Source organism: Gracilinanus agilis, chromosome 1 (genome assembly GCF_016433145.1).
Source record: "Gracilinanus agilis isolate LMUSP501 chromosome 1, AgileGrace, whole genome shotgun sequence".
NCBI lineage: Eukaryota > Metazoa > Chordata > Mammalia > Didelphimorphia > Didelphidae > Gracilinanus > Gracilinanus agilis.
The window spans coordinates 182845215-183052816 of NC_058130.1; the positions used below are offsets into that span (position 1 = coordinate 182845215).

Here is a 207602-nt window from a genome sequence, read left to right on the forward strand (position 1 = left end):
CTTTGCTTATCATATCAAATAATTTGTATAGTATTGGGATTATTTGCTATTTGAATGTCTGATAGAATTCACTTGTGAATCCTTCAGGCCCTGGCGATTTTTTCTTAGGGAGTTCTTTGATGGCTTATTCAATTTCTTCTTCTGATATGGGATTATTTAGGTATTCTATTTCTTCTGCTGTTAATCTAGGCAGTTTATATTTTTGTAAATATTCATCCATATCTCCTAAATTATTATATTTACTGCCATATAATTGGGCAAAATAGTTTTTAATGATTGCCTTAATTTCCCCTTCATTAGAGGTGAGGTCTCCCTTTTCATCTTTGATACTATCAATTTGGTTTTCTTCTTTACTTTTTTTTATTAGATTGACCAGTACTTTGTCTATTTTATCTGTTTTTTCAAAGTACCAGCTTCTAGTCTTATTTATTAATTCAATAGTTCTTTTACTTTCGATTTTATTAATTTCTCCCTTGATTTTTAGTATTTCTAATTTAGTTTTCATCTGGGGATTTTTAATTTGCTCGCTTTCTAATTTTTTGAGTTGCATGCCCAATTCATTGATCTCTGCCCTCCTTAATTTGTTAATATATGCACTCAAGGATATAAATTTTCCCCTGAGTACTGCCTTGGCCGCATCCCACAGAGTTTGGTAGGATGTCTCATCATTGTCATTTTCTTCAATGAAATTGTTGATTGTTTCTATGATTCCTTCTTTGATAAATTCGTTTTGGAGAATCATATTATTTAATTTCCAATTAGTTTTTGATTTTCCTGTCCAGGTGCCCTTACTAATTATTATTTTTATTGCATTATGATCTGAGAAGGTTACATTTATTATTTCTGCTCTTTTGCATTTGTTTGCAATGATTCTATGCCCTATAACATGGTCAATCTTTGTGAATGTGCCATGTGCAGCTGAGAAGAAGGTGTATTCCTTTTTGTCCCTATTTATTTTTCTCCACATATCAATTAGATCTAATTTTTCTAGGACTTCATTCACCTCTCTTACCTCTTTCTTATTTATTTTTCGGTTTGATTTATCTAGATCTGAAAGACGAATATTTAGATCTCCCACTAGTATGGTTTTACTATCTATTTCCTTCTTGAGCTCTGCCAGTTTCTCCTTTATGAATTTGGGTGCTATGCCACTTGGTGCATACATATTGAGCAGTGTTATTTCCTCATTGTTTATACTGCCTTTAATCAGGATGTAATGACCTTCCCTGTCTTTTTTAATCATATCTATTTTTACTTTGGCTTTGTCAGAAATCATAATAGCCACTCCTGCCTTCTTTTTCTCATTTGATGCCCAAAAGATTTTGCTCAAGCCCTGAACCTTAAACTTGTGTATGTCCACCCGTCTCATATGTGTTTCTTGTAGACAACATATGGTAGGATTTTGGTTTCTAATCCACTCTGCTATTTGCTTCCATTTTATGAGCGAGTTCATCCCATTCACATTCAGAGTTATAATCATCAGTTGTGCATTTGCTGACATTTTCGTATCCTCCCCTATTCCTACCCCCTTTTTCTTATACTATTTCCTTTTAAACCAGTGGTTTGCTATTAAGCCGCTATCCCTTATCCCCTCCCTTGATTAACTTCCCTTTCTACCCCCTCCCTTATTTTTCCCCCTCTTTTTGTTTTTAAAGGCCTTATGAATTCCCTCCCCCTTCTTCTTCCCTCCCTTTTTTGACCTCCCCTCTCCACTGCTCCCCTTGGCTTATCCCTTCTGACTTTCTCAGAAGGGTTAGATAAGAGTTTTATGTCCCAATGGATAGTATAGCTACTCTTCCCTCTCCGGGTTGATTACACTGAGAGTAAGGTTTGATTATTACCTCTTAATGCTCTCTTCCTCTCCTACTTATAATAGTATTTGTCCCCTCTCCTTCCCATGCCCTCTTTGTGTGTAATAGAATATCCTATTTTTCTTATTCACTCAAGTTTCTCTTGGTGTCCCCTGCTATTCACCCCCTCTTTCCCATCCCCCATGACATCTTAGATTATTTAGTGTTCCACCCTGTAGTATACAGAATTGGGGTCATATAGTTTTTTCTAGCTTTGGCTGAGTTCCAAAAGCTGTTAGAGGTTTGGAATCTTGAGGAAAAGACAGTTGGCTGGATCTTCCATGGAGGGAGGTTGTGAATGAGCCGAGCTGCTTTGATTATCTAGCTTTAATATTGAAATTTAGCCTAGCTTTGATATATTTACTTAAGAAATTATTATTTAGATAAACCCTTTATATCTTCCTTTCCTAATACCATCCCTGTCTTCCCTCCCTTATCTTATATGTCTGTGGAATTAATAAGGAGAGTAATTATAGAGGAGTTAAATCTGTGAAGAGTTACCTAATTGACAGCATTAGTTATAGTTAGTCAGTCATCATTTATTCCCTTTAGATAGCAATAGCATTTTGTAAAGCTGAGTTTAAAGGCAGGTCCTTACTCAGACTCCATCTTTACTTCCCTTCCCCCACCTGAGGTTCCTGAGACAACTGATAGGGCTTTCCTTTGATCCACCTTCCTAACAAACATCCTTTCAAAGAAAATAAACCCTTTTGTTTCAACAGCCCTATTAGTATAATTTGTCTGTTAGTTATCAAGAGGGAAGAAGAGAGAAAGAGACAACATACTCTGGGCTTAGAGGGAAGCTGGGCATTCATCTTGAAAGAAGGTGTTACTTGAAAACAGGTTCCTTCCTGTGAAAATAACTAAAGCCTGTTTGATAATTTCAGTCTAGTCTATTTCCCTCAGCTTGTGTTTGAGTCTAAGTCCCAGTCTGTAAGCCTGCTGTGTTTGTCTGTTTAGTTTAATTTCTTCTCCCAAAAGATCTCTGTTTCCCTTCTGTGTTATACTCCTGACTTCAGTCCTATTATACCCTGAATCTCCTTTAATCCCAGCCTACCTTTAACAGAGATTACCCACTTAGCAAGTCTCCAACATCCTCCTTTCAATTTCCCTTATACCACACCTTTCATCAAATTACCCACATTACAACCCTCACCCTGTGAATTATTCTTCTGATTACTATAATAGTGAATACTATAATAGTGAATAGAGTTCACTACAGAGAATTATACATAACATTTCCATACATAGGAATACAGATAATTAGTTCTCACTAAGGCCCTTAAAAAGGCAAATTTAAAAATTATAAGTTTTCTTTCTTTCCCCTCTGTATCTTATTTACCTTTTCATGTTTCTCTTGATTTCTGTGGTTGGATATCAAACTTTCCATTTAGCCCTGGTCTTTTCTGTGCAAATACCTGGAATTCTTCAATTTTGTTGAATGCCCATACTTTCCCCTGGAAATATATAGTCAATTTTGATGGGTAGTTGATCCATGGTTTCAGGCCCAGCTCTCTTGCCTTTCTGAATATCATATTCCAAGCCTTGTGATCTTTTAGCGTGGAGGCTGCCAGATCCTGTGTGATCCTGATTGGTGCTCCTTGATATTTGAATTGTCTCTTTCTGGCTTCTTGTAAGATTTTTTCTTTTGCTTGGAAACTCTCGAATTTGGCAATTATATTCCTGGGTGTTTTCTTATCTGGATCGAATGTCGCAGGTGTTCTATGGATCCTTTCAATGTCTATATTGCCCTCTTGTTGTAGGACTTAAGGGCAATTTTGCTGAATAATTTCTTTTAGTATGGAGTCCAGGTTTCTATTAATTTCTGGTTGTTCTGGAAGACCAATGATTCTCAAGTTGTCTCTTCTAGACCGGTTTTCTTGGTCTGTTACTTTCTCATTGAGATATTTCATGTTTCCTTCTATTTTTTCAGTCTTTTGACTTTGTTTTATTTGTTCTTTTTGTCTTGAGAGATCATTAGCTTCTAATTGCTCAATTCTAACCTTTAGGGATTGGTTTTCGGCTATAATCTTCTGGTTTTCGGCTATAATCTTCTGGTTTTCGGCTATAATCTTCTGGTATTCCTTTTCAATCTGGTCATTTCTGGTGTTCAATTTGCTCATCAGTTCATTTGATTTCTGAGCCTCACTTTCCAATTGCAGGATTCTACCTTTAAAACTGTTATTTTCTTGCCAGATCTCTTCCATTTTCCTCAAAATCTCAGTTTTGAACTCTTCCATAGCTTGTGAGGAGTTTTCCTTATTTGAGGAGGGTCCGGATGCTTGTTTGTTCTCCTCCTCTGTTTGCTCGGTTGTCTGGATTTTCTCTGTGTAAAAGTTGTCGAGTGTTAAAGACTTCTTTTTCTTGTTGTTAATCTTTCTCTTCTGAACTTTCTGAGACTGGGTAGCCATCATTAGCCTAGCAGCTTCTCAGGTTTATCCTCGCGCTCAGGGTCTGTCCGCGGTCTTTTGGCTCCTGAGGTCTAAGTTCTGGTTTTTTCCAAGGTCAAGCCCCCTGGCGGACCCCCTTGCTTGATCCTCTGCTGGAGGTTTCTTTACAAGTCTCAGGGTGCTGCTTCCACAGTTGTATACCCGTCTGCACTGGTTCCCCACTCAGGGTTTCAGAGCCTTAGCTCGCACGGCTGTGTCTGCCTCCACCCACGCCTCCAACCTCGTCTGCGTTCTGCTCCCATGCTCTGCGCCCTGCGCCCATGCTCTGTGTCCTGCTCCTGCGCTCAGAGTTCATGTACGTTCTTTAGTTTTTTGGGGTCCTAAATCTTGCTGCTCTCAGGAACAGGCCCCGGAGCTGCCAATGACTCGATGGGTTCCCCAAACTTGCTCTATTTCTTTTTAGCTGGCTTAGGCGCTATAAGTGGTGGGGTGGTTGCTCAGCCCGCAATTTAGTGAGAGCTGTTTCACCCCTTTATAGCATGGAAATGCCCCTATTCCACGTACCTTCCACGCTGTGCCCTGTTGTGGGGTTCCTCCATTCGTCTGGACTTGTTTTTATGTCCCCTTGAGGAGTTTTGTGTGTTTTGGTCAGGAGAGGTTAAGAGCTGCTTCTTACTCTGCCGCCATCTTAACCCAGAACCTCCCGATGATAATAACAGTTTTTAAGAGTTACCAATATCATTTTTTCTTATAGGAATATGAATCATTTTAACTTATTGGGTCCCTTAAATATTTGGGCCACCTTTCTTAATTACCTTTTGGTGATTCTTTTAAATTCTGTTTTGGGGCATCAGATTTTCTGTTTAAATCAGGTCTTTTCTTTAGGAATGTATAGGGGGCCAGCCTCTATATGGTTTTGGGGATCTGAGTGGCGTTGGTGGCATAGGATGGTTAAGGCAGGAGAAAGAAAATGAGAACAACTAGACTAGTGGTTAGCCTATGCTGTTCTGAATTCTGTGGGCTTGGGAGTTTATTATATACTGATTTCAAACAAAGAACACAAAAAAGAGTCACAGCTGTGAATGGGGTAACAAATCACACATAACCCATTGAAGTTTAAAGAGTAAAGGTGCAAATACAAATGGTCAAATTCCAACCACCAATTTAGTAGGGGATAACTCTGGGAGCGGAAATACCCCATGGAGATGCTCACCAATTGAGTCCTGCTAAAGGTGCCAGTTCTAATCTAAGTATGCAATCTTATCTAAGTAACGTTTATTAGGATTCAGGCTTCTCAATTATCAAAGAGAGGAATCATCAACTCAGTAGATGCTGGGTCTGTCACTTCAAAGCTCTCCAATAAGAATTCTAAGAAAGGTGGGGATCTAAAACTGAGTCAAAAAGAGGAGTCTCAGATTTTTATCTTAGATGGCCCATTCTGTCTGTGTCCTGACATGCAGTGCAGAAAAATCATACACACAGTTTTACTTGCTGATGATTTTGTAACAGGATCCAGATAAAATATCTATTACAGACTCTGTTTCTCTAAATGACTCCTAATAGCCTCTTGGAGGGATCAAGTTGTTTTTGGATTAAAGCTACCTGCTGGTACCAGAGCTTTTCGGAGCTCAGGTGACCAGAACCAAACACAAAGACTGCCTCAGCCTGGATTGGTCACGTAGGGAATCCAGATAACAGGCCCTAAATTTGATCCTATTTCTCCAATGGCTTTCTACATCCAACAGCTCTCAACAGGAATGCTTGGAAGTCTTCTATTTTATTAAATGACCATCTTTTCCCCTGCAAGAATATGTTCAATTTTGCTGGGTAGTTGATTCTTGGTTGTAGACCCAGTTCCCTTGCTTTCCAGAATATCATATTCCATTCCTTCTGGTCCTTCAGTGTGGATGGATTTCTGTGTTATTCTAACTGTGGTTCCATGATATCTGAATGGTTTCTTCTTAGCAGCTTGTAGTATTTTTTCCTTGGTCTGGTAGTTCTTGAATTTGGCTATAACATTCCTAGGCACTATAAAAATAATACGTCAATGAATTAATTATTGAAATTAGATTCTCAGCTTTTGTGCTTGCAAAGTATCTTCAGTTTATATCAGTGAAGTGAAGCTCATAAGTGAATTTCCCTTCAGGGCCAGGTGCAAGGACACTAAAGAGACTCTTGTTATGAAAAATAAAATATCTATTGAAATATATAAGAATAAGGATTTCTAACTCTACAGGATTCTAACTCCACCTAAATAAAACTCCCTGGTTCTGCAAGGAACCACTTCTCCTGTGTCCACAGGCTACACTAATCTTTCCTGATCTGACTAACCCAAATTTTTGCTATTCTAAATAAACTAACATTATTATCCTTATAATTCCTAACTTTGCCTCCAAGTTATAACAATAACAAAGGCTAGCTGGCTGAATCTCAGCAAGAACCAAGTTGGGACTCTGATCCTTAACCTATTCAGAGTCCAAACCAAAGACAGCTTTTTCTTTGGTGTTCTCAGAGTTAAAACAATCTATAAAACAGTAATAGATAGTTAATAGTGTTCCCAAGTTGGAAAAAGAAAACACTAAGCTCCCTCAGGTCTTTCTCTTCTTTTCTTCTCAGACAGTGAGAGAGCAAGAAGCAAAGATGCTACCTCCTCTAAGCCCTCAGAGAGAATCTCTGTAATTTACTCTGCCAACTGCCAGAGAGCAACTGCCCAAGAAAAACCATTACAACTATCAACATTTGAAATTGACGCTCTGTCTCAGCTCTGCTTCAAACTCCAATTCTTTCTCAAGCCAGCTTCTCCACTTTTATCTCTAAACTAATATAACAAGACTTATTTTCTAATATCATCCTTATAGCGTTGTCCATTAGGGATTAAATGCAGGAGGTGATCTGTGGATTCTTTCAATCTCCACTTTTCCCTCTTATTCAAGAATGTTGGGGCAGTTTTCTTAGCTAATTTCCTGTAGAATGATGTCCAAACTTTTTCTTTTGTCATGATTTTCCAGTGGTCCAATAATTTTTAAATTGTCTCTTCTGGGCCTATTTTCCATGTCTATAGTTTTATCAATGAGGTGTTTCATATTTTCCTCAATTTTTTCATTCTATTGATTTTGTTTTATAGACTCTTGCCGTCTTGTGAAGTCATTTGCTTCTAGTTGTTGGATTCTAATTTTTAAAGACTGAATTTCATCCCTGATTTTTTGGTCATCCTTCTCCTTCTGGTCTGTTTTTCTTTTTAGGTCATCTTTTACTTTATTTGCCTTATTTTCAAGCAGATCAATTCTGGCTTTCAAGACACTATTTTCTTGTTTCATTTCATGTGCCTCTATTTCCAGATGACTTATGTTGCTTTTTAGTTCTTTTCCCAATTGTCTTCAGCCTCTCTTAATTGTTTTTTTAATTATGTTTTGAGTTCTTCAAAAGCCTGAGTCCAATTCACTGGAATTTCTGCATTTTTTCTTGGTGTACTTTGGTCCTCCTCTTTTCCATTTACTCCTTGTTCATTACCTGGATAGAAGCTATCAATTACAATTTCTTTTTACTTTTTCTGTTGATTACTCATATTTTTTCCTTCTTTGCCCCATCATTGGCTGTGATCTTGCTCCTCTGATTATTTGCTGGATCTGTGGGTTTAGGCTATTCTATCCTGAAGAGGCTTCTCTGCTCTGTCAATTGACTAGATTAGGCTGATGGAGTATTAATGAGTCCTGAGGTCAGATCTTCCCCAGATGGCAGATGAAGATGTGGAGACTCTACAAAACCCTTTCAATTTAATATAATCAAAATTATTCATTTTACATTTTGGGGATCCATACTATATTTGTATCATAAAAAGAATTTGGTAAGAGTCGTTCTTTGTTTATTTTGTCAAATAGTTTTTATAGTATTGGGATTAGTTGTTCTTTAAATTTTTTATAGAATTCACTTGTGAATTCATCTAGCCCTGGGGATTTTTTTCTTAGGAAGTTTCTTGATAGCTTGTTCAATTTCTTTTTTCTGAGATGAGATTAAGTATTCTATTTCCTCTTTTATTAATCTAAGCAATTTATATTTCTGTAGATATTCATCAAATTTCACCTAGATTGTCATATTTATTGCCATATAGTTGAGCAAAATAATTCTTAATAATTACCTTAATTTCCTCTTCACTAAAGGTGAGATTACCCTTTTCATTTTTGATACTGTTAATTTGATTCTCTTCTTTCTTTTTTTGAATAGATTAACTAGGGTTATTTGACTTGCCCAAAGTTGCACAGCTAATAAGTGTCTGAGGCTAGATTTGAACTCAGGAAAATGAGACTTTTTGACTCCAGGCTCAGCACTCTATGTACTTACTGCTCTACCCCGTTGCCAATTTGGGTAATATAACTACCCTAATTAGTTCTTATAAGGGGTTAACCTATAACCTAGGCCTTCCAAGTGCCATGTGCTTGCCAGCTGAACAATTTGGGTAAATTACTGACTCTAAAAGACTGAAACTATTCTTCAAGCCATCAATAATTTCCTACTAAACATAATAGTGTTATTGAGTCTTCATTTCTTGACTTTTCTGCAACATTTGACCCTGCTTACCACCCCCCTCCCTTTGAATCCTGTCTCCTCCCTGAATTTTCATGGCAATTGCTCTCCTACTTCTTCTACCTGTCTGATTAAATTTCTTAGTCCTTACCTACAATGTTAGGGGTACTTGAGGACTACATCCTGGGTGAAGAACTCCTTTTTATATTCTTTATCTTGAGGATCTCAATGGCTCCCATGGACTCATCCATACCTCTAAGCAGATGATTTACAAACCTACATATTTAGATCTCATCTCTCTCCTGGGCTTCAACCCCACATCACCAACTTTCTGTTGGTCATCTCCAACCAGAAGTCCCACAAGTATCTCAAACTCAATGTACAAAACTGAAATTTTCATCTTTCCTCTTACACCTACCCCTAGTCCTTACTCCTTAATTTCTGTCAAGGGAAAATACCATCTCTACAATCACCTGGGTTCACAATCTTGGAGCCACTGTCCATTCTTTTCTCTCCCTCACTCCACATATCTAATCAATTGACAAATCCTGTTCATTGTATATAAACATCTCTTATATCATGTAGTTCATCTGCTTTACACTCATGATTCAGTCCCTCATCACATCTTACCTAAAAAATTATAATAACTCCCTCATTGGTCTCCCTGTTTCCAATCTCTGCCCTCATCAATCCATTGTCCATGCAATTGTCAAATTGGTATTTCAAAAACATAGATCTGACCACCTCACTCCTCTGCATAAGAAGTTTTACTTACTTCCTACATACTCCTCTGTTAAGCATTTAAGCTCTTTACAATCTTGTTCCAACCTGTCTTTCTAGACAATTTTTACTTTGCTCCCTTTCACAAACTCTATCCTTTAGACAAAATGGCCTTCTTGATGGCCTCCATGAATAATTTTCTATCTTCTTTTGCACAGGCTTTACCCCATTCCTGAAATATTCTCCCTCTTCACCTTGGAATCCATTCAAGGCTCAGCAGAATTGCCATCTCCTACAAGATTTTTCTCCTTACAAAATTACTGACTCCCTCAGTTGTTAGTGTTGCCCCTTCACAAATAATCCCATATTTATTTTAATATAATTTATAATTATTTAGCTATGTTCCTCCCAGTGGAACATAAAGTTCTTGGGAGGTAAGGACATTTTTGTCTTTGTATCTCCAAAATTTAGCACAATATCTAACACATAAAATTAATTAAATGGAATGTTGTTGAAGCATAAAAATCAACAACTATGAAGAGTTCAGAGAAAAATAGAAAGATTTATATGAACTGATGCAGAGTAAAGCAATCAGAATCAGGAGAAAATGCAAAAAAAAATGTAACTACAATGTAGAGGAAAATGAAGCAGAATGGTGCAGAAATATAATGATCAAACCTAGACCAGAGAAGAGTTGATGAAATGTATTCCTTTCTTCATGGAGAAGGAATATTGTAAGACTTAGTTGAGATATTACTTACCTTTGCTAAATGCTCCCCGCCACTCTTTTTTAATCTTACCAGGGATGTATGTGGAAATGAAGGTGGCATGTAAACAAAAATATCAGTAAAATGAAATTTTTAAAGAATTGGGAAAGACAGTTTAAAGGGGGAAATAAAGAAATCTTTATTTATGCCTTCCACCAAAAAAGAGTTTAAAGTACCCCTTAGGCTCTAAGGTGTTTATGGCACCTTAAAGAACTTGGACAAAGTCCTTGTCCCAGAAATGTATGCTATACTTCTGAGACAAGAAATAAGAGAATAAGAAAAGTGTTTATGCTCCTTAGTTTAAGGCTATTTATAAAAAGGAATCTCAAACTGTTTTGCCACTTATAACTGTGTCTCATCATGTGCTAATTCTTATTTCACTAAATATTTCTACACAATAGAGGGTTAGGAACACAGCCATAATTAAGGGATATGAGCAACAATATTTGGACCAAAAGGTACAAATCTTCCTAAATCTACTGAACTTAAAAGAGATTAGGAGACAGAAAGGCAGGTTGCTAGCCTTATATAAAGAGCCAGGAGTCAAATAACATCATATCATTACAAAGAACAAAATGTAAATCATAACTTATATTGTGTATAAGTGATATTGCTAGACATTAAAAGCACAAGACTAATAGTTCAACTAAGTATTTAACTCATACCTCCCTTTGTACCTATTATTAAAATAATTTAAAGAATATAACCACTTTAAAAAAAGTCAGATAAAAATCAATTAATTTGTGAAACCTTACTTCTGGAAACAATGTTATTTATGTCCTTTTCCAGGCAAATAATATTTGAAGTTAATTTTCATACTTTCTTAAAGCTCAAGATATGAATGAATTCACTTTTTAAATACAATAAACTCTTTGACTTACTTAAACTTTATCCTTGGGGAATAGGGTATTGTGATTAAGAAATCAGTCAATAACCAGACAACTAATGAACCTAGTACTATGCTTTTATAGATTATAAAAGAATTATAAGATATAGTCCCTACTCATACAGAACTTACAATCTAGTTAGGAAGATGAGGCCTATGCTCAAGTCAACTGGAGAAAAGGACAAGATGTAGTTAACTGCCAATTATACTATTCAGCCAATGAGTATAATAGTACTTAAAGAAAGAAATTATCAATTAAATACTGTAGTCAGGGGAGTGATAAATTGTATATAGATACTTAATTTTTAAAAATATATATATAATTAACATCAAAGTAACTGTGAGTATATTTTAATTTTCATTTGATGATTTAAGAAGGAACTTCAAGCTATCACAGAGCCTCAGGATCATCATTGTAAATAGAGCCATAATTGCTATATTCTAGCACTTGGAGCAAATTTGCTAGTGAATATCTCAAAATAGGTTGTTCAGTCATTTTGGTCTTGTCTGACTCGTTATGACACCAATTGAGGCTTTCTTAGCAAAGATACTAGAGTGGTGTGCCATCTCCTTCTCTAGTTCATTTGATAAATGATGAAAGTTAGGCAAACAGTGGTAAGTGACTTAGCCAAGGTAGCACATCTAATAAGTATCTGGGGCCAGTTTAAACTCAGGAAGATGAGTCTTCCTGTCTTCAAGCCCAGGACTCTATCTACTGTGCCACTGATCTGCTCTTAAGTTCATATTATTTTTGCCATTTATTTTAAATGTTCCATATGGTATGTGTGACCAGGATAGGCAGCACAAGGGCAATCTGCTCTATCTGAGTAAAGTTAGCTAGGAGGGAGGAAGCCAGCCCAAGAAGGGGGCATAAAAGGGATAAAACTTTTGGAGACCTGGTCTTGTGAGAAGGTGTGTATATATGGGGATACTTCCTCCTCACAGAGTACTAACATGGAGATTAAGAGTTGGAAGTTCTTCTTCCTTCTTGTGGTCTTGTGCTGCCCCTAAATCATATTGCATAACTGCCAAGGGGAAGAAGGTCATATATATTCCCTACTCACTCACAACCCCAGGATGTCAGCACTTTGGGACAAGGCCCTAATACATAATGGTAATAATTCTGATTGTGAGCATCAATTATCTCTTCAGTATAAGTAGGGCTAATACAGTCTTTTTGTTAGTGGAATGCTATATAATAAAGACTATTGTGCACAAAAATTAAAAAGAAACCAGTATGCTTTGGGATTTCTCAAGGGAAAGCTAAATATTTCTTCTGTTATTAAATAAAAGTTAATGTTATTTTTAAATATACATATAGGTATATACATATATATTATAATTAATGTCATTATGCTTAATGTATGGCAATGTATGTAAAGCAATCTATATCAATAAATGTGCTAGATAAGAAATAGCTCCAGTACTGTTGATGGTTATATTTTTTAGAATGGTCAGACCAAACAATTAAATTCTCACAAGCAACAAAAATATTCCAGATGTTTTAAAAGCCATAGTTGGGTCCAAGGCAAATTCTGTCTTTGGACAGGCCAGTTGCAGTGTATAATCTTCCAACAAGATTTAAGGTTGGTCAGGACACCTTATAAAATGGGGCCTCCATACATGTTCTCCCAAAGAAAACTACAGCGGCCCAATGAAGAGAGACACCACAGAAGAAAATGTTTGCTGCCTGCAAAACAATCAATCAACAACTATTTATTGAACACTTACTATGAGTGCAGTATGGTGCTTTTGGCTACACAGATGGTTATGTGGAGGAGGATTTAATGTTGGGTATTCAGCTGTCCTCACTCTTCTAGTGTAATGCAGCCATAGGTCTTCTGATAAAGCCTAGTAAAGTTAAAAAACAAATATGTAATATTTCTCCTTCTAAGACACAAATAGAGAGGTCTACTGATAGCCACATAGACTATTTTCAGAAAAACTCAGTGATAGGTAAAGGGTTGAGTTTTTTTTTCTGTTCTAGAATTCTCTAGTTTCTTATAGCCCCCAAGAAAAGGAGACTGTAGCAAAAACATTTACTCTAGATTTTTTTAAATTAAAACTCTGTTGTTGTTAGGAAACCAGATTTCTACAAACCATCCAGTGCTAGAGGAATGAGTTTCCCAATTCCTAACAACACATCATTATTTCTGACTACTTGGTATGGAAACACTGAACAAGGATTTATATTTTTCTTAGTTTATATGTGTGGTTTGGTATAATGTGAAGCTCTTATCTGATTATAAAATCATAGAATTTTAGATTAACTTTTTAAAAATTCTCATTTTAGTTTATGTAATGGATATGCTCATAAAGCTCCAAAAGACTTCTCATTTCTCTACATGCTGCACTCTAGACTTCTTCAACCATGCCCCAGCAGCCTTACTTCAGTGCTGGAATTTACTGGTTGGAAGAACCAATTGTCCCTGAGGCCTCTCACTGAGATTGGATGACTTCTCCCATTTAAGGAAGGTTCTAAAGCTAGCCATGTCTTATTCTTCTAAGTTCTACCATTTCCTACCCTCGCCCCCCCCCCACTCACACACTTTATCTTTTACAGTTAGAACAAAATTCCTTGAGAGCAGAGAAATTTCTTTCTACTTGTATTAGAATTCACTTAGAACAGTGACTGGCATGGAGTAAATGCTTAATAAATGCTTGTTCACTGATTTTATTCAGGCAATCCTTTCATTTCCCACTGCCCTGGCCATAAAAGCCAAATACACTACCTGGACTTAGATTTCCTACAAGCCATGGACTTAGGTACATATACAAATGAAAGGAATGAAAATATCTGGAGGATAGGAGGGAATTCTGGTAAGTAGATAAAAGTCATTAAGATTTGATTAAATGCTTACTATGTATCCCTACACTGTACAAATAAAAGGAGAGAGATAGAGACAGAGAGAGACAGAGACAGAGATAGACAGAGAGATAGACAGAGATAGACAGAGAGACAGAGAGAGAGACAGAGAGACAGAGAGACAGAGAGAGAGAATTTACATTCAGGAAATGGGGCTGGAAAGAAATGAAGATATGGCTACCCTCAGTTCTCTCCTTAAAATAAAGGTTCTAGAAGGAACCAAAATAATCAGAAGTAGGGGATACAGGGACAAAGCATACTCTCAGTGTAAGGACTGAGGCAGTATGAACTTTTAGGGTAAAAAGGCAGCTATGTCATGTAGGCATTGAAAAGGCAGGGAGAACAAGAAGGACTATACTTCTGAGAAAGCAGCAGGGAGCTGTAGGCAGCCTGTGGCTTCTTCAGGTAGTGGTGTTGGTTGAAAGGCAACTTGATAGAAGTACCTGAGGCAAGTTAAGAATAGCTATAGAACTGACCAAGCTAGAGATAAGGCTAAGTGAGGGTTCCATTTTTATAGTATGAGTACAACTGTAAGAACTGGGGAACACAACAAACATAGAAAGAATTCCTCTCCCAAGAGGAAAAGAAAGTGATAAATGGGGATATAGAACTTGTATTTGCCAAAGGATCCTCCCAGCAGTGCACTGAGGATCTTGGGACTTTATTAATGTTATGAGTCTTTTGAGGTACTAAGATGCAACCATTACTGGAAATTGGTGGAGATGAGGGAGGAGAAAAAAATAATACCTGGGGTGGGCTATATAGCTCTTCCCTTACAAAATGTGATACTAATCCTTCCTCTGTTCATTACTATTCTAAAAATCTTTTAATACTCTTTGATAGCCTGTAGTTTGTAGGAAGGGCACTGAATAATAGAGTACTCCCAGAAGAGTACTAAAAATGAGTTAAATTCAGATGTTCCTAAGGGAAACACTAGTAGTTGGGTGGAGACAATGGTCATCTGTATAACATGCCTTAAAATTCAGAAACTATCTCAGGAAAATTTAGATGTAATGTTCTTGGGCAAGGACAGATATTGGCACTGGTGATAATTAAGAAGTGATTAGTAGGTCTTTGTCTAGATTGATGGATGACAAAGATTTTTTTCTCTGACTTAGGTTATAACAGCAACTAATTTCTTTAATTTTTTGCATATGTGCATAGCCTGTTTTACAATTAAAATGTTATATTATTTGTAAATATTGTCTACATAGTTAATTAGATACCCTATGTCATTAACTTGAACTATATACTATATCATGCCAAAACCAAATAGTGCTATTTTGTTCAGTACATTTGATTAATTTACATATATTCTCACATAGCTGTCTAGTGCAAAAAAAGGGAATAAAATCATTCCTCCCACCAACCTATGGATCACTGTGGGCCAAATTGGGGATTAGCAGATTAGGATTAAAGGTTCAATTTAAGTTTGGAGATCCCTTTGGAGACTGATCAGTAACCATTATATCAAGTGAACTGGACCAGATGATATACTTTGTGGATAATGCAGCCTTTAAACCAGGAGTCGGCAACATATGGCTCTTTCTGCAGGAGCCATAAAGTCAATTTTTTTTTTTTAGGCACTGTTACAGAAGCGCGCACTGTGAGCACTGTACAGCTCTCACGAAATTACATTTTTAAAAATGTGGTGTTTATGGCTCTCACGGCCAAAAAGGTTGCCGACCCCTGCTTTAGACTATAAAAGAGGTAGTCAAGAAAAAAAAAAAAACAGTAGACAAGTTACCTCAATCTTGTCCTTTCTTTTGATACATATAGGGAATTTTCTGGCTAGACAAGCTTGCTTCATAGTCCAGAATCAAGAATCTTTGGATCCAGGATCATTGGGTAGCTATGTGGCTGATAGACCTTAAATACTTGGGTATCCTTTCTTTACTATTTCCATTAAATGATTCAATGTTGTCTTTTCACCAAGTCCCAAGACAACTTGATCCCATGGACTAATAAAGGGGCACACATTCAGGAGTATGATCTTTTATGAAGTTTTATAGATGCCTCTTATTTATATACCACAGCCATTTCCCAATACCTCCTTCCTCTACTGAACTTTCTAAAGAAAAAAACAGTTACTAAAGTCAACTAAGAAAAATTTTATGACCAGTTGCATATGCAACATTCTAAATGAGTAATCCCCTCACCTCTTTATTAAGAGGGAAGAGTTGTGTTTTTACATCTCTTCTTTGACTGATCATTAAAATTAATCAGAGTTCAGATGTTTCTTAGTGATGTTTCCATTTATACTATTTTAATCACTACATATTATTTTACTGGTTATGCTCCTGATTATCCTTCATCGATTCATACAAGTCTCTCCATAATTCTCCAAAGTACTCACATTCATCATTTCTTATGGCACAACGGCATTCTATTTTATACTAGCCTTATATCATATTTATTGTTATTCCCCAACTGATGAACATCTACCTTCTTCCCAATTTGCTGCTTCCACAAAAGAGCTGCTATGATCATTTTGTTTTACATGTGATTATTTAGATCTCAGAGTACTTTCAGAGTATGAATTTTGCTGCATTTTAGCCCAAAGCTGGTTCAGACCATGAGTTATATTTATATAATCATATATGATACAAAAAGATAGTTATGAAGGAAGTAGACTAGACCTTGGATTTCTTGTCATCATTTTGCTCACTTATACTTTGAGACTCAGAGAGAAAATATATAACTTCTGTTGCTAGGAAGACTCAGTAAATGAAGATAATTTTTCTGCCCACAGAGGTGCTCCCATAAACCAAATTCTACAGTTCTCCCCAAAGCCATATCAGGCACAGACGTGTGTCTGAGAGACATTTGTTATAACTAATCATTCTGGTTCTGAATTTAGTTGCAGATTCAACACGTAGAAAGCAAAAAGGAATCTGAGTGAACAGTATAGCTTCTCTTTCCAAGGCAGGATTTTTTTTTGTTCTCTATGCCTTGTTTTATTTATTTATTTGTTTGTTTTAATTTTAAACCCTTAACTTCTGAGTATTGACTTATAGGTGGAAGATTGGTAAGGGTAGGCAATGGGGGTCAAGTGACTTGCCCAGGGTCACACAGCTGGGAATCCAAGGCAGGTTTTAATTAACTGTTTCACATCTAATCACGGAGGGGAACATATATCAAGTTCCCTTGAATAAGAATAATGAAGTCTGGGATCAGGTTCTAGCTTTGCCAATAACTGGATTACCTTGTACAAGTCAACCTCCCTAGGCTTCAGTTTCTTCACCTGTAAAATGAGAAGGTTGGAATGTCTTTTAATATCCCTTTTAGTTAAGGGAGGTAGCCTAGCAGTACCAGATTTCAAACTACATTACAAAACAGTAATCACAAAATCATCTCATACCAGCTAAGAAATAAAGAAGTAGATCAGTGGAACAATTTAGGTATATAATACACAGTAGTAAATGTTTATAGTAATCTAATGTTAATAAACCCAAAGATCCAAGCCTTTGGGGCAAAATCTCACTATCTGACAAAAATTGCTAGGAAACTGGAAAGCAATTTGGCGAGAAACTCAGACCAACATCTTATATTTTATTTTAAGATAAAGTCAAAATGGGTACATGATTTAGACACACAGGGTGATGCCGTAAGCAATTTCAGAAAGCATGGAAAATTCTACCTGTCAGATCTATGGTTAAGAGAAGAATGTGTATCCAAACAAGATATTATTAATAATTATAATAAGAGAGGATTATGGGAAGCAAAATGGATAATTCTGATTACATTAAATTTCAAAGGGTTCGCACAACCAAAACCGATGCAGCCAATATTAGAAGGAAAGCAGGAAAAGGTAAACTTTTATAACAAGTATCAATGACAAAGGCCTCATTTCTCAAATAAATAGAGAGCTGAGTCAAAATTATAAGAATATAAATCATTCTCCAATTGATAAAGTCCAAGAATATAAATAGGCAGTTTTCAGAAGAAAGCTATTAATAATCATGAAAAAGTGTTCTAAATCACTACTGATTAGAGAAATTCAAATTAAAATAACTTTATTGTCTTATCAGATTGACTAACATGATAGAAAAAAGAAAATGTCAAATGCTGGAGGAGATATGGAAAAACTGGGATACTAATATCTATTATTAGAGATGCTAACTGGTTTAAACATTCTGGAAAATAATTTGGAACTATGCCCAGAGGTCTACAAAACTATGCATACACTTTGACCCTACAATACTACTACTAGGTCTATGTCCCAAAGAAAAAGGAAAAGAATCTATTTGTACAAAAATATTTCTAGAAGCTCTTTTCTCTGGGGATAAAAAATTGGAAATTGAGAGGATGCCTCATCAGTTGAGGAAGGGTTAAACAAAGTTGTGGTATGTTATTTTGATGGAATACTACTGTGTTATAAGAAATGACAAGAAGTTTGGTTTCAGAAAAATCTTAGAAAACATATGAACTGATGCAAAATAAAGTGAACAGAATCAGGAAAACATCATACACGTGATAAATAAATAGAGTAATAACCATTAACTGTGAAAGACTTAGCTACTCTGATGAGTTCAGTGATCCAAGACAGTTCCAAAAGACTCATGATAAAAATGCTTTCCTTCTACAGAGAGAGAACTGATGAAGTTTGAGTGCAATTTGAAATAAAATTTCTTCACTTTATTTCTCTTAGTTTTGTTTTGTTTTTTGGCAACATGGATAATTTGAAGTATGTTTTACATTATTTCACACGTATAATTAATATCATGGTGCCTGCCTTCTCAATGAGTGGAGGAGTGACAAGAGGGAGGGAGAGAATTTGGAACTCGAAATTTTTTTAAAAGTTAAAAAAAATAATACATTTAGTTCTTAAACTCCTTTTAACACTACCTATCTATGAACCTAAGGTTTTCTGTAAGAATAATCATAGTTCACATTTTGTACAGCATCTTACAGTTCATAAAGCACTTATTTCATATCAATTGTATTAGGAAGGTAGGTTGTTGTTATCCCTGTTTAATAAAGAAATCCTGAGGTTCTGAGAGGATGTCATTTTTTCAAAGTCCTTCAAGCTGGTAACTGGTAAAATTAACATTGTCACAATTGCCTTGATTCCAGAGCCTGTGTCCTTTCTACTAGACAATAGAAGTGGAAAGTTGATATTAATTAGTTTCCCTTTGGCTCCACCAAAAAGTGTTGGGATTTTAAAATTCAAACAGTTTGATTTTAGGGCTGAAGCTCAAGCTATTTCTTTCAGAGGTTATGTTGGGTCCTCCCTTCTTTTGTCTAGATGTAAGGTAATGTGCGGAATGGAATGTTGGGGGTCTGTACCCCAAAGTCACACTAATGATCATGACAGGAGACTTGACAAGATTCTGGCAGAAAAATGTGACCCTTATTATTAGAGAAAGGGGAGGATTGGAGCACTGCTCTGAGTAGTCGACTCAAAAACAAAGTCCAGGGCTATACAAGTGAACTCAGAATTTATAGGAAATTAATACAATGTTTCTCTTTAGTCTCCCCACTCACGAATGATATAATGTCTATGTATGTTATATTTTTCTTTATCTTGTCCTACCCTCCTTAAGTTTCCCAGTATTCGTGAACTCATGGGAACATTCTTCAAGTTTGTAATTTCTAAGTTGGGTCAGAGTTTTGACGTGGCCAAGGTCTTTCAGACTGAAATATCTGAGACAGGGAATTGAGATTATAACTTTAGGTTCAGGACTTTTCCATGGGAACCTTTGAAGCTATAATTTTCCATCACCACCTAGCTTCTAACCTCTTTAACCTTCTGAATGCTTTCAGAGCTATTAGGAAACCATAATAAGAAAAAGGGAAAAGTCCGGTGGTGGGGTTGGGGATGTGGGGGTTGGGGGCGGGTTGGGAATGGGGGATGGAGGGTGGTATATATATAAAAGCTACTTAGGGCTCCTAACTTTCACTAATTTTGTATGGGAAGTTGCCAATCTAAGATTACTAATACTAGCTAATATGTCCAGGAGAATAATACATGATTTCAACCTAAACAGTCTGGTGAAGACCTGCTCCTTATTTATCTATAAACAAGGGCTTCATTAAGTAACAACTTCACCTGGGCAGCCGCCATATTGGATAGAAGTGTGCTGTCGTGCTGGCAAAGCATGATTAGAGTGATTTGGCATCCAGAAAACCTACCACTTCCTTGGAGGAAGTCTTGTAAATACCTTTCCTGTGTGGCTGCTGTCCAATAAGAAACCTCTTGGGATGGTCTGGGGTGGGACTAGGTGATGACATCAGAAGGGATTGCTGGTACTAAAGGAAGTTTGGGGGTTGGGGGATTGTGGGTTTGGGGGTTTGTGGGGTTTTAAGGGGCAATGGCAAGGTGGGGAGGTGGGGTTGACCCAGCTCTGCTACCTACCTTCTGCCCCTGCTTGGGCCTCTGTTCTGGCTCTTTCCCTCCTGGAAGCAGGGATCCAACTCCTTGAGTTTGGTCTTGCTCTCTGCTGGCTGCATGGACTGTGAGTTTTATGTTCAGACTGGAGGGAACCCAGAGCTAGTTAGATTGTAATGGAGAGGTCTATTTTAATAAATTTATATTTTTAAACTAAAAATACAGCCTCCAGATAATTACAATCGTCACAATTTGAAATTACCAGGTCAAGATCCTTGACTTTCCTTTTTGTAGTAATCTAGCACCCACAATGATAGAACTAGATATTGCCATTAACCATGAAAATCCATTTAAACTTTTAGTCTAGGAACTATCTTCAGAAAATATAATTCATTAGAGATTTAAAGCAGGAAAAGACCTTAGAAATAATCTAGTTCAATCTTTTTCATATTATAGATAAGGAAACTGAGAACCAGATTGGTAAAAAGGTTTGCCTAAGATTATTTATCTAGAGCCAGAAACAAAGTCCTTTGACTCCAAATCAAACTATCTTTCCTCTTTACTAAATAGCTTTTTCAGGGTACTGCAAATTGGTTAGAGTAGGTACTTTCACCCAAAGAGAGAAGAGGGGACATATTATCAGAAACAACTAGAAATATCTACTGTACCTACCTACAGGTACAGGTCCTGATATTAAAGGCATTTGCCAAGCTCTTTAATTATCTTTATCAAGCCTATTAATGATTTAGGCAAATTCAAAGATGGCTGATATCTGCTCGCCCTAGAATAGTGCTTTCATCAAAAGCTCCCTCTTCCTTTGTACAAAGTCACCTATATTCACACCTATATTATATCTCCAGGACATTCAGAATCAGTTTGGAGTTCTGAACAGGGCTAGTCTCCTGGGATCATCATAAGTGCTGCTTTATTTCTTAGACCCAGTCCAAAATAGAGACACTGTTGTTAGGCAAAATGACCATGCATCACACAACATCATAGGCTTATTTTGTTGTTGCTTTTTAATCACAGGCTAGTATATATACTACTAGTAAATCCCCTAAATGGATCAGCTGAGTGGAGGTTCCTGTCTTTCTTCATTGAGATCCAAGACGGGACTAGCAGAGTAAGATATTTGGGAAACAGAGCAGAATTCATTCCAGAGAAAACAAATTAATTTTTCTGTAGTGACTCAGAACATTATAAATGCAAGTCCAAATCAATCTCACATCAATAAAATACAACTCTTAGTTATATCAGAAGCAAAATGATAGGAAATTTAAAATAAATTTTTGATACCTTTTGTTTTAATATCATCTTCCTTTCCCAGGGTAGCCTTCCTTTCTCCCCTCCTAGAGGGCCATTCCTAAAAACAAAGGAGTTTAAAAACAAGAGGAAAATTTTACACAAATATTAACTAACATATTGAAAAATTCCAACATTATATGCAGTATTCCACATCCATAGTTTTCACCTTAGCAAAGAAACATAGGAAAATGCCTTTTTATATCACTTCTTTGAGACCCAGTTTGGTCATCATACTTTTGTAGTATTCAGTTTTAACTATTTTGTACCATTGTTTTAATTTACTCTGTCATAATAATTGTGCAACATATTTTTCTTCCTGGTTCTTCTTCCTTCATTTTGTGCCAGTTCATATAAATCTTCCTCTCCTTTTCTGTGTTCATAATATTCATAATTTAGGACATTTTGTTTTAATAGGGAGACTCAAAGAAAAATACAAGTTTAGTCCTGGCTCACACTGAAGGGAGAAGTGAACTACATATCTCTATGCCAGAAAGTAACCTAAGAAGAGATCTAGATAAATCTGGAGTGAACCCTTAACCATACTCAGTTAGCTGTGGCTCTGGAGAAACAATTTATCTTAGGTGGAGTAAAGTTCTTGAAGGTTAAGAACTATTTCATTTTTGTCTTTGTATTCCTAATACCTAGCACAAAAGGACCTACTGATTGGTACATTATAGGTACTTAGGTAATAATTTCTTATTTAATAGATGAGTGAAAGATCAAGATTCAAGGCCAGTTTACTGTTTACCTATAACTTCCTTAAGTAGTTTGTTCTAGGTAACTGGGTTTTTCTCAAATGATGAAAATTAAAACTTAAATTCAAGTATCTGACTCAAAAGTTTCTGTAATTTCTCAGAATTTTGTGATTTTATATTTTTATATACTTAGATTTGATAATAGTAGAATTAATTTTCAAGAACTAACTTTTGCTAACAAAACACAAACTAGTAACAAGAAACAAATGTATTTTACTACCCTCTCCTCTAAATTCCTATTGCAGTTTTGATCTGCAGTTAATTGATCTGTTATGTCTGTTATGATCTGTGGTCAATTTAGCACTTAATTATACATAATTCTGTTGTTGTTACTTGCTGGTTCTTTCATATGTCAGACTTTTCTTTCCAACTAGATGTTTCTTGAGCATAGGGGCCATAATATTCTTCTATTTCCTCCACAGGTCCCAGTCTAATATTATACAAAAAGTAGGCACTAAATAAATACATGATGATTGACTGATATGTAGTTAGCCTTATTCCACAACAGTTTTGAACCCTTTTGAGTTTTTGCCACCAAAAGCTTTTAAAAGAACAACCATCTGTCATGGTTGATTTAGTCATCTTCCTTGGAGGGTGAGCAGAAGGGAGTGGGACTGGATCATATGATCTCCTGAGGGCTTCCCCAGGTCTTTTCACATACTTCAGCAGGTATGTTTCCCTCAGATTCACTGTGGTCATCATCCTTCATCACTTAAAAAAATTAATGAAGTCATGTCCTAGAGCCAAGGTTCATATCACATACACTTTTCAGATATAGTTCTACTTTCAAGTCAATGAAAATGTAACAGTACATAGACCTAGCATATAGTAGGAGCTTAATAAAGTCTTATTGGTAGATCCATTAAATTAAACTTGCCTACACTATTCAATATCTCTGTTAATGAATGTCATAACATGTTACCTAATTTGAGATACTAATAATACTTTAGTTCCTAAGTGAGTAGTGTGTAGTCTCTAAAGGTCAATTTAAACCACCATTAAAATAGATTTTTAAATTAATCCTGTATCTTAAACATTATGACTAATCCCAGGCATTTTAACCTTAGTTACTGCCTCTATTAGTATAATATTGTACTTTGGATTGAATTTCCTATAAAGTAGAACACATCCAAAACAAAGGTTACAAATCCCATGAGCTATATTTCTAACATTTAACAGTCTCTTAAATCCAGATGGCATAGATTCCCTGAGATTTTTTAGTCTATCCACAAAAGTGGGTTAATTTTATGTGTTTCTCTCAACATTTCTTTAGTTCCAAAGTCTAGACTGATCTCAAAAAGGGCAGGACAAGACTGAGAGTTTTCTTACCCATTTCAGCTTCAGCAATTTTTCATATTTGCAAAATGACATCATACTTCTTCTTTAGAGGACCTTCAAGTGTCTCCTTCATGAAACAGGTGCTCCATCTGCATTATTACAAAAGTTCTGTAAGAGATTTCTTCCAGTTGGCCACTTTTCTGCTATAGACCATCCCTCAGTAGTGCAGATGCTATCAGTCCAATAACCACTTTCTCTAGAGTGAGACATATAAATCCTGCCCTATGCTGCAAGATGTTGCATTGCTCAGATTATTACATATTTATTTCTATACACTGCTGATATCTTATGATTTTGTAGCTATGAAACATTTCCTATACAACTTTAATTTAAAAGTAGATGGAAGTATCTAAGCATCTTTACTCATGAGACTTTCTTTTAAACTTGTGATAAAACATTAATGATCAGCATATTGGAGAGAACAGATATTGAGTCCACACTCACAGCAAGTAAGAAGAATTGGTGATATAATGAAAAAAGCTAAATAAATGATAGACTGCACAATGTTTCTACTAAGACAGAGTAATATTTGTAATCACAAGGGTTTTTTTAAAGATATGGTTTTCTGCAATTTACAAAAGTTTCATCAAAAAATAAAGTTTATATTTAATATTCACTTTAAAAGCTTTTTATAGTCCAGGTTCTATATGTACCTTTCATACACCTATTTTAATGCTATCTTTCTTTTCCATAACTTCTTTCCTCTTTGAGGACAACTTAACTGAAATGAATGCTGTCTTAATGCTACCAGAAATCCATAATTTTCAAATGGACTAAGCTTCAAATTTGACACCAAATCCTATCATAATTTTCTTCAACATATCTGCTTCCTTTTCCTTTCCATTTTTTACCATAAATACCCTAATTTGAGCCCTCAGCACCTCATAACTAGAATACTATAGCTTCCTCAGGTGATCTCCATGCCTCAAGCACCCTATTATCACAATATATTCTGCTGAGAAGGATCTTCCTAAAACATGGTTTTCATTATGCCATTCCCTCCTCAAGAATCTAAAATGGCTCACAGTTGTCTTTAACAAGTCAAAGCTTTTCTGGAAAAAATAAATGCTTTTCATAATCTAGTTTCATTCTAACAATCCAAAGGAATTTCCCACCACTCCTTAACATATGTAGATATCGTCTATGTTTAAATTAGGCTGATGCCTCCCACCAGATTCCATGCTTATTCCTGCTTTTGTGTCTTGTATTCCATGCCTCCTACAATTCCCTTCTTGACTTCTGTTTATTAATAGCCTATATATCTTTTGATTTCTGTCCCCTTCTTTATAAATTTTTTGATGACTATTGCCCATGATACATGAGGCTTTCTCTGACTATTCTCCTGAATTCTCATTGTATTTATAAGCAGCCATTTGTCCTGTATTTCCCAATTTCATGTCTCAGCTTTCTCTACCAAACTAGATTGCAGGTTCCTTGAAGTAAAAAGTAGTTTTTGTATCCTAAACTTTGTCAAATACAGTGTTAAGCATTTGGTAGGTGCTGAATACTTCACTGTATGATTTCACTCCTCCTCTTCTCCCTACTCAGTACTTTCAAGTGACAAGCAAAATTTCCTAAACGTGTAGGATAGTAATTCCTCTTGTTGGAAATGTAGTTTGAATGTTTATGACCTTGACAAGAAAAGAATTCAACCTTTTCTTATCCTTCCACCATGTAATTTGTAGTTATAAAGGACATAGAGTCAAATTCTCCTCATTTTACATAAGAAGAAACTGAGGACCAAAGAGGTTAAGTGGTTACCCTAAGATTATTCAGATGGAAATTAGCAAGGCTGGGTGGTGATTCAAACTCAAAACTTCCAACTCTAAATCCAAGACTTGTTCTGCTAAACTACTGATGGCTTCAGATAATAGATAAAACTTAGAAGCACTAAATAAGAAAAAAAAAAAAGAGTTGGTGAATGGGAGAATTGTCAGAGAGTTAGAAAGAATAGAAGCAAAATCAAACTATTCAATTCAATGAACATCTTTTAAGCACCCATCATGTGCAAATCAAAGTGTCATGTACTAGGGATACAATGGCAAAAACAAAAAAGGCCTGCCATGAAATAGCTTATATTTTACAAGGAAGACACAAGTGCATGGGTAAGACATGCACAAGGTCATTTCTGGAAGGAAAGAACATTAACAACTAGTGCTACAGCCTGCATAGCATGAAGCACAGAGTAGGGTGGGCTGAAGGAGACAGCTCAGTATGAGGCACCGGTAGGAGGGAAGAAATAAGTTTGGAACAGTGCTGGTGTTCAGAACAATCTGCTATCCAATGATGGAAGCAGAGCTTTTTTTATTAGAAAGTCAGAAGACAGGGTCATGTGACAAATATGAAGTAATATTTGGATACAGAATTAGAAAGGCAGGTGGGCAAGGGGCTACTTCAAAAGCATTCCAAAGTTAATTAAAGATCCTTAATAGCAGAAATAGTAACAAAGATTTTAGGATGACTGCTTCAGATATATTTTCTCATTATTCATAAGTATGTTCCCTTAAGGTACAGCCTGGTTCGATGCTTCTTTGCTTTGATTCCAGGTAGACTGACCACGGTGAAATAATATTAACTTATCTAAGATAAACCCATAGATAGATCTTTTTAACTCATTCCTGAAGTTGCTATGCCTAGATCAATACCTTTGCATTGATCTTAGAGTGACAGCTTTAGGTCCTTCATGCATACATTATCCATTATGGTATCCACAACCAAGACCATAGATAACTCTGTGGAATTGATGACACTTGATCTAAACTCTGAAGGTAAATATTGAGATGAAGGAATAAATAAGGTGCACTTTCCAGGGATAGATGATAACTTATGGAAATGCACAGACAGCTATGTATTGAGCTCAGGAAAGATCCCTGTACTTCAGTTTGACTGGAATATAGAATATGAAAGGGACTAGTGAGAGATAATAAAGACTGGAAAGATAGGTGGAAGCCAGTTTGTGGAGGGCTTTAAATGCAAGTATTTTAACCTAGCAATAGGGGAGAACCACTAAAGGCTTTTGAACAAGGGAGTGACATAATCATATTTATGCCCTAGGAAGATTATTTTGATAGCTATGGGTAAGAGGTATAGGACAAAGGAGAGACTGGAAGATCAATTAAGAAGCTATTATAGGGGGCAGCTGGGTAGCTCAGTGGAGTAGAGACAGAAGGTCCTAGGTTCAAACCCAGCCTCAGCCACTTCCCAGCTGTGTGACCCTGGGCAAGTCACTTGACCCCCATTGCCCACCCTTACCACTCTTCCACCTATGAGACAATACACTGAAGTTAAGGGTCTAAAAAAAAAAAAAAAGCTATTATAGTTGTCATAGGCAGGTAACAAGAGTCTAAATAGAGTAAGTATGGAGAAATATAACTGTAAGTAGTGGGTGGACATAAGAAGTAGAAATCATTAAGACTTGGCAATGTATTAAAAGATGGGTTTGTAAGGAAGAGAGTTAAGAATGATTCCTAATACATGAATCAAGAGACATTAGGAAGATAGAAGTATTTACTCATGATAGAAAAAAGGAAGCTTGGAGGAGGGGTGAGGGTGGGGAGGAGGAATGGAGAGAAATAGTTTGGTTTTGAATATGTAGAAACCAGGGACTTAAATATGAGAAAACCATATCAAGAAATTGATCAATCATAATCTTAGCATTTTTATCCTATCATATGAAAAAAAAATCTATGGCTTATTTAAATAAATAATTTCAAAACTAAGTAAATGAGGGATAAATATTGATTTGTCATCGACTAGAGACTGAAGACCAAATCTGTGAATCTTTATAGAATTCTGATGTTCAAAGAATGATGTTCCATAAAAAGTATTAAATTTAAAAGATAACAAGATCTTTCAGAAACCAAAGTGAAAAATTTAAGCCATTTAAATTATTCATGAAACTACTCTCTCACTGTTCAGACTTGGAAAATGAGAATCAGAAAATGAGAAAATTGGAGCACCTATAACTAATCCAAAAGGATTTTTTCAGGAAACATGAAAATGTTGAAGAGAGACAGAAGGGACAGAGAAATGGATATTTTAAAAAGTTACTGAAGAAATGAAATTCAAATTTGTGAATTTTAAATGAAAAAAATGAGTATTAAAATTTTTTTAACTTAAAAGTCAAGTTTATAAGGCAAAAAACCTGGACATAGTAACTCAGCATATATCTCTTTCCATGAACTGAATATTATAATAAATCTTGGAAGTAAACATAGTTCTTTGTAAATATTGACATTCTGAAGGAAGATGTTATACTAGTAAGTATCTATTAGGCTAACAAGTGAATTTTAATAAATCATTGTTCTTTTCTTTTCAGGCATTCAGAATGTTTTATTTTAGATACTGTATTCAAATACCTAGCTGAATAGGAAGTAAAAGCAGCATCCTTTGTACTTTTTTTACCATGGCTTATGTGGTCTTCCTCTAGTTGTATTTCCAAATGGTTGTCTAAATGGCTTTTTAGTTTTAGGATAAAAACTGAAGAATAAATTAAAAGTCAACAGATTGCAACAATTTCTGTTTTTGTATAGGCCACAGACAATTATTAAAAAATGGCATTAACCTTAAATGACATTAGAGCACCCAAAGAGTTGCAGTGACCCCTAAAGGACTTCAAGAAAATAAATTGATTACTGTATGAAAGAACAGAACCAGACACATTGAAAATTTTAGAAACTATTAGATTTTCCCTGTAAATAGGAAAACATTTGGTGATGGGGTTTTTTTTGTGTGTGTTTTTTTAATCATTCAGGTGATATTAATTAGTAACTAGGTAGAATTGAACTAATATCCCTACTTATTCTTTGGCTCCAATTGTTTGTAATCTCAGCCTTCTGGAACCTAGCTGTAAAATCAGGAATAAACAGGAAAAATCTGATGAGTGGTTAAAGATATATGATTAAAACATTACTTTGTAGATAGAGCCTGAAGGCTTTCATTTTAGTATTTATTACTGACAAATCAGTAAGTCCATTTCATACACATTTTACTAAGCTTAGTTATAGTGTTCCAAGTCCATAGCAAATATGAAGGAACAGATTAGTAGGGCACCTTATAGAGGTAGGAACATTAACAGTAGTAAGAAATGACAGCTGACAGTTCAATGGTAGACAGAAACCATTAAAAATTAACAAAAAGGCTATAAAGGCACAGCAGTTTGTGGTTATTGAATACATGGGCAAATAATCTCCTATACTTATAAACTTCATTAGATTCTAGGAGCATCACTCCATTATAGCATAGTACTCAAATGATAATCATAAAGATGATTCAGAATTATAATGAAAAAAAAAGGTTAAACTATATCCATATTCCTAATGTGATGAGCTTAATTCTCACACCAACTGCTGCAATGGATAAAAGATACTTTTACATTTTCCCCCCACTTTTATAAGAAGCAACCAACCTTTATGCCAACTGCTATAGGTTGTCAATCTCCCATTTAGGCTTCACTGTTTTAGTGTTATTTATTTTACCTAAAAATTACTTCCATATTACCTTTGCTCAGTTCCCTATGATAGGCATAGTGGTCAATAAAAATATTAATTCAACAAAGTTTTGAGGCCCTTTCATGCTTCCTAGATACTGAGGAAAATAGAGATGAATTAGAACATGATGCTTGCCTTCAGGAAGCTTGCTACCTGGTAGGGAAGTAAACTGAATATATTTGTCCACTAAAATCCTACTGGAATATCTCATAATAGAAAAGTGGTGATGGGTTTTCAAAGGCTATTGTTGTTCAGTAGAGGCTACTTTTCATGACTCCATTTAGTTTTCTTAGCAAAGAGAACTGGAATGGTTTGGCATTTATTTCTTCAACTCATTTTATAAATCAGGAAACAGACAAACAAAAGTGACTTGCCCAAGGTTACGACTAGTAGGTATATGAGGCTGGATTTGAACTCAGGTCTTCCTGATTCCAAGCCCAGTGTTTTATAGATGTGCCACCTAGGTGCTTATTTTCAAAGGTTAACCCAGTGGAATGCAAGCTCTGGAATTCAAGAAACACATCTCAACAAGCTAGAAAGTCTATGAGAATAAGGCCAGTTGCATGTTTTTTACATAAGGACCAGCCTATGTAATTTCAGAGAGGGTTATTACCAGAGTTACACATCAGGTAGTTTTGGCCCTATTCATTCATTAAATTACCTACAGCATGGAGGAATTTTAGTATTCATCACACATAAGCAACTTGCCACAGGACTGGTCAGGAGATGAGAGTTCGAATTATAACTGTCTCTTTCTGTGAGAATTCAGGCAAGTATAGCCTCACTTTGTCTCAAGTTCTCCTAATGTGTAAAATGAATGTATTGGACTACAAAGCCTCTAAAACTCCTTTCTAAATCTATGATCTCAAGTAATTGTTATGAGACTTTAGAAATAAAGATCATCTTCATACAAGGGCTGTGATCAGGGAAAAAGATTCTGGAAGATAAAGCATTTAAGGTGAGTTGCACCAGATGGTGAAGTCAACCCTCTTTAGCATTAGCAGGTATGGTCTTAGTTTGTGCAAGGAAAAGGGTAATTCCAGGAACAACTGCTCTTCTGTCCCAGGCAGCTAGAAAGTCTCAGAAATAACTGTTCCATTTTACAAATAGGAAATATGAGGCCTTCAATTCCAGGTCTCCTTTCCACTGTACACACCGGTATCATAATGCTTTCCAACCAAACAGGGTGAGTCTGATTTTATTGGCATGGCAATAACAGGCTCCTCCAGAGGCATCAACTGCTAGAATCTGGTTGAATTGTCTGATTGAGACCCCTTCCAGTCAGGAAAGGCCATGCAGCTTGCAGAAATGAGGTTTCTGACTACTCAGGGCCTGGGTTTGAATCTCAAACTCTTATTTTTTTGTTGTTGTTGTTGAGAATTGGAGGCCTGTAGGTTTTAAGGGTCCTTCTCAATGTCACACTGTGAGAGGATGTTAGAGCTAGATGGCACACTCAGTTCTTGGCCTTCAAGGCCCCAGGTATGACATTCTCCCACAAAGGCCTTTTTCATTGCTGGTCTCCCAGTATTGCAGCTTCCTACGCAGCTCCCCAGTTTCTTCCTCTTCTCGCTTCTAAGTTGGCCGAAATGAGCAGTTGACGAAGGGGAGCCAAGGTGGTGACAGAGACGTCGACTACAAGAGCAGCGAGACTATTCCGGAGGATCAAACCCGCCAGCTGACTTCTCTGGCCCAGGCGCCACGATCGAGCCTGGTGAGATCGATACGCGGCAACCTCGACCCCAGCAGACTAGACTAGAGGCACGAGGAACTGAGGACTCCTCCACCCTGCCCCGCCCATCCTATCCCGTTCCGTCCCGTCCCGCCCAGAGCGAAGGGCGCTGAGTGACTACTGTTTAGCTGAGTGTTCCGTGTCTTTACCCTGGCATCCAAACTCCTTTCTGGTGTAAGCGACATGGCCGGGGAGGATAAGGACGTTTTCTTCAGAGCTCGAAACCGGACCCTGGACGCTTTCCTTGAAGGTACGCCCACCCCGGCCCCTCTCTCTCGGCCCAGGATGGTGGTGGGGTGGCGGGGGGGGAGGAGCCGAGGTTGTAATCGGAACGGAACTTTCGGAGCGCAGAAGCTGGGGCCGGGGAGGCGCTCCTTTCTCACCGGCCCTTTTTGTCTGATGCACTCAATTGGCAGCTTGTGGGGAGGAGGGGGACGGCGCGGGAATAGGCATCGCACTGTGTCTTTTTTGTTCGGCGTTGCCCGAGGTCCCTTAGCAATGGAGCTCTAGTCTCCGTAAGCGCCGGACTGCTTGTGCTTTAGGACTGGAGAGGGACCCTGCATTTCTCTCTCATCCACTAGAGGCCCGCTCTGGCCTTACGCCAAGCATTCTACCCAGAAAACCAACGCTGTGGTGGGGGGTTTGGGGGAAGGAGGAGGCTTCTGAGCGAGAGGGTCTTGGGGATCAGACGGGATGTATCCACGAAGGTTCTCTACCTCCCCCAGTTTTAGGGCCGTTCCTTCTGGGGTCTGGGGAATTCCTACGCCAAATTCGGCATAAACAAATTCCATAAAGGAACTGCGGACAATCACCACGGGGGAGAGAACTTAGACTGCCCATTTTCTAGTGAATTATACCTGCTGAGAGTAAGAAAGGATAATGAGGAAGATCTAAAATCCAAGTATCCAAACACCCTTTTAATAATGGCTCGCTTCCTGGGTAAAATTCACGTTTATTATTTTTTTTTCTCCAATGACAGTGCCTTCAATGTGTAGCATCCTCTTAAACTCTAAAAGCTGAAATTATTTAATTATAACGATGGATTGAGGGAGAGAATAGAGAATTGTGTTCTATGTAGTAAAAACTGAAATAAAGCCTTTTTGGGAGCAGAATTAAACCCTTTGAGAGAGCTGGCTTCATTTCTAAGGATTTGATAAGTTTTTTACTTTTAAGCAAAGCAAAACTTAGTTCAGCAGTGTCATTTATTAAGTACCTGCTATGTGTGCATGTCATTGGAGCTATTTGCTAAAAACCAAATAGTTCTTGCCTTCCAATCCTTAGGGTTTTTTGGAGGAAAGGATAGGACTCATTCGAAGGTAACTAAATACAAGGTAATTTGAAGAAGGAAAAAACACTAATGAGGAGGATAAGCCCAGCTTTATATAGCTAGTGGCACATAAGCTGAACATTGAATAAAAATTCTGAGATGTGAACTAAGGCACATTGGCCATGGAGACAGCTTGTGTGAAAGTCCTAAGATGGGAAATAGAAATATTATTGGCAACTAATTAAATATGGAAGGGGAAAAAGAGGAAAAATGATTACAAAATTGTAAGCCTGGGTAATTGTCAGAATGGTGGCAACAAAATAAAAATGGGTAGTTTAGGTTCAGCAATAAGAATGAGTTTCATTTTGGAAATGATGGAGTTTGAGATGGTGACCATACATCCAAAGGCAGATTCCAGAACCAAGTTGTTGAGATGAGAAAGAAAAGATGTCAAAGGATTTTAGAACTGGAGTGAACTTTAGAGAGACCCGTTCATTTTTTAGATGAAACAGGCCCAAATAAATTAAGTTTACCATCCCTTCTGAATTCCAAGCTATCCTCACAAATTGGGGTCCTTTAGAGGTCCCCTACTACCCCAGGTTCAGATACTCTGTAGATCTTCATTCCTAAAACTATAGCTCATGAGTCCCCCTAGTGTCTACCTTTAATAGTCAATTAAATCAAAGGCATTTGCTAAGAAGGCATAATAAAAATAATAACAGAATATTCATCCCATGACACTGGGGTTCACTCTCCCATAAGTAAAGTGTTAAAAGAGTGAGAACACATTTAGAATAGGGAAGGAAGGGGGGCGAGAATAACCATTATTCAACAGCTACATATATATATATATGTATATATATATATATCTTAATACTTTAAAAAATATAAATACTAGAACAGTAGTAGAAATGCACTCACCTAAGCAACAATGGCCACATCATCTCATATGGCACTTTGGGAATGTTTTTCTCTTATTGAGGTGTTCTTATGCACCTTCATGAATATCTCTACTGGGTTGATGAGGGCCTTCCCTTTTCTGTGAAGATCAACTTCTACCTGCCAAGACTAATTCTCTCTGGAATCCATAATTGATTCTCTTCTCTGCTGCTAGAATTTACTCTTTTAGCACTGACCATTGGTGGGAAAGTGGGGGGGAAGGATCACACTCCTCAAAACTGCTTCCTACTTGACTTATGCTGAGGTCTGGCACACTTGCTTTTTAAGGTGCACAGGGATGTAGCCATTCTTTAGTTTGGATGGTAGGAAGCCATCCCTATCCATCAGGGAGAATTCCTTCAAATTTTATAAGGAGTAACAGAGAAACATCTATGTACTTCAATTTATACAATAAACTCTTCAGCTTTCTGCTATCTGCTTCCTTCTGTCTATTTGAGGTAAAACTGATCAATTTCCCCTCCCAAAAGTAAATTGCCACAGCCATATAGGTAGCAAATAGCAGAATGAGAGCTTGAATTGAGTTTATCAATTTGAGAGTTAAATTCTAGGGATGATAATTGGGAATTGATGAGTTCACCATGGGAATATCTATAGAGAAAAAAAAAAGGCCAAGAACAGAGGTTTGGGAGACATGTATATTTGAAGATGAGAAATAGATGATGATTCATTAAGGGAGACTGAGAAGGAAAAGTCAGAGAGGCAGGAGGAAATCAAGGAAAAAGCACGATTCATAGAAGCCATGGAAGGAGAGTAAGGTCTTCATGAACTATGTAGTTCTAAAGATCTATATAGATTTGTAGAAAAGATGGAGCTTACAATAATGACTGATTTTCTCATTAAAGTAAGGAATAAGGAATACATAAGAATGGTGTATATAGATAGTTTAGGAAGTTTAAGGAGAAAGTAAAAGGTTTGAAATAGCTTCTTCTAAGTGTATGAGTCAGGGAAAAACAAAAGGATTGTTGTGTAGCAATGAGTGCCCATTGAAATTACTTGTTGTATAAACATTTATTCTCTCCCCCCCTTTACTATTCTAAATGTGTTCTCTCTTCTTACAAACACTATTTATTTATGGGAAGTATTGAAGTTCTTAAGTTTGAAAGATGTCTTTTGGCATAGAGGGAAAAGACTATCAGACTGTTACTGAACTCTTTAAGAAAGGAAGGAGAGTGATTTGAAAGTCTCTGGAAACTGGCTCTTGTGTACCATTCAGAAAGGTAAATATTGGCACATAATCAATTTCATAGGATCTCATGCCAAATTTTGATAACTGTTAATGCAAAAATGTAAATATAAAGAATTTAATGGAATAGCTGATACTTTGAATAGTTTAAAAGTATCATCACTAGGAAAATAGGTTTATGCTTTCTTTTTCCCAGATCTGTCCTATTCAAAACTTCATAGATTTATACAGATCATCTAAAGCATCCCTCTCATTCTATGGATGAAGAAAATGAGACAAAGAGGGAAAGTAAATTGTCCAGGGTCCCTTAGGTTGTAAGAAGCAGATTTTTAGGGCTCAAACCCAGGGCCTTTGGTTCCAAACCTTATTATCTTTCTACTATATAAAATTTTTTAGACTAAATCATAGTTATTGTTTTTGGTGGTGTGGTGTTGGGATGTGTGAGTGTGTATTTTAGGAGTATCATCTATATACAGATCATTACCATTACTGATGACTTCTCAAGTGTTATAGAGTACCACTAGGATCATACAGTCTATACTTTGGAAAAATAGGACTTACTCATGTAAAATACTTACTGAATAAGATTATAATATGCAATTTTTTTCTCTTGTTTGGGGAAGAAACTCCCAAAGAAGAAAGCATATACAGTCTATATGCTCTTCAAATTATAGTTTTAGAGAATTGCCTGAGTCTCAGAGAGGTTAAGTGACTTCTCCAAGGCCACTCAACCAATATTTAAGAGGTAGGACTTGAACCCAGATCTTCTTGACTAAGGCAGATCCTCTCTTTCTGCTAAGCTCTTCCTGCCTTATTTATGCACCTATATAATAACAATACTGATAGATTGTATGCTATAGAAAATTAAAGAGAAAATTTATATTAACTTATATTGTACAGTGCCAGGCAGTAAGAATTTGAGTATGAGGAAGAGTAGTAATAAAGATAAGTCAAATATAGCCCCTGCCTTTTTTATTTTATTTTTTATAGGCAATGGGGGTTAAGTGACTTGCCCAGGGTCACACAGCTGGGATGTGTCTGAGGCCAGATTTGAACCCAGGACCTCCCATCTCTAGGCCTGGCTCTCAATCCACTGAGCTACCCAGCTGCCCCCTAGCCCCTGCCTTTTTAAAGAAGCTTTTAAGCTAATACAGGATAGATAAAATATACATAATTAGGTATAATACAAACGAAAGAATGAAAAAGTATTTATTAATTTCATATTGCAAATCTTCTCTAAGGTTCTGCCTTAGACCTTCAGGTCTTCTATAATTTCAGTAACCTCACTCTGTGGAATGGAATTTTGGGGGTGGGGGCTTGTGAAGTAATCTAAATAATGGAGTAGATTAGAGAATAAAATAGATTTGAAGTTGATTAATCCATTCCTGCATTTTTCTAGGAAAGTTACCCAGTCCCACTAGGCGGTCAGGCAAGGTATGGATACAATTAAGTGCTGGTAGCAGAAGTAAAAAGGTAGAGGGTTTGGGGAATAGATTAAACTAGGCCAATGTGATTAGGTTAACTGTGGGATAACAGTCCAGATAAAACCTGTCCTGAGTTAACAAATACAGACCAGTATATATCAGGGATGGATGCTGGATTTATTAATAAGGAAAGGTAAAAAGGGAAGTTTGGATAATCCTAATCTAATGCCAATTACCTAAAAACCTCAGACCTAAATATCTCATCACAGAGATTTCTTCAGAGTGATTTTCCTACTCTACTCCTCTCCTTACTATCTAAAATCCCAATTCCTGTTCTTGGCTAAGCTAACACTAAACCCCCACTTTGCTGATTTTAAGGAAAGGGTCTGTGTCAGCCAAATGAGGTCCAAGATCCAAAAGGATCTAGGCCTGGTCTCACAATCAGATGCCAGATGGTTCAGGATCACCATGAACTCAGCAGATATCAACCAGCCAGCAGGGAAGCAGAATAACATAGCAGCAGGTAGGATGAGAAGATAAGGTAAAAAACAACCAAGGGAAAATAGCCAGTCCCTCCAGGTCAAAACCAGAGAAAAGACGCAGCTCAAGCCCCAACTGTCTCTTAGTACCAGCTTAGCTTTCTCCTGCAGAATTCCAGAATCTTTTACTCTGCTGCCCCATGCCTCTTCCCTCTGCAAACTTACACACTTTCCTCCTTAACTTAACTTTTCATTATAACACAGGCTAGAATCCAATTAACCTGTGGCTAAGGAATGTTTCAGGAAAGAGAGTAACATCTGGATAAACATACATGTCAGGTTGGAATGCAAAGTAACATATAGCTAAACAATGGATAAGTGATTAAGTGTATAACCCCTGAGTAAACTGGGTATTCTGCACATACCACTTATCGCACATCTGCTTTTGTGAGATAATGTTTGCTTCGCTAAGAAAAACCATATGTGGAAAGGAATGTATAACCTTATGTTACCCTTGTATCCTGCATGTTTGCAAGCCTATATAAACTGTCTTGTAACTTCAGTCCGGGACAGCTTCCACTAGAGAAGTCTGTCACGGCTGTTAGACTCTTTAATAATCAATAGATTAATAAATAATGGTTCTAATAATTGAGCTTCTGGATGTCTGGACTTGTTTCATGAAGTGCCCTACTTCACTCGTACCCCCAAAAATCACTGTAATGAGCAGACAGGAGACTTGATAACATGAAAAACGGCTTTATTTGGAGAGAACATCAGACAGCTTGGGAAGGGGGCAAGGAGAGAGGAAGGGGAGGAAAAGGGATTCTGCCTACATATGCAACTTGGTCGGGGCAAAAATGTCCTCTCTTCTTCTAGGTACAACCACAGACTTTTATAATAATCCTGATGCAAGATTCTCCTCCTCCCCTCTGTCCAGTCTCACAGAAGCAGGGTTGTGACATTCACATTCTTGAGCATGTGATTTTTAATATTATGTACCCCTAAACACCCCCATGATAAAAAAAAAAACCCATGACTCTCATGAGATTTTCAGCCTAGGGACAATTATGATACTTTTGAAACTCCCTGTTCTCTCCTCCTTCAGCTTATCTTATAATTGTCTTTCATCCCAGGATACAAAACCCTTCTCAAGGTTTTTAAAAATAGGTCAGGAAAACTAAAAATTTTATGGGGTAGTGAGGCAGTTTTAGTCTAAGGAATAGTAATACTAAGGGCTCTTAAAAATTGGGATTATAACAAGCCTAATACTACTCTGAGAGTTACACATTGAATCTCATCTCACACAGTCCTCCCTTTTTTTAATTTCAGGGTTGTGTAATTCTCACCTGCCTAAGTTTCCCCTATATGCAACAATAACAACTAATAACATTGATTAAGCATAATTGGACAGTCTTCATATTCATCTGGACTCTGCTCCTTCTGTTCCAGGTTGCTTGCAGAATCTTGGGAGCAGGGTCCTCTTACTAACAAAAATTCTTTTGTAAAAGAAAACATTTTATCAAATAAATCCTTTTACCTTAGGTTCTGTAGGAGATCCAGAAATTCCTGGGTCCTAATCTTTAATCTAAAGGTTAGACTCTCATAACTATTTCTACCTATTTCTATGGAATATCAATTATAAATCATAAAAAAATATCACTTGTCTAAAACTATCACTTAATCAAGTCTAACTTTTTACTTCTAGTCAACTTGCTTGTTTGGAAAATGGAAACTTTCATCTTACAGTTTGCATCCTGTGCTGATTATAGGAATTTGTCACAAAAGAAAGGCAGGGAAAAAAATCTTTAACTGTCCTTAAAATTCTTTCAAGAGCACAAAATGAATAGGTCATACAGGTCAGAGCTATCACTGGCTTTTGCTAATTTTTGCAATATCTTGGATGTAAAATGAGTCTCATTCTTGGAATCAGTATTCTTAATTCTGGTCACTGTCTGAGTAGTAGATTGGCTGACTCCTGATAGCTGTTCTGGCCTTAGCAAGGGAGTTCTTTAGCACTTGAGTTGGTAACTCCACTTAAACTAATCCTTTTCCTTTGCTAAAAATCAAATCTCTTTCCCCTAGCATCTTCAAAGCCTGGTTGAATGCATATAATTTATAGGTTTGAGCTTACTAGGCTTCTAGAGAGTGGCTTCTATCCATTAGAGACTCTTTGTTTTCCTCAATTACAACATATTCATTTCTTTCTTTTCCATCTAAGAATCTTGAGGACTTATTTATAAATAGGTTCACTTCTCCAGGTAGGGGAAACTCTTGCAAATTCTTCCTCACTTTAGTCTGGTAATCTGTCACTTTCTTCTCTATTTCCTTTTGTTCTTTATTTTTTTCTCTAGTTCCCCACATAAACTTTGCAGGGTTCAAATTGTAATTTGATATCAGAACTAAGTCATCTTTCTCTAACAAGATGGCCTCATACTTCAACATCCTTGAGTCTTCAGAGAGAGAGAGAGGTAGAGAGAGAGAGAGAGAGAGAGAGAGAGAATGAATTGCCTGCTCTCTCAGTTTTTTGGAACAGTTAGTTCTCTTTCAAGTGGTCTGTTTTTCCATAGCTATGATTATATATCATATATATCAGAGGCTATATGCCTCTGGAGGCCTTCCAAATTGATTGTGCCATCCTTCCTTCCTAGGAATCTGTCTATTCTTAATCTGTACTTCCTGGAAGAGCTCTTTTAATGGATTACCGATTCTTCCATTTTTCTGGAGCTTTCTACTACTATCTGGCCAGGGATTAGCAATTACATTCAAGCCAGAATTCAAAGGATCAGTGGAGGTTTCATCTTTCTCCTGTTTGAAAACCTCATTCATGTTCTGGTTCTGGAGCACATCTGTTCTTATGCCCTGAATAAGTCCTCTTGAGGGACTGGAGTGTCCTGTTCTTGAGTGGAACATTCCTGCTCATCCTCTCTCTCTGCTTCTAAGAAAGAGTAGGTCTTTTGCTCTCTCTCTAATTTAGGGCACTTTTAATATATTCCTCCTCACCACCATTGTAGCATATTAAGGGAGCTCTTGCTTTCTCTGGGGACTTTCCTGTCCCTTTATCTCTCTTTTCCAGAAGAACATACCCCTTCTGACTTCCTCTTCTATCTTATTAAGGTTTATATACATATATATATCTAGCCATGAATTGTTGACAGAATAGCTCCTTACAAGATTTTTGCTGAGTCAGGTCCCTTCCAGAATACTTGTTAAATGCCTTTCTTAATCTGTGTATAAACTCAGTTGGAATCTCATCCTTTCTCTGCTTGATCTCATAAGTTTTATCCATATTCTCACTTCAAGACACTGCTGTCCTTATCCCTTGAATAATCATCTTTCTAAGATCTCTCATATTCATTTGATGGGTAGGTTCATTGTTATTCCAGTGGGGATCTCTTATTGGGTATTTGGCCTTGCCATTAGGACTTCCTTCCTCCTCTGGGTGTTCATGGTCCCATGCTCTCATAGCTGTCCTTCTAATCTGACCTCTTTCTTCCTTAGTGAATAATTGTTTCAAAATTGCCATCATCTCTGGCCATGAATATAAATTTTACCCTAAAAATTGATCAACTTGATCAGCAACACCCACAGGATCTTCTAACAGGATTTTCATGTATTTTTTAAAATTCTGAACCTCAGAGAGACTGAGAGGGGAGTTAACATATCCTAACCCTGTCCTATTGGTACTTCTCTGAGTGGATACTGCTTAACATATCTCCCCAAAGGGAAATTCATCTGGTCCTCTAATAACCTCTTAAATTCTCTGTTAACATGTTCATAGAGGTCTTGCAGAGGAATCCTTGCTGCCTCTGCTTCTGCTTTGGGTTTTGGCAGTGGGGGAGCCAAAGGAATTATAGGTGCCGTAGGAGGCACTAATACTGGCTCTGGCTCTATTTTGGGTGCCGGTCCTGGCACAAGAGGAACAGGAGGAGCAGGTGGTGAAACTACAGATTCCACTGCTCTGTTTTCCTCCTTTCTTTCTCTCAACACCAAAGTTTCTACATCTGGCCACAATAATGCAGCATAGGCTATCTCCTTGTCACTTTAAAATTTTCTTTTGTTAAAAGCTGAATTTAGGCTCTCACAAAGTATATTATTACTGGATCCAAATTTTGGCCATAGGGTATAGGTCTGTGTGTCAATCTCTAGACCTGCCCACTGAAGACAACAAAATTCTATGAGCATTCTTGGATCAAAGCTCTAATATCAAGAGGAATTGTTCCATTCCAAGCTTTCAATTTCATCTCTTAAAGAACTGTCCCTAGGAATTCTGTTTTATTTCCCCCATATGGGGATCAATCTCCTCTAGTGTGGATTTCTTCTTCCTCTGGGCTCATGTTTTCTGCCCCATCTCTCTGTATTGGAATTTCTAATCTTGCTTCCTTTCAGGCACAACTTAACTTTGGCCTACTGCTCAGAACTGCCCTAACTCTTTTCTGTTTTTCTCGCTGCTTGTCTTAAAAAATAAAAATGCTTTTTATTTTTCTCTCTGTCTCAGTTCTCTGGCTTCTGTAACCTACCTCAACTAGCCCAGGACTTTCTCCTATCCTGCTAATCTTCCCAAGCACCTCAGAATGAAGAGGCCCTATGTTTATACAAAGCTTTACCTCTGCTTCACCTTTACCTTGCTGATTAATTCAGATCTAGCAATTATTGATCTCCACCTGCTGATATCTCAGCTCAGTTCAATACTCCTTTCTGGATCACCATCTCACTAACCAGTTCAGGTGCGGCTTTAAAGTGTCTTGTATCTTTACAGGAAACTGGGGACTATTTCTGTTTTCCACCCTGAAAACTATCCTTTAGCATGACCATACACAGGCCACTAACAAGATCTCTATCTCAGATTACCTACTCATACTTGCCAAATCTTTCTACCTGGTTTTCGAAGATAAAGGATTTCCCCTTTTATTAGTCTGGAAGTACAACTTTTATACCCTTATCCCACCTAGGCTTATCATTCCATTTTCATCTCAAACTTCCTAATTAAAAATCCCCTTTCTCCTGACTTATCTCTTTCTCTGAAGCTACACGCCACATAAACGCACACACGCACACATGCACACACACATCCCGTTTGTTCCCCTTGCAGAGATGATTCACTTTGCTGGGTCTTAAAAAACCTCCTGGACTCTGTCAGTCAGCTATTCAAAAGAGTCCATTCACACACAAACTTAGAGAGAGAAGACACCTCCCCCCAAGGTTTGCTGTTCATACTCACACAAAATGAATGGTCTCCATGTTAGAAGTGTTGGCCTAGATCTCTTCTTGTCTCTTCTCTTGCATCTATCAGTCCTTATCTGCTCTGTTGCTCGCAGGGTTTTTTAGAAACATATAGGACTCAGATTTTCCCAGAGGGGTAAACTGAGGCACTTCTATTAATCTAGAATCCCAGGTGGGCCCCATCTGTGAGAGTGGAATGGGGGGCTTATACCCCCTGAAATCACTCTGCAGACAGGAATCTTAATAAGATGCTGGTAGAGAAAAGCTGCTTTATTTGGAGAAAACAGCAGATAGCATCTTGCTCAGAGCAAAAATGTCCTCTCTTCTTCTAGGTATAGTCACAGACTTTTATAATAATCTTATGAAAGATTCTCCTCCTCCTCTCTGTCCAGTCTCACAGAAGGCAGGGTTGTGATGTTCACAGTCTTGAGCATGTGATTTTCAACATTATATACCCCCATGATCAAAAACCCATGACTAGCATAGGATTTTCAGCCTAGGGACAATAATGATACTTTTGAAACTTCCTGTTCTTTCCTTTTTGAAAATAGGTCAGGAAAACTAAAAGTTTTATGGGGGGCAGTTTTAGTCTAAGGAATAGTAATACAAAGGATTCTTGAAAGTTGGGGTTACAAGCAGCCAAATACTACTCTGAAAATTATATACTGAATCTTATCCCACACACTCACCACCATTGGTTAAACTGTTATTCCTAGATGATTCCTATGTCTGTATCTCTCCTGAGCTTCACTTGTAGGTTACCAGTTGTCTTTTGAACATTTAAACCCTGGTCACATCTTGAATATGGTCAAAAACAGAATTCATTATCTTTCCCCAAAATCCATCTTTTTTTTCTGAACTTCCCTATTTCTATCAAAGACACCACCATACTTTTCTATATGATCTCCCATTTATATTCTCAGCATTATCCTAACCTCACTCTGCTTCAGACTACATCAGACACTTTTCAAATCTTGTCTTTTCTACTGACACTCTAAAAAAACCCATAACTACCAAAGTAGAAATAATAAAGATCTTTAATTGAAGCAAGATTAAAATCTGAGGTACCATGTTATAGAAAGCCCTGGGATATCCTTGAGGCTTAGGGTTTAATTCTTTTGGGAGGAACAGCCTTTAGAAAGGGTTATACAAATTTGTTTTACTTAACAACCAAATGGCCTTAGATGGGGAAGGGTGGCCATAGTCAGAGGCTTGGAAAGTAGGGAAGAAATATGATCTATCCTTAGGCAATTTGTGTCTCTGAAACCAAGCAAGATCAGCTGACAGTCTGCTTCAGCAAGATCAGTTGATAGTCTACAGCAGCATGATCAGCATCTCGTATCTGACCCTTTTTTCTACTCATACGACAACCAGTTTAGTTCAGGTTTTCATTCCCTCTCACCCAAATTATTGCAAGTCTTCTAATTGGTCTCCCTCTTCCTTAAATTTCTCAGTAATCCACATCCTATATACTGCTGCCAAAGCAATTTTCCTTCTACACAAATCTGATTATGCAATTCCACTAGTTCCTCAACTTCTGTAGCTTCCTGTTATTTCTAGGATAAAATGTAAACCCTCTGATGAACATTTAAAACGCTAGGCCCTAGGTATATTTCTAACTTCATTGGATGCTATTCCCCTTCTTATATTCGGTGCTCCAACCAAACTGTCCTTTTCTCTGTTCTCACATTATTCCATCTCCTGTCTCCATGCCTTTATAATGGCATTGCTCCAAACTGGGATGTGTTTCTTCCTTATCTCCACCTCTTAGACTCCCCCTCTTCCTATAAGTTGCTGTTTGGTCACCATCTTCTTAATGAAGACTTTTCTGATCTTCCCAGCTACTAGTCCTTCCTCCCATTCTACCTTGTATTTAACTATACAGTATTTATATATTTGTTTGAATTAACTTTATATGTATGTTGTATGTATATGTATATATGTGTATATGTCTGTATATATGTGTAATAAACGAAGAGTGAAATTATTAAATGTAATATTAATAAAATATTGTGGCCACCATTATAAAATTTACTCTCAAATCAAGAGTCTGTTAGTAGCTTTTAACAATGTAATTTTAATAAAAATTGAGATATACAAAAAAAGGAAATGAAGGAAAGGGACAGAAAATCTCACCTTTCTAGAAAAATACCTAAACCAAAATCTCAAACCTGCTAAGCTGCTTAGCCTGCAAAAGCCCTCCAGCACCAACAGAGAGTGAGAGAGCACAGGAAGGTGAAGGTCAGAGCTCAGCCCCACACCTTTTATCCTCCTTGCCCATAGTCCTGCAAGGTATGCATGCAAAAAATGGAGTGAGGGTAGGACAAACATAAAGAGTGGTTTCTATCATCACACACACACACACACACACACACACACACACATACATAACTTGTTGCCTTTCCCATTAGACTGTACTTATAATCCCAGGGCCAAGCACATGTACCTAGCACACAACAGTCATTTAATAAATATTTTTTTAATTGTTGTTAATCAAACCCATCCTATTTAGCACATCAAGCAATGTACTAAATACTTAAGATGAAAATACAAAATTAAAACAGCTTTTGCCCTCAAGTTATTTACATTTTAATACATGGAGACCATACCTGTTAGGGAGTGGTGGCAGGAAGTTACCTGACTGGTGAGTGGAACTATATGACCATCCTTCTGACTTGGCCTTTCCTGAAGCAATAGTTCTGTTGTTTTGATTAGAGTTCTGAAAACTAGAGGTGGATCAGGGGTGTGGGAAGGGTGGAATACCTGCATAAGAGACCAGATTGAAAATGGCCAGGGCAACTAAGTGGCTCAGTGGCTTGAGAGCCAGGCCTAGAAATCGGAGGTCCTAGCTTCAAATCTGGCCTCAGACACTTCCTAGCTGTGTAACCCTGGGCAAGTCACATAACCCCCATTGCCTAGCCCTTACTCCTCTTTTGCTTTAGGACCAATATACAGTATTGATTCTGAGACAGAAGGTAAGGATTTCATGAAAGAGAGAGAGAGAGGGAGAGCAAGGAAGGAAGAAAACGGTCCAAGTTACGATGAGAACACTTGGTCCTTGAGAATTCAGAGCCCAACTCAGCTCAAATAAAATGTGGAAATAAGTTCTTAAGAAAAGATAATAAATGCATAGGAAAGGAATTGCTAAAAAATATTTTTAAGAATTCTAAGATATCTTATTAGGCAGGATCCAGAATCAAAGAAGGTGGCCTTCAGGAAATGGGGTTTGAGATGAATCATAAAGAATTGTCAGTATCTTTTCAGGTGGTGATGACAGGTGGGTATTTTCAACATAGGGAACCATGTAGGTAGGCAAAAGTACTGAGATGTGTGAGAGAAAAAGGCCCCTTACTCTCTTAGATGAAGATTAGATTTTAGTGTTATCAGTAGTCTTGAGATAATCATAATTGTAATTCTAAAATAGTTTGTATATGTCATGAATTTAGCAGGCTTTTGTGAATATTCTGGCATAAGTATTAAGGTTTTGGATTAAGGAAATAACTACCTTTTGTAATGCTTAAAAATTAAGGGTTGGACTAAACTTATGAGAAATGTGGTCACCAAAATTAATTACTCAAGTCAGAATGATTTTTTATGGTAGTTTATTTACAAAAGGAGAGAGAGTGAAAGTAAAGGAACTATGAAAGAGTATAGAGTAAGATAACTAACCTAACACACTAAGTATTTTGATCTGGCCCCTGGCTCAACCCAGGCAGGGATAATTAGTCCTCAGTCAAAGGGCCCTCAGCCTTCAGGCCAGGGCCTGGTGGTGAATAAAGCAAGGGCTCCAGCCAGAAAGGCTCTTCCAAGACAGGGCCTCCACTGGCTAGTCCCTCCAGAAAGCCAGGAAAAAGAGTCAACCTTTTCATTCGTTCACGTGGTAGCTTGCCTCACCAATGTCAGAGTCCATGAAGCAAATCCTTCACCAGCCTCCAACTTGAACTCCAACTCGAACTCAAAATCTGAACTCAGAAGAACTCCCTTTCATAGGAAGTTACAACTGCTTTTAAAGATGCTTCTTTGCGTCAATTCCTGTACCTTCCTCCACTTTACATGAACCAATTGCAGTCTTAGAATTTTCTTAGGACTGCCCAGGGGGCAGTCAGTCATTTCTGATTTGTCACCTACTTTTAGCATGCGCACCCTAACTTGTGATCCATTATACGTCAGGATGCCTGACCTTTAGTTCAGAACCTGGTACCCACTCATCACCACCCACTCTTAGCCAAGGCATCACTGCTTACCCCTTTCCATCAAGTCATTCTTAAGTAATGGTCAAAAGATGATCAGAAGATCTATCTTACCTAATAAGAGGTATTTCCTACATGCCTCACCTATGGACAAATAAGGAATGCTTCCTAGCTGATCTAACCAATGAATATTGCTTCTGGGTGTTCTTTGAGGGGTATGACTATTTTGTACTATTTTTGTACTGGAATAAAAGTTGTCTAATTCTTTGGGACATAAAGGAAAGTCTTTCACAATGCTCTGGGTCATCTGGTCATGATCAGGGATCCAGCTTTGTTGTGGAATCAGCCCTCCTATAATAAATCTCTTTCTTTATGGCTTGGATATTTTTCTTATCATTTGCATACCTGTATTTAGAAAAAAATATGCAACAGATGGAAAAGCATAGATTTTGGATGATTTTTTTTCAAATTCAAAAAATCAATTTGATTTTGTTTTGGTGTTTGTGAAAGGATGTAAAGACACCTCAGAAGGTAAGTTGGAGCCAAATTTTGGAGGGCCCTGAATACCAGACTAAAGTTTTCTGTATTTGGTAGTCAGTAAGCTGAAAATTTTTGAGAAGGAGGTTGGTGTATGGTACAAGCCATGCACAAAGAATTAAGAAAATAGAGAAGTAATTGTGGGATAAAATTGTCATGGAATTATTTATATATATATATACACATATACACACATAAATGTTGAGAATCAAGGAGAGCAATTTCAGTTATATTCAGTGTGTGGAATGAGAAATTAGTGTGTTATTCTCAAGTTATTAATAGTTATATTAGTTAATATCTCTAAAAAGTTAGTAAAAAATGGTCTCTCACCCCCATCCTTACCAAGGCTTTAAAGCCTTGAGTAAGTTTGTCTGAGAATTGACCTTACACATTACTTATGATATGTAACTTTATTGTTAAACTTAATTGCTATTTTTTTACTTTACTTAATGATCATCATTTTCTTCATTGAATTTTGGCTGTTTTGTCACACTTTCCTCGATTTCACTTAGAGGCCCATTCAGCAAAGACCTTTCCATATAAATTTGTTTCTTCTCTTTCAGAACTTTTCAATAATGTGTGAAACAAATGTCAAAAAACGTCTCCAACACGTGATGTGTTGCAGTTTTTTCTGGGTGTGTCTTTTCAATAAACTGTTTAATTTTTCCCAAATTGTCAACATTTCCTTAATCTCATTTGTACTGATTATTTCATCCACCTCTGCCCCCACTTATTTCCTGCAAAACCTCTATTTGCTGTGGCTGCTGTAACTCCTTCAATTCCTCTATCGTCAGGACCCATGGTTAAAAGTTTAAAAATTGCCCAAAAAACTAATAATAAAGACAAAAATAAAGAAGAAAGCAAAAGTAATTCAATACAGATGCTCACAAGGCCATATAAACACTGAACTAAATGAAACAACCTCATGTAACTTGTGAAACTGAATGTTCAGCAGGCTATCTAGTGGAGGGTGGTGGAAGCTTGTGATTCAAATATCCGTTCATGGCTTAAAGCAAAAAATCCTGATCGTGACTGCTCATATCTCAAATTGCTCATGTGTTTGTGTATCAAGGTGCCACTGTATAGTGTTCAAAGTAAGGGGGTTGATAGTCCTATTGTTGTGGGGGACTTGAGGTGAACCCCTGGGGTTTGGGATGGGTACCCTTTGCAAGAATAGAAGACTCCATAACTTAGCTTAGAAATAAAAAGAGAAATTTATTAATTTGGAATTCATGTTGAAGTGGCTGGGAGGACAGCATAGTTGGGATACTGCCCCTTCCTCCCCCTCCACTCCCCCAACCCCCCTCCCAGAGGAGATGTGTTCTGGGCTTTTTTTTTTTTTTAAACCCCTACCTTTTGTCTAGGAATTAATGATATGTATTGGTTCCAAGGCAGAAGAGTGGTAAGGGCTAGGCAGTGGGGTTAAATGACTTGCCCAGGGTCACACAGCTGGGAAGTGTCTGAGGTCAGATTTGAACCCAGGACCTCCCAACTCTAGGCCTGACTCTAATACACTGAGCCACTTCTAACTGCCTCCTCTGGGTTTTTTTTTTTTTTATATATAGTCTTACAATACCAGGGTTTATATGACAAAAAATGAAGTAGTGGAATGAGGTTGGGCAGGGGTAGGGAATGTCCTAGATACAACCTGATGGTATCAGTGTCCACCTTGGAATCTAGGGGAGAATCCAAGGAGAATCTTTCTCTCAAGGGACTTTCCTTATCATGAATCTTTGATGCCCACCTTTTCCTCAGCATTAACAAGAATGCAAGGAAGGAAAGGAATTGCTTGTTTTCTGTTTAACTTGAAAAACTTATAGGGTTTGGGGTGTCCAGGGTCCCATGCCATTATGTATTTTTCCATGGTCAAGCCACGTCTGGAATTTTACATCCATTTCTGAGTGCCACATTTTTAAAAGGATATTGATAAAGTTGGACCAGAAGAAAATGACCATGTTTGTAAAACTTTGGAAATCATGAAATATAAGGATTATTTGAAGGAACTAGAGATGTTTAGACTAGAGAAAATTTAGGTAGGGCATGATAGCCTTCAGGAAGGGATTACCCGGTGGAAAAAGGATTAGATTTGTTTTGCTCTTGGCCCTAGAGGACAGGAATAGTAACAAAAGGCAGAGGCTATAGGGAAATATATTTTGACTCAATAGGAAGAAAAACATTTCTACAATTAGAGCTATCCAAAAAATGGAATTGGCCACTTCAAGGGGGAAAATAAATTCCCTATCCCAGGAGGCCTTCAGGCAGAGTCTGGATGGACCACTTGTTTGAAATACTTTGCTTTGGATCATAACTTGAGTAGGATTAGACTAGCAGGCTCAATTGATGAGGATGAGCAGTGATTGAGATGAGACAGTGCTTTGAGATCCTGTGCTTTTACCAGTTAGCTAATATTGCAGATTAGAATATAGAAAAGCATATACTCTGTGCTTTCTACCCATTATATATATATATATATATATATATATATATATATATATATATAATCACCTTGTGCTTTCCCTATGCCTTTTTCCCAACTGATAATAGCTTACCCAACAGAAGCCTATAGAGGAAGGTACCCAAGATATCTCAAAGATTGACAGGTGATGTTAAGGTGATAACATGGGAGGGAACATAATAATGCTCACTGGGGATTTTTGCAATTAAGGGAAATTCTCCAAACCCTGCACATGCCCCCTTTCTGTTTTTGTACCCTATAGTTCACCTTATGACGTATAGACCCTTAAAACATACCTCCACCTGAAGGAGTACCAGCCTCCTCAATGCCCCTTTTCTGGGTTTTTAGCCTGGAATGCCTCCCCTCCCCCCTACAAAATACCAAGGGAGGAACATTCTAAGGAAAGAGTAGAGTTTCTGAGAATTGGAGGAGGCAATCCCCTAAATCTTCAATAAATCCAGCAACCTGAATCCCTGCTGCTGGTGGTTATTCCTAGCACCCTGACAACACTATCTGTATCATCCTTGAATAAACACGTTCATGACTTCAGATGAACTGAGTCTGAGCTGCCAGTTCTTTTGGGGAGAATCTGTATTTGCTTTCCTACCACAAACTCTATCTCCTAGAACACAACTCCTAAGATTCCTTTCTTTAATTTGATGAAAAATTATTTATCGAATATTTGTTACATAGAAGGTTTAATGTCAGGTATTTATTATATGAGATACAAAGAATAGAAATTAAGTTCTTTCTCATAAGAAGCTTGTCACATATTTTTAAAATTACTAACTGTTCCTACCTATGTTAAAATTAATGGTTCGGCTACATATGTGAAAATTTAAATCTTTTATTTATAAAAGAGGTGAAAATAGAGAAATACAAAAGCATAGAAAAAGACATTAACCTATCTAACTAAATATTGTTCCAGTGCTTGCCTCAGCCAGAACTTGTTAACCTTCAATCAGAATTAAACTATCTCTAGAAGACAGGAAGGGAAAACCAGCACCCAAGACAATGACTGGAGCTGAAGGCCTACTCCTGAGGCCTACTTTCTTCTTTGAGCTGACCTTCTTGAAGCTGACTTCCTTCTTGGAGTGACTCTCTTCTTGGAGTTCACTCTCTACTAGCCTCCTTCATCAGATTCCTTCACCAGCATGCCTTCATGGCTTTTATGGTGGTTTCCTGTCCCTGTCCCTTTTCATGGGGGCCAGTCACAGCTTCCAAATTGTCTGAGTTCTCATCTTTGGAATCACACCTTTCTGAGTGTGTAAACTCTTAAATTTCTGGCTTGTTCTTACCTAGCATCAAGTAAGGTGTGAACTCACAGAGAAGCAAGAATTCCCTTTCACATACCAACCAAGCCACCCAGCTTCCATTTATTTCTTTCATGCTAAAATTCCTTAAGTTGCTCCTGTCAGAGTCACTGCCATCAAAGCCACTCTAGTTTATAGTGTTTTTCAGGGGAAAGAACTGGAGGACTGTGCACAACCAGGAAGATGTTGATAAAACTGGGAAAGACACCTGGAAATAAATGGTTTTATATAGTATCATTATTTCATAGAGTAAAAACCAGGACTAAGAACCCATAGTTCTTGTTTCCAAATCTGGTGCTAATATTGTTCAGGTATGGAAGGATCCCCAAGAACAAAGCCAGAATCCCTTTCTCTCTCCTAAAATACTACAAATCATTTCTCCCAGTTTTCTTCTATTTGCAGGTCTTAAAAGTAGGAATGTTCCATGGCTTAGAATGCTCTGAAATACAGCAGTCCCACTCTGCAAACAGTAGTATGCTTTGGTGGCAAAGGGAAAATTTGTATTCTGTACTAATATCCATACTAGTCAAACATTTAGATCAGTGATTCCCAAAGTGAGTGCTACCACCCCCTAGTGGGTGCTGCAGCGATCCAGGGGAGCAGTGATGGCCCCAGGTGCATTTATCTTTCCTATTAATTGCTATTAATATTTTTAAAAAATTAATTTCCAGGGGGCTAAGTAATATTTTTTCTGGAAAGGGGGTGGTAGGCCAAAAAAGTTTGGGAACCACTGATTCAGAGGGAATAATTTTCAAACTCAAAGCAGCTGTATGCTGCAGTGGATAGGCTGTCAGACCAGAAATCAGGAAGACTAATCTTCCTGAGTTCAAATCTGGCCTCAGACATTAATTTCCTGTGTGATGCTGGGCAAACTCCATAACCCTATTTGCCTCAATTGCCTCATCTGTAATGAGATGGAGAAGGAAATGAGAAACCATTCCAGTATCTTTGTCAAAAACATCAAATAGGGGCAGCTGGGTAGCTCAGTGGAGTGAGAGTCAGGCCTAGAGACAGGAGGTCCTAGGTTCAAACCCAGCCTCAGCCACTTCCCAGCTGTGTGACCCTGGGCAAGTCACTTGATCCCCATTGCCCACCCTTACCAATCTTCCACCTATGAGACAATACACCGAAGTACAAGGGTTTAAAAAAAAAAACACCAAATGGAGTTATGAAGAGTCAGACATGGCTGAAAAAGTGACTAAATAACAATTTTCAGATTCAAAAATCTGCTTCAGGTTTTTTTTTTTTTTAATTTTCTCCCTCCAAGATTCCCTTACATCCAGCTTTCTTCTTTCAGTTAGCTTTTTTTGCTGTTCTTGGGGATATTACACTACCATTGGGTTTAGGATTAGTTTTGTAGGAAAATAGAACAATTTAGGGGCATTTTAGATTTAGGGACAAGCCAAGGAGATAGCAATAAAAGCATCTATTAAGCTCCTGCTATATATTGTGCCAGACTCTGGGAGTCTGCCCCAAAACCTACCAGTCCCTGCCCTCAAAGAGCTTATGTTCTAAAGGGTGAGACAATGTAAATATATAATTGGATAAAGTAAGTTCAAAGTATTATAAAAATAATATCACATGGCAATGATGAAGCATCAGCAACTGGTAGTTCTGAAAGGCCTACAAGAAGTGGTATTTGAGCTGAATCTTGAACTGTATTCCAGGAGGTAGAAATTGCTTGTGCAAAGAGAGAGGCAGGAGATGGCATGTTGTGTAAGAGGGACAGCAAATAAGCCATTTTGCCTTCTAATAAGTTTAGAAGGTAATTAGATTGTAAAATACTTTAAATGCCAAGCACATGAGTTTGTATTTTATCCTAAAAACAATAAATGAGCTTTTAAAGCAAGAGAGTAATATAATCAGACCTGTGTTTCAGAAGTATCACCTTGGTTGCTGTGTGGACAGTGGAGTCAGGAAGGAAGAAACTAGAGGTAGGAGATTGATTAGGAGGCTAATGCAGTAGTCCAGGCAGGAATTAATAATTACCTGAACTAGAGAGGTGGCCTTTTGAGTAGAGTATGTATGTGAGAAATGTACAATTAATAATTCTTGGCAACAGAGTGAATATATGATATGAAGTAAAATAAGGAATTGAGACTAACTCCAAGGTTGCAAACTTAGGTGAGCAGATGTTTCCTTCTCTTAGAACAAAGAAAAAATGTTTGTTGGTCAAGTAAATTGTATTTCCCTTATGTGTGGTATAAAATAGAACCCACCCAAATTATAATTATAAACCTGGGGTCAGAGAGTAGATAGTAGAAAATGCAGCCTTTATTCTTACTCATGAGTAAGGGGACACACCCTAATGGCAATGTCCCACACAGATTTCTGACAGGCCTCCTTCCCCCTCTGTTACCCCATAATCTGGGGACCTGATTTACAATCTAGGCATGAAAGTCTAGCCAATTAGAAAACAAGTTACCCAGCATGAGCCTTATTACAAGTTCTACTCGCACTGCTTGGGGAGTTATAGAGAGGTAGCTATGTCCTCAGGAGTGGCTCCTTCTGGCTCAGAAAGATCAGGGGAGATAAAGAGGTAAGATGGATAGAATAATGGTTTGCCTTCTTTGAGATAAGAGATCTCTCAACTCACTGGGCCTATGGCAGTAACAGAATGCCTTTGAGAAGTTGTTTTTCAACCCTAAGCAGATTTTGCTTCTCTAATGGCGTCTATAATGGAACCCACCCTGAGAAGAACAAATTAATTCTTTCACTCTCCACACACCTTAATTCAAGCAATAAAGTGGAATGGGAATGGTATCTAAATTTATATACTAGGTGAGCCTATTTGAATGGTTAAGAAATATATCTGTGGTTTGGCCAATGCAGGTATATGTCACATCTGTGTAGAATTTGATCCTCAAGTGAAGATATAAACAGATTCTTTATCTTAATATTATTTCCTTTTCTCTTTTGATTTATATGAGCAATTTTAACAATTTCCCCAATCATTTCTCCTAACACTGTTAAATGCAAAACCTGGATATAATCATGCCCTCTTCCTATTAACATATTCTGTTAATCTTAGTTTGAAGGATGTTAAATAAAAATAAATTGTATGAATCTCACCTGGGAGATGTATACTTCTAATCTCTGTTCAAATATTCACCTTAATTAGGGAAATTGATAATTAGCCTTCCTTAACACATTTCCCAATTAAGACTACTCTTTCATAACAAATAATTTCCTTTTAGACAGGCTTTTAATAAATCATGTGTGAAGAAAAGAAATGTTCTTCAAAGATAAAAATATTAAAGAAAGGTAGGAACATTTCTGAGCGTTAAAGAAATATTTTATATATATATATTCTATTGCCTTCTTGTCCTAAGCTATCAGCTTTCTTTTTCCCAGCATACTTTGTCATTCTTATTGCCATCAGGGTAATTTGTGTATATGTGTGAAGAAAAAAAACTCTCTAGCACTTTTAAAAAAAGGTTCTTCTTAAGACATCTTTAAACCTTTCCAGCTGCTTCAGGTGCACAGAGCATCTTTAGTGTCCCTGAAGTTCCTTTGATTCTCTCCAGGGAAATCCTCCCATGCAATACTGAGTAAATACAGGTTCCATTAAAATGACTTACTTCATCTTTTCAAGGGTTTGCCTTCATATCTGTTTCTGTTTCCTCATCTACAAAATTGAATTAAATGAACTCTGAAGTCCTTTCCAGACTGGCATATTTTATGATCATTTCAAAATTTTGTAGCCATGAAAATAATAAACTAGGTTTTAAAATGCTTCTTAAAAATATAAATGAAGCTATGAACAGTATTTAAAATATAATATCATGATTTTTAATAATCTTTGCAGGCAATGAATACATGATTTAATAATATTAAGAACATTTGCTGAACCATTACTAAATAAAGTATGAGGGAACTATTCATGTTTTAAGAATATAAGTTTTGTTTTCTCTTATGACTATCTGAAATCTATCAAAATGTAAGAAAACTTTTCACTTTTATAAAGACTTAAAGGTTTACAAAGAACTTTCATCAATATGGCCCTACGAATTAGCTAGAACAGGTATAGGAAATGTGACCAGGAATCTGCCTGAACAACACAACAAAGTTAATCGGTGAAATTTTTTGTGTGTATCTCTTTCTAAGACACTCTTTTTTCAAGTAAAATGTCCTCAATCACATTCTTGTTAGAATATCTGTGACCTTTCTAATCTCTAACTTGGTGACTCTCATACCTTCTGTTATCATCTCTAAGAGCAGATGATTTCTAGAAATCTATTCAGTCCTAGCCACTGGAGCTCTAATACATCACGAACATACCTATTTCATATTTCAAAGTGAATTTCCCTTTAGTATCTCTGAAACATATAATTTGAGATTTGGAAGGGATCTTAGTGGCCATCTAATTCTACCTATCCCAGAAAGAAATCCCTACCATAATACACCAGACAATTCATCGTTCATACTGTTTGAAGGTCTCCAAAGTAGAAGAGAGGAGGATTGCAAGTTTTTCCCTTCTTCAGGCAGCCTATTCCATCCATTCCTTTGGACAACTATAATTATTAGGAAGCTTTTCCTAATATCAAATCTAAATTTGCCTCTTTGCAGCTTCTTCCCATTGCTCCTGGTTCTGCCTTCTGGGAGCAAACAGAACAAGAATTTCTTTTTCAAGCCACAGCCCTTCAGATACTTGAAGATAGCTATCAATATTCTCATAGTTCCACCCCCCCCCCCATCTTATCTTCTTGAGTTTAAATATGCCCATTTCTTTCAGCAAGTTCTCACATATCATCTACTCGGGACTCTTCACTATTCTGGTTGCCTTGGACACACTTAAGCTTAACAATGCCCTCTTAAAACTGTGGTGCTCAGAACTGAACATACTAAACCCTTGTCTATGCCTCCCCCTATCTTATACTAAAGTATAAAGTTGGTTTTATACCCAAGTGCAAGGCTTTACTTTTATCCCAATTGAATTTTATCTTATTAGAGTCTATCAAGATTCTTTTAGATCCTAACTTTGCCAGGCACTGTGTTGGCCATCTCTGCCCATTTCGTGCCATCTACAAACTGATGAACATACCATCTATACCTTTACCCAAGTCATTAATAAAAATGTAAATCATTTAAGGGACAAGTCCAGATCCCTTGGCACTTGACTGGTGACTTCTTTCCACATTGACAGTGAACAAATTGTGACTTTTCTTTGTGTGCAGCAATCCAGCCACTTATTAATCCTTCTGATTGTACTATCATCTATGAAAGCAAATTATTTGAGTCAATGACAATTTTTCATGCTCCTTTCAATTAATATCTTCTTGCCCTCTGTCATTCTTGTTTTGTAAATAAGAAAATTGAGACCCAGAGAAGTTTAGTGATTTGTTTAAAGTCATTTAGCTACTTAATGGCAGAGCCAGTAAGATTTCATATTCCATTTTTACTCTCTGGTGTATTCCCTGCCTTCCTTTAAATCCCAATTAAAATCCTACCTTCTACAAGATACCTTCCCCTACCTCTCTTTTTTTTCCATTTCAAAATGATGAGAAAAGTAGATTAGTTTTATTTGAATGAGTACATGCAATAGTTAGTACATTGCCTTTTATTATCATTTCTTTCCTTTTATTTTTAACATTTAATAATATTTATTTTTTAGAAAAGTTAACATGGTTAACTTACTCCCTTCACCCCCCTACTCTCCCCCCCCCATAGCAGGTGTGCATTTCCACTGGTTTTAACATGTGTCATTGATCAAGACCTATTTCCAAATTGTTGATAGTTGCATTGGTGTGGTAGTTTCAAGTCTACATCCCCAATCATGTCCGCCTCAACCCATGTTTTCAAGCAGTTATTTTTCTTTTGTGTTTCCACTCCTGCAGTTCTTCCTCTGAATGTGGGTAGCGTTCTTTTCCATAAGTCCCTCAGAATTGTCCTGGGTCATTGCATTGCTGCCAGTACAGAAGTCCATTACATTCTGTTTTACCACAATGTATTGGTCACTGTGTACAATGTTCTTCTGGCTCTTCTCCTTTCGCTCTGCATCAATTCCTGGAGGTCTTTCCAGTTCACATGGAATTCCTCCAGTTTATTATTCCTTTGAGCACAATAGTATTCCACCACCAACATATACCACAATTTATTTAGCCATTCCCCAATTGAAGGGCATCCCTTCGTTTTCCAGTTTTTTGCCATCACAAAAAGCGCAGCTATAAATATTTTTGTACAAGTCTGTTTATCTATGATCTCTTTGGGGTACAAACCCAGCAATGCTATGACTGGATCAAAGGGCAGGCAGTCTTTTATCACTCTTTGGTCATAGTTCCAAATTGCCATCCAGAATGGTTGGATCAGTTCACAACTCCACCAGCAACGCATTAATGTCTCAATTTTGCCACATCCCCTCCAGCATTCATTACTCTCCCCTGCTATCATTTTAGTCAATCTACTAGGTGTGACGTGATACCTCAGAGTTTTTGATTTGCATTTCTCTAATTATTAGAGATTTAGAACACTTTCTCATGTGCTTATTGATACTTTTGATTTCTTTACCTGAAAATTGCCTATTCATGTCTCTTGCCCATTTATCAATTGGGGAATGGCTTGATTTTTTTATACAATTGATTTAACTCCTTGTATATTTGAGTAATTAGACCTCTGTCAGAGTTTTTTATTATAAAGATTTTTTCCCAATTTGTTGTTTCCCTTCTGATTTTGGCTGCATTGTTTTTGTGTGTACAAAAGCTTTTTAATTTGATATAATCAAAATCATTTATTTTACATTTTGTAATTTTCTCTAACTCTTGCTTGGTTTTAAAATCTTTCCTTTCCCAGAGATCTGACAAGTATACTATTCTATGTTCCCTTAACTTATTTATAGTTTCCCTCTTCATATTCAAGTCATTCACCCATTCTGAATTTATCTTGGTGTAGGGTATGAGATGTTGATCTAAACCTAATCTCTCTCATATTGTTTTCCAAATTTCCCAGCAGTTTTTGTCAAATAGTGGATTCATGTCCCAAAAGTTGGGCTCTTTGGGTTTACCATACATTGTCTTGCTGATGTCACTTACCCCAAGTCTATTCCACTGATCCTCCCTTCTGTCTCTTACCCAGCACCATACCGTTTTGATGGCCGCTGCTTTATAGTATAGTTTAATATCAGGTACTGCTAGGCCACCTTCCTTCACATTTTTTTTTCATTATTTCTCTCAATATTCTTGATCTTCTATTATTCCAAATGAACTTTGTTATAGTTTTTACTAATTCAGTAAAAAAGTTTTTTGGTAGTTTGATAGGTATGGAGCTAAATAGGTAAATTAATTTGGGTAGAATGGTCATTTTTATTATGTTAGCTCATCCTACCCATGAGCAATTAATGTTTTTCCAATTGTTTAGATCTAGTTTTAATTGTTTGGAAAGTGTTTTATAGTTGTTTTTGTATAATTCCTGTGTTTGTTTTGGTAGATAGCTTCCCAAGTATTTTATATTGTGTAGGATGATTTTAAATGGTGTTTCTCTTTCTACCTCTTGCTGCTGTGATGTGTTGGAAATATATAGAAATGCTGATGATTTATGTGCATTTATTTTGTATCCTGCAACTTTGCTAAAGTTGTTGATTATTTCTACAAGCTTCTTAGTTGATTCTCTAGGATTTTTTAAGTAGACCATCATATCAACTGCATAGAGTGATAGCTTAGTCTCCTCCTTGCCTATTTTGATACCTTCAATTTCTTTTTCTTCTCTAATTGCAACTGCTAGTGTTTCTAGTATAATGTTGAATAATAGAGGTGATAATGGGCATCCTTGTTTCACACTTGATCTTATTGAGAAGGCTTCTAATTTATCCCCATTGCATATGATGCTTGTTGATGGTTTTAGGTATATACTGTTTATTATTTTTAGGAAGGGTCCTTCTATTCCTATACTTTCCAGGGTTTTCAATAGGAATGGGTGCTCTATTTTGTCAAAAGCTTTTTCAGCATCTATTGAGATAATCATGTGGTTTTTGTTTGTTAAATTGTTGATATGGTCAATTATGTGGATGGTTTTCCTAATGTTGAACTATCCTTGCTTTCCTGGTATAAATCCCACCTGATCATGGTGGATAATTTTCTTGATCACTTGCTGGAGTCTCTTTGCTAGTATTCTGTTTAAGATTTTTGCATCTATGTCCATTAGGGAGATTGGTCTGTAGTTTTCTTTCTCTGTTTTTGATCTACCTGGCTTTGGAATTAGTACCATATTTGTGTCATAAAAGGAATTTGGTAGGACTCCTTCTTTGCTTATTATATCAAATAATTTGTATAGTATTGAGATTAGTTGCTCTTTGAATGTTTGATAGAATTCACTTGTGAATCTATCAAGCCCTGGTGATTTTTTCTTAGAGAGTTCTTTGATGGCTTGTTCAATTTCTTTTTCTGACATGGGATTATTTGGGTATTCTATTTCTTCTGCTGTTAATCTAGGCAGTTTATATTTTTGTAAATATTCATCCATATCTCCTAAATTGTTATATTTATTGCCATATAGTTGGGCGAAATAGTTTTTAATGATTGCCTTAATTTCCCCTTCTTTAGAGGTGAGGTCTCCCTTTTCATCTTTGATACTATCAATTTGGTTTTCTTCTTTACTTTTTTTATTAGATTGACCAGTACTTTGTCTATTTTATCTGTTTTTTCAAAATACCAGCTTCTAGTTGTATTTATTAATTCAATAGTTCTTTTACTTTCGATTTTATTAATTTCTCCCTTAATTTTTAGTATTTCTAATTAAGTTTTCATCTGGGGATTTTTAATTTGCTCGCTTTCTAGTTTTTTAAGTTGCATGCCAAATTCATTAATCTCTGCCCTCCCTAATTTGTCAATATATGCACTCAAGGATATAAATTTCCCTCTGAGTACTGCCTTGGCTGCATCCCACAGAATTTGGTAGGGTATCTCATCATTGTCATTCTCTTCAATGAAATTGTTCATTGTTTCTATGATTTCTTCTTTGACTAACTGGTTTTAGAGAATCATATTATTTAATTTCCAATTAGTTTTTGATTTGCCTGTCCAGGTGCCCTTACTAATTATTATTTTTATTGCATTATGACCTGAGAAGGTTACATTTATTATTTCTGCTCTTTTGCATTTGTTTGTAATGTTTCTATGCCCTATTACATGGTCAGTCTTTGAGAATGTACCATGTGCAGCTGAAAAGAAGGTGTATTCCTTTTTGTCCCTATTCATTTTTCTCCACATATCTATTAAATCTAATTTTTCTAGGACTTCACCTCTCTTATCTTTTTCTTATTTATTTTTTGGTTTGATTTATCTAGATCTGAAAGAGGAATATTTAGATCTCCCACTAGTATGGTTTTACTATTGTTATATTTAAAGGAGGTCACTTGTATCTATTTGAGGTAGTAGAAATGATTTACAGAGAGGATAAGATGGCACTTCTCCTTTATAACAGTTGCCCAGGCAGGATCCTTCAGGTCAAAGTGGTTTATCCCTTCAGGACCCACCTGAGGTTAATTGATATTATTAAATTGGGCTCTTCAGCTGGGATAACATTGATATTCTGACTGCCTTGGCTCCCTTCCCAAAACAAGCTTTGAAACTGATTTAGGAAGTTACTTTAAACTTTATTTTTATATATATATATATATATTTTTAATTTTTTTTTAATACGAAGGATAAGAGTAAAGGACTGAGGTAGTAGGAGACCCTATTTTAATTGTTACTAATGAAACTCACTGTTGGCAAATGAAGAATCAATGTTATCTTCCCTCTGGTTCAGCCTGGCCAGGGCTAAACCAGAGTAGGTAAACTGCTGGAAAATCTTCAGCTTCTTCTTCTGTAGATCTTAAGCCTTAACAGTTGAGATATATCCACCCTTCCACCCTCTTCTTCGTCTCCTGCCCACTTCCCTGATCCCTCCCAGTCCCTCGGAAGCCTAGATAGCTAGATGATGAAACTCCTAATATCTAGGGGCAGTAGACACCGAGGTGGTGGTCAAGTACAGGTTGATAACGGTATATGAAGGACAGGAAGAGCTTGTAGAGTGATGTTTGTACTCTCTCACTCCAAGACCAGGATCCACACCGATCTCTAGCCTCAGGACAGGTAAAAGACCCAGAACTTCTCCCATAGTTCTCAACTGCCCTCTCTCCTGCCTCTCGCATGCCTCTCTGGGAACATTCTATCCAACTGACTTATCTGTCAATCAAAGGTGAACTTAAAGCTCCCAGAGATTCAATATAACATGAATGCCGTTTTGTTTTTGGAAATGTCAACCTGTAAATTTCCAGCTGTTCTTGTTCATGGATGATGTCTACACTATTCTAATCTTAACTATGTGTTCCCATCCCATTAACTATCCCTTCCCAAAATAATAAATCCTACCTTATCTAATGCCTTAACTAACTAACTAGCCTAAAAGCTAATGACAAGGGTTTAGGATAGGTTTCTCTGTGGGAAAGTGTGGGATTTGAATACAATAGTTTCATGAACACATCATTTGAACATCAACATAACATATGAACATTATCATAACAATTTAAACAATCATCTACGTTGTTTCCTAACCTTAGACAAAAAATTTTGCAATAACTCTGTCTATATTACTAATACTAACTTCAAGCAACATTCCTAACTCATATTAAACTCTAACATTTCTGTTCCCTAATCTATAGTTAGAAAGATTAGTCTGTTAGTAAATCTTATACTATAGTTAATGTGTTAGTCAATTAGTTTTCATTTCTAACTAACTAACCTACTCTACACAATATCTACCTAACATTCTTTCAAATAATTCTATTTGAACATTCATAACTATTTTACACTGACCCTATACTAACTAAAATTTGAACATCCCTACTCTACCCTTTCCCTACGGGTTAGTAGACTTATGCAATATATGTTAGTAACAATATTACATATGTACAAGGTTTTCATGTGATGTTCTCATGAAATGACTACTTTAGACCTTGCAAGGAAACTTAACTCTCTTGCTCATTTGGGTCATTGTAGTTTCTTCAACTATATACGTCATGTACATGTGAAGTGACTTTATCATGACTATGTATTGGACTCATGACCTAACATATCCTGTTTGGATTTATACTCGCCTTCTTCTTCAGAATTCTTCTGTCAATCATCTTATGTTCTGTAGCATGCATTCTATATGTGCATTTCCCTTGTTATTAGTGTCTGAATGTGAAAACCTTGCCCTTATTCAAACCTAATCTTCATCCGCTGATCTTCTCTTGTTGTGAGTCTCCCGGTGATGATGTCCAAGTCACAGTTCTGTCACAGTTCAGGTCCTTGTATAGTCTATCAGTACAATGTCTCCTCTTGTCCTTGCACTGGTCCTGATGTCCTGATGTCTCTGGAACTCTGGAACTCTTCGGGATTTCATCACTCTTCTCCTTTGCTGGAAACTCATCTTGTCTGTCATCTACTTGATTGAAGAATCTCTGGATCAGGAACCAATGCATGACTGTATGATGTTATGTCAGAATTTTTTGTTGCCACAAAATTTCTTCATGAGACTTTATGTTTCCACTTTTCTTAGATGTAAATATATAATGTTTAGACTAATATTCTGTTTCTTCTTCACTACTACTTTCTGATAGACTTAACTGTTGATCTTCGTACATGAATGAGGACTTTGATCTAAATCAGTGATTTGAGTATCAAGTTCTTGATATTTATGTGTTTCTTGATGTTTTCTTGTTTAAGGCTTTTTCAAATATGATTTCTTACTTTGAGGTTCTTTTTCTATATCAGATTCTGTGTCTTGTGAGTGAGACTGACTGTTTAGCTGAGATTCTGTTTCTTGCATTTCAGATTGATTTCTTGATGAGGACTTTGCTTCCTTGAGGTCTTTCTTTAGGTGTGTGTAGTGATACCACAAATTCTTGTTCTTAATCTTTACTGAAGATGGTGTTACCAAGATTATCTCATGTGGACCTAACCATTTTGGTTGTAATACTGATTTTCTTGTGAAGTTTCTAATATATACTTTATCTCCAAGTTGATAATCATGAAGACTAAAGTCAAGAGAAACTCTGTTGTATCAGAGATGATTTTTGTAATTCATCCAATCTCTCTTTTAACAATGTGACATTCTCATAGATTTTGCACTCAATCCCTAAATGTGATAGGTAATTAGTGTCTCGTGAAGCTTTTCCCATCCACGGCTGTTGACCATATAATAGTTCAAACAGTGACAAATGAGTCTGACTATTTGGTTAATTTCTCAAATAGAAAAGTGCCATAGGTAAAACATCTGGCCATTTAAAATGACTCTCTGTACATAGCTTTCCAATCATAGATTTCAGAGATTGGTTAGTCCATTCCACGGCTCCTGACGACTGTGGTCAATAGATAGAACACAAATGTCTCTTGATCCCTAACACCTGGTAGATTTGCCATAAAATAGAATTTGCAAAGTGACTACCAGAGTCAGACGAAATTACTGATGGTATAGAGAACCTTGGAACTATCTCCCTCAATAACATCTTTGCTACAAAAGCTGCATCGTTTCTCTTAGCTGGGAACGCTTCTGGCCATTTGGTCAGCTTGTCCACTATCACGAGTATGTACCTACACTGTTGACATTTAGGCATTGTGACATAGTCTATCTGTAGACACTCAAATGGTGTGAATGCTAAAGGTTTTCCTCCAAAGGCTCTTGTCTTAATTACAGCCTTGTTGTATTGTTGACATATGAAACAACCATCACACACTCTTTTTGCTTCTGTAGTCACGCCTACTGCTATCCAGCTTTTGTGAATTGTATCTACCACTGATGTATTCTCCATTAATCTGGATGGTGCTTAAAGGATCGTTCTGGTCATTCTTATTATGCAAAGGTAATAGCTGTGTCTGTTTCTCAAATGGCTGGATGGTGCTGGCTTTAGAATTTACTTCCTCTCTATTAAAAGGTCCATGGTAATCACAAGAATTCACTTCCTGGAAAAAGTCTTCTCCCCTTAGCACATCCTCTGTATGGTAAGAGTCTTAAGTCTGCCCCTCCCCCTTGCTGCCTCTCTGCAGAGTACTGAGAACAAGATGGCTTCTCTTGAACTGGATTCTGAAATATGACAGTTTCTTCCACCATTCCAGGGCTTTGTAAGTCTCTAATCATGGCTTCAGGGACAAGATTAAGTGTAATACCCTCCCCCCTCACCAAGACTTGAGGTTTTAACCCTGTTTGAGTGTTAAAATCTAAGTTGTTAACAGTCTCGGGTGGCCCTATCTGTCCAAGCCTCTTTTTAAACCCGTCAAAGAATTTTCCTCTGCAGGTTGCTGGATGGGCTGGCAAGTCACTGGCTACATTGTATTTAGGCTCAAAACTCTCAGCCTTGGGGTTTAGACAGAAAAGAATCTCTTTCACAGGTGTTAAAGTGCTTCCTGGATTTGAGAACTGAATCTGTAACTTTGTTACTCTCTTGTCCTCCATCTTGGTTTTAGGAGTTACATTCATATAATTGTTCTCTCTGACAAAACACAAGTTGATGGGCTTGGAAACTTTTTCCAAATAATTCCCATGGCTACTTTCATTATTCGACATGACTTCTGATCTGTTACTCGCAATAATGTATTCTTGACCTCCTAGCTCAAATCTTAATCCATTTGACACTAGATTCCTGTCAAAATTTTCCCCCAAAATCTGTGGATTCGTGTTTTCCACAAGAGAATGTTCCTTGCCATAAATGTCTTTATGCATCTCCTGTACATCATTTTGCATTTCCAAATCAATTATTGATTTCTTCCTTTTTTTCAAATACAGTATATTGATTACCCTCAGTATTTTCCATCACTAACACATTAGCCTCATTCATGCCTCTGAACTTTTTTCTCTCTAAATCTTCCTTTCCTCTTTGATGTGTCATATCAATTAACCTTCATAATGATGTATTTCTCAGCCTGGTCCCCATTTTAAAAAATTTTTCCATTTCCTCTAATGATGGTTTGTCTGCTTTTTTACAATCATGCTGGCAACAAGGCTGAGATTTTTGTACTTTGCTTGCCCAACTATTGCTAGCATATGATTTCTTGTATGAATCTGATTTATCCTTAGAGAAGTCAATCTGTTTCCTGAATTTGCATTCCCTCAAAAAATGACCTGGTTTATTGCAAAGGTAGCATTTGGGAATTTGTTTATTTGATTTCTTTTGCTTATAATAGGTGGATCTAGGCTTAGAGTCTCTATCCCTAGCAATTTGTAAAGCAAAATTGCGGAATTCATATCTCTCTCTCTCTCTCTCTCTCTCTCTCTCTCTCTCTCTCTCTCTCTCTCTCTCTATCTCTCTCTCTCTCTCTCTCCGAGATTCCCAGAGTTCACGCTTCAGATCTTGGATGGTCCTATCTTTTTCAGAATCTAATTCATGCTTTATTTGATTTTCCTTTTGTCTGGACTCATGGATGTAAGTTGCATGTTTTCTAATTTCTTCCAAGGACAACTCTTCCCACTGAGGACAGCTCTGCCTGAAATATACCTGTAATGGGATTCTTGCTCCTTTTATAAATTGTCTCTTAATGTGTGGTACAGGCTCATCTGCCTGATCTCTATTAAAGCCCAATAAGTTTTCTGAATTCTCCATCAGTCTGTCTAAAAGCAAGCTAGGATGTTCCTCCTCAGACTGCCTCATCTTCTCAAATTTACACTAGCCTGTTTGGGCGTTTGGCGTGTAATTTTACCACTTCCAAAAGATCTGATCTACATTTTAAAAGTGTCCTCATGTTCTCAACTGCCCTCTCTCCTGCCTCTCGCATGCCTCTCTGGGAACATTTTATCCAACTGACTTACCTGTCAATCAAAGGTGAACTTCAAGCTCCCAGAGATTCAATATAACACTATCTATTTCCTTCTTGAGCTCTGCCAGTTTCTCCTTTAGGAATTTGGATGCTATGCCACTTGGTGCATACATATTGAGCACTGTTATTTCCTCATTGTCTATACTGCCTTTTATCAGGATGTAATTACCTTCCCTGTCTTTTTTAATCATCTCTATTTTTATTTTGGCTTTGTCAGAAATCATGATCGCCACTTCTGCCTTCTTTTTCTCATTTGAAGCCCAAAAGATTTTGCTCAAGCCCTTTACCTTAAACCTGTGTATGTCCACCTGCCTCATATGTGTTTCTTGCAGGCAACGTATAGTAGGATTTTGGTTTCTCATCCACTCTGCTCTTTGCTTCAGTTTTATGGGTGAGTTCATCCCATTCACATTCAGAGTTATAATTATCAGTTGTGTATTTGCCACCATTTTGGTATCCTCTCCTAGTTCTTCCCCTTCTTCTTACACTATTTCCTTTTAAACCAGTGGTTTGCTTTAAGCTAGTAACCCTTGTCCCCTCTCTTGATTTACTTCACTTTCTACCCCTTCCCTTATTATTCCCCTCTTTTTGTTTTTAAGGCCTAATGAATTCCCTCCCCCTTCTTCTCCCCTCCCTTTTTTGACCTCCTCACTCCCCTGCTCCCCTTGGTTTATCCCTTCTGACTTTCTCAGTAGAGTTAGATAGAGTTTTATATCCCAATGGATATAGCTACTCTTCCCTCTCCGGGTTAATTACACTGAGAATAAGCTTTAAATATTACCTCTTAATGCTCTCTTTCTCTCCTTCTTATAATAGTATTCATCCCCTCCCCTTTCCATGCCCTCTTTGTGTGTAATAGAATATCCTATTTTTCTTGTTCCTTCAAGTTTCTCTTGGTGTCCTCTACTATTCAGCCCCCTCTTTTCCACCCCCAATATCATCTTAGACCATTTAGTATTCCAACCTCTCCCTATGAATAATTCTTCTAATTGCTATAATAGTGAATACTATAATAGTGAATAGAGTTCACTACAGAGAATTATACGTAACATTTCTCCACATAGGAATACAAATAATTAGATCTTATTGAAGTCCTTAAAGAGGCAAATTTAAAAAATGAGAGTTTTCTTTCTTTCCCTTCTGTTTCTTATTTACCTTTTCATGTTTCTCTTGATTTTTATGGTTGGATATCAAACTTTACATTTAGTCCTGGTCTTTTCCATGCAAATCCTTGGAAATCTTCTATCTTGTTGAATACCCAAACTTTCCCTTGGAAGTATATAGTCAGTTTTGATGGGTAGGTGATCCTTGGTTGTAGATCCAGTTCTCTTGCCTTTCTGAATATCATATTCCAAGCCTTGAGGTCTTTTGTTTGATTGTTTGTTTGATTGGTGCTCCTTGATATCTGAATTGTCTCTTTCTGGCTTCTTATAAATTTTTTTCTTTTACTTGGAAGCTCTTGAATTTGGCTATTATATTCCTGGGGGTTGTCTTTTCAGGGTCTAGTGTAGAGGGTGATCTATGGATCTTTTCAGTGTCTATATTACCCTTTTGTTATAGAACTTCAGGGCAGTTTTGCTGAATAATTTCTTTTAGTATGGAGTCCAAATTTCTATTAATTTCTGCTTTTTCAGGAAGACCAATGATTCTCAAATTATCTCTTCTAGACCTGTTTTCTTGATCTGTCAATTTCTCATTGAGATATTTCATGTTTCCTTATATTTTATCAGTCTTTTGGCTTTGTTTTATTTGTTCTTGCTGTCTTGAGAGATCATTGGCTTCTACTTGCCCAATTCTTGTCTTTAGAGACTGATTTTCTGCTATAATCTTTTGATTTTCCTTTTCAATTTGGTCTATCCTGTTTTCCAACAGTTTGATTTTTGTCTCCAATTTACTCATCAATTCTTTTGATTTGGGGGCATCTTTTTCGAATTGCCCAGTTCTAGCCTTTAGAGACTGGTTTTCCTTTTCAATCTGATCATTTCTGGTCTTCAGTTTACTTGCCTCACTTTCTAATTGCGAAATTCTGCCTTTTAAACTGTTATTTTCTTGCCAGATCTCTTCCATTTTCTCATCATCTCAGATTTGAACTCTTCAATAGCTTGTGACCAGTTTTCATTGTTTTTGGAAGGTTTGGATATGATTATTTGTTTGTTCTCCTCTGCTGTTTGCTCTGTTGTCTGGATTTTCTCTGTGTAAAAGTTGTCAAGTGTTAAAGATTTCTTCTTATTGATCTTTCTCTTTGGGGGTTTTTGTAGATGGTTTGCTATTGTGAGCCGCTTGCCCTCACTGCTTTATCCTCACGCCCAGGGTCTGTCTGCACTCTTTAGGCTCCTGAGGTCTCAGGTCTAGTTGTTCTCAGGGTCAAGCCTCCTGATGGTCCCCTTACTTTTTCCTCTGCCCGAAGCTCCTTTAACAGTCTCAGGGAGCTGCTTCCACAGTCGTGCACCCCTCTGCACTGGGTCCCCACCCAAGTTCCGCACCTGCTCTCAGGATCCACATCCACACCTGAGCTCAGATTCCGTGTTCGCACCTTTGCTCAGGATCTGTGTTCAAAGTCCGCACATTCTTTAGCTTCTTGGGGTCTTAAGTCTTGCTGCTCTCAGGAGCAGGCCCTGGTGATGCCAGGTAGCTGCCAGTGATTTAATGGGTGCCTGAAACTTGCTCTAACTCTTTTGCGCTGACTTTGGCATTGTAGGTGGTGTGTGTGTGGGGAAGGGGTTTCTTAGAGAGAGCTGCTTCATCCCCTTATAGCATGGAAATGCCCGGATTCCACGTCCCTTAAATGCTACGCCCTGTTGTGGGGTCCATTCGTTCGTCTGGATTTGTTTTTATGTATTCTTGTGGAGTCCTATATGTATGGGTTATGAGAGGTCAAGCAGCTGCTTTTTACTCTGCCACCATCTTAACCTGGAAGCCCCTACCTCTCTTAATTCTTGTGCCTACCCCCTTTTAATTATTTCTTTCTTATCCTTTATATAGCTTGCTTTGTAAATGTTTGTTTACATGTTGCTCTCCTTTACCCCCTCCCCCATTGGATTATAAACTCTTTTAGAGCTGGGATTGTCTTTTTGCTTCTTTTTTTGTACCCCAAGGGCTTAGCATTGTGCCTGGTATGTATTTTTAGGAAATTTTGACTGATTGATTGGAGGGGTAAAGCAGATATTTATATAAATCATAAAATCTCTCAGCAAATAGAAAAGTAAAAAGAAGACATAGTTGACACATCTTAGAAAATGCCTTTAGAGACTTCGAGAGCTACTAGAAATGGCTGACCAGCTTTTTGTTTCTAACCTTAGCTAGAAATATTAAAAACTGCTCAGTGGGTAGGAGTATGATTTGCTCATTTGCTTTTACTGCTTCCTTGATGAATTTGTACTTCTGGATTTTTGAATGGCCACAACATTAGAATTTCATGACCCACAAAAAATGTATGGTTACATTTGTATGAAAAAGTGAAAATATTCTTACTGGTCCTTGGAGCATATAATTTAGAGAATATTCCTCTTGGCTTAGGAGTCACAAAATAAATTATTACGGTGCCCATACATAACTATTTTATTTAATTTAATGTCATTTTGTAGAAATTGGACTTGGGTTGTTATGCCTGAAAGAACTCAGTAGTGAATATTGTTATGACACCATTTCTATCACTAAAACATGATTAATCCCAAAATAAGATTGGGAGTTTTGCTTGAATACATTTTCGTTGTGATTTACTATAGAGTACAACTATGACAAATTGCAGAAATTTCATTTTATTAGCATTTGTTCTCAAGTTAAAAACTTTTCCCATACTCTATAAGGTACTCGTCATTCCCAATTCTAAGCAACTAAAGCAACAATGTATGGTAAAAATGTTGGTGTTTAGCCCACAGCATTTTTTAAAAAAGAAAAACAAATATAAAATTACTTCACCATCTTCAGTAGTCAGTTCTTAGTTAACTATGTAGTAACATTTGATTTCTTTTGGAGGTATGTAACTTCTCTAGGACAATCATCAGTGTCACCTTGAGACTGAAGAACTAACAATAGCCAGTAAATTAGCCTTTTATCAATCCCTGGGGTGTAAGGACATCTGAGGGTTTTATGGATTTAGGACTAGGTCCCTAAATTAGTAAAGTCATCATTTTGACTTTAATTCCAAGTTATAGGATTAAATAAATTAATTAAAAGAAATAGGATAGGATTTCCATTTTTTAAAACGAGTTTTAGCCTTGTTTAACACATGATCACACAAATTTAGGTAGCGTTTAGTCATGTAAGTCCAGATGCGTGGTTAAAAACTTGATTCATTTGGTTTTAGTGGCACATTTATTATAGTGTGATATTGATTAGGTGATAATAGTCAAAATTGCCAAAGTACTTCAATAACAGATGGTGTAACCATCTAAAAGGTGTAACCAAAATGATGGGGGCGGGGCAGGGGGAGGACATGTATAGAAAAATCCAGGGAAATATATTAGATATTAAAAGCCAAAATGACTGATTTGGTTGTATGTCTTTTTAAATAAGAAATTGTAATATAAACTGAATCATTTGTAGATGTGAAAGAATTCTGTATAAGGCAGTTTAGAAATTAGTATTACAGTAAACTTACCATAGAAAAAAGTTATTGAAGCCTCATTTTTAGCATAATCCTATTTCATAAATTATATATAGTCCATTTATATCAGAGAAAGAATTTTTGTCCAGCTTCTCCTAGGTCAGGTCTAAAATGAACCAGTTAATAGGGAAATGGCATGGATTGGAAGATGTGAAAAAGATATAATTATCAGAAGTATGGAGGGAGAGGTTAAAGATGAGAGGACAGCAAATATGCTATACCAGTCTGCCGAGGGCCACAGAGGGGACAAGAGCCCATTGAATCCATGCAGAATGACAGAGTCATGCATGGATCCTGTGACCTGAAAAACAGGCCATAGGAAGGATGGAAACCCCAATCAGACCCCCCGTGTGACTCCCTTCTGACCAACACTTTTTATTACTGGAATTATTATAATCAATACAAGTCTTGTAGTCTAGATACTGAAATCCCCTTAAAGAAATTCCCTAATCACCTTATAATAAACCAGGAATTTATGAGTTAATATTTCATACCCTCAGCAAAAGCAGCATTCAGAATGATAGAAGCTGCTTCTAATCTCTCCTGATTTTTGAGAAATCTGGAGGACAGAGGATGGCAATTTAAAATACTTTATTACTTCATTGCTTTGCCACATTGAACTTAACCCCATAGTTTTAGAAGTTCACATTTTACCCTACCTTTTGAAATATGTTGAATAATAAAAGACTGTTATTGAAATAATATTTGGGTAAAATTAGGTCTTGGTAACCTTTGAATGCTGTTTAGGCTAAAAAGTAATCTACTTGAAAAAAATGTGTTATTCATGCCAAACTCCTATGTAACCTTGGAATCTATGCTGTTTAGACTTAAAATGTAATGTGTATTATTCATGCCAACCTTGTAGAAAAAACTGGTTTTGAAGAGAAAAATATCAAAATAAACACAGCTCAAAGGTTGGTAGAACAGCTCTGGGGTGACTTGTTGGTACAGGACTATTCTCAGTTTCCTTTCTTATTCACTGACACTGTCAAGCTGTCTAAACCCCCTGTTGATGTATAGGCTGGTCCTACACACCAGTCCAAGACCAGTTAGCAGATTCATTTCTGGGACATATAATATACAAAGGGATAAAACAAGTACCAATTAGAGAATCCAAGGCAAAGGAAGAATTAAGAAGCCATAGCATAAGCACAAGGCATATTAAGAAACTGATACTTTTTTGAAATATAAACTGCTTCTTGGAAGCTTAAGTGTACTTATTTTGGAGGCTTGCTTTCTCTGCCCCTTCCTCTTTTAGTCCCAACACAAGATCCCATCACCTCTTGCTGGTCCAATCCAATTACCTCTTTTTAGTTGGCATATCATGCTTTCCCCTACCAATACCTCTTCACACCTGCAGAGATCTCTTTGTGAATGCAGTTCAATTCACTTCTACAAGCATTTGTTAAATACTTGCAATATACAAATTCCTATGCAAGGCACTGGTAGTACAAGAAGAAAATTATAAAAAGGCTTCTGGGTAAAAACAGTTATATTCTTTTGGACAATAATGCCAAGATAAGTAAATACAAAGTAGTTTAGTTGTCAGGAGCACTCAGAGAAATAGGATCATTTAATAGAATATTTTTATCTGGATCCCATCAAGATCAATGAAGTCAGGTAGAGCCCTGCTTTGATTCTTCTGCCCTGCAAGTCAGGACATAGACAGGATGGCTTATCTGAGCCCTCCCATTGGCTCCTTTTATTATTGAAAACATATCAATTTAATCTTCTAGGATAGCCTTAAGTTTTATAGAAAGCCTCTAAGTACTGTATAGTAAACCAGCAGTTAAGGAGTTAACAATTTTTCCCCAAGCCAAAAATAAGCAGAAATTAGCAGAAGCTGCTCTGTATCTTTTTTCCCTGCTTTAAGACATTCCAAGGACACTGTAGGCAAACCCAGACAAATTCCATTCCTTCTTAGGTACTTTCCAAGGACTAAATACATCCCACAATCTTAAAGGCTTATTCTTCAACATATCTTTCGAAATATGGAAACTTTTTTCAACCTTGGATGTTGTCCCATCCAGGCATAATCTTCATGAAAGAAATTTTTTGTAAGTCATATGTCAATCATGATGTAACTCTGTAACCTTGGATGTCTGTATATCTGCAAACTCAATTGTGCTTTGTATGAAATTGCTCTTGAAAGGTGTATATAATAAATCCCAAGCTCAATGCCTGTTGAAACAATCATGAGCTAACCTATTAACGTGGCAGTTCTCATTTTCTATTCCAACACCATCCAAGCGCCATGCAAATTCCTGTTAATATAGAGCTGGACCTCTATATTTAGTGAAGCAAGAAAGCATTAACCACTGATAGGGATCCTAAAGGGGGAGAGGAAGTGGGATAGGGGAATAGAGTAGGTATCAAGCAAAGCCTTTTAGAGATGGTACCTGAGCTTAGCCTTGAAAATGTGAAAGGGAATTTTGGAAAGGAGAAACAGGTTTGCAGCAAAGGGAAATAGAACTTGATGAAACTGCGGACACTGGGACAAACCTGGTTGGAATGTAGCAGGAGAGGATCTGGAATGTAGCAGGAGAGGATTCTAACTGCCAGCCTGAGGGGAGTTGGTTTGGAGGCTGTGAAGCGGAAGCCAGCTCTGAGATTCATCTCTGACCTCCTGTGGATATCTAACCTTTCCCAAACCATTTCTGTGACCTGTTATCATCATCATCTGGAAGTTGCTGTATGATTTATCTCTGTCAACTTTGAAAGAAAGATCTAACTGAAAAGAGAAGCTGATTAAACTGTCAAAGTTTTCCTCAGGGGGGATTTCCTCTGAAGTGAACCAAATCGCTTTAGACTCCAGTTACCTGAGCTACTTCACCTATATTTCTAAAAGACTCAAAACTCTGTGTGGGTTTAATTTAGGAATTGAGAGATAGTCAAGGGACCTACAGACAGAGTCGGTTTGGGGGATCTCAAGGTAGACATTTGTAGAGATAGGGACTCTCCTACAACCCACCTTCCTAATATTTTGTTAAATAAACCCTTTTCTTTAATATGTAGTCAGATACAATCTATACTGGACTGAGAGTGACACCATCTTTGCTCTTTGTCCTTGAAGGGACGGCCCTGTCAGGTGTCAAATCCTAGTCACTAGTTACAACTATAGTTACAGGGTCTCTCTTCATAATAACAAAAGGAACTAGGGATTCTAAGAAATACAAGTGAAGAGAAAGAGAATTACACTCCTGGGTACAGTATATTTGAAAGCATAGAGGTAGGAGATGGAATGAACACCTAGATGAAAATGGTATGTAGGTGAGTTTGTTTGGAATGTAAAATGCTAGGGGAGAAGGGATAATTTGAACTAGTCTGGAAAGATATTTGTTGCCATGTTGTGAAGGGTATTTATTAACTGCCAAACAAAGGAGTTTGCATTTTATCCTAGCTATAGGGTGCCACTGAATTTTCTTGAGAAGGGGAATGACAGCCTGGTGTTTCAGGAATAAGAATGTGCAGCTGCGTGTGGAGGATGGATTGGAGAGGAGACTAGAAGTAGGGCGATCACTTTGGAAATTATTACAATAGCCTAAGTAAGAAGTGATCCAGACCTGAACTGTAATGATGATGGTGGCCATGTGAATGAAGTCAAGACAATGGATTTGAGACATCACATGTAAAATTAACAATACATTGCAATTGATTGATTGGCTATGGAAAGTGAGAGAGAAAGAATGGTCTAGGATGTCTCTAAGACTGAAAATCTGAGAATAATGATGTACCCTTTAAAGAATTAGAGATAGAATAGAGTGGGGAGAGGGTTTATTTTATCTTTATTTTTATTTTTTAAATTTAAAACCCTTACCTTCTATAGTAAATATTGGTTCCAAGGCAGAAGAGCAGTAAGGACTAAGCAGTAGGAGTTAAGTGACTTGCTTAGGATCACACAGCCAGGAGGTATCTGAGGCCAGTTTTGAACCCTGGGCCTCTTGTCTCAAGACCTGGCTCTCAATCCACGGAGCTACCCAGCTGCCTCCTGGAGAGAGTTTTAGAAGGGAAAATGATATTTTAGGCTTGTAGAGTTAGACTAGCCTATAAGTATCTAGGTCAGTGTGGAGAACCTTTTTAAGTTCAAGTTCCCAGAGGGCAAATTCAAGCTGTCTGAGTCCCCTACATTACCAAGGTGAATAGAGCAAGGAAGTGCTTGCTTTGGGCATCTGGACAGAGGGGCAGGGCATACAAAAAATGTCCTTGGGCCCTGAGAAGAGGGAGAACCCCTACCTCCCAAGTGCAGGTCATATATGTATGCCAATACTCCGCCAACACTGATCTAGGTGTAGGTGTCAGGGAGGCAGAATGAAGTAGTGCTCAACAATCCATATTCTACTTCAAATACTCATGTGGTATGCCAAAGATCTGCCTAGATAGCCTCCAACTTCCCCTTGTAGGCCATCACTTCAAGGACTGTGGTACACAGACCAAGTGCAGGGGAGGGGGTGAAACTACTTCATCTAGAAGGCCATGTTTGGGGTGGATGAGTGGGCTGTTTTTATAGCAATTCTAAAGTGTGCAGTGAAGTGTATCTTTATGGAAGAAGTTATGACCGCAGAGATTTTCAAGGACTCTGTCTTTGCTTCAGATATTCAGAAGTTATTTACTATATAAAAAAGACAGTCTTCGTTTGAAAGGTTGTAAATTGTTCAGGTTAGAAATGTTTGATGGGTCAGGGTTTCTGGTTGAAGGTAATAATCAAATCATATAGAACATTGACCTAGAAAGGAATTCAGCATTTCATCTTGCCCGTTTTATACATGAAAAAAACTGAGACCTAATGTAGTTATTTGAGTTGTCTAAGGTTACACAGGAAACAAAACTAGGATTTGAATGTGTGTCCTCTGATTTTATACCTAATACTCCTTTTTAAAGTGAAGGCTGTGGAAACTTAAGATTTTTTTCAGGAATGGACAGCCAGGAATTCTGGCTTACTGACACCTCTAGCTAGGAGGTCTGTGATGTGAGATAAAGTGAGTGGTCTTAAGGCAGCTAGATGACTCGGTGGATAGAGAGACAGACAGGGAGAGAGGAGGTCATGGGTTCAAATTTAGCTTATACACACTTCCTAGCTGTGTGACCCGGGGTAAGTCACTTAACCCCAGTTGCCTGGCCCTTTCTAATCTTCTGCCTTCCAACCAATACTTTATCAATTCTAAGATAGAAGTTAAAGATTTTTTAAAAATACAGTGAGTCATCTTAAACTTAGTGTAGAATCACCAATATGACAAGGTACCCCTTGAATCAGGTAAAGCCAGTAAGAAAATATAACATCACCGCCTCCACAGTAACTAAGAGGAGGGTGTATTTGTGTGTGTGTGTGTGTGTGTGTGTGTGTGTGCGTGCGCGCGCGTGCACACGTCCCTGAATTTACCATACACAATATCAGTGAACATCTTTGATGAACATACATTTCCCCATTTCATGCTTTAGACTTGGTGTTCATAATCAAAGGCTTTTTAAATAGATATTTTAACTTAAAAAATCAGAACCTACTATAGGTAAATAATAGCAACACTGAGAATTCAAGGGAAATTGATGATTATCTATTCTAGACAATATAAAATCCCAAACTAACAAAATAAGAAGTAGAAACATTACTTTGTCACAGAAAAAGAAATTGAACAAGCCATAAACTGCTAAAGGATATTGGGATATTGGCCAGATCAATTTACAAAAAACAATTTTTGTCAAACATTTAAGGAATAATTAATGCCGTACTACAAAAAATATTCTCCAATAGAAACAGAGACATTACTATACTTTTATTGGACAATTTTGCCTTTTTTTAACCTATGTATATTTTATAATGTTCCACACCATAGATCTAGATATTCTGACATCTCCTAATTTAGGCTTATTTTAAAATAACTACATTTGTGCTGTTCTATTACATCAAATTTCTGTTTTAATGTAATTATAAGCCTTTTCTTTTTTTCACTGGCAGTGTTTCTACCTGAAGTAATCTTCCTTTTGTCTATTTTGTTAAGTGCTTGTTTGAAAAAACATTAACATAGCTATTGGTAATATGATATGCAACAGCATATCACATCCACATGCAACCATTGGCAAGTGTAGACTGAAGTTTTTGTGATATGTTAAAGCCTCCAACCATCTTATATCCATTGAACTATTTTGTAATTTACTCAAATAAAATTTCACATTATTTGAATTAAGTTTTTGTTAATATAGTGTATTGTTGACTCATTAAATTTTCAGTCCACTAAAACCCATAGGTACTTTTATGTGAACTGTTGTCTTCCCATGTCTCTTCCATTTTGTAGTTGAAAAGCTCATTTTTTTTAAATTTGAGAATAAGACTTTACATTTATGCCTATTAAAGTTCATCTTTTTGGATTCATCCGCAGTGTTCTAAATTGTCAAGATTTTTTTTAGATCTAACATTGTCATCCATTGTGTTAGGTGGAAGTAGCTATTGCTACTAGGTTTTTGTCATCTACTAATTTGACAAGTGTACCATCTATATCCTTATCTTAGTCATTATTAAAAATGTTGAATGGGACAGAGCCAAGCATAGATCCCCAAGATAGATACTTCATTGAAAATCTTCTTCCAAGTTAACATTAAATCATTATTGACTACTCTTTGGATTCAGTCATTCAACCTGTTCTGTATTTGCTTAACTATGAAATTGGCTACCCCACATCTTTATATCAAGTCGATAAGTATACATTAATAGCTTGTATAGCTAAAATATATATATATATATATTTGTATATATATATATATATATAACTATAGCATTCAACTTATTTATTAATTTGTTAGTCCCTACTGAAAAAGTAAATTGATGTTGAATGTTAGTGCATGGCCTGAGCTTTTCTTTTTTTTAATTAAGCCTTACTAGCTTTTCATGATCACTGCTTCCCTTCTCTATATATTCACTGACTGTGCCTTTAATAATGTGTTCAAGAATTTTTCCAGGAGACAAAGACTGCCTCTCTTATCCATAATTTAAATGGTTATATTAGACTTTTTCCAGTCCTGAATTAACTCTTATTTCCCATCATCTTTCAAAAAACAAATGACTAGTTCAACAGTAACATCTGTACTCTTAAGATGTATGATAGTTCAACTGGTCCTAGCAACTTGAAATGAAAAGATCTGGAAGATAGTCTCTTACTTTTCTGCCTTTTTATATTGGGTTTCAACTTGTTTTTAACCAATTTGTTCTGTCATTTGCTGACCAAAGATTATTCTTGGCAGGGAGAACAGAAGCAAAATAAGATGATTATTGCTACCTTTTATCTATCATCTGTTATCTCTATTTCATCCCTAGAAGTAATGGTCATTAGGATCAGACTATCAAAGATCCAGAACTTGAAGGAGTCTTAGAAACTATGAGTATCTTTCTCCTTTGTTACAGATTCTAAAATGGAATTACCACTTTCTTCTTCATTCCCCTCAGTTCTGTTCGAGCAGCCAGTTCCTTCTTGTTGGTGAAAACCAGATCCAGTGTGGAAGTTCCCCTTCTTGGTTCTTACATTTAAAGGATTAAATTATCACTAAGGCAAAGAATCTTAATGACTCTTTGGGGCAAATAAAAACGTTTAACATATGTTTAGTCAATGGAAACTTACCATCACATTTATACGTAGCTCTGTGCCAGTCTTGTGATCTATTTCCCAGACTCATAATTTATTTCCTTCTTTGTATTCCAAAATATGCTTTAATAACAATTTCATCTCTGTTGATCTTCACCCAAACATTTTCCACCATGATTCTCCACTCTAACTATTGGATTTCCTCACATTAAAATACTACATGCACCTGAATACTAAAAAGTATTCAGGTGCATGTAAAAAAATAAGTACAGAAAAAAAATAAGTACAGAAAATAAGATAGCTAATACTTGATACCAATCTTACTGTGTTCAGCTGCTCAGGAGTTTTAATGTTGTATTTTACTTCTTATTTCATTCTTATTTCATTCCATAAATGTACCTATATATAGTGAGAAATCCTCTCAAGTTTTGCAAATCTGAAACAAGATTAGAATCTCAAAGGCATTCAGGGTTCCAAATAAACTATGAATTATTATTGGGAATGTATCCATATCCCTAGACTTGGCTTAGACACTGACAGGATTTGGGTGTCCTCAGACTTAAGCAGGTCCTTTTTTGTCCATATGCAAAAGAAGTCAGAACTTGAAGTGACTAGACCTGCTCACTCCTGCTTATGCTCACAACCCTGCAGAAGAAGGGCACTGATGATATAGCTTGAGAGCAGAACACCTACTGGTAGGCCTCCTGAGTTATTTATTCTAGTCCTGCTTCTATCTTTTAGTGTTAGTATAATGCAAGTAATCCTATGTTCATGAGGACACTCCTCTCCTCTTCCTTTCAGAGGTTTTTTTCTTGACATTTAGATGGCAAAGGGAAAAAAAGGAAGTTAAGTTAACCCAAACCATTTAATTTTAGAGAAGTCACTTAAAGCCATTCTAATGTTACACCATGCAGGAAACATTTTCTAAAAAAAAAGAAAAAGAGACCAGAAGGTGATCCAGAGGAGGATGCATGAGACACATGAAGACCTGTGCCTGACCATGTGTCCTCTGGTGGCTAGCTGGGAATGATGCATCAGATCTTTGTTTAACTGCTGTTTCTGAAAGCCCCTGAAAAGTCTGTGAAGGAATTAAATTAGCAGTTGGAACGGGCCCACCAGTCAATAAAAAATAAAAAGAGATAGGGGGCAGCTGGGTAGCTCAGTGGATTGAGAGCCAGGCCTAGAGATGGGAGGTCCTAGGTTCAAATCTGGCCTCAGACACTTCCCAGTTGTGTGACCCTGGGCAAGTCACTTGACCCCCATTGCCTACCCTTACCACTCTTCTGCCTTGGAGCCAATACACAGTATTGACTCCAAGACAGAAGGTAAGGGTTAAAAAAAATAAAATAAAATAAAATAAAAAGAGATAATCAGAAACTAAAGATTATTCTGTAACTTTCATTTCTGAGACCAAAATGTTCATGGGGAAATCTCCTACCAATGTTTTCTGTGGGTACACCTGGAAAACACTAGGTATAAAGAAAACTGGCTGGGTCAAGCTATGACTTTGGACTATATGAGGTAGTTTTAAAGCTGATATTTCATTTTCAGTGTAGTAATGACTTCAGAATAGTTGAGAATTCAAATTCTACCTAGACAAAGCCCTGCTTCTTTGTATTTCTAATCTGATACTTCATTCCTTTCAATTCTGCTTTAGTAAAATGAATTTTAATCACTCAATGGATTAGTAATCCTTTGGGGTCAGAGTTGAGAAAGAGCTTAGAATCTCCATGGGATAAGGGCTGAGTCATTTGATAAATGATACATTATTGAAAGGAATCTTCCTAACCTTTAACTAAACTGAACTCTGGCCAAGGTGCTAAAGGGAAGGACTGTTACTGGACCTATCCAAATCCCATATGTATATTCACAAAGAGACTTCCAGCTAGGGATATACTAAGGCTCAAGTGAGATAATGAAAGTAAAGCACTTTGCAAACCTCAATGCAATATGTAAATGCCAGTTGTTGTGGTTAGCCTACTGTCACCAGGTCTCCTCCAATCTGGTGAATGCTTCCTTCTCTGAGCCTTAGAGCCTATGTAGCTAGTGCTAATAAATGTTTAACAATTGGAATGGCTGGAGGTAGGGGAGTACACAATTTCTTAAATTCAGTATGCAATACTAATGCTTTTTTCAAATCTAGAGAATTAAGACAAATCAAACCCTTATTTTTAGTCATTATTTTGAGGTGTGAATAATTGTACTTCCAAACAGGTGAGAAATGTGTACATCATACCCCTGCTTAGATCTTGGGGTGCTTTGGTCAAGCTTCTGCTAGAAGTTAACTTGATTTGGTTCAGGGCTTGGAGTTTATGTATGTATATTGTTTGTTTTAAATTCAGGGAAGTGTCTAGCAGACTCCCTGTGGACATGTGGGAGACTTTGAAACTACATTACCCATGATTCCAGTGGGTCTTAGGGCGTGGGGACTTCAAAGGTCCCCACGCAGGGGGCAGTTTAAATTCAGAGGAGGGCCAAAAGAATGCCTTTTGATCTTCCTGAGGAGCTGGCGTACCAGAGGGACAGGATGGGCTCCAGCGGTAAATATAAAAGATAGGCGAGGTCTTATATATATTTTACCAACATGGCCGTCGCTTTAATTAAACTACTAATTTCTCTTATTATATCAGTCTTTATCATTTTTAATCATAACAATATGTTTATACATATACATATATTTTTATATATGTTACCTTATATAGAGAGAGTTATATTTAGTTTATCAAATTTCTCAGATAGCCCTTAGTGATTAGTCCAGAAAACTTCTTAATGCCAATATTAAGGACATGTTCTTATAATAATGGCTCCACATTTTACATATTTCTCTCCAAGAAGAGCCTGTAAGTCATTGAAGCCGTCCAGCAGCTCCACAAAGATTCCTAGTGGGTTGGACACTCAGAAAGGGGAACCAAGGACTGAGTAAAAATGGGTAGTGGGTTAAAAACTAATGGAAAGAGAACATAAGGCAAGAATAAAGACAACCAGACATAGAAAGTTTGGGGATAAGGTAGACAGACAGCGAGTAAGCTCTGGTGGTCAAGAGCTTAGATGGTTCAGAGCTCTGATGGTCAAGAACTTCTTTCTCAATTGTCATATAGCTACTTTTATTGGGGTTACAACCATAAATGGGGAAGGGGAGAGCCAAGTGGTCTGATACATACATAATCATCAGGAGATACAAACTGTTGGAACCTGAAATAACAGGTAGAACAAATATCTAGATCAGGAATCCATGAGGCCTAAGGTCTTGATACAAATGCTGATTGATTGTTGAAGGTAAGGCAAGGAGACTGAGATAACTGACCAGTCTTCCAGAGTGTAGCCTTAGGGAAGGGCTAGGAATTTGGCAAGGTTGAGGTTCAGTTTAACTCAAAGTTACAGAAATCAATCATAAGCAATACAAGAGTCAGTTTTTTGAGCACTCTTAAAATAATATCAAGATTAATGTATACCTGGATTGCTACAGTCATACTTCCATTTAGTTGCAATTTCTTTATTATTTATGGTTTTATTTATAGTGCCAATGCCAATATTGCTACAGTTCAGTTCTTCCATTATTATTTTGACTCATTGGTCAAGGATCTCACATTTTGAGTATCAACAGTTATTGTTTATAGACTGAATGATGGATATTGCCACCTGGATGTCACCCAGGTTAGTAATTTTGAAGTAAACCTTGACTTTCCCTTCTGCCTTATTCTTCATATTCAGTCAGTTACCGTGTCTTATAACTGTGTTGGTGAACCTATGGAACATGTGCCAGCGGGGACTATTCTCCTCTCCACTGTACCTGAGGACATTTCTCCCATCACCTACTCTCTGCCCAGCAGCCCAGTGGGAGCACTTCCTCCCTCCCCTGTTTGGGATAAGGCACTGAGGCAGGGGGAAGAGGAGGTCTTGCATGTGACTTAAGGGTGCAGTTTGGGCACTTATTCTCCAAAAGGTTTGCCATCACTGTCTTATAACTACCTGATTTTCCACTTATATAGCCAACAGACTCTCCACATAGTTACCAAATAGTCTCTGGAAGGTATTTTGACCAAATTATTCCTTGTTGCCTCTGGAAAGGGGGTTCTGTAGCATTTTACACTGTTGTCCATCTCATTGATATTTTCTCCCTTTTTGATTCCCATGATTCTGTTGATTTGCCTCTCAATGGAACAGGGGCTAAGTCATTTGATACTTATAAGTTTCCGAAGAAAATCTTTTTTAACCTTGAACTCAGACTGAGAAATGAAAAGCAAGTTTTCTAATATGGAGTCCCCTTGAAGACAGGAATTGTTTCTTTTTTAAATTTTATCCATTGTGTTTAAACAAGGCCCCTTAGGTACAGAAGGTGTTTTTAAAAAGATTGCTGAATTGAACTGAAAAGGTAGCTAACATAACAGCTAAAATACTGTTTTGAACTGCAGCAAAAGATCAAAACCCTAAAGAATGTGAATTAAAAAAATTTTTTTGGATAACTATACTTCATTATGTTAAAGACACTCTGTGGGGCTTCAAGCTCTATAAGCTGGGCCTGACAAGCCGACCTTAGATCCTCAGGTGGTAAATGGATCTAAGGCTGGGTGATGGATAAGGCTGCCTGTGTGATCACCAAGATGTTCTGGCAACCACCAGGGCTTATGGATATTTAGTCTAGCCAAGCCCTTGCCTCTTTAACAGTGCCCAAGCCAAGTATCTGGTGAGGGGCTGTATGTATGTTCATACATATACCTTGGCTGGGTGTTGGGTTTGATGAGAAAGGTTGGTTATAGGCTGGTTGTTGATATGATTGAATGGATAATGCTATTTCTGACTGGGATTTGATAAATTCCTTCCCTATGGCTGTAGATATTCACTAGCCTGGGTAAGAATACCAATCTTCACTTGAATTAAGTTGTAACAGGGTTTATTGCTTTAACTCAAAAGGGTAAGAACAGGATAAGGAAAGAGGTGTTGGGAAATGCTATGCTATGTCTATGGAACTAAAATAATCTATATCTAAGAGCAGTAGGTTGATATTGGTTGGAGACTCTTCCCCTCTCACAGTCCCTGGTCCGGCCCAGCCATTGCCTGATCCAAAGAAAGGGAGGGATGGTGATGTTCTTCTTAGCAGCTGTGCTGCTGTTGTCTCTCAGCTCAATTTAGCAACAAGATGAATGAAACTTCTTGTGATAATGAGATATGGATGCTGGATTAGCAGGTCTATGGCCTACCCACCCTTCACCACCCACTCCCAAGGTTCCCTCCTCAAAACTGAGGCCCTGGGTGGCTCAGCCCATGGGCTTTTATAGAGGTAGTCCCAACTGTCTTTTGCCCTTGGCTCATGCCACCTGGGTAAATTCCAAGTTCTTGTAACAGACAATCCTGTCACTCAAGCTGTTCTCCATCTTTTCCAGAAGTTCCTTGTTACAATTATAATTAATTCCATCAGTAATCTTATGTATTTTGTTTTATGCATATGAAAACATTCTGAGAAAAAATCCATAGGTTTCATCAGACTATTAAAAGAGTTGAAGACACACAAAAAAATCCAAAACCCCTTTTCTAGAGGTAGTAAAGAACCATCAAAATTTTTAAGCACTACTCTTTTCTGGTTCTCCTGCTACCTATCTGACTATTCCTTCCCAGATTCCTTTGCTGGATCTTCATCCAGGTCATACCTGCTAACCATAGGCTCTGCCTTGGGCCCTTTTGTCTTTTCCCTCTTCCCTCTGTACTACATTTGGTGTTCACATTGAATCTCATGGATTCAATTATATCTATAAAGATGATTTTCAGATCTACTTATTGAGCCATAACCTCTCTGCTGACTTCCATTTTCACATCTCCAATTACATCTTAAATTGGATGTTTGGTAGATATCTTAAAACTCAGCATGTCAGGCATTGAACATCATCTTTTTCCTCCAAACCTTATCCCTTTCCAAACTTCTCTATTACTGACAAGGGCACTACCATCCTCCCAGTCCCCTGGGTTTGCAAGCTAGATTTATCCTTAATTCTCTCTTACCTCCCATATCCAATCTGTTGCCAAGCTTGTCAATTTTGCCTTTATAACATCTTTTCAAAGATAACTTCTTTCCTCTGATACTACTTCCACCATGGAGTCCTCAAACTCAGCCAAAAGTCTTTCTCCACTTCAGGCCATTCTCCTCTCTGCTGTTAGAGTGATTTTTCTTAAGTGCAAGTCCTTCCATATCACTTTCTACCCAGTAAACATCAGTGACTTACTATTGTCTCCAAAATCTAATATAAAATGTTTGGCATTCAAAACTTTTCATAGCCTCTCTTCCCACCGATCCAATCTTCTTACACTTTTCACTCCTCCACATATTCTTTGATCCAGTGACATTGCTCCTCCTAGATGTCCTTCACACAAGAACCTCTATCTCCAGGCATTTTTGTAAGCTGTTCTTTGTGCTTGAAATGCTTCCCCTTCTTACCTTTTCCTCCTGACTTTCTTGGCTTCCTTCACGTCCTAGCTAAAATCCCACCTTCTCCAGGTTGTCTTTTTCAATCCCTCATAATTCTAGTGCCTTCTTTCTATTGATTAGTTCTTATTTATTTTGCATGTAGCTTGTGTGTTTGCTTATTACCTTTGTGGTTAGACTGGGACCCAGCCCTTTGAGGGCCGAGAATCTTTTGCCTTTCTTTGTGTTAGCACAGAGCCAGGCAAATAGTAAGTACTTGAGAAATGTTTATGGACTGAATGACAAACACTGGAAAGATGTCAGCATGAGAGTAGTCATTCATGACTTCTCAGCCAGATCAGGTTAATTGTAAAGAAAGCCAAGCTTTTCAGTTAGCTGTGAACAGTTGTGTTTTGGTTATATCACTGTGGAAACTCTAGAGGTTATAGAATTAGAATCCTCTTTTCATCTTGACTATTGATTGCATGCATCATAGTTTTATAGTTATTTTTCATATTCACTTCAGATTTGATTGAGGAAATGACAGATAATAAATAAAATTTTATGTTAGTAATATATGTGTACTTTATGAAAAAGTCATAAAATATATAGAGAACTTTATGGATTATAAATTTAATTGGAAGAGGAGAAAAAGAGAAATTTAACACTAAAAGGCCAAGTGGAACTGTTAGCTAATGTTGTTTACCTAATTTACTTTATTGTAATACTTCAGTGTATCACCATTGCTATTCCTGCCACTGGTATAAATTGCATCCCGCCATTGCATTCTTACCTTTCAAAATTTTTGTTCATGTCCTTCCCTGAATCTTCTATAGAGGATCAACTCAATCCACTGGAGGACTATCTCTGATTCTCATTATTATTTTATGAATACTGGAGCAGATTCTCCTGGAAGTCTGTAATCACTCAAAGGAATTTGGCCAGTCCAGTCACAGAGGAAAAATTAAATGGATGAAAAATATCTGCTGTTCAGATTTCAACATGCATTTGGATAGTCACGTTGTCAAGTTTGCTCAATAGTATATGTGAACATATGTGTGTATGTGTGTATGTATGTGGAGAAGTGATACAGATAGACAGTGACCTTAGCCCTGCAACAAGAAGTATGAAGAGAGTGGACTAGGTAGCTTTTGGTAGACTGAAAGACTTCTTTACTGACCTCAAGTTTCCTAACTAGATCTTTTAAATATTCCCATTTTATTGGTGTTACTAAATGGCAGCAAGATATAGAACACCACTGCTCCCAAAGTATTAAAGATGAGTATCACATAAAGGACGATGGAGAGATTCATAATAAGTGTGAGCTGGCCGTAGCAAATAACCAATAAGGAATTCTGAAGAACAGGAGTAAAGGAATAATCAAGGAATTTTGTAACAAAAAGAGAAAATGGACTAGTCACATAGCCAGAATGAGAGATAACAATCCACTGGTACCTCATGATGATAGGAGAAAGCAAGGCCTCCAGTGCTTCAGTTAGACTCCTATGGTAATCTTTTGGGAGAATATGGCTTCAGCTTGCCCAAAATGGGCAGTCCTGGAGAGGCTGTGATCTACATCATTGGCATGAACTACTGAATCAATGAAACCACAATTTAAGCAAATATTAGTGTGACACTCGGGCCATCAATCTGTTTTCCATTATTCTTACTAAATGACTGGGCCACATCTTTTTCGAGTCATACATGTCCTTGACTGTGCCTTTTATGCTATTTCTAACACAATCCATTCCTGGTAATATGCAGTAGTCTATTGTTAAATTATTACATTGCCCATTGCTGCACTATTATTACTTTGCCCTTTGGGTGACTGAAATTGTTTCTCCTGAGATTTTGGTGTTAAATTATCTGTAGTTATATGTCAGCACTGGGAAAATATTGATATTAAGATTAACTTTGTTGGCAAGGAGCAGCTTAAGACTTTTTTTTTTTAAACCCTCGTACTTCGGTGTATTGTCTCATAGGTGGAAGATTGGTAAGGGTGGGCAATGGGGGTCAAGTGACTTGCCCAGGGTCACACAGCTGGGAAGTGGCTGAGGCCGGGTTTGAACCTAGGACCTCCTGTCTCTAGGCCTGACTCTCACTCCACTGAGCTACCCAGCTGCCCCAGCTTAAGACTTTTGAAAGCAGTATACTATTTCCCAAATATTATACATTATATATTCTTTTTCCTATTTAGTTATGAACCTAGTTTACTGTACTGTAGGCTGTTCAAGATGTTTTCATTGCTGTACTAATTCAACGAGTTTCCTATCCAACTATCTCATAATTTAGTTATTGTGCATTTTTCATCCACAGTTTTTTTTTTCTGATGTGGATTGCTAACCTGATCTCTTTTAAGTTATAGCAACACAACAACAGCAGTAAAAATGCCCCTTTTTTTTGCTCTAAGTTCACAAAGTGTTTTAAACTTCATGACCCTGAGGTAAATCATAAAAGCAGTATCTTTTCTTTTGAAGGTGAGATGAGAAGTGATTTGACCATAGTCAACTAGTTAGGGCCTGGGGCAGAATTAGAAATCAGGTCCCTTGACCCCAAATCCAGCATTCTATATATTATGTCTACTAACCAGATTTGCTTCTCATTGAGGAAACTTTAATATAGGCTATAAATTTAGAGCTGGAAGAGACCTTAGCCATTATTTTCTATCTTTAGGAACTCAAATAAAAAAAATACAAATGGAAATTTTTTTTTTGCTATTTAGCTAATTGAACCTTAAGTAAATAGTAATTAGGTAGAACTAGTTTAGATTATCTTTCCTAAATATGAATAAATGGAAAAGCTCCACAATCTGTCAACTTTCAGAAACTAAAACTAAAAAAGAAATAGACATAGCAGGGTTAATTTTTTTTACATTTTACTATTTAGCCAGGATTTAATAGGTTATATAGAAAAAAATTAAAAATAACTCATATATATATACACATATATATGTAATTTCCTTTTAAGGCTTTAGTTTCTAAAGGTACACATTAATGACTTGCAAAATTCAGTTCAACAAAATAGGGATGTAGTATTGAAACCCTCCCACAGAAGTACCATTATCTCCATACATATTCACATTAAACTTACAGTTTTTAAAATGTTATCATTTTCCATGTTGACTAATTTCAGAATTTTATTATGGCTCCATATATTCAATCAGCTAATCAAATTTCCCAGTTCCAAGTTTTATAATTAAAATGCTGGCTCATTGCTAAAAAATGCAAACAGTGACATTATAGCAAGAATAAAAATTTTAAAGTATTTAATCTGTTTTAGAGAGTATCACATTCATGGTTTTAAAATCTAGCTTTAAAATTTGCTATTGAAAACTAATATCCTATATACAGTGTTATGTTAATGCTTTGTACTTCACTTTGATTCTACCATTCTTTTTTTTTTTTTTAAACCCTTGTACTTTTTGGTGTATTGTCTCATAGGTGGAAGATTGGTAAGGGTGGGCAATGGGGGTCAAGTGACTTGCCCAGGGTCACACAGCTGGGAAGTGGCTGAGGCCGGGTTTGAACCTAGGACCTCCTGTCTCTAGGCCTAACTCTCGCTCCACTGAGCTACCCAGCTGCCCCTCTACCATTCTTAAACAAACAAGTTGATTTCATTTCTTATACATTCTTAAGTGTGAATAATGAATTCTTTGAAGTGGTCACATATATTAGAGTTTGTACCGTTCAAAGTCAAAATTATGCAAAATATGGTCACTGGTCCTAGCCACTTCACAAAATTTATTCTTTGCACTAATCCAGGTCTGGCTATGCCCTTCCATATGTTTCTCTTTAGTCTTTGGGTGTCACCAAGACTATGTTTTTCTTAGTCAGAGCTGCCATTTCACTGGCCATGGGGCTTTGAGGAAGAACTTCCTCTACCAACATAGTACCGTACCTTCTCTGCAACTTAAAGTTGCCTGGAGCATTGAGAGGTTAAGTGAGTTAGCTGCCCAAAGTAACCCTTCCTGTATGTCAGAGGCAAGACTTGAACCTAAGCCCTTCTGAACCTGAAGTTAGCTCTTTAAACAACTAGTCAAATGGCCTCTCATAATGTTATATTCATAATCTGGGAAGTGATGGATGCCACCTTGAATGACAAGGAAGGCAGTTGGCAGATGAAATGTTCCCAGGTGCTGTGATCCAGGGGCAAACATTGGTTGGCCTCATGGTATAAATACCCCTGACAGTCACTTTGAAGGGGTCTCTCTAGTCTCTGGAGGTCTCTGGACAGGAGTCTCTGGACTGGGAAATCTCTGAATGAGTGGTGAAAGGAGGCAGGGAGGTCTATGAAGAAGAGGTAGGAAGAATCTGAAGGTATTTCCTGATAGATTGTAAGAGCTGGTGCATCGCCAAACACTGGTAGTGAGAAAGCTGAGAGAATAAGATCACCAACACAGCTGCATCAATAGCATTCCCTATTCTCTGGCTTGGCTGTGGCCAGGCTGGGCCAGAGGTAGTAGAGAGAGTAATTCTCCAGCTTCCACCTGACTAATAGTCTCCAGTCCTGATTGTCAACTAGTTTATAGATAATAGATTGATAGGATCTCCAATCCCCAATCCTTGTCCTGTTTATCCTTTTCCTGATTACAGATAAAGTTTAACAAGTACCTTCTAAGTGGTCCTTATATCATGACCCTTGGGGAGGGAGTCAAATGCAGTCAGATACCAAATGTCATCCAAGGCAAATCAACAGCCCAATAATAACCTATCCAACCCCAGGTTGGACCTGGAAAGGTTACCCATCTATCTAATCTCTTGAGAGTCCTCCCTGGGCAACTATTAGAGAGAAAAGGGGAAATTATAACAACTGTCAAGGGTGATTGGAGTTGGTGTTCCTCCATCATCTGCAGCTGAGGAGAATACAGATAGATATATCAATATCTACTTAATTTAAGAAAATGCTTTGTTTTAACTTTGCTGCTTTCCTTGAAAATTTTTATATTTCTTCCATTTTCCTTTTAAGAAAAAGAGCTTCAGTGGAAATCCCCCTTCTACTTCGTTCAGGGAGCAGATCCACAATTTGGACTGATGAAAGCCTGGTCAGTTGGTGACTGTGAGAACGGTGGTGATGAATGGGAAGAGGAGATGAAATTAACCCAGCAAGCTGTAGAAGCTATTAACAAGCTCAACCCCAAGCCTAAATTCTTTGTTCTGTGTGGTGACCTCATACATGCTATGCCTGGTAAGACTTAAGAAATTAATGATGATTTTTCTTTTTTAACTAGTAAATCTATTTATTTATTATGTTGAATATGCAAAAGAGATGGTTGATTAGAAAAGAAATATTTTATTCTGCATTGCTCTTTGCTTCTCTTTTGGCCATTTCAGTATTATGGAATATATGAATATTTGTATTGCATTTATATTTACATTTGGGGGAATTTAATCAAAGTAATTAGACAAAGCAACAATTTTATGATAATTATTGAATATTAATAATTGAATGCATCATAATCTACCCCTTTTCTTTCATTTTTCTAAGGAAAAACTCATTGCTCTTAGGTGTCCATGTCTTTAAATAAGATATTTTTTTATTAATTTCCTCCCTCCTCTCATTTCCCACAAGCTTCTTTTATGTCTCAATTTCTTTGTATATTTTTCTCAGTCCTTATCCTTTTTCAATCTTCTCTTTCCTTTTTTTCCAATTTGTTCTGTTCTCTTTCCACTATCCTATTATAATATTGTGTAGGATCAAGCCCCAGTAGAAAGATGGCAGCAAAAGGAAATAGCTGTTACTTTGTGAAGGGGTGAAGGATGAACCATAGCTGGTGTTAGGCCCACAGAACTTTATCCCAGAGCACAAACTTTCAGGAGGATCATTTCTGCTCTTCACAGTGTAAGATTTAAATTAATATCAATAACTCCAAATATTATATTTTATAAAGTTTATTAATAATCACTTGAAGTAGAAAGAAAATAAACTAAAAGAGATAGAGGTTGAAACCTAATTATCTAACAAAAAGTAAACCCATGTGAGTAAGTTCTCCTGCCTCTCCAAAAAGCCCACTTCAGCAGCCATGATAAGAGGGAGAAAAAGAGGGGAGAGGGACTACATAAAACTTATATCCTCCTTATGTTAGCACATTAAATGAGAAGGAAAGTGGGATGCTGGGAATTGGAGTCCTGGGGAGCAGATTCTAATTACACAATCCCCCCCTGTGATTCCATTGGAAAACAAGCATGTAAAAATCTCCCAGATTTACATGCCTAGCTTCCCCATGGAATCAGTACACGTAACCAGCTTATACCTCTAAAGATTTTCAACAAGAGGCACATACAATATTGCACTTTCTAAGGGGAAATAATTTGGGATAAAGGAAATACAAGAGAAAGAGAACAAAACTAATGATTGCTAGGTGCGTTGACAGAAAGCCAGTTGGGGGCAGTCCCCTTTGGCATGAGTTTACATTCAAAATAAATGCCTTCAACCCCCCACAGTTCAATTTCACTACATCCCAAAATTCATATTTGTACCACTTATATCACAATCATTTTAAGGAACAAATGAGATATTTTCATTTTTATACTTTATATACTTCACTTCTAATACTTCAAGGATCTTTAATTTCATTAATGTGGCTAATCTCTTCCACAAGACAGATTAAAATCCCTTCATATCTTACTCTTTCTTTGTATAGTCTTCATGAGTTGCTAGAGCTGAATACTCATCAAATATCTAGTTTTACGGTGATGAGCTTTTTTATTTTTATTTTTCAAACTCATATTTTTTTATGAATCTAGGATTTTATGACAATTATACAGTCCCCTCTGAGGAAGGTGTTGACCAACACACAGATCACCCAGGGATACATGGATGAGTTATGAGGTATATGAATCAATTGTTAAAAGGAAGTCAAAAACATTTTTAAAAAATAGAAGAAAAATAATCAAAATTAAATAGTACATAAAAGTTCTGAGTAAGGAAGAATAAGCCGATAACAGGTTCTAGAATCAGGGCCCAATAAAGTGATTTATATCCCACAAGCCTGTAGGACCATTGCAACAATATGCACTTACCCAGTCAGCAGTCAGGACTACAGAAAATTGCCCCACTATGAGAGACAGAAAAGGGTCTAGATTTTTGCAGCAAATGGGGAAATATCATTCCCTGGTCTGATTTTACCTTTGCTCTCATGGATAGGGTAACCAAAATGGCAGCAAAACTGAGGTACTTTGTCTGAATCTGGCATGGGGAAATCCTCCATCTGCCACCAAACAGCCACTTCCTCAGACTCCAAAACAAGGCCTCTATCTTGGTGCAAATTTTTATCAGTCCCATTGGGATTGGTTGGTCTCCTTGACCTTGTGTTTCTAGGCACTGTTTAATGGCTCTTTTGTGATCCCTTCTCCTGGAATCAGATACACTCATGAAGCAAAGTCCCATAATATTTAAACAACCAGTGGCAGGTTTCCATAGTCTAAAGCAGTGGTTCCCAAACTTTTTTGGCCTACCGTCCCCTTTCTAGAAAAAATATTACTTAGCGCCCCCTGTCACATACTATCACCGCTCCCTTACAGTTATTCACTGCCCCCAAATGCACCTGTGTCCATCACCGCTCCCCTGGATCACTGCAGCACCCACCGGGGGTGGTGGTGCCCACTTTGGGAATCACTGGTCTAAAGCTTTTGGGTATGCATTAATATAAGGGCTAATGGATATTGTAACTTATATTAGTGCAAAATAAAAAAAAACAATACTGGTAGCATGTGCTTCAAGTACAAAAAAATGAGAAAGAAAAGAAAACTCCAATACTCTATTGAACATATAAGGAAAAACAATAATAAATTTTTTAATCAAAAATATATAGTTCATAATCAGTGACACACTGTTTGCCAAGGAGAGGTGAAATACAAAGGTTTCTCATTCAAAAATGATATCCATTTCCTTTTTAACTTAGCCATGATCCACAGTGTGAGTGCAAATGATTTTTACAAAGTAACAGCTTTTTAAAACAGTAGTATAACAGGTAATGCACATTCTATGAAGTACTAAAATTCCTAAAATCACAAGAGCTCATTTAATGACAATAGCAAACAAATCCACTATCATAAGGCTTCACCTGAGTCTCTATTAGCCACTTGCTGTGTGACACTTAAAAAAAAAAAAAAAAAACCTTTGAAACTCATGGATACTTGTCACAAGTTCTCCAGATCTAGCTAATCTTTCAACCTGGGTGGAGATATTTTTAACAAAGTCTATTATTGCCATTATTCCAAAATTTGGCAGGAGAGCCCAGAAAAACCTCTGTGCCGCTAATGAAAACCTTTTGGATCTAAAATGCCACCAAGAATCTAGATCATTCTGGTGGCAGGGTAGAGTAAGCTGAAGAGTTACAAATATAAAAACCATCCAGAAGCCACCAGGCTCCATTGGAAATGCTCCCTCTCAGGAGCCATCCAGAGGTACCACTCCCCCTAGGAAAACCACACCTCCCATATGAGACTGTAACAGCCATAAAAGGCATGTCTTTATATGTCTCATCCTTTACATTTTTATTACTGTGGAGGTGGGGAATACAATAATGCTATAAGACTTCACTTCAGCTACTAAATAGATCCTTACCTCCTGTTACAAACAACTCAGAGGTAGGCAAATGATCAGTCAGATGTAGTGGTGCTCCTAGATATCTAAAAATATTACTTATGAAGACCCCTTAAAATCAGTTTGAAATTTTTAGGTCATTAAATTCTCCAAAGGTTGTATACAAATTGTAGCCAGTTTGATGGAGTTCATCTATCATCATCTGTGAGGAACAAAAGACTGTATAGGCAATATATGACCTTGATGGATATGGTGACAAACCCAGCATCCATAAGGACCTATGGTTTTGCCACAGAAAAGTGTTTGTCTAAGTTGGCTATGGGCTTTTACAATGGTATTTTCTCCAGTCCAGTCATAGGGGGAGGTACAAATAAAGACAATGTAACAGAACATATAGCTAATGGCCAAAGCAGAGTAGCTGAAAATGACATAGTGTAACAGAATAGTATAGATTAGATTAATATGTGAACTTAAAAACAAAATTAAATCTTAAAATAATCAGCAGATACAGTATATGTGACAGGATGTGAGCAATCAATTCAAGAGTCCTTTTCTTCAATTCCGATAGCTGTGTAGCAGAGACTTCTTCACTATTTGCAGGGGAACAAACTGAAACAGTTAATATCAATAAAACGGTGAAGTCTGAAAAGGCTTAAAAATTCATCTCCAGACTGTTTAAGGATCCTTCCTCTCCCCAGTATCATCATACATCTAGATTCCTTTGATCACAACTCCGGGGTTCCCCATATCCACACTGGGCATAGTGTGGATGAACCTCATATTGGATGTGTTGCAGAGACTGGACAGGTCAAAATAGCAAGGGGGTGTAGGGAGATGAATATTCCCCCCTGAATCTCAGGATTACTTAAGCTAATTGCAAGGACAAGTGCACCTAGAAATGGTAGGAAGAAAAGACATCCTAAAACTTTGTTAATGCACTGCTCTTTTCATAGAGTGTGCCATGCTTGCAATTCTACTTAATAAAGTGGTTGCAAATCTACTTCCTATATACAGGTGGCACTAGCCTAGTATGTACTGGCTAGGAGTGAAATTAAGAGGTTTGGAAGAATAACCTTCCTTCCCCTACCCTTAGTGGTAAAAACGCCAGGGAGCCACTTGCTTCCACTGCCATGTGGGCAGGGAGTTAAGAGGGTGGAAGTGTCTTCTTGAGTAAAAGCCTTTAGGAGGCTAATTGTTGCCTAAAAGAAACACCTGGGCTTCCAAGGCAGCAGCAAGCACTCAGCTGTTAGCAATGTTAGGGAAGGGGGGGGGAGTTATACTTTACCAGCCCTGCAGAAAGTTGCTTGGAAGGACCCCCTGCCAATGTCTGGTCAAATGTGGGACGTAGCTGCAGCGGCAGCAGCAGGAGCAGGAGCAGGAGCAGGGAGGCACAGGCTTTTAAAAGGAACCTGTCTTTAAAAACTGCTCTATAGCTTAGAGTGGAGCTAGGATTCTAAACTCCAGACTTCTGGTCGCCATAATGTAAGATTGAAATTAATATCAATGACTCCAAGTATTATATTTTATAAAGTTTAATAATAATTACTTGAAGTAGAAAAAATAAACTAAAAGAGATAGAGGTTCAAACCTAATCATCTAACAAAAAGTAAATCCATGTGAATAAGTTCTCCTGCCTCTCTAAAAAGCCCACTTCAGCAGCCTCAATTGGGGGAAGAGAGAGAAGGGCAGAGCTACGTAAAACATATATCCTCTCTATATTAGCACATAACATGAGAAGGAAAGTGGGATCCTGGGAATTGGAGTCCTTGGTAGCAGATTCTAATTACACAATAGCAAACATTGTTCCCATGTCTCATCTCATTGTAGTATGCTGCAATCTCCAAGGTGGTACTCCAAGCCCAGGCCTCTCCAGAAGCTTCTCTTTCTTTCCCCACCATTTCCCCCCTCTTTAGCATGTGCTAGACTGTAGAAGAGGAGGTGGGCCATTCTCTATCTACTGGGGCCCACCTATCCTTAACATTTCTTTCCTCCTCAGCCTCCAATTATTTTTGACCTGGCTCAAAAAATTACTAGTTATAGCTTTGGCTACAGATAATACCTGCTATCACTGGTACTTAAGCAACTGCCTTTTGGTGCCTTTCCACTTAAAAGGAAGGAGAGGGAAGGGTAGAGAAAGAAGGAAAAGAAAATAAGAAAGGAGAGAAGGGAACATTCATTCATTTATTTTAAAACCTTTACATTCCACTTTAGAATCAATACTTTTTATTCATTCCAAGACAGAAGAGTGGTAAGGAACTAGGCAACGGGAGTTAAATGACTTGCCTAGGGTCACATAGCTAAGAAATGTCTGCGCCCAGATTTGAATGTAGACCCTCCTGTCTCTAAACCTGACTCTCAATCCACTGAGCTACCCAGATGCCCATCAGGTACACACATTTATTAAGCATCTCCCATGTTCTAGGCACTATGCTAAGCATTTTTACAAATATCCTCTCATTTGACCCCTATAGCAACCCCATTATCATCATTTTATAGTTGAGGCAACTCAGGAAATGAAAGTTAAGTGATTTATCCAGGGTCACATTGCCAGTAAATATCTAAGGCTGGATTTGAAACCAGAACTTCTTAATCCTAGGCCTAGCACTCTATCTACTGTGAAATGATTTAAAGATTACAATTTTTAAAATCAAAGCTAAATTAACAAAGGTTATGAATCATCTTCTGACTTTAGCTTCTAGGATAAGACCTTACACTCATTAATATATGCTAAAAATTCTTACTACTTTGAAAACTCCAATAAAACTTCATAATTTTGAAGGTAGAGCCAAAGGCAGGAATTTCCCCTTCCAACAACTTTAAAGTACTGTCTCAAAAAAAAAAAAACAGTTCTAGAGCAGCAAAACCAACAAAAGGCATAATGAAACAATTTTCCTATCCAAGACAACTTTAGAAGGTGGACAGGAAAAGTCTGTTTCACTGGAGATGGATGGAGTATAGTCTAGCACAATTGACCTGTAGGCAAGCTATTAGGGAAGCTTCTCGCTAGTAGCAGACCCTGCACCAGCAAGCCAGCTTGGGTCTTGGGGTAACCAAATGAGCAGCAGTGACTTTCAGAGATTCCAGCCCAAAGATAATAGGGGAACTGATCAACTGATCAAAAGGAGATTATAAAGGACACTTTGCTGATAACTGGATGCAGGGCTCAATTGCATTCTCCAAATCTGGATCCAGGTCATAAGCCCAGGTCACAGTACTCTAGATTATGTACCCACGGTGGGAGCAGGAAAAAAGGGGAATAAAAGGGTAAGGCAAGAGAAAAGGGATGCGAGGAAGACAAGAGCCAGAGCAGCCTGCCTCCTTGAGCACCAGCCAAAAACAAACAAATAAAAACACCTGACTGAAAGCCCCACCCCCAAGAGGCAGAGCTACCCATAAATCCACATCCTGCCTTCTTCAGCAGGAGAGTGGGGTGCTGGAAAATTTAGTTCTGGGGCACAAAATTCCACTTACACAGAGCAGGATCCTTGTCTTAGTTATATGGTGGAAAAGAGTGCTTTTGCTTGTTCATTGACCAGGGCATAAGCCAGAAGGGCAGTGACCATGCCACATTGGAAGAACTGAAAACTACAGGTCCCCAGATTAGCTCTGTAAACAATAGCATAGAAAAACCTAAGTTTGAGACATTGCCCTCTCCACCTCAGGTGCAGAGCCCAACTCTTAACAAAAAATTTAAAGTAATGAAATGGGCTGGGAAAAGGAGAAAAATACAAAAAAAGAACCTGACACTATAAAGTGACTACAATCACAAGGAAAATCAAAACACAAACAGAATAGTATAATAGTGTCAAAATGACTACAGGAAAGTGTCAAAGAAAAATGAATTGGTCTCAGGTCCAAAAGGGATTCCTAGAAGAGCATCAAAAAGATTTTAAAAATCAAATAAGAGAGATAAAGGGAAAATTGGAAAAAGAAAAGAGAGTTAGTCAAGAGAATCATGAAAAGAGTTAATAGCTTACTAAAGGAAACCAAAAAAATGGGAAAAAATGTACAAAATTCACTGAAGAAACAATGCCTTAAAATATAGAATTGGGAGGAGGCAGAGCCAAGATGGCAGAGAATATGCATAGACCCATCTGATCTCACCAAATTACCCTCCAAAAAACTATAATTCCTCAACAAATTCCGGACAACCCACTGCACAACCCACAAAAAGATTGAACAATGATATATGTATAACCCAATGGAAACACTTTTTAGCTTATAAGGGTCAAGTCACCTAACCTTCTTTGACCTCAGTTTTCTAATATGTGCAAAAGATTCTCGGCCCTCAAAGGGCTCCCAGTCTAACCACAAAGTTTCTGTGTTTTTTTCTTGGTGTTCCCTGGTCCTCCTTTAATCCATTTGCTCTTTGTTCATTTCCTGGATAGAAGCTGTGGATTGTAATTTCTTTTTTCTTTTTCCTTTGTTTATTCAAGTTTTATCTTTCTTTCCCCCCTGTAATTGGCTGTAATCTTGGTCCTCTGATTATTTGCTGTCCTGGAAGGGTTTCACTGCTTGCAATATTTTCTCTTTGACTTGGGAGTTCTGGAATTTGGCTATAACATTCCTAGGAGTTATCCTTTTGGAGTCTCTTTTAGGAGGTGATGAGTAAATTCTTTCCATTTCTATTTTGTCCTCTGGTTCTAGAATATCAGGGCAGTTTTCCTTGATGATTTCTTGGAAGATGATGTTTAAGCTCCTTTTTTGAACCTGGCTTTCAGATAGTTCAATAATTCTTAAATTATCTCTTCTGGATTTATATTCCAGGGCAGTTGTTTTTCCCATGAGATATTTCACTTTTTTTCTATTTTTTTCTTTTGGTTTTGATTATTTCTTAATGTCTCATGGAGTCATTAGTTTCCATTTGCTCAATTCTAATTTTTAATACATAATTTTCTTGAGTGAGCTTTTGTACCTCCTTTTCCATTTAGCCAATTCTACTTTGTAAAGAGTTTTTTTTTTCCTCTGTGAATTTGTATCCCTCTTTCTCCAAAGGGCCTCTCTGAACTAGATAAATCTAACAAGAAAGAAGTTAAGAAGGTGAAGAGAATTTTAGAAAAGTTAGATGTGATAGACATCTGAAGAAAACTGAGTGAGGTACATAAAACCTACAGAAATTCATCCTTTTCAGATTATAATTCAATAAAATTTATATTCACTATAGGTTTATGGAAAGACTAAAAATTAAAAACTAAATAATCTAGTCCTAAAGAATGAGTGAATTAAAGAATCAAAGAATAAATGATAGAATCAATAATTTCATTAAAGAGTTTGAACATGAGATAACTTACCAACATTTATAGGATGTTGCCAAAGTAGTACTCAGAGGAGAATGAATACCTCCAAACATTTAATTCCGTAAAATACAGACAAAGCAGATCAATATATAATATATACACATTATATATGCATACACACACACACACACACACACACACACAGACACAAGGGCATACAACTAAAAAAGTTAGAATCTCCACTTAAACACCAAATTGGAAATCTTGATATAAAATCAAAAGAGATAATAAAATGAAAGTAGGAAAGCCATAGAACAAATAAATAAAATTCAGAACTAATATTATGGGGGAAAACAATAAAATATATAAACCATTAGGTAATGATTTTTTTAAAAGAAAGAAGAAAACCTAATTGCCAGTATCAAAAATGAAATGGCTGAATTCACCACCAATGAAGAAGAAATTAAGGCAATTATGTTTTGCCCAATTATATGCCAGTAAATCTGATAATCTAAGTGAAAGAGATGAATATTTACAAAAATATAAGTTATTCAAACTAAAAGAAGAAATAGCATACTATAATAATCTAGTCTTAGAAAAGAAAATTTAATAAGTCATCAACAAGCTCCCTAAAAAAAATCCCCAGGATCAGATAGATTTACAAGTAAATTCTACTAAATATTTAAAGAAAAAATAATTTTTAATACTATATAAACTTTTTCAAAAATAGGCAAAGGAGTCCTTCCAAATTAAGTTTCATGTTGCAAGTATGATACTGATATCTAAACTAGGAAGAGCAAAAACAAAGAAAACCATAGACTACTTTCCCTAATGAAATTGACCAAAAATTTAAAATACTAGCAAGGAGATTACAGCAATATGTCACAAAGATTACATACTTTGACCAGGTGAGATTTATATCAGGAATGGAGATCTATTCAGTATTTGGAAAACTATCAGCATAATTGACCATATCAATAACAAAACCAACAGAAATTGTATGACAATCTCAGTAGATGCAGAAAAAAGCTTTTGACTAAAATATAATGTCAATTCCTACAAAAAACACTATGAAGCATATAAATAAATGAAATATTCCTTTAAATCAGTGATTCCCAAAGTGGAAGCTACCGCCCTCTACTGGGTGCTGCAGCGATCCAGGGGGGCAGTGATGGCCATAGGTGCATTTGTCTTTCCTATTAATTGCTATTAAAATTAAAAAAATAATAATTTCTAGGGGGCTAAGTAATATTTTTTCTGGAAAGGGGGCAGTAGGCCAAAAAAGTTTGGGAACCACTGCTTTAAATGATAAATAGCATCTTTATAAAACTATTAAGAAGCATTATCTGTAATGAGGATAAGTAGAAACCTTCCCATTAAGATCAGGGATGAACAGGGATATTCATTATCACCGTTATTATTCAGTATTTTACTGGAAATGCTACCTATAACAATAAGAAAAGGAAATTGAAGGAATTCGAATAGGCAATGGAAACAAAACTATCACTCTTTACATAATGATGTGATGATTTTATAGTATAACCCTTGGAGAATCCTAGAGAATAAACTAAAAAAACTAGTTGAAACAATTAACAACTTGAGCAACATTACAAGATTTAAAATAAAACCACAAAAATTATCTGCATGTCTACAGAACACCAACAAAGTGTAACAGAAAGAGAAAGAGAAATTCTATTTAAAATAACTCTAGACAATGTAAAATACCAGGGAATCTTCCTATCAAGGTAAACACAGGAACTACATAAACACAATTACAAAACACTTTTCACATAGTCAGATCTAAACAACTGAAAAAATATTAATTCCTCATGGACAGGCTAAGCCAATGTAATAAAAATGACAAGTCTACCTAAATTATTTTATTTATTCAGTGCCATGCCAACCAAACATTAAAAAATTATTTTATAGAGCTAGAAAAAATTATAACAAAATATCAAAGGAGTTAATGAAAAAAAAAATGTGAAGGAATCTGATTTAGCCATACCAGATCTCAAAAGCAATAATCATCAAAACAGTGTTACTACATAAGAAATATAGTGGAATAGATGAGATACAGAATACATAGTAGTCGGTGACCATTATAATCTAGTTTTTTTTTTTAATAAACCCAAAGTTTCAAGCTTTGAGATAAGAACTTAATATTTGGCAAAAACTGCTGGAAAAACTGAGAAATAGTTTGGGAGAAACTAGATATAGACCAACAACTGACACCATATGCCAAGATAAGGTCAAAATGGATCCATTATTTAGATATAAAGGGTGATACAATAAACAAATTAGAGGAGTGTGGAATATTTTACTCGTCAAATTTATGGACAAGGGAAAAATTTATGACCAAACAAAAGAAAGCATTACAAGATGTAAAATGTATACTTTTGATTATATTACATTAAAAAGGGTTTGCACAAACAAAACCAATTCATTCAAGATTAGAAAGAAAGCAGAAAACTGGGGAATTTTTTTTACAGCAAGTGTTTCTGAAAAAGGCTTCATTATTTTAAAAATATTTATAACTTAAAGTGTACTATTTAGAAATATCATAGTTATTGAGAATGAAATTAAAATACATTTAAACATTATAGCTACCTACAGGTATTATAGGGATTAGTATCATCTCATTTTATAAATAAGAAACCCAGAGAGGTTTAATAACTTGCCCATGGTTCTGCAAATAGTGCTTTTCCTACTTTAATATGCTAAGTAAAAGTTTTATATGCATGCATCCAGAATTGATATACAGAGTTCACTAAAACTTATATAGTTATTCCTCAGAACCTATTTCCTCATACTACACAGAATTCTAACAATACTACTATATTACCATCTTAATTAAACATTTTGCCATGTTTGACTTCCATTCAGTTCACTTCAGTTCATTTTAATTCAGTGTGCATTTGTTATATGCCAACTGTATGCCAGATATTTTAGGAGTTGGCAATAAAAAGACAAAAATCAAATATTCCCTACCCTCAAAGAGTTAGCATTCTAAAATGACTTTTCATGTAAGCTGGTCTATAAAAATAAAACTATCATCATTTGATATGGATTTTTAGAAAAAAGAATACTGTGCCTTTCCAGCACTCCAGATTAGAAGCCTTAAATTATACAAATGTAAAGAGACAGCAGTATCCAGCACACTGATAGTAACTACAGATAGGAAAGAGAGAAAAAAGTATAAAAAGCACAGAAACATGGAGCTATTGTTACTTAACTGCACCAGGTCCTAAGGATGATACCTGGCAGTATATTCAATTTATTTTCTAAATGATGACCCTCAATCATCAAAAAAGTTTTATTTCTTACAGAGGCAAATCTTTATTTTTTTATTTTGTTTTTTTTATTTTTTTAATATTTTCACATGGTTACATGATTCATATTCTCTTCTCTCTACCCTCTCCTCTCCCCCTCCGGGAGCTAACAAGCAATTCCACTGGGCTTTACATATATGTTATCACTACAGAGGTAAATTTTAAGTAGTTCCAAAAGACTCTTACTAAATTGCTTAATCGTTGAGAATTCCAGAAAATTGGAGTTTGATAGCACTTTAGTGACAGATTGAGCAGGACTGAAATATCTGGAAGTCTCAATGCAGGTTCCAAGGAATCTCTTTGAGTTAGGTACTTTCTTTAAATCTTGGTAGAATCTAGCTCATTATATGATTCAGCACCGGGCAGAATGGTTCACTCAAAAACACATTATGAGAGCAGAGAGGTGGCTCAGTAGATTGAGAGCCAGGCCCAGAAATAAGAGTGCTTGGGTTTAATCTGGCCTCAGACACTTAGCTATGAAACCCTGGGCAAGTTACTTTACCCCGTTTGCTTAGCCCTTACTTCCTTCTGCCTGGAACTAATATTTAGTATTGATTTCAAGATGGAAGGTGAGAATTTAAATATATATATTTATATATGTATGTGTATATATATATACATATATATATATATTACAAGCAAACTTTGTTTTTGGCTTGGTTGGTTTAAGGAACATATAGTATTTAACATTTTTTTGGTCTACTGGTTTACTTTTTTTTTTTTTATATCAAGTGTAATGCATCCCAGGAGGACTATATAAAATGTTCTTTTAGTTGTTTACTAGCTTGTTCTAGATTATGTTAATGTATTCTGATTTGTCATTTCCAAATGGGAATTTTTTTAAAGCTTTTCATGAAAGGACATTGCTCCTTTAATACAATATACTGAACAAGTAAATTGCAAAATGTATTTGTAATGGTCACCGTGGACCACTTTTGTCAAACTTCCAATTTGCATCTAGAAATTTTTGAATATCTGTCTTATATGCAAGTACACAGTATTATGGGTAGAATCAATGTGAATATGCAATTTTCTGTTTTGAAAGTTTATACTTATTGCATTTTATAAGAACCAGTGAAAGGCAACTTTTAGTTTGAATACTTTAGTCCGAGATTAAATATAAAGTTTTAAAAATAGAGAAATCATCCTTTAATATCCAGCAAGAGAAAATGAGGGTACAGGGCAGGGCCTGTAAAATTGTTTCCTTTATGTATTGATTTACATATATCAGTAATTGAATACTAATTGCTCATCATTTTAATAGTAAACATAATGCAGGTTTTAATACCCTGTAAATGATATTCTCAATGTAAGAAATTTAAAGTTCCAAATGAATAAAAATTACTTTAATCATAATGCTTATTATTTAAAGTTAATATTCTTTCCATTATAAACATTGACAATAAATTTCCTTTAATAAAAATGAGTGGATTGGACTAGGTAATTCCTAATGTCCTTCTAGTTCTAACTGTAAATGAGTCTATTAAGTAACAAGCATAATGAAATTCTTCTCCTATATTTTCCTTCTTTGGAACACTTAATTCATTATGAAGCCGACATGCTAATTCACACAGTTTGTGGGGTATGCCAATATTTTCAAAAACATGCATAGCATAAAACTGATAAAAAAAATAAGTGAAAATTCCCAAAATATTGAAGCAATGGGTTTTAACAAACTCTATCTCTTGAGCCTAGTGTTACTTTTCAAACCACACTTGAAGTTGAAGCATTGACCTACTTATTGTACTTAAGAGCCTTATTAATTTTAAACAAAGACAGATATATGGGACCTGCTGATAAAATTTGAACATAAGCTTTTTCATTGAGCCCTAATAACGTTCTTGGATAATATTACAGATATGGTCTTTAATAAAACTTTATATTTGAAATCTAAGTTTACAGAAAAATCAGGGGAAATTCATATGATTTTTAGAAAATTCTTTGGAAAATTATTTAATTAGTGAATCTCTCTTGTGTAAGTGAAACATGATTTGATCTTCAGAGTTACAGTTTAACATACAACTTTCATAAAGATATCAATTCTACATTTCAAATAGAGCACAATGTTTTTAGTTTATGGTACCTTAGACTTGTTTGGATTGAATTTAGTGGTTTTTACAAAAGTTTTTTTAGTAAGTTCAGTGTTAAAGTTGTTTTCATCTGTTAAAAAGCATGGTGTTAAGCAAAAGGGTTTACATCGGTTGTTATTATTAAAGATTAAAATATTTTAAATATTCAAAGGAAAATGATTTTTATTTTTTATCCAACCCAATATAGAAATAAGTGAAAATAGCAAGGGAAGAATGATGAATTCCCTTATATAGTACTTCTAAAGGAGAATTTAAATAAAATTTAATGTTCAATAAATTGACCAGTGTTTATACTTTAAAATAGTCAATTGGGGGCTGGGGCAGCTAGGTGGCTTAGTGGATTGAGAGCCAGGCCTAGAGATGGAAGGTCACAAGTTCAAATCTGGCCTCAAGACACTTCCTAGCTGTGTGACCCTGGGCAAGTCATTTAACCCCCATTGCCTAGCTCTTACCACTCTTCTGCCTTAGAACCAATACACAGTATTGATTCTAAGATGGAAGGTAAGGGTTTAAAAAAAAAAGTCAAGTAGGTAGCACAGTGGATAGAACACGGGACTTGGAAATAGGAATCAGTTATGTCCAACTCTTTACAAACCCATTTGGGGTTTTCTTGGCAAAGAGGCTAAAGTGGTTTGTCATTTTTTTCCAGCTCATTTTACAGATGAAGAAACTGAGGCATATAGGGTTAAGTGACTCCCCAAGGTCTCACAGCAAGTAAGTGTCTGAGACCAGATATGAACTCAGGATGATGAATTTTTCTGATTCCAAGCCCAATGTGCTATCTATGGTACCACCTAGCTGCCCCTTCTTTCCAATCTAGGGGCATACTTCTCACATTTATACACAAAGCTACTGAGGAGAGTGAACCCAAACTTGAAGCACAAAAATAGTGAAGCACACATATAGGGCCAAGGGATATTTTAGGACCCCAGCTCCACCCCCACCCCCTGCTATGGAGTCACCACTAAGCTCATTTCTGGCAAATAGCATCAAGAATGCACAAATGGTTTCTTCATTCCATTGGGCTGCCTCCTTGCAGAATGCAGTGTCTTGATTAATGGTTATTAAGCTCATTTAAGCAGCTTGCTCCACTTCTAATCTGGTTCCTCATCAGATGTGGCTGCTGGTGTTACCTCTTAGATGCCCCCCACCCCCCCCCCACCTCAATAGATCACTTTAGCTCAGCAGCAGCTAGAGCATTCACTCCCCTCTAGGAATACTTATTTACTTTAGATAAGGAAAACATAAACACAAAAGGAAAAAAAGGCAGTAGCATGTGCTTATGGACACCTGGTGACTAGACTGCAGATAGGGCAGCTGCCTACTCTGAAGGATCAAGGGAAAAGGGCTTCTCCATCACACATATCTGAAAGCATCTCTGTGCCCCCTGCTGCCCCGCCCCCCGTACTTCCCAGGACTTACCTGGAATGCTGGCTAAGCATGCCCAAAGGAAAGGTGTAAAGAGAGTGCTTTACTTCTTTCCAATTTTTTACGTTAATACAATTTTGAATTATGATTTTTTTGCCATTTTGTCATCCATGTTTTTTCCCTTCCTCCCAAGTCTCCCCCTCCCCAAGATAGCAGGTAATATGACATAGGATAGGTTATACATGTGTTATCATACAATATATATTTCTAAGTTCATCATATTATAAAAGAAAACACATATCACTTACACTAGAAAAAATTCATGAAAGAAACAAAATGAAGAATAGTGTGCTTCAATCCTCATTCAGACTCCACCAGTTCCTTCTATGGCAGTAGATAGCCTTTTTGTCATGGGTTCCTTGGAGTTGTCCTCGATCCTTGCGCTGCTGATAATAGTTAATTTATTCCCAGATGGTCACCATGTCTTTTTTTTAAAGTTTATCTATTTAATTAATTCACTTAGAATATTTTTCCATGGTTACATGATTCATGTTCTTTCCTTCCCCTTCTCCTACCCCCCTCCCATAGCCAACAAGCAATTCCGCTGGGTTTTACATGTATCATTGATGTAAGGAATTAAATTTATGGTTGAACTAAATATAAGAGAATGTGGTCACCAATTTTAAAACTAATACTGCTCAAGCCAAAATGACTTTTTAGCAGCTTTATTTACAAAAAGAGGGAAAGAGTGAAAGTAGAGAAATGTGAAAGAGGGTAGAGTAAGAAGTCTAGCTTATCACCCTAAATGTTGTTCCATTCTCCAGCTCAACCCATGCAGGGGTTAACCCCTCAGCTGGAGGGCTTTGTGTTGAATTAAGCAAGGGTTCAACCCATGCAGCCTCCTCCAAGAAGGGGAGGCCTCTCAAGAACTAAATTCTCCAGAAGCCAGAAAAGGAGGGTCAGCTTTTTTTCACTCACCCAATCCAAAGTTCAAAGGGAGAAGATCCAAGAGCAGTCTTACCAGAAGCAGTTCAAGTGCCAGAGTCCCAGGCCCAACTAAACCTGAAGACTGAAGTCCTAAGCTGAAGTCCTGAAAGAGAAGATCCTCCAACCCAAAAATTCAGGACGAAGACCCAAGTCGTATCTCCGAGCCATAGCCCCAGTCCAAGATCCTCTAAACCCAAGATTCAGGCCAAACACACTCTTGGACAGGAAGTTCATCATCTTTTATAGTCCCTTTTTTACGTCACTTCCTGTCCCTTCCTCCACTTTACGGGGACCAATTGTAGTCTTTAAATTGCCCCAGGGGCAGTCAGTTGCTTCTGGAGGTGTTTGCTCTCTTTAGTAAGTGGTTTTTGAACCTCCCCTACTTAATGTTAGGTAGGGGTGTCTTTGCTTTTGGTTGATTAAATTTAAAAGTAGGCAAGGGGAGAGTCAGTCCCATCTTCACATTGATCAAGACCATTTCCATATTTCCATATCATTAATATTTGCAATAGAGTGATTGTTTAGAGCAGTGATTCCCAAAGTGGGTGCTACCACCCCCTGGTGGGTGCTGCAGCAATCTAGGGGATGGTGATGGCCACAGGTGTATTTATCTTTCCTATTAATTGCTATTAAAATTTTTAAAAAATTAATTTCCAGGGGGCTAAGTAATATTTTTTTTCTATAAAGGGTGCGGTAGGCCAAAAAAGTTTGGGAACCACTGGTTTAGAGTCTACATCCCCGATCATATCCACTGCATTAGCTCCTAAAAACCCAGACAAGGTCCTTGATATCTAGTTCAGTTTAGAGTGATGATGGCAAACCTATGACACATGTGTCAGCACCGACACGCATAGCCATTTTCAATGACACGCAGCTGCATACAGAGAAGTATGGGGCCACATGCCAAGGATGAAATATTTGCTGTAGTGTAGTGTAGACACTATGCACTATAGATGACAATTCTACCTATATTAATTTACCTATTTGGGTTTATTAAATACAGTTATATATTAAAATTATACATTTTTGTTATTTAAACTATAAATATCGTTAAATTATGTTTTTTTTTCCTTAAAGTGACACACCACCCGAGTATACTTAGTTTTTTGGCAAATTTTGACACACCAAGCTCAAAAGATTGCCCATCACTGGTTTAGAGCATATCTTGATGGGCTACATCAGTAACAACAGGTCTCAATTACATGCAGAAAAAAAAAATGCACACATGCAGGCAAACAGTAACTGTGAAAAATGAAGTGAAAAGTGATTGAGAAAATTCATTTGAATGTGGGAAGAAATGGAAGTCTGACAGGAGAAACTATTGGCAAGTTCCACATGGTAAACCTTATCATTGTGGTGGGAAAAGCCACCACCTTTGCCCTTACTGAATTTTCTTCCTCTCCACCCCCTCTATTTCTACTTTCCACAGCCGTTCTTAGGCAATCCTGGACACCTATCTCTTCTTGCTCTTGGTTTCCAGGGAAAACAATGGTAACAAAACATCTCAATGTCCCACTGTGCCTGCTCTGTCCTCTGGTTAGTTGATGGGTGTTGCTGCTTTATAGGGCTCCTTTAGGTACAACCAGCGATGTCTTTTCCTACATCTCCCTTTCTTTAGCCTTTCATGGAAGTTCCCAGACAGGGCCAAGGTTCTGCTGAAATCTATTTCTAAACAGAGATTTAGAAAGTCAGGAGGACACTCACTGTCCTTTTGTTTCCCTTTCCTGCTTTGGAAAGCAATAAGATGAAACAGTGGAATTAGATTTGGATTCAAATCCTGGTCCTGTCAGTTACTACCTATATGACTAGAGGAAAATAATTTAACTTCTCTGGACCCTCCATTTCTTCATCTGTAAAATGAAGGATATGGATTAGATAACCCTGAAAAGATCCTTCTATCTTTGAATATATGTTTCTATGAAAATGAATGCAGTACATTGATTATACACATTATTTCATATTGTCATTGTATGTTTAAGGTTTATGTTGTAAAATTATAATAAGTTCTTAATATTATTTGAATAAAGTACTAAGAAAATTTTGCATATATTGTTTTATGAAATGTATGGAGGGTATGAACATTTTTTGTTTAAAAAAAAGATGGTGTCATTAATGAAGTTGGAAAACAGTTTTCTAGTAAGAATTTCTGCTTCTACCCTCTTCTCTTCCCTGCTTAAATGTTCCCTTTATAGTGTTATTGGAGTAACCTTTCTTCTGCCTAGATCTATTTATGTTATTTCTGAGCTAAAATCTTCAGTTGCTTCATATTGCCTACCAAATAAAATTCAGACTTCTTAGCCTGGTATTACTAGCACCATATGGAGCTACTTTCACTTAATAACCTCTCATATTACTCCCCTCCATAAATACTGGGCATTCCCTAACCAAACTGTACTCTTACCAATTTGTTCCCAAAACATGGATGTATTCTCTAGTCACCTCTTCTTGATCCATTTTCTTTCTTCCCCAGTAAGCTCAGTGGCTGGCTTACAATCAGGACTGGAATTCAGGAGAAAGATTAGGACTAGACAAATATATTTGGAGCATATCTCTGCATAAAACTAATAATTAAGCCCAGGAGAACTGATTGAACCAAGGGAGAAAGTATAGTAAGAAATGTCAGCCTTGGTGCAGACCAAGACTTTATAGATGAGAATGTTAATCCAGCAAAGGAAACTGAAAAGGAACAGTAAACAAGTAGGTGGAAAACCAAGGATTAACAGTATCACTGAAGTTAAGGTAGAAGAGTGTCTCCAATAGTGTCAAAAATTCCAGAAAGTTCAATAATAATAGTTAACATTTATATAGCATCTACTATGGGCTTGGACAGCTAGATGATACAATGGATAGAGTGCCAGACCTAGAGACAGGAAGACTCATATTTGTGTGTTCAAATCTGGCTTCAAATACTTCCTAGCTATGTGATCCTGGACAAATCATTAAACCCTGTTCTTCGTTTCTTCATTTGTAAATGATCTAGAAAAGGAAATGGCAAATGACTCTAGTATAATCTCAGATAGAGTCACAAAGAGTTGGACCCAAATGAATAACAACAAAAACAATACAATATGCCAGGCACTGCACTATTTTACAAATATCATTTCATTTGATCCTCATGACAACCTATGACATTATTATTTGTGACATTATCTAGTGATATTATTACATGTATTTTACAGATAAGAAAACTTAGAAAGTCAGAATGACTTGTCCAGGTTCTCACTAATACTCAATGTCTGAAATCAAATTTGAACACAGGTCTTCCTGATGCCAGACGTGGTGCTCTCTCTACTGAACTATATTGATAATTGCATAGAGATCATTGGATTTTAGAGTTGAAGGAAATTATATGTAGTATATTATTTCTTTAAAAATCCCTCCTACCATTAAGACTCTAATCCTTTACTTTTCTTTATATTTAGGACATGTAGATGAATGAATAGAAAAACATTTACTAAGTGCTCATCATCTTCTAGGCACTCTGCTACTAAACTAAGCACTGGAAATACAAATACAAAAGTAAGACATTCCCTGCCCTCAAAAAGCTTATATTCTAACAGGAATACACAACACATATAACAGAATGGTGGCCAGGGAAAGGAATGTCTGGAGTCACAGGGATGGTGAATTGTACTGCAATCATTATAAGGCATACCCTTTCTAAGGGGCACAGTAGGATAAAGCACCAAGCCAGGAGTCAGGAAGATATGAGTTCAAATGTGGCCTCAGACACTAGAATCCAAGTCACTTAATCCTGTTTGCCTCAGCTTTCTCATCTGTAAAATGAGCAGGAGAAGAAAAGAGCAAATCAAGTCATTATCTTGGCCAAGAAAATCTCAAATGGGGTCATGAATTGTCAGATGTGACTAAAACAATTAACATTCCAGGAGTATAGCTGGTAAGGTTGGGGTCAATGGAAGACAAAACAGTGAGGTAAATAAGCAGATAAGATATGAAGCATAGCCTAGTCTACTGTTCTGGATGTTTTGAAACATGCAGTTTGAAGAGCACAAACCACTACTTCATTTTGTGGTTTCCTGTAGAGCAGACCCTCTGGTAGGGTGAAGCACAATTTATAGATTTTCATTGTCTTGATTGCCGTTTCCATTTTATATGCTGCCATCATTCAAATGACAATAGCATAGAAATGCTTTTGTAAATATTACAGTCTGAACTTTGCTTTAATTATGATCCTTGTTAGTCTAGATTTATCTCAACAATATATTAAACCATAGCTTCTTAATTCTTTTTTGGTGGTAAGGGTACTTAAATCGTGACCTATAAATGAGAAGTTCTAAGATTTAAATCTAATCCACTCCCTTTTTGATATATAAAACAAGGTTTTGTAAATGCAGTATGATATTTGAACTAATATTAGTTCCTTCGAATGGGGACTGTCAGAAGAGACAGGTGATGTGCAGAATAACGAGCAGATAACCTAGGAAGCAATCAGATGAAATTCTGGGTTTGTTACCTCTTCATATCCATTACAAATGCTGTTAAAGTAGCTAAGTAATCAGTGACAATGCCTCCATAGGCAGATGCTGATTAAAAGTGGTTTGAACTAATTTACCTAATACTACTAATTAGGAAACTCAGAATGTTACTTGAAAAGTTGTTTTGATTAAGTATGTGATCAGAAATAGTATTTTTGTGAATGGTTATTGTTTATAGAAATTTTTCCTTTTCCTTTTTCTGAATCCTGGCTGTTGCTTTCCGTTTGTGTCATAAACTAAAACACTGAAAATTGATCATTTAGAGTTGAGGAGAGAAAAAGTATTTGCCTTGTAGTGATGATTCCTGTATAGATTTCTTTATTTTCTATTCTCATCCATGGCCATTTTCATTCTTTGTATCATAATCTAAGTCCTCTATCTACTTTATATTGGCAGGTGAAATAGAACCCAGGAAATCTATTGTCCATCTTTACTTGAAGATTCTCTAGAAGAAATTGTAGAGAAATAGCCAAATGTTATCAGAGGTTTGCAAAATCCTATGTAGCACAGACAAGGCCAGACTTAAATTTTATCTTTTACCTGAGTAAAATAACCAGACTTTAGGGAATGGCTGAATAAGTTGTGGTATATGATTGTAATGGAACACTTTATGCCATAAGAAATGACAAACAAGATGATAAAAGAAAAAACCTGGAAAGACTTACATGAATTGATACAAAGTGAAGTGCTCAGAAGCAGGAGAACATTGTACACAGTAACAGTACTCTAATGTAGGATGTTCAATTGTGAATGACTCAAGTTTTATCAGCAATGCAAGGATCCAAGACAATTCCAAAGGACTTATGAGAAAAAAGACTATCTATTTCCATAGAAAGAACTGATGGAATCTAAATGCAGATTGAAGCATACTATTTTTCACTTTGTTTTCTTTCATGAATTTTTCTCTAGTATAAGCAATATGTGTCTTTTCACATGATAGACAGGAAAATACATATTGTTTGGTTGCACATGTATAATCTCTATCATATTACCTCCCAACTGAAGGAGGGGAAAGGACAAGAGAGAAGAAGAGATGGAATTGGATGGAGAGAGAGAACATAGATCATAGAATTCAGAAAATGATTATTAAAATTTTATCTGCATGTAATCTGGAAAAGAATAAAATATGCAGATTTTCTTCCTACTGTATTAGTTTTTACTCTAAATAATTATTTTCTGGGAATATTACTCTTTACCTGCTTGATGAGCTACTTTTCTGCCATTAAGTAGAAAAACTAAAAAGTATCATGATCCCAAAGGAGTTGAATTACCAAATAATTGGTCAAGTGATCAGAATATGTAATTTAAAAAATAATAAGAGGTTGGAAAATGGAGCTTATTGAAATGCTAAAACTCCTGAGAACACACATTTCTATAGAGAACTAGAATTTAGAAAACCATTTAATGAGGTTGTTAATTCTCTTTTTTTCTGCTTCCTAAGAAGATATCAATAAATATGGTGGGCCCTATTCATTACATTTTATTTGGGTTGCATAATAAATAATTTCTCTCCTAGCTTTTTTTCCCCTAAGCCATTCGTTGTGTTCGTAATATATACATAGAATTTACTATGGCAGCTGATGGCACCATAGTGCATTTACCAGTGGGCCTGGAATCATGAAAACTTAAGCTCAAATCCAGCTTCAGAGGCTTTCCAGCTGTGAGACCCTGAGCAATTCATTTGACTCTGTGTGCCTCAGTTCCTTCAACTGTAAAATTGACATGACAGTAGAGCCTACCTCCCAGGGTTTTTGTGAGGAGCAAATGAGATAATGTTTATAAAAAAATCACAGCACAGTGCCTGGCACATAGGAGGTATTATATAAATGCCTATTCTCTTTCCTTCCTTAATGCTGTGGTTATAATCTATAATTTTAGTTTACACATAATGTATTTGAAGAAACTGTACATTAATTGCCACTTCATAATTTTTTTACATTGTCATATTTATGTTTTGTAGTATACACTCTAAAATCTTTCTTTAAAATGCATCATTCACTACTCTGCAGGTATTTAAATCTAGCAAATTATAGCTTGAAGTAGTTGGGTAATAACACAACTATGACAGCAAATTAATTGCAAAAAAAACTTGTAGTAACTCCTGCTCTAATAAACTATAGCTGTTAGAGGCTAAATGAAATGAATCTTGTCTAATAATGTACATAATTGAAAAACTGCAGAACCTGATTAAGCTCTATCTGTTAGTAATGTGATAACGGATCAGCAAGTGAATAATATTTATGCTTGCAGAGTTTCAGATCAATGAATTTATATACATATGCTAATTAGGAAAGATAATAAAAAATCAAAAGTAAGAGTGTTATAGGACTGAAAATTCATTATGACTACATAGGCTAATCTGTTTAAATGAAGTAATAAATCATTATACCAGTCAGTTCGGTTTCAAGAGCTATTTATTAAAATGTTGCTAAGTTCGAGGCACTCAGGTTATAAAGATAAACTTTAAAGAGTGTCTGCTTCCTGTTATTTTAGTCATAATATTTTGTAACTTACTCCTGATTTCTTTTAGCCATTTGTTCCACCTTTCAGGTTTTGTGGTATTTTTTAAAATTTCTTGATCCCTCCTGGATTCAAATGATCTTGAAATTGTGGTTATTTGCAAGGATGGGGAGCAAGTCAGGGCACTAGAAAAATTTTAATCTCTTCTGGGACAATAGATAATAGCCCTAATAGAATAAAAGGTCAATTATATTATTATTTTCTTTAAAAATAATGTTTTAAGTTACATATAGATTAAAGTTATGTTGAGATCCAGAGAGTTAATTTAGTCTGTCTCCTTTTCTTAAATAGTGCATTCAACCACAACTCAAATAATCTGTATTTTTAGACCTCCAGAAAGAAAGAGCTTGCATCAGGTTATTAGTTTGTTGTTACTTCTCTTCTTATATTGAGTCTTATTCCTATGTCTCTTCAAAGCATGGGCATGGCCATCATTCTAGGTCCTTGAAGCCTCCGCCAGCTAGAGCACAACTTTTGTCAGGTCCCATCAAGTTGCAAAGGCTTTGAATGCATAACAGCCTATGTACCGTTTGGCCATACACCATACTCCCATGGTTTGGCCACCAAGTATTTTTTTTTTTTGGTTCCAGAACATTAAAAAGCCTGTGTTTCAAGGGATAAAAGAAAAGCTGCATCAATGGAAGAAGTGTTCACATTGAGGAAATCTTAGGTCATTTGAAGGCAAGAAGTTGAATGCTACTACTTTTGTCACTTAATATTCTAAATTTAGTATCTTTTATCCAAAAATTAGGATTAGAACAAGTTTACTAAGGAATTATCAAGTTATTTCTCAAATTCAATTAAAAAATAGATTATGCCCTTTGTTATCATTTATTTCACAAAAAAAAGATCAAGTTATCTTATTGAGATACTGATTTCATCAAGTCCACTGTATGAACTAAATATAAAGGGTACCCCCTATTCCAGCCAACTCACCTCATTATGCAGGACACCGTTGAGACGTGACTGAATGCTGCATGACAATTCAGGTCCTCACCAACAGAAATCCCTATGGCTTATGTGCCCATAATTGAGGCCTTAGGACCCAGATTGCCCAGTCAGAGAGTCTGAGTAGGAGTGCCATCATTGGCCTCATAAGATAGGGGCCGAGCAATAGCTCGCTCTCTTTTGTTCAGGACTCTCTCACTGGACATGCAACTTGTTCCTTTCTCTGGAGCATAATGCTCCACTTGAGCCTCAGCAGGAAGCTGATTTCTTTAATTAAGGAAGCCTGGTGATCTTTTTCTTTCTCTCTAGCTTTTACTAATAAATAAATTATAAGTTAATATACAGTCTTCAAGGAATTTTGATCATTACACTACCTTTACTGGTAAGAGGAATGAATAGGCATCCAGACATTTGAATTTAACCTGCATTAAATTTGCCTTAAGAAGATTCCTTTCCAAGAATATTTCTTCTGTTTTTGTCATCAGTGTTTGCAATTGTATTATCAGTAATTTATTCCTTCGTTATTATCACAATGAAAACTGAGGCACAAATCTACTAACAACTCTCCTGGATCATACATTGGATCTCTGCATTAAAAATACATTTTTTAAACCCTTACCTTCCATCTTAGAATCAGTATTGTGTATTGGTTCCAAGGGAGAAGAGGTAAGGGATGGGCATGGGGGGTTAAGTGACTTACACAAGGTCACACAGCTAGAAAGTGTTTGAAACCAGATTCGAGCTCAAGATTTCCTGTCCCTAGGCCTGGCTCTCAATCCACTGATCTATCTAGCTGCCCCCTACCCTTAATATACTTCTGACAAATGTATAGACCATGTTTGTAGATATGGTATGAGGTAGAAAACAGGAAAGTTGTGAATATGTTGTCCAAAATCTTTTTTTCCCTGACAACCAATTTTAGCTACTTATATCCATTCTGAGGTAGTATGTAGAACAGTTTTAGGAATCTTATGTTGAAGCCTTGAGCACAGGTATGTATTTAGAGATTGGGGAGTTCAGGGAGAACTGGTACTTCTGGCATGAGGGCTGGCTGAGCCCTTTTCAGGGCTTCTTAGCCTCCTTTGGTATCCACCTCTCACCCAACTCTCATTTGTGGCTCCAAGAAGATATAGCACGCCCAGTGGCCATACCCTAGGAAAATTAGGCTACCAGGTTAATGGTAATTGACAGCCCTCAAACCTGTTGTTAAGGTTAAGAGGATGCCCACCCCAATCATGTAAAGATTTCTCTGGTGGAATGGGCAGGTGAGAACAGTTTGTTCCAATGGCTATAAAATGCCTAGCATATAGTAAGTGTTCTATCCACTGTGCCATCTAAGAACCTAGAAAAGGGGGAAAAAAACAACCCAGTCCCTCCCCTAAAGATAGATTAAACATGCAAAATATGTATAAATATAATATGTTGTTATTATTCTTTGGATCACTTAAGTTCAATAGCATGAAGTTATATTTCCTCAAAGTCACCAAAGACTATTGATTCTTCCTTTAAAATATCTCTTGTATCTGTCCTTTTCTTTCCATACCCACTGCCTCTATCCTAATCTGGATCTGAATGATTGGCAAAAGGCCCCTAATTTCTCCCTCCCCACATTGTCTTTCAAACAATCCCTGATTAGTCTCCTTGGTAGAGTCACCAGTTTGCATATTTCACTTTGCATCATTTTGAAAGTAATTCTTTGTATTTCCCTCTAAGAAAAGAGAGAGAGAGAGGGAGGGAGGGAAGGAAAAACACTCAGATTCTTTAACTTGGTATTAAAGACCCTCTACAGACTGGTACTCAAGAGCTTTATATATCCAAAACAAACTTTCTACTCCAGTAAAATGACTGCATTCAGTATTCCTAAAAATATACCACCCACTTTCACTGTTCCTGTCTTCTCTCTCATTTCCCCTTGTCAAAATCCTACCCTCTCTTCAAGAACCACCTACTTGGTTCCATCTCCTCCATAAAGTCTTCCTTGACCACTCCATTCCTTGCTGATCAGGTTTTCATGGTAGTGGTTTAACATTTATTATTAACTATTCTAGTTGTTTAGCACTTAGAATATGCTACTTTATATTATTACTTAACTTTTCATGTACAGATACTGTATCCCTAATGAACCTGAAAGCCTCTTAAGGACATGGCCTGCATCTTAGTCTTCTTGCACAGTTTCCTATATGTGATAAGAGATGCTCAATAAATGTTTGTTGGTGGTGGTAATCCACTCTCCCCAGTGTTTTATTTCACCATATATTTTGCTTTGGAAATAGCTGTAGGAGCCTGAGATAGAAAGTGAAAAAGGATTTTTTTTTCTTTCTTTAGAGCTAAAGAAAGGAGTATTAATATTTAGAGCAATCTGAATACGCACTGCATGGAATAATAGTTCACAGGAGTCCACCAGACTATCATGTATTTATAAAGGGAAAAAAGCCCTTAGCTTCACTGACTTTTCTAAATAAAAAACTAATTTCTTTTTCACTTCTCTTTTATTCTCAAATTTTGCTTTGTCCTGAGCCAGCCCTAGATATCTAATAAACTACTGAAAATGAACATTATAAAAGTTTTAAAATGGAAACTTAATTATCAGCAAAAATAAGCACTCAGATAATTAAAACAAAGTAGTAAAGATCTTAATCTTTAACAGACAAATTAAGGAACAAGAAACAAAAAAAATTCTATTTGGTTTTTTTTTTTTTATTTTTTTTAAACCCTTAACTTCTGTGTATTGGCTCCTAGGTGGAAGAATGGTAAGGGTGGGCAATGGAGGTCAAGTGACTTGCTTAGGGTCACACAGCTGGGAAGTGTCTGAGGCCAGATTTGAACCTAGGACCTCCCATCTCTAGGCCTGGCTCACAATCCACTGAGCTACCCAGCTGACCCCAATCCTATATTTGTTTTATTCTCTTACAAGCCTGCCACAAATTTTTCTACCTTTGGTCACTTTTATTTCTCTTTTTTCTTGCTTAAAAAGTAATATATGTTTGTATATTTACAATTATGCTGATATACAAATACAGATACAATTCATATATGTGTTTATAGATGTGTGTATATACAGAGTATGTGGGTGAGAGTGCATGCATGTATATATATGTACATACATACATATTCATATGCATATGTAGAGTTGTACCAGTGTGTATACAGTTCTGATTTTGTTTGTTTGTACCCTTTGCCAGAAAGGCTACAGGTTACAATGGAAAAGGGGCTAGATTTGGAATCAGAGCACTTGGGTTCAGCATCTTTGGTGCACCAGAGAGGTTAAGTGAGGGTTCTGAAATAGACTGATCCCTAGAAGCTTTTCCAGCTCTAAATTTGTGATCTTTATATATTTCCCTGTATTGCTTCATATGTGTCATTTTTATATCATAATAATCCCATTATGCCACAACTTAGCCATTCTCCAAGTTTTTGGACATACAGAGTATTTCTAGGTTTGGACTTAGTTTTGCTTTTGCAAATATACAAATATTTTTATATAGACAAGCACATTTTTCTTCTTCATGATGTTTGGGGAGAAGTCCTAGCATCGGAATAATTTTGTTGAAAGGTATTATTGCCATTGGACTCTTCAGAATATCAGCAACTCTATGCACTCCCACCAGTTGGTGTCTATTTCCTCACAGTTACCAACACTGGACTTTACAGTTTTGTTATTTCTTCTATCCTAATAATTAAAGTAATATATTAAAATCATTTTGATTTTCATTTCTCTGATTATTAGGAAATTTAGCCAACTTTTTATACAGCTATTAAGTGTGTTTTCTTGGCAAAGCTACTGGAACGGTTTGCCATCTCCTTCTCCATCCAGCTCATTTTACAGATGAGGAAATAGAGACAATCAGGATTAAGTGATTTGCCCAGGATCACATAGCTAGTAAGTGTCTAAACCCAGATTTGAACTCATAAAGATGAGTCTTTCTGACTCCAGGCCGGTACTCTACCCACTCATCCACCTAGATGCCTCCTTTTTAGGAATATTAGTGAAATAATAAATATTGATTCTAAGATTTTCTCTCTAGATTAATTCGGCAAGCTGGTTGAAAACAAACATAGATGAAGCCCTCTTTTCTGATGACAACTATCATAGCTGTTATTTTTTGGTTTGGAGTTTTGTTTTAGTTAAACAACTGTAAGGAGAATATCTTTCTCCTTAGAGGATTGGTATATCATATTCAGGGCGTATGGATATTTAAAGATGACTACACCTCTGGTATGAGGGCTTGTTTTCTCTTGCCTGCATTGAGTATATGTGACCTTTCATCATTGTTCCTTTGAGGATTATGGAAAACTTGTTTTATAGTTATGCATCAGTTCCTTATATAGTGTTAGAGTCAGACCTTTATCTGATATACTTACCAAATATTTTCCTATTTGGTTTCTTTTCATTTAAAATATATTGCTTTTTGATATGGAAAATCTTTTTATATTCATATAATCAAAGCCATTGATTTTTATCTCCAGCAATTTCTTCTGTTTGATAAAAAGAGTATATTATTACTTCTCTTTCTAGTTTTAAAAATTATTGTTAAAGATATTCAGGTCAGTGATCTAGGTAGCCTATTGTGGTGCATGATGTATGGTCTGGATCCAAACCTTTTTTTTCATGTTTTTCATGCTGTTTTTATTGAAGTGGTTCCTTTCCTATTTTTGTTAAAGAGCAGGTAGAAAGCAGCCCTGAAAAGGACTCAGGAGGACCTCACACCAGTGGTACTAGTATTCCCTAACCCCATTAACCCTTTTCAGGGCTGCTTTTCTCCTTTGGTGTCTACCTGCCACCAAGCTCTCGTCTGTAGCTCCAAGTAGTTGTGGCATGTGCAGCAGGTACACCCTGGTAAACCTTCTTGGCAGGTTGATGAGATTGAGGGCAAGTGACAGGCCTCAAACCCATCAGTGAGTTGGGAGTATCTACTCCAGGCATGTGAAGTCTTCCCCCAGTGGAAGGGTCAGATGAGAACAGTTTGCTCCAATGTCCAGTAATACAGCAGAAGTAGGTACTTGAAGCTCTTAGAGCTTGATTAGATATGAAGACACTAAGATCATCTACTGAATCCTAAAATGCCAGTCATTTTGACTTTTGTCTTGCCACTGGACACTGATGAGTAGAAGAGAGCGTGAGTTTGAAGACTTTGTACACTCTGCCTCACTTAAATCCAATTTATGCTTGAGTCTAACAGCATCACCAGTGATGTCAATTTGGTCCTCTTCAAGTATAAAGGACAATAAACAACCAACTTACAGTGCAGGTATGTCAAACATCAATTTTTATATTCATTTGGTTCTAGTTCTAGAATTTCTATTCTATTCCTTTGGTCTATTTTTCCACTTCTTTTCTAGTATCAGTTAGCTTTTTTTTATAAGTATTTATTTACAGTACATTTTGATATTTGATAATACTTATCATCTTTTACTTATTTTTCATTGTTCTTAATTAATAGTCTTGTCCAATTTTTTGATCCATAAATTGTTATGATTATTACTCTAATCTATTACTCTGGTTTTTTGTTTGTCATTTTATGATATCTCTGTTTAGGAAGTTTTGACATTTTTACCATATTTTCTTGACCTAACACATTAACATTTTCTTTCTTTCTTTCTTTCTTTCTTTCTTTCTTTCTTTCTTTCTTTCTTTCTTTCTTTCCTTCCTTCCTTCCTTCCTTCCTTCCTTTCTTTCTTCTTTCTTTCTTTCTTCCTTTCTTCTTTTCTTTCTTTCTTCCTTTCTTTCCTTAAACCTTACCTTCTGTCTTAGAATCAATACTGCATATTGGTTCTAAGGCAGAAGAGCGGTAAGGGCTAGACAATGAGGGTTAAATGACTTGCCCAGGGTCACACAGCTAGGAAGTATCTGAGGCCAGATTTGAACCCTGGGCCTCTTGTCCCTAGGCCTGGCTCTCAATCCACTGAGCCACCCAACTGCCTCCCATATCAACATTTTCTATGAACAATTTAGCTAATGTTTAATTTTGGCAAGAACTGTCATCACATGTATCAACCTAATATCTCTTTTTTTAAAAGTTACCAGCAGAAAAAGTTTGTCCTCGACTAGAAAGAATTTAGTTTGCTATGGGTTTAAATTATTATTAAATCATGTATGACACTATTACTGTTACGGTCAGAGGAGAAAGCATTAGGAACTTTCCTATAGTTAAACAATCCTTGTTGTCATTAATCTAATAACTAATTAGTAATCTCTTAGCCTTTCTTAGCAAATATGTATACAAGGTGCATAGGAAAATATCAATGCTAAAGGCCTATGCCAATTCCAAACAGAGAAACTGATTAAAGTTTTCACCCATATGTGTATTTTCAGATACCTTGAAATCCTTTTATAGCTCTATTGGGAGATCCCACTCTTACTATTTACATGTTTTATAAATTTCCATCTCCATCTTTCTTTTTAAACTTTTTTTTTATCTTCATCTGTTTTAAGTGGGCTCACCTGCCCAAAAGAAGAAAGTCAATATGAGCATAATATTGCTTGTCTTTCATTTTTGAAGAGCAACAAAGTCTTCCTATGCCTAGGGTAGAAATCCCCCAAACACACCAGCAGGTTTGAGGCCTTTTGTTTTTCCTTAGTCTGGTTTAGCCCATATGCCATAATGGTTTGTTGGAGCATGGCTACTGAACATGCTATAGCTTCTTGGGACCACACGTGACAGTTGAGTACCAGGTGGATACCAAAGGTAGATGAGCAGACCTGAAAAGGATGTGGCAAGTCCTCACACCAGAGGTGTAGTCCTCCTAAAACATCCATACACTCCAAATATGATGTGCCAGTCCTCTAAGGAGAAATATATTCTCCTTATGATTGTTTAAAACAAAACTCCAAATCAATAAATAACAGCTGTGATAGTTGTCATCAGAAAAGAGGGCTTCCGCACTCTTTGTAGTGGCAAAAAATTGGAAAATGGGGGGGGGCCCTCATGGCTGAACAAATTGTGGTATCTGATGGTAATGGAATACTATGTGCTGTAAGGACTGATGGACTGGAGGAATTCTATATGAACAGGGATATGCAGAGTGAAATGAGCAGAACCAGAAGAACATTGTATACAGTAACTGAAACATTGTGGAACAATCCAATGTAATAAAGAACTATGGGAGTAGAAATGCAAAAGAAAAACATATGACATCACTTATTACATCTATACATGGGCATGCAATTTGGGGTTTAGGCTTTAAAAAACCACTCTATAGCAAAAATGAATAATATGGAAATAAAAACAAATGATAACATTTGTACAACACAGTGGAATTACTTGTCAGCTCTGGGAGGTGGGAGAGAAGATGGGAGAGAAAGAAAATGAATCATGTAAACAGAAAAATATTTAAAAATTAAAATTAAAAAAGAGGGCTTCCTCTATGTTCAGTTTTGTATTCAACCATTTTGCCAAATTAATCTAGATAGAAATTTTTAGAATTATTATTTCATTAATATTCCTACAAAGGAGGCATCTAGGTAGATGAGTGCCAGGCAGGGGGTCAGGAAGACTCATCTTTATGAGTTCAAATCTGAGTTCAGACTCTTATTAGCTATGTGACCCTAAGTGATGGACAAGTCATTTAATCCTGATTGTCTCTCTTTCCTAATCTGTAAAATGAGCTAGTTGGAGAAGGATATGGCAAACCACTCCAGTATCTTTGCCAAGAAAACCCCTGCAAATCCACTTAACAACAACTACAAAATTCCTACAAAAAAAAATTCTCAAATGATCAAATTCAGATGGTTTTTTGTTTGTTTGTCTTTCAGGGGGGAGGGAAAAGGAGACCTGAATTTGTGATTTAACTTGGCATGAGCCCACTTAAACTTTACTGAAATACAATTTTGCAATATTTTTCTCATTTCCTTACACTTGAAAAGGGAAATATTTGTCTACTCTTTTGCTACAGAGCAGAATAGACAAATAAAGAAGGTACAATTCTATAGAAAGCCAGAAGAAACAAGAGTAAAGTTTCAAAACAAAACAAAAAAACCTTTTCAGGAAAGGGGGACAAGTGGCAATGAAGCAAATTAAATTAAACTTTCCATTAACTGAAACCCAATATTAACTAGTTATTAAATATCACTCCCTGTCCCCCATATAAAAGCTATCTGGACACCATCATGCCAGCCTTCATTCCCTAGGGGCAAGACTATTAAAACAGAGATTACATAGGGACAGGCTCTGAAGATTCATCCCTCTTGAGTTCCTAGAATTCCCACAAGCTGGAAGAGCATGTTTCAGATTTGTGATGCTTTTCCATCTAGATTTCTCAAATTCAAATAAAGCAAGTAAGCCCATCTTGCTATTGTCACAAATACATACTCGTTTAATAAATACACTAATAGAGCACTAATGAAATTGAACAAAATTTCCCTACTAGACAACTTAATAATGGGCATTATCATTTTTTCTTTTGTGAATACATCATTTTATAGGAGTTCTTCCATAGAATAGTAAACAAGTCAGTAGCTTTTCAAAGATATTTTTATCAATATGTTAACAGAGAAATGATGAAAGACAGTTGTTCTGTGACAAAGAAGTAGTAGTGCATTAGAACCTAAAACATTTTAGATAAAATTTACTTAACCACACTTTACTTTTCTGAGGCTGAAGTATTACTATACATTCCTTTATCCACATCTAAAAGTTAAGAGCACACCTATTCCTACAGCAACTTCCAAACACAAAAAAGTAATCGTGACTTCTCCTGCATTCACTCTTTATTCATTTGTTTACTTGCCAACCGCTGCCACACCACTTAATAATTTTCGTAGCTTAATAATTCGTGCATCCTGCCAAAGATAGCACCTATTGATTTCATTTCCCTGATTTCAGAGTTACTGTAGTTTAAAGAACAGAAGGCAGCCAGGGAAAATTAAGGGAGAACCATCAAGTTTAAATAGCCACCCATTCTGGACAGCAGAGTCATAGAAAACAAGAAGGTTAGTCATCAAGCATGGCAACTTATTAAGAAAAGAGCTTCTTTACATGTAGAGATAGTATGCACACTTTACAAAGTAGTTTTGTAGTTCTAAAAGATACTTCTCACCAAAGCAGTAGCATTCAATAGTTTTCATTCACAAGATTTTTCCATTGAAACCATCAGCAAGGTCATTTAGAAATAGTCTTTTACCTCTGCCTTATCAGCTCCTAATTAAATATTATTTTAAATACTAGACTGTTATAAAGAAACCTTGATTGCTTCAACACAAACACTTATGTGTTTGAACTGACCGTAGTATTTTAGAGGATTTTTAAATTTTATTTTTGTTTTTGTCTCATATTCATTTTAGGTTTTTAATAGTTTTAAATGTTCTTTTAAAAAGTATGAAACTGCATTAAAATTTCCCTTTTAAAGTTATCAATTCCTTTTCATTTCTTCAGCTGGTAAAATTGTTACAACCTTTTTAATCCTTCTTAAGAATTATGAATCCCAAGGTTATTTAACATATTTTACTGTCTTTTCTATAAATCATTGTATAATAATTTGCTAAACCATCAGGCTAGTTAATCAGGCAGTTGGCATTATTCTCATAATGCTTCTTCAAGTATTAACTAATTCACTGATCAAATTATAAAATGAAAACAATTTGGAAAAAATGTTTGTAGTTACCTTTGGATTTTTTTCTGTGATCATTATAGCTACTTCTGTACATAATTTCTGTGTTGTTATAGGAATCAGTCTGTTTCATGATGTGTTAAACATTTTAGTTTTAAAATGAAATGCTATTTTCTTTGTACATTAGTATTTATTACATAAACAAGTATACAAATAGTTATGATAGAAATTATAATAGTTTCAATATAGTCATCTGTATAATCCCTTTCAAGTATTTCTCAAATGTCTTGCTTATCTAAAGAGAGGTACCAAACACATAGCAATCATTGCTATTGGGATTTTCTAAGTCAGTATGAGATTCCAGGGGTCCTTTGTATTGTTTGTTAAAATTGTTTTTCCATCATGTCTGACTCTTGGTGACTCCATATGGTATTTTCTTGGCAAAGATACTAGAGTGGTTTGCCATTTCCTGTTCCAGCTCATTTTACCGATGAGTAAATCAAGGCAAACAGGGTTAAATCAATTCCCCAGAATCACACGGATAAGTTTCTGAGGCCAGATTTGAACCAGGAAGATGAGTCTTTTTGAGTCCAGACTGGACGCCTATCTACTGCACCACCTAGCTGCCCATTTGTGGTTTAATGGCCCTGATTTCTATTTGAATTTCACAGTTAGTCTGAGGCAAATCACTTAATCTGTTTGCCTCAGTTTCCTCAACTGTAAAATGAAGTTAACAAATAATAGCACTTACTTCACAGAGTTGTTATGAAGATCAAATAAGGTATTGGTAAAAGCATTTAATGCAGTGCCTAGCATTTAGTAGGCACTATATAAATGTTTATTCCCTTTCCTTTCCCTTCCCTTTTGTATTTTAGAAGTGTACCTTTATCAATTTATCTTTTGGTTTTCTATAATAACAATAATTATAGCACTGTGATTAGTTCACTTTAATTTTCTGTTTGTAAACAAATTAAGAGTAGACCAACTAATTACTCAGTCATGAAGAAATTTAAAAATTTCTCTTTCCTAAACTGAATTTAATGCTTTAAATCACAGACATAATGCAAAGCTTTTCTTTAGTCTTGCTAATGCTTATGTCACTAGTATCTATTTGTAGTCACATCTGTATATTCTTAGTGATTTGTAAACATGCATATATAAATTCATTTGAATAGTGATATATTTTTATTTTTGTTTGTTCGTTAAGACATGACATGAAATCATTGTCTCAGAAACCATTCATGAAGTAGAACTGCCCTTTCTATTGATTGACTAACTTATGTCCTGCCTAGAATATTAAATTCTAAGTACTTGTTGACTAGTTGGCTAAGAGTTACTGTCATATTTTCTCATAATTGCTCCCTATTATTTTGATGCAATAGGCAATTTGCCCAGTTCAGAAATGGGAATATTATGTGGGACAATGCTAGCTCCTCAAAACTATTAACTCAATTACTTGCCAGGCATGACAAATGCATATGGACTCCTGGCTCTTTCTTTTGTGATTAGGCCCAGGAAAACTATCAAAAAATAGACATACATACACAGAAATAAACAACTTTCATAGTCATACTATAATCAGATGAACAAATGCTTTACCATTTAATAGGAGAAATGGAAAATTTTTTCACCCACTTTACACACATCATTGATTTGTGTTTGTAATAGATATTGTAGGATCAGATTTTCAGAATTTTTATTGTTGACAGTTTACCGAAAGGTCAGCATAATTAGGCTTGACAAGACTGGCTTCTAAAGGGAAAATGTTTTTATGGAACAAGTTTGCTGATGGATTCCACTTATAACTTTGGGTCATTTTACATTTGGGGATTGGCTAGTTTATTCTCATTTTGTGAACACAGTTAGAATGTAATTGCTGTCTAGCATTTAGCATGGTGCTATGCATATAAAGTTGCTTAACAAGCATTATTCTAATAGGTACATTAAACTAAATCTATAAATACTTGACTAATCTTTTTGTATGTTAGTAGATAAGACATTTCCCCCAAGTATTCCTATCTTAGTATAAACTAAGCACTATATTCATGGCCAGAGCCTGCCATTCATGCTTTTGTGAATTGAACTAGTCAGAGAAATTTAATCATTGTTATAGTTTTAATACTTTGTACTCTGAATTATCAGCAATCTAATACTTCATGTAAGGATTAGGAAATACTCTATCAACATTAAATACTATATTGTTAGACATTTATCCTTGACAAGGATATTAACTTTCATTAGTCTAATGAATAAGACAAAGTCTTTAACACACCCTCCCCCACAAAAAAAAAACCACCAGACAATTCAGCCTTATGGATATACATCAATCTATGTGAAGTAATTGAGTACGTATTTCAAATAGGACTTTGCTTTGGGATATATCAAGTTGTAAGGGAAGGCTCAGAAGCTTTTAGTGAACATGCAGGGTGCCATTTTCAAACATGGCCTGAGGCCCCAAAGTTCTTATGTTGGTCTTGTCCTCAATTCATATCTCAACCTATTTTTGAACCCTACTTCTTGACATACTTAATGATATTTTTTGATAGGGGTGAGGCAGCTCTCTGAGAGTTTTATGACGTTTTTGTTTTCCTAAAATGTTGAAGTGAAGAGAAACACTAAATTGATGGAATGGATAGAAATCAGCTCTAACATTCCATTTCTTCAGAAGAAGCACAAAACTATTCCATGTGTATAATTCTTCTTCCTTGGACCCTCGTAAAGTTTTTTACCAAATTCATTTCTTCCAGTTCTGCTTCTACTTTTGGATCTGCCTGGCCAAAGGACCAGATTTATCTTCTCACTCTTTTTGCCTTAATCTCACTTCAGTAATCTGAAATGAAGATTAGCCATCCCAGCTCAGGCTTGGTCAGAGAGGTCTGCAGTGCCAAAATCTTTGGTTTTGCCTCGTGTCCAGGTTCTGGCTCATATTTTCCTGAGTTCTTCATTTATAAATATTAATTCTACAAAGTATCAGATCTGTATAGGATATCTAAAGGTCAAATTTTTAGCAGAGAAAAAGTGCTTATTCTTCTAGAATTCTCTTCTGTGGCTGGCAATAAAGAGTTCAGAAATGATTATTACCACTTTCTACCATCCTAGAAAGAACATATATTGATTTCAAATCTTCAGAACTAGTCACCCCTAACCCACTGTTTTCCTCCAGTTTACTCAATCTTGAATTGCAAAAAATATATATTTATGTACCTATAACTTTGCTCACCCAGAGAATTTACATATGACTATGCCTTAATGTTTTCACATGACAGTAGAAAACTAAAACTTGTACTCATCCTAACACACAACTGTGTAATGAAAAATGAAATTACAAGTAAGCTGGAAGGAAAAAAACTTTCTAGTAATTTTGCCTTTCTCATATACTTCATGGAAATTCTATAGAGTACAAGAGCAATTTGATTACAAACATGTTCTCTCCCCTGACATATCTCATAATTTATTAATACAACTATTATACTAAATGATGTTATGATCAGAAATAATCATTTTAAGATGTCTTTCTCTCAAAACATAACTACTCCATGGTTTTTCTTCAGGCTATATTATGTACTGGCAGAGATGGGGAAATGACCTTTGGATGTGAATGGATGCTGTACTGAATGGGGATGGAGAAAGAGCAAAGGGAAGCAGTGCTTAAAAGAGATGTAAATGTGGATATTTATTCAAATTTAGATAAGGACTACTTAAAGATCCCCAGAAACAATCATAAGCCTTGCAGGTTTTACTAGAAAGTCGTACCCTTTTTTTTTTTTCTTTACCCTGCTTTGGTGGCTCAGTGCATAGAGTACTGGATCTGGAGTCAGGAAGACCTTAGATCAATTCTGGTCTGAGATACTTACTAGCTATGTGACCTTGGGTAAGTCACTTAGCCCTGTTTGTCTTAATACATTGGAGAAGGAAATGGCAAACCACTTAAGTATTTTTCCCAAGAAAATCCCATGGACAGTAATGACATGATAAGGTCCCTGGGTTCACAGAGAGTCAGGCACACCTAAATAATTAAACAATAACATTGATCCATTGGTTTTATATATAAATCTTGTGTATACAAGATTAACTATGGAATTGTTTTTATAAGTCTCGAACAAGACTGCCATAGTATCTAACCATAAATTTAAAAGATCCATAGCAAATTCAATAATTTTAAAAAATTGGAGTATATGTAGAGAAAAATGCACAACTAGCAACCTATCTTTTGAGGGAGGATTTTTTATGTTTAGAAATAAATTATTTTATATCATTGTTAACATAGCCAATATACATGCTATATATTAAAATAAAAATCTTATTATAACCAGAAAAATATTTGAATGTTTCTTTTGCACAGAACATGACTACCCTCTATGTTTTCTCTGAGTCATTTACTTAACAATCTGACAAAAATGTGTTTTTATTACACTTGGCATTTTGGAGCTACTTAAGAACTGGATGCATTGTTTTCTGTACCCTGCATTACCAACAAAATTACCAGATACATTATAATCCTATGATTTTATTGGTCTTGATGGTTAATGATAAAGTACAAACATAGCATAATGTGTGCTTTTTGCAAATGTCACTCTGAGTTTTCAACACTCTACAGTAGTCTAGATCCTTAAATTGACCATATTATACCAAAGTACAGACAGTCCCTGAAAATATGAGTGCTTGACTTATGATTATGCCATGCACAAGAATGGCCTTCTTTGCCACTGCAGCCTGTATTGCCAAAGAGTAGTCATTGTCTATCATGTCAGGGCAGTATGTTGAGATATGAATCCATTGCACTCCAAGGTCCCAAGTTCCCCCAAAGAAAACTGGGATCACTTGAACCCATTTTCAAAACTGGCAGCCTGACCTCCAAAAGGGTTAGGTTCTCCCTCTACCTTGTTAATGCTGCCAAGATTCCTTCAGGAAATGGAATGCTGTGCCTGAGGAATAACTAGACCAATCAATCAATCAACAAGCATTTATTAGGCTCTTACTATGTTCTAGGCACTGGAACTTTGCACTGTGCTGAGTGCTCAGGAGACAAGGAGAAACAGCTTGTCCTTGTTCTGAAGAAGTTCACAGTCTAATGGGAGAGACAACATACAAACAACTATGTACACAATAGAAATATGGGATAAATAGCAGATAATCTCAGAGGATAGTCACTAAGGATAAGGAGGATTAAGAAAGGCTTTTTGTAGGAGATAGTATTTTACCTGGGAAATGATAGAAGCCAGGAAGCAGAGATTAAGAGGGAGAGAGTCCTAGGCATTGAGGACAGCCAGTAAAAATGCTGTCAGACTTGAGAGTTTTTTTGATTAAGGAATAGCAAGGCACTTCAGTATCACTGGATCACAGAGTATACAAAAAGGAATAAGATGTAAGAAGACTGAAAAGGTAAAGTGGGGACCACTTTGTGAAGGATTATGAATCCCAAACACAGAATTTTATATTTTATTTTAGAGATGATAGGAAGCCATTGGAGTTTATTAAAATGGGAATTGGGGGTGAATTGACATGCTCAGGCCTGTGCTTTAGGAAAATCAATTTGACAGCCAAGGAGAGGACGGACTGTAGTGGGAAGAATCTCAAGGCTAGAAGACTAATTGTCAGGTTATTGCAGTCATCCAGATATGAGGTGATGAGGAACTATGCCAACAGGATGGCAGTGTGAGTAAGTAGAAGAGAATGTGAGATATATTGTGGAGATTAAAATGACAGTACTTGTGAATTGACTGGATATGTGGGGTAAGTGAAAGTGAGGAATAGAGTTTGACACTCAGGTCCTTCGAGATTCATTAGCTTAGAAATCCAAGATATTACTTAGTCTATAGTACCTGGTACAAAGAAAGTGCTTAATAAATGTTTGTTGATTGATTTACACTGTAGGCATGAAAGACTAAATAGGGAAAGACTTTGAACAGGAAAATTTATGTTGACTAGCAAGACAATCTTTAAACTATGTACAGTAAGCAATATAACAAGCTGCTAATGAAGCATTTCACTTACTGAAATCTAGATTCTTTCACAATTCAATACAAGTTATAGTTGGAAAGCAACAAACTTAATATTATGGGTAACTGGAATGATGGTGGTACCCTAAGTAGAAAGAAGGAAATACAGAAGAGAACTGGGTTCATTTTGAACATCTTGTGTTTCAGATATCTGTGGAAAATCTGGTTTGAAATATCCAATAGTCAATTGGTGATTCAGGACTGGAGCTCAGGAGAAAGACCAGAACAAGATGTATAGATATGAGTCATCTACATAGAGATGACAATTGAATCCATAAAGCTGATATAGTCATCAAGTGAGAGTGGAGATAGAAGAGAAGAGAACTCAAGACAGATCCTTAGAATACACTAACAGTTAATGGGGGTGACATTGATCGTCCAGCAAAGGAAACTAAAATGGAGCAGACAGACAAAGGAATTCAGTCAAGAAAAAACAGTATCATAAACACCCAGAGAAAAGATCCAAGAGTTTCTAGAACAGTTCTTTTCATTTTCTTTTTTTTTTTTTAAATTTAAATCTCCCTCCCTCTACACTTCTCCCACCCATTGAGAATGAAAGAAATAATAATACCTGTCATACAAATGAAGTCATGCAAAGTATATTTCCACATTAGTCATATTTACCAGGTTGGGGAGGAGCGAGAAAAGTAAAAAAAAAGAAAAAGAAAAAAATATGCTTCAGTCTGCACTTAGAAACTATCAATTCTCTCTCTGGAGGAGGATAGCATGTTTCATCATGAATCCTTTGGAATTATTATGGATCATTGTATTTATACAGATGGATCTTTTTCCTTTTTCTTTTATCTCTGGGTTATAGACTTAGTTAGCAGTATTGCTGCCTGAAAAGCTTAACCTGCTTTGGGCATAGTTCCAAATTGTTCTCAAACTGTCTGAACTAGTTTACCAGCAATGTATTGGTATCTTTTTTCCCCCCACATGCCCTTTAACATTTTCCTGTAATGCTATCTTGGCTAAGCTGACAGGTATGAGAATTATTTTAATTTGTATTTCTCTAATTATTGGTGATTGAGAGCATGTTTTCATATGACTAGTGATGGCGTTGATTTCTTCTAAAAATAGCCTGTAGAACAGGAGTTCTTAAACTTTTTGGTGTCATGGATCCTTTTCGCAATCTGATGAAGCCTCTGGATCTCTTCTCAGAATAATCCTTATGGATTGATAAAATAAAATACATGACTACAAAGAAACCAATGTCATTGAAATAAAGGTGTAATTGTTTTCCATCTAATTTCATAGACCACCTGAAATCTAACACCAGACCACTTGGGGATCTGTGGACCCCAGATTAAGAACTCCTTTTCTAGAGGGAAGTCAACAGGGTGTTGCAGAGGGATAGAAAAGGATAAGAAATAAGGTTTGTCTATGAAAAGATAATTAATAGTCTTGTAGAGAACAATTTCATTTGAGTGATAACACTGGAGCCCAAATTTCAGAGGGCATAGGAGAGAGTGGGAGTAAAAAAAGTAGAAACTACCAATGAAGCAGCGTTTTCAAGAAACAGGTAGCAGATTTAATAAACAAATACTATGAAAAATTGGAGGAAAGAGGGGAGACTCCATGAAGAATACAGATAAATAATGGAGTCCTAACAGTTAGGAATTCCTTTCAAACCATAAACTATAATTTCATCTTTCTTTTCCTTAGCTTGTCTCATCTGGAAATGTCATTTGGCTTTCATGTAACTGCTCTCAGTCTACTTACTCAAGCACCATATTGATTTTGTTGTTCCCTAACTATTACTTGTATTGAATTGTGAAGTGCAGGCCAGATTTCAGAGAATAAATAAAAAGGCTCCATTAACAGCTTGTTACTACTGCATTTACAATCTTTCGGGTAGTCATGCTATTCAATATAAATTTTCCTATTCAAAGTTAATTCCTGTTTGATCTTTCATACCAACAGTGTAAATCAATCAGCAAACATTTATTAAGTACTTACTTTGTGCCAGGCACTGTGGACTAAGTAATATCTTGAAATTCTAAGATTTTGGAGCTGAAAAGATATTAGAGAGTGTTATAGTTTAAAAAACCCAAAATATCCTTTGTGATGTTCATGGAAACATCCTCTCCTGTGGTAGTCTCTCACCTTTGCAAAAATATCTTCTCTCCTTGCTCCTTTCTAGAAATTATCAGAAGCCTCAATATCTCTTCTTGTAAGCAGCAGCTTTCCCCCAGCTAGTCCCTTCCACTGAGCATCATAATGTGCCTGAGCAAGATCTCATCTCTCCTCTGACTCACTCAGCCTCTCTAGGTGTGGAAGTGATGAAGCACGTAGGTGTGCCATTCATCATCTAGGAAGTTACCAGAACCTAGTATACCCCCGTGTGCCAAGTCTGGGTGGCTTCTTGCCAGTTATCCTTTGTGGTTTTAGGCATATCTCTCAAAATCTACCACCAAAGACAGTGAGCTTGAGGACAGTTCAAGGCCTTTTAAGGAAAAGAACAAGGCTTAGGCTGTTGGTATAGCTTCCCTTTCTCCTGAGTACGGAGACTATGAGGAGCTCTAGTTGAAATCTAAGGATTGACCAATAGACCATTATTTTTGCTCAGGGAAAGTTATGTTCAGCCAATGCTTGCTATATCCTTGGCTAAACGAATAATCCATTTCCTTCTCAGAATGTCCTTCCCCTGCTCTGGTTCAACAAATATTCTTTTGTGAACTATTAGATGTACTAAGAGTGTATTGTTTTTGTTTTTTTAAATATCAAACCTTATGTACCAGCCCATCTTGGTGATCTCTGGCCTTCTACAATTGGCATAGCTGGTGCATTATGGGTTTGGACTGACCTCACCGAAGTAGAAGGTGCAGAGGGATCTCCTAGTGGTCTCTTTGCTTTTGGGGGTGATTGCCAATTACTGTGAGGCATCCCCTGTTGTACCTGGGAGATTAACCAGTAAATTGTCACTGTTCTGCAACAAGAGACAGATAGAAATATGTGCTTCTGTGCCTCCAAGAACTGTCACAAGAACATAAATTACTGTTTTTTCAAATTTGCATAATTTTTTGAAATTAAGGATAGTAACAATCTCTCAGACCAATCTGCACTACCCTCTTCCCCCAGGCTGTAATTTTCAGCTTGCCTGAAAACTGTGTTAAAGGAACTGCTTGAGTCTTTGTATATGGTGTTAAGGAGTCCATTGGCTTTGCAGAGGCTCTTGAGAGGATAGTGTTTGGTCCTCCCCAAGAGGCTAGAGGGCCACATAAGTTTAAAAAGTGAAAGAGCTTCCATTCTCACTTCAAAATAGTGTGTGTCTCTGTCTACCCATCTTCTTGTGTGTGTCTCTGTCTCTTTCTCGTCTCCCTCCCCGTTCTCCCCCCCATCTCCATCCATCTTTCTGTTTGTCTCTATCTGTGTTCCTGTCTGCCTGTCTCTGATTTCCAGTGCGGGGAGAGTGAGGGGTTCTGAGGAACTAAGAATCCAGATACTTTCTCCAACCTTGCATAAATGGCAGATAGATTGCATAAACAGAAAGCTCTAAGCTGGAAATTCCTAACCATGACAGCAGCCATGTGAGTTAGGGCAGTCAGGAAGGATGGCCTGAGTCCTTTAGTCAAGGCTGACTGCCAACCTTTTTTGGAAAGATGACTTCTAAGAGAAAGAATAACCCAAGCCCTGGCCTAGCTGGCCAAAGCCCATTGGTCTTACCTCTCCATCCTGCATGACTATCCCTGACTTCAAAACAATGAAACAGCCAAGGGCAATGAAGCCATGGCCTGTGGCACCTGTTGCATATAGTAAAATCTGATAGGAGGGCTACAGCTCCTAGCCTGACTCCAGCATAAAGGGAAAATACTTTTGCCCTGGAATAGAGAGACAGTGTTTAGGCCCCAGGATAGAGGGAAAAGCCAGATTACAGAAGTGGCAGGACCTGTAGCGGGGCTCAGGCCCTGGCATGTGAAGGAGGAGGAATGCTCATATCCCACAAAGGATGAACATTGCTGAGACTTTTCTTAGAAAGAAACACCAGAGCTGGATGGGCCCTATCAGCACAGGAACCAGCCCCAGATCAGGCAGCAGCCTATTACATCAGTAAATCTCCTACCTTCTCTAACCATCATCCAGAGACCGTGCAGCATCTCTCTTCCATTGCCCCACATTCCCCCACATCCATTTCTCTGGATGACATGCCATGCCTTTAAGCCTTACCTTCTTTGAGATAAAACATGCTTAAGATATAGATAGATAAAATGGACTGGGATAGTTAATCTGATCTAACCCCACTCCCCTATACATTTAGAGCTATTAGATGACTTGCCTAAAGATTGATAGTCAATGTAATCACAAAGATAACACCAAGACTTTTGGACTCCTATTCCAGTACTTTCTTCCACTCTGTCTCTTTGCCTCTCTATCATTTTTATGCTATCAAGACCATTGCCATTCTTCATAAAAAGAGACATCCTACTTAAGCTTAAAGTAGATTCCTAGTTGTTGTTTTTTTAATCTATTTGTAATATCTATTATTTAGCCAACCTGGTAGTTCCTCAGTGAGAAAGGGAAAATATTTTGAAGGCCTCAAAGGTAGAAACTGGAATATGGTTTTGAACAGTTGTTTATATATATATAAATGTTTCCATGTCTACATATTGCAAGGAGGAGGGAGAGAGGAGAAGCCCTTAAACAGAAAAATTAGACACATGTAGCTAGAGCCTTCACTGTTCCTTTATTGTTCAAACTTTTCTATAATTAGCATAGACTCATCTACTTCTCAAAGTAACAAAGAAAAAAATTTTTTAAAGCTGTGACAGTTTGTAGTTGACAGGGAAGGACTAAATCACTGAGGTATATATTTGGAGTCCTGGGTAAGTTGTGCTTAAATGAAGCATAGTGATTATTTTCACAGCAGAAAGTAGAACCATAATCTGAAGAAATGGGTAGTTAAGTGGACACCCATGTAGTTGAAAAAAAGAAAAGCAGCCTGGGTTCACAATAACCAATGTAATGTAATGCATTAAAGCTCCAGGAATAACTATATTCCTGAAAGGTCACCTCATCCATTTGAGGTTTGACTAAGGCTTCTAAAATATTAGAGCAATCTTTCATTAACCATCATTATATTTACTTTTTTTGTGTTGTTTAATCTACCATGCCAGAAAATGTTTAATTATGGGATGAAATAGTTGTATAAAGTACTTGCATTGTAATGCGATATATCATTTGGTTTAATTGGATTTTGGGGCACTTAATCTAAATCAAGCCTACAGTAGCCTGTGTGTAGAGAATTGTCCAATTTAATTTTTTAATGAAGAAAACAAGATATATTTTGACTGAGTCAGGTCATTGCACAAATAGTTTGCCATAAACAACTCTTCAAACAAAATCGTTCATCAGTAATATAAGAGGAATCGTAAATTTTCGTGCTTATTTTGAGCATGACCCTAGGGCAAATAAATAAGCTGATACTTTAGTGCCTCATACATAGTAGGCTATGTTTGCTAAATGAATTCAATTTACATTTTTATTCAAGAACTATATTCCATCTACTCATTGGTCAGTTGCAAAATGGATAGAAATATTGGACTTGGAGACAAGAAGACTTGGGTTCAAGACCTATTACTAGATCTAGTAGCCTTTTGACCAAATATAAGTGTAACTTATCTTAACCTCAGTTTCCTCATCTTTAAAGTAATAATGTTGCATTTCCTCCTTCACAGGCTTGTTCTGAGGTTTAAATGAGGTAATATCTGGAGAGAACTTTGCAAAATTTAAAATCCTGTAAATGTCAGTTATTCTTTTTATTTTCTTGTGGAGCCATCCAATCTCTGTTGTCCAGAGAGTGGCTGACATTTGCAAGATAGCTAGCCAAAAAAAGGTCACATCATTAAAAAATTAGAGGAAATCGAAGAATATATGTAGGACTAAATCAAGATTTCTCAACCTGGGTTCCATGAACTTACATTGACAAGTGTATTGTGTATTTCTATATAATTAGTCCCCTTTGCAATCCTTTGTATCTCATTTTATAAATTCTGAGCTTCACAAGACTGCTAAAGCAATCCACAATAACAACAACAAAAAATGCTAAAAACCACAGGTCCAGGGGGAGAATTCTTAACAAAACAGGGGATAGAGGTGACCATAAAATTTAAAAGACAATTTCAGTTATGTAAAATGAAAAAAGTTTTGCACAAAGTCAAATTAGCAAGAATAAGAAGAGATGCCTTTGGGGGTAAACCTTTGCCTCATTTATCTCCAATATTTAAGATATATGGTAGTGTGATAATAACCAACATTTATGCTATCACTTTAAGTTTTAGAAAGCACTTTTCAGATAATAATCACATTTTATCTTTACAATAATCCTAATGTTATACCCATTTTACAGATAAAGAAACTGAGGCACACAGTGGTTAAATGACTTAACCAGGATTACATAGCTAGTGTCCGAGACTGAATTTGAACTTGGATTCTGCCAGTCTATCCATTGTACCACTTAGCTGCCTCTATCTGTGTATATGGTGTTGATACAAATACTTAAGCATTAGAGCTTTTCCCCAGTAGATAAATGGTTCGAGAGATGTGAATAGGCAGTTCTCAAAAGAGCTGGAAACTTTTAGTTACCTTATGAAAAAACACTAGAATCAAGAATAATAAGAGAAATACAAATAAACTGCCCTCTCATTTTACCTCTTAGCTTTCAAGTTGAGAAAAATATCTTATGAAAAGACAAGTACACTAATGAATTGTTGGTGAAGCTTTGATTATTGTCTAATTGATTCAGCTGATCTAATAATTCTAAAAACATAGCCCTACTGGTCATATAGTCCAAAAGGTCAAAGACAGAAAGAAAGATCTTCTATAAACCAAAATATTTATAGCAGATAACCAAGAACTGGAGAAGTGTCTCAGCTCAGTGGCTTAAGAGCAGCTTCAGAATTAGGACAGCCAGGATTGAAGTCCCACCTTTGGCCCATACTGCCAGAGCCCTAAACAGAACTGAACTAGATACTATAGACTACATGCCATTCTATAATTTCCTTAGCTTAATTGTCCCAGGCAGTCCTCTTAACTGTGTATCCTCTATTAACACTAATAAAATGACAGTTATGGAATTTCTGATAGATAGATAGATGAAGAAGAGAAATTTGAAACATTTGCATTTTGACTCTGACTTTGTAATTTTAGGATCTATGTTTGGAGGGTCTTTAATTATGGAACTTCTGTTGACTTTCACCAGATCATGAATAAAGCTCCAAATGTCATTGAAAACTATAGTGGCATAACTGATTTAAAAGTAGATGTTGCCTAAATAGAGTCTTAAAAATAAAGGCAGTCATTTGGAAAATGATTTTCCCAAATACCTGGCATCCCAGAAAACTGAATAAATGAATTTGCACTGATTCCTTAAGCATAAATATCTATGGGTTCTAGAGGTGAATGTACACAATTTCATTGCTGGAAATTCTTAATAATTTTTTCTATCACATTGAACAATAGCCTATCATTGTATATGGTTAAATGTTGTACTAACAAGGTTAGCTATAAATATGTATTAATACAAAATGTTTGCTACTCTGTAGAGTAGAAATCAGTTTGTGAAAGTCCTTAGCTGACTGCAGCCAAGTTGAGGCAATAGCAATTAGGCAGTATGGATATTTGGATTCTATCTTTCCTCCAGTATAGATAAAATTATTTAATAAAAATGATGAAAAAAATTTTAGTGATCTATTATACTACTTCTGAAGTCAAATTTTAAGCTCTTATTCCCTTTTTAAAATTGATATCTTATTGTTTAATATATTTTTCATTTCCAATATATCATTTCCTTTCTCCCTTCACAAAAGTCACTCCCTGGTAGGTAGATAGGAACGTAGGTAGTTAGGAATGAAAAAAGATGGAATAACCCAAAAGTACCAGTTTTCCAACTTTTCTGTTTCTGACCATTATCAATTCATTAGCCAGTTCATTACTTCTCTGTCTCTGAATGGATTTCTGGAACCCCTTTATTTATGTCCCTTTAAAACAAAAAAATAGACAGTTTCAAAATACATTACAAAGTAGATTTCCTTTTTTGATCATCCTAAGAAAGATTATGTATTGAGTCAAATCAAATAAGAGGAAATTTAATAGAGATAAAGGCAAAGTTCCTACACGGGTTCCAAAAAATCACCAATAGAAATATAGGATGGGAAGGGCTAACATTACCAGATAAAAAGAGATCTGGCACATGCAAAACCCAGTGGAATTGCTTGTTGGCTACAGGATGGGGGAGGGAGAAAGGGAGGGAAAGAACATGAATCATATAACCATGGAAAAATATTCTAAATTAATTAAATAAATGATTTTTTTAATTAAAAAAGGAGATCTGGGCTTTTTTTCATTACCACTAATTCAATTTGAGTCAATAATGACATCACAGTGTTTTTAAAAAGCTATCAAGGAATCTGGTAAAGGGGGCTACGAGTAAACTCCAAGAAAAGAGTCACTCCAAGAAGGAAGTCAGCTTTGAGAAGAAGGTCAGCTCAAAGAAGAAAGTAGGCCTTGGGAGACACCTTCAGCTCCAGTCATTGTCTTAGTGGGAACTTAGGAATTCTAGGAAGATTGGGGCTTAGATGGAGCAAATCTTAAGACCTCCTCACCCTTTCCACACTGCGAAAAAAGACAAAGCACTTTGAGAATAAAGAGGACCAAATCTAACAACAGGACAGAGCAGGGGGATCCTACTTCTCGACAGCTCAAAAGGTACACCAAGAAAAATGCTTGAATTCTTGAACTGTTGGGCCTGAGGGTATAGAAGTGGAATCCCACAGGCTGTGTGGAGTCTCCAGTGGCCCCTGAAATCTCCAGGCGGGTGGGTGCACCAGCCAGGAGAGAGGGCCTTGCTGGCACCAGATTCAGGGAGTTGAACACAGGCACCGGGGAGGTGGCTAGAGGAGAAAGCCAGAGAAACATAGCAAAAACACTCTGAAGATGGCAGCTTAGACAGAGCAAAACTTCAGCTCTTCGAGAGGAAAGAAAACCAGGTCTAACAGCAAGACAGAGCAGGGGGACCCTACTGCTGGACAGCTCAGCAAAAAAACTCCATCTTATTCCCCCATATCTCTCTCTCTCTCTCTCTCTCTCTCTCTCTCTCTCTCTCTCTCTCTCTCTCTCTCTCTCTCTCTCTCTATCTCTCTCTCTCTCTTTCTCNTTCTTGAACTGTTGGGTCTGAGGGTATAGAAGCAGAATCCTAGGATCCCTCCCCCATGGGCTGAGCAAAATCTCCAGTGACTCCTGAAATCTCCAGGTGGGCAGATGCACCAGTATAGAGAGAGAGGGCCATGCTGTCTCCAGACTTGGAGCGTTGAACACAGGCACCAGGGAGGTGGCTAGAGGAGAAAGTCAGAGAAATACAGCAAAAACACTCAAAGATGGCGACTTAGATGGAGCAAAACTTCAGACCTACTTGCATTACCACACCAAGAAAGAGAACAGAGATCTTCAAGAGGAAAGAAAACCAGGTCTAAGAGCAGGACAGAGAAGGGGGACCATACTGCTTGACAGATCAATGAAAACACTCCATCTTGTCCCTTCCCCGTTTTTTTCCTCTCTCTGGAGGTTTTAGCCTCAGGGCACATTAAGGAATATAAACTAATCCAGTCCAGGCTTAATACCATCAGTTGGACAGACAAGAAGTCTTTAGAGGGCAGGGAAACTCCAACACCCCTCCCCCATAGACTGCAGAGAACTTAACTACAAACCTCCATTGCCATCTGGGGGAAGATCTTTCATTAAAGCTCATTAAATCCATCTGCTTAAATTAGCAGAAGATCAGGAAGCCAGCGAATTGCATACAGGCTTTGAAAGGTCTCAAAATTCAATTAACTCAAGAACTTCAGGAACTCAAAAAGCAATCAAGAGAGGCTGAAGACAGTTTGGAAAAGGAAATACATGAACTAAAATAAGAAAATAAAGTCTTCAAAGCCAAAATTGACCAGCTCAAAAATGAAGCAAAAAAAAAAAAAAGGCAAAAGATGATCTACAAAAAAATCAGACCAGAAGAAGAAGGATGACCAAAAAGCCAGGTATGAAATTCAGTCTTTAAAAAATAGAACTCAACAACTAGAAGCAAATGACTTCACAAGGGAGCAAGAATATATAAAACTAAATTTAAAAAATGAAAAATTTGAGGAGAATATGAAACACCTCATTGATACAACCAAAGATCTTGACAACAGATCTCGAAGAGACAATTTAAGAATTATTGGTTCACCAGAACATCATGACAAAAGAAAATGTCTGGACATCATTCTACAGGAAATTATCCAAGAAAACTGCCCTGTGTAATGGGGAATTAAGTTGTAATAAGGGGATTAAGGCAGGTAGGGTGATAAGGTAGTTGTAATAGGAATTAAGTCAGGTAAGGTTGTAATAGGGGATAAGGCACAATGGATGAGGGTTGTAGATCTTTAAGTCAGAAAAGTGTGAAAGGAAGATATAATGATGGAAGTATTAAATTGAGGTGGTAGGAGATATAAGGAATGACTGAGATTAGGGAATACAAACACTGAGGTATAAAGAGTTGCAAGGGAGAAGATGAGGTATTGGGCAGGCAGCTGCAACAGGGAGACACAGACTGGGTACACAGGTTAGAGACAGAGACACTGAAGGGAAACAGACTGAGCCCTCCAGGTAGGAAGGGCACTTCTATAGACAAAGGTTAGGGCCAGCCAGAAGTGGCTTGAAACTGACTAGAGGGTTTTCTAGTCAGTTTCTCAGGTTCACAAAGGAAGAGTCCAGAGCAAGTAAAGGGATTACTACTTCCTCCAAAATGGACGCCTCCAACTCCCCTCAGGACCCAGAGACAATATTATTCCTTTCTCCCCTTCTCCCTCTCTTATCAATCAACTACTAAATTAGCCAAAGGTTTGATTAAGTGACGAACAGGGTTTATTGAGTTTCAGGGTTGATTGTAAAGGACAGAGGGATACAAGGTATCTCTAACAGCCACCTAGGGAAAGCTTCAGGTTGGGGAGGGAGACAGGAATGTAAGACTGAGAAGGACCTGCCTGACTCAGTCCCTGGAGGTTTTGTTGCCTAAAGGGGTTAGGAAAGTTGCATACAATGATTCAGAGATAATTTGTATCAAGGGTAACCCCTACTTGACTATGGGGAAACTAAATCTACGAAGTTTGAAAGCTACCACCCAGATCCACCCTCCTTCCAAAAACTTGCAGAAATTCAGGAAGGGAAATGATGGTTGGGATATGGAAGGTCAGGGAGATCCAAAAGAAATAGCTAAGCTACAGATGTTAAGAGAAAGCTGCAGAATCAAGGCCAGGTTTCAGTCCAAAGATAGAGCTCAGTTGACCCTCCTACTCTCATCGAGTCTCCAGGATCAATTGCCTCTCCTCAGGGTTCTAAACCCTTTTCAACTGTCAGAAATTCTGCAGTAAGTCTTTGCAGTAAGGCTTCTGCACCACACCTGACATTCTTGAACAAGAGGGAAAACTGGAAATTGAAAGAATCCACAGATTACCTCCGACATTTAATCTAAAACTGACAACTTCCAAGAATATTGTAGCCAAATTCAAAAACTGTCAGACCATGGAAAAAATATTACAAGCTGCTAAGAAGAAGTCATTCAGATACCAGGGAATCACAGTTAGGATAACACAGGATCTGGCTGCATCTACATTGAAGGACTGGAAAGCATGGAATATAATATTCCAAAAAGCAAGAGAACTGGATCTACACCCAAGAATCAACTATCCAGCAAAACTGACTATATTTTTGCAGGGGAAAGTATGGTCATTCAATAAATTAGAAGACTTCCAAGCATTCATAAAAAACAAAACAAAACAAAACAAAACAAAACAAAACAAAACAAATGGACTTAAACAGAGAGTTTGTTGCCCAAATACAGAACTCAAGAGAATCATCATGAGGTAATTAAGTGGGGATGGGAGGGAGAATATTTTCTTTAAGGGACCCAAAAGTTTAATCAGTTTGTATCCCTAGAAGAAAATAAGATATTGGTAAATATTAAAAATTGTTATTATCAACAGGGTAACTAGAAGAACTTTACTTAGAGGAACAGTGACAAACTGTATAGGATGAAATGTCAAGATATAAATATATACATATATATATTTAGGAGACTTAACAGGAAGGGCTGGTTTTTCCCATAAGAGTAGGACAAGCTAACATAATAAAAATGACCATTCTACCCAAATTAATTTGCTTATTTAGTGCCATACCTATCAAACTACCAAGAAACATTTTTACAGAATTAGAAAAAAAACTATAACAAAGTTCATTTGGAAGAACAAAAGATCAAGAATATCAAGGGAAATAATGAAAAAAAAAACATGAAGGAAGGCGGCCTAGCATTACCAGATATTAAACTATACTATAAAGCAGTGGTCATCAAAACGGTATGGTACTGGCTAAGAGACAGAAGAGAGGATCAGTGGAAAAACTTGGGGTAAGTGACGTCAGCAAGACAGTATATGATAAACCCAAAGAGCCCAACTTTTGGGACAAAAATCCACTATTTGACAAAAACTGCTGAGAAAATTATAAAACAATATGGGAGAGGGCAGCTGGGTAGCTCAGTGGATTGAGAGTCAGGCCTAGAGACGGGGAGGTCCTAGTTTCAAATCCGGCCTCAGCCACTTCCCAGCTGTGTGACCCTGGGCAAGTCACTTGACCCCCATTGCCCACCCTTACCACTCTTCCACCTAAAAGCCAATACACAGAAGTTAAGGGTTTAGAAAAAAAACCACAATATGGGAGAGATCTGGTTTAGATCAACATCTCACACCCTACAACAAGATAAATTCAGAATAGGTGAATGACTTGAGTATAAAGAAGGAAACTATAAGTAAATTAGGCAAACACAGAATAGTATACTTGTCAGATCTTTGGGAAAGGAAAGATTTTAAAACCAAGCAAGAGTGTGAAAAAATTATAAAATGTAAAATAAATAATTTTGATTACATTAAATTAAAAAACTGTTGTACAAACAAAACCAATACAACCAAAATCAGAAGGGAAACAACAAACTGAGAAAATACTTATAAAAAAACTCTGACAAAGGTCTAATTACTCAAATATACAAGGAGCTAAATTTAATTGTACAAAAAGTCAAATCATCCACCAGTCGATAAATGGGCAAGGGACATGAATAAACAATTTTCAGATAAAGAAATCAAAACTGTCAATAAATCTTTAATAATTAGAGAAATGCAAATCAAAACAACTCTGAGGTATCACCTCACACCTAGCAGATGGCTAACATGACAGCAGGGGAGAGTAATGAATAATGGAGTGGATGTGGCAAAATTGGGACATTAATGCATTGCTCGTGGAGTTGTGAACTGATTCAACCATTCTGGATGGCAATTTGGAACTATGCCCAAAGAGAGCTAAAAGATTGCCTGCCCTTTGATCTAGCCATAGCATTGCTGGATTTGTACCCCAAAGAGATAAAAAGGGGAAAGACTTGTACAAAAATATTTATAGCCTCACTCTTTGTGGTGGCAAAAAAACTGGAAAACAAAGGGATGCCCTTCAATTGGGGAATGGCTGAGCGGATTGTGGTATCTGCTGGTGATGGAATACTACTGTGCTAAAAGGAATAATAAACTGGAGGAATTCCATGTGAACTGGAATGACCTACAGGAATTGATGCAGAGTGAAAGGAGCAGAACCAGGAGAACATTATACACAGAGACTGATACACTGTGGTACAATCGAATGTAATGGACTTCTGTACTAGCAGCAATGTGGAAAAGTGTGCTACCCACATTTAGAGGAAGAACTACAGGTGTGGAAACAGAAGGAAAACAACTGCTTGAACACATGGATTGATGCAGTCATGATTTGGAATGTAGACTCTAAACGACTACCCTAGTATCAATAATATGGAAATAGGTCTTGATGAAGAAACCAGTGGAAATGCACATTGGCTACGGGGCCTTTGGGGAGAGGGACCTGGGGAGAGTAAGAACATGAATCATGGAACCATGGAAAATTTTTTCTTAAAAAATAATAATAAAAAATAAATGTCACAGTGGACCATTTTCCCTCAAAAAAAAAAAAAAAAAAGAAAAGAAAAAGCTATCGAAATCTTGTACCATGTAAGTCTAGAACACACAATATTCCTCTTGCACTCTGTAATATGGTGATCAGTACTGAAATTCACATTTTAGGGAAAGGATACTGACAAAGTAAAGCTCTTCAACAAGGATGACCAGTAGAGTGAAAGAAATTCAGACTGATATGTAAAGAGCAGTTGTTAAGAAATGAAAAGTTTAATTTAGAGTAGCAGTTCTGAAAGTATAATCCCCGGGGTCCATGAGATCAAACCTATGTTCCTTATAATCCAAATTGTTATTTGCCTACTAAAATACTTCTTCCTTTTTCCAACTTTATAACCAAGTAAGGCAAGATTTTCTTCATATGTCAGTCAAAAAACATTAAATGCAGAAGCAGATATAAGAAACTAGCTCATCTTCTATTCAACCAGATATTAAAAAGATTTTCAAAATTATGTAAAAGAATGCTACTCTTCTCACTGATTTTTTTATTCAGAAAACAGTTGTTTTTCATAAATGAGGTTATATATGAATGTTATTGATTTGTTATTGTTTTTAGTGGTTTAATATTTTTAAAAAAAATTTTCAGTTAACAACTCAGGCAGTAAATATAAATAGATAAACCAAAGTTTTTGTTTAAGAGTTTAAAGGGGTCCTGAGACCAAAAAAATTGTAAACTGCTAATCTAGAGACTTTGGCGGGGGGGAAGAGGCTTAATAGCTGTCTTCATGTATTTGAAGGACTGTCTCAAAGATAAGGATTGCATTTGTTCTATTTGGTATTAGAAGACAGACCTAGGAGCAAAGAATGGAAGTTATAAAGAGGTAGAATTCAGGTTGGTGGGAAATAAACTCACCAACAATCAGAACTGTCTAATAGTGAAATGAGCTGCCCAAGGACCCAGTGGTTTTGTTGTTGTTGTTTTTTTCATAGGTCTTTAAATAGGAGCTGGGTGATCACTTGTCAGAGGTGTAGAGGCTATTCCCATTAAGATAAGGGTTGGACTGGAGACCTCTTCTAGCTCTAAGTTTTCTGTAATTCTCTGAAGTGGTGATATATTTATGATTTATTACAGCTAAGACTAAGCTATTGACAGATCTGTAGGTCAATATAAAAGGCAAGCCTAGAAATGAAAAAAATGTTACATATCTAATGAAATGAAGAAAATTTTCATCCTTAATGCTTCCTTTATTGAGAGAGTTTCTTCTGATACCTAAACTATACCTAAGAAAATGCACTTCTGGAAACCACATGAAAACATGTGGAAAACTTCAAGGAAGCCATGAGTTACTGTACTGAAGCTTCCATAAGGACTTAATTTACTTATTGGAAAAAGTTTATAACAGGATAATCAGCCGCATAATATTATGTCCCATAATTGTGCCAATTACACAGTTTCTATTCATTTAGAATTTATCTCTTAAGAAAATTTCAGATAAGTATAGGCTTTTGATCTTTTACAAACTCAGATAAGAAACAAACTAGCTATAATGAATAGAAAATCCAAATTGACTTTAGAACAAGGGAGACCCAAGTCACTAGAGATTTCTATCATTTCTATGGAAATAAAAGAAGAAAGGGGTTTTAGTTTAAGCGAATGGATCATCTCCATATCCACAAACATTTCACTGAGGAAAAAAAACAATAGCAGAGTGAATTACATAATAAAAATACTTGTTGTTATGAGGGGTAAAGGATCACTAGGGGCCTTGATCCGGTAACAAGTGTCCAGCAGGAGGTTCGAGTTGGTTGTTGTGAAAGAATGAGCAAACTCAGCTGGGAATGAACTTGCTTTAAGTTCAAATCCATACCCTAAGGCTGAGTGCCCAGGGAACCTCACGGATGGCTGCTAGACTCCTTTAAGATGTCAGGCAGCCGGCCCGTCCCTGCTGAGGAAACTGTCTCCAATTAGATAATGGCAGACCAGCAGAAAGTAGATGTTAGAGCTTCCTGCCCACAGTAATGGTGTTTAGTTCAACCTTAAAAGTTCAGAATTCTCTCCTTGTTGCTTGTCCTCCTAAACCTTTGGTGGAAAGAAATAACCACAGGATTCTCTGGTTGAAGGCTATGGGATTTATTGGTAACTGGGGAAGGAACAAGACAAGGTAAGAAGGTTTGGTTTTGACTAAACTGGTAATATGGTTTGGCTGGCTGAAGCTGGCAAAGGTCCTAAGAAGGTCTTGGCTGCCTGAGGGCTGACAACCCTCAGTCAGAGCTAAGAGGTCTCTAGTCAAGAAATTGATCAGATCTACTGGCTAATTTAGTTGATGTTGATAATACATATTGCTAAGTTGGTGTGAAGATTGGTCCTAAAATCTAAGCTATCCTAATTTCCTACCCACATTCTCCTCCCTTAACCCGGGGTCCCAGGGAAAGGGAGGGGGTAGTTGAGTGATCAGGATGAAGTCAGGGGAAAACAGAACCCAGGCTTGGGTTTCCAGGGACTTTTATACTCTCAGTTCAACTGCCAGTTGGCACCTGGCACATGGCGCATGCCACCGTCAACATTCCATCCAGGGCAACGGACAGGATTGCCTAAGTCAAACATGGCAATGCTAAAACCTGCATTACATTGTAAAGCTAACATAAAACCCCTAACTAAATAAGCAAATTTATATAAGGTGACCCTGAAACTTGAAAACCAAGACTTAGCCAAGAATAAATTGGCATGAGATAAATACCATTTCAGCAAAGAGAAAGAGTAATGTTAGAAAATTACTGGAAGGAAATGACCAAAAAAAATTACTGACCTCAAAAGATAGAAACTAACACTACTTTTTCACTGCCAAGATAAACAGAAGGGTGTCCTTAGAAAACTGAAAGGGAGAGTATAAGGTTCAGAATCACTTCCTGAACCACATTCTCTTCTTCCTACCAATGTCTAAATTGTTTTAGAATTAAATGAATCCTTGAGAATGTTAGTAATCAATTCCTGTGGATATTAAAGAAAGGAAAATCAACCAGGTCACCAAGTTTCTAGCCCCTCTAGATATAGTATTATTAATTCCTTAATAATTAGACTGATATAACCTTTAGCATTTATTAAGCACCTACTATTTGCCAGCCACCGTGCAATGTGCTGATAATCTCACATTATTAACAGTCTAATAATTTCCTATTTTAAATACATATAGTATGCTTTAGAATAAATGGTTCCCCACCCCCTGCATATATGGGCTTTTTCTAATACCTTAAAGTTAATAAAATTAAAAACTTTTCAAGCTTTTAATGACTGTTAACTATTATTCTTCTAGGAACTCAATGGCGGTCAAATCAAATAAAAGATTTAAAGGAAATTCTTAAAGACATCGACAAAGAAATCCCATTGGTATTTGTCAGTGGAAACCATGATCTTGGTAATGTTCCTACATCAGAAACTATAGCTGAATATTGCCAGACTTGGGGAGATGATTATTTCAGCTTTTGGGTTGGAGGAGTATTATTTCTTGTCCTGAATTCACAGTTATTTGCCGATTCCTCTAAATGCTCCAACTTGAAACAAGCCCAAGACCAATGGCTTGACATTCAGCTAGCTATAGCAAAACAAAAGATGTGCAAGCATGCCATTGTATTTCAGCACATCCCTCTTTTCCTCAAAAATGTCAGTGAAGAAGATGATTACTTCAACCTAAGTAAACCAGTACGTCAGGAATTAGTGGACAAGTTCACCAAGGCAGGTATGTTATTTTTTGTATTTATCTTTTTCTTTATTTTCTTCATTTTATCTTATGAAAGTTATCGCTACCTTTTGAAGAAATTAAGTGGCCTAGAGTTTTGAGGTAGTGAAGTATACATCATAGATATCCATTTTCAAAAAATAATGTAAGGAGAGGAAGTATGATATCTAGAGGGATAGAAACGGGTTGTTTCAAAGGAAAAATGCTGTCATATAAAGAACACTGGGCTTGGAGTCCAAATATCCAGCTTTCAGTTATGATTGCCACTTACAAACTTTGTGACTTTGGGCAATCCCTTTCCCTTTCTAGACCTCAGTTTCCTTTTACTAAAAATAAAGGGAGTATGCTAGAAGATCTCTAAGAGCTTTCTGGTTCTTCATAGGTCTTCCAGTTCTCTTATATGCTAGTGGTAAGGCAAAGCCTGAAGGGGAGGAATACAAAGACTCATAGGACAGTCACTAACTTGGTTTCATGCTCTGACAAAGTAGCTGTGATGGCTTTTGACATCTGAACAAAGAATAAGTATGATGGAAGAATATATTTTCCCATGTGCATAGGTTGCATACATTTATATAAGTAGATTACCTGAATAGATGAAAGTTAAAAATAAAACTTCTTTTTATTATCTAAAAAACATTGAGTATGATATTAATGGTAAAGTTTAAAGAAGGTATTTAATACTTTTGCTTTAGTGAGGTGGACAAAATTTTCCCCAGAATTTTATAATTAATAATTCACTTGACCTGAATTCTAACCTTGTGAAAATGTGTTTAGACATGTTGCGCTATATTTTTGTCCCAGTTACAACTGAGTCTTTATTTGGTAGGAAATAGTGGGTTATACTTAATGGGCTAGCATTTCAAAGGAATTAAGTATAATAAAGCAAACAGATTTCAGTTTCAGAACATTGTTCTAAATATTGAGTCAGTAATTATTACTTTAAAAGCCCTGAATAACCTTGACAGACCTCTTCTAATCTTTGTTTATTAAGTAGGGTGGCATTTACTCATAAAGAGCAAACTGTACTTCTCTATTTAGGGAGATGTTCACATAAAGCAAGCATCATAGGAGACATTTTTCAGCTGTAGCATGGTGATGTAGTTGGGCAACTTCCATTAAGGTCTTTGAATTTTGCTCCATGCTTGAGGTAGTGCAGAACACCATTTCAGTGACAAGTAAATTAAGTGTCAAGGTGACATCAAAGCCTCTTTGTTTCGTTTTCATAGAGACCGTTTTGCAGTAGGGAATAATGTCAGGGAGAACATTTAATTCCTCTGAAATTATTTCTTTCATATCAAATGTTAAACCATGTAAATGCCATCAGTGTGACTGGTATTTGTTAATGCAGTATTTACTTCTGTTCCTTATTCTTTGTTGTTGTGAAGCTGCCTTCTGATCAGAATACACAACCAAACTCCACTGTATATCTAAATACTCTTTGTAAGAATAAGCCTAATACTTCATGTCCACTTTTGTGTGCATGATGAATTTTTAGTTACCCCGAGATTTCACTTTGAAGAAATTAGAACCAGAGGACATCTTTCTAATAGGTTCCACATTAATCTATGATTCTGACTTCGTTAGTTCAAATGACTCCCTTTTTAATGATTTTCTAATAAAAAAATGCAGTCATGGAAAAAGAGTCTTAGGGGATTTGACTTTGACACAATGATGTCAATAAGTGAATTGTTTTGGTTTAGAAGTATAATTAAGTAGTTATGATGGTACATGTAAGCATCTATGAGTAAATAGTTCAAAAATGTCTTAGTTAATAACAGATTAATTTGAACCCATTTAGGAATGTCAGAGGTTCAAGTGATATTTTCTGAAAATTCATTCACTTAAAGACCATGATAAAAATTGTAGGTGATGATGGCAAATTGTATTTAATATTGCCTTGGGCCTTTTCTTTTTCTTTTTTTTTCCCCTAATACTAATTCAGTCTCATTTTTCTAGTTGTGCTGAAATGCTAGTACTCAAAAATATGTCAAAAGCTCATCAGGATATTAGGATAGCTTTTAATTATGATAATTGTGTTGTGATAAAACATCCTTTTAAAGAACAAATCCCTCCCCAAACGACCATGGAGGCCAAGCCCAGATCCTTTATAGCTGTCTTAATGAATAATTCTGAATCATTGTGTGGGATGAATAAATGATTTAATAAGGAATACCAATAATCTTCTCACATTGTTGTATTAATTTTTTTAATGAGTGGAGGCCTATGAAGAGAAGGAGGAAAAAGCATACAATAGGGCGCCTGAAGAATGTGGAGATGAGTTCTCTTAATCAAAAGTATGAGTTCTTCCTGTCTACAGGTTTCCTTAGTAACAGATGCATTTGGTTCCTACATTTTAGTCTCATGAAAAACCTCCTTTGTATGTGTACAAGATGTTGTCAGTAGATAGTATAAATAAACAGTCATCATGGCAGGACACATATACTGATAGGAAATTGCACCAGTTACATTGTAGCCTTTTTGCTTTGCTCAGGAACAATCAATTTCACCAAATCCACAGTTATGAAAATTAATTTCCCTATCGTTCTCTTGATACCTGTTTTATGTTCTGAAAAACAGACTGTAGTTACTGAAGGCCCACTTTATACCTCTTATATTTGCTTCAGCCATTGTCTTTTTTCAGCATGAAGTTAATGTCCTGAGCAATTAATATGTATGCCAATTTTTAAGAAACTTAATCTGAATCACTTCTGGGTTAAGATGGTAGCAGAGTAGACGCAGGGCTACTTTCTCTCCTTATCAATGAATATAGAATACATCCAGAGGACAAGAAATCAAAATCCAGATGAAAGAAGGGACCCCACAATAGGGCGCAGTATTGAAGGTACGTGGGATTTGGGCACTTCCACACTATAAGGGGGGAGGGGACAGTACCAGAGTCAGAGGCTGCTCTCCAGAGTTAGAGCGAGCGGAGGCACAAAATCTAGCCCCTAGGCAGCTAGCTGGCAGTACCAGGAGTTTGTCTCTGAGAGCAGCAAGACCCGAGATCCCAGGTGGCTGGAAAACTCAGACCTTGGACACGGGAGTGGGGCTGAGAAAGGCAGCAGCAGCGCCCAACACACTCAGATTCAGGGTAAAATCTCAGGTGGAGGAGCAAGCATGGGCCAAGTTCCAGGCTCTGGGCAGCCGGCTAGGACCACGGGGGCTTGACCCTGAAAACAGCTAGACCAGAGACCTCAGGAGGGTCCCCAGAGAAGCCAAGAGACTCACAAAATAGCCTCAGGCAAAAAACTGCTCCCTAACTCCATACAAAGAGAATCAAATTGCCTTACTCAGCCTTCTGGCAGATAAAACATAATGATGCCAATTGAGGCCAATCAAGAAATAAACAAGAAGACCAAAAAAAAAGCTCAAACACTTGATAACTTCTGCACAGAAAAAACCCAGAAAACAGAGGAGGACAAACAATTAAAGACACCCAAACCTTCCCCAAAAAATGAAACTGGGTCACAAGATTTTAAAGAGTTCAAATCTGAGACTATGAGAAATATGGAAGAGATCTGGCAAGAAAATAACAGTTTAAAAGGCAGAATTTCATAATTGGAAAGTGAGGTTCAGAAATCAAATGAATTAATGAGCAAACTAAAGACCAGAAATGACCAGCTGGAAGCCTTGAAGAACCAGATAGACCAGATCGAAAAGGAAAACCAGTCCTAAAGGCTCTAAAGGCTAGAATTGGGCAATTAGAAGCCAATTATCTCTCAAGACAGCAAGATTAAATAAAGCAAAGTCAAAAGACTAATATAATCAAGGGAAAAATGAAATACCTCACTCAGAAGTTGACAGATCCAGAAAACAGATCTAGAAGAGACAATTCGAGAATCAGTGGTCTTCCTGAAAAACCAGAAATGAATAGAAATTTGGACTCAATACTAAAAGAAATTATTTACCAAAACTGCCCTGAAGTTCTACAAGAGGGCAATATAGACACTGAAAGGATCCATAGATCACCCTCTACACTAGACCCTGAAAAGACAACCCCCAGAAATGTAATAGCCAAATTTAAGAGCTTCCAAGTAAAAGAAAAAAATATTACAAGAAGCCAGAAAGAGACAATTCAGATATCAAGGGGCACCAATCAGGATCACACAGGATCTGTCAGCCTCCACACTAAAAGACCTCAAGGCTTGGAATATGATATTCAGAAAGGCAAGAGAACTGGGTCTACAACCAAGGATCACCTATCCATCAAAACTGACTATATACTTCTAAGGGAAAGTATGGGCATTCAACAAGATAGAAGATTTCCAAGTATTTGCACAGAAAAGACCAGGTCTAAATGGAAAGTTCGATATCCAACCACAAGAACCAAAAGAAACATGAAAAGGTAAATAAGAAACAGAGGGGAAAGAAAGAAAATTCTTATTATTAAATTTACCCCTTTAAGGGCCTTAAAAAGATCAAATTATTTGTATTCCTATATGGAGAAATATTATATGTAATTTTCAAAATCTGTATTCACTATTATAGTAATTAGAAGAGTTATTCATAGGAAGAGGTTGGAGCACTAAATGCTTTAAGATGAGATGGGGTGGGGGAAAAGGGGAGGGCGAATAGTAGATGGCATCAAGAGAAACTTGAATGAATAAGAAAAATAGGATATTCTACACCATACAAAGAGAGCATGGGAAGGGGAGGGATGAATACTATTATAAAAAGGAGAGGAAGAGAGCATTAAGAGGTAATATTTAAACCTTACTCTCAGCAGAATTAACCCTGAGAGGGAAGAGTAGCTATATCCATTGGGATATAGAATTCTATCTCACCTACTGTGAAAGTCTGAAGGGATCAACCAATGGTAGCAGGGGAATGGGGAGGTCAAAAAAGGGAGGGGAGGAGAGGATGGAGGGAATTAGGCTTTAAAAAATAAAAAGAGGGGAATAATAAGGGAGGGGGTGGAAAGGGAAGTAAATCAAGGGAGGGGACAAGGGTTACTGGCTTAAAGCAAACCACTGGTTTAAAAGGAAATAGCGTAAGAAGGAGCGGTAGAACTAGGAGAGGATACCAAAATGTTGGGGAATACACAACTGATAATTATAACTCTGAATGTAAATGGGATGAACTCGCCCATAAAATGGAAGCAAATAGCAGAGTGGATTAGAAACCAAAAGCCTATCATATGTTGTCTACAGGAAACACATATGAGGCAGGTGGACATACACAGGTTTAAGGTAAAGGGCTAGAGCAAAATCTTTTGGGCTTCAAATGAGAAAAAGAAGGCAGGAGTGGTGATCATGATTTCTGACAAAGCCAAAGTAAAAATAAATATGATTTAAAAAGACAGGGAAGGTTATTACGTCCTGATAAAAGGCAGTATAGACAATGAGGAAATAACAGTGCTCAATATGTATGCACCAAATGGCTTTGCATCCAAATTCGTAAGGGAGAAACTGGCAGAGCTCAAGAAGGAAATATATAATAAAACCATATTAGTGTGAGATCAAACCAAAAAATAAATTAGAAAGAGATAAGAGAGATGAATGAAGTCCTAGAAAAATTGGATTTAATAGATATGTGGAGAAAAATAAATAGGGACAAAAAGGAATACACCTTCTTTTCAGCTGCACATGGTACATTCACAAAGATTGACCATGTAAAGGGCATAGAAATATTGCAAACAAATGCAAAAGAGCAGAAATAATAACAGAAATAATAACCTTCTCAGATCATGATGCAATAAAAATAATAATTAGTAAGGGCACCTGGACAGGCAAATCAAAAACTAATTGGAAATTGAATAATATGATTCTCTAAAACCATTTAGTCAAAGAAGAAATCATAGAAACAATGAACAATTTCATTGAAGAGAATGACAATGATGAGACACCCTACCAAATTCTGTGGGATGCAGCCAAGGCAGTACTCAGAGAGAAATTTATATCCTTAAGTGCATATATTGACAAATTAGGGAGGGCAGAGATTAATGAATTTGGCATGCAACTTAAAAAACTAGAAAGCGAGCAATTTAAAAATCCCCAGATGAAAACTAAATTAGAAATACTAAAAATCAAGGGAGAAATTAATAAAATCAAAAGTAAAAGAACTATTGAATTAATAAATAAGATTAGAAGCTGGTATTTTGAAAAAAACAGATAAAATAGACAAAGTACTGGTCAATCTAATAAAAACAAGGAAAGAAGAAAACCAAATTGACAGTATCAAAGATGAGAAGGGAGACCTCACCTCTAATGAAGGGGAAATTAAGGCAATCATTAAAAATTATTTGGCCCAATTATATGGCAATAAATTTAGCAATCTAGGTGAGATGGATGAATATTGACTAAAACGGTAAATTGCTTAGATTAACAGTAGAAGAAATAGAATACTAAAATAATCCCATATCAGAAAGAGAAATTGAACAAGCCATCAAAGAACTCCCTAAGAAAGAATCCCCAGGACCAGATGGATTCACAAGTGAATTCTATCAAACCTTTAAAGAACAACTAATTCCAATATTATACAAACTATTTGACATAACAAGTAAAGAAGGAGTTCTTCCAAACTCATTTTATGACACAAATATGGTACTGATCCCAAAGCCAGTTAGATCAAAAAGAGAAAGAAAACTACAGACCAATTTCCTTAGTGAACATAGATGCAAAAATCTTAAACAGAATACTAGCAAAGAGACTCCAGTAAGTGATCACGAGGATTATTCATTATGATCAGGTGGGATTTATACCCAGAATGCAAGGCTGGTTCAACATCAGGAAAACCATCCACATAATTGACCATATCAACAAGCAAACCAACAAAAACTACATGATTATCTCAATAGATGCTGAAAAAGCCTTTGACAAAATACAATATCCATTCCTATTGAAAACACTAGAAAGTATAGGAATAGAAGGACCTTTCCTAAAAATAATGAACAGTATATATCTAAAACCATCAACAAGCATCATATGCAATGGGGATAAATTAGAAGCCTTCCCAATAAGATCAGGAGTGAAACAAGGATGCCCACTATCACCTCTTATTATTTAACATTTTACTAGAAACACTAGCAGTAGCAATTAGAGAAGACAAAGAAATTGAAGGTATTAAAATAGGCAATGAGGTTTGCAGATGATATGATAGTCTACTTAAAAATCCTAGAAAATCAGTAAAAAAGCTAATAGAAGGGCAGCTGGGTAGCTCAGTTGATTTAGAGTCAGGCCTAGAGACGGGAGGTCCTAGGTTCAAATCGGGCCTCAGACACTTCCCAGCTGTGTGACCCTGGGCAAGTCACTTGATCCCCATTGCCCATCCTTACCACTTTTCCACCTAAGAGCCAATACACAGAAGTTAAGGATTAAAAAAAATAAAATAAAAATAAAAAGCTAATAGAAATAATCAACTTTAACAAAGTTGCAGGATACAAAATAAATGCACATAAATCATCAGCATTTCTATGTATCTCCAACACATCACAGCAGCAAGAGGTAGAAAGAGAAACACCATTTAAAATCACCCTAGACAATATAAAATAATTAGGAATCTATCTACCAAAACAAACACAGGAATTATACAAACAGAACTACAAAACACTTTCCAAACAATTAAAACTAGATCTAAACAATTGGAAAATCATTGATTGCTCATGGGTAGGATGAGCTAACATAATAAAATGACCATTCTACCCAAATCATTTTACTTATTTAGTGCCATAGCTATCAAACTACCAAAAAACTTCTTTACTGACTTAGAAAAAACTATAACAAACTTCATTTGGAAGAACAAAAGATCAAGAATATCAAGGGAAATAATGGAAAAAAATGTAAAGGAAGGTGGCCTAGCAGTACCAGATATTAAACTATACTATAAAGCCACAGTCATCAAAACGATATGGTACTGGCTAAGAGACAGAAGGGAGGATCAGTGGAATAGACTTGGGGTAAGTGACATCAGCAAGACAGTGTATGATAAACCCAAAGAGCCCAACTTTGGGGACAAAAATCCACTATTTGACAAAAACTGTTGGGAAAATTGGAAAACAATATGGGAGAGATTATGTTTAGATCAACATCTCACACCCAACACCAAGATAAATTCAGAATGGATGAATGACTTGAATATAAAGAAGGAAACTATAAGAAAATTAGCTGAACATAGAATAGTATACCTCTCAGATTTATGGGAAAGGGAAGATTTTAAAACCAAGCAAGAGTTAGAAAAAATTACAAAATGTAAAATAATTTTGATTACAAAACAATGCAACTAAAATCAGAAGGGAAACAACAAACTGGGAAAAAAAATCTGTATAACAAGAAACTCTAACAAAGGTCTAATTACTCAAATAAACAAGGAGCTAAATCAATTGTATAAAAAAATCAAGCCATTCCCCAATTGATAAATGGGCAAGGGACATGAATAGGCAATTTTCCGATAAAGAAATCAAAACTATCAATAAGCACATGAAAAGTGTTCTAAATCTCTAATAATTAGAGAAATGCAAATCAAAACAACTCTGAGGTATCACCTCACACCTAGCAGGTTGACTAACATGATAGAAAGGGGGAGTAATGTATGTTGGAGGGGATGTGGCAAAATTGGGACATTAATGCATTGCTGGTGGAGTTGTGAACTGATCCAACCATTCTGGATGCAATTTGGAACTATGACCAAAGAGTACTGCCTGCCCTTTGATCCAGCCATAGCATTGCTGGGTTTGTACCCCAAAGAGATCATAGATAAACAGACTTGTACAAAAATATTTATAGCCACGCTTTTTGTGGTGGCAAAAAACTGGAAAATGAGGATATACCCTTCAATTGGGGAATGGCTGAACAAATTGTGGTATATGCTGGTGATGGAATACTATTGTTCTTAAAGGAATAAATAAACTGGAGGAATTCCATGTAAACTGGAAAGACCTCTAGGAATTGATGCAGAGTGAAAGGGGCAGAACCAGAAGAACATTGTATACCAGAGACTGATACACTGTGGTAAAATCGAATGTAATGGAGTTCTGTACTAGCAGCAATGCAATGACCCAGGACAATTCTGAGGGATTTATGGAAAAGAACTCTACCCACATTCAGAGGAAGAACTTCAGGAGTGGAAACACAGAAGAAAAACAACCGCTTGAACACATGGGTTGATGTGGGTATGGTTGGGGTTGTAGACAGACACTAAACGACTACACCAATGCAACTATCAATAATATGTAAATAAGTCTTGATTGATCACACATGTTAAAACCAGTGGAAATGCGAGTTGGATATGTGGGGGGGGGAGTTAAAGGGTGGGGGTGAAGGGGAAAGTAAAAACAAGAATCATGTAACCATGGAAAATGTTTCTAAAGAAATAAAATGTTAAAGAAAATTTTTTAAAAAGATACTTAATCTGAAAAAAAATTTTATTTTAACTTTTCAGTGAACATGTTTCCCCTGTTGTCCTTTGTATCTTTTTCTGTTCTTGGCATAAATAATTAGAACCATGTTTTAAAATGCCCAAGACAAATTTAGTAATTATTTAAACCCCCGATAAGTTGATCTTTCCTGCTAAAAGTTAATAATGCATTTTGTAGAATTCATAATTTTTTTTCTCCCAGCACGTTTGCTTTCTTTTCTAAAACAGAAGTGGAAGGTGATACAAGGGATAATGTTATGGCTTTACAGTAATGGCTTTAGAATCATCAAAATTTAGAAAACACAATGTGTAGTTTTTAGAGTCCCAAAAGTTAATGTCTTCATAGTCATCCTAAGTCATAAAAGATTGACCCAGATCTGGTCACTAGCATAGACTGGGGAAATAAAGATCCTTTGCTGACCTTCAAATGGAAAACTCTCATTACTGACAAATGTATCCCATGTCAAGTCCCCCAAATCTTATAAAATCATGCATAGTTCTGTACCAATTAATAAGGATGTTCTGGTGCTACCATTATCACAGTTAACTGAGTATTTCAGAGGAAAATCCCCCCCACTTCAAAACATTCTTTGTAGCTTGTGAAAACACCAGTATCCAGTAGCATTGTCATATCCTACATGAGTTGTATAGAAAGCCTTTTTTAGCTAGATCTACTTATTATTCATATTCTATCTCTGAAAGAAGAATTCCTCTGGGATTCATTCATATATACGACTCTATACTTATTTTTTTAACCTATACAACTTTGATCAATTTATTTGCAAAGCAGTTTATATTCAAACTTTTTATACTATATTCCCCTACATGATGTTCACTTTTAAGTTTCTCACCTCAAAGCCATGAAGCAGAGTTAGTGACTATATGTTATTGCCCTTAATTTCAAATGCATTCCTCAAGAAAATATTTCAATGGTTTTATCAGTCTTAAAATTAAAAATCAGGAAAAGAATAACAAAGTCATTTTATTAACATTTTCACAACACCAAGGTTCTAGGAGTAAATCCACTTCGGTAATTTTAGCCTCTTGATTTTGTTTTCCAAGTTTAGATCTCATTTTGATGTGGTTAGCTACATTTTTATGTTTCAATCAATTCTGTGTAAACATCATGTTTTAGTCATTTGATGTCTGTATTTCATTCACTATAAACCTAGATAAAAGACCAACTGCAGAAGCTACATCTGGTGTGAAGTGATGAATTGCATTTCTCACATTGGAGGTATCCTTAACAGTTGGGCTAATTAAAGTTAAAATCATGTCCTTATGATAAATATTTATAAATTGAGAATCTGGTGCTTGTAAATGTGTACTGTTATGTTTTTAAGTTAAACAGATAACTCTTTCATGGAAAATAAATCATTTTCTTTATTATTTTGGTGTTTCCTTCCCACCTGCCCCTTTCCAGTGTTTTTTCGAAGTGACATTTTTGTTTCAATTGTTGCAAATAGCAAAGGACATGAAAGCACTGGCCACCCCTACCAAGTGCAAGACTTAGGGAAATTAGAATACAGGAGTTACTGCTTTTAGTTCATGTTAATAAGAATCAGTATAATTTTACAATTAGTAGTTGTGTTCAGTGCTAAGAACTCTAGTTTCTATAATTTGATTAAACATTTTCATATGCTAGATAGAACTTTTTTTCACTTATTAGAAATTAGATGTAGCTATAAGGGGTAGTTTTTTCTTTGCTATGAAAATAAAATTGATATCCTAATTTATGAGGCAGCTCAGGGCCCTGGAGAGAGCAAGTTTCTGTGTCAAATTGACCTGGGTTCAATTCCTGCCCCTCACACATGTTGGCTCTGTAACTCAGAACAAATCATTTAACCTCTATGTTTCCTAGGAAACTGGCTTTTAAATTGCATCTTTTTATCCTCATTGCCTAACAGAGTGCTTCATACATTCTCTTGAGTACAATGCAAAAAGGGGAAATAAATTGTTTCACAAATGAGCGTGTGTATTGTTTGCACATATTATTCAATACGTATAAAATTATATATACAGAATTACATTCTAGCCCTTTGAATTGACTGAAAATTACCCCAAAAGATTCATTTTTTGGTGAATAGTTTACACTATTGTGTTCACTTTTAATTTCACAGATTAATCATGTATTTATGGTCAAATATCTTATGGCTCTCCAGGTTTAGTAATTCCTCTAGTGTCATGGGAAACACAGTTTTGGGCCACAGTAGTGTAGCCAAAAATGAGTTTTCTCAGAACTATCGTCATAGTTATCAAACAATAAGCTAGCATTTTAGTAAGCACCTACCAGTATTAGTTTGTGCCCCTACTATACAAAACTCTGAGGATACAAAGTTGGTTTAGAAAAGTCCAGTCCTTCAGGAGCTCACAGAATTCTTCTTAGATATTGTCAGGGTCTCATATTATAAATATATGTATTACATTAGAATTCCATTAATAGAATTTTAGAGCTGGAAAGAATGTTACCTCTGAGAGAAGTGACAAGTGAATTATTAGATCAATGAATTTGATTGATATTCAGTCATTCAAGTGTAGGATTCTTTTTTAGTTTGGACAGTTGTTTCAACCTTCCATTTGAGATTGCATATATAAAGTGTACTTTCCCATACATAAATAGTGCTACTGATCTGTCCAGTAGAATGTGTACTTGGAGTGTTTTTCCTGTAGAAATAATAGTGGATTTGTTGTGGTCTACCCCTACTCTGTGACTCTGTTTTCTTTGTAACCAGTTGCATTCATATTAAAGAAAGCTGGCTAGATTTAAGATACCATCTGTGACTGTGGATCAGAATAAAAATTAGCTGGTGCCATCAGTAATTGAATCCATGACCATGTGTTCATTGGCATGACACTGCAATCAACTGGACTCCAAAGTGTGAGTCACAATTTTGGTAGAACAGGATTCCTAGGTAGGTACTCTGGTAAACACTTATTACCTAATCTTAAAACATGTCATGCCTATCATTTTTCAGTAACTGCAAGATTAAACATTCCTACTCTTAAATAATATTAGAGCAAAGTTCTTAGAACAAATTTTTTGTATTATAAGGAATAAGTTCACAACTGGATTTGATGCTAGGCAATTTGACCATGTTTCATATTGTGCTATATCCATGGTACATTGAATTTAGAAAATGGAGTTTATAATATAGCTAGGGTATATTTTGCTTATATCATTACTACATCTCTCCACTAAAGCCTTTCTTAAGTGACTCATCATGGTGGGGAGGCAACCTTGGGTTCCTAAAGGCTGTGCCAGAAAAGCAGAAACTCTGGCTTTCTCCATCAAGTTGGAAGGGCTGCAGGTATGGGCCCAGCCATAAACTGCATCTGTCATAAAAGGACTAACCTAACTGTGTACAGACAAGCATGACTGCAGAAAACTAGCCACTATCATAGCTGGCATTCATATGCATCTCTCATGTAACAGGAACTGTGTTAAATGCAGGACAAATATGAACTCATCTAATCCTCTCAACAACCCCCAAGAGATAGATGTTGTCATCATTTCCATTTCATAATTGAGGAAACTGAGGCAAATAGAGGTTTTTAGTGACTTGCCTAAGGTCACAGAATTAAAAAGTATCTGAGATCATTCCAGGCCCAGGGCTCCCTCTCCAGTGCCTAAGAAATGAATATGAGGCTATGGCAAATCTTGAAAATAATTATTAAGTTAGAGAAAGATTAGAATCCCCATTAATATGGAAAGTAGAAACACTCCCAAAACCATGAATCTTTTGAAGTTTCAAAGTATTGTGTAACATCCTAGATTTTTCTTTACATATAATTTTCTCTCGTTAAACCATATTTGTATATATGTGAATACTTCACTTACTGCATATAGAATTCTTCTGCCCATCTGATAAGATTCTTATTTTCATAGATATGCATAACCATCTGTCATCAATGAATACTCATATAAATTAAATTTCAAAATGAGATAATACATTTACTACTTTTAACTTTTAACTCAGTTCTTATTTTTAAAAGCTCTAACAGCCCATTTTTCTTTATGGCTTTATCTGCAAAGAGCCAACAGCACAAATGTTTTGGTCAGAAACCTTCCTTTGGCACCCATGTACACAATAGCAGCAATGGCATTTCCAGAGTCATTAAAACACTTTTATGAGTGGGCCCACCTGCCTCCTATAAACATCACAATTCAGTGGTTCCATTCCTCTGGACTTCTGAGTAAGTTGGGGAAGCCTCTGCTTGCTTAAGAATAATTATGGAGTGCTCAAAAATATTCATATTTAAACACTATAGTTACATAACTATCATTTCTTTTCACAAAGAACAACTCAGGAACTAAGCATCTTTCTTTGAGATGTACATTACTGGTCAGGAGGGAGACCAAGAAAGAGTATGGATGGGTCGGATGGGTGCAAAGAAAAGCTTTTAATAAATGGAATTGATAGCTATATAATGAAAGTATATCACAGATATATGCCAATTGGATTGCATGTATGGAAGTGTACACCAGAGGAAATGAAAATTGCAATCAAAATTTTTGTTTTTGTTTTTTCTTGTTAACATGATTTTTAGCCATGGGCCTGCATTCCCAGTGACAGCATTGGGTGCCCTCATAACCAGCACCTTTCTGGGGAAGCAGCACACACCCCATGCCTGTGCCATTCACCTCATTTCCAAAATGTTGCATGATTGTTCATCTGTGGTTATAATGATTTCTTTCACTATCTAAGTAGTCCCTATTTATTGGCAAAGATCATATTGTTAGAAAGCAGAAAATATAAACTGATTGCATTTTGTCCACTTTGAGAAAGCTTGTCAATTTGTGCTACGGTCACAGTGGGTCCATAGGTTAGTCTTATTGCATTCTCACCATCTATAACAAGAAGAAAATCAATTTCATGAAAGATGGAAATGATATCAAAGAGACTACTAAATACTGTGATTTGCCAAATACTACAACTGGGAAGGTTGCTACTGAATTGTGGCTTAAAGAGAAGAGAATTGTGTCGAACTTTCCAAGTGGCATGTGAATGCCATCACCCAGTTGGAGCTTCATGAATTAAGATTTAACATGGTTCAGAAGCTGTTGATTACTTGTCATTGGTTACCCCTATGCCATTGTGATATGCCATACCTAGTTGTCCAGGCATGAATTTAGTAAGAAGGAAAGCATCACATTAGTGCCTGATTTCCAAAGAAATTGCTCAAAAACATTTTATCCCTAGCTTGTAAGTCATTTTATGACTACTTTTATAACAAACAATTGTAATTATTTTCTTTACTAGAACTGCATTAATGCTGTTCTTAGAGAACATGCCAAGCTAGGGGGTAAGAAATACAAAATATAGAACGATAGCCACAGATTTTATATTTCTTCTTGAAGCAATTTGAACCAACCTTAATTAATATGCTTTATTTTGTTTCTCATACAGTGCTAAGGTCTGTGTCAGGGATCATGCCTCACAAACTTTTTGCCTTTCATTTTGGGAGAGAAATATGCATATCTCTGAAATAGTATTTCTGTTCCTAAGTTTATTATATATACTGATTGAACCTTTATGGATTTCCCTTCTGGGACAAGAAACTCATTTATACTAAAATATACCTTAATAGTTGCCTTCAGTTTGATAGTTCCAAGAGACTAAGAAAAAGACCTTAAAGGGATATCTGTCACTTTGGGATTTCTTTTCTTCATTATTAAGGAAGACAGTAACTTTTTTTAAAAAAAGAAATCACATCTTGGTAGAGTCAAAGCTCCTCAGTTTAAAAACATTTAGCTCTTCAGAGATAACACCCTCTCCCATCCCCCAAAAAACAAACTCCATCTTTTAACATTTCTAAAAAACATTTCCTTTCTGTGGCCATATAGGCCGCACCTTTCCAAACCTCACTCTAGTATTTTTGGCCCTTAATTCAAATTTCCAGTTTGATACATGAACATTCCATCAGTCAAAACAATTTTTTTAATGAGCCTCTTGTCTTGACAGCTGTGTTTAGTGTAGGATTTGGAATCTGTGTATACCCAGCAATGGAAATCTAGAAGATTGTAGATTTTTTACTATAACTGTAATAGGCTTCAAGCTACACTTATATACAAGCCAGCTATCTTCTTTTAGATATGAAGATAAATTCTGAACTCTAAAAGACATACATAATATATGACAATCAATAAAAGATATTATGATTACATACTCAAGCACTCTTTTTATGACAACTAGAAATAAATACACTGATTTTAGTATAAATAAAATGTGCTTAGATTCTACTTAACCTCCTCCTTTCACATTCACTAACAGGTTTGAAGGACCAAAGCATCAGGGACAAATTAAAAATACAAATAGGTTTCACGTAGCTTGACTTGTAGCATTGGCCTGTAAATTGCAGGAGCATAATTAAGCAGTAAGGCAGGGTAAAGGCATAGATGTTACGGTATAATCACACTCCTGGGGATTTTGATGCATGAGGAGAGCAGGTACTACTGGTTATGCCAGAGTGTAATTATTTCATAAGAATGCTGTCCTTGGAGTTTTCCCTGGAGTTTGAGAATTGGTGGACTCACAAGGAGTGAGAAGATATTTTTTTTAAATGTTTGTAAGTGGAATAAGGTATTTTTGAAGTTTCAAATATTACAAACATGAGCTTTTCATCTCAGTACTAATTATGAATCCAGTGCATTATAGGGTATGTGCTGTATTAATGGTATCTCATAGATGGAACTCTTTTCTTCCCTCATTCCTAAATATTTTTCCAGATTGTACAATTTCCACTTCTAATTAAACTGAAAATAAGTAACTAAATATCTTGTTTGTTTCTGTACCATGAAGAACTTGTGGTTTCCTTTTTTTCTCCCATTCCATGAAATTTAAATTGAGTTTAAATTCAGAAATAAAAATATTATTTCAATAATATTTTTCATATAGAAAAGATTAATATACAAGTTAGTTCTTAGGCAAGAAATTTGTGAAGTTACCAGCACACAAAAAAGAAAATCTCCAAGGTTATAAAGAGCACCAATCAAACATCTGTATTCTGGAATGACCTCAGGTGAAACTTCATTTCAATGACTGCTTGATTCTCTTCTGAAAAAAGAGAAAAATACAAGAAATGAGACCCAAGACAGTGATGCCTTTAGGCAGTCTGAATGTTTAGTGTCACATAGACCAAACATCTGGACAAGTGGCTGAATTCACTAACTATCTGGGTGTTGTGTAGATCCAGCAAAGGATATGAATGTAAGATTTCCTGTAGTATGGTAGTACAGAACAGTGATGGGCAAACTTTTTAAAGAAGAGGCAAAGGAAAGGAAATGCTCATCTGTCAGTCTCTTTCTAAGGCAACTCTTTCAAAGTTTCATTGTTTGTATCCTACTCATTGTATTTGTCAGATTAGGAATAATGTTGCACCCTGATAGAACATTTCAGGGGGGCAGATCTGGCCCACAGACTGTAGTTTGCCCATCACTGGTACAAAAGATGTCAGTCCCCCTCAAAATGATATACTCTGTTCATGTAAACAGGGAAGTTTAATGTGTATTCTCTGTTCTCAGATTTGTGAAAAAGGCAGTGACTCAGTTGTTGAAATTTCATCAAATGTTGTTCAGTAGTCTAGGTTTTGACCAATATACTTCATAACCCAAGAAATTTTCATTTTAGTACTATTGAAACACAGGTACTGTGTTCCCCTCACCTGAGAATTGGAATATAAATAACCCATTGTAGAGCTAACATTTTCTCCTAGGATTTGATCTCTTCTTTTGAAGTGTTTTTGGCCCTTTGGGAAATTGGGTTAACTCTTTCAGGGCAGTAGGAAATTTAAGTTACTCCATTATACTTTGGGGGCATTAAAAGACCTAAAGTAGTTCCAAAGTATTTGACTTTCTGGGTCTAAATGATTTTGTGAAAATATTGCTTCATAATTCAAAGAACAATGATTTTGCTGACACATAACATGGCTCTGCTACCACAGATAGGCCCCCTTCAAAAGTTAATGTGGGGACAGCTGGGTAGCTCAGAGGATAGTGTGCCAGGCCTAAAGTCAGTAGGACCTGGGTTCAAATCTGGCCTCACACATTTCCTAGCTCTGCGACTCTGGACAAGTCACTAAGCCCCAATTACCTACGCCTTACCACTCTTCTGCCTTAGAATCAATACTTAGTATCAATGCTAAGACAGAAGGTAAAGTTTTAAAGAAAAAGTTAATGTGGCCAAAAAGATTCATAATATTGGTACCAACCTGCTCGACCCTCACAGAACTCAAACTGATCCTAGGAGGAGGCATACTTTCCAACAATTGACCTGCATGTCTAACCTTTCCATTGTAGTAGGATCTGTCAGGGCTTGTATCATCATAGCCATTGAAAATTCTGGGTTTACTTCAATGATTTGGTGAGCCATAAGAGTAGCACCTCAGTGGGGGATTTAAAATAGACATAAAGTTCTAGATTTCATGCATTTGGAATTTGGTTTTTGATATTGCAGACTGCAGCTGTCATCCACTTAAAATTTTTTAAACATTTGTTGTCTCATATGTTAATGGAAAAGAGGAAAATGTGCAAGGAGAGGGAAAGTTATTCATAAATTCTGGACTTAGCTGAGTTAATTCCATGTTGTCTTAAATGACTCATACTTCCTTTTGCTCTCCTAAGATCTATGAGGAATCAAAGGGCAGAGATTTTTCTTGTAAATTACCTTTGCTTGTGAGACATCCTTTTCTTCCTAGTAAAGTAAATAACAGCATTCTAGCAACTCAACCCTACTCAAACCCCAGTGTCCTCTGACAGATCTATTTTAATAGATTCTGCATCAGTTCCAGGTACTTGATTAAAGATTTCTATGGAGGAATACCAAACAAGCCACTTCAATTCTGGAGCTTTGATGTGGATGAAGTGCCAGAGAGCACAGTTCCTTCTGTACTTCGCTTTTTCACTATTTATCAAGGCTATATTTCTTCTCCTTTGAACACCAGTGGACAAAGCATATTGTTGTTCCCCAGCTTTTGATTGTCCTTGGAGTGATTGCTGAGTATTCGGAAGTTTCCATTGACATGTCATTTTCTCCTACTATTTTTTGACTTCTTGATGTTATACACCATCCTTAGATTCCTGCTTTAAAGTAAAATTGATTTGGAGATCAGTTTCCTCATTGAGCTTGGGTCATACCACAGTGTCGTTCACTGGAGAAACAACGTAGGTCCTAGGTGACTACACCACCATAATCACTACTTATTACTTCATATGCATCACTTCAAAAATTAGGCCAATGAAAAATTCAGGCAAACTAGAGGTTTAACATCACTTAAGTAAAACTTAAATTAAAAATTTTTTTAAATTAAAATTAAAAAATAAGGCCCTGGTCAGAATCATTCCACTATCACTGAGACACTGCCACAGAGAAAGATAGGTGGGGTGATAGTATTATTAAGAAAATGGTAGGTATTTAATTTTTTTTTTTAAACCTTTACCTTATATCTTAGAAGGTATTGTACTAGTTTCCAAGGCAGAAGAGTGATAAGGGCGAGGCAATGGGAGTTAAGTGACTTGCCCAGGATCACCCAGCTAGGAAATGCCTGAGGCCAGATTTGAACCCAGGATTTCCTGTCTCCAGGTGTGGCTTTCAGTTCACTTAAGCCACCTAGCTTGCCTTGGTAAGTAATTATTAAAGGAGTAAATGAAAATGGATCTTAGAAAGGCTGAAGCTCTTTTCAATCCTTAGATGTCATCCAATTAATTCTAGATATACCCTCACTAAACAGACTTTTTAGGGTTTATTTCCTTTAATTCTACTGTTAGTTTGCAGATTTACGAATCCAGTAGCATGCTTGAGTCCTAACAGGATAAGTAAGATGTGCCCAAAAGTATTATTGGACTTCATCCATGAAGAAGCTTAAGGCACCTTTCACCCATAAACTTCTTGAAAAGTTCTCTCTTCCTTATTTTCTCCTTAACCCCTTAAGCCTTTATTAAGCACTTACTAGGTACCAAGAACTCTACTTGAAATAGTAGTATTAGTATTCATACAAAAAGTAAAGATGAAATAGTTCTTGCTAACTAGGAACTTAAATTCTTTTTTGGCAGTTAGGAGGAACAGTGGACAAAGTGCTGGGTCTTTAATTAGGAAGACCTCTGTTCAAATCTAATTTCAGGCATTAACTGTGTGACCCTGGGCAAGTCACTTAACTTCCCTCTGTCTGTTTCCTCAACTGTAAAATGGAAATAATAACAACAGTATCTACCTCCCAGGCTTGTTGTGAGGATAAAATGAAGTAGAATTTGTAAAGTGCTTAGCAGAAGGCCTGGTACCTAATAGTAGCTGCTGTGTAAATGCTTTTTCCCTTCTATTCTCTTTTATTTTTATTCTGAACTAATATCCTCCCATTTTGTGCATTTGTTCTCCTCATTTAATTCATTTAAAATAACAACAATAGTGTGTTAACCCTCATACACTAAGGAGAACACAGAGAGGATTATATATGAAACTATAAATCTTCATTTTTTGAACATAATAAATTCAGCACACTTCTCAAAACTGGGCTGTTTTGTTTGTGCTATTTTCTGAATTTTCTTCTATTCTCTTTTGTAAATTGAAAAAAATCATTTCAGTGCCCCCCTTTTCTTCTTTTTCTTCTTGGCATCACCATTGTTAGAGAAAGTTACCTTCTACCAGGGCTGAAGAAGAGAGCCCAAGTCAGTAAATTTGAAGTATATCCACAGTAATTTCCAGATTGATACCTTCTGGCCCCCATACTCTACTGAAACTTCTTTTCCCAAGATCACCAAGAAGTCCTAGACTTCACAACAACTCTCACTTTCTAGCCTTGGGACCTATTTCTTTGTCTGGGGTGGGAGTGGAGGATGTAAAAAAGTGGGAGTAGTAAATCTTTAAGGTCCCTTCTAGCTATAGATTGTATGATTATGAATCTTGCTTATAAACCTTTTTTTAATCCTTATCTTCCTTGACAATTTTGCAGTTTTTATTAGCTATGCTAGTCAGGTCTGTTAGCTTCCAAAGCACCACAATCTTTAGTTTTTCCTCCAGCCTCCAAGTTCTCAAACTTTTTGCCCTAGATCCCTTTACATTCTTTGAAGATTTACTGAGGACTCCCAAAGAACTTTTGTTGATGGAGATTATATCTTGATATTTACAACTTTAGAAATTAAAACCAATTATTTTAAAATTATTTAATTCATTTAAAATAACAGTAATAAAACCATTGTATGTTAGCATACCTGCCATGATAAATATAAAAATTTTAATGAAAAGTAACTTTTTCCAAAATAAAAAATAGTGGAGTGGCATTATTTTACATATTTTTGCAAGTTTCTTTAAAGTTTGACTTAACAGAAGACAGCAGGTTTCTCATATCTGCTTCTGCATTTAATCTCTTGTGATATGTTGTTTTTGTTCAAGAATATCAAGAAAATCCAATCATAAATAATCATGTAGCTGGAAAAGTGACAAGAATTTTATAGGCAAATAATATCCTAGCTTTGAAAATAGCTTTGACTCTCAACCTTCCCCAAAGGATCTCAAGTACCAGGGATCCACAGACCACACTTTGAGAATCACTGCTCTGACAGTTCTTCCTCTCTTCTTTACCTGGTCCCTTTATTTCTTTTGTCCCTTTAATGTAGGTGTTCACCAAGAATCTCTTGACATTCTTTTATGTATTCTCCCTATGCATTCCTCTTTGCTTTGGCTAACACCATTTGCAGATGACTCCCAAACTATTATCTCCAGTCCTGACCTTTATTCTGAGTTTATGAGCCTATATTGCCAAGTATCTCCAGAATACCCCTCTGGGTCTATCCAACTGGCATATCAAATTCAGCTTTACAAAAACTAAGCAAATTTTCCTTCCCCTCAAATCTTCTCTATTTGGCTTCACTTTTTTCTAACTACCATTTCATGTAGTCTTCCATATTTATAACCTCCAGGTTACCTTTTGTTCTTCCCTTCCCCTTACCAGATCAGATGGGTGAACATAAGTCTGTGTGAACAGCAATAAGAAGATGGAAAAGTATGTTGGCCCTGGAGTCTAGAGATCTGGGTTCTGGCACTGACTGATATTTACAAAGATCTAGTCCTACAAAGACCAGAAAGTACACTGGAGTGGTATATAGACACAAGCAAGTTGCTTCACCCATCTGAAGTTGAAGTTCTTCCTCTGTAAAATATGAGGGTTAGATCAGATAATCTCCAAGATCCCTTCCAGTTCCAAAGATAGGACTCTTAGGGGCTATAGTGGATTCGTTTAGTTGTTTAAAGCATAGTATTAGCGAGGGTACAGATTAGCTTCCTACCAAGAAACTTGGTGTACCCCAAGCACCAAAGCCTGGGTCTGGGCAGGAGTTCATTAACGACTCATTCCTACCAATGACCAGCCACAGAAAAGCTATTTAAAGAATGTCTTGCTGGCATGCTTAAGAACTGCAGCTTCAAAGACCAGAACCTTTAGGGATGTAGACTTCACCTCATAAACCAACTAGTTTCTGAATCCTTCCAGTTTTACCTTTAAAGCATTCCTTATATCCTTTCCCTACTTTTCATTCCCATCCCCAGAACCTAATACAGACTTTTATTGCCTGCTGCCTTACCTATTACTCGACTCCAAAAACAGGTTATCTTGTCTCCCATGCCAGAGTAATCTTCCTCAAGCATGAATCCGTTTATATTACTCTGCTGCTCAAAAATCTTCGATGGCCTTTTCATTGCTCTTTTGAACAACTTCCTATTTGCTGCTGCCATTTGTGGCCCTCCAAAATCTGGCACCATACTGCCTTAACTCATATCAAAGACACTTCTCTGTCCCCTAAACATATTCTTTTCTCTTCCCACCCCAGTTCCCCCACTTATATTGTTCCCTTTGCCTCTAGTATCCTCATTTTCCCTCATTTTCTTTGAAATCCCTACCCAAATTTCTCCTCCTTTATAAAGCCTTTGTTGATCCAATATGTTATAAGGGGATTAAGCTAGTAGGGTAACAAACTGGTTGTAATAAGGGAATAGGCTAGAGGTAATAGGGAAATTAAGGCAAGGCAAGGTTATAATAGGGGATAAGGCAGGTAAGGGACTAAAGGTAGTTTGGATAGGGATAAGGCAATGTGGATAGGGGTTTGTGGATCCCTAAGGCAGTAAAATGGATAACGAAGGTACAATGGTGAAGGTGGTAGATTGAGGTGGTAAGAGAAGTAAGGGAATGACTGAGTTTAGGGAATATAAACATGGAGGTATAAAGAATTGCAAGGGAGAGGATGAGTTATTTTGGGCAGGCAGCTGCAGTCTGGGGGACACAGATTGGGACTCGGGTTTGAGACAGAGACACTAAAGGGAAACAGACTGAGCCCTCCAGGTAGGAAGGGCACTTCTACAGACAAAGGTTAGGACCAGCCAAGAATGGCTTGAAACTGACTAGAGGGCTTCCTAGTCAGTTTCTCAGGTTCACAAAGGAAGAGTCCAGAGGAAGTCTTGAGATTACACTTCCTCCAAAATGGACGCCTCCAATTCCCTTCAGGACTCAGAGACAATATTATTCCTTTCTCCCCTTCTCCAATCAACTAATGAACTTACCAAAGGTTTGATTAAGTGACAAACAGGGTTTATTGAGTTTTAGGGTTGATTGGAAGGGATGGAGGGATACAAGGTAACTCTAACAGCCGCCTAGAGAAAGCTTCGAGTGGGGGAGGGAGACAGGAATGTGAGACTGAGAAAGGACCTGCCTAACTCAGCCCCAAGAGGTTTTGTAGCCTATAAGGTTAGGAAAGTTGGATATAATGATTCAAGAGATAATTTGTAACAAGGGTAAGCCCTATTTTACAGGGAAACTAAATCTACCAAGTTTGAAAGCTAACACCCAGATCCACCCTCCTTTCAAAAACCCCAAGAAATTTAGGAAGGGAAAATGATGATTGAGAATAAGGGAGGTTAGGGAGATCCAAAGGAAATAGTTAAGCTAAATTTTAAGAGAAAAGCTGCAGAATATAGGCCAGGTTTTCAGTCCAAAGATAGAGCTCAGTTGACCATCCTACTCTCATTGAGTCTCCAGGGTCAACTGTCTAACCTCAGGATTCTAAACCCTTTTCAACTGTCAGAAACTGTGCAGTAAGGCTTTGCAGGGCTAATATTCACCCTTTTGCACTACAAATACCACTTTATTAGTAAAAATCTTCCCCTTGAAAATCACATAATGCTTTTTTTGTACCTCTCCTATCCACTTCATGTATTAATTCATGTGTTTTATAGTTATCTGTGTTTCTATTATATCCCTCTATCAAACTATAAATACCATGAGGATAGGAAGTGCATCTTATCTAAATTTTGGATCTTCCCCAGCACCTATGTCTGAATTTTGTATGCAGTAAATATTAAAGTAGAACAGAGAGAAAAAAGGAGCATACTGTGTTTAGGTGAACACTGACTAAAAAAAACCATTTAGAATTAACGAATTATATTGGATAGTGGTAAACTTAAGGTTGAAGGGGTTAATTGTAAGAAATATTATTTAAGATAAGGTCAAAATCAGTACATGAATAGACATTTAGGGTACTACCATAAACAAATTGGGTGAGTGTAGAATAGTTTACCTGTCAGATCCAAGGATAAGGGACGAACTTATGTCCAAACAAAATAGAGAGCATCATATGAGATGAAATGGATAATTTTGATGACTTTAAAATAAAAAGCTTTTGTACAAACAAAATCAGTGCAACCAAGATTAGAAGGAAAACAGAAAATGAGGGGCAGAGATTTACAGCAAGTATCTACGACAAAGGTCTCATTTCTCAAATATATAAGAACTAAGTCAAATTTACAAGAATACGAGTCATCCCCCAGTTGATAAATGGTCAAAAGATATGAATAGGCAATTTCAAATAAACCAAAGCTATCTATAGTCATATGAAAAATGCTCCAAATCACTACTCATTAGAGAAATGCAAATTAAAACAACTCTGAAGTACCACCTCACATCTATCAGATTGGATAATGTGACGGAAAAGGAAAATTATAAATGTTGGAGGACACGTGGGAAAGTCGGTACACTAATGCACTATATACTCATATTATATATAATATAATAATAATATATATATAATATAATAATAATATTAATGCACTAATACACTAATTGGTGAACCTATATTAGGGAACAATTTAAAACAGTGACCAAAGGAGTATAAAATTGTTCATACTCATTGATCCAGCAATACCACTACTAGATCTATATCCCAAAGAGACCCAAAAAATGGGGGAAGGACTTATTTGTACAAAAATATTTATAGTAGCTCTTTTTGTAGTAGCAAAGAATTGAAAATTTGCAGGGATGCCCATCAGTTGGGGAATGGCTGAACAAGTTGTGGTATATAATTGTAAAAACCATTGTGCTATAAGAAATGATAACCAGGAGGATTTCAAAAAAGCCTGGAACGGCTTACATGAAGTAATGCAAAGTGAAGTGAGCAGAACCAGGAGAAGAGAACTGTATGATGGACAACTGTGAATGACAGCTATTTTCAGCAACACAGTGTTCCCAATACAAGCCCAAAGAGCTTATGATGAAAAATGTTATCTATCTCCAAAGAAAGAACTGATGGAGTCTGAATGCAGATCAAAGTACAGGTATCCCTTTCACATCACAGTTTTCCCCATCTTGGTTTCAATATATCACAGGTCAGCATATGAAATTAAATGGGAATTTGGGAGAGTTTAGTGAAAGTCACAGACAACACAGAAAAGTTTAGAAACTCAAATGCATAAAATACATGTATAGTATTGTATAGGTTCAATACATTTTATCTTTTAATACAATATAACAATTTCTTTTTAAAAGTTAAAATAGGTAAAAAGTTAAAATTTGCAAAAAGAACATGAAAACTAACAACACACAAAAACTAGGAAGGTAGATATCTATACAAATTTAGTAACTCATAAATAAATGCACATAAAAGAAAAAGAAACAATTTAGATTTCTTCTCTAGGATGAAAGAAGAGCCAAAAAAACTTAATTGGATTTTCCAGATCTTGGGAGTACTGTGCCCCTAGTCCTCACAATGTGAAAGGGATACCTATATACCATTTTTCACTTTATCTTCTTCATGTTTTTTTAATATGTCTTCCACAACATAACAAATATGGAAATGTCTTTTATAACTAATACATCCAGGGAGAGAGAGGATTTGGAACTCAAAATGTTAGAAGAAAAATTGTTTTTTCATGTAATTGGGAAAACTATTACTGGAGAGAGAGATACAGAGAGAGACAGAGAGAGAGAGAAAAGGAAATGAAAGGAAAGGAAGGAAAGGAAAAGAAAGGAAAGAAGAAGAAAGGAGAAAGGAGAAAAAAGAAAAGAATTAAATTTTGAGTGCCTGACTAGAGAGTTTAGACTTTATCCTGTAGACATTGGGGAACCATCATAGGTGTTTTAAACTGAAATTCACAAAAGTTTGTTTTTTTTTAAACCCTTACCTTCCATCTTGGAGTCAATACTGTGTATTGGCTGAAAGGCAGAAGAGTGGTAAGGGTAGGCAATGGGGGTCAAGTGACTTGCCCAGGGTCACACAGCTGGGAAGGGTCTGAGGCCAGATTTTGAACCTAGGACCTACCGTCTCTAGGCCTGGCTCTCAATCCACTGAGCTACCCAGCTGTCCCCCACAAAACAGTTTTAAGGAAATTAATTTAGCATTAGTTTGTAGAACAGATCAGAGATGGAAAAGACAAGAGATAGGGCGCAAGAGATAGAAAAGACAAGAAATTGGGATGAAGATGAGTGGTTATAGCAGGAGTTGGCAACCTTTTTGGCCATGAGAGCCATAAACGACACATTTTTTAAAATGTGATTTCGTGAGAGCCGTACAGTGCTCACAGTGCGCTCCTGTAACAGCGCCTGAAAAAAAAATTGACTTTATGGCTCCTGCAGAAAGAGCCATACGTTGCCGATCCCTGAGTTATAGGCTTTGAATTTGAGAGGATTGCCAAAACAAATAGATATTCCCCATTAGGCAATTAGAAATGCAAATTTAGAGTGTATCTGCCATATACTCAGGGGCAATATAGAAAAAATTATAAGATATGATCTCTGCCTTGAAGAATTTGCAATCTCTTAAAGAAGGCAAGTCTGATACACACACACACTCATACAATGTATAAACACACAGAAGGATAAGATACCTATCATAAAGAGTTAAAAGGACATTTTTCAAATAGCTTTCACTTTCAACTTTTTAAAAATAAAAGGCAATTTTGTTATTTTTTGTCATTATTTTCCCATTCCTACTTTAGAGATCATCTAGGTCAACTCCATTTTATAGAGGAGAAAATGGAATTCTAGAGAGGAAAAGTGACTTACCTGATAGAATTAGGAGCAGAGTGATGAAAAGCTCTGGTCTCTTGACTTCCAATACATTGTTTTTTGAATGCCAAAGTGTGTAGCACATACCAGAAGTGTTCAAGAACAGGATGAAACTATAGAGAAGTATTGTGCCACTATATAAGCATCTAATTTACATATTTATAAAGTAATAAAAAGACTTTTAGAAATGCTCTTCCATTTTTTTTTAATTAAAAAGGCAGGGTTTTTTTTCATTCTTTGTCATTACTTCACCATTCATGTCTCTACAACTGTGGAATGCTTTCAAAAACAAACATAATGGTACCATTAGAATCCACAGACAATCTCCAAGCCAACAGAAGACATTTACCTCAGCAAGAATTATAGCTTCAAATTGTATTATCCTCAAGTTACATGATTTTTTTAGGATAGGAGAGTCACACTGCAAAATAATAGAAAGCATTCCTAATTCTTAGTGAAAGCTATGAATGACTAAAGTACGATTTTCTTCTTCTTTATCTTTTTTGAGGTTACTGAATTGGTGATTTTGATTTAAATGATCTGCCATCCATCTCTATTTGACTTATTTTTCCTACACATTGAACTGATTTAGTAAATTAGGCAGCATCATGTTGACTCTATTATGTATCATAGCCTATATTTTAGGTTATAGGTGAATTTTTCAGTGCCTTATTTAATTAATGAATGATACAATATTTGATTGATGCCCACAACTCTCAGTTGCCCAGCTTTTCAGTGAATACATATTCACTTAAATGTAACACTGAGAAAACCTTGACCCAGGAACTTTTTCTTGTATCTTACTATATGTAGTGCGTGGTTCCCTATCCCACTTTGCCTTTACCATGTGCTGTGTTTAGAGTGTACATTTCTTCCTCATCTCCACCTTGTAGAATCCCTAGCTATATTGTAGGTGTTCAATAAACCATTCATTGTACTAGATTGAATTGCATGAATTTCAAGTACCTAGGCTTCTGCCACATCATGATGAGGCACCAGAGTATTACAAGTAGTAACTACAGAAATTCTACAACTGTCAGTGACTAATAAAAAAAAAAAACATGGCAGCCTTCCTAATTGTTTCTCATCTGAATTACTTTCTAAAATTCCAAGATAAGAACACTAGTGCCTAAAACATTGAAATCTTAAATCTCAGAGCAGAACCATTTCCACTGTGATTTAAATAACTGCTCTCTATTCAGTCACATACATCCTTACCAAGCTATTCTAGTCTACTGTGACATCCATAACTTAATATACTAAATGTCAAAGATTTGATCCTTTGATTTAGCACATAGACTTCTGTCTCAGTTCTTTTATTGACTTTCTGAGTGTCAGTACCCGAGGCATTATATAAAAAGAATGGGCAAAGCTAATGTACCTGTCAATGATTTTTTCAATGGAATGATGTTTATAGACTTCGATTAGTAATATATGTACTTTTAGTTGTTTTGCTCAATTTACTTAATAAAGAGGAGAAAATGCCCTACTCTGATTACTACCCTATACTGTGCAAATCGCCTAAGTTCTCTGACATGTGTAATAGGAAATAATCTAGCCCAGCATCATATTCACATAACCTTCAAATAGCCTTAACACACTCAGGATTATGTATAAATATAAAATAAGTGAGGTTTGAGGATGAGGGGTACAGGGAATTAAATCTGGTAATTCAAACCCCCAAATCTATGGACATTGATAGTTGGTAGCTGAATTCTACCTGGACCGGTCTCTGGTGAGGCTGTTTGACCCACTCTGATTTCTAGAAAGTAGGAAGCTTGCAATAATTTTTTTTTCTCAAGTCCTGGGTCCTTGCCAGTACTGACTTTGCTTAGGTTTGTAATTGGTCTCTACATTAGCCCTAAGCCATGCTGTTATGAATATGAGTGGCAACTTGAATCCATTGTGATTTTCTATTTAAAGCATGACTATTAAATAATAGAAAAACTAAACCCCAACCAGCCTTTTACATAGCCTCAAAAAAACACATGCTCAACTTAAGGTATTTATTCTCAGAATGAATAATTCATTTTTCCCCATCCCCAAAAATAAGGTCAGTTTTTCTTCAAGTGTAGATAAGGATACAGGTTTGTAGAAGTAGCTCATGAAGCATATAGTTAGATCAGTAAAACATTTCTTACTTCAGACAATGCCCACTAATTCCACTTCAAAATTGAGTTTTGCTTTTGGTAGAATTTATCCATCAGGCCATCCATTCTGATGAGCTCATTCAGGCTCAGTCTCCAGTCAAGCCTTTACTCATTTTTAAGAGTGCTTCATCCCATCCTCTGATAACTTTACTCACTTCAGCTTTAAAACTTAGAGGCTTAGCATTCTTGCATTCTTTTTCTTCTTTTTACTTATGTGAAATATTAGTAATCAAAAGCAGTCCATCCTGTAATGTTACTGTGTGCTGGCAATGAATACATCTCCTTTTGGGGGGAAAGTTAGTTTTATCTCTCTTCTTAAGAATAGATTTTATGTATTTTAATGGCCCTTCATCCAAACTCTCTTCAGGTTTGACTTCTTTGGATTTCTCTTCATCAAGCTTTATACTTTTTACCTGCTCAGTTGCTTTAGCAACACTCTCGATACCTTTGAAATGCTTTCAAAAAGGTGGTTGTAACTGTAACTAAATGATTCTTATTTGCTGTCTTGGCCACATTTTTTGTGTTTCCTATTAATTTATGTTCTACAAAAAATTATCTGAGTTGTTATCCTGCAAAAACTTGATGACTTCTTTCTTGGAGAGCACTTTGCTACACAGCGTCTCCACACTCTATATCCACTTATATTCATTATGGTCCGGCAGCCACCATCTTCCCCCTACTGCCTCCACTTGATTGAGCTTGCCCATGGCAATCTGGTTATCCAGTCTGAGTATTAGTCCTACTCAGTCTGTTTACATTCTTAAGGGCTTAGAGTTCATATGTTCATTCCAAATTCAGAATGGAGTCACTCATGCGGGATACTTCCTGTGACTGCTTCCAAAACAAAATGTTTGGATAAACAAAATTTAAGTATCTCAGAATTCATAGAAGAGGTAAATATTTTTTAAGTATTATGGAAAGTAATCCTTGGCTATCTTTTTTTTTTTAAACCCTTAATCTCGGTGTATTGTTTCATAGGTGGAAGAGTGGTAAGAGTGGGCAATGGGGGTCAAGTGACTTGCCCAGGGTCACACAGCTGGGAAGTGGCTGAGGCCAGGTTTGAACCTAGGACCTCCTGTCTCTAGGCCTGACTCTCACTCCACTGAGCTACCCAGCTGCCCCAATCCTTGACTATTAATGGAATTATTCTTTCATAAATAGTTTTATAAATGTGTTCTGAAAGCCAAATTTTATTGTTCTTAGTTATAGAAATGCTGACTGACAGTAGTAGGTTCTATGGTTTGGATATTAAAAACTGCAAGCAGTCTGACACAGTATGAAATGAAAGAGTTTTCAATTTTCAATTGACTATATATTTTTTCTTTTTTAAAAATTCTTTCTATCTTAGAATATTGTGTATTGGTTCCAAGGCAGAAGAGCCATAAGGGCTTGGCAATGGGAGTTAAGTGACTTGCCCAGGGTCACACAACTAGGAAGAGTCTGAAGTTAGATTTGAACCTAGGAACCTAGAACCTGTTTCTAGTCATAACTTGAAAAAATAGTTAATATTCTCTCAAAACTCATAATTGGGACAATTACACTTAATATTGATTGAATTGAAGGGGTCTGAGATGTTCCAGCAACAAATGCTTTTGTCTAGAGTAGCCAAGTGAGGAATAAGCTACTCAAGGAGAGGATAGGAAGCAGATGGTCTTTATTTTAATTTGTCATATTATAATTTCTGAAATCTTGCTATGTATAAAAATGGGTTTGAACTATGCCCAAAGAGCACTAAAAGATTACTTGCCCTTTGATCCAGCCATACCACTGCTGGGTTTGTACCCCAAAGAGATCATAGGTAAAAAGACTTGCACAGAAATATTTATAGCTGCGCTCTTTGTGGTAGCAAAAAAATTGGAAAATGAGGGGTTGCCCTTCAATTGGGAAATGGCTGAACAAATTATGGTATATGTTGGTGATTGAATACTATTTTGCTCAAAGGAATAATAAACTGGAGGAATTCCATGTGAACTGGAAAGACCTCCAGGAATTGTTGCAGAGTGAAAGGAGCAGATCCAGGAGAACATTGTACACAGAGACCAATACACTGTGGTAAAATAGAATGTAATGGATTTCTGTATTAGCAGCAATGCAATGACCCAGGACAATTCTCAGGTATTTATGGAAAGAAACGCTACCCACATTCAGAGGAAGAACTACAGGAGTGGAAACAGAAGAAAAACAACTGCTAGAACACATGGGTTGATGCAGACATGATTTGGTCTAAACGACCACCCTAGTGCACTATCAATAATATAGAAATAGGTCTTGATCTGTGACACATGAAGAAACCAGTGAAAATGTGTCGGCTATGGGGGGGGGGGGGTAGATGGGGAGGGGGAAGAGTAAGAACATGAATTATGAAACCATAGAAAAATTTTTCTAAAACAAATAAAATAAATGGGTTTGTGTACTTTTTGCTAATGAAAAAGAAAGAAGATTCTTTTGTAACATTTCTTCTATATGGTTGACCCTCTTCAGGGAAAGGCCACTCTTCTATCCACGGGGGGAGACAATTAGAATCTCTTCTAGAAACCTCCATTTTGGGCTTCCCAGATGGTTGTATCTTCAGATACATCTACAGTGAAATTTCCGTTTACAGAATCATATCAATCATATCATGAAGACAAGATTTAGAGCCCATGATTTAAGAAAGTTGAGAACCTTACAGTCATTTGCTATAATCGCCTTTATACCTGAATGCTGAAAGTTTGATCTGCTGAGACACTAGAGCACAGACCTTTTAGTCTCTCCATACTATACTTCTGTGCTTGCATAATGGGCATTAAAAAAATGCACATTAATGAAATTCTGGTGAGGGTAATTTTACTGGAATTCAGAGTTCCTAAGTTGACAACTTAGGTGTGTTAACTTAATAAAGAGCCTCTTACTGAAAGTATCAAGTGGTATTTAAGCAAGATTTCATATGAGCAGCTTGCACCTCCAAAGCCCACTTGTTAAAACATTTATCTCTGCTCTTTGGTCTTTGGTGTAAAAGTGCTCACTTATATCTGGTGAGGGAACATTCACAGACAGAGCCAATTTCATCTGCATCTCATTCTGTGGATATTTTATACCCAAACTATATTTTAGTTACTTCTCTTTTTCTGTAAGTTCCTATTTTTTTAAAAAATGGATCACATTTTTCTTATCACTGAGTTTATGCATTGGGTATAATTAATGATATAATAATAATATAAACATTTGTTTATCACTTTAGTATATTCAAAGAGCTTTACAAATATTATCTCATTTTATCTTCACAACAACCCTGATAGGTAAGTGCTGTAATTATTCACCTTTTACAGATGAGGAAAATGAATCAGCAGCCAATAAGTTTCTGAGGCTAAATTTGAACTCAGGTCCTCCTGACATATCTAGCATGTCACTTGGCTTCTGCATTTATATATATTCTCAATAACTGTTGTAATGAGCCATGTAAAAATCTATGGTAGTATGTTAACTATATAGACATAGACTCAAGTAGAATAAAAATAAATGTGAGATTAGAAGAGAAGAAATTGCTTGTATTCTTAGTACTTCCAACATAACTTTCATGAAATGACTATTCCTAATTTTTTTTTTGTATTAGATCATGGTATTACACAGATTTCCACTTTTCTGTCTGCTTTGAAATTAATTTAGATGGAAACTTTTGAGGTGGAGGCAAGATGCTAGATTGGAGCCAGATTGGAGGGAGCATTCTAACCTAACTCTTCTAACATTCCTCCCCAAACAACTTTAAAATATTGCATCAAATCAAATTGTAGACCGGCATAACCAATAAAAGATTAGAGTAAGACATTTTTCATCCCAGAGCAACTTAGGACGTTGGAAGAGGTCCATGTCGCCAGTGAGGAGCAAGTGGCCTAAGAGACAACAGGGTGACAGTGGAAGCAATGGTCCTGGGAATTCTCACCACTTGGAGGCTGTCAGGGGATTAGACATATGATCAGAAAGAGATTACAGGATCCCCATGCTGGCATTGGACACCATTTGACAACTAAATTTTGGGTCACAATTCCAAGACAGAGAGAAGCACTTATGGTTACAAGAGGGTAGAAGTCTTAATTCTGGGTTATAGTTCCAAGGCTGAATGGAGAGTTGAGTCATGGTCACAGTTCTAGGGAGGGAGAGGAGTTGTGGTCACAGTTGAAGGGGGGACCTCCCTGAGTAGGGACCAGAACACAGACCAAAAGAGCTATGACCACACCTCTTCATGGATCACATTATATTAGAAGCAACAAAAACTTACAGATCCAACCCCGCGCCCCCAACTGACTGTGAAAACAGCAGGACAAAAAAGCCTAAAGCTTGAGACAGTGACTCCACTCCTCCAGAGATGAGCAGAGCATACTTCTAACATAAAATTCAAAGTTAAGATATAAGCTGGAAATATGAGTAAACAATTTTAAAAGAACCTGGCCAGAAGAATCTACTATGGTGACAGGGAAGTTCAAGACACAAAATCAGAAGACAACCTGAAAAAAATCTATATGGAAAGCCTCAATGAAAAAAAAAAATATATATATATATACACATATATATATATATATATATAAATTGGACATAAGCCAAATAAGAATTCCTAGAAGAGCTAAAGAGATTTTTTAAAAAGACTGAAAAAATTATTTTAAAAAATCAAATATAGGGACTTCCAGGTTAAGGTGGCTGCAGAGTAGAATAGGGTGCTTAACCCTCCTCACAACCAACCACCAACATACCTCCAAAGGACAAAAAAAACAAATCCAGATGAAAGAAGGGACCCCACAATAGGGCACAGTATCGAAGGTATGTGAGATTTGAGCATTTCCACACTCTATGGGGGGGAAATAGCTCCCATCAAAATGCGAGCTGATCAACCCTCCCCTCCCCTACCCACAGTACCAGAATCAGGACTCTGGAAAAGGAAAGATTTTGAAACCAAGCAAGAGTTAGAAAAAATTACAAAATGTAAAATAAATAATTATGACTACATTAAACTAAAAAGGTTTTGTACAGACAAAACCAATGCTACCAAAATTAGAAGGGAAGCAACAAATTGGGAAAAAATCTTTATAACAAAAAACTCAGACAAAGTTTAATTACTCAAATATAAAAGAAGCTAAAAGAGTTGTACAAAAAATCAAGTTATTCCCCCAATTGATAAATGGGCAAGAGACATGAATACGCAATTTTCAGATAAAGAAATCAAAAGTATCAATAAGCACATGAGAAAGTGTTCTAAATCTCTAATAATTAAAGAAATGCAAATCAAAACAACTCTGAGGTATCCCCTCACACCTAGCAGATTAGCTAAAATGACAACAAGGGAGAGTAATGAATGCTGGAGGGGATGTGGCAATATTGGGACATCAATGCATTGCTGGTGGCGTTGTGAATTGATCCAACCATTCTGGATGGCAATTTGGAACTATGCCCAAAGGTCTTTAAAAGGCTATCTGCCTTTTGATCCAGCCATAGCACTGCTTGGTTTATACCCCAAAGAGATAATAAGAGGAATGACTTGTACAAGAATATTTATAGCCATGCTCTTTGTGGTGGCAAAAAATTGGAAAATGAGAGAATGTCCTTCAATTGGGAATGGCTGAACAAATTGTGGTATCTGTTGGTGATGGAATTCTATTGTGCTCAAAGGAATAAAGAACTGGAGCAATTCTGTGTGAACTGGAATGACCTCCAGGAATTGATGCAGAGCAAAAGGAGCAGAGCCAGAAGAACATTGTACACAGAGACTGATACACTGGGGTACAATCGAACATAATGGACTTCTGTACTAGCAGCAATGCAAGAATTCAGAGCAAGGCTGAGGGACTTATGAGAAAGAAAACTAGCCACATTCAGAAGAAGAACTGTGGGAGGAGAAACACAGAAGGAAAACAACTGCTTGAACACATGGTCTGATGGGGATATTATTGGGGATGTAGACACTAAACGATCACTCTAGTCCAGCTGTCAGTAATATGGAATTAGGTCTTAATCAATGATACATGTAAAACCCAGTGGAATTGTGCATAGGCTAAGGAGGCTTAGTGGGATTTGGGGGAGAGGGAAAGAACATGAAATATGTAACTATGAGAAAATATTCAAAATTAAAATTTTTAAAAAGCAAATATGGAAATAGGAGAAAAATGGGAAAAGAAATGAAAGCAGTGCTAATTTAAAAAAGAATTAACAGTTTGGTAAAAGAGCACAAAAAAAAATACTTTAAGAAAATAACTCTAAAAAACCAGAAATGGACAAATGGCAAAAAGATACAAAAACTCACTGAAGAAAATAATTCTTTTAATATGAGAATTGGTCAAGTGAAAGAAAATTACTTCATGAGACATCAAGAAACAATAAAACAAAAGTCAAAAGAATGAACTATCTCATCAGAAAAACAACTAACCTGGAAAATAGATTGAAGAGAGATAATTTAAGAATTATTGGACTATCTGAAAGCTATGATAAAAAGAAAAAGAGAACAGACATTATATTTCAGGAAATTATAAAGGAAAACCGCCCGTATATCTTAGAGGGCAAAATAGAAATGGAAAGAATCTACCCATCCTCTCCTGAAAGGGATCCCAAAGAAAAAATTCCTAGTAATATCACAACCAAGTGCCAGGGCTCTCAGGCTAAGAAAATGCTGAAAGCAGCCCCCAAAAAAACATTCAAACACCAAGAAATATAGGCAGGATCACACAAGATTTAGCATCTTCTACTATAAAGGAGCAGAGGATTTGGAATGTGACATTCTAGAGGGCAATGGAGTGAGGATTACAACCAATAATAACCCCTAGCAGCTAAATTAGTATACTGGTTCAGTGAAAAAATTAAATTGCCCAGATTAACTGAAGAGGAAATAGAAGACTTAACTAACCCTATCTTACGACAAGAAACTGAACATACCATAAAAGAGGTCCTAATAAAAATACCAGAAAATGTGAGAACAAATGGTGCTTTTCTTAAGCATCTATCTAAAACCAAGAGCAAGTGTTATCTATAATAGGTATAAACTAGAAACCAAAGCAAGAATATCCATTATTATTCAGTATTGATCTATAAATGGTAACTAGCACAATAAAATAAGAAAAGAAATTGAAGGGATAAGAATACGCAACCAAAAAACAAAACTATTAGTCTTTGCAGATGAGCTGATGAAATTCATAGAGAAAAACCATAGAGAATCAACTAAAAAACTAGTTGAAACAATTAACGATTTCAGAAATGTTATAGGATTTAGAATAAACCCACATAAGTCATCAGCATTTATATATATAACCAACAACACTTAGTATGGAGAGAGAAATTCCACTTAAAATAACTTAAGACAGTATAAAATGTTTGGGAGTCTATCCGCCAAGATTTACACAGGAACTATGTGAAGATAATTATAAAATGCATTTCAAACAAATGAAAACATATAAACAACTGGAGAAATATTAATTACTAATGTGTAGCCTGAGCCCATTTTATTATCTATTTATTTGCTTGTTTGTTTGTTTTAGGGTATTTTTCCATGTAATTGATTCATGTTCTTTCCCTCTTCCCCAAATACCCCTCCCCTACCTTCCCCATAACTGACACACAATTCCACTGGGTTTTACACGTATCGTTGATCAAGACCTATTTCCATATTACTGGTAGTTGTACTAGGGTGGTCATTTAGAGTCTACATCCCCAATAATATCCCCATTAACCCATGTGTTCAAGCAGTTGTTTTTCTTCTGTGTTCTCCTCCCACAGTTCTTCCTCTAAATGTGGCTAGTTTTCTTTCTCATAAGCCCCTCAGAATTGTTCTGGATCATTGCATTGCTGCTAGCACAGAAGTCCATTACATTCTATTTTACCACAGTATATCAGTCTCTGTGTACAATGTTCTTCTGGCTCTGCTCCTTTCACTCTGCGTCAATGCCTGGAGGTCATTCCAGTTCACATGGAATTCCTCCAGTTTATTATTCCTTTGAGCACAATAGTATTCCATTACCAACAGATACCACAATTTGTTCAGCCATTCCCCAATTGAAGGGCATCCCTTTGTTTTCCAGTTGAAGGACATTCCCTCATTTTCCAATTTTTTGCCACCACAAAGAGTGCATGAGCCAGTTTTTTTAAAAAAAAAAATGAAAATTATATGACAATTTACTTATTCAGTGCTATATCAGTAAAATGACCAAAGAATTATTTTATAGAGCTAGAAAAAATAATAACAATTCATCTGGAAGAACAAAAGATCAATGAAATCAATGAAAAAAGTAAAGGAAGTCATATTAGCTTTCAGTCTATATTACAAAGTATAACATCAGAACAATCTGCTTCTGAATAAAAAATAGAGTAGTTGGGGGCAGCTGGGTAGCTTAGTGGAGTGAGAGTCAGGCCTAGAGTCGGGAGGTCCTAGGTTCAAATCTGGCCTCAGACACTTCCCAGCTGTGTGACCCTGAGCATGTCACTTGACCCCCATTGCCCACCCTTACCACTCTTCCACCAAAGAGCCAATACACAGAAGTTAAGGGTTTAAAAAAAAAAAAAAGAAATAGAGTAGTTGATCTGTGGGATAGATTAGGTACACAATATACAGAAGTAAATTACCATAGTAATATAGTGTTTAATAAAACCAAAGATCCAAGCCTTCAGCACCACAACACACTATTAAACAAAAACTGCTTGGAAAACTTGAAAGGAGTCTGGCAGAAACAAAGCAAAGACCACCATGTTACATATACAAATATACATATACAAAGATAAGGTCAAAATACGTTATATGATTTAGATATAAAAGGGTGGTATAAGAAAATTGGGGGAACCAAGAAAAATCTACCTATCAGATCTATGGATAAGGGAAGAGTTCATCAAACAAGATATAAAGAGGATCACAGAAGGTAAAATGGTTAATTTTTATTTCATCAAATTAATTGTTTGATTAAATGATTAATAGATTGTTTTGTTAAATTAAAAGAATTTTGCGCAAACAAAATCCGTGGAGCCAAAATCAAAAGGAAAATTAAGAAGCTGGGGGAGGAACGTGGTTAACAGCAAATTTCAAATTAAATCATGTATTTTTCATCCTGTATTTAAGGAATTGAGTCAAATTTATAGACTGTTATAGACTATCCATATTTCCTTCCTCTTGTATTTATGAAGTTGTTCACAAACTGTCTTCTCTTTATACATTCTATCCTTTACTGAAGAATTTGAGTCAAGCTTATTGTAAATCTTACACTATTCCCACTTTTTAAAACTTGCTCCTCTTTAGTCCTGTAGCATCTCTTCTGTTCTCCACAATCCTTCAAAGATCACAAACCATATCCATAGCAATTTTATCTGCTAGTTCTTTCAATGCCTTTGGGTGTAGTTTGCCTGGGCCTAATGATTCATATTCATCAAGAGCTCCTAGGTGTTCTCTTCCTGGTCTTCCATTTTTCTTCTATCCTTTTTGGTTCAAAGATCATTTTCATTGGTAGAAAATGATTAAGAACAGTTAATCTTGTAGGAAAATAGTTCTGCCTTCTACCCATTAATCATTAGCAAAATGTCATTCACCCTAAGCAACTGGCCCTATTCTTTCTTTAATCTTCTTTTCCTCTATAACATAAGTATATAAGTCCTTTCCATCATCCTTAGTTTTTAACAACAGCTTCAGCTCATTCCACAAGTCCATTCTTTTGGTGACAACTTCTTCATATGGTTCTATTTAACAAAAAGAATGTTAATGTGGATGTGATTCAATTCCTCCACCAGTTTTTTTAACTCACTAATCATGGCACAAATATATTACATTTCAAGTACAAAATGCTACTTTTTTTGCATATTGTCTGAAAACTCTATAATTCTTAGCCTCATTTTATCCACTCTAGTGCCATCACTGTGGAAGCAAGGGCATAATAAGTGCTGTTTCCTATTTTCCTCTTTTTCCTAGCTCTCCGTAACCAAAAAATTCATTCCCTATATCTAACCTGTTGGTGATGATCCTCTTTGCCTTTAGCTAAACCGATCCTTAGACAATAAACCTTGTCTGTCACCAAGACCCTGCTCAAAGCCATTCCCACAGGATATAAGCTTATAGAACTTGGGCTTAGCTGGCCTATCCTTCAAGAACCTGAGGGCACTTTCATGTGAAGATGAGGCATTACAATATGGAGTACATTCTTGGTAGATGGAGGCACAGTGGGGGCCAGGGAGCATTCCAAGGGAGAGTCACATATGGGGTCTATCAGAAGACAACTCTGCCAGTCTCTGGAAATAGGAAGCCATGTAATAAGTAATAGTGGAGACAAATTATTAAGGACCTTAAATGCCAAGCAGAAGCATTTGTATTGGAGTCTACAAGCAACAGGGAATCATGGGAGCTTTTTGAGCAAGAGAATGCAAAAAAAAAAATGGAAGATAGATTGAAGCATGGAGAGACTCAAGGTAGCAGAACCAATTAAGAAGCCATTTCAGTGGTTTAGAAGGCGGCGATGAGCTGAGCAAAGGTCGTGGCCTCGCATCTGAAGAGAAGGGGTTTTGGTGAGAGGTGACAACACACTACAACTGATGGCTTTGGGGGGAGGAGGAGAAAGATGAAGAGCTAAGGGTGATTCTGAGGTTGCAAATCCATGTAACTGGAAGGATGGTGGCCCTCCAGAACAGGAATATGGGAGGGGTTTTGAGTGAAAGATAATAACACTGCTTTAAACATGAATTCTAGGCTCTTTTTTCTTGCTTCACCATGTTACTTTTTAGCCTTGGGCAATTCACTTCATTTCTCTGGGACTTATTTTCCTCATCTGTAAAATTAAGAAGATTAGAGTAAATTTATCTTTAAAGTTCTTTCCATTCTGACATGCTATAATAGGCACCTGAAGTTACAGGGTGGGCAGATTTTCATTTTCTAGTTCTCTACTATTAAGACCAAAATGTTCATGTTTTAAATTATCAGTGGCCAAAAAAAAAAAATTATCAGCAGCACCCAAGATAAAAGGAAACAAGACAGTTTGTTTTTCTAGGAGTGGGTGATGGTATTTGACAGTTAAGAAAGGACAAAATTGTAGAGGAAACACAACAGTTTGAGGAATTTTGGATGTGATACAATAGGAATTGGAACACCTGAACAGTTTTTGAGCAGGGAAGAGTGGTGGGTGCCTTGAGAAGAGTCTCCCAGCAGTCATGTGTACGTGTGTGGACTAGATTGGAAGGCAAGAAAACTGGCAGTAGGAAGAACAGTTAAAATATTTAGATGAGTGTATGTGTGAGTCTATACAATGCTAGTGACAGGAAAAAATGAAAAAGACAGATGCTAAAGGGAGCAGATTATCAAAAAACTCTTCCCTCCATGATACCACCCCTTGTCCATGCCAAAGGACCCTTGTGTGCCCTTGGGATATTTTGTCCAGAGTGCAGAATTGCCCATTGCAGACACTCATTATACAGTTATTGTTTGATTTCTCTTTTTTTTGCCAAAAGAAAAAGTTGCATTCTTTATTTTAGGAAGCAAGCAAACTATTTTGCAAGGAGAGAAAAACAGGTTTTGAACAGAACTGATTGATCAGAGGCAATCTCTTTCATACTTATTCCTAGTGTTTTTAAGCACCATGGCCAACCTGAGAATGCTTATGTGATTACATTTGCTGTGACTTACTATAAGCAGAATAGGACAAAACAGTATAATTTTTTTAAAGTATACATATCATTAGAACCTAAAAATATCCAATTGGATTCTTTGTAAAAACCTTGCTAGTTACTTGAAAAATCACCACTAATGTACTTTTCTTTGAGAATGCCAATAAATATGGCATGAAATCTAAATATAAATGAGCTTTTACAGCTAATTATTGCTAATGTGAACTACTTTCAAAATTGCCTAACATCCTTCCAAAATAGTGTAGTTTACAGCTATGAATTAAGCATAAAGAGCAAAATTTCATAAACATAGTTTAGTATTCAAAGAAGCCAACTGCTTTCTATGTCAGGCTTTCACAAGCTGCCTAGGGCAGGTCTAATCCTATACTATTCCATTTTCCTTCAAACATCGCAGGACAAATGATTTCAAAGTCCTGCCTAAGAATGCTATCAAAGTCGTAATGAATTCTACAACTTTTAGATTGCATGTAATCAATACGTATTTAATACACAACATAAAGAATGGTCCATTCAAGCACAGTATGTCTCCGATATGCATCATAGAGCATGTGTGCAAAATGCATAGCATACATTTGTCTGTTGGTATTCTTCAGAGTCAGAAAACTATTGTTGTTATTTTCTGGGAATGAGTTGGACTCACAAAACCACAGATGTAACTTAAGTAGCCCGGTCTCTTGGTGTTTATCATACAAAAAATAAAAATGTTTAAGTCTTTAATTGTGTGAATTGCCAACTTTCATGTCCCATAATTATTAGATTTTCTCCCTTTTTTTATTCATAGGCATTAAAGCTGTATTCTCTGGACACTACCATAGGAATGCTGGTGGATTCTGCAAGGACCTCGACATGGTGGTATCTTCTGCAATAGGATGCCAATTAGGTGAAGATACCCACGGACTCCGAGTTGTGGTGGTCACAGCTGAGAAAATTGTTCATCGCTACTACAGCTTAAATAAACTAAGTAATGAGGGAATAGAGAAAGAGCTGATGGATATGATTAAGAAAGAGTAGCCATTTTTCTTTAAGTGCCACTTATTTTTCACTTAGATTGTTTGATTTTTTGTTGTTGTTGAACAGCAGCACTTCCACAGAATACTTAACTGAAATACAATTGCTGAGCCATAGGGATTTGTGATTTAGAGATACATATGCAGAAAAGTTAGCTTTGTTCTCTCCTAAATGATGTAATGGAAGAGAGTTCAAGGAATGATCACTGTGATTAGAATCTTGTTTGCTTGCTTGCTGTTTGAAGAAACTATCCTGAGGATGTGTTTCTTAACTCCTTTACAGTAGCATATTATCAAGGATTCACCTTAATTCTGACCAGGTCCAGGTCTGATCCTTGAGAACATCTGATTCAAACTGCCACTATATAGTTTACACAGATCAGACCTTGAATATGTTTGCCTTGAAGTTAGGAAAGCTATATTTTTTGATGTGAATTGACTTGTACATAAAAGAGGCATCAGGAAAAAGTGGATGAGAAACTCCCTTGCAAAAGCACTTAGCAGCTGTGTGGAATGGAATTCTGGGGAGGCTTGTACCCCCAGAATCACTCTAATGAGCAGACAGGAGACTTGTTAAGATGCTGGCTGAGTTCATTTGGCTTTATTTGGGGGGGGGGGGGTTGCCAAGGGAAGGCATAGAGTAAGGGAGCACCTTCTGGAGAGACCTCTCAGAAGCAGTGTCCTTGGGTGGTGGGGAGCCAAAGGGGGGGTGTAGAGAGAGAGGAGGGGGGGACAACTGTCTGGAAACTGTAAACATTAATGCTCAAATTTGCTCAGAATTTATAGGGATCCAACACAATGCTATCTCCTCTTTCCCACCATCTGTGTGTGGCATAATGCTTTTGTATGTTATATTTCTTTGTCTTTAACTTCCTCAAGTTTTTTCAAAGCTTCCAAGCCTATGGGAATATTCCTTACATTTGCAATTTCTCAGTTGAGTCAAAATTTAGGCCTGTCCAAGGTTTTTCAAGCTGAAACATTTCTCAGGCTTTAGTAATCATCGCAACATTTCTCAGGACATGTAGTTAAGATTATAACATGTAAGTTTTGAGATTTCTCTCATAGAAATTAGGACACCCAAACTTCTTCCCATGAAGAAGAGGTGGGGGGGAGGGTAGTCACTTAGCCACATTTAAAAAGAGTATATTAAAGGCATATATATATATATATATATGTATTAGTATATATGAAGCTGCTGGCGAGGGGGATTTCTCTACTCTTCATAAGGAGAGATTGATATCTCCCTAGTGAAGGGCACCTGACTTTCACTGATTTTCTGTAGAAAACTGCCAATCTGATTACTAATACTAATCGATGTATACTGGAGAATAATGCACAATTTCATACCACACAGCAGCTATCCTATATGTACAATATATATGAACAAATTGTCTCTAAAGCCTGACTTAAGTCTATCGCACTTTGACTCCGTCTGCACAGTCAAAGGGAAATAGAGAGTTTGGACAGTAACCAAGGAACCAGAGAAAAATTATTTTTAGGAAAAAAGTAATATTTGTACTACCACATTGTTTAATTGTACTTCTTCTAATTGTTCACATTTCCATTGGCAAAGTGAAGTATATTATTCAAAGTAGGCAATTTTTTTAATGGAATTTTACAAATAAATGAACTTAATTTTACTGGGAGAATCCAGTGATTCCTGAACAGTGTGTTAATTTCATCCATTTTTATTCAATTCTGCTGCTATTATTGTCGGCTTTATTACTTTGATACTGAATGGCAGCCTCAAGTTGCCATTAAAAGTTACTGTCTTATTATATAGCATTTAGTCATTCTAAAGCCACATGATAAAGTTCACCAGTTATAATTGAACTGTGTAAAGTCCATTACATTTGCATACTTCTTGTAAGAAATCTAATAAAATCAAAGAAAATTAAACAAAAATATTGTTCTTTAACACAGATGTATAAGAAATAAAAAACAAAAGCAGATGATTATATTTGGCAGATTGGTGACAACCTAAAATGCCATAAATATATTCATGTTTTGTTTTGTTTTTTAAATTGGGAAATCTTTTGGGTATAAATTGGGTCACATTGCCACCTATTTTAAAGTAAATTTTATTTAAGATGCAGTTGAGATTTGTAGTATGGTAGGAGAAAGCAGGTTAAATATTCACATGGTGAGTGAGGAGAAACACCAAAGAAAGTCAGGGAACTGGTCACCAAAGAGGAAATTATGTTTGGAGGAAATTGTGTATCTATCTCAAGAAGTGTCAGGAAACAAAATTAATTTTAATTTAAAAATAAACACCTTATGTAATATTTTTATTTAATAGGGAAAGAGGGACATGGAAGTGGCAAAAAACTGTTAATATGATAGGGTGTCAAAATTCAAGAATATATGTAGATGTTGGTGGAATAAATAATTAAGTTCTTAACAACACTAAATGTCACTATAATAATATTATGGAGACCTGAAAATATCTCCTAAAGTTATTCCATTAGTATTCAAATGGAGACAGAAAGTAGTTACAATATAAAAATTTTACCTGAAAAATTTTCTATTATGGGATTATTATTCACTACTGAAAGAAAGTAGGTTATGAGGAAAAGTGTTGACTTCAAGCTTAAATAATATGACAACTTTGGAGAAAATGGATCATTTTTTCATAGAAAAATGCCTACTTACAAATCATATGTAATCGGATATAGACAAACACAAATACACATGCACATATTTTTTGTCCAGATTTGTTCAGACCTGATATTTCAACAGCATGAGAAATTTTTTATTTGGAAATTCCTTACAGCAATGTAGATAAGCAATATGTCTATAACTTATTGTCTCAAAAACCCATCTACATTACTGAGGGGCTAAGCAACCTACTTATTTATGTTCATGTAGTTGGCAAGTGTCAGAGACAAAATAGGAAATGAATTCTTCCAAGGACAGTCTCCTAAATAATTCACAGTGTCATCTCCCTTATATAGACACATGTATATAAAAGCAATATAGTTTATATTTTAAGAGAAAAAATTATAAGAAAGGCAACAGAAACACCAGTGACATTTATCTACCTTATCCTATAAGGAGTAAATAAAATATAGATTTCAAAGTTTAGATATTGAATTTTTTAAAATAATTTAAAAATAAATTATAATGTATATTTTTGTAATACAAATTGTAGGAAAATTAAAATGTCATTTTCTTAGAATAATGAAGGCTTTTGTTATTTTTATTAAAAATGTTTAAAGGAATGGATTCTCTTTTTCCAATGATGGATTTTTGTTTTCCCTCTTTCTTTAGCCCAGATGGCATAATTGTTGGTTTCTAAAGATTTTACTAAAAGGCTTAATCTGTGTAGATAAAATTGATGGCATAATATCAAAAATTTTACACACCATTCTAGTGCAACATTTGAACATTAGAAAGTAATTGTATTGGTGAAAGACACTCTAGCAATGTCATTTCACACAAAGAAAAATATATAATAGCAAATCTTTGACCCAACTTTCATATTCCTTGATGCTATCAGTAAGGTCTTCTAAAAAAAGGACAAAGGAAATGTGATATTATTGGAGCTCTTGATGTTTCATTCTCAAATGTATTCTCAGTTATGGATTAGTAATTTTTCAGTAAAGATATAGAGTTATTGATTAATAAATACTTTATAGAAGCAGTTTTAACTGCAGCACTTTTATTTGTGGTTTATAAGAAAGTAGGTATGACTTTTTAAAATTTCAGTTTATTGTACCTTTTTATTATTTGGAAGAATGTAATGGCAGTCCCACCATCTGTTTAGAATTGGGAACCATCTGCCTCTCACTAAATCCTTATTTTCAGTTATGTTCTACTCTGTAGACCTAATGAGGAATAAATGTTGCAAAGTGTATCTAAGTCTTAGAGGTCACAATCTTTGGATCAGTCAAAAAAAAAATCCTAGGATTTTAGAACTAGTAAGTAACCATGAGGTGTAGGTAGTCCAAACTCTGGTTCTTATAGATGAGAGAACTAGAGACCAAATTTGTCCAAAGTCATCAGAGTAGGAAATGGAAAAACTTGAAGCTCAGATCTTTTGACATCTAATTCTTCTATTATACTACAATATATATGAAAGATTGCTTCATTTTAAAAATGAAACCCACTGCTAAAAAATAATTCTATTATACCATATTTATTGATCACATGTTATATACATATACATTTATATAAAAACATATATATATGAACAAATTTCTTGAAAGCCGAATAAGAGAAGTTAATATCTCTCACTATTGAACCAAATTTTAAAATATCAACTCCAGAATATTTGGAAATTACCACAAAACAAAGACACATGAGTAGTAATAGTAGTTTCTCTAGTTAAAAAAAAAACACTTTTAGACAGACTTAGAGAAAAAAAATTTTTTTTCCTCCATAGTATGCCTAGAAATAGTGTTTGATTACAACTCAACAACCTGTATAAAATTATAATGTCTCATTAATTTTTGAGAATTTGACCCAGACAGTATCAAATGGAAGTGACCCTTATGTCAGTCACTAATCATTTGTGTGAAAATATAAACAATTCCATTTTCTGTAATGTTAATTGCTCTTCGTGTCCGTGGTTCTCTTTTAGAAGAAAATATTCATGATGTATTGGCATGAGACTTTCAAGTAGAGTACAAGCTTTTGTGCTTTTTCTCTCGTTTCTCCCTCTCCCCTTTATTTTGAAATTGTTTCTATAATATGCCCAGGCGGTTGGATTACAGTGTCCCTGAGGTGCCTTCCCCCACTCTACATCTCTGATCTCATGACCTTTACAATGCTATCTTTTCTAAGCTCATAAGGAGTTCAGCAAGGTAAGCTAATTACATGTACCATTGAAATTTTGTTTCTGATTACCTTTGGGTGCATTCAATGAAGCAAACGTCTTCATTTCAGTGTTTCTCCCAGAAAAACCTGTGAGCAACCCTTTGAGCTAGTTGCACTTTATATACTGTTTTCTATCATTAGAGAATACTACTTAGAGCAAAGATTTAAAAGATTCAGTGTTTTCAATTAATAAAATTTGATCTTCTCTTCTTTCCATCTCTGCCCTCCACTGAATAAGACAAATGAAACTTTTTGTTAGATATGTATAATCAAACAAAACGAATATATGTATATAAATTTGCACCCAGCTCTCTGTCAGGGAAGTGGGTAGCACTATTTCACCCTGAATCCACTGAAACAGAGTTAGTAATTTCCACTGATCCAAGTTTTTAAGCGTTTAAAAGTAGAGCAAAAGCCAAAATGAACACTAAACTAGAAGGAAGGATTCAATTTAGATAAGAGGCTACTATACTCAGTAACAAAAGCTCCAGCCTGACTTATTTAGACAAAGGGTTCACTGAAAAATGGAACTTAAATAAAGAATAAGACCTTGACTTTGAATATCATCAATTTTTGGAGAAGTTTAACTGATGTAAAATAGTTACAAAATCAAACCAAAAGAGCCCAGAAACCAATACATCAATAGACATTTAAATAGCTCTTTGAAATGTATAAGATACTGTATTAACATTATCTCAATTTAAGGGCCCTACACCCTTGTGAGGTAGATGCTCTGAAGATTTACCCTCATTTCTCCTACTGAGAAATTGAGGCTTTGAGAGGTTAAATGGTCAGATAACTAGGGGTCAGCTAACCTGCATTTAGATAACTAAGGGAGAGAATGTCTGAGGTAGATTTTGAACCTTAGTCTTCCTTACTTCAAGCCTAACAAGCTACAACCTTTGAATAGCAAACACTTGCTCTTTGCCAAGTGTAGAGCCATAGCAGCTAAAAGGATGGCAGATTACAAACAACCTTACCAAATAACAAAAATCCATGGAGAGGAAAAATGAGTCTGCAGAACTCTTAATATAAGACTGCCGTATATCATTCTGGTAGCATTTATAGATAAAACTGAAAAGAGGACAATTGGATGGAAAAAGGCACTTTTGTCAGCATTTCCGTAATGGTCTATTCTCATTATTGGTGACGGTGAAACCACCGCATCAGAACCCCTTAAATGTTTCAGGACCCAACATGCTGTGTAACCAGGTGGAAATAACATTTGAGTGGATGAATTCAGGAAGAAGCATTATACCAGAATAAGTATAATAAGAAAAACTGTTACCAGAGTCAGCACATTTTGAAAGCCCTGGGATTGATTTTCAAGATTTCTTGTAGAAGAAACAGTGTCAAACAATTGTAAAAAGAAAATCATGAAAGGAATTTTTAACCAAAAGAAAGGGGACCAAGAATCTACCAACCAACAAAGCTACCACTGAACCTACACCAATTTTCTCATCTTTAATTACCTACACATATATTGTGAATATCCTTGAAAATACGGGAAGGAAATGAGATTTTTCTCAAACAATTTTCTGCAGCAGACGACATCTCAGCTACAAAATTGAAATGTCTAGAGAAGAGAGTATCATGCTGTCTTTATTTTTTTATTGAATCCCTAAAAAGAATGTGACTCATTAAAGCATAATGCTACTTCTTCTCCCACAAGGAATATCTCCATTATTGTTTGTTTCTGGACCATGGCTTAAAATTTGGAATTTAGAGACTCCATATTCAAAAGCTGGAAGAAAGGATGGATAACAGGAATAATATAAAAACATGTTATCAAGAGCACAGAGGAAGTTGTCAAGGGATGCTAAGGATAACAAGTGTTGAGGAGGAGGAAAAAACGAGTTGATGGGATGAAAACTGACTATGGAGGGAAGCTAAAAGTCAATTTACATTTTGCTTCTCTGAAAGAATGACCTTTGGACCATAAAGGACAGAGGAAACAAAAATGTTCTATGAAACCCACAATCAATAAGGATAGAGTAAGAGAGCACCTAGCTTCTCCAATGAAATTCAAAGCATCAGAACCAGGTAAACTGCAACCCAGATACTGAAAAAAAATGGTCAAATGTTATTGCCACTGTTCTTTGAATGCTCATGGAGAATGGGAAAAGTGAAACAGGTCTGCAATATGGCAAATAATGTCCAATTTTCTCAACAGAAAGAAAAGTCTCCAGCAAAGTGTAGAAAAGTGAGATTTACTTAAAACTTTGCAAAATTCAATAACATCTTTAATGTTAGTCAACATTAACTAAACAACAGAAAAGAAAACAGTGAGTACAAAGAACCAGCATAGTTTCATCAAGAACAGATCATAGAATACTAATTTCAGTTGCTTTTTTGGGAGATTTACTATACCAGTAAATGGAAGGAATACTAAAGCTATCACTCACATAGTATTATAGCAAAACATTCAGCAGACTTCATGCTAGTTTTGAGTGAAAAACAGAAAGATATGAATGGATATAGTAATGTGAAGAATATTCAGAACTAGTTGAATGGCCAGATCTAAAAGTAATCATTTATGAGCTACTGTTAACTTGAGAGGTTTCTACTATGAACATCCCCCAGGAAACATGTGCTATTCAAAATTTATAATCAGTGACTTGGATAAACATGTAAATGTTCTGCTTGCCAATTTTATAGATTATATATGTGATGAAAGAATCAGAATCCAAGAAGAATGCAATATGCCAGAAATGTGGGCATGAATAATAAGATGAAATTTAATAGCTATAAATGTAAAGTCTTAGATTTTGATAAAAATAATAAACCTCACCAAAAAAGGTGGAATGACTAGATAACATTTCATTTGAAAAAAAATCTAGGGGTTTAGAGGACTATAATACAACTTGAACAGTCTGCTATAGCAACCAAAAAAATGAATATGATGATGGCTAAGTAGAAAGCTATCCTTTAGAACACTGTGTTGAGCAAATAATATCTACCATATTAGATTCAGTTCTGGAAATCATTCTTTTGGAAGTCTATGATAAGCAAGAGAGCATCCCCAAGAGAACTACCAAGATAATGAAAGGTCTCACGTCTAAGCCATATGAGAATTAATTATAGGTACTGGGAACATTTAGGCTGAAAAAGAGAAGGCGGGGAATCTGAAAGCTGCTTTCACAAGGAAGAGAGATTAGATATGTTCTGCTTTGCTTTAGAGGCCAGAACTAGCAATAGGTAGACAGTAAAAAGACAAACTTTTAGTTCTGATGTAAAGAAAAGCCTATCACAAAAGTAGAATAAACTGCCTTCATGGAGAGAGAATTCCCCTTGCCTGAAGGTCTTCAAGCCAAGGATGGATAATCATTTATCGGATATATTGTAGAGGGGATTCTTAATTAGGTTCAAGTTGGACTAAATGGAGAGTGGACCCCTGACTTCCTCCTCTTCACCCACTTCCTTGCAAAAAATAAACACATACAAAAATACTGCGATATTAGGGACTTGAGAGCAGTGTGATTCAGTGGGCATGTCCTGCTGGATTTGGAATCAGAGAATGTGGGTCTAAAGTCTGGCTCTGATACTACCTACGTGACCTTGAATAAATGAATAACTTGAGCAAGTAACCTTATCTGGATGATCTCTAAGATTCTTCCTGAGTATATGGTCCCATGATGCAATCAATGTAATGTTATCCAAAATCAGGAGCTTTGCCATTTATATTTTTTAGTTCTTCTTGCACTTCATATCCTCCATAAGTGTGTAAAATACCTTTGTCCAGCATCGATTTCCTTGTTTCATGACTCATTTGATACTTTTGCACATAGTTATTCATTTTGTAATATCTTTCAAAGAATCTTAATGATTAAAAAATATATGTGGAAGATACCTATGTATATTTCACACCCACACATATTATCTGAGAGGAGAGACTTTAGGGCATTATTTTGCTGTCTGGAATCATATGATCATTTCCCCCCAGGCAATAAACATTGTAGACAATAAAATCTTGTATTCCCTGTACCTTTTAGTCCCCTGTGTGACTAGGAATGTAGAATATAATTTGAAAAAACCTGTCTTTTCCTTTCTTATAGTTTAATCAAGATGCCTGTGACATAGCATCATAATGATTTTGTAGAGATTCAAAAATAAGATAATGGGTCAATACTTACTAGTGTCATCTGGATTATTTTTAAAATACTAATACAATCTGTGATTTTTCTGTTTGATATCTGCCCCTCTTTCAAATATTCTAAGAACTGATCCTTCAGCACCACCCTGCACAGACCTCCCCTATATATATTTAGCCTCATCTGTCTGCTTTGTTCCCTTCCTTTTCTTTAATGCCTTTCCTCATGAAGTACATTGGAGACTATGATATTGGAGTCTAAATATAGTGGCTGTCATTTATGGAAAAAATAATAATTCATTAAGGAAATCTTGACAGATCCTTTCCATTTTGTTGTCCATCTACTTTTATCCTAAAATGTCTTGGAGATGCTCTGTCTTAAATTAGGCCTCATGCCATGATTCTGAAAGCTCATTTTTCTTCCACCACTTCTAGCTATTTCTGAGATAATATTACTCATAATTTTCCACTATTTTCCAAAAGATTTTATAAACTAGTTATTTATAACCCACAATTGTCCTTAATTGCCATCACTCTTAGAAATATTTGCTGGATGAGGCATTTTCTAGATATTTGTGGCATCTTTCTCATGATAATTGTTTTATATAGCCACTAAACTTCCATAGAAAATGGCCATAGTCCATGTTAATGTCTGTTCCCTTACCCATTTTGTACTTTTCAGCATCCATTTTTATTTAAATAAGTCAATTGAGTATTAGAGTACTTGAAAGCCATCTCTTTTCTCATTTTTATTTGTTCTAATCTGATACTGATTTTAACTCTCATTCCAAAAAGTTAACAGACTAGCAATAAACATTTGAGTTACATATTAATCCCATATTGCAAACCAAGAGTTCCTTAATGAGATTTCAACTTATTTTTCCTGATCTTTTTAACAATTCATAATTCCTTTCCTGGTGAAAATATTCCTGATATATGTGTGAGACTTCTACAAGCCCTTGATCTCTTTTGTTTCTTGATATTTTCCAAAATATTTTTACAATCCTTTCTTTTACCCACCTATGCATTGAAATAATAAAATATTAATGTTTATTAATTTATGTCATTGATTTCTTTACAAAATATTTATACTTTACCTTTTATAACAAATATTAATGCAAAAATTACAGTCACCTTATTTTCACGGTGTTCTTTTTGCTTACCATGAGTATTGCAGAAATAGCTTGGCATAGTGGATAGAGAGCTAGCTTCCCAGCCAGAAAAACCTGTATTGAAGTTTCATCTCTAATACAGCCAAGTCACTTAACCTCTGTGTTGCTGGCAACCCTCTAAGACTACAAGATGCAGAGAAGGTGCTAACTCATGTTGGTAGAAGGAGTTTCCTTACCTGAGGGCTGCCTCTTCCAATGAAATCACTGGTCCAGTTCCCACTTTCATCTCAAGCACTACAAAATGAGATGACTAGGTATCCCAGGATATGACATTTCTTGTTGCCTTTGGTTTCAAAAAAAAAAAAAAACCACCAACTTTATCAATTCATAAGTTCTCTCTGAGGACCTGTGAGTTTTCTTTCCATTTAGTTGTAACTTCCTTACATCTCCTGGTTCCATTTATATCAGGAATAACATGATTCATTTCTTCTAGTAATGTTTTTAATGGTTTATCATTAGAAAAAGATCTATTAAGAGTATCCATAGTCTGTATGTATAGATGGCCTAATAATTGGGACTCCACATTCTTTGCTTACTTTTCCATCACTGTCATGAACACTGAAAAAATAGAAATGGACTTAAATAATATTAAAGACAATTTTGTATTTTTAATTTTTATAAGTTTCTCGTGGAAAGGAAGTCATATAGTCACTGAGGTATAAGAGATGAGCTCCTCCATTCTTAGCTAGTGTGGTCACTGGACAATGACAAGTTTGTCACTAGGACATTAATTGAACCATTTTTAGCATGATAGAACCTGTTAGACTTTGTATCCTGACATCATAGTCTATGAGAATCTAGGATTATCTTCATATCACAGTGAGGTTTGGAAGGAAGTCATTTATGTAGAAAGAAAAACTAAATGGATAAAAATAACCTGCCCAGAAATTGACATACATATAGTCTGATGGCCACTCTATTAAATGAATCCACCAATATATTTGTCTTCCATTGGTCTTATAGATGCATAATATAATGGATCTAGAATTCAAAATGAAGAATAGAACAACCCATATTTTTAACACCATTACTTTCCTGGTGATAATGAATGGAGACAGCTAGGTGGTGCAGCAGACACAACATTGGTCTTAGAATCAGCAAGATATCTTCCTGAGTTTAAATCTGGCTTCAGACATTTACTACTTATGTGATTCTGGGAAAGTCATTTTACTTTAGGTTTTTTTTATTTGTAAAATGAGCTAGAGAAAGACAAACCACTCCAGTATCTTTACCAAGAAAACCCCAAAAGGGATCATGAAGAGTCAGATATGACTGAAATGACTGAACATCATCAACAAAATAAGTCATAAAATACCAAAATCTCTAAATAATCATCATTGCAGGTTATATAATGAGCAATGGAGAGAAGCATGATTATTGTAAGCACACTGTAGCACATTAGCAATAAACTGTGCAAGAAACCAGTGGAATTGCTTGTCAGCTCCGGGAATGGGGAGAGAAGAAAAATGAGAAAAATCATGAATCATGTAACCATGGAAAAATATTCTAAATAAATAAATACAATTTTTAAAAAAATTTTAAATAAAGTGTGCAAGAAATGGTAGGTATTAGATTGGGTTTGAGGGTTGTAATTTTTTGAGACAACATAGGGATCAAATCCGGGTTTCTGAGTATAAGTACAATGCCAACCTCCACTCAGTGATGAATGATATTTATGAAATGTTGAGTTATCAATTAAAATTTAGAAAATGGAAGTCATCTTGCATAGCCAAGGTGATAGAGTAAAAGCTGGCACCCAGCTGAATTCTCCCAACATTCTTTTCCAAAAAACTTTAAAATCTGCTTCAAATCAGATTTTGGGGTGGCAAAACCAATAAAAGTTGGAGAGAAACATTTTTCCATCCTAAGACAACTTAGGAGGCCCATAAGAGAGGTCTTTAACCAGGATGGGGATGGGCCTTGGAGACACCTGTAATAACAGTAGCAGCAGTAGCAGGAAGAACAATAGCTTTAGGAGCTCTCAGCCCAAAGATGGTACAAGAGTTAGACAATTGGTTAAAAAGAAATTACAAAAGATGTTTTACCAGCACCAGGTGCAGCTGGCACTGATTGGAAAGTTTATTGCCCACAAGCAGTTGTAGGACAGAGAGGAGTGCTTATGACAAGGCAGAAAAGGTCCTGGTCACAGTTCCAGGACCAAAAGGAGTTCTAGTTCTTGTGGCTTTGGGGGAGAAGGGTCCCTTCCTGTGTATAGAACAGAGCACAAACCAGGAGATCAGTGACCACACCTCTCCCAGGATAACATCATCTTGGAAGCACTGAAAACTTGAAGACCTCTTCCCTGAAATAGTTCTGAAAACAACACCCAACAAAAGCTTTGTTTGGCATGATTCCACCCCAACCCAGTGTGAGCAGAATTCAAATTTAATATAAAGTTCAAAATAAATTAGGCTGAGAAAATGAGCAAACAACAAAAAAGAACTTGATGATAAAAGGCTACTACAATTGCAGGGGAGACCAAAACATAAACTTGGAAGTGAGAACTGCTACAAGGAAAGCTTCAAAGAACCCCAAAAAATTGAGTGTGAGGCAAAAAAAAATGAGAGTGATGCAAGAAAATTATGAAAAGAGAATTAACACATTGGCCATAAAAAGCACCAAAAATACTAAAGAAAATAACACTTTTAAAAAATAGAATTGATATATTAGTAAAAGAAACTCAAAAATTCACTAAAGAAAAGAATTCTTTTAAAAGCAGAATGCAACAAATGGAAAATGAGGTACAAAGATTCACCAAAGAAAAGAAGTTCTTAAATAGCAGAAATAGCCAAATTTAAAAACATGTATAAAAGTGTATTGAAGAAAATAATTTCTTAAAAATTAGAATTGGGCAACTGGAAGTGAATGAATACATGAGACTTCAAGAGACAATAAAACAAAGTCAGAAGAATAATAAAAACAAATGTGTGATTTCATGTTGGAAAAACAACTGACCTGGAAAGCAGACTAATGAGAAATAGTTTAAGAATTATTGTACTATTTGGAAGCCATGATCAAAAAGGAGCATATGTATCATATTTCAAGAAAGTATAAGGAAAAACTGCCCTGATATCTTAGATCTAGTAGGTAAAATAAACATTGAAAGAATCTATTAATCACCTCCTGAAAGAGATTCCAAAATGAAAACTCCCAAGAATATTATAGCCAAATTCCAGAGCTCCTAGCTAAAAAAGAAAATATTTCAAACAGCTAGAAAGAATCCATTCAAATATAGAGCCACAGTTGGGGTCAGACAAGATTTATACCCTTCCACATTAAAGAAGCAAAATGTTTGGATATGATATTCTGGAAGGCAAAGAGCTAGGATTACCACCAAGAATAATCTACCCCCAGAAAAATTGAGTATAATGCTTCAGGAGAAGAAAATAGATTTCTTTATTTAACGAAGAAGACTTCCACACGTTACTGAGGAGAAAAAATAGCTGAATACAAAATTTAACATTCAAATACAAGTCCCAAGAAAAACAATAAGAGGTAAACATGAAAGAATAATCCTAAGAGATTCAGTGGAGTTAAACTGCTAACTTTCCTATATGGGAAGTTGATACATGTAACTTTTAAGAATTTATCATTCTTAGGGCACTTAGAAGGAGTCTTCATAGAAAGAGAGAACATATGTGAGTCAATTATCCTGGGATTATCTCCCCCCAAAAAAGATTATAGGGGTGAGAAAATGGAGAGACAGAATGGGGCAAATTTTTTCACAAAAAGGAAGTATGCAAAGAACAACTTTAATAGAGGAAGGGGAAATGGGGAGGAGGTGGAAGGCAATGTTTAAACCTCACTTTCATCAGAATTGGTTCACACACACACACACACACACACACACACACACACACACACAGGCACACACATGCACTCTGTCAGGTTTAGAAATCTGTCTTACCCAGTAAAGTGATATAAAAGGGAAAAGGATAATAAGCAAGAGATACAGGGAGGAGATAATAAGGGAGATAATGTATTGGGGGAATCAGTGTTCAGAAGCAAGACAGATTTCTGAGGAAGGACAGAAGCAAGATAGACTTCAGGAGGGACAAAATAAAAAGAGAGGATAGAGGAAAATGGGATGAAGGAAAATGCATAGTTAATGATCATAACTATGAATGTGAATGGGATGAACTAACCCATAGAATAGAAGAGGTAGCAGAATGGATTGTAAACCAGAATCTAACAATATATTGTGTGTAAGAGACACATTTTGGTCAGAAGGACACACCTAGAGTAGAAATGAAGGATTGGAGCAGAGTCTATTATGCTTCAGCTGAAATAAAAAGGGCAGGGGTGGCCATCATGATCTCAGACAAAGCAAAAGCAAAAATAGGCCTAATTTTAAAAGATAATCAGGAAAACTACATTTTACTAAAAGGTACTATTGTCAAGGACGTAATATAAAAAAATAGAGCAAATTTCTATGACAAAGGCTTCATTTATCAGCTATAAAAGGCACTGGATCAGTTTTATTTAAAAAATCAGAACCATTTCCCAATTGATAAATGGTCAAAGGATATGAATAAGCAGTTTTCAGAAAAGGAAATAAATATTTAAAAATTCTCTAAATCATATTGATTAGAAAAAGGCAAATTAAAACAACCCTGATACCTTTCAGAACTGACAGATGCTTGAGGGGATAAGGGAAAATAGGTACATTAATGAACTGTTTGTTGGTGGAGTAGTGAGGAGTTGGTTCAACCATTCTGGAGAACAATCTGGAACTACACCCACAGAGCTATAAAACTCTACATGTCCTTTTATCCAGCAATACCCCAAAGAGATTAAATAAAACAGAAAAGGACTTATATATACAAAAATATTTATAGCAGCTTTTGTATGATGGCAAAGAACTAGAAATTGAGGAGATGTCCATCAATTGGAGATTGGCTGAAAAATTTGTAGCATGTGATTGCGAGGAGTATTATTGTGCTCTAAGAAATGAGGAGGGGGTTGGTTTCAGAAAAAACATGGCAAGACCTATATGAACTGATTAAGTTAGAAGAACTAGAAGATCATTGTGCACAGTAACAGCAATGTTGTAATGATGATCAACTGTGAAAGACATGGCTACCCTAATCAATATTGGTGATCCAAGACAATTCTAAAAGACTCACAGTGAAAAAATACTATTCACCTCCAGACAGAGAACTAATGAACTCTGAGTAAAAATTAAAATAAAATTTTATTTGTTTTCTTTATTCTTTTGAGATTTTTGTGTTACATCTAACATGGAAATGTTTTGTCCAATTTCACACATGTAATTGATATATTGTTTATGTTCTCAGAGGCTAAAGGATGGAAAGAGTCTGGAACTCAAAAATTAAAAAGAAAAGCATGAAGTAAATAAATAAATTGAAGAGTCATCCTTCATTACAGGATGACAAAGAAATAAAAATGGTCATTTATAGCATATAGATAATGAAAACCTTTTTTTGTTTGTTTAAATATGCATGAATGTGGCTGTCCTTTGTTTTAGAGGATTCTCCAAGCTCTTACACAATTATGTTTTAATTTTCTATTTTCCCTCTCTCCTTCCATCTTTATTCTTTCCTTGTAACTTCATAACAGACTCTTTGTCTTTTTTTTCATCGTTACCAGATCCAGTCTGACTATATAGATTAAAATGTACTGCTATGAAATTAATCAGAACAATGACAATATCTAAAATTTATATAATACTTATTATGTTCCTGGTACCATGGTAAGTGTTTTACAATTATTTTCTCATTTGATCCTTGCAACTACCCTGTGAAGTAAGTGCTATTATTATCCCCATTTTACAGATGGGGAAATTGAGGCAAATAGAGGCTAAATGACTTGCCAAGGATAGCACAACTAGTAAATGTCTGAGATCAAATTTGATCCGAGTCCTTCCTAACTCCAGACTCAACATTCTCTCCACTATGCCATCTAACAGGAAAGGAATAAAATATTCTGTTTTAAAATCATTTTGCTACTTTGTATGGTTTTTTTAGATGTTGTATCTTTTTTTTTTAACCTAAGCCAACCTCCTAAAATCAATGGAAGCATGAACATCGCTAATTATTCTTTTTGTTGTTATTTATTTAAGATGCTTGCTTTTCTAGGGCTTGCTCTTTCTAATTAAATGTGATAAATAACATTTTTAATTCCAAAAAAGGAATTTGTCCATTATCGTAAACTATTCCCTAAAGATCTTTTGATACAAAATACTGCTGTAACCAAAAAGGCCAGTAAAATGCCAGACCTCATCATGAAGGAGAAAAAAAAACCTGCAACATAGAAAAATGTTATTTTTAAACTGTGCCTCCCAGTTTAAAAATCACAATAGATCCTACTATCCTGCTATCATTTCTTAGGGAGGTAGGTGACCCAAAGACAACCACAGTCTTCTCTATGTCTATATATACATATACATTCATACACACAAACTATTTTTACATTTTTGACATTTTCTTACTGTCATTTATTTAACATTATTATTTGTTTTTATACCATTTTGGGGAAGTTTATATCATTTTATATTTTATACCATTGTTTCCTGATTTATCCTTTGTCTCTTTCCTTCCCTTCTCTTTCACCCAATTGTGCCACAGTGTATCAGTCTCTGTGTACAATGTTTTCCTGGTTCTGCTCCTTCCACTCTGTATCAATTCTTGGAGGTTGTTCCAGTTCACATGGAATTCCTCCAGTTCATCATTCCTTTCAGTACAATAATATTCCATCCCCATCAGATACCACAGTTTGTTCAGTCATTCCCCAACCCATGGATCCTCTCTCATTTTCCAATTTTTTGCCACCACAAAGAGTGCAGCTATAAATATTTTTGTACAAGTCTTTTTCCTTAATATCTGTTTGGAGCACAAACCCACCAATGGTATGGCTGGGTCAAAGGGGCGGCAATCTTTTTAAAGCCCTTTGTGCATAGTTCCAAATTGCCCTACAAAATGATTGGACCAATTCACAACTCCACCAGCAGTGTATTAGTGTCCCAATTTTGCCACATCCCCACCAAAACTTATCACTTTCCTTTGCTGCCATATTGGCTAGTCTGCTAGGTGTAAGGTGGTACCTCAGAGTTTTTAATTTGTATTTCTCTAATCAGGAGGGATTTAGAGCACTTTTTCATGTACTTATTGATAATCTTTGTTTCTTCATGTGAAAACTGCCTATTCATGTCCCTTGGCCATTTGTCAATTGGGGAATGGCTTAATTTTTTTGTAAATTTGACTTAGTTCCTTATAAATTTGGGAAATTAAACCTTTTTCAGAGAGTTTTGTTGTAAAATTTTTTCTCAGTTTGTTGTTTTCCTTCTAATTTTAGTTGCATTGGTTTTCTTGTACAAAACCTTTTTAGTTTGATATAATCAAGTCATTCATTTTATACTTTGTAATGTTCTCTGTCTCTTGCCTGGTCTTAAATTCCTTCCTTTCCCACAAATCTGACAAGTATACTATTCTATGTTCACCTAATTTATTTATGATTATACTCTTTATATTTAAGTCATTTACCCATTTTGAATTTATCTTGCTATAGAGTATAAGATGTTGACCTAAACCGAATTTTCCACATACTGTTTTCCAGTTTTCCCAGCAGTTTTTGTCAAATAGTGAATTCTTGTCCCAAAAGCTGGGATCTTTGGGTTTATCAAACACTAGCTTGCTGAGGTCATTTACCTCTAACCTATTTCATCGATCCACCCTTCTGTCTCTTGGCCAGTATCATATTTTTTTTGATGACCACTGCTTTATAGTACAGTTTCCTTCCCTTCTCTTGCAGCAAATCTCTTATAACAAAGAAGGGAAAAATGGAAAAACCAATTGACCTATCAACTCCTTTGACAAAATATACAAAATTCTAAATCAAAGATACTCACTCTTCCAAAAATGGGTACATGAGACATTTTCTCTTCTATTCTCCTAGGCCAGATTTTGTCAAACACAGCATTGTCTCATTCTTTTACATTATTATAATCATATTATGTGTTGTTTGGCTGGTTCTGCTTAGCTCAAGATGTATCCGTTCATACAAATCTCCCTCTGTTTCTCTAAATTCCTCATTCATCCTGAGTTCATCATTTGTCACAGTGCAAAACTATTCCATTATGTGCTTTTACTGCAATCTGTTCAGCTATTTTCTTACTGATAGACACCTTCTTTGTTTCCACTTCTCTAGTAACACAAAATTGTTATGAATATGTTGCTATGAATGAGACCTTTCTGCCTCTGATTCCTTGGGGTATATGCCTAGCACCACACATATTTTTCAAAGAAGAGGCAATTGCAAGCATTGCTTTTACCCATCCCAGCTCATAGCTCATAGTAAAGATCATTGGAAAGCTGACATGCCACTTCTGAAAATCTGCCCATCTCTGTCTAGGTTTTATACCAATCTCAAGGTTACAGTTGTTAAACAAATAAATGACATTGTAGTCCAAGAGATCAAATCATAAGATCAAATCCATTTTCATCTAAACCCAGATTTCTTAGCCTTGCATCACTGAATTAGTCCATGAATCCAAGAAAATGGCAAGAACTTGAGTTCTTCAGTAGGAGCAATGCCTCTGGAGTCTGTCCCTTCTTTTCTCTCCTCACAACTGTCACTCTTTTGAAGCCTTCATCAACAGCCTTCTTGGCTTTCATTTTCTTAATGTCTCCAGTCCCTACACATTACTGCTAGATTGATGCTACCAAAACAACATTCATATCTTATTAGTCCCTTGGCACAGTGCACAAAGACCTGGCTCTAAAACCAGAAAGGCTGGGGCTGAAGTCCTGCCTCTGACCCGTGCAGGTCTTGTGATCTTAGTGGGATTGAAGCTCCCTATACCAATAAAACCAAAAGTCCTGTTCCTATTCCCTTTTTCTGTACTTTAAGAAACATAATTGCTCCATAATTCCCTATCATATCAAGACCAATTTTTAGCCCAGTCTGGCAGTCAACCTTCCATTAATTGCTCTATATGTATCAAACTTTTTCTTTCACTATTCTTGATAAATCTTGCCTTCTAATTAGGTTTTCTCTCCCCTTCCCCCAAATCCTACATCTGTGTTTAGACTATTCCCTAGCTTAGAATGCCTTCCTCTCTACCAATCCAAATTTTTAAGGATTCACCACCACCTGAGGGTTTCCATGACTACCCTAACCCTTGCTGATCTCTCCCTCCTCTGACATTCTACATAAACTAGCTCTTGGTTGGGTGTATATGTATGTATGGATGGGTAGAAGAGGGGAGTTGTTTGTGTGGATGTGTTGTCCTCTTGTCCAGATAATGATCAGCAGTTTCATAGACTGTACAGTCAAGGAAATCATCTTATTAGCCAGAGGACAGTATGCAGTCGAATGAACAACCTTTAACACACATTTATCAGTGCTATATCTGGGACAGATACTGCAAGTGAACCATGAACTGGGCCCAGAGCTGAACAGGAGGAGCAGAGCAGATTGGTTTTGCTTTTGGGAAATGGTATCATTCATTTAATTATCCCAAGCTTCTCCTTGAAACAAAGACCTATCCTTTAAACCCTAATAGTCTTCTGATGATGCTATATGGCAGCGAGCCATAGACTACCATCATTTCCAAATAACTGAAGCTGATGGTCACCTGAAGGACAATGGAGAGTGACACAGTGGATCGGAACAGACCACCATCTATATAACAAGGAAGAAATTATGCAGGAGAAATAGTATAAAGGATTCTGTCAGAGAAACATAGCCAATTGGGGGAAAAAGATGGATCAGTCACATCCTGAGAACAAGTAATAAATAAATTATATATAGCTTGCATGCTTTACAAGGAGCTACGCAATGTCCAGAGAATGTAAGAAAGCCTTCAGCATGTTGAGTAACGTCCCTGTGGCAGATTTGTAAGAGGACACTAAAGAGAATTGCAGGGGATGAATAGATATGGATGGGTTATCATTTGTGTCATCGGGAGAAGTTTCCTCACTGCTGAGATCACAGCTCTATTGGAGTATGTGTTGGGGGGAGAGAGAGAGAGAGAAGGGGG

The 207602-nt window shown here is 36.4% G+C and overlaps 1 protein-coding gene across 1 annotated transcript; it reads left to right on the plus strand.

Annotated features, from left to right (window-relative positions):
- The first annotated feature begins 36249 nt into the window (after positions 1 to 36249).
- CPPED1 (calcineurin like phosphoesterase domain containing 1) lies at positions 36250 to 188081 on the plus strand. Its single transcript, XM_044678402.1, has 4 exons — positions 36250 to 36304; positions 88277 to 88495; positions 145672 to 146094; positions 187297 to 188081. Exons 1-4 carry the CDS (start codon positions 36250 to 36252, stop codon positions 187524 to 187526), a joined length of 927 nt encoding a protein of 308 aa, XP_044534337.1. The 3' UTR covers positions 187527 to 188081.
- Positions 188082 to 207602: the final 19521 nt, after the last annotated feature.

Coding starts and splice junctions, on each gene's coding strand:
- CPPED1 (XM_044678402.1), top strand. CDS start 36,250: ATGAACTCAGCAGATATCAACCAGCCAGCAGGGAAGCAGAATAACATA. Junction 88,496..145,671: donor CCTCATACATGCTATGCCTG/GTAAGACTTAAG, acceptor TTATTCTTCTAG/GAACTCAATGGCGGTCAAAT. Junction 146,095..187,296: donor GGACAAGTTCACCAAGGCAG/GTATGTTATTTT, acceptor TTTTATTCATAG/GCATTAAAGCTGTATTCTCT.